Genomic DNA, 288,358 nt, shown 5'->3' with positions numbered 1-288,358 from the left:
GAAGGTACAAGCCAACTTAGACAAAATTTCCAGTTGGTGTGATGAATGGCAGCTAGCCCTAAATGTGAAAATGTAAGTTAATGCTGATGAGTAGGAAGAACAAACCTGTAACATTTGGATACAGTATTACTCATGTCCTGCTTGACACAGTCAAGTCGTTTAAATATCTGGGTGTAACATTGCAAAGCGATATGAGGTGGAATGAGCAAGTGAAAAGTGTGCTGGAAAGGCAAATGGTCAACTTCGGTTTATAGGGAAAACTTTAGGATAGAGTGGTTCACCTGTAAAGGAGACTGCATATAGGACACTGGGGACCTATTCTTGAATATTGCTCAAATGTTTGGGATCTGTACCAGGTTTCTTGAATATTGCTCAAGTGTTCGGGATCTGTACCAGTTCAGATGGAAGTAAGATAGAAAAACTAAACTTCTCCTGAATGTGCCATGAAGGCCCAATGGTAGTGACCGGCTGCCATGTCATCCTCAGCAGGAGGCATCACTGGATGCAGATATGGAGGGGCATGTGATCAGCACACCGCTCTCCTGGACGTGTATCAGTTTCCAAGACTGGAGCCACTACTTCTCAATCAAGTAGCTCCTCAGTTTGCCTCACAAGGGCTGAGTGCACCCTGCTTGCCAACAGCACTCGACAGACCAGATGGTCACCCATCCAAGTGCTAGCCCAGCCCGACAGCGCCTAACTTCGGTGATCTGAAGGGAACCGGTGTTACCACTGCAGCAAGTCCATTGGTACTGAAGGAAGGTATCAAAGCAATTTAGAGGTGGGCTACTGGATTTGTTACCGGTAGGTTTGAACAACACGTAAGTGATACGGAGATGCTTCGGGAACTCAGATGAGGGAAGATAATGTTCTTTTTGAGAAACACTCTTGAGAAAATTTAGACAACCGGCATTTGAAGCTGACTGCTGAACAATTCTACTGCCACCAACATACATTGGGCATAAGGACCATGAAGATAAGATACAAGAAATTAGGGCTCATATGGAGGTGTACAGACAGTCATTTCTCCCTTGCTGTACTTGCAAGTGGAACAGGAGGGGAGATGACTAGTAGTGGTACAGAGTAGCCGCTGCCAAGCACCGTATGGTGGCTTGCGGAGTATCTGGTTAGATGTAGATGTAGACATAGACAACACATGTTCATTACTTCATACAGATTTCATATTCATTTTTCTAGGTCACCTCTTTTAAGCATAATGCACTGAAATCATATTGCCAATGGGAGAGAGACAGTTGGGAGAGGTCTTCTGGCTGTAGGGTGCAGAAGGCCTTTTCAGTAATTTTTGCTTTGCTCCCTCTTCCTTTATTAGAGAGTTGTATGTTAGAGATGTCTCATTTAGGAAATTTAATGTACTTTGCCATGGTGTAGAAAGTTTGCTGATGACATGTATATTTTTCAAGTTGTAGAGTGTGGGAGTGGGCATTGTTGACATTTACACAGAAGGGTCACAAAATTTCATGTTTCTCAGTGTACTCTAACAACAATACCATTTGTCAGAAAATCAAACCTGAGTAGTGCATTTTCTAGCAAATTTTGTCTGCTTTAATTTTGTATGGAATTTTTTTAGATATAAACAAAAAACTGAAAAAGTGCAAAAATTTTGAGGTTTTTGCTTTTTCCTTGAGAAGCATGTAATCTACAAGGCAGCAGACATGAAATTCAGATTCAGCACTCCAAAAAACATATAGAACTGTAGAGAAAAAACTTCTGCAATTTTGTTACAAAAAGGACTATTTTGAACAACAGTTGACTGGAATAATGTCTGACAAAACAGACACCATTCAGATATATCTAAAAACAAAGATGATGTGACTTACCAAACGAAAGCGCTGGCACGTCGATAGACACAAAAACAAACACAAACATACACACAAAATTCTAGCTTTCACAACCAACGGTTGCTTCATCAGGAAAGAGGGAAGGAGAGGGAAAGATGAAAGGATGTGGGTTTTAAGGGAGAGGGTAAGGAGTCATTCCAATCCCGGGAGCGGAAAGACTTACCTTAGGGGGAACACACACACATATCCATCCACACATATACAGACACAAGCAGACATATTCAAAGGCAAAGAGTTTGGGCAGAGATGTCAGTCGAGGCGGAAGTGCAGAGGCAAAGATGTTGTTGAATGACAGGTGAGGTATGAGTGGTGGCAACTTGAAATTAGCGGAGATTGAGGCCTGGTGGATAACGGGAAGAGAGGATATATTGAAGAGCGAGTTCCCATCTCTGGAGTTCGGATAGGTTGGTGTTAGTGGGAAGTATCCAGATAACCCGGATGGTGTAACACTGTGCCAAGATGTGCTGGCCGTGCACCAAGGCATGTTTAGCCACAGGGTGATCCTCATTACCAACAAACACTGTCTGCCTGTGTCCATTCATGTGAATGGACAGTTTGTTGCTGGTCATTCCCACATAGAATGCGTCACAGTGTAGGCAGGTCAGTTGGTAAATCACGTGGGTGCTTTCACACGTGGCTCTGCCTTTGATCGTGTACACCTTCTGGGTTACAGGACTGGAGTAGGTGCTGGTGGGAGGGTGCATGGGACAAGTTTTACACCGGGGGCGGTTACAAGGGTAGGAACCAGAGGGTAGGGAAGGTGGTTTGGAGAGTTCATAGGGATGAACTAAGAGGTTACGAAGGTTAGGTGGACGGCGGAAAGACACTCTTGGTGGATTGGGGAGGATTTCATGAAGGATGGATCTCATTTCAGGGCAGGATTTGAGGAAGTTGTATCCCTGCTGGAGAGCCACATTCAGAGTCTGATCCAGTCCCGGAAAGTATCCTGTCACAAGTGGGGCACTTCTGTGGTTCTTCTGTGGGAGGTTCTGGGTTTGAGGGGATGAGGAAGTGGCTCTGGTTATTTGCATCTGTACCAGGTTGGGAGGGTAGTTGTGGGATGTGAAAGCTGTTGTCAGGTTGTAGGTGTAATGGGTCAGGGATTCTGGACTGGAGCAGATTCATTTGTCACGAAGACCTAGGCTGTAGGGAAGGGACCGTTTGATGTGGAATGGGTGGCAGATGTCATAATGGAGGTACTGTTGCTTGTTGGTGGGTTTGATGTGGATGGACGTGTGAAGCTGGCCATTGGACAGATGGAGGTCAACGTCAAGGAAAGTGGCATGGGATTTGGAGTAGGACCAGGTGAATCTGATGGAACCAAAGGAGTTGAGGTTGGAGAGGAAATTCTGGAGTTCTTCTTCACTGTGAGTCCAGATCATGAAGATGTCATCAATAAATCTGTACCAAACTTTGGGTTGGCAGGCCTGGGTAACCAAGGAGGCTTCCTCTAAGTGACCCATGAATAGGTTGGCGTACGAGGGGGCCATCCTGGTACCCTTTAATTGTTGGTATGTCTGGCCTTCAAAAGTGAAGAAGTTGTGGGTCAGGATGAAGCTGGCTAAGGTAATGAGGAAAGAGGTTTTAGGTAGGGTGGCAGGTGATCGGCGTGAAAGGAAGTGCTCCATTGCAGCGAGGCCCTGGACGTGCGTAATATTTGTGTAAGGAAGTGGCATCAATGGTTACAAGGATGGTTTCCGGGGGTAACAGATTGCGTAAGGATTCCAGGCGTTTGAGAAAGTGGTTGGTGTCTTTGATGAAGGATGGGAGACTGCATGTAATGGGTTGAAGGTGTTGATCTACGTAGGCAGAGATACGTTCTGTGGGGGCTTGGTAACCAGCTACAATGGGGCGGCCGGGATGATTGGGTTTGTGAATTTTAGGAAGAAGGTAGGGGTGCGGGGTGTCGGTGGGGGTCAGGAGGTTGATGGAGTCAGGTGAAAGGTTTTGTAGGGGCCTAAGGTTCTGAGGATTCCTTGAAGCTCCGCCTGGACATCAGGAATGGGATTACCTTGGCAAACTTTGTATGTGGAGTCTGAAAGCTGACGCAGTCCCTCAGCCACATACTCCCGACGATCAAGTACCACGGTCGTGGAACCCTTGTCCGCCGGAAGAATGATGATGGATCGGTCAGCCTTCAGATCACAGATAGCCTGGGCTTCAGAAGTGGTGATATTGGGAGTAGGATTAAGGTTTTTTAAGAAGGATTGAGAGGCAAGGCTGGAAGTTAGAAATTCCTGGAAAGTTTGGAGAGGGTGATTTTGAGGAAGAGGAGGTGGGTCCCGCTGTGACGGAGGACGGAACTGTTCCAGGCAGGGTTCAATTTGGATAGTGTCTTGGGGAGTTGGATCATTAGGAGTAGGATTAGGATCATTTTTCTTCGTGGCAAAGTGATATTTCCAGCAGAGAGTATGAGTGTAGGACAGTAAATCTTTGACGAGGGCTGTTTGGTTGAATCTGGGAGTGGGGCTGAAGGTGAGGCCTTTGGATAGGACAGAGGTTTCGGATTGGGAGAGAGGTTTGGAGGAAAGGTTAACTACTGAATTAGGGTGTTGTGGTTCCAGATTGTGTTGATTGGAATTTTGAGGTTTTGGAGGGAGTGGAGCTGGAAGTGGGAGATTGAGTAGATGGGAGAGACTGGGTTTGTGTGCAATGAGAGGAGGTTGAGATTTTCTGGAAAGGTTGTGAAGGGTGAGCGAGTTGCCTTTCCGGAGGTGGGAAACCAGGAAATTGGATAGTTTTTTGAGGTGGAGGGTGGCATGCTGTTCTAATTTGCAGTTGGCCTGTAGGAGGATGCTCTGAACAGCCGGTGTGGATGTGGGAGAGGAAAGATTGAGGACTTTGATTAAGGATAGGAGTTGATGGGTGTGTTCATTGGCTGAGTTGATGTGTAGGTGAAGGATTAGGTGGGTGAGGGCAATGGATTGTTCAGTTTGGAACTGGTATAGGGACTGATGGAAAGAAGGGTTGCACCCAGAGATGGGAACTTTATGTGTGAGGCCTTTGGGGGTAATGCCAAATGTCAGACAAGCCTGAGAAAATAAAATATGGGAGCGTAATCAGGCTAGGGCGAAGGCATGTTTGCGGAGGGAATGTAAATAAAACTTAATGGGGTCGTTGTGGGGATGTTGTGAGGGTGACATGGTATTAGAAGGTGGAAAGTGTAACATGAGGCTGAAATGAAAATGAAAATAAAAATATATGGGGAGAGATAAAGGTGAACTAAAAAGTAACTGGAGATCTGTTGTGAAAAAAGGCGAAAAACTGTTGGTTAAAGCTGGGCTATGTTGATCCTGTGGTGAACTTGGGTTGGTAGACAACGATGTGCACAAAGGTTAGGTGGTTGTGTTGCCGCCAAAACACGTTAAAGGGTGGAGAAATTCGGGAAAATTTCGAAAAAACTGCGTGTAAATGTATTAAAAGGAGTGGTTTTGTGGTGGCAGATTATGAAAATGAGACTAACAATTGTCTGACAAAGAAATAATGACGTTAAAACCTGTGGGAAGCGGCTAAAAATTATCAGTGATGTGGGAAAAACGGAAACGGAAATAAAGCGAAAGTTATTAGAAAAAGGCGAAATGGTTGTTTAATAGGTGAAAGGAACTGTTTGTGAACTAGAAACGGTGGATTATATATATATATATATATATATATATATATATATATATATATATATATATATATATATATAAAAAACAAAGATGATGTGACTTACCAAATGAGGGTAAGGAGTCATTCCAATCCCGGGAGCGGAAAGACTTACATTAGGGGGAAAAAAGGACGGGTATACTCCTTACCCTCTCCCTTAAAACCCACATCCTTTCGTCTTTCCCTCTCCTTCCCTCTTTCCTGATGAGGCAACAGTTTGTTACGAAAGCTTGAATTTTGTGTGTATGTTTGTGTTTGTTTGTGTTTCTGTCGACCTGCCAGCACTTTCATTTGGTAAGTCACATCATCTTTGTTTTTAGATATATTTTTCCTACGTGGAATGTTTCCCTCTATTGTAACTATATATATATATATATCAATATAATAGAAGGAAACATTCCACGTGGGAAAAATTATATATAAAAACAAAGATGAGGTGACTTACCGAACGAAAGCGCTGGCAGGTCGATAGACACACAAAGAAACACAAACATACACACAAAATTCAAGCTTTTGCAACAAACTGTTGCCTCATCAGGAAAGAGGGAAGGAGAGGGAAAGACGAAAGGATGTGGGTTTTAAGGGAGAGGGTAAGGAGTCATTCCAATCCCGGGAGCGGAAAGACTTACCTTTGGGGGAAAAAAGGACAGGTATACACTTGCACACACGCACATATCCATCCACACATACAGACACAAGCAGACATATTTAAAGACCAATATGTCTGCTGCTTGTGTCTGTATGTGTGGATGGATATGTGCGTGTGTGCGAGTGTATACCTGTCCTTTTTTCCCCCAAAGGTAAGTCTTTCCGCTCCCGGGATTGGAATGACTCCTTACCCTCTCCCTTAAAACCCACTTCCTTTCGTCTTCCCCTCTCCTTCCCTCTTTCCTGATGAGGCAACAGTTTGTTGCGAAAGCTTGAATTTTGTGTGTATCTTTGTGTTTGTTTGTGTGTCTATCGACCTGCCAGCACTTTCGTTCGGTAAGTCACCTCATCTTTGTTTTATATATATATATATATATATATATATATATATATATATATATATATATATATATATATATATATATATATATAGATAGGGTGGTCCATTGATCGTGACCAGGCCAAATATCTCACAAAATAAGCATTAATCGAAAAAACTACAAAGAACGAAACTTGTCTAGCTTGAAGGGGGAAACCAGATGGTGCTATGACTGGCCCACTAGAAGACACTGCCATAGGTCAAATGGATATCAACTGCATTTTTGAAGTAGGAACCCCCATTTTTTATTACATATTCGTGTAGTACGCAAAGAAATATGAATGTTTGTTGGAGCACTTTTTTCGCTTTGTGATAGATGGCACTATAATAGTCACAAACATATGGCTCACAATTTTAGACGAACAGTTGATAACAGGTGGGTTTTTTAAATTAAAATACAGAACATAGGTACGTTTGAACATTTTATTTCGGTTGTTCCAATGTGATAAATGTACCTTTGTGAACTTATCATTTCTGAGATGCATGCTGTTACAGTGTGATTACCTGTAAATACCACATTAATGCAATAAATGCTCAAAATTATGTCCGTCAACCTCAATGCATTTGGCAATATGTGTAACAACATTCCTCTCAACAGCAAGTAGCTCGCCTTCTGTAACGTACGCACATGCATTGACAATGCACTGACGCATTTTGTCAGGCATTGTCGGTGGATCACGATAGCAAATATCCTTCAATTTTCCCCACAGAAAGAAATCTGGGGACATCAGATCCAGTGAACGTGTTGGCCATAGTATGGTGCTTCGACGACCAATCCACCTGTCATGAAATATACTATTCAATACCGCTTCAACTGCACGCGAGCTATGTGCCAGACATCCATCATGTGGAAGTACATCGCAATTCTGTCAAGCAGTGAAACATCTTGTAGTAACATCGGTAGAACATTATGCAGGAAATCAGCATACATTGCACCATTTAGATTGCCATCGATAAAATGGGGGCCAATTATCCATCCTCCCATAATGCTCCACCATACATTAACCCACCAAGGTCACTGATGTTCCACTTGTCGCAGCCATCGTGGATTTTCTGTTGCCCAATAGTGCATATTATGCCAGTTTACGTTACCGCTGTTGGTGAATGATGCTTCGTCACTAAACAGAATGCGTGCAAAAAATCTGTCATTGTCCCATAATTTCTCTTGTGCCCAGTGACAGAACTGTACACGATGTTCAAAATCGTCGCCATGCAATTCCTGGTGCATAGAAATATGGTACAGGTGCAGTCAATGTTGATGTAACATTCTCAACACTGATGTTTTTGAGATTCCCGATTCTCGTGCAATTTGTCTGCTACTGATGTGTGGATTAGCCGTGACAGCAGCTAAAACACCTACTTGGGCATCATCATTTGTTGCAGGTTGTAGTTTACATTTCACATGTGGCGGAACACTTCCTGTTTCCTTAAATAATGTAACTATGCGGCAAACAGTCCGGACACTTGGATGATGTCGTCCAGGATACCGAGCAGCATACGTAGCAGATGCCCGTTGGGCATTTTGATCACAATAGCCATACCTCAACACAACATCGACCTTTACTGCAATTGGTAAAAGCTCCATTTTAACATGGGAAATGTATCACAAAGCAAATACCGTCCACACTGGGGAAATGTTACATGATACCATGTACTTATATGTTTGTGACTATTACAGGGCCATCAATCACTAAGCAAAAAAAAGTGGTCCAACTAAAACATTCATATTTCTTTAAGTACTACACGAATATGTAATAAAAAATGGGGGTTCCTATTTTTAAAAATGCAGTTGATATCCGTTTGACCTATGGCAGTGCCATCTAGTGGGCCAACCATAGCGCCATCTGGTTTCCCTCTCCAAGCTACACAAGTTTCGTTCTTTGTAGTTTTTTTGGTTTGAGACTTATTTCGTGAGATATTTGGCCCAGTCACTATCAATCAACCACCCTGTATATGTATATTATAGTGTGCTGCAATATTCTCAAGTAATTTCATCAAGAACTTTTTGAGATATTTGTAGTTTCTAGCTGCACAGAGCATTGTGCTAATGCAATGGCGAAAGCTGAAATATTTGCCTAACCAATCAAATCTAGATGCTCCACTTCTCTAGAACAGTTATCTTAACTGCCTTGGACATCTGAATATGCTTTTCATCTGACCCAAATGCTGAAGTTATGCTAAAATGCAATGTTCCTCTTCCATTAACACACTATTAACAAATTGCTGATTCCCATAGGAGTCCAGATGATATTGGTGCATCTGCACTGAAACAGATGTCAAGGAGGCATCACGCCTTACAGACTTGTATATATTTCAGTGGTGTCTGTTATTTCAGTCTTTATGTTGCCCCAAGCTATGCTCAAGTTACCTGCGGAAACCTCATGAAAATTCATGTAGTAGTTTTGGAGATTAGCATGTTCAAACACACAGACACAGTGGCTTTACCTGAAACTTTAAATCGTGATATCCCTTATTTCCAAGTCCAATTTTAATGAACTAATGTTGCTCCAAGCTACACTCAAGTTGTTTGTGAATACCCCATGAAAATTTGTCTAGTGGTTTTGGAGATTAGCATTTTCAAACAGACAGACATGACACTTTTACATTTTGTTGTTGGTATAGATATCTAGTACTGTTTTACTATGTAATCATTGAGCATCTTGTAAATCAATTACAACTATGAAATATATTTGAGTATTCATTTGTGGAGATTTAATGTAAACTTTCTAGTTTTTGGAAATGCAGAAGCTTGAATGAGTTTCATTTGTAATGTATTGGGGCAAAGTAATTGATCCATGAAAGAGGTTGTTTGCTCAGCTCTTGTCCAACTGACTGTGGAGTACTGTTATTCATCCTGGCCTGTCAACAAGACGAATTATTACTGCACGATTCATCATGAATTTGTTTTGCCAGAATAATTGTCACATATAAACCCAACAATGTCCAATGAGAGATGTTAGAAGGAACACATTTGCACCACACAGTGACTTACTCTTAAAATTCTGGAAATATATGTTATAAGATAAGTCAGAAAACATTGTTTCCTCCCATATATATATATTCTCTATTGATTTTATGTAATAGCACTGATGAACCTGCAGTTTAGTGCCCTTAAACCACAATAATCATCAGAAATGACTACCCGTTCACTGGTATCAGAGGGTACATGAGCTGTAAAGGCCTGTGCAGTCTTAGTTCCACATTAACTGACATGCATATGTGTGCCTCTTAATACAAATAAATCATTATATACTCAGAGATTTCCTGATTTGCCGGGAACAGTGTGTAGTTCAGATTCCATGCTAAACTGTATGTCCCCTTTCCCTGATAGTATTACTGGGGTGGGTAAAGAATATGCAACCTATGAGGTGGCATACAACTGAAAGACTTTCAACAGGCCATTGAGCTGCATGAAATTATTATCATCATCTCAAGGTAATTCGCAGGCAAGTGTGTGATGAATGAAAGTAAGTTTCCTATTTGATTGGCAGGTATATTGGTACCTCTGAGGAACTTCTACATCTGAATACCTCTAGGACGCAGAACCACTCTTCAGTTGCACTACTGTAAAATTAATATGCAGTGGAATTTAAACACAAATGAGAAGATATTTGGCACTGTGCTATTAAACTGAATGTGACATAGTGTATTTTATTTGAAGACTATTCCTATTACTTCCCACATACATGAATAAAATTAATAAAAGTGGACAAGGAATCTTGTCTACTTGAATAACAAATGGAATTCAATATCATGACAGATTTGTTTCTAAAAGACAGTGCAGTGAGTGAAACTCACTCTAAGGGTTACTGGTGTCAGTGTTGCAATACACTCACCATGCACATGTAGAAAACTCAAATGCAGTGGCTAGCACACCCCTGCATTGGGTTGAACAGTGCTCTCATTTGGATCCACTGTTGTGCCCAGACTCCAAATCCCAAGTTCGAATTGATTTTTCCTCCTCCACAGCACGAGACTGAATCGACTTACCTGCTCCACAGTATCCAACCAAATTGCTTGCTTCCTCACACTTTATGCAAGTCCACAAAAAACTCCATGTGGGGTACATTCCAAAAAGCCAAAAACCACCAATCAAAAGTGGTGGCACTCTCCTGTGCCTATTGCATATCACCCTGTGTACTGTACAGCTCCCCCCCCCTCCCCCCCCCCCCCACACACACACACAAAAGAAGTGCTCCTCCAATCCTAACACATCTTGAGGCATCAAACAGGCATACACTGTTATGTTTTCTGACACCATGTCAGGGTCCCAATCAACATACTGTTATTTTATGTGCGTGGGAAGCAGCAGGCTTGTGTGCCTACATTGCTTCAAAAAAATGCAACAACTCTCCCTGTGATACAGTGTTGGGCATCCTGCAGTGCCACCCAATTTCAGCCACTTCAGCAGAATGTTTTCACAGGTCTAACTATCTTACATGAAGGTTCCTAGGAAACAATGTGAGGATCCATGCTGAAATGCCCCTTGGTCCATTGCAACTTGGCAAAAGCTGTTGTAAGAAATTCTGCCTCCAGTCTCTGGAACAATACACTGTGGCCTCCTCTGTGCATACTGCTTTCCACAGGTAGTGGATCCCCTGTAGTTTAGGCTGTGCCCTCTGCCTCAGCTTCCACTGTGAAAAAGTGCCAGGTAAAGCCTCCGTTCAGTCTTTTGGCAATTGCTCTCATGTCTTGCAGTGTTCTCCAAACTGCTACCAATAAACCTCACCTGCCACAGATGTGGCTGTTCAACAAAACAAGCATTCAGGTCCACCACCTCTGAACTTCATGCACCTAGCTACCATTGAATACAGTATCATGACCCCTATCAACCCTCTTTAATATTCTCCTTGACCATAGAGCCTTTGTAACATAATAAAAGGACTAAACGTATATGTCTCCTCAACTGAAAAAATAAAGCAGAAGAAAGGCAGGCCCAAAGGACTTGCCACCTTTCCGGATTCTTACTTCTTCCCAAATAAAGAATTTTTGCTGTCACTTTGCAAGCTATGTTAATACCCATCTAAGAAATGAACAGTTCTTCAGTGATACACAGTTCTGAATACCTGCGGAAGCACACACTGCAAACGTTTCCTCTTATAATCACACATAGCTAATTTCTTCATGTGTGTACCATTTTCAGCAGTCTTTTGCACATATTTCGCAATATTACTGCAATTTCAGCGACTGCTTATGAGCGATGAGGTTGCATAATGGCAAGTGTTGGCCACTGATGTGTGTCATAGAATCAAATATCTTTGGCTTAATCTTTTGAATGTCAAATCTGTTAATAATTATTGCCACAGACTATGTATGAACAAACAAAGGATGAGTACTGGACCATCTTGCAACGTCCCTCTGACACTTTGGTCCTAATATGAGATGTGACTGGAAAGTAAGTACGGTTTTATTCTACTGTCACTGCAGTGCTAGTGTCACAATTCCTCACATTCACACTCATCTCGTTGGTTCATTGTCTTTCCACTGATGTCATTATAAGTGGATTGTGTTTTGTTGACATTTGTTTGATTGTTCAAAATGTTTAAGGTAATCTCTGAGACCCGTGACAATAAGGTGTGTTCTGTAATACAGTTTTTGGATGCAAAGAATATTAAGCCAGCTGAAATTTATCATCAGCTTGCAGAGATTTATGGTGAAAATGTAATGGCTGGTGGAATGGTGAGAAAGTGGGTGAGACAATTCAATGATGGACGAACAATGGAATGGATGGCCTTCTGTTGCAACTGATAGTTTGGTTGTGAAAGTAAATGAGACAATTTGTGTAAACAGACAGTTCACAGTAATAATGCTTTGTGATGAGTTTCCACAAATTTCAGAAACAGTTTTGCATGAGATCATCACAAATCACATAAATTTTTGCAAACTGTGTTCCCGTTGGGTTCCAAAAATGCTTACTCATGCTCACAAAATGAAGTGACTTGACACTGATTTGACGTTTATTATCTGATTCAGTGATGAGTGAGATAAATTCTTAAACAGAATTCTGACTGGTGATAAAATTTGGGTTTGTCATTTCACTCCATAATCGAAACAATAGTGGATGGAGTGGAGGCACCGACAACCCCCCCCTCCCCCCCCCCCCCCCCCCAAAAAAAAAAAAACAAAAATTCAAAACAACGTTGTCAGCACAAAAAATTATGTGTACTGTTTTCTGGGACAGACAGGGCAGTCTGCTTGTTGAATTCCTTTGCAGAGGTGAAACTGTCAGTGTGGTATAATACTGTGAAACACTGAGAAAACTTCGACACACAATTCAAAAGAGAAGGTGTGTATGTCTCAGTCAAGGCATTGTGTTGCTTCATGACAATGCAAGTCCCCATTCTGCTGGTGTCACTCAAAGCCTTATTCAAGAATTCAGTTTAGGACAGTTCGATCACCTGCCATACAGCCCTGATCTTGCACCTTCTAACTACCACTTGTTCTTGAATTTCAAACATGGTTTTGAAGGAAGGTGCTTTGACAGCAATGACAATACAAAAAATGTTCTGCAGTGGCTGTCTTCAATGGTGGCATCTTTATGTGAAGAGGGCTTAGAAAAGTTCACTTTGTGCTATGACAAATGTCTGAGCAATGATGGCAACTATGTAGAAAAGTAGTTTAAGAAATGCTCCTTCTTGTAAAAATAACTTTTGGTTTGAAAAAAAAATGTTTTTAATACTTTTTTCCCAAAATGGTTACCATTTCCTGGACAAGCCTCAATTTAATTAGATACTTTGCAAGTTGGTAGTGTCTTAGGTATGGATACACAGGTCAAACCAGTGTAACCAAGGGAGGTAAGGTGAGATTAGTCCATCCTTCAGTTAACCTCCTGAGTAAGCATTTAGACCTTCTTCTACCTGCTCTGTGTTGCAGTTCTCCTTATGATGTCTCACAGTTAGCAGCAAAATTGTGCTGGATTCTGTTAGGGTAGCTATCATTAATAAATGAAAAATAGGGATGGCATCACAATGACTTTATTGAAAATAGTCACTGTGAATTTTACAGAAATACACTTCTGATAATAACTAACATAATTCACTCAAAATGTAAAATATTAATATCATAGCCTACACAGAGATCTCAGATGGATAGCATCTAAGCCCTGATTAACTGACGTGTTGTGTTATGAAATCTACTATACAACATTATACTGCTTCATACTCTCAGGTGACTTTGTCCTCATCCTCTGGTCATCCTTGATCTATATGTCAGCATATAAAACACCTTCATACATAGTGAATGTGGGAAGGGTACTCCAAGTTCTCCTTTGCTACCATGAGGTGATATGCTAATGAACTATTAACTGAACTCAGAATTCTATTATAAATTCTGCCAATGCAATTGTTATGCACTTATGACATTTGACTATGTAATCCATGTCTTGCATGTAAATTATTATCATCAAGTTAATGCCACCAAAATTTTTTGACTTGGTTGCAGGATATGGTTGGCGTGTCAATGTATGTGGTCTGAAATATCAGGAAAGATACACTATGTGATCAAAAGTATCTGGACACCACCAAAAACATACGTTTCTCATATTAGGTACATTGTGCTGCCACCTACTGCAAGGTACTCCATATCAGCGACATAGTTAGAGGGCAGAATGGGGCACTCCGCACAACTCACGGATTTTGAATGTGGTCAAATGATTGCGTGTCACTTGTGTCATATGTCTGTACACGAGATTTCCACACTCCTGAACACTCCTAGGTCCACTGTTTCCATAAAGTTAGTGAACTGCTTATAGATGTTGACTCTGAAATTATTGGTATATCTGAACACTTCTTAAATAAGGAGATAATTCAGAGGCTTCCTTTACCAGGATACAAGTTGGCTGGCAGCTTTTCTAGGAGCTCTTTGGTGTGACGTCATAAGTGCGTGACTGCGTGTGAGATCGCTCTCTAAGTTTTCATCTATTTTTAGGTTTCAGATATATATTTTAACTGTTTTTGTGATAATATTTACTATATAAGTGACTTATTAGTGGTTTCTTCATTCACCTCTGCATTTCTTGTGTTGTGGCCTGATATTTGTGAGTGTTTCGTATCGAGCAACTTAACCTCTTACCCGTGTTTACATTCCGCGCTGACCAGTTGCAGCTGTAGCGGCGCATCGAAAGCTAAGTACTAATTAATTGTTTGTGTATAGTAGTTTATTTAGGAACTTTAGTAGTCTTCAACCGGTGTTCTTCGTGTTTTCCGGTGAAATAACTTCAGAAGAAATTTTTGCGAACTGCTTTCAGTTCGTTACTGTCATTAGACGTTTGATTTTCTTTCTGTGTTAGTATTTTGTTATATTCTCATTTGTTGTTGATTAATACTGCCAATAATAGTAGTTACTTCCCTTGTAGAGCAAGTTTGTGATAATTGTAGTCAGTTTTTAACATCTTCTTATTGTAGTAGCGGAACGTAGATAAAGTTGTTTTCTTGTTTCAATAATTGTAAAATTTTACCATGAGTGAGAAGTGTGGGCTTTGCCGTAGGTTCGTGAGTAGTGGATTGCGGTGTGAGACTTGTTCGAAGTATTTTCACTGGGGGGAATGCAGTGGGGAAGCCAGTGGGCATTCTGGTGAGATCCTCTCCTGGAACTGCAGGTTATGTAGCAAGAGTAAGTTGATAGAGGAGCAGGAGCGTAAGATCTGTGCCCTTCAGGTGCAGTTGAAAAACGCACAGGAGGAGCTAGATAGGATGAGGAGGGAGAAGGGGGTTGGGGAATGGGAGCTGGCTGTTGGCAAGAGATCTGCTAGGAGAAGGAGATTTTCAGATAGTTTTACTATTGGTGTTTGTAATAGATATGACCAACTGTCAGAGTCTAGTGGAGAGGAATCTCTAGTAGCTGTAGATGTAGGAAGTATGCAGCAGACCTCAGCAGTAACGGTGGCTAGGACAGTTGCAAAGTCTAAGAGAAAGAAGAAGGTTCTGCTGTTAGGTAGTTCTCATGGTAGAGGTGTAGGCCAGCAGTTGCAGGAAGTTTTGGGGAGTGAGTACCAGGTCACCAGCATTGTGAAGCCTAATGCAGGATTGGCTCAGGTGACTTTTAACATAGGGGGGTTATGTAGGGATTTTACTAAAGAGGATCAGGTAGTGATTGTGGGTGGGGCTGGTAATAGTATTGATAGGGATGGGGAGTATGACATAGATGGTGACCTGGAAAAGATAGCCACTCAGACTGGCAACACGAATGTGCATTTCGTGGAACTGTTTCAGCGTCACGATCGGCCTCATCTTAATACAGCCGTCAGGCGTAATAACATGAGACTTGGGGGTGCGCTGATGACAGAAGGCATGAGTCACATTTCAGTGGTGTCGGTGGAGTCTATCAGTAGGACGGGTTTCACTAGACATGGCCTGCACCTCAACAGGTATGGGAAGGGGAGGTTGGCAAAACTTATAGGTGACAGCATAGGTGGGGGTGGTGGGATCACTCATGGGAAAATTCCGGTAGTTGTGGGTGTTAGAGCTGTACCTTTTTTAGATTGAAGTCAGCTGATAGGTATTCCTGCTTAAGGGAAGTCTCTCTAACAAAGAAACCACTTTCTACAAAGCTTGGGTATCCGATTAATGAGGGAATTAGTATATTTCATCAAAATATACAAGGTATTAGAGATAAAGTTAGTGAACTGCTTATAGATGTTGACTCTGAAATTATTGGTATATCTGAACACTTCTTAAATAAGGAGATAATTCAGAGGCTTCCTTTACCAGGATACAAGTTGGCTGGCAGCTTTTCTAGGAGCTCTTTGCGGTGTGGGGGAGTAGCCATGTATGTGAAAAACGGTATCCCATTTGAGTCAATTGATGTTTCAAAGTACTGCACTGAAAAGGTGTTTGAATGTTGTGCAGGTGTGGTTGAATTTAGTGGAGCTAAACTTCTTACTGTTGTTATTTATAGATCCCCAGACTCCGATTTCACAACATTTTTGCTAAAGCTAGAGGAGGTTCTTGGTTCACTTTATAGGAAATACAAAAAGTTAGTGATATGTGGTGACTTCAATATTAATTGTATAAGTGATTGTGCAAGGAAAAGGATGCTGGTAGACCTCCTTAATTCATATAATCTTATGCAAACCGTATTCTTTCCAACGAGAGTGCAAGGGAACAGTAGAACAACCATAGACAATATTTTTGTCCATTCATCATTATTAGAAGGGCACTCTGTTAGCAAAAAGGTGAATGGCCTTTCAGATCATGATGCACAAATTTTAAGTCTAAAAGATTTTTGTGCTGCAACACATGTTAAATATAGTTACCAACTTTTTAGGAAAGCTGATCCAGTTGCTGTACAGACTTTTGTAAACCTTATCAAGGAACAAGAGTGGCAAGATGTTTATAGTGCTGATACAGTAGACGATAAATATAACGCTTTCCTCAAGACTTTTCTCGTGCTCTTTGAAAGTTGCTTTCCGTTAGAGCGTTCAAAACAGGGTACTAGCACAAACAGGCAGCCTGGGTGGCTGACTAAAGGGATAAGAATATCTTGTAGAACAAAGTGGCAATTATATAAAAACGTTAGAAACAGTCAAAATCTAAATGCAGCAGCCCATTACAAACAGTATTGTAAGGTGCTTAAAAAAGTTATTAGGAAGGCAAAAAGTATGTGGTATGCAGATAGAATAGCTAAGTCTCAGGATAAAATTAAAACCATATGGTCAGTCGTAAAGGAAGTGGCTGGTCTGCAGAGACAGGTCGAGAATGTAGAATCAGTGCGTATTGGGGATGTCCGTGTTACTGATAAGTCGCAAATATGTACAGTACTTAATAATCACTTCCTGAATATAGCAGGTGAACTAAATAGAAACCTAGTCCCAACAGGGAATCATATAGCGCTCTTAGAAAAAAGTGTTCCGAGACTGTTACCTGAAATGCTCCTCCATGATACTGACAAGAGGGAGATTGAGTTAATAATTAAATCACTAAAGACCAAGAACTCTCATGGATATGACGGGGTATCTAGCAGAATACTGAAGTATTGTTCCACGTTCCAGTACTTAGCCATATCTGTAACTTTTCCTTTAGGAGTGGTCGGTTTCCTGACCGATTAAAGTACTCGGTAGTGAAGCCACTTTATAAAAAGGGAGACAGGGATAATGTTGACAATTATAGACCTATTTCTATGCCATCGGTGTTTGCTAAAGTTATCGAGAGGGTTGTATATACAAGGTTACTGCAGCATTTAAATTCACATAATTTGCTGTCAAATGTACAGTTTGGTTTTAGAAATGGCTTAACAACTGAAAATGCTATAGTCTCTTTTCTCTGTGAGGTTTTGGACGGATTAAATAAAAGGTTGCGAACGTTAGGTGTTTTCTTTGATTTAACGAAGGCTTTTGACTGTGTTGACCACAAAATATTACTGCAGAAGTTGGAACATTATGGAGTAAGGGGAGTAGCTTACAATTGGTTCGCCTCCTACTTTAAGAACAGAAAGCAGAAGGTAATCCTCCGCAATATTGAGAGTAGTAATGATGTTCAGTCCCAATGGGGCACTGTTAAATGGGGCGTTCCCCAAGGGTCGGTGCTGGGGCCACTGCTGTTTCTTATTTATGTAAATGATATGCCTTCTAGTATTACAGGTGATTCAAAAATATTTCTGTTTGCTGATGACACCACCTTGGTAGTGAAGGATCTTGTGTGTAATATTGAAACATTATCAAATAATGTAGTTCATGATATAAGTTCGTGGCTTATGGAAAATAATTTGATGCTAAATCACAGTAAGACTCAGTTTTTACAGTTTCTAACCCACAATTCAACAAGAACTGACATTTTAATCAGACAGAATGGGCATGTTATAAGCGAGACGGAACAGTTCAAGTTCCTAGGCGTACGGATAGATAGTAAGCTGTTGTGGAAAGCCCATGTTCAGGATCTTGTTCAGAAACTAAATGCCGCTTTATTTACCATTAGAACAGTATCTGAAATAAGTGACATTTCAACACGAAAAGTAGTATACTTCGCATATTTTCATACGCTTATGTCATATGGTATTATTTTTTGGGGTAATTCTTCTGATTCAAAAAGGGTATTTTTGGCTCAAAAACGGGCTGTTCGAGCTATGTATGGTGTAAGTTCGAAAACCTCTTGTCGACCCCTATTCAATAGTCTGGGAATTTTGACATTGCCCTCACAGTATGTATTTTCTTTAATGTCGTTTGTTGTTAGCAATATTAGCTTATTCCCAAGAGTTAGCAGCTTTCACTCAGTTAATACTAGGCAGAAATCAAATCTGCATGTGGAATGCACTTCCTTGACTCTTGTGCAGAAAGGAGTGCAGTATTCTGCTGCATCCATTTTCAATAAGCTACCACAAGATCTCAAAAATCTTAGCAGTAGCCCAAACATTTTTAAGTCTAAACTGAAGAGTTTCCTCATGGCTCACTCCTTCTATTCTGTCGAGGAGCTCCTGGAAGAGCTAAAAAATTAAGCAAATTCCAGTGTTACATTCTTGATTTTCTTTATTTAAACTAACGACTTGTCGCCTGAATATATTTCTTATATTTCATTTTATCTGTTTTTACAATCGTGTTATAATTTCATGTATTGACTCGTTCCATGACCATGGAGACTTCTCCTAAATGTGGTCCCACGGAACAATAAATAAATAAAAAAAAAAAAAAAAAAAAAAAAGCATACAGGTTGACCTCGTCTGTTGACTGACAGAGACCGCCGACAGTTGAAGACGGTCATAATGTGTAATAGGCAGATATCTATCCAGACCATCACATAGGAATTCCATACTGCATCAGGATTCACTGCAAGTACTATGACAGTTAGGTGGGAGGTGAGAAAACTTAGATTTCATAGTCAAGTGGTTGCTTATAAGCCACACATCATGCCAGTAAATGCCAATGACGCCTTGCTTGGTGTACGGAATGTAAACGTTGGATGATTGAACAGTGGAAAAACACTGTGTGGAGTGATGAATCAGGGTACACAATGTGGCAATCTGATGGCAGGATGTGGGTATGGCAAATGCCTGGTGAACGTCATGTGCCAGCTTGTGTGGTGCCAACAGTAAAATTTGGAGGTGGTGGTGTTATGGTGTGGTCATGTATCCTTTCTTTCAGGAGTGCTAGTTCTGCAAGGTTCGCAGGGGAGCTTCTGTAAAGTTTGGGAGGTAGGAGACAAGATACTGGCAGAAGTAAAGCTGTGAGCACCGGCCGTGAGTCGTGCTTCGGTAGCTCAGATGGTAGCGCACTTGCCCGCAAAAGGCAAAGGTCCCGAGTTCGAGTCTCGGTCGGGCACACAGTTTTAATCTGCCAGGAAGTTTCATATCAGTGCACACTCCGCTGCAGAGTGAAAATCTCATTCTGGAAACATCCCCCAGGATGTGGCTAAGCCATGTCTCCGCTGTATCCTTTCTTTCAGGAGTGCTAGTTCTGCAAGGTTACAGGAGAGCTTCTGTAAAGTTTGGGAGGTAGGAGACGAGATACTGGCAGAAGTAAAGCTGCGAGTACCGGCCGTGAGTCATGCTTCGGTAGCTCAGATGGTAGAGCACTTGCCCGCGAAAGGCAAAGGTCCTGAGTTCGAGTCTCGGTCGGGCACACAGTTGTAATCTGCCAGGAAGTTTCATCTCTTCTGTTGCCTAAAAATCCACAAACAACTCCCTTGAAGGCTTCCCAAGCTTCCTTTTCTTTTCCGTCCAAAACTTCATCAAATGCAGGATCCTTTACCTCAAATTTGTGGCCAATAAAAATACCTTCCGCAACTTTTGTATCACTTAATTTCACAAATTTCTGTCTTACGTACTGAAAGACCCATCTTTCTTGATTCATACCTTTGACAAAATTTTTCATAAAACCAAGTTTGATATGCAGGGGTGGAAGAAGAACATCTTTTGGGTCCTCAAGAGGCTTGGCAATGACATTTTTCTCAGTAGGGTTACATCCATAAGAAGCAGCTATGTTTTGTGTACCCCAGTTGCATCCCTAAGAGTATGGCAATGACTTTTAGATCACCACAGATTTTCCACTTGTGTTCATGATATTTGATTGAGTCCAAGGATTGTCATATTTGCATATGTCTCCTTCATGTGAACTGCATGACCAACAGGAATAGAAGGAAGATTGTTGCCATTGGGAAGTAACTCAGCTTTCAGACTAAGCTTTGAGGAGTCTGTGAATAGTCTCCATTTAGTTAGATCATGGTTCATATTCAAAGATTTTATCAAGCCATTAATGTCGCAACAAACAACAAGTTTGTTTTCCTTCTCCAGAAAGGGAAGCATTTCGATGTGTTGTTTTCTGTACTGTGAGACTGTGACATCGCTTTCAAGAAGGTTCCATTGGTGTAGTCAAGACCCATGGATTTCTACCTTCTTTGATAGGTCAAGGTCTCTTATGAGATCACTCAATTCTGCTTGACTAGTCTGTGTGGTTTATCATATTTTCCCTCAAAATCAGGGTACAGGATGTGGAAGGCTTGTTTGGTTCTTCTTATTCTTCTTCTTGTTTCACACTGCCTTCATTTTCTACTTCAAAAACATAATTTTTGGGTAGAGTAGGAACTCGTGAATTATCTGAATGCAGAATGGGTTGCTCAGCAGATCAAAGATTAGGGTACTGAAATGTTCGTTTTTTCTTCATAGACAATCCTGCTTTTATAGGTGGAGTCACGAAGAAATAGTAATCATCGGTAAGGTTTGTAGCCTCCCACCAAACCGTACGCACAACAAAAGCCACAGATCATTTCTTACTTTTCAGCCATTCTTGCAGTGTAACTGAAAATGTATTTCAACATACATGTGGAGCCCAAGACTTATCCTGGTCCCCTACTTTCACACTGAAATAATACTGACAGGCAGTCTTCACAAGAGGTATCAGATTGCGTTTCTGTGAGAAAAATGTTATTTCATCACTAATGTAACAAAAATTATTCACCTTATTTACACATTTTTGCACCATTTTTATGAATGATACACCACAAAAGCACTCTCAAACCAGAAATTCTGTTTTAATTATAATGGAAACTATATGAAACCCACAGTCACGACAACAGTACCTGTGTTTATGACTCACAAACAGCTTGAAAGCATTTGTGTTTTGTTATTGGACAGGTGTGGCAACTCTGAAAACAAAATTTTCCCTAAACTGAAAATGTTGACTATAAAAATGAAGTGTCTCCAAAGCAAGAGCTAATCTGTCATTTTATGGTGATTTTTTAAATCAGCAGATGGAAATGCATAAGAATTAAGTATTTTTGAGCCAAAACATTTTCATTGTTGGCTAGTGTAATAAGATTTACTCTCTTTGGCAGTTTACATATACTCATAAATTACCTTAATGAGGTGATGGCTCTTGAGTGTGTGCAGATTAATATCTTAATACAGAAAAAGGAGTAAAACATGATCTTCATCTATAAAGCCTAGCAATATGGATTGGCACTTCCACATAACAAGATTTTAAGTCATGTTCCTTCCATCGTTATTTAACCACAAAAATAATGCGAGAATGTGCTGCGATGCTCAATAGGTCAATGGCCACCTGTTTAACTTCTATAAGCTGCAAGGCTGATTGTTCTACAGCCGGAGCCATGAATATTACCTACTCTGCTCCTCTGCTCAATGACAAGGTCCACAGCTAGCTGTTCTTGTTGTGCTGTTATGCCTATCAGGTGTGATGTTGCTGCAACTACCACAACATGCGTACATGACACAATTTCGCAATATTATCTAGAGTTCCGTACAATGTACACAACTACTCCACAATTACTCTGTTTTGCCCACTAGAGAGTACTGCACTCTTGTCAGACAGATGTTGAAACATGAGTGTCTGATTTCTACCAAAATCTAGAGTGGCTTACCGCTTCACTGCTGTGGCTGTCCATACGCAACCTTTCAACAAACTTTTAAACAATGAGCACTACTCCCACCTGACTGTGAGTGCGTGGGAAACACTGCTTATGTCACACTGATCTGGCCAATTGCAGTCACCTGTGGAAGCCACTGCTCGTCCAAAAAACTTTCCAGATGCTCACTTGGTGCCAGCGTATAAACAGACACATTCCGTTCCTCTGTCCCATGCTAAAAAAATGGAGTGGGGAGTTTGCAGAGGTACATTCCTTGCTGGCAATGTTGCCTGCGATGCTTTTGTGAGTCCAGGTCAACATGGCCATGGGGGAAACAGTGTCTCCCTGCATTATTCAGTTTGTGGAGATGTTCTGCTTGCCTTTCAGTGTTCTGCCGGAAATGCCACCTATCCATCAGGATGTATAAAAGCCCTGTGACTGGAGACCAGCCTGACGGTGCCAGCATCTTCAGGGGTGCTGCAGGTTGTAAAATTCAACCTCCAGGCTAATGTGCAGCTGGCTTCATGCCACCAGCTACCCAAGTAACATCTCACATGAAACTCTGCCTGCAAAAATTATTTGCACTTAACCCAATGCAGTACATCCTCATTGCCCAGCCCTTACCCACCTCTGTTAGCATAGTATGATGAACTGTCAATTTGTTCACACCAATGCTATTACTTGTCATTACAGCCATAATTAACTATTAAAAAATGCAAAGTGGTGATTGATGTGTGCCTTGCACTCTGAGAACACAGCCCATATAGGTTTCCACCTTGCAAACTTCTCCTCACAACACCAATATGCTATAAGTACCATATGTTGTGACACATGTGCTGCTCTAGCTCTCTCCAGCCATGGAAACAAACTTTTGCTTTGATTCTGTAGCTCTGTATAAGCTACTGCTTAAGACAATAAGGTAATGTGAGAGTCTTAATAAAAATTTAAAAAAAATCTAACTAAAGAAAAATATTAGGAGACACTTATGACAATGAATCACAACTCAACTGCCTCTGAGTTTTACATGTCTCCAATGTCATGGCCCTCTAGTCCAGTCAATCCATTAAAAGATATCTTGACACTACCCAACCAAACTGGCTAATCAAGCCTTGTTCTCCCACTCCTAGAAGTATCAACAATCATATTATATTCACTTTCAACATCAATAACAGTCAAAAAGAGTCAGCTGCCACCTATACACACAATGATCATGAGAGTGAGCTATCTTGGCAAAAGAGCAGTACGTCACAACACACTTACTTATATGGCACCAGGTGCTGTTTACTTCAAACTCTTTCTGAACCGGAGTTGCTGTCCTGGCAATGTGCATTATGAAGACTAGATGCACGTGCAGTCGGCTGATCAGCATTTTGCCACAGCTTACACAATTAAAACCAGTTGTTATGTACTCTATAGTCAATGGTCACTGGAACATACTGTCACTGTTCAGTAACTGGGATGGTCTGCTTTTCTATACTCATCTTTATTTATAACAATCATACATTATGTACTGACTTACCGAACGAAAGTGCTGGCAGGTCGATAGACACACAAACAAACACAAACATACACACGAAATTCACGCTTTCGCAACAAACTGTTGCCTCATCAGGAAAGAGGGAAGGAGAGGGAAAGACGAAAGGATGTGGGTTTTAAGGGAGAGGGTAAGGAGTCATTCCAATCCCGGGAGCGGAAAGACTTACCTTAGGGGGTAAAAAGGACAGGTGTACACTCGCACACACACACACACACACACACACACACATATCCATCCGCACATACACAGACACAAAAATGTCTGCTTGTGTCTGTGTATGTGCGGATGGATATGTGTGTGTGTGTGTGTGCGAGTGTATACCTGTCCTTTTTTCCCCCTAAGGTAAGTCTTTCCGCTCCCAGGACTGGAATGACTCCTTACCCTCTCCCTTAAAACCCACATCCTTTCGTCTTTCCCTCTCCTTCCCTCTTTCCTGATGAGGCAACAGTTTGTTGCGAAAGCTTGAATTTCATGTGTAAGTTTGTGTTTGTTTGTGTGTCTATCGACCTGCCAGCACTTTCGTTCGGTAAGTCACATCATCTGTGTTTTTAGATATATTTTTCCCACGTGGAATGTTTCCCTCTATTATATTCATACATTATGTACTATTATACAAAGCCATATTGCCAACTAAATGAAACATCATATTAATACCACAACCTCTTAGAAAGACAGAAGCAGTATCATGTTTTGACAGTTTACACATACCATGAATAAGCACACACATTGGTTTATTGATAAAAAATTTCCGGATATATGTCATGTTGATTACTTTCATGTAGGGTCATCTATATACAACTGAGTAAATCTAATTTTAACATGCCATAAATGTTTCACTTTTATATTTTGAAAGGCATCATCAGTGGCCTGAAATATATGCATATCTATTTGTATACATTCAAATGTGGATACATTACATGTTTGATACTGTACACTATTTTGGTAGACACTGCATATTGAGGTTATACAAAATTCTTGCACTTTTTGATTTTCTATATTGTAATAATAGTTCAAATTGCTACTTACAGGATTTAATGTAAATGGATAGATAAAAAATCTACTCACCATGCGATAACAGAGGAAGACACACACACTTACAAAAAAAGGTTTTACTTATGCAAGCAGTGGCTCCTTCTTCTGGCAGAAGGGATGAAGGGGAAAGAAAAGGGGGGAGGGGAGAAAGAAACTGGAAAGGTTTAGGAAAAGGGGTAGAGTTTGGAAAAGTCACCCAGAACCCTGAGACTGGGGAGAATTATTCACCTGGTTCAGGTTTATCGATGATACCTCGTTATCTGGACTCAGTGTCTGGTCACCCTATCCTCATTCCTCCACAGCCTCAACACCTTCTCTTCCAACCACTTCACCTGGTCCTCCTCAGCCCAACATGCCACCTTCCAGGCAATTGGCCTCCACCTTTCTAATGGCTCCATACACACCTCTGTCCATATTAAACCCACTAACCATAAACAATACCTGGATTTCGACGGCTACCATCCCTTCCACACTAAAAAAACCTCTTCCATGCAGTTTTACCACCTTTGGACAACATATATGCAGTGTTAAGAACTGCTGTGTCCAATATCCTGGAGGTCTCATGAAGGCCTTTACAGACAGGCACTGTGTCATATCATCACACACACCAAATCCTCTCACCACCCCGAGAATCAGCTACAAAGGAGTGCCTCCATCATCACCCTGGAGTGGAAAAACTGAACCACATCTTTCATCAGGGCTTTGGTTATCCATCATCATGCCTGAAATGAGGGCCATCTTACCCAAAATCCTTTCCACCACTCCTAAATTGGTGTTCCATCACCCACTCAACCTACCAAACACCCTATCCATTCCTATGCCACTCCCACAGCCAACCCTTTGACACAGGGATTATATCCTTGTGGAAAGACTCAGGTCCAAGAACTGCCCAGTCCACCCACCCAGAACATCCTACCCCAGTTCTGTCAAGGGCTTATCCTACCCCATCTGAGGCTGGGCCACCCGTGAAAGCAGCCTTTTCATATACTATGCTACAAACACTGTACAAGTTTTTATGTTGGTATAACTACCAACCAGCTGTCCACCAGGATGAATAGTCATTACCAAACAGTAACTAGGAACAAAGTTTAAAACACATTAACATAACATCCAAGTGAGGATAACATGCTCAGTTTCAATGGTCGCTTCACCACCCAGGTCATATGAATCCTTCCCTCCGTCAACAGCTTCTCTGAACAATGCAGATGGGAATTATGTTTGCAACACATCATTTGCTCCTGTACCTGTCCTGGCATCAATCTCTGGCAACCAACTGTTTTCACACCCTCCACCCAATAGTTTCCCCTTCCTCCATCATATCATCCCCTCCCAATTCAAGACACCTTCAAGGTGTGCCACTCCCCATCAGCTACAGTATCTTTGCATCACATGCCTAGCCTGTGCAACTGCTACCCCTCCCCGCTGCATTCCTAGCTGGCAAACTGGCTGCCTCCCTCTGAGCTGCTAGTCACCCACCCCCCAAACCCTCCACCTGTCTCCCAATTCTCTCTCCCTCTACTGACCCCACCCAACTCCACCACCACACCAACATAGTCCACTTGCCAATATGCCTTGGTGCCTGTCAATGACTCAATTCTTCTATTTTGAACGTAAGTGTGTGAGTGGGTGGCTAAAAATTATATAAGGAGAGCAAGACTTGAAAACAGGTAGTGGGTTCAGATATATGTAGGCTGCAGTAGTTATGCAGAGAAGAAGATACTAGCACAGGATAGACTAGTGTAGCTGCATCAGTCTTCAGACTGAAGATTTTAACAACATTGTGGGGATTCATTGTTTGTCTGGTAAGATGAATGGGACTAAGCTGGGATAGCTCATAAATCCTTACGGATAGTGTTGCGACAAAATAATATTCAGTTTATTGTTGGTAAATTTAGTGAGACTGGAGTGGAAAAACTGAACCACATCTTTCATAGAGATAACAGAAATTCAAACTAAATACTTTTAATAATTTGCTGTTGGATGTTCTGGGAAGTTTTTTTTCTATAAAGTGCATAAAATAGAAAACACCATGGTAGAACATCTGGAAGCACACTGTTAATATTCTGTACTGAGAAGAGAGATCATATCTGATCTTTGTTTTTCAGAAGTGAAATAATTGCTACCTAAAGAGAAGTAATTACAACTATTTACTAAAGAGCAGTAATTTATATTGATAATGAAATAACATGGGGTCATATTGACATTGGTGAGTGAAATGTCTGACAGCAGATAGGCCAAATGCTTGTCAGATATCTTGTGATAGTGGTGTGTAATCTATAGTGGTTAAGAATGTGTTTGGAGGAGTAGGACAGAGCCTGGTTTCTGGTTTGAGAGAATGTGTTAATGACAATATGGAAAGAATAGATTATTGCTCATCCTGTAGAGGAGGTGTTGAGAGGTTTCCTCTATATGGCGAAAATCAATCTGTTGTTATTCCATTCTGGACTTTCCATTGTTAGAATTTATTAATGTTCCGATAAAGTATTGGATATTATGAGTAGGTAGGTGTCACAGAATAAGGGTGGCATATTGTTTAATGGGCACTTAAAACTATATCAGAGGTGGCCATCAACTCTTTTGTTGCAGCAATGATCTAGCTCACTGTCAAAAATAAGAGAAGAGTGTCCTATTTTTTTTCTTTCTCTCACTCTTTTATTCCACCACCAGTTGAAATACGTACAAGAATTATTTATAACATATCTAGAGCTATACACAAATAAGGTATTTAAAAAAAGTGATTATCTGTTTTTATTTTCCAAATATACCATATTATAATATGATATTGTAAAATCATGTTTATTTATGGATTTGACATAAATATTTTTCTGAAAAAGCAACCTGTAAATTTCTTTTCTTATTGCTAAACAAGTCAATCATTTTGTGCTCAAAACTGAGGTTTTTTGCTCTTTTCCTATGGACACTATGAAGATACAAGCTTGATAGACAGTTCTTGGCAGTAGTGTTCCTTAGCCACATCTTCACTCAGTGCATGGTGCTGAAGGAATGCCTTATGGTACAAGTTGTTTGGTAGTATACAAACAGTCTCTTACTGCTGGGTAAAACATAGTTTCTGAAGTACAATGTATCATGGAGCTTTGGTTTCTCCAAACACTCCTTATTTGTCCAGCCATCATACCATAATCTGGCTTCTGCTTCCAAGTTGTCAATATGACAAAAATTTTGCAGGCTTTTTATGTCTCATATGAAATTTTCTTTCTTCTTCTTCTTTTTTATTAATGTGGCTGAAAGATTTCTCCTTTGAAAGATATGTCTTTATCTTTTTCAAATCTTTGACAAATGATGTGATTATAGAGTTCATGTATGGACTGAAAATTGCCACTTTGAAACAGTCTCAAGGCATTGAGCATTGTACATTCATATTTCATCTGTTGCTCTGCCTTCCAGACATGTCAAGTTCCTTACAACAAATGTTTATGAATACATCAATGCTTTCCTCCTGCTTTTGAAAATTGGCCTGCAGCTCACTGTTAATGAAACTGTAGATTGAGTCAAAATCCATATCAGTACACTGGAATTAGTTCACTGTTGGTTCTAGATATGAAAAATACCTTGATATAATGTGTAGACAAATAATAAATGTAGTTGATGGTGTTTCACTATCTAGTTGACTGGCAATTGATATAGTGTCTTGATTGTTTTCGCCGTTATTTCTAATATGATTGAGATTATCCTTTTTGACAAGGAGAATACTCTGACTGATGTGTACTTATGTGATCACCAAGTTTCACAGAACACTGGAATGTTAGCTATTGTTTTCCTACACAATACACTTCCTCTTGAGAACCTAATAACTTCTTTCATTGTTCTGACAGTTTTACGAATTTGCTGGACATTGTTAAGGGCATTGGCAACTAAGTTTAGTCTGTGAGATGCACAGTGGAAATAAACAGCGAAAGGATACTTTTCCCTAATCTTAGTCTGTGCTCCAGTTTCATGGGCTGCCACTGTAGAACAACCATCAAAGCCCAAACTGCTCAACTTATTCATGTCAAGGCCCAAGTTTTCAACAAATTTTAAAGTAGATGAAGAAATTCCCACAGCATTCATTGTAGTTAGCTCTGAAAACCCTAAACATTTTTCTTTTACTATTAAAGTTTGATTTCTAGTCTACAAATCATACCCCCACTGACAGCTGTTGTTTCCTTCTAATGTCAGCCATTTCATCAGCCAATAATGAAAATACTAGCAATCTGTTTACCTCATCAAAAATCTTGTGTTGTAACACACAACCACATGTTCTTACTAAATTTTTTGAACTCTCGCATACATATTGCTCTTCGTTGCTGGTTTACATAATCCTCCAACACTTTGCCACCTGCACTCATGCTAAACAAAAGTAAATCTTGAAAATTTCCGTCACTTGAATTCTTTCTTCTAATGCAGTGGTTCCCAGCCTGCTCTACCTGGTGCCCCCATTTGCAAACTCAAAACATCTCATGCCCCCCTCCCATTTTTATTTATTTTTTTGCTTCTTTCAAAAAACTTTGCCAATAAGCTGCAATCTGTACTTTAGCAAAAGGGCTTATCAAATATAGAATTATAGAGAACTGTAGTGTTTCAAAATACTTGGTAGTTGAAATAGAAATGTCTTTTGTCTTATTTAAATATTTATTGATATTGTTTTCACTTGAACAACACTTTCACACCAAACATTTTTTTGTGTGATGAAAGTAACAAGAAAAATTCAGAATATCAGTGAGATGGTTGAAATCGTTTTTCTTTAAAGAGCTCCTGAATATTTGGTTTCAGACTAGTTAATGCTCATCTAAGGTCACTATCAGTGTTCAGGCACTCTGAGCTGTCTGTGCCCCTCCCCCTATAAATCTGCCCCCCCCCCCACCCCCAATGGAGACACACAGTGCCAGGTTAGGAACCACTGCTCTGATTGATATGTCCTAAATGCCAGATAATATTGAAATAGCACAAATTTATTGCAGTCTTTTTTCCATTGGTACTAATAAACATCGTGATCCCATTGTAACTGTTTGATCACATTTTTCTTTCTCATTTCTAAGGACGCACAAAAACTTTTGGCCTGACGTGTAGATTCACGATGCCAGCTTCTTTTTTCATGGCCTTAAGCATCTTCATAAAAGTGTTAGTAATCTTGGTGAGCCTTTATCCCCAAAGCACCAAATATTCCTCTTTTTAAAACTGGTTTGAAAATAGTACAAATCTTACAAATCTATCCCTTTATCTTAGGTGAGTATACTCGTCATGATTACCTTTCCAGCCAAGTTTCTTGAAAAGGCTTTTTATATTTTTTTACTCATCAGTGTCCTTTTTGCAATCATAGATAAATTTAGAGCTTGCAGGTTTGTTAGCAACTGTTACTTGATCCTGTCTGACATTGAATGGTTAATTCATTCACCTAAATCAAAGCTGTGATTGACTGGTAATGAATGTATTTGCTCCAGCTAGTTGTGATAGTAGAAACTGAAGTTGATGAGTTGACATTATCTCACACAGTACCATCAGGAGTAGTGATATTAGAGGAATCAGTACTAATGGTAGAAGAACATTGTGACAATGACACTTCTGATAAATGGCAATGTTAAAGTTTCTGTTAGGCAGATAATGTGAAGTTAGAAGCTAGAAGTTATTGTGGAACCTACTCTCGAAGATACTATACCTGGAACTTTTAATAAGTCAAGAGGGTTCCTTTTCTGTGTACGTAGGGAAAAGCTTTTCGTCTGAAGAAATTCCTGATATCCATCTCTGAAATGGGTACCGGAAATTTAACTTCAGAATATTTAGCAGTAATCCTCTTAAGAGGATCTCTAACCTGACACTGTAAACCAGCTAAAGAATTTAGTATATTTTTTGTTAGAAACGATATTATACATTATTTATAAATGTGTATGCTTACTTGAAAAATTGTAAATAATTTGAGCCAATGTGACAAAAGAGGAAAAAAAAGATGTAGTGTCCTGCGGTCAGCAGGAAAGAATGAACGATCAAGTTTGAACACACTTTATCTAACTAAAACACCTTCTTGGCGTGCACTAATTTCCAAACTCAAGAACAACAAAGAACACAATAATTCTTGTGGTGGCGAAGCCAGATAAAGGCTCCAAGATAATCAAAAGAAATAATAACGCCCAAAATACTATGTTACACAATTTCAAAGTGGTGTGATGCCCAACACGATACAAATTTCTACAGAAGACTATGGCAAGCGTCTACTCGGTTTTGACGTGATAACAGTGAACGTACACATTGTTGTGTTGTGTTGTGTTGTCATGTAGGATTGGAGAGAGAGTGTGACTCATCAGGAACATTGTTCCTGAATGCTCTTTCTCTCTGTACACTGCATCTTGAGACTGTTTGAACTCACATAAAAATTAAGTATATATATAAAAAATGATACATTAAAAGTATTTTAGTGTTGAATCACTTCTGTGTAATACTGGCTTTTAAATCAGTTTCTTGAAAGAAAAGCGCCTGACTAAAGTACAGTTTTTCTTTCCCTGAGAATTAAAAGGCGGAGGGGGCAGCCCCTCTTTCCCCCAGGCATGGGCACTTTTTGGCACTATTCCCTTACAAATGTTTTTCCTCTTGGCCATGTGCACAACATTTGCAGAGTTGCATAGTTGTCATTATGTGGGTTAGGAGTGGAGAAATTCTAATTGCAAACATTTCTTGTCTGTATCTGCACATCACAATTTTTATTTTTATGGGGAGTTTATTGCAGCTCTAGCAGAGTAGGAAGTACCTTTGATGGTACCCTTTTGCTGAAATTCTTCTCAGTACCGGTGTAAATGTTGGGCATGTGTTCCATACCCATACAGTTGTTTTATGATGCAATCAACTGATTGTATGAGTTGAGCAGAGAAGTGTTGAGGGTAGCATTTAGGTACGAGAGATTCATATATTGATGGATTTAGAGAAGAAGTAAGGGTACAACAATCAGTGGTTTTGAATAGTTGTGCCAGTATAAGCAGCTAGTAGGTGGAGGTGACCAAAAACACACAGTTATGTACAAGACAAGCAGTAGTGGCAGAGTTAAGGACAGTTGATGATACTTGGCTGATAGCCTCGGTGTATCTCCCGTACTCCATGACCTCCATTCAACAATATACCAAATGGATTAAAACAATGGCTGCTTAAGCACAAGGTTCTTGTTCACAGCAGATTTAAATGTGTTATCAACACTTTGGCATGCAGATACTGCTAACATTAGAGTGATCATTATAAATGAAATTATTTGTGAATTCAATCTGTACATAATAAATAAAGAAGGACAACCACCAATATTTGACAACAGTAGATCAGAGATGAACATCGGCATTACCACAGCAAATGATACAGCACTACCATCTTGATATACATGGGAGGTATAACCAGTTTTGACACACACTGACCACAATGCCACCATAATACAACTGCTAGCATTTAAAGAAAGCAAGGAAAATAATGAAAAACTACTAAACCTACAGAAATCTGACTGGACAACGCTAAGACAAATAATGGAAATATTCAACTTAGAAGGAAACTGTCAAATATGGCATGTCGAAATGTGCCCTGAAATTATTATTATTATTATTATTATTATTATTATTATTATTATTATTTCTTTTTTTTTTTTTTTTTTTTTTTTTTTTTTTTTTTTTTTTTTTTTTTTTTTTTTTGCAGTAAGAAAACACTGAAAGATTGCAAATATTTTTAAAAAATGTAGAATTCTTAACTTGGCTGGAAAAATGTGAACCCCTTCTGTAGCTGTAGGTCAACACAGTGGGCACATATCCTTGGTTGATAGTACATCTACATCTATACTCTGCAAACCACTGTGAGGTGCATGGCAGAGGGTACATCCCATTGTATCATTATTAGGGTTTCTTCCTGTTCCATTCACGTAGGGAATGTGGGAAGAATGATTGTGTGAAGTCCTCTGTGAATGCAGTAATTATTCTAATCTTATCCTCACGATCCCTTTGTGAGAGATACATAGTGGGTTGTAGCTTATTCCTAGAGTAATTATTTAAATCTGGTACTTGAAACATTGTTAATAGGCTTTCTTGGGATAGTTTACAGCTATCTCCAAGTCTTCCAATTCAGTTCCTTCAGTATCTCTGTGACTCTCTCCCACAGATTAAACTAACCTGTGACCATTCGTGCTGCCTTTCTCTGTATATGTTCAATATCCCCTATCAGTCCTATCTGGTATGGATCCCACTCACTTGAGCAATATTCTAGAACCAGTCACACAAGTGATTTGTAAGAAATCTCCTTTGTAAACTGATTGCACTTCCCGAGTACTCTACCAAGAAACTGAAGTCTACCACTTGCTTTACCCATGACTGAACCTATGTGATCACCTCATTTCATATCCCTACAAAGTGTTATATCCAGGTATCTGTACGAGTTGGCTGATTCCAACAGTGAGTCATTGATATTATTATCATAAGGTGCTATGTTTTTTTTTCCATTTTGTGAAGTGCAAAATTTTACATTTCTGAACATTCAGAGCAAGTTGTCAATCTCTACACCACATTGAAATCTTATCAAAATCTGACTGAATATTTTTGAAGCTTATAGATAACTGCATAATCTGCAAAAAGCCTGATTTTACTATTAATATCGCCTGTGAAGTCATTAATATACAACATGAACAGCAAGGGTCCCAACACACTTCACTGGGGCACTCAAAGGTTACTTTTACATTTGACAATTACTCTTCGTCCTCAATCAAGTCATAAATTTCACTTGATATTCCACATGATCATACTTTTAAAAATAAGCGTAGGTGCAGTACTGATTTGAATGGTTTTCAGAAATCAAGAAATACTACGTCCACCTGGTTGCCTTGATTAAAGCTTTCAGTATGTCATGATTGAAATCCATGCTGGTTGGCACTGAGGAGGTCCTTCTGTTTAAGATACCTTGTTATGTTTGAGCTCAGAATATTCTATAGCAAATTAGTGACAAGGATATTGGATGGTAGTTTTGTGAATCACTTCTATTACCCTTCTCATAGACAGGTGTGATCTAAGCTTTTTCCCAAGAACTGGGTACAGTTTTTTGCTCGAGGCATCTACAATAGATTATAGTTTGAAGAGGGGCTAACTCAGTCACAAATTCAATATAGAATCTGACAGGGATTCCATTGGGGCCTAGAGCTTTGTTCAGTTTTAACAATTTCAGCTTTTTCTCAATACCATTGACACTAATACTTTGCAATTCTCCTGTGTTTGCCTTTGTAAAGGAACATTTGAAAATGGAATTAACCATTTCATCTTTTACTTTGCTACCCTCAATTGCAGTTCCTGTCTCATTCACAACATTGATGCCACTAACAGTCTTTACGTACAACCAGAATTTCTTTGGGCTCTGTGAAAGATCACTTGACAATATTCTGCTATGGTAGTCATTGAAGGCATCATGCATTGCTCTCTTGACAGCCAAATGCATTTTATTTAGCATCTCTATCTATAGCCCTACACATTGTTTTACACCTGTTTTGCAGTAATTTCTGTTTCTTCAGGAGTTTCTCTACAGTGACTGTATACCATGGAGGTTCCATACCATTACGAACTGTTCTAGTGCATACATATCTATCTGGTGCATGGTCAACTATTCTTCTACACTTGAGCCATAGTTCCTCTACTTGCCCCTGCCCTGTGCTGAAAGTTTCAAGTTCCACACTGAGACATGAAACTACTGATTTTTTTACCTAGATTACTGAATATATATATCCTCCTGCTTGTTTTAGTTACCTTCAGTGTTTTGGCAATCATTGTTGCCACAACTGATTCATGGTCACTGATACCAATTTTGATGTGGACATCCTCAAAGAGGTCAGGTCCATTTGTTGCCATTAGATCCAATATATTTCCATAATGAGTGGGGTTCCGAACTATCTGTTCTAAGTAGTTTTCTGAGAAGGCATTTCATAAAGCTTCACAGGATTTGTTATCACACACACCGCTAACAAGCAGATAACAGATAATAGTAAACAGATAATACAGCAAATGTGTTCATAATTTAAAATGCAAATTTCAGTTTCCATCGACAGAGTATCTGAAAATTGTTCACAATTTCTGTCCACTTGACTTTGCTACTAATTTAATATCTATAATAATTAGAAGTTGCCTTTTTGGTATCATTAAGTTTTAATCATGGAGAAAAAAATGAATTAATTTTCTTTGTGATTTCTTCATACATTCTTGCTAATAGCATCTACCTCCGAACAGGTTCCAGAAATTCACAGAAATATGGTATCCAGTTAATGCTTTCATTTTTCATCCTCCCAAAGACAGAATAAGGAGAACATGGTATGTAACAGGATATCACCTACTTCTCCTGAAGATCCACATATGTGTTATTTACAGATTAATTTCTGGGACATTCATTCAAATGATGTCAACAATTTTTTGGGATATTGTGGAAACATTAGAGGAAACAGGAAATAACACTGATGATTCTGTTAACTGTGGCTCAAACAATAATTTTTGTACTAATTAAAGACCAGAGCAAAAATAAAATATCTTCTAAGCCCAAAGAAAACATGAGCAGTAACAGCTTTCAGTGAGAAGGAAAAAGCTATAAATTTTTTGGTTAAACAGAGGAGGGAGGAAATATTTATAGATAAGCAGTGTGGAAAGTCAGTTTCATTTCATAAAATCTGAAGATGAATTTTATAAATGGAAGAAAGGTTTAAACAAAGTATGAAATACGCGCTGAAATGAAAGTCAAAAAAGTGTGAGAATCATTGCACCATTATTGAGGGAGATCTACGAGAGTGGGCACTCTGAATTACAAGTGAGTTGAAATTAATCGTTTCCAGCCTTCTTTGACCTGGTTAAACAGATTCAGGAAATTATATGGAACGGGAAGTCACAGTTTACCTGAAGTAAACATCTAAAGGAGGTATCATTAACACTTGATACTATTAAGAAATTTGTAGCTAAAGTGAAGATGAAGCTTCTTGTTATCCACAAAGTGCTGCAGATAAAGCCAGTCAGTCAGGTTTCAGGCAAGAACTGTGTGCAAAGCACACTTTATCATTTCATGTGAAAAAAAGACAAAGTAACTTGTGCAGTCGATGAATGCAATGACACACTCGCATACAACAGTGCCAGTGCAACCATCAGTGGATTACTGTTTCTGCAGCGTTACATCTGTCTTCAGAAATATCAAGGAAAATGCAGACCAAAAATTAAAAAAAAAATCTGTTCTCTGCAAAAATCCTGTAATCAATGTAGCAAAATGCGGAAAAATGGGAGAGAATAATTTTCAGTGTTACATCCAAAATATCTTCTTACCATGTACAGAAAAAAATCATTGCTGTTGTTTGATTCATGGCCTGGGCATAATGACATCTCTGTCTTTAGGAGGACAATGAAAAGATTGTTAATAGAAGTCTGTTTCCACCTGGAACTACTAGTTTCATTCAGCCTCTCGATTAAAACAAAAGGCAGTCTAAAGCATTTTTTTAGAAAATTGCTGGGAAATTTAATTTCTGTTAGCTCTTTGTCATTTCAGGTTCATCAGTGGACCACTAGTGTTAAACTTCAGTCATCTCTGCATTATCAGTTTTCACCATCACATTTTACGAATTTGTTCAAGTATGCTTGGAACGCAGCACAATACGCAGAACAGAGCTCATGACCATTTGTTATTCCATTCTGATTCTCTAAATAAAACTAGTAATTACTCTGAAGTGCCCGAATGCATTAATTTTTCGTTTGTCATGTGTATCTGGTGTAAGAAAATGTTTATTTTCATCATCCAATAGACACTTTTCGGTGACTACTGGTGCATTTTTGTGGAGACTGCTGGAAATAAAAAATGAACTGTTTCATTGTTAGCAAAAGCCAGCTGGGGTGGCCAAGCGGTTCTAGGCACTACAGTCTGGTACGGCGCAACTGCTACGATCGCATGTTCGAATCCTGCCTCGGGCATGGATGTGTGTGATGTCCTTAGGTTAGTTAGGTTTAAGTAGTCCTAAGTTCTAGGAGACTGATGACCTTAGAAGTTAAGTCCCATAGTACTCAGAGCCGTTTGAACCATTTTGTTAGCAAAATATACATTATTCAAAAATTAACATAAGAACTATGCTACAGGAATTGTTATAAAATATTTAATGTCAACAAATTAAAGCCCTGGCTGACAGAAGTCATCTGCAATGTAACATCACACACTGCCTTGATTTTCTTTCATCAGCTAGTCACTTGTGTAACAACTACATCTCCACAACAATTTAGCTGTCGATATGAACTGTGGGTTGTTCAAAAAATTAATGATTTTAGACGTTTTTGGTATGGATTCAATGTTTGAAATTTGTGTATATGCACTTTAGATTTTGTGATAGCCGGCACTAGGTCCTCCTGTCACAGATGCTCTCCTAATCACAAATTCATGCTATAGGCAGGAAGGGCTGTAGAAACCTTTGTTTTAATCTGTTCTTGGTGTGGAAAAAATGAGTAACTTTAACATTTTTTTAAATACTTGCAGTGCATCTTAGCAACTTAAAATTCTGATAGTGCAGTTCTTTCTGCGTGAAAAATTTCAGTGTAGCCTTCAACGTGTCGACTGGGCCATTCCTTTAAATTTGGAATGATATGACACAGGCTACAAAATACATGCCCTCATAGAATCATTAGTCAAAGCACAAGAGGAAGTAATCTACAAATCCAAAAATCAATCCAGGACAAGAACACTCATGACATATGAGGAGGATGATGGTTCAAATCCGCGTCTGTTCATCTCAATTTAGATTTTCTGTGATTCCCCTAAATAACTCCAGGAAAATGTTGGGATGGTTCCTTTGAAATGGCTTGGCCGATTTCAGTCCCCATCCTTGAAATACTAATGACCTCAATGTCAACAGGACGTTAAACCTTTTTCACGTGAACTAACAATACTACAACGAGGATTGAGGAAGAAATGAAGATTTTACCAAAGGACAGTATCTGCACAGGAAAGAGGATGTCCTATTGCACGATTATCGAAAAGCAAGAAATAACCATAGAGAACAACTACTATTGGCAAGGAAGCAGCACTGGTGCATCTTTGTTAGGAAGTTATTAACTGATAGTGTATGGGGAAAGCCATACATACTCCTGACTGAGAAAGCAAAATCTTCTATGATAATTTCCACACTAAAGCAAGAGAATGGTATCATGACACAAGGGTGGAGGAGCACATCAGAACATTCTCTACACAAACTTCTTCCACATGACGACTGGATATCAGATCAACCAGTGCACGCAGAACTTTGAAGAGAACTTAACGCCCAGTACATTACTGCCACAGTAACTTATATTGCGTACGAACAAGTATCAGTGCAATTACAAAAGTGAAAGTCCTTTTACATGTGAGGAGGTATCAATCCAATTACAAATGTGAAAATTGAAAACAGCACCAGGTTCTGACAGGATTCACTTTGAGACACCACAGAATTTGCTCTACAGGTCACCACTTTTAAGAGAAGTGTTGCTGACACCATAATTATAAAGAAATCCACAGACATAGGCCCTTTGGATCCCAGGTCCATGAGGCTGATATGCATTTTAAACTCATCGGCCAAATGCAGGAACGTCTAATGTGTGAGTGCACAGTTTCACAGGGGACTCTATGGTCTCAGCCAACACCAGTTTGGCTTCCAATAAAACAAGTGTATAGACTATGCTATCAGTCAGGTCCCTTACACAGTTCAGTTACAGCCTTAACAGGAAATATGCTATTGTAATAATAACAGCCACTGAAGGCTGTTTATGGGCAAAGTACAATGAGATGACAAAAGTTATTGAATCGTGGTAGGCATATACATAGATGGTGATAGCATTGCGTACACGAGGTATAAAAGGGCAGTGCCCTTGGTGGAGCTGTCATGTGTATTTAGGTGATACATGAGAAAAGGCTTCTGACAGTACTGAGCCAAGGGGGCTATCAGCACACATTGCAGGTTGCCTACGTTAGGGGCAAGAGTACATTCAGGGGAAAACCTATTGATCTCTTCTGATTGACAGGTGCTTCACCTAATGTTTTGCTAAGAGGATATTGACCCTCTGGAAATAATCCGTCCTTTTGCTTGTCAGGTCCTTAACCCATGATTCGGCTAACCTACTCCCCCTCCTCCCACCCGCCACTCAGCGAACTACTCCCTCTAATATAAACACACTTTTGATATCAATTTGATTGACTAATTAATTAAATCGATCAACTGATTATTCCCTCCCCCACTGGGAAAACCTCAAGCCATCCCCCTCAACCCCTCACTTGGAAATCGGCGGGAAAACGACTCAGTTGATTGGCTAGTTAGCGGGAAATCGATTGCAGTGTATGGAATATTTAGACAATTTGTGGAATATTGTTTATTTAAACAATTTAGGGGATACAAGACGGTGCATGGAATATAGATTATGTAAAGAACTTGTCAGGAAATCTATTGCAGTATGGAATATTTAAACAATCGCGGCACTTTTTTATTCTGACTGCGCATGAAAACTTTGAGTAGGCTTAGTTTATATTTGCTGCCGCAGTCAGGGATGTTAAGGCTATTATTTTTTATTTTCCTCACTTCTCAAAGCACACTGGTGTCTAAACACAGATGGGAAATTGGAACAATTACATATCTAAAGTTTCATGACATATTTCGAAACCCACTGCCACTCTGCAGACGGACAAATTACTAGAATCTCAATAGCAAATTATTTTGTGCAGATCGAGAAACATACAGCAGTCATATTGCACTAACAGTAAAACCCTGTAAAAGTGGTCTACATGTCGTGAATGGAATGAAGTGCGGTATAGTAGCCACTGCTTGGGGTCTCCCGTGCGTGCGTCTATTGTCATGGCATCACCACGAAGGTCAAAAACACCCAATATCCTAACTACAGATCATGTTACTAATTACCACCAACCATGGATCATATATCAGCCTCCTTTGGTCTCGCAGCCCCCAAACAAACATCAAGTGGCAGCATTCTGTTGATCCAGACTCGCTTCCTGTCTCTATCTCTCTCAAGAGGCCACTCCCTGTTTGCCTGTGTAACCCAACGTCCCGAAACACGCAGACGAAGGTTTTCATCTCTCCTCACAATACAGTGTTGCTATTGGCTAATGCTGGAGACAAAGGGAGAGCTGACACAATTTCAGTATCAAAACTCGAGTGAAATAAGCTATTTGCACTATCCTACCAAATTGTTCCAAAATTTACAGGAGTCAAATGTATTGCTTAAAACACTCACCTCCAACTCGCTTCATTTGTTCATGAGACCCAGAAAATATTAGATACAGGCTCCCAGATAGTTGCCATTTTCCTTGACTTCCTGAAGGCGTTCAATACAGTTCCGCACTGTCGCCTGATAAACAAAGTAAGAGCCTATGGGATATCAGACCAGCTGTGTGGCTGGATTGAAGAGTTTTAGCAAACAGAACACAGCATGTTGTTCTCAATGGAGAGACGTCTACAGACATTAAAGTAACCTCTGGCGTACCACAGGGGAGTGTTATGGGACCATTGCTTTTCACAATATATATAAATGATCTAGTAGATAGTTTCAGAAGTTCCATGCGGCTTTTCGCGGATGACGCTGTAGTATACAGAGAAGTTGCAGCATTAGAAAACTGTAGTGAAATGCAGGAAGATCTGCAGCGGATAGGCACTTGGTGCAGGGAGTGGCAACTGACCCTTAACATAGACAAATGTAATTTATTGCGAATACATAGAAAGAAGGATCCTTTATTGTATGATAGCGGAACAAACACTGGTAGCAGTTACTTCTGTAAAATATCTGGGAGTATGCGTACGGAACGATTTGAAGTGGAATGATCATATAAAATTAATTGTTGGTAAGGAGGGTGCCCGGTTGAGATTCGTTGGGAGAGTCCTTAGAAAATGTAGTCCATCAACAAAGGAGGTGGCTTACAAAACACTCGTTCGACCTATACTTGAGTATTGCTCATCAGTGTGGGATCCGTACCAGCTCGGTTTGACAGAGGAGATAGAGAAGATCCAAAGAAGAGCGGCGTGTTTCGTCACAGGGTTATTTGGTACGCGTGATAACGTTATGGAGATGTTTAGCAAACTCAAGTGCCAGACTGTGCAAGAGAGGCGCTCTGCATTGCGGTATAGCTTGCTGTCCAGGTTTCGAGAGGGTGTGTTTCTGGGTGAGGTATCGAATATATTGCTTCCGCCTACTTATACCTCCCGAGGAGATCACGAGTGTAAAATTAGAGGTTCAAGCGCGCACGGAGGCTTTCCGGCAGTCGTTCTTCCCGCGAACCATACGCGACTGGAACAGGAAAGGGAGGTAATGGCAGTGGCATGTAAAGTGCCCTCCGGCACACGCCGTTGGGTGGCTTGCGGAGTATAAATGTAGATGTATATGTAGATGTAGATGATGATCCTTCTTCATAATGAAACATATTTTCAACATTTGAGTGTCACATACAAACATTACGCAAATCAATTTATGAAATTTCCACCACTAGCAAATCTTAGCACTAAATGTATCCGAGGTCTTGTACGCATCAGTGTCTAAGAGCGCAAACACCCTCCTCCACCACAACGTTGCACTAAACATATCTTGTGAGAAAAAATACTACCAATTACATACACTTGCGATCATGTTTCATGCACCATTTGCCTTCTACAGGGTAGCCCATGTCCACACAGGCTGGAGAGAGACCCACACCCATGCAGGCCATGCTTGCCTCCACCGAATGCATGCATGTACACAACATAACTATCGAAAACAATAAATTGATCATTTGGGAATTTGGCTTTGCAGTTGGGTTTTTAAAAGTACTATAGAACTCCTAAATTGGCTCTCTAGGCTACATTCGGATGAAGGAGGAGGAGGAGGAAGGTTCTGCTGTGTGGTAGAATAGAGACAACAGCAAATACCAATGCAAGACAGAGTCCACTGCAATGTATAGAGAAGCACTAAACACTACATGCTTAAGCCATGAGCTAGTCCATAGCAGTAATAGCCACAGGTAGATGTTGGAGATCGCCGAAACACTCACACATCCCATGTGCTTATCTCCCGAGGTCCACAGGCAGCATGCCAAACCCTTCATGTTGCACCACCACCAACATTCAGAGGTCGATGAAAACTACTGCTACAATTGCAGCCGCAATCGTGGACCCACGTGAGTGCCAGAGTGCACCACCCCTGGCCACAGAGGGCATTTGGGGATGATTGGAGTGGTAGGAATTCGGGTGTTATCAACACGTCCAGTGCAAACACCCATAATTTTGAATCTTCTCTCACGCAACACACACACGTGCACTTCTGCAGTGCTCAGCCATCACACTGATCACTTTGCAAACTCTGACTGACATGAGCAAGATCAGACAGGTCGGCACATTCTGTGTGCATGTCACAGACTGAGCTAGTCCGTTACTTCTCTCTTACCAATAACTTCTATGTACTATAAATCTTATATTTACAACTTCTCTATGTTGTTACCTTAAGAGACTTTATTAGTTGGTTGGTTGATCTGGAGGGAGGGGAGCAAACAGCGACGTCATTGGTCTCATCGGATTAGGTAAGGATGGAGAAGGAAGTCGGTTGTGCCCTTTCAAAGGAACCATCCCAGTATTTGCCTGGAATGATTTAGAGAAATCATGGAAAACGTAAATCAGGATGGCCGGACACGGGTTTGAACTGTCATCCTCCAGAATGCCCAAATGCAAGTCCAGTGTACTTACCACTGTGCCACCTCGCTCGGTAAGAGACTTTGTATGTGGCGAGACATTTAGTTATCTTATGAGAGAGTTCGAAAGTGAGGAGGCGTCCTTAACATTCCGTCATGAGCCAAAAGTGAGTTTAATATTCTAGACCTGTGATGCATGATGTAACAGGTAACAATCTGCGCTTAGACACCACTGTACTTCGAAAAGTGAAGAAAATAAAAAATAAGAGCCTTGACATCATTGACTGTGGCAGCAAATACAAACAGCCTACTCAGCATTTCCACGTGTGAACAGAATAAAAAAGCGCCACAGTTGTTTAAATATTCCATACTACAACCGATTTCCCGACAAATTCTTTAAATAAACTATATTCCATACACCGCCTCATATTCCCTAAATTGTTTAAAAAACAATATTCCACACACTGTCAAAATTGTTTAAACAGTATTCCATACACTGCAATCGATTTCCCACCAAATCCTTTAAATAAATAAATAAACTATATTCCACACACGGTCTTGTATCCCATAAATTGTTTAAATAAACAATATTCCACACATTCTCTAAATTGTTTAAACAATATTCAATACACGGCAATCGATTTCCCGGCAAATGGCCGATCAACTGGGTCTTTTTACCGCCAATTTCCATGTAGGGGTGGGGAGGGGGCAGGCTGGGGGTTTCCCAGAGGGGGGTTAATTAATTGATTTATTTAATTAATTAGTCAATTAAATTGATATCAAAAGTGTGCTTATATCGGCGAAGCCCCCATGAGTTCATCTAGATTTCTAAACTGAAGGAAACAATTCACAGCATTCGCTTCAGAACTGCTACAAATTCGTTTGTCAATAGACCACGCTGCAAAAACTGTCAACACAATTGGCACTACTAAGAGTATCCTACGACTTCCACATCGCTAGCAGCAGGTTATACACAATGCTTGTGACTACTTGGAAGATCAGTAAAACTTTGAAACACGTATTTATTTTGTACGAGCTGTAAATATATAGTTGCCACTATTAAAGTACCAACCCTCGTACCTGCGACCTCCGTCACATTCCCACCGCTTTCACTGACGGTGACAGTAATAACATTGAGTATCGTTTGGCAAGGAGAAAAACTATTAAGGGAGATATCTTAAAACCAAACGGCCAAAAAATTACCACCACAATCGTCACAACCGTGGATCCCAACTAAGTTAAAAGATGGTTCAAATGGCTCTGAGTACTATGGGACTTAACTTCTAAGGTCATCAGTCTCCTAGAACTTAGAACTACTTAAACCTAACTAACCTAAGGACATCACACACATCCATGCCCGAGGCAGGATTCGAACATGCGATCGTAGCGGTCGCGCGGTTCCAGACTGCAGCGGCCACCCCGGCCGGTCCCAACTAAGTTACTTCTCAGAAAAGCAACACGAGGCTCTTAGCGATCATTGAGGTGGGCAGGCTCAAACAGCTTCTATAAGCGATACAGACTGCACTAACGGCGGATCCAAACTTCCTGGAAAGCACAAATTCACAACTCTGGGAAGAACCATATAGGGCAGGGCAGAAACAACAACCCTCAGAGCGAATCGGTCAAGACGCCGACCACCAGCGCGTGACAACACGTTTCCTCCAACCGACTTCTTTCCTTTTCGTCCCTTGTGACTATCCGTCTCGCATTCATCCGCCTCACGAACATTTAAGACCGAAAGATGTGGCGCAAGAGCGCCGCCCGGCGACCAGAGAGGAAACGAACTGGAGATTCAATCTACAGACCGCAGTCGATACGAACCGTCACGGCTCAAACTGGAAACCGTGGCCTGGTCGGATGAGTCCCAATTTCAGTTGGTAAGAGCTGATGGAAGGGTTCGAGTGCGGCCCCACGAAGTCATGGACCCAAGTTGTCAACAAGGCACTGTACAAGCTGATGGTAGCTCCATAATGGTGTGAGTTGCTTTTACATGGAACTGACTAGGTCATTGACTGGAAATGGTTATATTCGGCTACTTGGAGATCATTTGCAGCAATCAATGGGCTTCATGTTCCCAAATAAAGATGGAATTTTTATGGGTGACAATGCGCTGAGCCACTGGGCCACAATTGTTCACGATTGGTTTGATGACCATTCCGGACAGTTCGAGCAAATGATCTGGCCACTCAGATCGTCCGACATGAATCCCATCGAACATTTATGGGAAATAATCGAGAGGTCACTTCGTGCACAAAAACCTGCACTGGCAACACTTTCGCAATTATGGGCGGCTATAGGGGCGGCACAGCTCACTTTTCTGCTGGGGACTTCCAACGACTTGTTGAGTCCATGCCACGTCGAGTTGCTGCACTGTACCGGGCAAAAGGAGGTCCGACTCGATATTAGGAGATATACCATAACTTCTGTCACATAAGTGTATGTCGACGACCTGTTAATGGTGGTGTCAGCCAACTCCAGAGCAGAATTAGAACACAGTGCTAGTAGCACCTTGTCTGAAATGGCCCAGTGGTGCCAAAACAACAAGCTCACCCCAGCTGCAAGTAAAACATTATAGGGGAGAGGGCTGTACCTAGAGGATGGTGTTCCTAGGAGTATGTGATGTTTTTTGGTCGGTAGTACAGTCTAGTAATTTATTATGGAGCCACTTGAAGGAATGGGCACTAAAGATCACCATAAACACTTTCCTACAGTTGTTGTTATTGTTAGATACGAGGCTACGTATTGTGCAGCGTTTGTAAATATTTTGAGTTCTGCACATATAAAGACTGTATGATTAATTAAGGCTATTAGGAATACATTGTTCATTCTCCAGTTAGATATTTTTATGACACGTAAAATTCTATATATTTTTAAAACTAGTTATATAACGTGTGGACCGTTAATAGTCATACTTCGTCGGTCATGCACCATCTTGTGCATTGAAACAGAAGATTCCTTTTTTACCATGGAACGTGTTATATTTGCAAATTAACTGTGTTTAGTTCATTTGTTAACAATTTCAGGTGTCTTGAAAATGGGAATTAGTGTTTTTCCCAATAGCTTGAGGTTCAAAATCTAGTTCGCTTGTGAAAGGTTTTTGATAACTCTTCTGATTTCACTTATTACTGGTGACAAGTAGAGTAATAGTCCAACAGACAGATGACTGAATTCAGTACTGACAAGATTTCTTCGCTTGCAACGCTTTTAAACTTCAATAGAATATTTGTACCTAGGTACATGACCTTATTGTACCTTGGAACATATTTTTACATTTGGAGAACCTTATTTTTTCAGAATAATTTTTCTAATTTTAGGGAAAGACTATTGCACATAACAAGTGAATGTCACAGTCTAAAAACAGAATAAGAGAATAAAGTAAACTTCTATTACATGGCTGGCTCTAGGCGGAAGAATGAGAAGTATTCCAAGGTACTACCCTCTTCCCTACGCGGTTGTAGAAGGACGCTTACAAAGAGATCGAACGATACGCCTTGGAAATGATATAGCCAGGGAAAACATAACTAGGTGCCTTGGAGTAAATTTAGACTCTCGACTACCCTTTCACCACCATTATATGATTAACAACTGAGTGAGCGGCCAAACTACGTCACAAATGGCGAGAAACAACACCGTCCAATACAGAATGCGACAAAAAATGATAAAAACGCAATCTATGAGTCAGTTGTATGATTTGTTGTTAGTACATGGGCGCACGGGCTTAATCTTGGAATGAACTTCACAGCCACTCGCTGTGGACAGGAAAACGTGTTCCTGCGACAATGGGGCTTTTGGCACCACGTCGGTACAAGCTCTACGCATGCTACTTGTTACCTACCTCACTGACCTAAAAATTCGGTACAAAGCATATTGGCTGAGATTACGTAGACACGATAAGTGGTGGAAATTACAGATGAGAATATTTCTACTAAGAAGAATTTGAAACGTTGGTGGTTAAGCGCGTGGAACCAACAGTGGAACACCAGTGATAAAACTTAATTTAACCTTCGAAAATACACAAAAAACGTGTAAAAAGCAAAATTAAGAAAATAATATCTATTGCTCCTTTAAACTTAATGTAAGTAGTAATATTCTGATTCAAGCGTTGTCGCATCGGACGCCGCTAAGTAGATAGAAAAAAAAGAGGTTAACAGCAGCTACCCTTTCTAGAACAGCACACTTTCATTATTGCTCTTCTCCAGTCCTACGCATCTCGCATCCACACATCATAATAGCTAATGAAGTTATAGTAACTTAATATAAAAAATATGAAAATCAATTCCACTTTAATTAGTCTAACATTGTTAAAGGCTAGAGTTACCTATTTATTTTATATTTTTACGTAATTATGTACGAACTTACACTACTAGCCATTAAAATTGCTACACCAAGAAGAAATGCAGATGATAAACGGTTATTCATTGGACAAATATATTATACTAGAACCGACATGTCATTACATTTTCACGCAATTTGGGTGCATGAGAAATCAGTACCCAGAACAACCACCTCTGGCTGTAATGACGGCCTTGATACGCCTGGGCATTGAGTCAGACAGAGCTTGGATGGCGTGTACAGGTACAGCTGCCCATGCAGCTTCAACACGATACCAGTTCATCAAGAGTAGTGACTGGCGTATTGTGACGAGCCAGTTGCTCGGCCACCATTGACTACACGTTTTCAATTGGTGAGAGATCTGGAGAATGCGCTGGCCAGGGCAGCAGTCGAATATTTTCTGTATCCAGAAAGGCCCGACAGGACCTCCAACATGCAGTCGTGCATTATCCTGCTGAAATATAGGGTTTTGCAGAGATCGAATGAAGGGTAGAGCCACGGGTCATAACACATCTGAAATGTAACGTCCACTGTTCAAAGTGCCGTCAATGCGAACAAGAGCTGACCGAGACGTGTAACCAATGGCACCCCATACCATTACGCCGGTTGATACGCCAGTATGGCGATGACGAATACAAGCTTCCAATGTGCGTTCACCGCGATGTCGCCAAACACGGATGTGACCATCATGATGTTGTGAACAGAACCTGACGTTTTGCCCTTCGTGCACCCAGGTTCGTCGTTGAGTACACCATCGCAGGCGCTCCTGTCTGTGATGCAGCGCCAAGGGTAAACGCAGCCATGGTCTCCGAGCTGATAGTCCCTGCTGCTGCAAACGTCGTCGAAATGTTCATGCAGATGGTTGTTGTCTTGCAAACATCCCCATCTATTGACTCAGGGATCGAGACGTGGCTGTACGATCCGTTACAGCCATGCGGATAAGATGCCTGTCATCTCGACTGCTAGTGATACGAGGCCGTTGGAATCCTGCACGGTGTTCCGTATTACCCTCTTGAACCCACCGATACCATATTCTGCTAACAGTCATTGGATCTCGACCAACGCGAGCAGCAATGTCGCGATACCAAAAACCGCAATCGCGATAGGCTACAATCTGACCTTTATCAAAGTCAGAAACGTGATGGTATGCATTTCTCCTCCTTACACGAGGCATCACAACAACGTTTCACCAGGTAACGCAGGTCAACTGATGTTTGTGTATGAAAAATCTGTTGGAAACTTTCCTCATGTCAGCACGTTGTAGGTGTCGCCACCAGCGCCAACCTTGTGTGAATGCTCTGAAAAGCTGATCATTTGCATATCACAGCATCTTCTTCCTGTCGGTTAAATTTCGCGTCTGTAGAACGTCATCTTCGTGGTGTAGCAATTTTAATGGCCAGTAGTGTAGTTTCTGACATCAATCTGTCTTGCGAGGCCTGTGTCCTGCAGTGTTTTGATGATAACGTACCAACTCATGCTTCATTAAACCTCGAGCGAGAGTCGTGAGGTGGGTGGTATGCGACGTGCCGGGCGTGACCATGCGCGGTGACACCAACGGGCTGCCAGGTCACAAACTTTTTCAAACCAAACGCAAGTCTTAGTCACGTGGTAGAGGATATAGGTTCCTAGTGCAAGGATTTCACAAAGCAGGATCATGTGATGATAGTGGGTGGAGTGGGATTGATAGGGATCAGGGCTACAGTATTAAATGTGACCTGGTGAAAATAGCCTCAGCAACGACCCATACCAATACTGGGCAGGTGCCTGCTTTCGTGCGGCATGATCAGCCCCAGTTGAACCGCTCTGTCAGGAGGGTAAATATGGAGTTGGATCAGTTGCGTAGGGCGGCCACTCTGTCAGACATTGGATTGGTTCCTGTCGAGGCTATTGATAGGGGGGATTTCATAAGGCATGGCCTACATCTCAATAGGAAAGGGTAAACTGGCAGGGTTGTTAGTGAAATCCATAAGGGGGGACACTAGTACTCGTGGATGTACCTCTTTTTAGACTAATATCAGTGTCCAATGAGAAGTTCAGGCAGGCAGGAGCTAAAGAGGTCCAAAACTCACAAAATTCTCACAACAGGAAAGTAAATAATGACGTTACCATATCTAACCAAAATATTGGTGGGTTAAAGAAAAAAGTAGATCCTCACAATAGTAAAGTAAAAAATAATGTTACCATTTTTCACCAAAATATTCTGGGATTGAAGAATAAAGTAGATGAGCTCCTGGTTTGTTTTGATGACATTGAATCTGATAATGTAACAGATATACTATGCCTGTCTGAGCATCACATTGTGTCTGATATGGAAAAGGTAAATATCAGTGGTTTTAAACTAGCTGCACATATGAGTAGAGAGAATAAAGTGACAGGAGGAGTTGCCATATACGTCAAAAGTTATCACTGTGCAGAAAGCTTAGATACAAAAAAGTTTTGTCTAGAGCAACATATAGAAGCATGTGCCTGTCAACTTAAACTGAAGGAGGGCTCCTTTATAATTGTAACAGTATATAGGTCCCCTTCAGGGAACTTCCATTTATTCCTGGAAAACTTGGATGCCTTGTTGTGCTATCTGTCAGATAGGGGAAAGCAAATTATTATTTGTGGGGACTTCAATGTTGATTCACTGAAAGAGTGTAATAGGAAGAATGACCTGGAAGTTTTGCTCGGTTCTTTCAGTTTGACATCTGTCATTAATTTTCCTACTCGGGTAGTAAAGGACAGCAGCACATTGATAGATAACACTTTTATAGACCAAGACAGGTTTAAAAACATAAATTCTTGTCCTGTTGAAAATGGGCTTTCTGATCATGATGCTAAGCTAGTTACAGTACATGACATAGCTCCATTCAGTAATTCCAAACTACCCTCCAAAGTTGTGCGTTCAATTAATGACTGAACAATTAGAAATTTCAGAGAAAATCTTCAGCAGTTAGACTGGGATGAGGTGTACAAGGAACCTGATGCTAATTTAAAATATAACTTATTTCATGATACACTTGTAAAAGAATTTGAAAACTGTTTCCCCAAGAAAGTAGTTAAATCAAATTATAAGAAACCATGAAAAAAACCTTGGCATAGTAAAGGAATAAAAATATCTTGTAACCAAAAAAGGGAACTCTATCTAACAACAAGAAAGAGTAATGGCCCAGAAACAGCCAAATATTATAAAAACTACTGTGCTACATTAAGAAAGGTTATTAAAAAGTCCAGAAGCATGTGCATCATGTCTGAGATTAATACCTCTGATAACAAAATCAAAACAATTTGGAATATTATTACAAGGGAGACAGGGTAACCAAGAGTACAGGATGAAGGAATCACCATCAGAGCGAATGGAAACTTGATAATCAACAAGCCGGAAGTCAAAATATTTTGAATAATCATTTTTTAAATGTTGTAGAGAAAATAGGATCTAAATGTTCATTAGAAGAAGCAAGGCAGTTAATGGAAGATTCCTTCCCCACACCATTTGATACAACTGAAATTCCACCCACCTCTCCTGCTGAAATTAGGAAGATAACATACTCTCTCAAGAATAAAAGCTCTCATTGAATTGATGGCATTTCCAGCAGGATAATAAAACCTTGTTCCCAAGAAATAGACGGGATTCTTAGCCACATATGTAATAGCTCTCTGAAGCAGGGTATGTTCCCAGATAGACTGAAGTATGCCATTGTTAAACCACTGCATAAAAAAGGGGATACGTCTGATGTCACCAACTACTGTCCAATCTCTCTTCTGACTGCCTTATCGAAAATTTTTGAAAAAGTAATGTATTGTAGAGTAGCTTCACACCTTTGTCAAAATACAGTTTTAACAAAATGTCACTTTGGTTCCCAAAAGGGTTTTTCAACGGAAAATGCTATATAAACTTTCACTAATGAAATATTAAATGCTCTGAGCAACTGGAAGTCACCCGTTGGGATTTTTTGTGATCTATCAAAGGTTTTCGATTGTGTAAATCATGGAATACTTCTAGATAAGTTCAAGTACTGTGGTATGAATGGGACAGTGCTCCAATGGTTTACATCATACCTAACTGGAAGAGTGCAGAAAGTTGAAATAAGCAGTTCACATAATATGCAAAAAACTGGTGATTTCTCAAACTGGGGAACAATCAAGAATGGGGTGCCACAAGGTTTGGTCTTGGGTCCTCTGCTATTCTTAATATATATTAATGACTTGCCATTCTACACTCCTGGAAATGGAAAAAAGAACACATTGACACCGGTGTGTCAGACCCACCATACTTGCTCCGGACACTGCGAGAGGGCTGTACAAGCAATGATCACACGCACGGCACAGTGGACACACCAGGAACCGCGGTGTTGGCCGTCGAATGGCGCTAGCTGCGCAGCATTTGTGCACCGCCGCCGTCAGTGTCAGCCAGTTTGCCGTGGCATACGGAGCTCCATCACAGTCTTTAACACTGGTAGCATGCCGCGACAGCGTGGACGTGAACCGTATGTGCAGTTGACGGAGTTTGAGCGAGGGCGTATAGTGGGCATGCGGGAGGCCGGGTGGATGTACCGCCGAATTGCTCAACACGTGGGGCGTGAGGTCTCCACAGTACATCGATGTTGTCGCCAGTGGTCGGCGGAAGGTGCACGTGCCCGTCGACCTGTGACCGGACCGCAGCGACGCACGGACGCACGCCAAGACCGTAGGATCCTACGCAGTGCCGTAGGGGACCGCACCGCCATTTCCCAGCAAATTAGGGACACTGTTGTTCCTGGCGTATCGGCGAGGACCATTCGCAACCGTCTCCATCAAGCTGGGCTACTGTCCCGCACACCATTACGCCGTCTTCCGCTCACGCCCCAACATCGTGCAGCCCGCCTCCAGTGGTGTCGCGGCAGGCATGAATGGAGGGACGAATGGAGACGTGTCGTCTTCAGCGATGAGAGTCGCTTCTGCCTTGGTGCCAATGATGGTCGTATGCGTGTTTGGCACCGTGCAGGTGAGCGCCACAATCAGGACTGCCTACGACCGAGGCACACAGGGCCAACACCCGGCATCATGGTGTGGGGAGCGATCTCCTACACTGGCCGTACACCACTGGTGATCGTCGAGGGGACACTGAATAGTGCACGGTACATCCAAACCGTCATCGAACCCATCGTTCTACCATTCCTAGACCGGCAAGGGAACTTGCTGTTCCAACAGGACAATGCACGTCCGCATGTATCCCGTGCCACCCAACGTGCTCTAGAAGGTGTAAGTCAACTACCCTGGCCAGCAAGATCTCCGGATCTGTCCCCCATTGAGCATGTTTGGGACTGGATGAAGCGTCGTCTCACGCGGTCTGCACGTCCAGCACGAACGCTGGTCCAACTGAGGCGCCAGGTGGAAATGGCATGGCAAGCCGTTCCACAGGACTACATCCAGCATCTCTACGATCGTCTCCATGGGAGAATAGCAGTCTGCATTGCTGCGAAAGGTGGATATACACTGTACTAGTGCCAACATTGTGCATGCTCTGTTGCCTGTGTCTATGTGCCTGTGGTTCTGTCAGTGTGATCATGTGATGTATCTGACCCCAGGAATGTGTCAATAAAGTTTCCCCTTCCTGGGACAATGAATTCACGGTGTTCTTATTTCAATTTCCAGGAGTGTATATTAACGAAGATGCAAAGCTGGTACTTTTTGCCGATGATACAAGTATAGTTATCACACCCAATAGACAAGAATTAACTGGTGAAATTGTGAATGATGTTTTTTAGAAAATCATTAAGTGGTTCTCTACTAATGGGCTCTCATTAAACTTTGACAAAACACAGCATATACAGTTCCACACAGTAAATGAAATGACACCATTGATAAATATAGACTTCGATCAGAAATCGGTAGCTAAGGTAGAATATTCAAAATTTCTAGGTGTATGCATTGATGAGGGGTTGAACTAGAAAAAACACACTGAGGATCTGCTGAAACGTTCGAGTTCAGCTACTTATGCTATTAGGGTCATTGCAAATTTTGGCGATATACATCTGAGTAAATTAGCTTACCATGCCTATTTTCATTCTCTGCTTTCCTATGGCATTACATTCTGGGGTAACTCATCATCATTGAGTAAAAGAATGTTCATGGCACAAAAGCGTGTAATCAGAATAATTGCTGGAGGTCATCCAAGATCGTCCTGCAGACACTTATTTAAAGAGCTAGAGATCTTCACTGTAGCCTCACAATGCATATTTTCACTTATGAAATTTGTTATTAACAATCCGAACGAATTCAAAAGTAATAGCAGTGTACATGGCTACAACACTAGGAGAAAGGATGATCTTCACTACTCAAGGTTAAATCTAACTTTGGCTCAGAAGGGAGTAAATTATGCTGCCACAAAAGTCTTTGCTCACTTACCTAATAGCATCAAAAGTCTGACAGATAGCCATATAGCATTTAAAAGGAAATTAAAAGAATTTCTTAATGGCAACTACTTCTACTCATTAGATGAATTTTAGGATATAATAAGTGGGTAACTTCCCCAACCCCACCCCCCCCCCCCCTCCCCAAAAAAAAAATATTAAGTGTCATGTAATATTTTGTGTAATGTAATATCTTGTATAGACACCTTTTATTAACCTGACACGTTCCACATCATTACGAAGTGTCGTATTCGTGATCTATGGAAAAAGTACTAATCTAATCTAATCTGAGGGCAGAAGTTGTTGGCGGTTGTGACTATACTGCGAATTTTTTGGAGTAAATTAATTAAGACTTAGACTCAATGATTAGATATTGTTGTTTTGATATTTACTTACGTTGCCTAGGTAGCTCACCTGTATTTAAATGTCATACTTCCCGTTTTCAGATGAACTCCGTTTTTACGAGGGTTGTCCAGAAAGTACCACAGTGAAAACCTGATGAGGTGATGAGGCTTTGCACAGATGCGTTGGATAGTGTGTCTAGTATGGCCGTCGATCGTATCAAGATGCTCTTTTCAGTTGTGAGCGCACTGTGAGCGAGTAAAGGTGCCTAGAACAACGATGTCTCCCGCCAAGTAGGAGGGCCCGCTGAGAGGCTTCGCCTTAATTAATGCAGCCCACCTAACACAGCTGCCACGCACTTCCTTCTTCATGGCAATTCTCAGCCGCACTCTGCAGGGGCAGTAAAGACGCTCCTGCAGCCTTTCGATCACCCACAACACACCCCTAATTTGCTCGTTCTGAATATCATCTCTGTTCACATGAAACACTGGATACGGAGACAAAACTTGGGCGGAGGCTACGTGCTGTAGACCAGCGTAGAGAATTATCGGAAAGCACAGGCGGCTGTCTTTTATGACGATGGTGTTGGAAATTTGGTATAACGCACCAGCAAATGTCTAAGTCGGAGTGGCGACTTTGTAGAGAAGTACAGTATCTTGAAAGTGTAGCTAAATCTTGCAAATAAATGTTTCTGATTTTCACTGTGGTTTCCATTTAGCGACTGATCGGAGCTTACTTTCTGGACAACCCTCGTATTTTATTTACTAGAGGCTCCTCGACGCAACGATGCTTGGATCAAAATATTACTTGTTAAATGAAACTTAAAAAGGCAACAGATTTTTTTTTGCTTTTTAGAGTTTTTGTGCTATTTTTTTAAATTTTAATTTAAGTTTAATTTCATGCTTTTTAAACTTTTGTTTTACTAGTAGACCCGGTACTGTCGACACTGTGACCCGGGATTCATACAAATACTTTCCGGGACGAAACATGAATTTGCGACGCGTGAGCTCTTTAACTTTTCGATTTAAGTGTTTCTTTTTAAATTTTTTTTAAATTCACAGATGTATTAATTGACTATGTTTTAGTATATATTTAACTAATTTAGGTAACATAACCCCCCCACATGAACCATGGACCTTGCCGCTGGTGGGGAGGCTTGCGTGCCTCAGCGATACAGATGGCCGTACCGTAGGTGCAACCACAACGGAGGGGTATCTGTTGAGAGGCCAGACAAACATGTGGTTCCTGAAGAGGGGCAGCAGCCTTTTCAGTAGTTGCAGGGGCAACAGTCTGGATGATTGACTGATCTGGCCTTGTAACATTAACCAAAACGGCCCTGCTGTGCTGGTACTGCGAACGGCTGAAAGCAAGGGGAAACTACAGCCGTAATTTTTCCCGAGGACATGCAGCTTTACTGTATGATTAAATGATGATGGCGTCCTCTTGGGTAAAATATTCTGGAGGTAAAATAGTCCCCCATTCGGATCTCCGGGAGGGGACTACTCAAGAGGACGTCGTTATCAGGAGAAAGAAAACTGGCATTCTACGGATCGGAGCGTGGAATGTCAGATCCCTTAATCGGGCACGTAGGTTAGAAAATTTAAAAAGGGAAATGGATAGGATAAAGTTAGATATAGTGGGAATTAGTGAAGTTCGGTGGCAGGAGGAACAAGACTTTTGGTCAGGTGATTACAGGGTTATAAATACAAAATCAAACAGGGGTAATGCAGGAGTAGGTTTAATAATGAATAAAAAAATAGGAGTGCGGGTTAGCTACTACAAACAGTATAGTGAACGCATTATTGTGGCCAAGATAGACACAAAGCCCATGCCTACTACAGTAGTACAAGTTTATATGCCAACTAGCTCTGCAGATGATGAAGAAATTGATGAAATGTATGACGAGATAAAAGAAATTATTCAGATAGTGAAGGGAGACGAAAATTTAATAGTCATGGGTGACTGGAATTCGTCAGTAGGAAAAGGGAGAGAAGGAAACATAATAGGTGAATATGGATTGGGGGGAAGAAATGAAAGAGGAAGCCGCCTTGTAGAATTTTGCACAGAGCATAACTTAATCATAGCTAACACTTGGTTCAAGAATCATGAAAGAAGGTTGTATACCTGGAAGAATCCTGGAGATACTAAAAGGTATCAGATAGATTACATAATGGTAAGACAGAGATTTAGGAACCAGGTTTTAAATTGTAAGACATTTCCTGGGGCAGATGTGGATTCTGACCACAATCTATTGGTTATGAACTGCAGATTGAAACTGAAGAAACTGCAAAAAGGCGGGAATTTAAGGAGATGGGACCTGGATAAACTGAAAGAACCAGAGGTTGTACAGAGTTTCAGGGAGAGCATAAGGGAACAATTGAGAGGAATGGGGGAAAGAAATACAGTAGAAGAAGAATGGGTAGCTCTGAGGGATGAAGTAGTGAAGGCAGCAGAGGATCAAGTAGGTAAAAAGACGAGGGCTAATAGAAATCCTTGGGTAACAGAAGAAATATTGAATTTAATTGATGAAAGGAGAAAATATAAAAATGCAGTAAATGAAGCAGGCAAAAAGGAATACAAACGTCTCAAAAATGAGATCGACAGGAAGTGCAAAATGGCTAAGCAGGGATGGCTAGGGGACAAAAGTAAGGATGTAGAGGCTTGTCTCACTAGGGGTAAGATAGATACTGCCTACAGGAAAATTAAAGAGACCTTTGGAGAGAAGAGAACCACTTGTATGAATATCAAGAGCTCAGATGGCAACCCAGTTCTAAGCAAAGAAGGGAAGGCAGAAAGGTGGAAGGAGTATATAGAGGGTTTATACAAGGGCGATGTCCTTGAGGACAATATTATGGAAATGGAAGAGGATGTAGATGAAGATGAAATGGGAGATAAGATACTGCGTGAAGAGTTTGACAGAGCACTGAAAGACCTGAGTCGAAACAAGGCCCCGGGAGTAGACAACATTCCATCAGAACTACTGATGGCCTTGGGAGAGCCAGTCATGACAAAACTCTACCATCTGGTGAGCAAGATGTATGAGACAGGCGAAATACCCACAGACTTCAAGAAGAATATAATAATTCCAATCCCAAATAAAGCAGGTGTTGACAGATGTGAAAATTACCGAACTATCAGTTTAATAAGTCACAGCTGCAAAATACTAACGCGAATTCTTTACAGACGAATGGAAAAACTGGTAGAAGCGGACCTTGAGGAAGATCAGTTTGGATTCCGTAGAAATGTTGGAACACGTGAGGCAATACTAACCTTACGACTTATCTTAGAAGAAAGATTAAGAAAAGGCAAACCTACGTTTCTAGCATTTGTAGACTTAGAGAAAGCTTTTGACAATGTTAACTGGAATACTCTCTTTCAAACTCTGAAGGTGGCAGGGGTAAAATACAGCGAGCGAAAGGCTATTTACAATTTGTACAGAAACCAGATGGCAGTTATAAGAGTCGAGGGGCATGAAAGGGAAGTAGTGGTTGGGAAAGGAGTGAGACAGGGTTGTAGCCTCTCCCCGATGTTATTCAATCTGTATATTGAGCAAGCAGTAAAGGAAACAAAGGAAAAATTCGGAGTAGGTATTAAAATTCATGGAGAAGAAGTAAAAACTTTGAGGTTCGCCGATGACATTGTAATTCTGTCAGAGACAGCAAAGGACTTGGAAGAGCAGTTGAACGGAATGGACAGTGTCTTGAAAGGAGGATATAAGATGAACATCAACAAAAGCAAAACGAGGATAATGGAATGTAGTCAAATTAAATCGGGTGATGCTAAGGGGATTAGATTAGGAAATGAGACACTTAAAGTAGTAAAGGAGTTTTGCTATTTAGGGAGTAAAATAACTGATGATGGTCGAAGTAGAGAGGATATAAAATGTAGACTGGCAATGGCAAGGAAATCGTTTCTGAAGAAGAGAAATTTGTTAACATCGAGTATAGATTTAAGTGTCAGGAAGTCATTTCTGAAAGTATTTGTATGGAGTGTAGCCATGTATGGAAGTGAAACATGGACGATAACCAGTTTGGACAAGAAGAGAATAGAAGCTTTCGAAATGTGGTGCTACAGAAGAATGCTGAAGATAAGGTGGGTAGATCATGTAACTAATGAGGAGGTATTGAATAGGATTAGGGAGAAGAGAAGTTTGTGGCACAACTTGACTAGAAGAAGGGATCGGTTGGTAGGACATGTTTTGAGGCATCAAGGGATCACAAATTTAGCATTGGAGGGCAGCGTGGAGGGTAAAAATCGTAGAGGGAGACCAAGAGATCAATACACTAAGCAGATTCAGAAGGATGTAGGTTGCAGTAGGTACTGGGAGATGAAGAAGCTTGCACAGGATAGAGTAGCATGGAGAGCTGCATCAAACCAGTCTCAGGACTGAAGACCACAACAACAACAACAACAACAATGTGTTTCAACAAAAGAAGCAGAATTTAACATGGCAACAATAGAAGCTACATATTCTTCAAAACTCGTTACAGTCCTTCATGAATCGGTCCCTCCTCAACTATCATTTTGGTATGGCTGACAACTCAAAACCAGTCCTGTCGTGTAAAATTTTCAATGGCTTCTTTTGTCAGCATTCCAGCCTCAGTGAGCGTAAACTTTTTGCTGTTTTCTTGTCACATTACTTTTCACCTAGGCCCATATACTTTCAGTCAGATTTAAAGGAGGAAGCCTGGTTCAACTATGCCCTTAGTCGTTAGCCTATTCGTCGACCTGGTAGCGTAAAATCTTTCCTTTGACAGTAGTACAAGTTCCAATAACTTCAGCTTATACATGCTAGGTCCAACTTTATCTTGTGGAACATTTCTTTGCAAAATATCCGCATTCCTCCACCACATTGTTGGAGCTTTATGCCTCACAACAAAGTGGTACAGTGTTTCGTCCATTCCTATTGTCGAATTCTGAGGGATGTTTTGCAGCAAAATGTTATCTTACCAGTCGGTGAATGTGTTCTTGGACGACACACTTATTGCAAATCATGTATTCAGATGTACTGCACTGTTGTTGTTAATGCAATGCCAACACAAAACACTTGTTCACAATACCTGACAACTACAGAACACTTTAATGCCATAGTATACGACTTTACAATGAGAGCTGATGAACAATGATGCATAACACCATGTCGTACTGTTTACTCAAGATGTGGAAACTGGGGCTCTTTACCAACAGAACCACAGGCAGTGTGGTAGGTAAAGTCAGCTCGCCATTGGTGTTACCTGGGCAATGGCGTCACGTCACCCTCCAGTCAGCCAAATGTCAAAAGTCCCAACTAATTTTAAATGCACTATAGTTCATCCTGTAACTGGTGCTCAGATGGCACTTTTTGTTGGTGCTAGCCAGTCTACTGTAGGTGCAGTACTTCAGCAGTGGGCATCAGGAGCTTGGCAGCCACTAGCCATTCTTTTTGAAAGATCTGTCTCCACAGCAAAAGAACTGGGAATACATTTGACAGAGCCCCCCTTGCTATATGCTTGCCCCACATGCTATTCAAAATCTACACTGACCACAAACTCTTAATTTCACTTTTTCAATGGGTTTCTGAATTAAATTCCCAATATCACTGCAGATGTCAGTGTTTCACAGCAGCAAAAATGAACAGGTGCTCAAAGCTTTTCAGGTATGTATTTTAGAACACGTTTCTTAGACTGCTTTGCTTCAAATGATCATTCAGTTTACATTCCTGAGTACTGACCATTCCTCCTGGGGCACCCTGTACACTTGAATGATTTTGTAGCGGTTGCCCTAGTGGCTAAACAGCACCTAACAATGTAGTAGTTTATTGAATAAAATATGTTCAAAAATCTACAAGAGTAACTGAGTACAATTCTAGAGAGACAAAAAAACAACTCATAATAATTGACAGATGACACAGCACGTGAAAAGTTTGTGACAATGGTTTGTGTTCAGTTGTTATTGCACCATTCCTGAAGGTGATTTTTTTCTGTTGATTACAAGACATTTATAAATGGGCCTCTTTTTCAGTATGCTCAGATTTTCTGGTGTTTTTGAATCTTAGCATTCAGCAAGTAAAATGATTATTCAAGACTGCACTCCAGATGCTGCACCAAAAGCTACATTTTGTAGTAGGTGGATATGCTTACAAGCAACTCAAAATCTGTCTCATGTCTTTGGATTCCTCCTCTCAGAAGGTCTTTGAAAAAACATGAGACATACTTGGAAATGAGAAAAAACAAGCAAGAGTACTACATGTATATTCTAATGTTGAAGGCCAACAAGATACAGAGGACGAGAGGTAATTTAGATCACTTCGCCAACCTGTTATTTAGTGCAATGTCTTGTTACTTATTCCAATTCTACTGATGCAGGAACCTCTTACTTGCAAATTCTTTACCATTTACCCATATCTCCATCAGTTGACTATCCAATATTTTGAGATACTGACACTGTATGTATTACTGAAAACAAAATTAGTTTTTCCCTCTGCAGTACACTCACATTTACAAAATATGCATTGTCTATCATTCTATCAAATCTTGAGTGACATCCACAAATTCAAATTTTTAAAATTTCAAAATATTTCAAGCATTCACTCAATTGTTTTTCAGGTCTAATGTCTTTCTTTTAATTTTTTTGGCAGTTTTCAGAAGGGTGAAATGAGATTTCTGCAAGGTTTGGGCAACAGAGAGTTGCCTCTTTTTAAAGGAGGTGAAAATAGTAATCGTTCCAGGGAAAGCGTGCATTGTGAGCAGAACTTCCAGTTACATACGGGTCACTCTTTTTAAATGCCAGTAGGTGAAGGGATTGTTTGTAGTAACTTGTAGTCACTTTCTGAACTCTGCAATGTTAATATGAATACAACACAACTAAATAATAAAGAGGTCATCACTAAAACTTATTTTGTTGGCTTCTGAACATGAGATTCTTCTTTCCAAGGAACTTCTCTCAATACTCTGTGTTTTTAGTTCAGGACTGTGACATTAAATGTGGATTTTCAGCAGTGGTAATGGTTTCTTACTCAATCATCCTGGGCACACTGTTCCCAAAAACTGCATGCGTTAATTTGATCTTTTTCTTTGAAACACAGCAGTCTTGAATCCAGCAAGTACAAATCAGTGACATGTTTAGTTGGATCTTAATACACCAGTGAGTAATTATCACTGTTGTAACAGGCTTTTATGTGGGATTCTTGATGGTCACAAGCCTTCAACATGACTGGACTATGGTGTGGACTCCCTCCTACCACTGTAGCTCTATCTCCGATCTATAAAGACGATATATCAATGCAAAGTGGCTGCATTAGCCTATTCATGTGTTCCTTACCCAGTTTTCTTTATTAGAATGGAAAAATGTCTTGCATATCACAGCTCTCAATTTTCTACCATAAAAAAACTTTACAACATTTCAAGCTTTTAGCATGTCTATAGTACGTTCATCAAAATGAATGTGATCATAAAAATGTAGTGCCAAGTTGCAGTTCAGTACTGGAACTTTTGATAAAAAAGTGGCAGCCTTTAATGAGCAACTCTTGTATGAAGTATTTAATTGCAGCATGGTTTTCACCAGCTTTCAAATCATGGTCTTGACTGCTTTTCCTTTCGTCTGAGAGTAGATTGCTGGTATCTTACTATTTTATAGTGTCCCACCTTTTAATCTGAGGTTCCCTGATGTTACTTGTACCCTCCCAAGATAAGAATCTGTAGAATCTAAACAATCCTCATTCACACACATGTGTATATGAATATATTTCACACTTAATGTGGTACCAAACATTATGTGGCAAACCACACACCACCTGTTGTAGGGTAGGGTACAAGCAATACTTAGAAATGTATGAAAAACAACAATTGACATTTCACAACATGACTACAAATATCTTCACGGTTTCTGTGTACTGCAACAAATTTTTGATTGATTTATAGAACAAGAGCAATAACAAAAAATGGAAAATCACCAATGGAGGAGAAAACTAGGGATTTTCCCCTTTTCATTATTTCTTCATGCATTATCTCTGTAATTACAATTCCCTTGTCTTGTAGTTGTCATGTTCTGCAGCTTGCAAATACTGTAAATGTCATTTTTATATGTACATACATTGAAATGAGCTGCCTAATAATGAATATTTTTATTTATTTCTCGCCAGATTGGCATAGTTGGCATGTGCTAAGAAAACAGTATGTATAAGATGCTGATGGACATGTACTCTTGATTCTAGCTTGACAATAAATATTCACTATTAGGCATCCTGTGTCAATATACATGTAAAGACTGGCATATTTTCAGTAAGACTGCTTATCTGACAGCTAATATATTATTTGAGAACTAACATTTGTTCAACAGATGCAGCGTCAAATGACACAAAAGGAGAAGAGAAAACAATATTAACTTTAGAATGGTGTCTTTTATTCAATGTTATACACGAATTTTTTTGTGTGCTCAAACAGGCACAACTCAATCTGTGCTTAAAACAATGCATTTTGAATACAGTGAAAGTCAATAAATTAATTAGCACCTTACAAGGTCAATATTAAAAGCAAATAGCTAAATTTTTATAACAGTACAAGGTATCTCCATATAAAAAATATTCAGATTACACTCTGATGCACAAATCAGTGCCATGCTCAATGCAATTTTTAAAATCATGATGCAAAATATGCAAATTCACTGCATATATATGGTACCAACATCATCTCTCCATGGAAGTGTATCAATAAAAAAATAGTGCATTTTTCAATTGTAATTAAATTACATAAACTATCAATAAATGCAGTTCATAACTGAAAAGTATATACATCGGTTACAACATTATCCAACATTTTTGCATATTTTCAAACAGGAATTTTACTTTTATCACAGTTCATACTGCTGAACTAGTCCTCAAGCTACAGACAATCTTTAATGATTCAATATATGTAAATTTTTCCAAAACTTGTAATAATAGAATATGAGAGAATAAGGAGAAAATGTGTGTCAGGCAGTCTCTGTTGGGTCAACATTTAAAATGACAGTCAACAGGAATTGGCTGAGTTATCTACTGATAAGATAACAGCAAATTTGGTTTTGGAAAAAGTAATTATTCAAGTAACACAAAATGCTAGCAATGCACAAATTTCACCAAGGATATTTGATTCATCGACTTTTCCACTGCTTGCTACAGTATTTTCTGTGATATGACCCGAATATATCACAGGTTGTTTCATAAGACACCAGAAAACAGTTTCTGGTGTCACATTTTATGAATGTGATTTTCCAAAACATACTGTTCTAGTAGCTTGCAGATAAGCAAAAGTCAACAGTTTGCTCAACGATACAACTTTATTATTTAAAGTAAAACATCTTCTTGATATCGCACAGTATAAGAATTAAAGGCATTTGATTATTACCTTATGAAAGTTACCCTGGAGAATAATGGTCTGCTAACACTTAAAGCCAATGAAAATGTTGATCTACAAAATAAACACATTTGCAGATATTATCAGATAAAACAAAGTTACCATGTGACATAAATAGGGGGGGAAACTATGGCACAGTGATCACAGTTGCTAAATAGGATGAGAGAGCAAGGGTTCCAGCAAATTCACTTAAATGATTATATGTATATAAAAGAGTTTAAAAAAGATAAGGGAATGTACCAACATTTACTTATTTGCATTTTTTTCTGATGCAATAAATATTGATGAGGCTCTCGAGCACCATACCAGATCACATCAACATGATTTCTTAAAATTCCAGCAAGTCATTCTTTTGTTCTCTATTACTGAAACCTACAGCAGTTTTAAATATCGAGTATTTCAGCTCTAATGTAATACTCCTATTTTACGTAACATAAAATATACACAATGTGTACCCAGGCCTCACTATTTCTCTGCTTTTCACACTTTATTGATGTATGTTTTACACACACATAAAATAAAATAGCAATACATTAATGTGGCAGTATTTCTGAATAATAGGGAGGAATGAGGCAAATTGTGATCATGAGAATAGTTTTGTCTTACTGTAATAGTAATGATTAAATACGCAAGCCATTACAAATGACAAGCAACCTCACTATTTGATAGTAATGCAAAATACTGACAGCATCTGGACAGGAAATTGGAAACAGAGATTTCAGGTTTTTGCAATGATAACAATAGCACATCACAGAAAACCTGACAGGTTGTCCTTTTGATGACATATTACAATTTTGTATATTCTCAATGTTCATAATTCACATAACCAAAAGCATCAAGGTGCCAGATATGGCTATAGACATTTAATCCAAGAGGAACAACCCTACAATTTGCTAGCTAACCCGATTTTAATAGCAAAGCATAAGTGCATTGCTAATGCAAATAAAATGAGTGTAGGGTGGGCTAATCTACAGTTAAATGTTTTTGGAAATATATTGTTGGGACTTTTTGTTGAACACCTAGAAAACACCAATTTGTACATTAACAAAAGAAATACAAATCAAACTGCAAGTGCACTGTGAAAGCTATTCTAACAAAATAATAAATTGAAATATGAATTCCGGCACACTTGAACATGACAGTGAATTAGAATCTCAAATTAAAAGAGAGCTCGAACCAGTTTGAGTATTATTTTCTAATTTTTAAGTAATGATGTTGTCAGTGACTGCACAGGGAAAATTCTGCACATTAGGCAACAAGCTTATTTCTTACTGAGATCCAGACTCCTCAACTTCACCAACAGCTCCCAGCTGTGCATATAGTTTAATGGCGGGTATGGCACGTTTAGATATAGTAATGACTCACTCCACTGTGCATGTGCATGTGTGTCCATGTACACATTCTGGGAAATGTGAATAGCCAGGATATTCCAGGATGCTTAATTTTACAAACAGAAGACACTTTTCCTTAGCAAGTGTCCTTCATTTGCAAAGAGATAGGAAAGGATTGGGAAAAAAAAGAGACACCTTTTGAATTAAACAGCAAAGCTGCATGAAATGAAAGAGGAAAACAGTGATGAAATAAAAGCAACTTAAAAGTTGTGAAAACAAAAATTTAGACACGACGTAGTGTGCAATCAACAACTAAAAAATGATAATTGTGCACACACTACAAGTGTAAAGCACCTATTCCACAGTAAAAGAACTCTGCCAATTAACTTTTACAAAAGATATTTCACAAAATACTTTACAATACATTGGGGTACTTTCATCATATCTTTTATAAAGTCAGGGAGAGGCCCTAGCTTTTATACATGGTTTGTCAAAGAATTCTGACACTGTAATGTGAGCCTAAGAAAGGAGAAGTTAAATTGATAAATAAATGTGGAAGAGTGACAATAACAAGAACATGGAAGATGGAGAAGTGAGAAAACAAAAAAAGATAGAATGAGGAGTAGTTTAAACTCAAAGTAGGTGGGTACCACATCAGATGCAGTAGATCTAATGAATAAGATGGAAATAACGTTTTAAACACTTTCTAATTCAACACTGACACGGACTAAACAGTCTTTAATACACAAATGCCACAGTGAAAAGAAAAAACGAACCACACACAATATTTACCAAACAGAGGGATAAAAAAGGCTGAACTGCAGTTTTGAGTCTCAATTGTTCCACATTTTTGCCAGGTACAGAAGAAAAATAATGAAGAGTAAAGTGACAAAAATGAAGAACTATAGGATAAAAAGAAACCAGACAATCCTATTTACAATATCTTGTCAATATGTGGAGTACAGGAATTAAACTGAAGACAGTTTAAAATCGGAGTGGTGAAAAGTGTGATGCAGGGGAGATGAAGATAAGAGGTAAAGAAGGATAACACATGAACATACTAGGAGTAACTACGTAGGACACACAAATATGAAGTCAGAGAAAATCAACAAAAGATACGGCAGTAAGAAAAAGAAGAAAGCTAGAAAATAAGGAGGGGGTGGGAGAGACAGAAACCAAATGTGCTGTGCATTATTATATCCCACTAGTGTTTATGGAGGGTTACTCTTTTTCTTGCCACACCAGATAGTGGCACGCACGCTTTTGTTTTCGATGTTATATATTTTGGCTCATGATAAGGGGTGTTATTGTCAGTTCAAAGTATTAAATGAAAGATCTGTCCAAGGGGGGTGGGGGGGGGGGGGGTGTTTACATTCCAGTATTATTTAGACTTACAGCTGACTGAAAGAGTACATTTTCAAGAATCAGGCTGACATTTGTGACCACCACTTTCATGTCATGAACTACAAACTCACCGGTCAAGAGGCAAGAGTTATGGAGTAAAGACTTATTTATAATGCATGCACTGGTAAATCCAAATATTTCTGTAGCATTATTTGATGGAGTATCCAACATCAAGCACATGCTGAAATACTGATTGTGATGATGATTGGTTTGTGAGGTGCTCAATTGCGCGGTCATCAGCGCCCATACAAAGACCCAATTTTCACACAGTCCCAGTCCAGCCACTGTGAAAGATGATGATGATGATGATGATGATGATGATGATGATGATGAGGACAACACAAACATCCAGTCCTCGGGCAGAGAAAATCCCCAACCTGGCCAGGAATCAAACCCGGGACCCCGTGATCCAAAGGCAGTAATGCTAGCATACTGAAATATTATACCATACTATATCTACAACTCATCTTAAGGAATATGATACACCTCTGAAGGGCTGGTGATGAAGGGAATGCCAGTGAATAAGAACATGGAGGGCCAATGAACAGAGATTGAATGGCATATACAAAAATACAGACAATGTTACAGTTAAGAACATGAAAAGTAGTTATTACAAATTAATTTAATATGCAGAGACAAAGAATTGTTGGAAATTTGAGGTCATGCGCTCATAGCTTGAGAGCAACACTTGCTTGTACCTTTTAATGTTTTATGACACAGGTTTTATAACTAGCCAATACAGCGTAAGAAGTTCACATAATGTGGAAAAAAGGGAAACAAAAAAAAATGAGTGATACACCTATCAAGAGTGTTATTGTAATAGTAATTAAAGTAGATTCAGTCTTTGATGATATTCTGTACGGAGATCACAAAGTGTTACAGTTAGCCCAGATCAACAAAGAGGAGAGATCAAACTACCTTGTTGGGAAGGATATAATTTACAGATGGAGTGTGGAATTTAGCCTGAAGCCAACAAAAATAGCAACATTGATGATTTCCATGGCAGTTTTGACAATGATGGTGACACCAATTACAATTATAAAGTCAGCAGTACATAAAAATAAAGGTATATAAAAAAGGTATTAACCCTGTCATAATTTTGTAGCTACCTAAAAACGTAGGTATCTGGACGAATCATTTGCATGTTTCTCATCACTAAAATACAAGTGTTTTCTTTATCTAGTTGTGTTTCTCACTGTAACAAGTTGATGGTCATATAAGTATTTATAAGTGCAAAACAAATGGGGACTACTATGAGTATCAAGTGTAAATTTTTCCAACGCCCATTCCCACACCTTGAAAGGATATTTCTCAGAATCTATCAGAGAAAGAAACAATCATGAAGACATACAGCCTTTGTGGTACCAAGCACTTTTTCACAAAGTCAATGTTTCATATTTTATCACCAAATGCACAAATTTTCTGTACTGTACAAATAATAAAACTTTAGAAGCATTAATTGTATTAAATGGCAGCAAACTATGGCAATATGGAAATGATGTACAGCCTTAAAGAAACTAATCAAATAACAGGAATTCACTTATCCATGCCAGTATCTCAGCAAACTTCACACACACTGGCTTTACAGACATTTTTTTACAAATGAAGTAAATTACAGTTCTTTTTTCACAATTACGTATGGTGAGCCATGGATAAATTACTGATCCTTACAAGTTATTACATTTAAGAACAATTCCCCATGCCTGTAAATAAAATTTAACACAACAACTAGAATGGTTATGGTTTATGAATTATTACAACAAAGATAGGCATCCTGCATAAAATTCTATTATGAGGACAGTATTATCAGAGGTTTCACCTGTCAGGGAAAAGAATAGACAAATGAGTGCTTGCTTAATACGTGTAGATATATGTTTGACAATAAAGTTAATTTACAGCTAAAGACACAGCATACATTACATCTTCTGACCAGAATAATAGAAAAATAAACAGAATAAGTCGTATCTCACTTATGGGCATAAACTCCCAAGTGCCAAATGCAGAAAAATAATAAAAAAGGTGGTACTGTAAATAAATGCAAGAGTGATGTATAAATGTTGTAACAGAGAGATTACACCACTTGAAATGTAAAAAAATAACAACAATGAACAATTGTGTCATATATACACTGATAGATCACTAAAAACCTACTTATGAAAGTACGCATGAAATATGACAATATGTACAGTGAGCAATATAAGTGCATATTATAAACAACAAGATTTGAATTCTTTAAAACACAGATGCTTAAGACAGAATCATATATCATGGGGGCCATTTAAATTCCATTAGTTATGAAATATAGTGCTTCAGCACATTATTAAATCAATAGGCCTATGTCTAACACACACACAACAGACAATCACATAGCAACAAGTATACTCTCGAGAGATTCACAAGGTGACAACATGACAAAAGTGTCATTAAAATAGTGCGTATTGCTTTGAGAAAATATTAACAATGCAATTTAAAATTAAAATCAGATGTGACAAAGATTCGTTATATTTAGGCCTGTCATGCAATGGCATTATTTTCTTATGAGAGGTAAAATATTGAAAGACTTTTCTGACATGTGCAACTTTATACTTAACTTTGCTGCAGACTGACAAGCAACTGCATGCCAAATTATACACAAATATTATGAACTGTGACATAAATCAAGTCTTCATATGTCATTAAAATACCATTAAAAAAATATAAATTGTATCATGTTTTGCTTAGGACTAGAAACCGTCATCTTAAAGGTCACATACGTATGAAATATAAATACTGTTATCTCCACACAGCACACATACATTAAAAAAGACAAACTAGCAGTTCTACTCAAAGTGTACAATGATTGTGCGTGCTCCAGCCACACACGTGGCACATACAACAGTGTCTATCTTGTGATGACTGGTACTGCAAATTGTAAAAATGCAATCACGTGGATTTAAGAAGTAACATTCTTTCCTGCATACTGCTACAGCATATTCATCTTCATATCTTCGGGTTCCATTGTTTGATAATGTACGATTATCATAAAACTTTGCATGCTTCTAAACTGTCACTCACACGCTAACTTGCTATCAAAACTGCTTAAAGCAATAGCAAACGCTTGTAGTGCACACATAGGATATCGGTAATCCATCGTGAAGACATCTTCGGAAATACGACCAAACTGCATTACTATGTAATCAACTGAAAATATAAATGAAACATTACTGGCAATGGGAGCAGTAATAATGTATACATTTGGCGAGAAGGCTAATAAAGAATAAAATTTAAATTATTCTAACATATCAGGTTTGCCACAATGAAAATAAAGGGCTTTTTCTTAAATTTAATTATATTTTGTGCCTCAGCTTGTAATGGGACACCCTCCTCTAACATTACTTTTTTATTTTTTTATAGAAATAGCTGATACCAGGAATATTTTTGTATCTTGTATTGGTTAAAATTATCTCAGCTGTTTCACTATTAGAATTTCATATAATTTTGTATATGATGTATTATATTTCAGACTAAGATGTATAAAACGCAATTAATTTGTTTCAATCGATGTTCTAGCTCTATTATTACAGTTAAAATTACTTTTCTTTTAGAAATATTTGAAATTACGAAATATCTGGCCTACGTAAAATTCCTATTATTAATTGCACAATCTGACGATATTTATCAAATTTATTTCTGGACTCATTTATAAAATTGTGATATAATTTAGTGAAAATTCTTCTTTTGTCAAGAAAGTTTGTAAACTCTTTTGATCTGTAAACTCTTTGGAATCTTGTGAGTACCGCAGAATGTTGGGAGTAGTGGGCATGCCTCTGATGGAAACGGATGTGTCTTTAATTTTGACAATAATAATATAATTTTTGGTTTTATGAAAATGGAGATTGTCAAGTCAGTGTGATATAGAAGAATGGGATAAAATAAGAAAGTCACGGAAACAGAAAGTACTTCATCAATTATTATGTCAACTGGAACCCACAAAGTCATAATTGCAGCCTCAAGAATCTACTCCTATATGTACTGCAGCCAACAACAAGAAAATGAAGATAACTAAAATTTTTTTTTTGTGTATCTTACATCTCTCGAAGCTTTTGAAACCAACAAAGAGACTGAAAATTTACTAGTGATGTCTGGGAGGGTAAAATTACAAGCTGAAAAGCCAAATACTTACTTCTATACAGAAAAATATATTTCAAAATCTGAAACTATATGTAAAAAGAAAATTGTATTTCAAATCAACTTAAAACATTTCTTTAAAAAATATGAACAAGACAAGCAGGAAAAATGTATTGTTATATAATATACATACCATCACTGTCATGAACAATCTGGAAATTTTTTACTGATGCCTGAGTGACTCTCCCATGGAAGTTCAGCACATATGACTGTGTGTCATCATTCCATACTGGTGTTTTATTATGAAGCTCTATGAGATTATCCATATTTTTATTTCGCCAGCACTCTAAATTCACAGACCAGTATTGAGTTATGAGTTAGTTTGATCTTTCCTGAGATTCAAGCTGTACAAGAACGCATAAAAATTATCTTACCCAGCAAACCTTCATGTTCATCTTGAGGGCAGATTTGTACCCTCTTGTGCTCTTGAGTCATCCCCGGCAATATAACTGTCATTTTCCTTGGACCTTTGAAGCCAAGAACATTTGTATCCTAATAAAGAGTAAAAAGAAATGAATGCAATTCAGAAAACATGTAAATTATCTAAAATTAGAAAGGAGGAGTAATATACAAGTGGTATTCACACAGTTAATAAATTGCTGATTTGAATAAGGCAGAAAGAGCTCTTATGGGCTGATTTTATCCCACAACCAATTTTTCTGATGTACTGTAGTACGGACTAGTAATAATGATTTTAAATGATGGAAGTTGCTGGTTGCTAGGTCAGACTTGAAGGGAGGATGGTTCTGTTTTGGGTGTACTGAGGAAGCACATTACTGCCCAGACCACCCAGTGATTTTCAAGTACATCTCCACAGATAATTGAACAAGCATTTAGCTGGACACTTTCGCTGAATATGGACATTCAGAATGTAGACAGTGTATGGATAATGAGACAGAATTTCCTTATGCAAAATGTGATGCCGGTGCAACAAATGTGTCATACCAGTATCAAACTACATTGAAAAGCAATGAACACCATTACTGGCATAACTGTCTGTGGAAAATAAACTGTTCATAAGAACACCTGTGGCCTTACTTTCTTTATAGTTCTTACACACTTGATAACACATATTCACACAGTCAAACTGTCAAAAAAGCATAACAAAAACCTATATTGCTTGTGTAACAAAAACCATTTTTTCAGTGGCCTGGAAATACATTGGGGATTTAACCATAATAATAATAATAATAAAACAAAATGTAAAATTTCAATCTCCTTGCTATCAAAGGGAATGATATACTCGTCAATGAGAAATATAGCTGTTCCATTGTTTCTGTACCCAGACTATGAAAAATATGTACCTACTACTGCAGTACAGAATTACCTTGATCAGATGACAAATCTAAAAATGATACTGCTGAAGTACAAAATGTTGAGAATAATCACAAAAAGTGTTTGAGTTATCCTTTTGATTGCACTTCCCTCTTGCTTCAACAAATTATTTTTCAACCCTGTAAGAAATTTAACACCACCTGCTCTAACACTCCGACACAGTGATCAATGACTTCTTTTTCTTTAACAACAATATAAAGCAGAATGGATTGCACAAAATAGGAAAGGTTTAAGCTATTAGACTTTGACATTAACACCACAAATACGAATATTATGAGTACCGTTATATAAAAACAAAATGGCCATTTGAAAATGGATTTATGAACAGGACAAGATTAGTATACATATGAAGTAACATCAGTAAATGGTGAAACTGCTGTGAATCAGAAACACACAGTATCAGATTATTGCAATGACAATATAGTTTCCTCTTCACTGTCTCATTTACTGGCCAGTAGTACAAGCACCCAAAGCGTAATAATATTGGTTCTAGAAGTGTCAGGGTATGATGCCCCCTCCTACAAATGATCGCTCACTAAAATACAGCAATACAGAAATCTATGGAGTTATATGAGGAAAAAGATTTTGCTGAACAATTGCAGCAAAGATACCGTAGAGGACACTGTAACATATTGATGAAGGTGGACTACCATACTATATCTGTGCCAATACAAGAACATGAAAATGTGTAGCTGCAATAGCTTCAGTTATCTATAACGTTTACATATTACTACTACTGCTACCACCACCACCACCACCACCACCATTTCTTCCTAACCTTTATCCTGCACCTTGTTTGTGAATCATGTAACTGTGGTATTCACCTAGCCAAATATGACAAACTGCCTAAAAAAACCGATCCAGGCTGTCTGGCACCACAAGGTGGATTTGAATTACGAAAGCAATGTGCTAATCTCTGGGCAGGTAATGTTTGACATACATATCAATGTTAATCTAAAAAATGAAATGTAAGTTGGAGTGGAACATAAAATTTATTAACGGCACATTTAGCAAAATTCACTTTCTTCCAAACAACAGTAACTTTCTTAATATAAGGGGGCCTCAAATGAAGATAAGACAGATGGAAAAAAGTAAATAAACTGTTTATTATTCCAACAATAAATGCTGTGACTGTTAATACGAGGTGGTTGTAATTAAAGTTCAGCTACTCACAGGAATCCAGTGTGGGCTGTAATTATCATAGGGCAGCGAAACTTGGTAGATGATATAATGTATTCATGTGGAACCCATTTACACTGGAAAACAAATCAATTCCAATTTTAGCCACCAGGTGCAAATCTAGTGCTGTGAATGTAAGGAAGAAGTATACAAATGCTTCCATACATCACGGAACAGTAAGAGGCTGTGGACAGACAAGGTCAATCAACTGAGAAAGCTGTAAGTTGATTTTATTGTTAACTGCCACCTACACAATTTGTTCAATATGAGCACTGGAGATGTCGACCAGATGCTGTATCCCATAAGACAATGTGATCAGTAGTTGCTCATAGCAGTTACAGGGGAATCTGAGTAACATGTTCACATGTACTGGGATTCAGTTCAGGTAGAGACTGAACGTGTCCACAGTAAACATGTTCTATTAGATATACCCACAACTAAAAGTCACGTGGATTCAGATCAGGTGATCTTGCAGGCCATGATCTGGAAAACCTCTAGAAATAACACTTTTGTGGAAGATTGCATTAAGCAAATCTTTCACAGGATGTTGCCCCATCATGCAAGAAAACAGTGGTTTCCACAGAGCTGCACTCTTCCAAAGCAGGAATCACATGCTGAACACAAATGTTTCAATAACGTGCAAACATCATGGTACACCTGACAGCCCCCTGGGTGTGTTCTCTTCAAAGAAGTGAACTATAATAAAGGTGCTTGTGAACCCAATATACACAGTCACATAAAGTGAGTGCAATGGCTCTTCATGCACAGTGCATGGTTTACAGTATCCTAAATTCAGTAATTCTGTGTATTCACTGCACTCTGTAGACAGGGTCTATACATGGACAAGGGAAAAAAATTCCCGGGTTTTTCCTGGATTTCCCGGTTAAAAATACATTTTCTCCCGTGTGAAAATACAGTTGTTCCATGTTAAGGGACAGTATACTTTCCCTTGGAACTGTAAAAGTTATAAATCCTTTGAATGGCTCTGGTTTTATACACCGGCGTAGAATTACTCGTCACTTTAGAAAACGAAACTGAGGGGGAAAGAAACATGTTCTGGAAAGATCTTTGATGTGCACCAACATGTACACTACATATTTTCGTATTACGAAAGTATAAATGCGAATTCCACCAAACACCGCATGTTACTTTCCAAAGCATAGAAGTCAAGATTGTGATGCGCTTTTGTAAACCAGGCACAGCTCATGTCATGTTAGCTCGGCAGCCAATGACAGCGGAAATTCACAGTATAGGACACGTGATGTAGTCAGCCAATAACAACATCACTGTTAAGTAGCGCGAACATACAAATAGGAAAAGTTAATGGTTTAAATGAATATACATAGTGTTGTTACAAGAAGAAGCAAAGCTTTTACATATAATATTGATCTCGAAGATTTGTGGGGATGTAGAACCACTGGCTCACCCCGCAATAATACCACTACCCTACTGCAGCGAGAACTGTACCTTTGCCAGATAAGTTCTCTGTAGTACACACCCTACGCTACATGTATTGTGTATACGCTGCAAGAATAATAGTATTCATAATAAGTGACAGGAGTGCGAGCTATTATTTATTACCACGACCGCTCTCCACTACCTATAGATTAATAAGCTGCAAGAGAAGCTACACTTTCACATATATTGTTGATCTTTTTTGCGCGCGTTACACTTCAAGATACATCACACAAATGTGCCTGTAAAATGTTTAATAATGACATTAATGTCTGATCTGGGCTTGAAATTCTTCTAAATGGCTCGTCTTCAAAGGGTTGATTTTTAAATGAGAGTCAACGCTCTGTGATTTACGAAAATCATCGTACATACTCACACACAGTTCATCTTGGATAAAAGGAAATTTGCTTGGAAAGTAAAGCCTAGTTTACATGGCGACATGAGGTTGCAGGCAACTGCGCTACCGGCGACTGTAAATGCGTGTCGCAAATTTGCCCAACTCGTTGGTGAAACTAAAAGCTTTCAGTGTGTTCCAACTTTAGCAACACTAGTTGTAAGAGTTTTGAGGTTATGTGTGTTCATAGTGTGTGGACAAACTTCTAAATATGAAGTGGGGAACAGAGAATACTGTTCGCTTTTTGGATATCCATGCATTGCTTAGGTGTTTGTGGAAATTGGAAATTTGTAGGAAGGTTCTATGGGACCAAACTGCTGAGGTCATTGGTCCCTAGGCTTACACACTAATTTAATCTAACTTAAACTAACTTACACTAAGGACAACACCCACACTCCCATGTCTGAGGGAGGACTCGAACCTGGGGTGAGCCGCGCGAACCGTGGCAAGGTGCCATAGACCGCGCAGCAGTGTTTGTGGGATCTCAGTGATGCTTATTACAAAAATAAGCAACATATTGCTGCTCCTCAGAGCATCATTGCCAATCAGAAGATAGATGGTTTGACAATATCAGAGCTGCAGGGCAAAATTTATTGTATTAGGAAAACATATACAACATAATTACGAAAAATACAAGCAAGTACAATTCTAGCTGTGGAAATACTCTCGTCTAATAAGACTAAAATCCCATTTCGAGTTGGTGAACTCTTTTTTAAGGAATATTGTTGACAGGAGGAAAGGGTACACAAATCAAGAAGCTGCATTCTTTATCCAGTATTCATCTATTTTAAACGCCACAGCAGTGCTCCCCATTCACATACGTTTCAATTTTGCAATATTGCCACTCTACAGATCTGTCTTCAAAATGGTTGTTTGCAAACCATTCTCTTCTTAATGCGGCCTGCTTTGAATAATTATTGCTGTTAATATTAATAATCATTACTGTTAATGTTAATAATTATTGATGTTAATGAAAAACTGTCATCACCAATTAAAACTGCATCTTCTAGCATGCATAGTAAAATGCATAATTCAGCTTAATGTGCACATTCGTATGTTCAGATTCCCAATGAAGTAAGCCTCGACTTGATGTTAAGCTTTTCAGTGTGGTTTTCGGGATGTAAATTTTCTTAGAACACCAGTACTGTATTATATAAAATTTAGTTCTTTATTATGGCATACTGCCATTCATGCTATAAGATGAAAACATGCATTTGAAATGCAACGAGCAGTTGAAACTAGCCAACAGTGTGGAATAAAACATTTTATTTCAAATAAATTGACTGCCTCGGTGGAAAAATAAAAAAAGCCAAATTTCTTTAGCAAACCGAGAAAAATAACTTCATTGTCCTGCAAGGAGATTAATGCTTGTCTGTCAGAAAGGTAGAAATAAAATAAGATCTGAAACGAATAACATTTTAGCCCTCCGTAATTATATGAATGTATTTTAATTCACTTGATAGCTCCCAGCCACAGAAATCCATTTTGTTTTTATTTCACGTGAGAGCAGTAAACAAAGAGGAAACAGCAAAATTACTAAACGTAAACACGGGTCACGTGGACACTACCCACTACAACTCAGACTGCTCTGCACATCTGCCCCAGATCTACAATATTTCCGAACCCCCCCCCCCCCCCCACCCTTCCCCTCTCACCCAAGCGTTGGAGGTAGGATGCCAAAAATTTAAAAAATTAACTTTATAAAAAAAGTTCATTTTGTAGCGCACATCTTTCTGAACAGTCTGATACATAAAACATATACGTCTGAGGAAATGAAAAACATGTTATTCAGTCTTAAGTGTGCCAAAGTGCAGTGCCACGCCTCTTCACACAACATTTTTGTATTGCATGTCACTGTATTTCGCTCTGTGGAGTTCAAACATGTATATTTTGTAATGGGTGCCATCAAACTATATTCACGACAGTGGAAATTAAAATGTCCTGTGGTGCCTCTCCTGCTCCCAGTCAGCCGATTTTACATCACGCCTCTCTTACAAAACTCGCAATTAATACTGGATGGGATTATTTGTAACCGGGAGAACTGGAACTCTTCAGAAAATCTGCTCTCTTTATTGCCTATTAGCTAATAACTTGCTGTTTTGTGTGACAAAATTAAGTATAAGATACAAGCATTTTTTTTCTCTCTAATATTGCTACAGCTTTACATGGCGTGCTTTCTTTTCTGTGAAATGATCTATTACCTCACCAAAGTTCATCAAACTTTTTGCTATATGAAAAATCGAAATGTCTTTGTCTAATACTGAGAAAGCTGTTAATACAAATAGTATCCAATACTGGAGTGATTTCTCGATCTGATTATGTATATTTTGTCACTGTCTGCTAGATGAAATGAAATAGGCCTGTCTAATATTGCAGCGATTGTAACACAAACCAAATAAATGAGACTGTTTTGGCAAAAAATGGTCATTTTTATAGCACGACAGAATATAATTCACAAAATGCCAATATCAAATGCCTATTAGGCCTAATAAAACCAAAAAGCTTTATGTTAGGAAATAGTTTCACATTTCATTCATACGCTCCAGCTTCTCAAGCATGAGAGCAAAAAGTAGTAGTACGAAATTTTTGTATAAATTTGGAATCATCACATTCTTCCATAATTTGTGTGATGTCCCCGTTTTTTCTCCTTCCTTGTTCTAACAAACAATCTTGTCATGACTAATTCTGAACCGAGCGAGGTGGTGCAGTGGTTAGCACACTGGACTTGCATGTGGGAGGATGACAGTTCAATCCAGCATCCGGCCATCCTGATTTAGGTTTTCTGTGATTTCCCTAAATCGTTCCAGGCTAATACTGGGATGGTTCCTTTGAAAGGGCATGGCCAACTTTCTTCCCCATCCTTCCCTAATCCGATAAGACCGATGACCTCGCTGTTTGGACTCCTTCCCCAAAAACAACCCAACACTAATTATGAAAATATTCCTGCCAGTGTCAAGACTCATTCTCTGCAACAATCAGCAGTTTAGTTATCCTGCATTTATTCTCTGGTTAGGCGTTATTACATGTTCATATAACGCATTTTCCGTGCTACTCCCAGTATTGAACTTACGCGGCAACTAGCTGGGGACTGTACAACTGGCCCTTACTAGTGTGGCGATCTGGCCAAAACTTTTCTGTCAAAATTTCATTTTCTTGGATACACCGAGAAGATAATATGTAATCTTTCTTATCAGTTATTCCCGTTTCTCGTTTGTTGCTACTCTGGTAGTCTGAGTCTATGGATTTTACTAGTAATTATAAAAAAGCTGATCATTTGCAAACCCAAACAACCACATAACATACAGTGATTGGTATTCACCCATTAGGCTTTCTTCCGCTCATCTCGTATACTCCATCCCCTTTTGACTGCAGGAAAGTTTATTTGTAGATGCGACCGGGATTCCTCTGAGAGACATTACGTATACTATATAAGCATTCAAAAATATTTAAAAAATCAACAGGGATGCGTTTCAGAATCACATGAATAATCGACGGACCAATGTGCGTTGGATGCTAGGCGCTTTGTGAAACCAGGTTCCAGGTTTTTCCCTCAAGAATATGAATTCCCCCCCCCCCCTCCCCACGAAATTGCCCCCCGAGGCGGACACCCCATCTTGGATGTCATATAAACAGTGGACAGCACTATATTTCCACTTGTTGGCCAAAACTGGAACTAATTTTCTTTTCCAGCTTAAATCGGTTCCACATTAACACACAAGCATATCTACCAAGTTTCACTGCTATACAATCACCACAGCCGACACTGAACTTCTGTGCGTAGCTGCACTTTAATTATAATTGCCTGGTACATTAATCCCACTGTGAGACAGGACAGTCGATGCTTTCAAGGAAAGATGTTTGTGGTTGCCTGTAGAATCTTGATTGTACTCAGGCATCCACCTCTCTGTCTGAAGCAAATCAATGGCTACAAATGTCTTTCTTCAGGGCACCAAATACAGGGTGTTTGAACAACTCCAACACTTTTACCAAGAACCTTATAAATGTTCAATGCGAGTACCAATTGTCACACGGCACACATCAAGTCTATAGCCGGGTTCTTCCCAAACGTTGATAAGTGTGACTTCAGTGATTGTAGCAACAGCTGCTTATCTGGTTTCTTAATTCATGGAGGTCTGCTGGTAGCAGAGGCCCATACATACGATCCTTGATGAAGCTCCAATGGAAAAAATCGCATGGCGTTAGGTCGGGTGAACATGGGAGACCACGCAAAGCAAGCCCTGTCATTGGGCCCCTTGCGGCCTATCAAGCGTTTGGGTACAGTGAACGTGTGGCGTGCGACAAATGGTGCTCACATTGAACATTTATAAGGTTCTTGGTAAAACTGTCTGAGTTTTTCTTTCATTTGACATATCATTTATAACTGTAAGTTTAATGAAATAAATATTATAAAGCACTAAAACCCCATATTCATTTATAAACACCCTGCATTTGGAAATGGCATGAGGAGAGGTTGGGACCAAATGGATGACATGTAAGAGTTTTCCAGTGAAGCTTCTGCCGTGTGGTTGAAACAACTTTAGCAACAATCTGTTGCAGGATAATGCATGCCCACTCACATGTTAGGAAGGTTGTTTTGATTACATTGCAGAAGCTTTGCTGCAAGCCCTTACACATCTTCCATAGAGTCCTGATCTCTCCCCATGTGAGTTTCATAATTCTGGATCCCCAAGGAAAGGTGTTCATGACTGTCAATTTGCTTTGGACAAAGCAGCACACCCCTGGAAACAATCGTAGTTTCATAAGGAACCACAAACACTTTTCCATGAAGGCACTGCCCATCTTGTCTGCTAGGGGTAAATGAATTAATAGTTATGGTGATTACTTTTGAAATAATAAACAGCTTACTTGTTTTCATTTGACTGCCCCTAATATAACAATTGTTGATCCAAGATTTCCTATGGAAGCTGAAGCCATCAACTGTAGCCATATTAAGGAACCTTCATGGCACTAGCTGGCCACAGACAAGCATATTTTAGTTAGTTTAGCTATTAATTCTGACAGGCTCCTTCTGTGCATTTGTGGACACACAACCTTTGCATTATCAGCTACAGTTCTCAGAACCAATGATCCCACCTCATCTGTTGGGTGTACACCAACACATTTCTGATGCAGGTCAGATTCAGAAATTCCATACAATTTTGATGTGTATTTCATGTGACAGCAAGTTTTAAACTTGTCAGACAGTACCACAACAGAAATATGTTTGTGCTGCAATCTTTTTCGTTAGTTTTAAATCCTTGTAACCCCAACTGGCAGTTAAATAACTAAGTGTGGTGGCCTCTCTTTGTTCTGGTGAAATGTTTTCATGAATTACTGTTGTTTCTGTGGCATTTTTAAAATTAAAAACATAACAAAATAAAATTTCCAGGGCCAGTTTCTCTACATCAACTATCGAGTGCTAACAAAAATGAAATGCACACACTTCAAAGTGCTCCAAATAATACTGATTCATTCTTAAGTAGTTATGCAGTTGTCATGTTCAGTAGTTCTGACAAGGGAATAGTCTAATCTGACATGTCGAAACCTGCCCTGAATTTTTTTTATACAGGAAGAATACACTGAAAGAAATTTAATGTCAAAATTATAGCTGCTAAAACACACTGGAAGTATTTTTTTAAAACATGTGGAACTTTGCGAAATTCCTAGCTCACCAGGTGGCTGGAGAATGTACTCCCCTGCAATAGCTGTAACAGATGGAGCATGTGTGGCACGGTGGGCACCATATCCTTGATTGATGACACATCTCTAAACAGATAATACAGCACAACACAATCATAACTTGTACATCAAATTTCAGTTTCCACTCATAGTTTTTCTGACACAACTGTTCACAATCACCGTTCACTCGAATTTGTAGCTCATTTAATATTCATAATAATTAGCAGTTGCCTTTGCAGTATCACCAAGTGTTAACAATGGAGATAAAACTGAATCAACTTCCTTTGTGATTTCTTGGCATATGCTTGCTAATAGCATCTGTCTTTGTGCAGGTCCCAGAGTTTCACAGTAATGTGGAGTCCAAGTTTTCAACTTTCCAAAAATAAAATATAGAAAACAAAGTACGCAATAAAAAATTACCTATTTCTCCTGAAGACCTACATATATGTTATTTATTCTTTAAATTCTTGGGCGTTCATGTGAATGGCATCAACATTTTGTTAAAAATTGTGGTAAAATTAAAAGAAACAAGAAATAACTGTGACGATTTGATGAACTGTGGTTCAAACGATGCCTGTTGTAACTTAAGTCCAGAACAAAAACAAGAGCACCTCCTAAGCTGAAAGAAAATATGTGCAGCAATATCTTTCAGTGACAAAGGAAAGGTATTTTTTTTTTCCTAGAAGGAGAAAACACCCAAACTTAAGCAGCGAGCAAAACCAGTTTCACTTAGAAAAATTGGGGCACGAATTGAATAAATGGAAGAAAGATTTACATGAAGTACGAAATATGCATCAAAATGAAACCGCAAAAATCTGAATCGAGGCTTCTTCGACCTGGTTAAATGGATTCAGGAAATTATACGGAGGAGGAGGTCACAACACACTGCTGCTACTCATTAAAACCAAACTGTGATTAACATCTTACGCACCTCTGGTTCAACAGTAATTGTCCCTGTCAAGCAATACAGAGGAGTGTTACACATAATAATTTCTTCTTTTACTTAAGACTTACACACAGTAATGGACAGTCATGGTGGATTGTAAATAATTTATGGAGTAAAGGTAACAAACTTGCTGAATAGTAAAGATGCTAAGTTGTTGAAAGGCACTTTGCTAGCTTTTGGATGAATTCATTTTCAGAATTACAGAGCCCCCCCCCCCCCCCCCCCCCCCACACACACACACAGTGTTGAAAGGGATCCCCTCCCAAAGTGATATTCTGGCACAAACCCCATCTACGCAATGCCTTAGTCCAAACTTATGCCACAGCCACTCTGAACCCCCTGCCATGTAGGTCATACCCCTGTGGAAGACTCCTCTTTCCCTCTGATCTGTTTTCTCCTCCCAATGTACTGTATTGTGTCTTCACGCATTGTACACAACTCCCCTTCTTGTGGCCAGGATGAGCTTATGGTGCCACACACTGTTGTCACATACATCTGCTGCTCTCATTCCCACCCATTAGCCACTCTCCCTCCCACTTTCAGGCTCCTTTACGTCTAATTTCATTACTTATAATTATTACTGTAAATTCAAAATAAAATAGTACTGTAATTAAATATGCACAGAGACAGGAGGGAGGGGGGGGGGGGGGGGGGAAAAAAAAAAAAAAAAAAAAAAAAAAAAAAAAAGCAGTTGAATAACCAGGTATAATACAATTATAAATATATACTTAGTTTTAACTTTTTGTTAATCTTTAATATTGTCATAAATATGTTCCTTTGAAATGTCTAGATGAGGAAACTAAGTACACAACTTAAACAAGGAGTTGTCAGCAAGCTAGTAACGTTCTCACTCTCGTTCATGTTTATTTGCTTATAAATGACCGACTGCATCTTCTACTTATGGGTAATTACTCACTACATAATTTATTTTCAAAGCTAGATTTTCCATTAGCATATGAAACTAAAAATGGAAATACAGAGAGACTGAGAAAGTCCCTATAACTATCTAATTTGTACAACTGGGGAATTTAAAATTTGTTTTATCAGTACTCCAAATTTGCATTTGAAGAAAAGCATTGTTGTGAAAAATGTATTATTTTGTTTCAGTACTGCATCATTTTAGTTGTGACACCACAACTTTTGTTTCAGTACTGCATCATTTTAGTTGTGACACCACAACTGATGTGAGTGGACACAGTTACACTGTTTACAGACAGGACACACAAATGTTCACAAACATGGCAAAAACGAGAGAGATAAAGTGTGCATTCAGAGAGCACTTTGGCAAGGGCCCCCTTGTGAAGCAACCTTGATTGATTAAGTTTTAGGCAGTCCAATTAGCACACACAAGAAAAAGAGAGAGGAAACCTGTGCCGCCATCACTCATTCAACTGAGCAGACTCCAATGAAATCCACTCACAAAAAAGCACAGCTGAACTTAAAAGTGCTGTGATCAAAAGTGCATGACCTCATTAAAAAAAGATTTGAAAATGAAAGGATTTACATTGTCATTTGTGACATGGAGCAGTGAGCTGCAACCTGCTATGCTTTGTTGGCAAAATTTCGAAATGCCAAGTTTGGCTGGAGAGTGTCATTTTTTGATGAATGTGTGATATACTATAGTTCACACATGAGCAATATGCTTTTATGGCCTTTGGAAAATTTTCATTAAATGCAAAAGGTGGATAAGAATCCACCTCATGTTAGCATATGGGGAGAGATGTCATCATGGTACCTGTTCAGACAATATTTTTTTGAGTGGATTGTGAATTATGTGGACATGTTCCAGACATGGTTGACTCTCAAGCAGGTGTGCCTATGTGTAAAGTGTGCCAGCCACAAATAAAATTGTTTTGCCCTGTTCCATTGTTGTTTCACAGTTAAGACACCATATGTATTCCTTCCTTGTTGCTTCAGCTAACACAGTAATACATTGTCTTGTCATACGTCCAAGTGAGCACCAGCAGTATAAAATAAAAAGTGAGCTGGGTGAGAAAAAATTTATGTTGCATTCAAGAAAATGATCCAGATTATGGTTCAAATGGCTCTGAGCACTATGGGACTTAACAGCTATGGTCATCAGTCCCCTAGAACTTAGAACTACTTAAACCTAACTAACCTAAGGACACCACAGAACACCCAGTCATCACGAGGCAGAGAAAATCCCTGACCCCGCCAGGAATCGAACCCGGGAACCCGGGCGTGGGAAGCGCGAACGCTACCGCATGACCACGGGCTGCGGACAATCCAGATTATGGGCTAGCAGCACATTCCCACTAATTATCTATGAGATAATTAACAGCTGAATAAGTGGATGGCTAGGATCTGATGCAACTGCACTATTTAATGCATTGTGTGGGTCATTACAGTGGAGTATCAAATGTCTGTGGCAACAGAGTGATGTTATGAAAGTTTATTTCATTATTGTTAAATTAAACAGTGTTTTCCTCGTATTATGTAAGTGTATTTTATCGTAGTTTAGTTATATAAGATTAAACAGTGATTTTACTCATACATGTTTATCTTGGTGACATAAAGACAGCTATTATTTACATGCATACAAAGTATGTCACATATCCATTCGTGTTACAGAAAATGGTGCGCTTGCTCAAGGTTTAATACCTACACTCGAAGACAAGAAAGCAGGATGAAGCTTTAGCACACTTTTTTATTCAGCTGCAAGAGTTCCTTGATGAAGAATTTCAAAGTCGCTGGGTTGGGTGTGGTTTAGCACATATAGACCCACTGAAATGGCCATCATGTAACATGGACCTTACCAAGCCTGACAACTCATTATGGGAAATAGCCAAACCGCATGCATTTCAATACTGATGTAAAACTAATGACAGACTACACAAAAGAGGAAGGCTTTCGAAGCATAACTCCCAAGATGTTCTGTAAGTTTTCTAGGAGGACATAAAGAAACAAAGATCTCTTTGTTAATGCGTGATGGTGCACACAGTCCACTAGATACATATTTTTTATATGTGAGTACAATAATATAAAACATACTGTTTCACCTAGAGGTACAAGGACTTCTGCAAAACACTGTAGATGTACAAAAACAGACTTCATAAATAATTAACTTACTGACACTTTTTTTTCCACGCTGGATACATTGATGAGCTGTATTATTGTGACTACTTGCTTCATGGCAAGTTGTACACCACTGGGGTGCAATACAGCAGTGACTCTATACGGCATGTATTCGACAATCTTTGGCAGGCTTCTGGAAGTACATGGCAGTTGATGTCTATGCACAGGTCATGCAATTCCCGTAAATTAAAGACATGGTGTTGGCACTCGTTAACATATCAGATGAGTTCCATTAAGTTCATATCAAGCAAATTTGGTGGGCAAAACATCAACGTGAGCTCACTATCATGCTCCTCACTTTAACATGATTCTGGCTTGTTACATGGACATGGGAAGATGCCATCACTGTTGGAGAAGACATCAAGCATGAAGGGATGCAAGTGGTCCTCAAGAATGTTCACATAGAATACAGCTATCCTTAAACCTTCAATTCCTACCACAGGTCCCTTGAAAACCCAGATGAATGTCTCCTACAGCAAAATACTTTCCCCACCAGTTTGCATCTGTGGTGTAGTGCATGTTTCAATCAGCAGTTTGTCTGGATGACAGCATATCCTGACATCACCACCAAGCTGGTGTAGCAAGAAATGTGATTCACTCTACTAGGTGACTTGTTTCCACTGATGTACAGCCTAATCCCAATGATCCTGTGGTCAATGTAGCCGTACTTGACAGTGTCACTGGGCTAACGTGTGAACACACAGTGGTCATATTCTGTGGAGACTAATGATAAACAATAAGCCCCAAATGGTGTGCTCAAAACATGCTTGTGACTGCACCAGCCACGTACTCTATAGATCTGCCACAGATTGCTGCCTACCCCGCTTCACAGATATGGCAAGCCTTCGACCTCCACATCCTGTGATGAGGTGTGGACATCCAGCACCTCATCATCTATCCAAGTTTCCACCATCCTTCAAGCACTTTCCAAAGCTGACCACAACAGCAGCAATGAACAGCTAACCAACTGCACCTTTTCCGTGATGCTCATTTCTAGGCACCACGTCATAGTGATTTGCCCCTATTCATTTCTACTCCATTTATGTACACTGGTGTCCAAAATTAAAGCAACAAACTGTTGTTTACCCACCCTGCGTCTAATTCATGATACAATCATACAAACTGTCATCAGATGTTTGTAACAAACTGTCAACAGATGTTCGTACAATCATGTTCCGCATGGAGGATGGCATTTCAGTCCACAGACAACCACACCAACAATGATGTCAGAGCACCTATCAAACAGGGTAGCGTTTGCTGGGTAGTCTCACATCCACAATTGCTGTGTACACAGCCACAGATGGTGCAGTATGGCACAGAGAAGACATCTATCAGACTCTGCAGTGGAGAGCCATAGGAAGAATGGAAGCAGGACAGTTGCAACTGATGTGACCCAATGGCTTAATGTGAATCATGCTGTTCTGTCTCAGATGTTGCGACAGTTTAGAGAGATTAAAACTGTGTCCTGAAGGCCAGGACAGATCCGACCACATGTGACATCAGAAAGAGAGGACAATTATTTGGCTGTAAGGGCACAAAGGTACCCCCTCAGTACTGCACAAAACTGGCCTCTGACCTTGCAGCATCCACTGCACATGTTGTGATGAGGCAAACGCCATACGGAAGGCTTTAGAAGAGTGGCCTTTATTGTCAGAGACCTGCTATATGTGTATCTCTGACACATCTTCACATAAGGGAACATCTTGAGTGGAGTCATCCACATGCCATTAGGACGGTCTAACAGTGAACCAATGCCCTTTTCACAGCTGAGTCCTGGTTAGTTCTGGGGAGTGATTCTCGATGGATTCGCATCTGGAGGGAATGTGGAACATGATTCTGGGACTCGAGGAGGATCTCTAATAGTGTGGCCAGGGATTATATTGATCACTCGAACATATTTTCATGAAACTGTTTACAAGAATTGGCAAGGTTTAACTGCTGTCAGGTATAGCAACGAGATCTTGGTATCTCATGTGCGATTGTTGTGAGGTGCTGTGGAGCCAGACTTCATACTGTTGATCGATAATGCTCTATCCAATACAGCATGATGTTTTCTTGGAAACAGAAGATATTGCACGCATGGAGTGGCCTGCTTGTACTCCCGCTTTCAATACCATAGAGGATCTCTGGGATGCACTAGGGAGACGGGTTGCATTATGTCAGCATACAACAACCATTCTCCAAGACTTGTGAGCAGCTTTGCAGGAAGAATGGATGTTATTGCTTCAACATGAGATTGATGATATCATTCACAGCATGTCCTGTACTGGTGCCAGAGGTGGTCACACCTCATACTGAGCACATTAATCAGCTGTCGGAATGTGTGTGCAAATCCATTAAGTAGGAAAAAGTGAAGAGTATTTTTGTCTACTGTTATGCATGTTGTAGTTGTTTATGTTCTGTACACTCTACATTGTTTCTACTTAACTGCCATCCATTTATGATGTTTTGTGGAAAAATAAACCCAATCTTGCAAAATTGCTGTGTGTTGCTTTAATTTTGGACACTGGTGTACTTTCCATAGTGTCATATGCCTGCAATGCCATCAAGTGGAATTCAGTATCCCGATGTACTGCGATGAATTTTTGGCTCATCAGTGTAAAATTCATGGTAAAGTTGGAGAAAGGGAGCGTAAGGATAAATGGGAAGAAAGTAGTAAGAAAACAACATTCAAAGATAGGAAGGAAGGAAGGAAGAAAGACAGAGATTTAACACCATATTGGTGACAAGGTCATTACAGATGGAACTCAAGCTCAGATTGGAGGAAGAATGAAGAACGAAATCTACATGTTTTTTTTTTTCTAAGGAACCATCCAGGCATTTGCCTTAAGTGATTTATGGATATCATGAAAACCTAAATCTGGATGGTGTGATGGGGTGCCTTTCTCCCAAATGCAAAAAGACTATAGGGCACTCTACGCACTCATCAGCGACTCGAAATAAGCAGGAGAGAAGTAGATACATAATTAAGGCCTTCCTTTCTTCTTCTAAAGCAATGCAAACTGATAACCCAAGTACAAAAATGAATTCAGTTAAGATTTTTAAATTAAACTCACATAGACTACAGCAGCCAATTCCTGTCGAGGTGAACGTTTCCAATCTTCTTTTGACTCAGCTTTTTTGGGAGAATAGCCATTGTCGTAAACTGTGAAATGAGTTCCTAGCAGGTTGGATCTTAACTTCCCAACATAGGACTCTCCAGTTCTTGATAAATCAGTTGGATCTGTAGATATGAGGTAGTTACTTGTTGTGCTCTTCTTACGTTTTCTGCCAGCTAGCAAAAACACCTGTAATATTTGGCAGTAGATAAAAAATATAATGGCTCCATACATTCAAATCTTTGCATTTCAAGTATTTCTGCAATATCATTTGTCTCACAATACTAAAGATAAAAGTATATGTTACATTCAAATTTACATGAGATAAGTAAAACAAAGATTATAATAGCAATTACAATAAGTAAGCTGTGAAACACTAGGAGCAATGAAATTAAAATAACAACAAATAATAATAATAATAATAATAATAATGTGTGTGTGTGTGTGTCGGCTATTTTTGATGAAGGCCTTACTGGCCAAAAGCTTTACTTGTGACAGTCTTTTTGTTGTGTCTATCTGCGACTCAGCATCTCCACTACGTGGTGAGTAGCAACTTTCCTTCTCATAATATCAGAATAATAATAATAAAAAAGATAAAGCTGAAAATGAAATTTGCCCTAACTGTCTCTCAAAAGCCCAATGTGTCGTCCACATCATGGGAGATGGCATGAGTAGTGGAGAAGTACACTCGGGACTACGTGCCCCCTGCGTGCTTAGATGTGAAAATCCTACAGGAACCCCAAAAAGTGATGGCTACCGAGACTCTCATGAAGCTACAATACAACCAACAAGCCACTAGTGGATAACCCTCTGCTTTCTGCATTGGAATAAGTCTCAGAAAAGACAGTTACAACAAATGACGACCTGGCAGAAATATGAATTATGATAGGGAATTTTCAATATTCGGACACTGACTAGGGAGGTGAAGTAAATGGTGGATACCATGGAAAGACGGAAATTCTATTTGTTGGGTTGGCAGAAACAAGGTACAAAGGAGAGAAGTGAGAAAAGAAAAAGACTGTTGATTGCACTGGAGTGGGAGTGACGATGCAGTGGAAAATGGGGTGAGAGTAGTAGTGAGTGATGGGTTAAAAGAATCAGTGGAGAGAAAAAGTGATAGGATGCTGAAGATAAAAATATCAGAGAAGAGGAAGACTGTGGAGACATTACAAGCATACGCCCCACAGCTTGGCTGCACTTCTGCAGAATAACAGGAATTTGAAGGGGGAGTGCAGAAACAGATGGGAGGAAAGTGTGATAGTAATGAGATATTTAAACACAGATGTTGGAAGAGAAAGACAAGGGTATGAAAGTGTGCTATGACCACAGGATTGGGGCAGTCAAAATGAGAAAGATGAAAGAGAATGGTTTGTTGGTCGGGAACTCCTGGTTCAAGGACAAGGAAATCCACAGGTTTGCCTGACACAGTAATGACTTGAGCTGAAAGTCAGTAGTTTACTATATCCTCCATGACAGAAGAATAAATAGGAACATCATAAATATCAAGGTAATACCATCAGAGGCCTCAGATAGTGACCACCAATTGCTAATAATGAACCTGAAAGGGGCTAAAGATAAGAGAGGGACAACACAGGCATATAAGGGTATGGAAGCTGGAAGAAGAAGAAGAAGAAGAAGAAGAAGAAGAAGAAGAAGAGCACGAAACTCTCCCAATGGATGCACCACAAATAGTGCAAGAGACATAGGGGAAGATTTAAGAGGACATTTGTGGATATGGCAAAAGTAGTATGTAGGAGGACTTAAGCAACAAAAAGAGAGGGGAGAAACCACCACAGTGGAATGAAGAAAGAAATATACAGTGCAGAAGAAGAACACAGCCTTTAGGATATGGTTCCAGAACAGAATATGAAAGACAAGAGAAGAGTACTAGACAAGAAAGAAAGAGGTAGAAAGAATCATGGTACAAGAGGAGGAGGTGGATGGAACAGTACGCTAGAATGAGGGAGGATAGTGAAGGTTTAAAAAAGATCCTATATGGGATGGTTAAAATTAGAGATGGAATATATGGTTGAATATGACTGGAAATCTTGAACCCAAATGAAGACCTAGGAAAGAGGGAGAAACTGTGGAGATGAAGAGAAACTGCAAAACAGAAAAGGTGTTAACATGGAGAGAAGTGCAATATCCGTGGAAAAGATGCCAGGGGGAAGACACCAGGTTTGGACGAACTGAATGTAAAGATGGTGACAGCAGCAGGAGACTTTTTCTTTTTTTTTTTTTTTTTTTTGGGGGGGGGGGGGAGGGGGGGGCGTTACAATGGCTCTATTAAGTTATGAAAACTGCGTGAAAAGAGAAGAGGACCCCAGGGAATAACAGTCCTGATCTTCAAAAAATGTAATAGAAAAGAGGGCAAAAACTATTGGGGAATCACACTAATGAGACATTGTGCAAAGATCTTTGAGAAAGTCTGGGAAATACAAATTCAGATAAAAATTGAAGGAATGGTGAGAGAAGGGCAACATGGGTTCAAAGTAGGAAGGTCCACAGCAGATCTAATTTTCCACTGTAAGACAGCTACAGGAACACACTGTAAGTAGGACAGACCTACTGATGGCTTCCTGGGCACTGGAAAAGTATGCATTAACAGGGTGTATACGTGGACAAGGAAAAAAAAAAATCCCGGATTTTTCCTGGCTTTCCCGGTTAAAAATACACTTTCTCCCGGGTGACAGTATATTTTCTCTTATCGATCCTTTGAATGGTTATGGTTTTATATACGGGCGTACAATTTCCCGGCACTTTAGAAAACGAAACTCAGAGAAAAAGACATGTTTAAGAAATATCTTTGATCTGCAGCAACATGTACGCTGCATATTTTCGTATTACGAAAGCATCCATTGGAATTCCACTAAACAGCACATGTTACTTTCCGAATCATTGAAATTGAGATTTCGATGTGCTTTTGTAAGCCGTTCGTAGCTCATGTCACGTGATCTCGCCAACCGATGACACCGGATATTCAGAGCATAGGACACGTGACATAGTCAGCCAACAGCAACATCACTGTTAAGTACCACAAACACACAAACAGGGAAAGTTAATAGTTTGAACTAATATACAATGTGTTGCTACAAGAAAAGAAAAGCTTTCACATGTAGTACTGGTCTCAAGCTGCAAGAGAAGCTAAGCTTTCACATATACTGTTGATCTTTTTTGCGCATGTTATACTTTAAGATATCTCACGCAAATGTGCCAGTACAATTTTTAATAATGACATAAATGTCTGATCTTCAGGGTTTGAAATTCTTCTAAATGGCTTGTCATCAAAGAGTTGATTTTTAAATGAGAGTCAAACACTCTGTGATTTAAGAAATTCATGGTACATTCTCGCACATAGTTAAACTTACGTAAAAGGATATTTACTTTGAAAGTAATGCTTTTCAAACCACCATTTGCAATATTTTCCAGCGACCTGTTAGAAATAGGTTTGTTTCAGCAGTTGCCAGAAAGCGCCAGATAACAGGCGACATTGCGCTTGTGCAGCTACCATGACGTAGGAAGCCCATATATACGTACATGTAAAACATTGAAAGATCAAACATCAGAGGATACTCCCAACAGCATCGAAATTTCATGAACTACACTAAAATATGCACATTTAAAGTGCACATTCGTATGTCCAGATTCCCAATGAAGTAGACCTCGGCCTGATATTAAGCTTTTTAGTGTGGTTTTCGGGATATAAATTTTCTTGGAGCACCAGTACTGTATTATATCATGTTTGGTTCTTTATTATGGCATAATGCCATACGTCCTAGAAGATGAAAATGTGCACTTGAAATGCAGCAAACAGTTGAAACTAGCCAGTATTGTGGAATTAAACATTTCATTTCAAATACATTGACTGCCTCTGCAGAAAAGGTTAATAAAAGTCAAATTTCTTTAGTAAACAGACAACAATAACTTCATTGTTCTGCAAGGCGATTACTGCTTGACTGTCAGAAAGGTGGAAATAAAATCTGAAACTAATGACGTATTTTAGCCTTCCGTAATAACATGCATGTATTTTAATTCATTTGATAGCTCCTGGCCACAGATATTCGTTTTGTTTTCATTTGACGTGAGAGTAAACGAAGGGGAAACAGCAAAATCATTAAATGTAAACATGGATCATGTGGAGAAAACCCACTATAGCTCAGACTGCTCTGCGCATAAGCCCCGGATCTACGACACTTGCAAACAGGGTCAATACTAAAAAAAATCGAATTTTCAAAATATGTTCATCTTGTAGCGCACATCTTTCTGAAAAGTCTGAAACATAAAACATATGTATTTGAGGAAATGTAAGACATATTATTTGCTCTTAAGTATGCCAAAGTGCAGTGCCATGCCTCTTCATAAAGCATTTTCTACCGTATCTCCAAACTGTATTCAGGAGAGCGGAAATTGAAATGTCCTGTGGTGTCTCTTCTGCTCCCAGTCAGTCGATTTGACAGCCTACCCCGCTTTAAAAAAAAAAATCTCGAAATTAATAGCGGATGAGATTATTTGTAATTGAGAGAACAAGAACTCTTCAGAAAATCTGAACTCTTTATTGCCTATTAGTTAATAACTTGCTGTTTTGTGTGACATAAAATTAAATATAGGATATATAAAACCAATACCGACAAGTGATAAGCAAGAAATTACGCATTTCTTCAAACCTTAGCTCCTAGCATTTTTTCTCTCTAATCTTGCTACAGTTTTACATGGCGTGCTTTCCTTTCTGCGAAAGAATCTATTAACTCATCAAAGTTCGTCAAACATTTTGCTACATGCAAAATCGAAATGTCGCTATCTAATACTGAAAAAGCTGTTAACACAAATAATACCCAAGACTGCTGTGGTTTCTCGATCTGATTACGTCTATTTTGTCACTGTCTGCTACATAAAATGAAATAGGGCTTTCTAATATGGCAGCAATTTTATAACACACCAAATAAACGAGACTGTTTTGGCGCAAATGGCCATTTTTATAACATGACAGAATATAATCCAATAAGTACCAATATCAAATGCCTATTAGGCCTACTACAAGCAAAAAGCTTTATGTTAGGAAATAGTTTCACATTTCATTCATACGCACCAGCTTCTCAAGCACGATATCGAAAAGTAGTATTACGAAATCGTAACACAGTCCCTGACTTCAGCCGTCGCACGGACGCCAAAATGGAAAATATTGAAATAAACGATATCGGAATTGAAAACAACTGCTATCACTTAGTAGCGGAAAAGCATCCGGACCAGACGAGATACCCTTAAGATTCTACAGTGATTATGCTAAAGAACTTGCCCCCTTTCTATCAGCAATTTATCGTAGATCGCTGGAAGAACGTAAAGTACCTAGCGACTGGAAGAAAGCGCAGGTCGTTCCCATTTTCAAGAAGGGTCATAAATCGGATGCGAATAATTATAGGCCTATTTCGCTTACGTCAATCTGTTGTAGAATAATGGAACATGTTTTGTGTTCTCGTATTATGACGTTCTTAGATAATACAAATCTCCTTCATCATAACCAACATGGATTCCGCAAACAGAGATCATGTGAAACTCAGCTCGCCCTATTTGCCCAAGAAATTCACAGTGCCGTAGACACTGGCGAGCAGATTGATGCCGTATTCCTGGACTTCAGGAAGGCATTTGATACGGTTCCGCACTTACGTTTAGTGAAAAAAATACGAGCTTACGGAATATCGGACCAGGTTTGTGATTGGATTCAGGATTTCCTAGAAAAAAGAACACAACATGTCATTCTTAACGGTTCAAAATCTGCAGATGTAGAGGTAATTTCGGGAGTACCGCAGGGAAGCGTGATAGGACCTTTATTGTTTACAATATACATAAATGACTTAGTTGACAACATCGGTAGCTCCGTGAGGCTATTTGCAGATGACACGGTTGTCTACAAGAAAGTAGCAACATCAGAAGACTCGTACGTACTCCAGGAGGACCTGCAGAGGATTAATGCATGGTGCGACAGCTGGCAGCTTTCCCTAAACGTAGATAAATGTAATATAATGCGCATACATAGGGGCAGAAATCCATTCCAGTACGATTATGCCATAGGTGGTAAATCATTGGAAGCGGTAACGACCGTAAAATACTTAGGAGTTACTATCCGGAGCGATCTGAAGTGGAATGATCACATAAAACAAATAGTGGGAAAAGCAGGCGCCAGGTTGAGATTCATAGGAAGAATTCTAAGAAAATGTGACTCATCGACGAAAGAAGTAGCTTACAAAACGCTTGTTCGTCCGATTCTTGAGTATTGCTCATCAGTATGGGACCCTTACCAGGTTGGATTAATAGAAGAGATAGACATGATCCAGCGAAAAGCAGCGCGATTCGTCATGGGGACATTTAGTCAGCGCAAGAGCGTTACGGAGATGCTGAACAAGCTCCAGTGGCGGACACTTCAAGAAAGGCGTTACGCAATACGGAGAGGTTTATTATCGAAATTACGAGAGAGCACATTCCGGGAAGAGATGGGCAACATATTACTACCGCCCACATATATCTCGCGTAATGATCACAACGAAAAGATCCGAGAAATTAGAGCAAATACGGAGACTTACAAGCAGTCGTTCTTCCCACGCACAATTCGTGAATGGAACAGGGAAGGGGGGATCAGATAGTGGTACAATAAGTACCCTCCGCTACACACCGTAAGGTGGCTCGCGGAGTATAGATGTAGATGTAGATGTATAAATTTGGAATCGTCTTATTCTTCCATAATTTGTGTGATGTCCCTGTTTCTTCTCCTTCCTCGTTCTAACAAACAATCTTGTCATCATCAAGGCTGGCCGGTGTGGCCGAGCGGTTCTAGGCGCTTCAGTCTGGAACCGTGCAACCACTGCGGTTGCAGGTTCGAATCCTGCCTTGGGCATGGATGTGTGTGACGTCCTTAGGTCAGTTATGTTTAAGTAGTTCTAAGTTCTAGGGGACTGATGACCTCAGATGTTAAATCCCATAGTGCTCAGAGGCATTTGAACCATTTTTTGTCATCATCAAATTCTGTAGCTATTGTTGCCAATGTCAAAATTTGTTCGCCGATTAACTTCACTACCCCTGCCAGAATCACAGGTTTAGTTATCCCGTGATTATTTTCCGGTTGGCGTTATTACGTGTTCGAACAACATGTTTTCCGTGTTACTTCCAGAATAGAACTTAGGCGGCTGCTAGCTGGGGACTGTACTAATGGTCCTTACTAGTGTAGCGATCTGGCCAAAAATTTTCTGTCAAAACTTCGTTTTCTTGGATACACCGAGAAGGTAATTCGTAATCTTTCTCACTTGTTATTCCTTTCAGTTGTTTATTTCCACTCTGGTAGTCTGAATCTATGGATTTTGCTAGTAATTATAACAATGCTGATCATTCGCAAATCCAATCAACCACATAATCAGACAGCGATTGGCATTCATCCGTTCTGCTTTACTCCCTCAGCTTGTATAGCCCAGCCCCCCCCGCCCCTTTGCCCGCGGAAAGTTTATTTCTAGATGCGACGAGGATTATCTTGACAGAGACATCACGTACACTATGCACGCATTCAAAAATCAACTTAAAATGTGTTCAAAAATGTTCAAAAACCAACAGGAATGCTTCTCAAAATCATATGAATAATCGATAGACCAACGTGAGCTGGATGCTAGGCACTTTGTGAAACAAGTTTTTTCCCCCATGAGAATATGAATTTGGCGTTCCCTTTTCCCGGTAGCATCTAGCTGCTGGCTGCGACTGCTTGCACAGCCAACAGCCACATTCCTCTTGCCAGAAGTGGGAGAATCTACTACTCAAACGTGACTTAACTGCGCATATGCATTAGTCCGCATGTAACTGCTAAAACAAATTGAATGTAAACAGTTGTGACTTCACGCTCATTGGAAGCAATTTGTTGTTATGAAACATTGCATAGTCTTCCTAAAGCCTTTGACACATTTTAAACAGGCAGACGCTTGCATGAACACTGTGTGTCGTCGTTGTTGTATATGGCGCATTTCCTTTGCAATTTAAGTTATTTTCCTTTTTTTTCTCTTGTTTATGTTTTATTGTTGAAGTATTATTCTGCAGTAGTGGGATACAGTAATATCCTTTGTTAGAGTATCGGTTCTTACCAGTCAAAATTATAAAAATTTAACTGAAAACTACAACAATGAAAAATTCCCAGAATTCTAAAAATATCTCGGGTTTATCTCGGGTTTATCCCGGTTTTCTCCCGGATGAAATAATTCCCGGGTTTTTCCTGGATCTCCCGGGTCATTTTTACACCCTGATTAATGGATTTCGAAACAAGGTGTGGAAGTCTTTGGAGAATAGAGGTATAATGAGCTGGGGTACAAAGACTGCTATGAAGATGTGTAGGAGCCTGTCAGATGCTGATGTGGCTGACAGGTATTTTCGCACTGCTGGAAGGGTAGCTGAGTATGTGACAAGCTGGTTGGCAGCTGATGCAGACAGAGCCAGTGGCACGAAGGCCAGGTTCGGCCGCAGGTGAGATTTTCTGGTGGACAGTCTGGTGCAAGGCAATAGAGGCTCCTGGGTACAAACACCGGATGTGCATGTAGCTGGTGGCAGTTTGATCAGAGGCAGTGGAATGATCTAATGGCAGAAGCCGATACAACAATGGTAGAGGTCTTGATGTTTCACTGATGCTTAAATGACCTGCCTGACTGTACGGCCTGTGCTTATACTCACAAAGTGGGTATGCTGTGGTGTTGTGGCTGCCAAAACCACATATGGCTGTCTATCAATGGGTCCCTGGTTACAGTGCAAGCTGGGACTATAACTGGCAGATGGGCATGGATGCTGTGACATATTGCTGTGTTGGTGAACTGCCACAAGTAGCCTACTTATGACACCAAGCCCATGTAACTAGACCTGTGAAATTTCAGAGGAATGCAAAAGCAGATTACATGCAGTATAAGAGAAGTAAACCAGAAGCGTGAGTGTGTGAAAATGGGAAGAGGGGGGAATCAAATTGGCTGGAAAAGAAGAATGGCTTGAGGCAGGGAAGTACACTTTACCACTGCTTTTCACTGTGGTGGTGGATGAGGTGATGACCAGAGTGGCCAAGTAACTGGTGAAGAAAAGATGAAAGCAATGATATCTGCAGACAATTTGATGATCTGTGGAAACAAGGACAAAGAAGTATAGAAACAGTTGCATGTAGGACACTGAATAGTACAAGGTTATGGGATGAAATTTAGCATGGGTAAATGTGAAACTATGATCACAACTATGAAGGAGGAGAGTCAGAACTGGAATAACATTGGTGGGGATCAACAGAGGGAGGTGGAGAATTTCAAGTATCTGAGAAACTTAATACAGGAGAATAAAAGAAATGAGCAGGACCGACAGCAGGAACATACTGGAAGGGCATTAGAAGCCTGATATTGAGCAAGGATGTCCCTCAAAAAAGTGAAAGGGTTAAATATCAGGTATAGTATGCTCCAATGCTGATGAATGCCTTAAAGATCTGGGCAATGAAGAGAGAGAGAGAGAGAGAGAGAGAGAGAGAGAGAGAGAGAGAGAGAACCAAATACAAGTTAGTGAGAGGAAATTCTTGAGACATAATATTGGAGTGAGAAAGATGGACAGGTTATAAGGAATGAGAGGACCAGGGAATTAACGAAGGAGGAACCATTAGAGGATAGAATGTAGGAATCTAGGCTTAAATGGTAGGGACATGTTAAGCAAATGGAGGAGAAAAGGATACCCAGAAAGATATACAAGATAAAAGGGAAGGGAAAAATACTAACAGACAGGTGGATGGAAGGAGTGAAGGACTGGGTGCAAAACAAAGGGGAACACTGGAGAGGTAGTGGAAAGACAGAAAATGATGATGAAGCCTGTGTTCTAAGGAGACCTGTCCAGCGGCTGGAAACTGTACAAGATGAAGATGAAGTTGAGGAAGAAGAAGAAGATTATTATTATTATTCTGGATAAAATGGACATTACTAGGTGGTTGAGTGGCTTAGTGTCAGATTACAAATTCGAAGGTCAGCATTTCAATCCTCAGAACATTCTAAGATTTTTACTATCACTTATAACCTCTTTAATTTCTAAAATTGACATGTTAATGAGAAAAACAGCAAATGGTAAAGTGATTGGAGTCCATTCCAAACTGTAGGCTCTTGATAAGTGGTTGGGTAAGTGAGTTCAAAAACTGGAAGGATAGGGTGGGCATACCGTCTCCTCTAGAACCATGTTAAGTACTTTGTAAAGTACTGTCAACTCTTTCTTTGTTTTGTAAATAAAAGCTGCCTTTTCTTGCTGCACTGTAATTTATTTCCCCTAGATGTGTTTTGCCCTTTTTTACTCTAAGGATCTTCAGTGGGATAGTTTGTTGAGATCTGCATTTCCTCTCATCTGGTCTGGAGGTCACACTACCAGTCCATTTCCGAAAAATATGCACTTTTTCATATTCCAAACTTTTTCCTTCAAACTGTTCCCCATATTAACCCCTATTTTTGTGGTTCACCACTACTCTTTTGCCACTAGTTACAGATATTTGTTCAAAAACTGTGCTTTTAAAGACAAACAGCAATCACTTTATTAATTACTATTCATATTGCATGTGCAAATAATTTATCCTATATTAATCTCCTGTACAGAATTTTAATAATAATCATAAAACTCAAATTCTATGTTCCCCATATCCAAGAATTCTCTTTAATCGTAGACTGGATTGTTAATTAACCATTCACACAACTTTTTTTCAAAATTAGTGAGAGCTGTACTGATTGCAGAATGTGGCAATTTATTAAAATATTTTAATCAGTTCACTTTGTGAGAGTTCCCAGTTTTTGTCAGCCTATGCTTCTTGTTTCTGATGTAACAACATTTTATGTTCTCTCTGATGCCAAACTCTGCTAGGCTGTTTTTCACATATATCAATGATACATGGATATAAAGACTTATCATTGTCATTATTTTGGTCTTAATGAGTAAAGGGTGAGAGTGTACCCTTTGAGCAAACTTACACATTATTCATAGCACCCTTTCCTGAATCAGTAATGCATCACTGACCTGACTTGACTGATCCCGTAACAACAGCCCCTAAGGTATGTGAGGCTGGAAAAGTCCAAAGTAAGCTATTCTAAGATGTTCACTTCTCAACAGATCAGGTAATTTCCATATGAGATAGGACACCCTTGACAATTTTCCGTAGACATGATTAACATATCTTGAGAAAGTTGTGTTGCCTGCATAGCAGATAACTGGCTGAAGCCCAATATAATATAGCAAATTGTTAATTACAACAATGAACAAGAATGATCCAAGGACTGAGCCCTGGGGCACACCAGATGTGACTTTCTTCAGAGAAGAATTCCTGTTCTGAATTGACACAAACTGCGTCCTGTTCTTTAGATAAGAATTAATTGTTTCTAGTGCTATGTTATTTTTCCATAATACTGTAGTTTGGCTAATAAGATGTCAGAGGGGTACAGCCAAAATCCTTACTCAAATCGCATAGCTCAAGTGAGACCGTATTCTTATTTTTAAATGCAGTTAACGGCTGTTTAATAATTTCAATGACTGCAGAAGAAGTACTTTTTTCTTCTCGAAAACCATGCTGTCTACTACAAAGAATGTTATAACAATATTACAAAAAGGACAGCTGCTACTCACCATGTAGCAGAGATGCTGAGTCACAGATAAAGGCTGTCAAAAGTGAGATTTTGGCCAACAAGGTCTCCATTGGAAATAGACAACATACAAACACGCACTCCCGCAAACACAACTCACACACAAATGACCACAGTCTCTGGCTGCTGAGGTCTGACCCAAAGTAGTTTACGTTTTTCAAAGTAGTTACTAAGTTGTATGTGAAAAACAGCTTCAAATACTTTGAGAAAGATTATAACAATAAACTCTGGCCTGTAGTTCTTAGGGAGATGCTTTTTCCCTTTTTGTATATAGGTATAACTTCTGAAATTTTGAGCTGGTCAGGGAAAACTCCCATCTCTAGGTATTTATTCATAATAAAAGCAAGTGGTTTGCTAATAAAGTGTATTATCCTTTTTATTCTGTAGTTAGTTAGTCAGCAGCAGTCCTTGCTTTTCGATTCAGAAAATTTTGGAACAGCATTTATTGTATCTGTGGGTGTGACAAGATTCCAATGAAATTCACATTGTATAGGATGCTGATCAGATAGTGTATCAGTTGCTAATATGTTTGAATGATTAATTTTAGATCTTAATTCATTTACTATAGTAGTAAAGTATTTACTGAACTTTCCTGGCTTAAGCAGAATGTCTTTAGTTAGGTAGAAGTGGGTTCTTGTGTTATAATAGCTTAGTAAGCCTTACATTGTTCGGGGCTCCTTCCACATAGTTTTCATATGCAACTTGTTTGGAAAGTTTAAATCCAGCTTTATAATGTTTTTTACAATTCAGGTGGGATCTATAAGAAATGTCATACTGCTCTGTGCCTTGTTTGCGATTAATTTTATAAATCTTGTGCAGTGACAGCATCTTGTCCCTGATACCAGAAAGGAACTATTTCTTTTCAAAGAATGAACAAGAGTGCCATAAATCAATATATATCTTAAAGAAATTATTAATGAAAGTTTCAACAGTTGATTTATCTACATCATAATCATGAACAATAACTTATATATTCCTCTTTCTGACCTCTAACCCATGTCATGCTTGGCTTCTTATTTGCAGTCACATAATCATTATCTGACTGTTGATAGTGGCATTGTGGGGAGTAGTGGATCATGATCTGCAAAACATTCATCTGCTAGGATAACAGTGCATAGGTCTCTTGAGAAATTAACTATAATACTGTCCAAACTGGCATTCCCAAGTGTTGGGCTATTGTTCGTACAGGGTGCAGCACATAAAACAGGCCCATAAAGTCTACATAACATAACTAATACTCCTCTTCTGTCAAGTTAGAATAAACTCCTCCAGGATTCCCAAATACACATCACTGTTCATTGTTGTCTCAAAGAACATGGGCCCCAAAAACGCATGTGGCGGAAATGGCACACCAAACATTAATCTTCTCATCACGCGAGGGCACCTGGTGGATTGTGTGTGGATTTTCTGTCGACCAGTACTGGTTGTTTTGGGAATTTATGTACCCAGGCAGGTGGAACCACACCTTGTCATGTTGAACCTTCGTGCATCCAAGCCACTGGCAACATTTTTCAACAGCTGTGAACAGAAATGCACTCTCTTCTGCAGGTGAGGCTCTTCCAGTTCTTGCACAACGCTTATCTGAAATGGTTTTAACATCAGTTCCCTTAAAACAAATCTGCAACTTCTCTCATTTGCACGAACCTATTGACTCAATCTCATTGTTGACTTATGAGGGCTTCTTGTCATTACCTTCTGCATCTGGCTTTTTAACTTAGGTGTGTAGACATGTGGTCATCTGTTCCTGGGAGCATTTCAAACCGATACTGTACACCAGCATTTTTCAATCAATTTCTGTATAGTGCTTTTTGCTGGCACAGAACACCCTGGAAATTTCGGCTGAAACTAATGCTTTGTTTCCGTAAAAGACCCAGTGTGAATGAATGCTTCAACAACGGCAAATCACACACACACACACACACACACACACACACACACAGAGAGAGAGAGAGAGAGAGAGAGAGAGAGAGAGAGAGAGAGAGAGAGAGAGAGGGAGAGAGACTCACACTAATCAAGCATCACACCTTTTTCTCAACTTGTTTCAACAACTTCCACTTGCTGCGGTTGCAGCTGTCTTACAACAACAAAGTTACGCACAGTGTCAGTATATCAGAGGAAATGATTAGTTCGTACGTGATTGTTTGGGTGGTGTTTCTCATTTTCCATTATTACTGAAGCACTGGAACATTATTGTTGCGTATGACGGCTGGTTCACACGCTACACCCTGTACAATGTAACTTTAATGATCTGAGTAGGTTTAAAAATGTTTTTGAGTTTGGGTCATCTGAGCTGGACAATTCTACATTGAATCGCCACATACTGTAACATTTGTTTCAAGTTTTAAAATTTTTCTTAACGTTTGTTCAAATTTCTCAAAAAATAAATTAACGTCACCATTTGGAGAGCCATACAACTGATAATAATGATATCTGCTCGACGAATCTTTTACAACAAACTTTTGTACTTTTTTTTTTTTTTTTAATAATGTATTGTCTGATAAATATTGCATCCCCCCATTTTTTCTCCCATAGATGCCAGAATGTACTCATTCGGTACGAAAAAATGTAGTATCTTTTAAAAAAAAAAGCATTCCAACTCTAGTAATTTATTCCCAATACTGTGCATGTTGACAAATGTTGACTTCTGCCGAGAGTAAGTAATTGGCATTTGTTTTGCTTTCTAGGAGCCTGTTTTTATATGAAGTCTTTGTACTCTGTGATGACTCTGGAACTAAACTTTTACAGTTTTCTCTAAAAAAGAGACTGGATCCTCCTCGACTGTACAATTTGTTGAATACATTCTTTTATTTTTTTCAGGTCTTTTTTCAATTATTCTGTTAACCTATTCACACAGAAAAAGTTTCCCTTTAGAACTTAAATGTATCCCATGTTGGGTACGCAACGATCAATCAATATTGCCCACATCTATAATATCACGGCAAGGGAGAGACAGAGAGAGAGAGAGAGTAGCAAGAAGTCTTCTCATTCACCCGAATTTAAAATACCCCTGTGTTATGCTTTCATGTTTGTGGAGTAGTTGTACTATCTTTTCAGAGAAGAACAATGTATCTGTGTTTGAGAAACATTTCTCTGTAATTACTGAATTGGGGGGGGGGGGGGGGGGGGGCACCACAACTACTTCCAATGAAACTTTATACAGAAAAGCAGATAAACAACATTTAAAACTAAACTGGAAATCTCAAATTAAGCAGCTGATTTCGTCACTCAACATTTCTCTAAAGATCATAGCAATGTCAATAAGCTGAAAACTAAAACCAATCGGTATTTTCTAAATTTTACTGGCTTACCTTTTTACCATAATCACGCTCAAGATGTAAAAAGTATGTTGGATATAAGCCACGATCCATTCCCTTTCTGTCCCTTGTTATTCTACACTTATAGTGAACACCTTGAGTTCCTGGTTCCAAAACAAAAGTCTCCAGGCTTCCTTCAACATCACCTTCTATTTCCCGCTCCTGCATATAAGAATTATTAAGTGTGATTTAGTTACACTCAATGATTAAGCTTTAAAACTAGTGTTCTAGAAAAATAAAATTCATTATTAGAAGGAGATATTCATAAATTTTACAGAAAATAGGCAATATTAAATGAGAAATTGTGTGTCATATTAGCAAAGTCATTCTTAGTCTAGCATTGTTTTTCATTGCTAACTGAGGTACACAATTACAATTTTACAACAATTGTGAATCAAGAAGAAAAGTAGTTGATACAAATTAGTTTTGTTTCAGTGAGAGATTAGTGAGGGAGGAGAGACTGAGAAACTTTAGATGAGTACCAAAACTAATATTAGTGTACATAAATATAAAAGCACAAGTGATAAACTCATAATACTATTAGCCTAGGATAGGGAGTGTTGAAGAGCAGTAGACACATGTAAAAGACAGAATTGCTGAGCTATTTATCTTCCATGCCTCAGAAAACAATAGATAGTGATCTACTTGTGAAAGTGCGGAAGGGAAAGAAATATCATTCAATACCTCAGCTGATTAAGCAGGCAAAAGCTGCTGTAAATAATCTGGAAGTAGAAATGGATATACGAACCTGGCTTGAAACCCCACATCTGTCCAAAGTCAAATTTTGCCGTCTCTCTTTCCTCACCTACATATTAAGTTTTCATTTTCTTATTGGATGCTTCCTAGTTTCTCGATGAATAATTTCTTTGAAACTTCCTGGAGGACTTAAACTATGTGCTGGACTGCAACTCAATCACTGCTTTCATGGGCAAATGCTTTACCAACTGAGCTATCCAGGTACAACAAGATCCTTCCTCACAGCTTCACTTTCACCAGTACTTCTCTTCTACCTTTCAAATTTTACAGATGTTCTCCCACATAAATAATAAGTGTGTAACGCCTGGAAGACTACTGCAGAGAAATGGCTGTTTGTGCCCATCACTGACACTGAGTCTTGTCCAAACAATCTCACAAGCAGCTTCAATTACTGTCTTGGGGGAACTTACTAAGTCTCTGGTTCACACCTTCCGCTTGACTTACAAGCAGGGGCTACGATCAGTTCTACAGACAACACTGCAAGTTTTGAGCTTTGTTGAAACACTGTGGGGAGGCTGGTCTTCTCAACCTCCTCTGTCAGCTGCTGTCACATTGTTTGTGCCAACAAGTTCCAAAATCTGTAACTGGTCACACCCTGTTTACTGAATGACTGCCTGAACAGCCTCTTCAAAAAGCTGAATGAAGATCCTGGCATAAACACAGATATAATTCTTTCTGTCCCTTGTCACTATTTCTCTCACGCAAACCAATATGCACTGTACATGTGAACAGCTGAGAATTAAGAGCCCCAATTCTTTTTTATTTGCTTCCCCTTTAACACGGGACACAGCAGGTTTACCCACAGGTGAAGTGAATCTCACTGGCAGAGATTCAGTTTCAGCGCAAGCCAACAGCTCAGACATTTTTTTTTTTTAAGCCATATATTTTCAAATTGTTTGCAAAACTAACTTATCCTCTTCAAAGTACTCTCCATTACAACTAATACATTTGTCCCACTGGTGGTTCCACTTTTCAAAACATTTTTTGCAGTCATCTTTAGAAATGACTGACAGATCCTCCCTCATTTTTTTCTTGACAATCAGTGTCCTTTAATGCCCTTTTTCATGTGTGGAAATAAGAAAAAGTCACACAGATCCAGATAAGGTGAGTAAGGTGCATGGGGGCAGTGTCTAAGAAATGGCTGTGTGTGCAGGTGTACTGTCGTGGTGGAAGTCTCCTGTCTGCTGCAAATCAGGTCTTTCCTGATGAACACTGTTGCTCTATCTTCTCAAAACTTCCAAATAAAACATTTGATTGATGGTCTGATCTGGGGGAGCCAATGTTGAATAAACTTTCCAATATTTTCGTCGATTTGGGCAGTTGATGGATGTCCAGAATGAGGTTTGTCATCAGTCGACATGTCGCCATTTTTAAAATTGAGTGAACCACTTGTACACTTGAGTTTTTCACATAGCCTCATCTTGGTACACTGTTTTCAACATTACAACAGTTCCAGCAGCATTTTTACCAAGTAGAAAACAAAATTTCACAACTGCACTTGTTCACTTAAACTTGCCATAACAAAAAATGAACCAAGAACAAAACAGCAATAGCAAAAACAATCACTGCAGATGAACAGAACAAGCCAGGTCAACAACGCATGCTGCACTATACTGGCAATGAGTTGCGCTATACATGCACAGCGTTGGTAATACATACTACACACGCTCCGTCCACAGCAATGTAATTCTTTTTTTTTTTTTTTTTGCTACAACTTCATGTAAGGGGAGTGGTGTAATACCCTAAGTTCCTGAACCCTGCCTTCTCTGTACAGGGGCCCTGAACCTACCATTGATAAGCCACTCACAGTCAAGTGAAATACTGGTGATAGATCCTACACTTGCTGTGGAGGAAACAGCATCTGTAGGAGCACAGTACGTGAAATACCTTTGATATCCTTGGTGCGCGTCTCTCAGTAGCCCTCCCTATGTACTTGTACACAGCAGCTTCCAATCACTTGACAGTAGTCAGGGCGATTTACAGCTGCTCATGAACAAGAATGAACTCATTCCCTTTCCCAGAACCACATTGAAATTCGGGCTAGTGCAATGTTTTGGAGAACAGTACACAAATAATATTGAACGAAGCTTGCTGAGTCTTTTTTAATTTCCTGGAATGTTATGCAACAAGTATTACCAGTTCCATTTAATAACTGAAGTGATAAAAACCAAACAAAAAGATTTCTACCATGACAACACAAAACCCTAGCACACAAGTTAATGGTTGGCCAAAACTAATTGGAACCTTTCTGGAAGTTACTGGCATTAACAAGTACTCTCAAGTAACAAACTAAAAAATAGTGACAATGTCCAATAAATGCATACAATATACTGTCTTCTGACTGGTTTGATGCTGTCTGCCTCGAATTCCTTTCTTGTGCCAGCCATTTCATATAAACAAAGCCTTTGCACTCTATGTCCTCAATAATTTGCTTGACATATTGCAATCTATGTATTCTGCAACAGTTTTTACCTTCTATAACTCCATCCAGTACCATGGATGTTATTTCCTGATGTCTTAACACATGTTCCATAATCCTGTCCCTTATTCTCACCAGTAATTTCCAAATGTTCCTTTCTTTGTCGCATCTACACCTCCTAATTCCTTATCCTATGAGTCTGCCTAATTTTCAATATTCTTCCATAGCACTAACACTCAAACACTATGATTCTCTTCGTTTCTGGATATCCCACAGGCCATGGTTCACTGCCATACAATCCCCTGCTCAAACGTACCTTCCCTGAAATTCGTTCGTCAAATTAAGGCTGACATTTGATACTACGAGGAACATGATGGTATAGTTATAATATGCTCTACATTAACTCACAATTGCTGATTTACTACAAAATATGTTATGCACAACACTCACTATACTCTAATCGAGTCCCAACTCTGTTGGCCCAGCTACATCACAACAAGCACTGACAAGCTGTTTCACAAGGTTATCCTGCCTTTCCTGTAGTGCATGTTTTGAATTACTGGTGACACAATGTTTTGTCATGCAAGGAGAGTGTTTAATTACCACTAAATGTGCTAACGCATCATGGAATACAGAATTAGTAATTAATATAACAAATGGTAGAAAAAACACAAAAACAGAATCTACATAAATCACCGTACACTATGTCCGCAACACCTGGCCAACTGCCTAGCGTTGCTGCCTCTGGATCATGTTGTCCCGGGTTCGATTCCCAGCCGGGTTGGGAATTTCCTCCACTCCGGGACCGGGTGTTTGTGTTGTCCTCATCATTTTATCATCATTCATGAAAGTGGTGAGATTGGAGTGAGTAAAAACTGGGAATTTGTACGGGTGCTGATAACCGCACAGTTGAGTGCCTCACAAACCAATCATCATCATCATCATCATCACTTTATGCTGTATGCACTGCTAGTTGGGAAACTGATTCTTAGTCATTCTGTGCAGCAGTTGTAGCATTCTTCTGGGAAAGACCAGTTCCCCACCACAATGGCTGCTTGTTCTTTAGTTTATATAAATATTATACTTACATAATTTGTAACTTCCAAAAATTTTCAAAAATATGTGGTTATTAATGTAGCAATACAGCAAAATTTGGGTTGAGCATATTTTTTTTTTTTTTTTTTTTTTTTTTTTTTTTTTTTTACACTGCCCCCTATCACCTTTGAAATGAAGATGGCAAAGTGATTACCAAAGTATTATCTTTGACTTCTTACAGCTCTTCCTTTAATTTTGTGTCAGGTCTTCCTCCAGAAGGTTGGCTCCTGCCCATATAAGGTCCAAGTGACCTGCCACAGCCCATTCCTCCCATTCTTCCCAAACAATCCCCCTCTTCTCACTGAAGTAAGATCATGCAAGATGCAAAACATAGGATTATTGTTTTCTGTTTTACATATTTTTTATTTGCTATACTGGGAATTACACCTGCTGAACTCAAGAACCGGTCCCTCATTCCATCCTGTTATAATTTTCTCAGTATCATTTTATACTGTATCACCCTTTACATTTACATCTACATCTACATCTATACTCTGCAAAACACTGTGAAAAGCATGGCAGAGGGGACATCCACTGTACTAAAGAGGGTATGTCCTATTGACCAGTTATTGGGTTTCTTCCTGTTCCATTCGTGTATGGAGCATGAGAAGAATGATTGTTTAAATGCCTCTGTGTATACAGTAATTATTCTAATCTTATCCTCGTGATCCCTATGTGAGTGATATGTAGAGGGTTGCAGGATATTCCTAGATTCACCACTTAAAGCCAGTTCTTGAAATTTGGTTAACAGACTTTACGTCTATCTTCAAAGTCTTCCAGTTCAGTTTCTTCAGGATCTCTGTGACACACTCTCATGGATCATACAAACCTGTGTCCATTCATACTGCCCTTCTCTGTAAACATTCAGTATCCTCTGTTAGTCTGATTTGATATGGGTCCAACGCACTTGAGCAATATTCTACAGCCAGTTGCATGAATGATTTGTTGGTTGGTTGATTCGGGGGAGGGGACCAAACAGCGAGGTCAAAGGTCCCATTGGATTAGGAAAGGATGGGGAAGGAAGTCGGCCACGTCATTTCACAGGAACCATCCAGGCATTTACCTAGAGTGATTTAGGGAAAAATCATGGAAAACCTAAATCAGGACGGCTGGGTGTGGGTTTGAGCTGTTGTCCTCCTGAATGCAAGTACAATGTGCTTACCACTGCACCACCTCACTCGGTGAGCAACTTGTAAACAATCTCCCTTGTCTGACTGCACTTACCCAGTATTCTACCAATAAACCAAAGTCTTCCACCTGCTTTACCCACAACTGAGCCTATGTGATCATTCCATTTCATATCCCTACAAAGTGTTGCACCAAGATATATGTATGAGTTGGCTGGTTCCAACAGTTACTCATTGATTTTATAGGCATAGTATACTACATTTTTCCATTTTGTGAAGTACACAATCTTACAGTTTTGAACACTTAAAGCATGTTGCCGATCTTTGCAACACTTGAAATCTTAATCAAGCTCTGACTGAATATTTATGCAGCCTCTTTCAAACAGTACTTCCTCATAGATAACGGTTTCATCTGCAAAAACTCTGAGGTTACTTTTAATATTGGCTGCGGGAACATTGACGTACAACATGAGCAGCAAGGGTCCCAACACACTTCCCTGGGGCACACCTGAAGTTAGTTCTACATCTGATGACGACTCTCCATTCAAGATAACACACTGTGTCCTCCTAACCAAAAGGTCCTCAATCCAGTCAAAAATTTTACTTAATACCCCATATGATTGTATTTCTGAAAATACGTGTAGGTGCAGTATTGAGTCAAATACTTTTCAGGAATCAAGAACTATCTCCTGCTTTGATCCAAAGCTTTCAGTATGTCACGTGGAAAAAGTGCGAGATGGGTTTCACATGATCAATGTTTTCGGAATCCATGCTGGTTGGTATTGAGAAGGTCATTCTGTTCAAGATCCCTCATTATGGTTGAGCTCAGAATATGTTCTAAGATTCTACAATAGACAGTGAAAACTTCTGAGCAAAGCAAGATTTTATAAAGTAATTGCAGCATATTTCATGTATTCAATTACATTGCACATTCCAAAAAAGACACTGGAGTCCAAGAAGTACATATATTCAAAGAGATTTCGAGATTGCAGCTGGTCATCGTAAACTTAATTCCATGATATTTTGGCTGAAGAACTGCCAGCTGAAATATCATGGAATGAAGTTTACGACAACCAGCTGTAATACCAAAATCTCCTTGAACAGTTGATTTGCAGTGAAAATTTTAAATTTTACAAGTACATATATCTGATCAGTTTAAATTAGGTGTAAAGCTTGTCTTTGTGTTATCCATATGTCTGGCAACACATGCAAAAAATAATAACTATTTACAATGATTATCTGTTTGTGTAACTACGGTTACTGAGTCAAAAACTGTGCACTTGAGTATTGACTCAGCTGCAAGTAATCTTTTTTTCACAGTGGTTACTGAAATACGATGCAATCAAAATGGCGTTTTAGCTTTTTTTTTTAGGCTGTAAGAATACAAAGATTCTGAATAATCTTACAATGCAACTTATACTGTTGGGTTTACAACTGTTAGAAATAAAGACCCTCAAACAGTCAAGTATATCTTTAAAATAGTGGGGTTTTTGCTCCTTTCTGTCATTTGTCCTATGACACTGGAAACTTTAGGTAAGATTTTTACTTGGCCATCTCACAAATCTGTTATTCACGGTGTATATGTGGACAAAAAAAAAAAAAAAAAAAAAAAAAAAAAATCAAGCCCAGATTTTTCCTGGATTTCCCGGTTAAAAATACACTTCTTCTGGGTGAAAATTCACTTTTCTCCAGGTGAAAATACGCTATACCCTGGGTGAAAGTACATTTTTTTTTCTCATTAAGTGACAATATACTTTTCCTTGGAGCCATAAAATGTATAAATCTTTTGGACAATAAAGGTTTTATACACCAACACAGAAATTCCCGGCACTCCCAGCAAAGAGCAACACATTTTGGTAAGATGTTTAATGTGCGCCAACATGTACAGCGCTTATTTCGGTATTATGAAAGTATAAATATGAACTCACCAAATACAGCACGGTAGTTTCTGAACACAGAACATCAAAATATAAGAAATGTGATGCCCATGTTACGATAGGGGAAACAGAAACCGTAGTAGTGCTTTGAGTGGCCCGGCAGCATATTTCGAATTATGGAAAATATTGCTCAATAATAAGTATCCTTCCTTTGCGAACATGACTACTAGATGATATTTTTCATCAAGAAAAGCTAAGCTTTCAATGGTCGGAAATTTTTTTTTGCTGTTTTTTCCAGGCATGTGGTTAGGCGGTATCCTGAGACCACAGCTTAAATTGCAGCAGCTGAATATTTCTGACAAGCATGATTGTAAATTTCACTGCAGTGCACCAAACATTTCATGAGTTACTTTGCTGAATACATATTCCGTTGAGCACTTCAACCTTTCCATAGAAAAGCCGATTACATGGCTGTCAGTGAATTTCATTGATAATTATACTTTATGCCATCAGTATTGCATAATTTGAAATCTGTGAAAGAACTAAAACAAATATGAAAAACTAATCTTGAAGCTTGGTCTTTTTAGCGTATGTTCCCCATTAAGATATATCAAACACAAATGTGCCATTAAAATTTTAAAACATGGCATCAATGGTTGGTCTGAGTGGCTGATCCTCAAAGCGTTAGATTTTGAGAGAGTCAAACGCTCCATGATTTAAGAAATTCATCGCACATTCTCACACATAACATAATTTGTCTTGGGTGAAAAGGGATTTACTTTGAGAATAATACTTCTCAAACCACCATTAACAATATTTTCCCACAGCCTGTTCAAATCTGAAAGCAGTTTGTTGTTACGAAGTATGACATAGTCTTTATCCTAAAGCCTTTGCACTATGTTTTGTTGTTGTGAATAGCACATTTTCTTTGCAACTTAACTTTTATTTTGGTGTTATTCTCTCATTTTTATGTTTTATTGCTACAATATTATTTGGCAGTAACAGGCTAAAGTCAATTCTTTGTTACAGTATCCGTTCTTACCAGTCAAAACTTACAGAAATGTAAAACAATGAAAAAGTCCTGGAATCCTAAAAAATTCCCAGGTATTTCCCAGATGAAAGAATTCCCAGGTTTCCAGGTTTTACACAGATTTCCCAGTGTGTATACACCATTTTATTGTTCAGATAAAATGGTGTATACACAATTTTATTGTTCAGACAAACATCTCAAAAATGAGATCGACAGGAAGTGCAAAATGGCTAAGCAAGGACGGCTAGAGGACAAATGTAAAGATGTAGAGACTTATCTCACTAGGGGTAAGATAGATACTGCCTACAGGAAAATTAAAGAGACCTTTGGAGATAAGAGAACCACTTGTATGAACTTCAAGAGCTCAGATGGAAACCCAGCTCTAAGCAAAGAAGGGAAAGCAGAAAGGTGGAAGGAGTATATAGAGGGTCTATACAATGGCGATGTACTTGAGGACAATACTATGGAAATGGAAGAGGATGTAGATGAAAATGAAATGGGAGATACGATACTGCTTGAAGAGTTTGACAAAGCACTGAAAGACCTGAGTCGAAACAAGGCCCCCGGAGTAGACAACATTCCATTGGAACTACTGACGGCCTTGGGAGAGCCAGTCCTGACAAAACTCTACCATCTGGTGAGCAAATGTATGAAACAGGCGAAATACCCTCAAACTTCAAGAAGAATATAATAATTCCAATCCCAAATAAAGCAGTTGTTGACAGATGTGAAAATTACCGAACAATCAGTTTAATAAGCCACAGCTGCAAAATACTAACACGAATTCTTGACAGACGAATGGAAAAATTGGTAGAAGCTGACCTCGGAGAAGATCAGTTTGGATTCCGTAGAAATACTGGAACACGTAAGGCAATACTGACCTTACGACTTATCTTAGAAGAAAGATTAAGGAAAGGCAAACCTACGTTTCTAGCATTTGTAGACTTAGAGAAAGCTTTTGACAATGTTGACTGGAATACTCCCTTTCAAATTCTAAAGGTGGCAGGGGTAAAATACAGGGAGCGAAAGGCTATTTACAATTTGTACAGAAACCAGATGGCAGATATAAGAGTCGAAGGACATGAAAGGGAAGCAGTGGTTGGGAAGGGAGTGAGACAGGGTTGTAGCCTCTCCCCAATGTTATTCAATCTGTATATTGAGCAAGCTGTAAAGGAAACAAAAGAAAAATTCGGAGTAGGTATTAAAATCCATGGAGAAGAAATAAAAACTTTGAGGTTCGCCGATGACATTGTAATGCTGTCAGAGACAGCAAAGGACTTGGAAGAGCAGTTGAATGGAATGGATAGCGTCTTGAAAGGAGGATATAAGATGAACATCAACAAAAGCAAAACGAGGATAATGGAATGTAGTCGAATTAAGTCGGGTGATGCTGAGGGAATTAGATTAGGAAATGAGACACTTAAAGTAGTAAAGGAGTTTTGCTATTTAGGGAGTAAAATAACTGATGATGGTCGAAGTAGAGAGGATATAAAATGTAGACTGGCAATGGCAAGGAAATCGTTTCTGAAGAAGAGGAATTTGTTAACATCCAGTATAGATTTAAGTGGCAGGAAGTCATTTCTGAAAGTATTTGTATGGAGTGTAGCCATGTATGGAAGTGAAACATGGACGATAACTAGTTTGTACAAGAAAAGAATAGAAGCTTTCGAAATGTGGTGCTACAGAAGAATACTGAAGATTAGATGGGTAGATCACGTAACTAATGAGGAAGTATTGAATAGGATTGGGGAGAAGAGAAGTTTGTGGCACAGCTTGACCAGAAGAAGGGATCGGTTGGTAGGACATGTTCTGAGGCATCAAGGGATCACCAATTTAGTATTGGAGGGCAGCGTGGAGGGTAAAAATCGTAGAGGGAGACCAAGAGATGAATACACTAAGCAGATTCAGAAGGATGCAGGTTGTAGTAGGTACTGGGAGATGAAGAAGCTTGCACAGGATAGAGTAGCATGGAGGGCTGCATCAAACCAGTCTCAGGACTGAAGACCACAACAACAACAACATTGTTCAGATACTTTCAGAACCATTACTTTAAAGTTTTTAGCGTTATTATCAATTTTAATAAATAATACTTGGTTAAAAACACAGGAACAAGTGATAACAGCGTAGTTCACGCCTGAGCAAGTGATAACGGGCAATCTGTAATAAGTACTTATATTATAAAAAGGAAAGTTGCTACTCACCATATAGCGGAGATGCTGAGTCGTGAAAGTTGTGAACAGTCTTTTTGTTGTGCCTATCTGCGACTCAGCATCTCTGCTATATGGTGAGTAGCAACTTTCCTTTCATAATACTGTTACAGTCCACCCTGGATTTTCCATTGTTTGATTTTAAGTAATTAAACCTATAAAAATAACTTGCTCAAAGAACAGCAATTTAAAAAATCAAACTGAGACTACATTTAAAGCACCCTGTGCAAAGTTAAATTAATTTAAAATGGCAATTGTTTTTTTGAAGGGAGTACATACACTCTTCTGAAAGTTAATAGGTTTTCCCTGCGGAAATTTCTGGAGATTCAACAATAATTGGCACCTTGCAAATATCCTCTCTCTCTCTCTCTCCTTTTTTTTTTTTTTTTTGCCAATAGATTGATGGCAAAGTTTCTGTAGGATACATAAACTGAATAGGAACATCATCAATGAATGAAACTATATGGTTCCAGTGACCTTTTCATGTCTCAAACTTCTATGATGTTTGTATGCAGAATGAAGTGAGAAACAAAAATTTGTGCCAAGACCAGGATTTGAGCGCCCGTGTCTCTTGCTCACTTGGCAGATGCGCTAACCACTAAACCACCATGGCACACCAGCTTTGCACAACTGCACGGACTACATTAGCAGGCCTCCCTCCTCAATCCAAATTTCCATTCATGGTTTGGCATAGTGGTTAGCGCATCTGCCTAGTGAGCAGGAGATCCAGGACTGAATTCCAGCCTTGGTACAAACTTCCATTCATCTACACAGTAACATAATGTTCTGTTGCATTTATTTCATTGATGACCGCTAAGCATGACAAATTGTAATATTTACAAGTTTACCTATCTATATGGGACCAAATTTTCTTCTCTCACAACAAATGTCAATTTATTCCTTAAATTTTATTTCCACTTAGATCCACATCTCCATTGATCCACCTTGCTTCAGACTTTCCAAATCGAAAGTTCTGGAAACTTCTGGGTCCTTGAAGTGTTTAAAGTTTGGCAAAATATTACACAAGATTTGAACATATCTGATTAAAAGGCTCTTCCGAAATAAACTACAATAAAAATTAGAATTGGCCATGTTAACTCTACAGAACTGAAACAAAACTGGTACAGATAATATTTGATTTTGTAGATTATATCAAAACTATTCAATTGCCCTGACCGAGATGAGATGTTACTTGTAGACACTATGGAGAAAAGGAAAGATGAAGAAGAATGTGAAGTTAATGCAGAAGCCGTTGGTGAAGTATCAGTGCAGTAGCGAGCCGCATATTTAGCTTTCATATTTGTTTTGTAGTTCGATTCTTAATTTCTTTCCGAGTGTTTGTGCACTTGCATATTTCATTACATAAAATCCTTGCGTATACTCCTATTTGAGAGGAGTTGTTGTTGTTGTTGTTGTTGTTGTTGTTGTGGTCTTCAGTCCTGAGACTGGTTTGATGCAGCTCTTCACGCTACTCTATCCTGTGCAAGCTTCTTCATCTCCCAGTACGTACTGCAGCCTACATCCCTCTGAATCTGTTTAGTGTATTCATCTCTTGGTCTCCCTCTATGATTTTTACCCTCCACGCTGCCCTCCAATACTAAATTGGTGGTCCCTTGATGCCTCAGAACATGTCCTACCAACCGATCCCTTCTTCTAGTCAAGTTGTGCCACAAACTCCTCTTCTCCCCAATCCTATTCAGTACCTCCTCATTAGTTATGTGATCTACCCATCTAATCTTCAGCATTCTTCTGTAGCAACACATTTCGAAAGCTTCTATTCTCTTCTTGTTCAAACTAGTTATCGTCCATGTTTCACTTCCAAACATGGCTACACTCCACACAAATACTTTCAGAAACGACTTCCTGACACTTAAATCTATATTGATGTTAACAAATTTCTCTTCATCAGAAACGCTTTCCTTGCCATTGCCAGTCTACATTTTATATCCTCTCTACTTCGACCATCATCAGTTATTTTGCTCCCCTAATAGCAAAACTCCTTTACTACTTTAAGTGTCTCATTTTCTAATCTAATTCCCTCAGCATCACCAGACTTAATTCGACTACATTCCATTATCCTCGTTTTGCTTTTGTTGATGTTCATCTTATATCCTCGTTTCAAGACACTGTCCATTCCGTTCAACTGCTCTTCCAAGTCCTTTGCTGTCTCTGACAGAATTACAATGTCATCGGCGAACCTCAAAGTTTTTATTTCTTCACCATGGATTTTAATACCCACTCCGAATTTTTCTTTTGTTTCCTTTACTGTTTGCTCAATATACAGATTGAATAACATCGGAGAGAGGCTACAAGCCTGTCTCACTCCCTCCCCAACTGCTGCTTCCCTTTCATGCCCCTCGACTCTTATAACTGCCATCTGGTTTCTCCACAAATTGTAAATAGCCTTTCGCTCCCTGTGTTTTACCCCTGCCACCTTCCGAATTTGAAAGAGAGTATTCCAGTCAACATTGTCAAAAGCTTTCTCTAAGTCTACAAATGCTAGAATCGTAGGTTTGCCTTTTCTTAATCTTTCTTCTAAAATAAGTCGTAGGGTCAGTATTGCCTCACGTGTTCCAATATTTCTACGGAATCCAAACTGATCCTCCCCAAGGTCGGCCTCTACCAGTTTTTCCATTCTTCTGTAAAGAATTTGCGTTAGTATTTTGCAGCTGTGACTTATTAAACTAATAGTTAGATAATTTTTCACATCTGTCAACACCTGCTTTCTTTGGGATTGGAATTATTATATTCTTCTTGAAGTCTGAGGGCATTTCGCCTGTCTCATACATTTTGCTCTCCAGATGGTAGAGTTTTGTCAGGACTGGCTCTCCTGAGGCTGTCAGTAGTTCTGATGGAATGTTGTCTACTTCCGGGGCCTTGTTTCGACTTAGGTCTTTCAGCGCTCTGTCAAACTCTTCACGCAGTATCATATCTCCCATTTCATCTTCATCTACATCCTCTTCCATTTCTATAACATCGCCCTCAAGTACATCACCCTCGTATAGACCCTCTATATACTCCTTCCACCTTTCTGCTTTCCCTTCTTTGCTTAGAAGTGGGTTCCCATCTGAGCTCTTGATATTCATACAAGTTGTTCTCTTTTCTCCAAAGGTTTCTTTAATTGTCCTGTAGGCAGTATCTATCTTACCCCTAGTGAGATAAGCCTCTACATCCTTACATTTGTCCTCTACCCATGCCTGCTTAGCCATTTTGCACTTCCTGTTGATCTCATTTTTGAGACGTTTGTATTCCTTTTTCCCTGCTTCATTTACTGCATTTTTATATTTTCTCCTTTTGTCAATTAAATTCAATATTTTTTCTGTCACCCAAGGATTTCTACTAGTCCTCGTCTTTTTACCTACTTCATCCTCTGCTGCCATCACTACTTCATCCCTCAAAGCTACCCATTCTTCTTCTACTGTATTTCTTTCCCCCATTCTTGTCAATTGTTCCCTTCTGCTCTCCCTGAAACTCTGTACAACCTCTGGTTTAGTCAGCTTATCCAGGTCCCACCTCCTTAAATTCCCACCTTTTTGCAGTTTCTTCAGTTTTAATCTACAGTTCATAACCAATAGATTGTGGTCAGAGTCCACATCTGCCCCTGGAAATGTCTTACAATTTAAAACCTGGTTCCTAAATCTCTGTCTTACCATTATATAATCTATCTGATACCTTTTAGTATCTCCAGGCTTCTTCCATGTGCACAACCTTCTTTTATGATTCTTGAACCAAGTGATAGCTATGATTAAGTTTTGCTCCGTGCAAAATTCCACCAGGCGGCTTCCTCTTTCATTTCTTAGCCCCAATCCATATTCACCTACTACGTTTCCTTCTCTCCCTTTTCCTTCTAGCGAATTCCAGTCACCCATGACTATTAAATTTTCGTCTCCCTTCACTATCTGAATAATTTCTTTTATTTCATCATACATTTCTTCAATTTCTTCATCATCTGCAGAGCTAGTTGGCATATAAACTTGTACTACTGTCGTAGGTGTGGGCTTCGTGTCTATCTTGGCCACAACAATGTGTTCGCTGTGCTGTTTGTAGTAGCTTACCTGCATTCCTATTGTTTTATTCATTATTAAACCTACTCCTGCATTACCCCTATTTGATTTTGTATTTATAACCCTGTATTCACCTGACCACAAGTCTTGTTCCTCCTGCCACCGAACTTCACTAATTCCTACTATATCCAACTTTAACCTATCCATTTCCCTTTTTAAATTTTCTAACCTACCTGCCCGATTAAGTGATCTGACATTCCACGCTCCGATCCGTAGAACGCCAGTTTTCTTTCTCCTGATAACGGCGTCCTCCTGAGTAGTCCCCGCCCGGAGATCCGAATGGGGGACTATTTTACCTCCGGAATATTTTACCCAAGAGGATGCTATCATCATTTATCCATACAGTAAAGCTGCATGCCCTCAGGAAAAATTATGGCCGTAGTTTCCCCTTGCCTTCAGCCGTTCGCAGTACCAGCACAGCTAGATGTGGAGGCAGCCTTGCCTGCGGCTATCGAGCATATGGGGTCAGTCGTCTGTAAGCAGTTGCTCACGTCGGCACCAATGATGCCTGTCGCTTGGGTTCTGAGGCGATCCTCAGTTTGTACGGGTGGCTGGCGGATTTGGTGAAGACCGCTGGCCTCGCACGTGGGATGCAAGCAGAGCTCTCTATTTGCAGCATCGTTCCCAGAGTGGATCGGGGTCCTTTGGTTTGGAGCCGAGTGGAGGGTCTCAACCAGAGGCTTCGTCGACTCTGTGACGGTCTTGGCTGCAGATTTCTAGACTTGCACTATTGGGTGGGGAATTGCAGGATGCCCCTAGACAGGTCAAGGGTGCACTACACAAAGGAAGCGGCTAATCGGGCAGCATAGTACTTGTGGCGTGCACATGGGGTTTATTTAGGCTAGGCAGTAGTGCGAGGTGTCCTGATGAACACTCACCAGTCGACGTGCAGGCAGGGAAATCAGGATGCGCTCAGTGTAAAGACACTTCAGCTATCACGATATTAGCAATAAATTTTCAGAGTGTTCGGAATAAAGTTCCTGAATTTACTGCCCTCCAGGAAGCGTGTGGCGCGCAAATTATTCTCAGGACTGAGACTTGGCTGAACCCTGAGATAGGAAGTTCTGAAATATTTAGTGAGGGTTGAAACGTGTATTGGAAAGACAGATTGGACACCGTAGGAGGTGGTGCCTTCATTGCAGTTAGCAAAAATATTCTGTCAACTGAGGTCGAAGTAGAATGTGATTGTGAAGTTATCTGGACATGTTTAACAGGGCTAGGGGAAATAAAGTTAATTGTTGGGTGTTATTACCGGCCACCAGGTTCCACCATGACAGTTCTAGAATGATTCAAAGGGAGTCTACATTCTGTATCGCAGAAGTACCCGGATCACGCTATATTAGTCAGAGGCGACTTCAACCTACCTAGTATAGACTGGGATGTCTATTGATTCATTACAGTTGGTACAGACAAGCTGTCGTGTGAATTACTTTTGAACACATTATCCGAAAACTGTCTTGAGCAGCTGAATCGACAGCCAGGACAGAATAACACCAGAATTAAGCAAGGAGAGAGGTGAGAGCTTACACTTAGAGATATATAAATTGATCCAGTTGATATGGGAGAAGGAGACACTGCTAGAAGAATGGAAATTGGCTATAATACCTCCAATATAAAAGTAGGGAAGCAAAATGGAATGTGGTAACTACAGAGGAATCAGCTTGTTGAAAGTAACACGTAAGGTACTGTCCATCATTATCCTCAGAAAATTTCAATCATTCATAGAGAACAACATACAGGAGTACCAAGTTGGCTTTCGACCAAACTGATCGACAATAGATCACATTTTCACACTAAGACAATTGTTTGAAAAGCACTGGGAATATGATAAAGATATCTGCAGCCTGTTCGTCGATTTTCAATGTGCATATGACAGCATCCACAGGAATAGCCTATACAATGCAATGTGTGACTTCAGAATCTCTGAGAAGCTAGTGAGAATGATGCAAGCTTGTATGAAAGGGTCAAAGGCAGCGTTATGTTTCCGAGGAGCCACATCAGAAACATTCGTGGTTGAGACAGGCCTCAGACAAGGGCATGCTCTCTCATGTGTTCTGTTCAATGTCATCTTAGAGAAAGTAATAAGAGAGTGTAGGCAACAGTAGTGGACTGGAGTACAGGTGGGTGAATTTTTCTAGTTATAACCATGTAGTTAAATCACTTAACAATTTCATCTAAGAAATAATTTCTATTTAGTTGTGGGGAGGAGTTATTCACAGCACTTCAGAAAGTCATTCACATTATGATATCTCTCAGTCTTGGGAGTGAATCTTCATGGTGACGAACTTATAATAAAATTCTGTGGAATTAACTTACATTTGAGCTGAGTGTGATGAAGTTTGAATCAGCCGACGGTGCCACAGCAAGGGCCAAGGTGTTGACTGGGGTTGGTGGAGATACTGGTGTAGATTCTTCATCCTCAACATCTTGGTCTTGATCCCCTAGTTGCAAAGTCTCTACTTGACAAACATCTGTAAATATAAAACACATGATACTTTCAAAACATTATTTGTATTCAAAATTTAAAAAAAAAACAAGGCAGACAATATTTGTGGTGGCTAGTAGCATTCATTAAAACTATGACTAGTACCGACACATAAGCGAAGTTAAAAACAGTAATCAACATCAAGCTTTCAGAAGTTACAAAAATTCTTTCATTGGCAGACAGGGGAAAGAATCTGGGTGGCTAATCAAACTCGGAAAAAAGAGTTCTCTGAGAATTCCAGGTCTGAGTAGGAAGATGGTGTCAAGAGGCTCCTGACAAATTAACGGTGAATGGGGTGCAGCATACCACAACACAATAAAGACTCTTTCCTCTTAGTCCAACTACGTATCAGCAATAAGCAGTAATTTAACCAGTTTTTAAATAGTGATAGTTTACAGGGAATAATAATCATATAATTAACGTACTTAAAGATAGTAAGCATTTTAAAACTTGTAATTTATGAAACTTAATAAAATTCCATTTCAACGCTAGGTTAAAAACACAGAATTCCCTGAGATTTTTTGAAATTCCTGAAATTCCCTAAGATTCCCAATTTTTCAATTCTCTAAGATTCCCCTGATTTTTACAGATAAAATTAATTCCCTAAGAATTCCAGGTTTCTCAGAAGAATTGCCACCCTGAAAATGTATAATCAAAAGGTAAGATGCAGGTATCTTGAATGCTAAGAAACACAACTTCAAAACTTGAATGAAAAGCAATGAGCAAGAAGTGATTGAAAGAAACAGTGGAATAACGGTCATGACACAAATACCATTGTGTGTAATAATGTTCTGTTACAAATAGGATAGCAGCAGAGCTGAACAAACGAAGGGACACAGTGCAAATGGAAACAAAAGAAATAAAGGACAAAAAAAGCATGAGTCTCCTAATGAAGACAATTATTATTACACAGAAAAAGCCTGTGGAAGGGAAAGTAGAAACTAAGTGTGATTAAATTATTGTAAATTAAGATCAGATTGCTAATGAGACAAAAATCAAGATGCAGACACTGCTTCTGGAGCACTACACATCCCCTGTTCTGAAGACGACAAAGAAATGTGTTATGGAGGTGAAGTGCCCCGGCCAGCAAAAAAATTCATCAGAATGGCTTCAAATGCAAAAATACTTCCAATATAGAAAGAACTGAATTTAATGCCTCATCAGTATGCGTAATTCAGAGAAAGTGGCAATAGGAACTAATTAGGAAAGTGATTTCATAAAATTAAAAACAGGATGGTCACGTAAGTATTCAAACCCCGACTACTTTGCTGGGTAGCATTCATAAGTGAGTTTTTAATTTTTTATCCATTCCCATTTTTTTGGTGGAGGGGGTGGAGGTTATTAAGATCTTATTTCAAAACATTTTCCATCATGGGTGTAAGCAGGTGTCTATCTAATCAAACCACTTGGTGATGACTCAATGATATTCCTCCATGTGAATACTGTTCACAAATATGTAAAAATTAAACACAGCTTCTGTCAGGCATTCAAATCAATTGAGTTGAAAAGAGAGTTACACATTTAGATTTTGACCAAAGCCTTCTTCAGCAAAGGAAACACACACATTCATTCACACAAGGAAGCGCACCCCACGAACACATAACCGCCGTCTCCTGCATCTTGAACTGGAATGCCTGTTGCAGCACTGCAAGGCCCTCTTTTTCATTTGTAGAGTAGCTCCTCTCAGGCTTGAGAGTAGTCTGGAAGTGTAAGCTACCATCTATTCAGCACCTTCCTGAATTTGTATTAGAAATGTAACTATGATAAAATGGCTAGCATTAGTGTGGATTTTTGGGATTCTCATTATACAATGGTAGGACTGGAGCAGATGATGGCACATCCTTAAAGATGCATCTCATTCATGAAAAATTTGGTGTCACTCAGCAGTAGTTCTTGCTAGGGATGTGCTTTGGTGCAGACGTCTTATAAGCTGCCAGCAATACAAGCACATTCTGAGAAAACTTCTTGCATCATGTTGTTGTTGTGGTCTTCAGTCCTGAGACTGGTTTGATACAGCCCTCCATGCTACTCTATCCTGTGCAAGCTTCTTCATCTCCCAGTACCTACTGCAACCTACATCCTTCTGAATCTGCTTAGTGTATTCATCTTTTGGTCTCGCTCTACGATTTTTACCCTCCATGCTGCCCTCCAATACTAAATTGGTGTTCCATGATGCCTCAGAACATGTCCTACCAACCGATCCCTTCTTCTAGTCAAGTTGTGCCACAAACTTCTCTTCTCCCCAATCCTATTCAGTACTTCCTCATTAGGTATGTGATCTACCCATCTAATCTTCAGCATTCTTCTGTAACACCATATTTCGAAAGCTTCTATTGTCTTCTTGTCCAAACTATTTATCGTCCATGTTTCACTTCCATACACAGCTACACTCCATACAAATACTTTCACATATGACTTCCTGACATTTAAATCTATACTCGATGTTAACAAATTTCTCTTCTTCAGAAATGCTTTCCTTGCCATTGCCAGTCTACATTTTATATCCTCTCTACTTCGACCATCATCAGTTATTTTGCTCCCCAAGTAGCAAAACTCCTTTACTACTTTAAGTGTCTCATTTCCTAATCTAATTCCTTCAGCATCACCTGACTCAATCCGACTACATTCCATTATCCTCATTTTGCTATTGTTGATGTTCATCTTATACCCTCCTTTCAAGACACTGTCCATTCTGTTCAACTGCTCTTCCAAGTCCTTTGCTGTCTCTGACAGAATTACAATGTCATCGGCGAACCTCAAAGTTTTTATTTCTTCTCCATGGATTTTAATGCCTACTCCGAATTTTTCTTTTGATTTTAATGCCCACTCCGAATTTTTCTTTTGTTTCCTTCACTGCTTGCTCAATATACAGATTGAATAACATCAGGGAGAGGCTACAACCCTGTCTCACTCCCTTCCCAACCACTGCTTCCCTTTGATGTCCCTCGACTCTTATATCTACCATCTGGTTTCTCCACAAATTGTAAATAGCTTTTCGCTCCCTGTATTTTACCCCTGCCACCTTCAGTATTTGAAAGAGAGTATTCCAGTCAACATTGTCAAAAGCTTTCTCTAAGTCTACAAATGCTAGAAACGTAGGTTTGCCTTTTCTTAATCTAGCTTCTAAGATAAGTCGTAGGGTCAGTATTGTCTCACGTGTTCCAACATTTCTATGGAATCCAAACTGATCTTCCCCAAGGTCGGCTTCTACTAGTTTTTCCATTCGTCTGTAAAGAATTCGCGTTAGTATTTTGCAACCGTGACTTATTAAACTGAATGTTCGGTAATTTTCACATCTGTCAACACCTGCTTTCTTTGGGATTGGAATTATTATATTCTTCTTGAAGTCTGAGGGTGTTTCGCCTGTCTCATACATCTTGCTCACCAGATGGTAGAGAGTTGTCAGGATTGGCTCTCCCAAAGCTGTCAGTAGTTCTGATGGAATGTTGTCTACTTCCGGGGCCTTTCAGTGCTCTATCGAACTCTTCACGCAGTGTCATATCTCCCATTTCATCTTCATCTACATCCTCTTCCATTTCTATAACATCGCCCTCAAGTACATCACCCTCGTATAGACCCTCTATATACTCCTTCCACCTTTCTGCTTTCCCTTCTTTGCTTAGAAGTGGGTTCCCATCTGAGCTCTTGATATTCATACAAGTTGTTCTCTTTTCTCCAAAGGTCTCTTTAATTGTCCTGTAGGCAGTATCTATCTTACTCCTAGTGAGATAAGCCTCTACATCCTTACATTTGTCCTCTACCCATGCCTGCTTAGCCATTTTGCATTTCCTGTTGATCTCATTTTTGAGACGTTTGTATTCCTTTTTCCCTGCTTCATTTACTGAATTTTTATATTTTCTCCTTTTGTCAATTAAATTCAATATTTCTTCTGTTACCCACGGATTTCTACTAGCCCTCGTCTTTTTACCTACTTCATCCTCTGCTGCCATCACTACTTCATCCCTCAAAGCTACCCATTCTTTTTCTACTGTATTTCTTTCCCTCCTCCTTGTCAATTGTTCCCTTATGCTCTCCCTGAAACACTGTACAACCTCTGGTTTAGTCAGTTTATCCAGGTCCCGTCTCCTTAAATTACCGCCTTTTGTAGTTTCTTCAGTTTTAATCTACAGTTCATAACCAATAGATTGTGGGCAGAGTGCACATCTGCATCAAGGAACTGGAAAATCTTTGATTGCCCTCCTTTTCAATTCGCTGGGTGCTCCTAGATTTTGATTTCTTTGGCAAGAGAGAGGCACTTTAATGGATTTAGGTGGAGGCAAAAAAAAAAAAAAGGATTTTTAACTCTTACGGGCCAACATATGTTATGAAGGCAGTCTTTTTCCCAGTTAGCTTTTTCAACCTGAATTTGACAGCAGCTTGTCTGCATGTCCAAAGTTTAGAAATACTTCCCTCCTTTCAAGCAGTCTAGGGTGTCATCAATGCACAGCAAAGGGTAGACATCTTTACTTGTGATTGTTCTTAGTAGTTGGTGATCAACGCAGGAACTCCATGTGCCATTTTACTCCTTCACAAGAAGGTTCAATGCCATCTTGCAGCATCATCTCCACTTTCTCCTGGATCATCACAGGCGACACCCTACAAGAGTAATAGGTACTTGGTGGATGATCCCCAGTTTTGATAAGGTGTTTCACCAATAGCTGCTTGGACTGTCTTTTCTCCACTCTGGATTTCAAAGCAACCAAAAACTGGCACAAAATGGCTAAAAATGACCAACACTGCTCCATGGTCAGGCCAGATCCCACTGGCAGTTCAATAGCAGCTTCCTTCCTCTGAACTGTCTGTCATGGTAGTGGAGCATTATCATCAATGGCATTACACTGCCTTTCCTCAACTGGATTGGCTGTCCCTACAAACATACCTTTAGGGATGAACTGTGCCCACTTGTGGTAGCGATCCAAAATTCTCCATTCTCCTTGACTATGCTTATGATCACCCCTGGCTTGTTAATTTCTTTTGAGAGTCTAAGTGGTTTTCTTGCATGTCTGGAACTCTTCTCGATGATGGCGGAATAACTCAGTCTTCAGCTGCAATCTTTGTTTTATGTGCTTGCTGAAATAGCTTTGTCAATCTGGAGCTCTAATCTTCCACAGCCTACGACTGCTCGCTGCTCGTGATGTCTGCAACTCGTTTCATCCAAGAATATCATTATGACTATATTCTGGTACACAAATTTAAAGGGCTGTATTCCATCACTGATAGCTATTCTTGTAATACATGTTCCTGTCACTGGACATACTTTCAGTTTGCGACTTTCAGCCCATTTGCATTATATCATGGAACACAGTCTTTTTTTATCTGGTGATAAGCATTTGAAATTACAGAAACAGAAGCCTCCTGAGCCAGAGCGGTAATCCATTACTAATGGCAACAATGAGATTTCCTAACATCTTTGTGATTTGTTCGTGGAAGATTTTCATCTGTGGTGGCTTTCCTTCCTTAGATGGTTGTTTCAATTAGTTTTCCTGAATTTGGCAACTAAGCAAGCAGTAGTACCTCTGTAGTGAAGGTAAATGGCTACAGTGTGTTGGGGAGTGACCACGTGCAGGGTACAGCAACAAGATTCATACCATAGGTTGATTATAATTGCCTGTGGTTGATTGACATGAATAGAACTATTTTGATGGTAGATGCCTAGTACCACAGAAGTCAAAACTAGTCATCTTTCTCTCCAGTAGCATACAACATACCCAGGATGCACGAAGTATAAACATAGTTGTCTTCTAAGCTACCTGAATGAGAAACAACTCCCCAACTTTAATCCTTCTGTATCACCATTCTCTCTTGTACAATGTGGGCTGATATAGCCTGGATAAAATCAAGACAGAAAATATTCTCTACAAAAGCCAGTTTCAGAGTCATTAACTGTAGGTATGGTTATAATTTCTTCCATACTAGGTTGGAGAGTTATGGCTCCCATAAAATGTTGTATCTCATCTCTTACAGCCTAGCATATGACTTGCTAATCGTCCCCAACTGTCATACTATATTTTGTTGCATTTCCTCAGTGTGCTGACACCACTTGTATTCTTTGGTTGCTATGACATCTGTTACCAGAATAGCTTCTGTAACAACTTTCATCAAGTCTGATATTTTGTCAACTTGTGTAGTATTAAGATTAAAAATGTGGCACAGGGCCAAAACACACTGTATGTAGGGCTGTTGTTTCTTCATGATGTTGCACTTCTCTCTTCAATTATTTTTCTGCTAAATAGATTTTGTGCCGATTGTCACCAAATAATAATAATAATTATAATAATAATAATTATTATTATTATTTTCAGTTTGGCCCAGAAATTATCCCAGCTACTGAGCTTCTCTTTGTTGTTCTCAAACCACTGTTGAGCTGTGCTGTACATGAAAAAGTATACTTTTGTCAAACGCATGTCATTCCACCTGTGTAAATGGGGACTTCATCGATGTCTTTTTGTTAGGTCCTGACCAGTATTTCCAGAAAACCTGAAGCATGCCTAGCATGCAGCTGAGTTTGTGCTGTTTTAGATACATTTTCCTGAATATATGGACTTGGGCATGATCTCCTGCTAGAATCCTGGTTCCTGTCCCTTTACTTGACAGCTTTTGTTGCCTAATTGGAGCCATGTCACTGTAGATGTTTTGAAGTACCCAGAGACTCCACTAAATAATGTCATGCATAACCAGAATTAAGTTCATATCCAAAAGCAGGATCATCAATGAAATACAACACTAAATGCATATTTATTATGGAGGCCAATGTACAGCCAGAACTGAACCATTGGACAGACAGTATTGCTATTAATACACAAACTGAACATTCCAGAATACACGAACATAAGAAATTTTGAACGGGTAAAGTTTAACTGGTGACCTGCAGCTTCCGGCCAGCGGCACTAACTGCTGTGCGACACCATCTGCTGCGTTGTTTGAAGCAATATTAATCATTACTTGTTTTTCCATCTTAGTCATAACACACTTTTAAGTGTGTTTTACACCAGACATGTTTTGCTTTTATTTACAAAGAATCTTTAGTCACCATTTTGTAAATATAGTAATCATGTTTTTCTACATTTTATTACTTATACATTAAAAACAGTATTCTTCGTGAATTTTGCATACAATTTACTTACAGTGTTTATCAATGGGCTTTTCCCTTGTTAACAGAAGTTGAAGTCAAAACTTGGTTACACTGGGCAACTTTCTGACTTTTATTAAAACACTTCTTTAGCGAAGTGCGAAAAATGTGAGGACAAGCTTACTATGTACATCAGACTTTTTCTTGAAGCCAAATGCATCAATATATTTTGATAACAGTGACAGTGAATTATATTGGTTACAGCCGTGCATATATTTACCTCTTGACTGTTATCCATGGACAAATCAAAGCCAACTGACCATGGATATGGAAAGAAGCCGTATCGAGGATATAGTTGCAGAATTTTTAAGGTACAACATAAATAGCTATAAAAACATACATTATTCTTTTGACAATAACATACTGAGTGAAATTGTGTAGTGTTAAGGCAATGGACCCATATTTGCAAGGGGTGGGGTTCAAACTCCCATGGGGCCAATATGAAGTTGTAGTCTTCAGTCTGTGAACTGGTTTGATGCAATTCTCCATATCATAAAGTGGCATGTCCTTTGAAAATATATTGGCTGTTATTTTCCACATGTTTCAGCAATGTTGTAATATCAACATATCAGGGCCATAATGGGTATGTTAAAAGGTAAAATCCTTCGATCAGCCAGACTGTAGTTGCTGCAAATGCTGAAAAAGTTGCCATCCATCTTGAGGACCAGACATACAGAAACACAAAAACACTATCTGTGTGATGATGTAACCACAATAGGGCTCTATGCATTGTTGAGACATCCATACTACCTCACTATGCTAAGATTGAAGTTTTGTATGGGACGAATATGAATCAATGTCTAATTTATTTCAGAAGTCCAATAAGATACATCAAATGCTCAAAAAATGGTTCAAATGGCTCTAAGCACTATGGGACTTAACATCTGAGGTTATCAGTCCCCTAGACTTAGAACTACTTAAACCTAACTAACCTAAGGACATCACACACATCCATACCTGAGGCAGGATTCGAACCTGCGACCATAGCAGCAGCACGGTTCCGGACTCAGCCACAGTGGCCAGCTTATATGCTCAAAGGACAAAAAAGAATCTACATAACTTGTCACTCAAACAGGATAATTGCTCATATTCTATAGATTCTAATGAACTGAGTGTGGTGGTGAAGTGGTAAAACAATGAAGGCATTTCAAAGAAAATCCCATCTGGCCATCCACATTCAGGTTTCCCGATTTCTCTAAATGGTTCAATGCAAATGCCAGGATGCTTATATTGCATGAGTGTAGCCAACTTCCTTCCACATCCCTCCCTAAACTGAGGAGGTGATCCATCAATGACAACCTCACTGTCAATGGGATGAGAAACCCTAATCTTTTTTCTGTCCTTTTTGATCTGTGAAATATAAGATTCTTCAGGTGTGTAAAACAAGTCAAAACACACATTAACAAAAGAAGAAACAAAAAGGAAGATAATAAGGACAAGGTATTAACAATATGGCTATATTGCTTAGTGCTATTTGTGTTTATGCTAGTTGTTTTTAATGCAACAAATCAAAAGACATGTCAATCACACAGATGGCTGCTGTTTGTTTTCTGCAGATACCTGAATATTTACATAGTTACATTAGTGCTTTTCAAAGGAAATGGCTACCAACATATTACGAGACTGCTCTGTCAATAATTTGCTGCTATTTGACATACTTACAGTAGAGCCTGATATGTGCCACTACCAAAGCAAAAATATTCAGTCATTGAATCTAGATCAGATAATTTGTACACAGAGTGGCTCTTAAGGAAATTTTTTAATTTTCTTTCCGATTCGTAGAGATCCAAATTTCTTTCCCTGTGTTAGCTGGAAGTTTGTTAAATACCTTTGCACTAGAGTACAAAACTTCTACATTGACGTACATACTTCACAAGCCATTGTATGGTGCATGGCTGAGAGTATCTTGCACCACTACTTCAGTCCTAACCATAGACACTCCGACCTCCTTAAAAAGACATTCACAAGACGTGTAGTTATATAAAACAATTGGGTAAATGCTTGCAGAAAATGGGGAACTGGACAGGATTTCAAACAATAATTTGTGCACTAATCAGTGGAGTAGGACAATACACTGCTAGATGATGTCTCATGGACAACTTGTATTTAGCAAGATCATTCCCAAGAGTTACATTACATATTAGTATTTCACCATAACTAAGATTTCGTATTCACTTTCCTTGGCTTTGCTGACTCAGCCAAATTGTCACTATCAATAACCTACACGTAAACCTACTCTACAGATTAGTGACATCATAAACTACATTAATAAAAACACAGATTTTTTTTTACAAAAAGCAGTTTGTTCGCTTCTTGTATCTGGCTGCATATCTTTGTATCATGGAGCACGTGACATTTACCATCTGTAAATGAACACCATCAGACATAATTTACTTTTAGCAAGATTTCTCTCCAGTAAGAAGTTTATCTTAGGTTTCCTCTTTCTTTTACAAGGCTTAAAATACCTTTCTGACTGACGGCAAGGATTCTACAGAGTGTTCATGGCGGGAGAGGCCAAGAGCAGGAGACGGATACATGGCTATCAAAAATTAAATCGACTGGTAGTATGATCTTTTTGTTATAATGCCATTAAGAGCTGCGAAGTCTAACAGTTCATACAAGAATGTATCAGTGAGTTTGGTCTTTTTTTCCCTCTGACTTTTCTTTCGGTTTTAGTTGTGTGTGGTGCCATTGCCCCAGTAAGAGCTTTAACAACAAATTAGTGTCAACATGTGTTTAAACGTTTTGAAGTAAACTATTGTTCTTGCAATGAATTAAATGTTGCAACACAAGTCTATGCTACTCTGAACGATAAAGGTGTTGCCAATATATGGCATATTTGATATTTAAAAACAACAGTGTTATTACAACGGCCCAGTTTAATGACTCATATTTATTTCACTTCGTTGAGAAATATTTATTGGGCAGTTAGGGAGTATAATGCTATCATCAGTATCGACGCACTGACAGTTATGGCTACGTGTGTCGTATCGTCTGAATGATAAATAGGAATTAGACAATACGATTTTTACCGTTTTCCTCGCGGTGTGAAGCTTCTGAACCATTCGCCGGTAATGATATCACCAGATCTGGATTCCCTGGCTCCATTGTGAACTGCAGGGGCCCGTCATATCCTTTACGAAAAGAGGAACAAACATATGATAATTATTCAATATTACACAGTAATAAAAATTACAATTATAAGTACAAACCATGCAGTTCTCTTCCTCGTGACGGGAGCGAAAGCCTCGGCTGAAACCCATTTGGGCCTTTAGCTGAAGAAGCACGGGCGTCTGAGGCTTGAACCATACCAAGTGTTTGCCTTTTCTGGCGCATCTTCTGTTCCATCAATTGACGCTGAATAACAAGAATTATTAGTACTTGACACAGTAATTACGTAGAACAATTTCGCCGATAAGAAACAACGCATTACCTGTTGCTCCAATTTCTGTTGGCGCAGATTAACGGCGCTCATCCTGGTTTATTTTGCTGAAACCATTCGCAACGAGAAACGTTAACTACCTGTCAACAAATTGTTAGTACTACCAATGACAAGAAACGTGAAGACAAAAATCAACATTGCACGCGCCAAAGATATAATACATTATACACAATAAGCAACATACCGAAAAAAAAGTTTCTAAGGTATTATTCTAGAAATAATACGTAAGGACTGCATGACTGAACTAGTATGTAAAAGATGACAGAAAAACGTATAATTACATACAGTATAGAAGGATCAGCTAGTACACGTACATGTTACTTTTCTAGTGATGTCTGCGGATCAATGTATCTTAATATAAAATCAGAGATGTTTATGAACATGGGCCATGTGGTCATTTGATTTGCCGTAAACACTAGTGCTGTTGTTGTTATGTTTTTGTAATACAAAGTGTTTTTTAAACAAATATCTTGTTGACAGCACCATTCTTCCAGTAACATAGACGTAGAATGGCGAAAAGTAAGCATTTTATGTACTAAGAAAATGCAGATCTGATTTAAATCACCAGTCTAAGATAATCGATAAAATATAGCATTTTACGTCTAATTTAACTTTATTGCTGAATTTATTAGTTTGATGATATTAGTATTACATCTCTATGTTAGTTACTTCATCAAGTTACAGGTACGATGTATAACAAAAAATCGTTTTTGTTGACAGCTTTATGTATTCGATAGACGATTTTGTTGCTTACTTGTAATACAGGTTATCTGAATGAGTTATGTAGTGACTGATGTAACTAAACGAAAAATAGGTTTTTAACTCTAATAATTCCAGTCTGTATCAACAAAACTTTTATGTCCCCTTAAAATAGTGTTTTGTGCAATAGAAAGTCCTGCAGACGAACTTCGTTACATATTCTAATGCACATTGTGTATGGGCCTAACACTTAATGTGTCGTAGTTACAAAAGGCATTTCTTGCATGAAAATGCAAACATTCTTTATACTCTGAGCTTTTTTTTCGTAATTACGGGAATATAAAACTTGCAATGAGTCTGTAAAGGAAACCATAAAGTCAATGTAGGAAAGACAGAAAAACAAACATGCAGCATACCAAAGTAGAAGATGTAATTATGACTGTAATGAAAAAGATATGGTTGTAGACAAGACATTCAGGTATGTGAATGTCTGGTAGATGGCGCAAGGATGTTGTTTGCTGCAATGCAAGAAATATCAAAAGATTGAAACAAAAGTCTGATGTAAAATGGTAGACAATATTAGAGAACAGCCATGAGCTACAAGTCGATCACTGTATTGTTTGACAAAGTTTGAAAGGTAGCTTTATTCAGCTGTGAAATTCAAGTCCCTATTGAAGATGGTGTTGATGGTAATATGTGAATTGAACAAAAACTTACTGTGTTAAGTTCTGTATACTGTGGAAGTTTATTTAGACTACAATACTTTGTCATCAGCAAAATGAATGTAGTTCATATATATTCTTTAATACATATTCTTTCTTTGTTTCAGCAGTTGAAGTACTGGTATGTGAACTCTTAAGATATGCAGAGAATAGTGATGGTCATATGGATTTCATTGCCTGATACTCTTTGTAATTCAAGGTTTCCCATTATCTTGATGAAGTTTATTGAAGTAATGATAATTAAATCGAAACCCTTAGCTGCTGACAGGTGTTGTTGATATACATCAATGGGGACAGCTCAAAAATGTGTGCCCCAACCAGGACTCGAACCCGGGATCTCTTTCTTACATGGCAGACGCTCTATCCATCTGAGCCACTGAGGGCGCAGAGGATGGTGCTATTGCAGTTGGGAATGTGGGTCTCGCGGGAGGTGTGCAAGGGGTAAGTCCCTGCAGTCACACTATCCTCTGTGCCCTCGGTGTCTCAGATGAATAGAGCGTCTGCCATTTAAGTAGGAGACCCTGTTTTCGAGTCCCAATCAGGGCACACATTTTCAGCTGTCCCCATTGATGTATATCAACACCTGTCGGCAGCTAAGGGTTTCGATTTAATTATCATTTCATTCTAGAGAAGGTACATGGTCGTCAATGGTATCTGTTCTTTTGGGAACAGATACCATCTTCATATATTTATTGAAGTATGTAAAACTGACATTTATATTCTTCAGTAGCCTACACCAACTTAGGTTGAACCTGTGATTCGGTTCTCAAGCAACCTCAGAGAAAATTTTGTTGAAACAGAAGAATCCTCTTCTAACACCAACTTATTCCTATGCCTTCAGAATCTAAAGTTCTTTTTTTCATAAATTTATAGTTTAATTTTTATTTTTTGCCCGTCTCCTGTTTTGTGAAGTAGACTGATTACAGTTCTGCTCCAGGCTTTGGGGATTGTCCTCCGTGTCGGACACTCGGTTAACAATTTTGCAAGTTCTTATTGAAGGCACTTTTACTCCAGCTTCACCTGTTTGGAAAACACCATAAGGCGCCATTCCCTTCATAGCTGAAATTGCTTTACACATATCACATAGCGTTTCTTCACGAATTCATTTATTTTCCTGGTTAAACAGATTGATTTCTTGTGTTTAGCACACTTTAAAAGAAATTTTAAAATGATAGAAGAAGATGAAATAGTTGCCAGTATCAGCAACAGTCATTTACTGACAGTAGCTGATCGAATTGGTTGTAAAGGGTCTATAGGGACTATTGTTGAGGCAATAAGTGTATAAAAACCAGTGCAGAATAAAATTAACCTGATGCTTGTAGACCTGCTCTATCACAGCTGATGAGATTGGGAAAGTGATTAGATAAATTAAAAGCATGAATGCCACTGATGTAGTCAACATAGCAGTCAAAGCACCATAATACTGCTTTAAATTTATGTTTAGTTCTCTGCCGCGTATTTAATGAGTCTTTAATCAATGTACTGCTGTTAATGGACTTAAAATATGCAATTGTCAAATCATTCTTAAATAAATGTGATAAAGCTAATGTTTCTAACAATCTTGAACATTCTTGCAGAAATTTATTCAAGCAGCTGATGAGTCTCACCATGCCATGCCAGAACATTTTCATACCTACATGCTCTGTCAACAAAAGTTGTACAGTTTACGAAGTAAACAGTGTATATCATGTTAATGTTGCAAGAATTGAACTTCGTCTTCACAAAAATATAACATCATCTCAGCGTGGTACAGAAGCGAGTCCATTATTCAAACATAAACATTTGAAATCGATCATTAGAGATCTGACTAAATTCAGAAAATAGCTGAAAGTTTATCTTCTAGTTAATCTTTCTAGTCTGTACAGGAATTTTGACAGAGTGTGATTTTCAGCATTAATTACTATATGATTTTATGTCACTTATAGACATTACTTTATGTATATATTTATTTTATATTTATATATTGAAAGATTACTGCACAAACTTAATATGTTGACTGGTATCTCACTTTTTAACAGAATACTTCTTTTATGCATAAGCCTGTAAGCTGTAAATTTGGATGTGTGAGAATTATTACTACAGTTGTCTCAGTTACTGTTTGAGGGCTTGGACGTCACTTTTCAGGTATCTGTTTGCATATGACTTGGATTTTAAGCCTTACGACTACTTAAATAATGCATTAGTGTAATTAACTGACACATTCTATGTTCTAGCAATACATTCATGTCAAGGATTCACGGAACTCAAAAGTATAAAACAAATATTTCTAAAATTTTGTCCCCACTGTTAGTTACAGTGCATGAGCCATCTTGTTGTTGTCGTTGTGGTGGTGGTCTTCAGTCCAAAAACTGGTTTTATGCAGCTCTCCACACTACTTTATCCTATGCAAGCCTCTACATTTCTGAATAACCACTGCAACCTACACCCTTTTGATTCTGCTTAGTGTAGCTATTTCTTGGACTCCCTCTACAATTTTTACCCCCCACACTTCCCTTCACTACTAAATTGGTGATCCCTTGGTGTCTCAGATTGTGTCCTATCAACCAATCCCTTCCCCTAGTCAGGGTCTACCACAATTTTTTTTCCCTTCTCAATTCTGTTCAGTATCTCCTCAGTAGTTACAGTATCTACCCAACTAATCTTCAGCATTCTTCTGTGGCACCACACTTTAAAAGCTTGCATTCTCTTTTTGTCTAAACTGTTTATTGTCCAAGTTTCACTTTTGTAAATGGCTACAGTGCATATGAATACTTTCAGGAAAGACTCACTGTCATTCAAGTCTGTATTTGTTGTTAACAAATTTCTCTTCTTCAAAAATGCTTTTTGTGCCATTGTCAGTGTACTTTTTATGACCTGTCTACTTTGACGATCACCAGTTACTTTGCTGCCCAAATAGCAAAACTCATCTACTACCTGAAGTGTTTTGTGTTGTAACCTAATTCACTCAGCATCACCAGATGTAATTCGACTACATTCCATTATCCTCGTTTTGCTTTTGTTGATGTTCATCTTATATCCTGCTTTCAAGACTGTCCATTCCATTCACCTGCTCTTCCAGGTCATTTACTGTCTCCAACAGTAATACAATGTCATCAGCAAACTTCGAAATCTTTATTTCTTCTTCATGGAATATAATTCCTACTTCAAATTTTTCTTTTGTTTCCTTTACTGCTTGCTCAATATACAGAGGCTTTCATGCCTCTCGACTCTTATAACTGTCATCTGTACAAATTGTAAATAGCCCTTCGTTCCCTGTATTTTACCCTGCTACCTTCAGAATTTCAAAGAGAGTATTCCAATCAACAAAGCTTTCTCTAGGTCTACTAATGCTGTAAATGTAGGTTTACTTTTCCTTACGCTGTCTTCTAAGATAATTCGTAGAGTCAGTAGTGTCTCGCATGTTCCTACATTTCTCCTGAATCCAAACTGATCTTCCCCAAGGTCGACTTCTACCAGCATTTCCATTCTTCTCTAAAGAATTTGTGTTGGTATTTTCCAACGATGACTTTTTAAGCTGATAGCTGAGTAATGTCCATACCTGTCAGCATCTTCTTTCTTTGGAATTGAAATTATTATATTCTTCTTGAAGTCTGAGGGTATTTCGGCTGTCTCGTACACCTTGCAAACCAGATGGAATAGTTTGTCATGGCCCCAGGGCCTTGTTTTGACTTAGGTCTGTCAGTGTTCTGTCAGATTTTTCTTGCAGTATCATGTCTCCCATCTCATCTTCATCCGTGCCCTCTTCCTTTCTATAATATTGCTCTCAAGTACATCTCCCATGTATAAACCCTTTGTATATTCCTCCTACTTTACAGCTTTCCCTTCTGGTCTTAGGACTGGTTTTCCACCAGAGCTCTTAATATTCATACAGCTGCTTCACTTTTCTCCTAAGATCTCCCTAATTTTCTTGTAGAAGCATGTATCATTTCCTTGCTTCTAAACCCTTACACGTGTCCTCTAGCCATTCCTGCTTAGCTATTTTGTGCCTCCTGTCAATCTCCTTTTTTTTTTTTTAGATATTTGTATTCCTTTCCATCTGCTTGATTTACTGCATTTTTATATTTTCTCCTTTCACCAATCAAATTAAGTTTGTTCTGAACAATAGTGCTGCTGACAAGATGACTCTTGCGTATGCTGTTATTTATATATATTTGATGCTGTTGGTGCTGATTTTGCTTTTAACATTTGACATTGCCACTATGGCTGCAGTACAGTAGGACATTGTTTTTGTAAAACAGATCTGAAGATGGTCATTATAGTCCAAAACTGGTAATCTGTTGACAGAAAGTTTGTGACCATAGATGTAAAGTAAAGGAAATTTATTCTGTATTCAGGTCTGTTTTATTCACGGCAGTGTCGCAGTTTGTGAAAATTCGATATCTCCTGTCTTATCCGATGATGTCGACTAGACCTTGTCTTTGATCCTCTGTTGCCTTCACTATTCCATCTCTCAAAGCTACTTTCTCATCTTTTATTCTATTCCTTTCCCCTGTTCTTGTCAACTGTTGTGTAACGTTCCCTCTGAAATGCACGACAACCTCTGGTTCTTTCAACTTATCTGTCGCATCAGCTTAATTTCTATCTTTCTTTTGCAATTTTTTCTGTTGTAATCTACAGTTGATAACCAGTGAATTGTGGTCAGAGTCCACATTTACCTCTGGAAATGTCTTACCATTATATAATTGATCTGAAACCTTCCATGGTCTCCAAGTGTCCTCCATGTGTACAGCTTTCTTTCATGATTCTCAAACTAAATGTTAGTGATAATTAAATTATGCTCTTTGCAGAATCTTTCTCAAGTGATCTTCCACGGAACCCAAAGAAATCCTGGTCATATGTAAAGGCTGTTAGTGGCATCATTGTAGGTGTCCGGTCTTAGCGAATGAGACAAGAACTGAAACTGAGGGTAGCAAAACAGAAGCTGAAATGCTTAACTAAATTTTCAAATGTTCCTTTACAAAGGCAAACCCCTGTTTAGTCCTCGTACCACTGAAAAGATGAACGAAATAAGTATTAGCGTCAGTGGCGTTGAGAAACAGCTGAAAATCGTTAAAATAGAAGAAAGGTCCAGGGCTTGATGGAATCCCTGTCATATTCTATACTGAATTTATGGCTGAGTCAGCCCTGCATCTAACTATGCACAGGTTGCATCCGTCTATAAGAAGAGTAGTGGAAGTGATCCACAAAACTACCGTCCAGTATCCTTGACATCGATTTGTTCTGGAATCTTGGGACATATTTTGATCTCAGACATGCATTTTGAACAGAATGACCTTCTCAATGCCAACCAGCATCAATTTCAAAAACATTGATTATGTGAAACCAAACTCACACTTTTCTCACATAGCATACCGAAAGCTTTGGATCAAGGCAATCTGGTAGATACCGTATTTCTTGATTTCCAAAAAGCATTAGACTCAGTACCACATGTATGCTTATTATCAAAAGTACGATCATATGGGATATCAAGTGAAACTTGTGACCGAATTGATGACTTTTTGGTAGGGAGGACGCAGCATGTTATCTTGGATGGAGAGTCATTGTCAGATGTAGAAGTAACTTCAGGTGTGCCCCAGGGAATTGTGTTGAAACCTTTGCTGTTCATGTTGTATATTAATGACCTTGCAGACGATACAGTTATATATAATGAATTACTATATAAAAGAAGCTGCATAAATAGTCAGATTGTGATAAGATTTCAAAGTGGTGCAGAGATTGGCAACTCGCTTTAAATGTTCATACGTTTAAAATTTTGCACTCCAGAAAACGGAAAAACATGATATCCTAGACTATAATACCAATGAGTCTCTGTTGGAATCAGCCAACTTCTACAAATACCAGGGTGTAGCACTTTGTGGGGATATGAAATGGAATGATTACATAGGTTTAGTCATGGGTAAAACAGATCGTAGTCTTCAGTTTATTGATAGAATGCTGTGGAAGTGCAGTCAATCTACAAGGAGATTTCGTACAAATCACTTGTGCAGCCAGTTCTAGAAAATTTCTCAAGTGTGTGGGATCCATACTGGTTAGGACTAACAGGTGCAATGTGAATGGTCACAGAGATACTGAAGGAACTGAACTGGAAGACTCTTCAAAATAGACGTAAACTATCCCGAGAAAGCCTATTAACAAAGTTTCAAGAACCAACTTTAAATAATTACTCTAGGAATATGCTACAATCCCTTATATATGGTCACATAGGGATTGTGAGGATAAGATTAGAATAATTACTGCAAGCACAATGGCATTCAGACAGTAATTCTTCCCGCACGCCATATGTGAATGGAACAGGAAGAAACCCAATAACTCTTACAATAGGACATACCCTCTGCTGTGCACCTCACAGTGCTTTGCAGAATATAGATGGAGATGCAGAATTGTACCAGGCTGCTTCCTCTTCACCTCTGAATAACTACTGCAGTCTACATCCATACTGACAATTCCTTAATGTTACAGGATTTATCCTGCTGCCCACATGTCAGTCTTGTACAAGACTACATTCCAGACAGATGCCTTCAGAAAAGGCTTCATAACACTTAAATTTATGTTAGATGGCAACAAATTCCTCTTTTTCAGAAATGCTTTCCTTGCAATGGCCAGTTTTCATTTTATATCCTCCCTACTTTGGCTACCATTAGTTGTTTTGCTGCCCAAATTGCAAAATTCTTCTTCTACTTTTAGTGTCTCTTTTCTTAATGTAATTTCCCTCAGATTATTTTATGTAATTCGACTACATTCCATTAGCCTTGTTTTACTTTTGGTCATCTTATAACCTCTTTTCAAGACTGTATCCAATGTGTTATATGCTCTTCCAAGTTTTTGTTTCTTCTCCCTGAACTTTGATTCCTTCTCCAATTTTTTTTAGATTTCCTTTGTTGCTTATGCAAAGTAGAGATTGAATGATTTTGGTGATACACTACAGCCCTTTTTCACTCCAACTTGTTTTCAAGTTCTTTGACTCTTTGTAACTGCAGTCTGGTTTCTCGGCAAGTTGCAAATAACCATTAGTTCCCTTTATTTAATCCCTGCTGCCTCATAATCATCATCAGCCGGGTCTGTATAGAACATAGGCTTCTCCATCATCTTCCGCCTTGTCACCATCTCTCTGTCTTCACCTTGGTCCAGTCTTCTCCTTTCTTCTGGATGCATTCCTCTACTCCTTTCAGTCTTCCTCTTGGTCTCTTTCCTTCCAGTTTCATCTCGTGTATCCTCCTGGGTATCCTCTTCTCCTCCATTCTCTTAAAGTGTCCATATCATCTCAGCCTTGTTTTCTCTATCTCCTCCTGTAATGGTTTCACCTTCATTAACTCTCTGATCCTCTCATTCCTTAACCTGTCTAAGTTTGTCACTTCAATACTATTTCTCAAGAATTTCATCTCACTAGCTTGAATATTGCTTTTCTCTCTTCCTTTCATAACCCAGGTTTCTGATGCATATGTCAGGATCAGGACATAGTATGACTGGTATATAACCTTTTTACTGATTTGGGGTACATCCTTGCTCCATATCAGTCTTCTGACACGCTTCCAAATGCTTCTGCTTTTCTCCCCCACTCGTTTATTTCTCTGTCATTTTTTCCATCTTCCTATATCAGGGTTCCTAGGTACTTGAAACTCTCCACTCTCCTAAATTGTTCCCCACCAATTGTTATTCCAGTTGTTCCTCTCTCCTTCTTTCTTGTTGTGATAATCATCTCACTCTTACTTATACTAAATTTCATCCCATGTTCTTGTACTTTTCGTTCTCAAACATCCAACTGCTCTTGTACTTCCTCCTCCTTATTTCCCCAAATCATCAGATCATCTGCAAACACCATGGCTTTCCGCTTCCTTTCACCAATTACCTGTGCTCCTGTACTCATTATATCATCCATCACTACAATGAAGAGTAGTGGTGAAAGTGCACTTCCCTGCCTCAAGCCATTCTTCTGTTCAATCCAAGCTGATCTCTCTCCTCCCGCTTTCACACAGCTCACACTTCCATGGTACATTTGCCTAATCCTCTAAATAATCTGTTTTGCTACTCCTCTGTTCTCCAGGGCTTTCCACACTTTGCTTCTATGTACATTATATCATATGCTTTTTCAATGTCCAGGAAGGTCATTAGTGATCTGTTCCATATTCATAGTGCTGTTCTTGCGGTTGTCTTACAGCAAAAATTAGATACACTGTGGACCTTCCTGTTCTGAAGCCATGTTGCTCTTCTCTTATTCTTCTTTCTAATCTTGCCCGAATTCATGATTCCAAAATTTTCTCAAAAATCTTTATACAATAACTCATTAACATTATCCCCTGATAGTTCTTGCACTCTTTCCTATTTCCCTTCTTAAAGATTGGGACAATTATTCCCTTTTTCCAGTCTTCTGGGATCATCTTCTGTCTCCACACAATTTTCATTACTCGATATAGCCATTGTGTCCCCACCTCTCCTGCTGCTCTCGCCTTCTCTACACTTAGCTCATCCAGACCTGGTGACTTCCCTCCCTTCATCTTTCCCAATGCCTCTTCCACTTCTCTCCATGTAAGGTCTTTTTCTATTTGCTGCTCCTCCTCTTTTTTCTCCTCGTCTTGTTCCTCCTCATCCAGGTCTCCATTCGGGTTCAGGAGTTCTTCAAAATACATCTTGAGTTCCTCCATATTCTCCACATCTTGTCCACATTTGTTCACCATTTGAGCATAATCTGTCATACCGTTCTTCCCCTTACTTTTAATCATCCCACATTATACCTTTTTCTGAACCTTCACTATCCTCCGTCATTCTGGTCCACTGTTCCATCCACTTTATTCTTTCCTCTGCCACCTCTCTTTTTGCGTATTTCTTTCTTGCCTGACATTCTTCTCTTGTCTCTACTGTTCTCTTCTGGAACCAAACCATAAAGGCTCTATTCTTCTTCTGTACTATATCCTTTGTTTTATCATTCCACCAGGGTGTATCTTTCCATCTCCTTTTGTTGCTTGTCCTCCCACGTATTGCTTCTGCTGCACTTATTAATGTTCGCTTGAATCTACCCCATTCCCCTTCTACCATTTTTGGTTCATCCTTTGCAATGCTTTCCTTTACTACTAGTAGGTACTGTAGCCTGCTTTCTTCCTCCTTCAACTTCCATACCTTCATACGTCTTTCCTAGTTTTCTGTCCCTTTAATATCCTTAGTCCCTCTCAGGTTCATTACTAGCAAACGGTTGTTGCTATCCAAGGCCTCTGATGGTATTACCTTCATGTCAATGATGATCCTATTCATCTCACTATCGTACATGAAGTAATAAACTATCAACTTTCTCTTTAAGACTTGACTGTACTCTCTTCCTGAACCAAGAGTTCCCAACCAGCAAGCCATTCCTTTGACAGAACTCCAATAGTCTTTCACCTTCCTCATTTCGACAGCCCCAACCCTCTGGTCCAAGCACATTTTCACAGCCTCGTCTTTCTCTTCCAACGTGTTCGTTTAAATTCCGCATTACTACCATATTCTTTGTTCCCATCTGCTTCTGCATTTCCCTTTCAAACTCTTGCTTCCCCTCAGAAGTGCAACCCACCTGCTGCGCATACACTTGTATTACCTCTATGGTTCTGCCCTTGAGTGATATTTTGGTCTTCATCATCCTATCACTTATTCTCTTCACTTCCACTTTTAATCCATCTCTTACTACTATTCCAACTCCATTTCTCCTTCCCTCCCCATTTCCACTCCAGTACAATCGGTAGCCTTTCCTCAGTTCTTTCCTTCCTTCTCCTTTCCATCTCATTTCAGCTAACACCAATAGGTCTAACTTCTTTATTTCCATCATGTCTACCATCTCTTCCGCCTTTCCAGTCAATGTTTGTATATTTAATGTTCCAAATCTTAGTCCTTGTTTGTAGCCAGTTCATCGTTGATTAAATCCATCCTTTCCAAGGCCCGTCTTATTTTTGAAAGCAGAAATCATAATCCACTACTGGCTTGCTGGACCTATCATAGCTTCACCAGAGCCCCGATATCTGTCACTTTTGAGGGTTCCTGTAGGACCTTCACTGCTACCATAGCAGTCCCGGGGCACACACTGTACCTCGCTTCTACAGGCAATCTCCTACTTCACGCCATTGCCCATCTCCCACGACTAGGATGAGGGGTTGGACCTACATAATTAAAAAAGTGCATCCCTGTCAACACTGTAAAAAAAAACTTTCTATATGTCTACAAATATTATAAATTATATAGTTTTGCCTCTCTTTAACCTAACCTATCTTCTGAGATAAGTTGAAAAGTCTTCCTCTTAAGCAGCTTCTACAAGTATTTTTTCCCATTCTACTGTGAATAATTTGTTTCAAATATTTTACTAACATGAGTTATTTAACTGATAGTTCAGTAAAAGTCATTCCTGTTGACACTTGCTTTCTTTGGAACTGGAACTATTACATTCTTCTTGTAATCTGAGGGTATTTTGCCCGTCGTGTATAGCTTGGTCATTAGATGGAATAGTTTTGTCATGGCTGGCTCTCCCAAGGATTTTTTCAAGTCTTATTTGTGTGAATATCTTAAGTTGGGCCCCACACAAGCAGTTTTTCCAGAATCCATGCTGATTCTTTTTCAGTCTTGTGATTTGTGACTCCATGCCTGATTGGTGTGTTTCTTTTTAGATCTGTATCTTTTTTTACTTTGCATCTTATGGGTTACGATCTACTTAGAATTCAAAAGTGTTTTAGTACTGTTACCTTTTCTAGAGTTTCTTTATTGTTTGGTAAAACATACCCAGTTTCATTGTGAGCCCTATTTGCTCCTCACCAAATTATTGTTGTATTAGATTAAAGCTAAAAGGAGGACAAACATGCTTCTCTTTTCTGCAGGTAGTACTAACAGGTGACCACTTCAATTTCTGGACCATGTCAAAAGTTTTCCATTGAAGAAATTTCTTTATTTTTTGTAATTCTTTTGAATTAAAATCCCCTGTTATCATAGTAAGAATTTCTTACTGTCCCGGTACTGATGATATCACGAATAATATACCTTTGCTTTGTGAAAGATATACCATGAGAGTAACTTCTTTTTGTTTCTAATGTGTAGATTGCAATTTTCATTTTCATGTTTTGAATAAAGATAGTATGAGTTTGAAAATTTGCATTTGCGTTTATATGTATGTGAATGTTTTCAGAAGGGAAGATCAGATCGAAGAATGCAACATTTAAGCCGAAGAAAAAGTCAACCAACCTCATTAACAAAGATTTGAAGAAATGGAAACCAAAGAGTAAAGTTGGAAGGATTGTTTTAAAAAACTTGCCATTTAAGGTATTTCATAACAGTATTATAGCTTTTGTGACAAGTCATGTAAACTATTTTGTTGCTGCCTGTAACAAGCAGTCAGTTTCTGTTTCTTTTTCAATGAGCAGACTATTAACTATAGTAGAGTATTAATTATTGTAGAGTGTGATTGTGCTATTGTGTTGATTTATACACTATTGAATTTATAACCGGGATACAATCTGTCACATTAATTGTAACAAAATGAAACTTGTGGTTTCATAGCAGTGAGTTGAAGTAGTTGCTTAAATCCACACTGTAGCGGCACCACCATTTAGGATACGGAAAGTTATTAAATGAAACAACAATTTCACTATTACCAGTCACCGTTTTATTTATTTCCACGACGCGTTTCGAAGGTTTAAACCTCCATCATCGGGTGGGTTTACATTAGTAAGTATTACATTTGTGTGTGTGTTGTGTTACGATTTTTGGAGGAACTTGTGGCACTGCCTAGTGGAGAAACGAGACACTATTTCAGAATATGGTTTAGGATAACGTTTATGAAAAATTAAACTGATATCTAATGGTAAACATTAAATAAGTAAACTACAGTACCTTCAGTGATCACAGGTTCCTTTTGCTGTCGTAACACATCACATGTATACTGCCACATTTGTAAACAAATATGGCGTCTGGAATCAGCTGGGTGCAAAGTTCGTATAGCAGAAGTGAAGACATAATCGCAAAGTGCAAAGAATATACATCATAACAATATTATTACAGAATAATTGCTTTAAGCATTTGGCGGTGTTTGTTTTCAGGTGTCAAATATATGTGTGTGTACTTCAGGTGGTATATAAATCCAATTCTGACAAGTTAAAACAGCAAACATTCGTACTTATTTATACAAACAGGTGAAATGATAAAATGGCTTAAACATCTTACTTATTGATAACAATTAGGTGAAATGTTACAGACTATAATTTCAATGATCATATTGGCTACAACAGTAAAATCATACATACATTACACTCTTTGATTGGGGTTAATAAACAGATGTGAAGTGAGGGGCTGGAGGCAGAAGGAGAGGTAGAGAGAGAGAGAAAAAGTGTGTGTGTGTGTGTGTGTGTGTGTGTGTGTGTGTGTGTGTGTGTGTGAGTGAAAGGGAGAGGGAGAGGGGGGGGGGGGAGAGAGAGGGAGGGAGAGAGAGAGAGAGAGAGAGAGAGAGAGAGAGAGAGAGAGAGAGAGGGAGGGAGAGAGGAAAGAGTGATTATTGAGAGGAAACATTTACATGGCAAGGAGTCTTAAGATTGCATGTTGCATATAGTAGCTGCCTAAAGGTTGGGGAATACATTGGTTAATGCTATAAAATATGCAGATAGATATACATTTGTGCCAGTAGTTGATGTACATACAGTTTTAAGCTGACAAGGGGTACAAGCTGTTGGTGTGATGAATTATCTTTGAATGAGGTCAATCTCTTGTACTCTTGGCAGCTGTCAATATTTATGGTAAATATTAGGTGTGTGTGTGTATGTGTGTGTAAGTGTGTGTGTGTGTGCATTTTTATGAGTGTAGGCAGTTGCTGAAAACGGAGATGATACTATTGTAAATATTGTCATTTTTGTCATTTAAGATAGATTCTGGTTGTTTCATTTGATGTTTGTATATCTGGTTGTTTCATTTGATGTTTGTATATTTGGAGTGTTTCAAGGATGTCTAGTTTTCTGCCTTTTGGTTGGGTGTGTAGGATGCTAATACTTGTGTTGTTAACATGGTGTTTTGTTTCATGCAAGTGTGTAGCTATTGCTGATGTGTGATATTTTTTGTTTTTTAGTGCTGCCATGTGTTCCTTGAACCTAATCTCAAATGATCTGCCTGTCTGGCCTATGTAGAAGCAGTCAATTTTGTACACACCTGTGTGATGAAGTGGGTTTCGTGTGCCGATGTTGTGGGGTAACTTCTGTCCAATCTTGTTGTCTGTTGTAAAGGATATGCTTATGCCTTTCCGTTTGAAGACATTGGTAATCTGGTATGAAATGTTACCCAGAAAGGGGATTGTATGGAAGATGTTATTTTCTTTTTGTTTTTTGTGTTGTGATTCCTTTGCCATTATTGAGTGTTTTAGGGTGTCTACTATGGAGCTGTTATAACCATTTTCAATAGCTGTTTGTTTTATTATTTCAATTTCTTGATCACATTTATCTTCTGAGAGTGGTAGTTGGATAGCTCTATTAATCATGTACCGGAATGCTGCCATTTTGTGTGCTGCGGGGGTGGCAAGAGGAGTTGTGGATTGTGGTATGTGTTGTGGTAGGCTTCCGATAAATTTCAAATTGATGTCTGTTATTCTTTATTCTAATGGTAAGGTCTAGGAAATTTATACTGTCGTCTTTTTGGTGTTCAACTGTGAATTTTATGTTTTCATGGGAGTTGTTGAAAAACTGATTCAACTCACTGATGTCATCTTTAGTGCCTTTGATTAAAATGATGGTATCATCTACATATCTGTAGTAGTAGATGATATTTTTGAGGAGATGGTGATTGGAATTCAGGATTTTGTCTTCTAGGTTACTTATAAATATTTCTGCTAGCAACCCGGAAAGATTTGAGCCCATTGCCAGACCATCTGTTTGTTGGTAGATTTTATTCTTAAATTTAAAATAGTTGTGTGAAAGTGTGAATTCAAGCAGGTCCATTAGTTCATTAATGTGAGTTGAAGGGATATTTTTGTGTTTATGTAGGTTGGCATTAATTATCTGTAGTGTGGGATCTATTGGCACAGAGGAATATAGGTTTTGTATGTCAAATGAGGCAAGTGTGGCTCCCTAAAAATGTTCGCATTTAAAGTTAATCTGCCCAGTCAGGCAATCAAGGCTATTTTCGAGTACAAAAACAGTGCAGAAAAGGTCGCAATGACGACACAACACATACACTTCAATAGGAATTGTCTCAAGAATAACGTCATCCCAAATTATGTCAAAATTGACATCAAAACAAACACAACAACTGCGAAGAAAACACTGGAAATCGCACGAAAACTCTGGGTGAAAAATGAACTGAAAGAGCTTTATATTAAAAAACAAATGTTCAATACACAGCTTTATAATGCAGAATTACAGTTGGGAAAGTTGCTTCATAGATTAGAATATGATTCCATAACCAAAAAAGTCAAAGAGTACACCGAGTTCATCGTACAGAAAACGAAAACTACACAGAAGAAAAAACTAGCCAATCTTATAAAGCAACAACTACCTCCCAAACCGAACCAAAACAGCCAAAAGAAACACACATTCTACACACCCTTCCTCAACAACACGAACATAACATTCACTGCAGAAGAAGAGGCACTACTCTGCAAAGGCTTAAAGCACAATCTTCAAGCTCCGCTGGATCAAAAGAACCAAGAAAAGCTCATCACTTGTGCAACACAGATCTCGACCATCGCCTTTAAGAAGGAAACTGACAGAATATCAGCCTGCCACAAAATTAACGAAATCATTGAAAAGGAGATTGCAAAACCTTTCCCAGCATACAAGAAAAGAGAAGAAGCCCTTACACGTACCATTAAGACTAAATTAAATGTGAATAATGCTATAATTGTAAAAGCTGACAAGAGCAACACAACTGTCGTAGTGGACAGAACAACATACATAGAAAAAACTTTAGACTTCTTCCAAACCAGCAACATAACTGAAATACATAAAGATCCAACAGCCAGAATACAAAAGGAGATTAAACACATTTCAAACAACATTAACTTTCTACTCACCATCCAAGAAGCAAGAAACATTGTAACAATGAGCCCACAACCACCTTGCCTTAGATCACAACCAAAGATCCACAAAAACGGGACCCCCATCAAGCCCATAGTGAACTGTAGGAACAGCCCAACATTCAAGCTCAATAAAATACTCTTCAGAATTCTCAAACAAGCATACACATTCAATAATGAGAGAACACTTAGAAACACAACAGAATTTACACAATATGTCAAAAACATACAAGTACCTGAGGGAGCCACACTTGCCTCATTTGACATACAAAACCTATATTCCTCTGTGCCAATAGATCCCACACTACAGATAATTAATGCCAACCTACATAAACACAAAAATATCCCTTCAACTCACATTAATGAACTAATGGACCTGCTTGAATTCACACTTTCACACAACTATTTTAAATTTAAGAATAAAATCTACCAACAAACAGATGGTCTGGCAATGGGCTCAGATCTTTCCGGGTTGCTAGCAGAAATATTTATAAGTAACCTAGAAGACAAAATCCTGAATTCCAATCACCATCTCCTCAAAAATATCATCTACTACTACAGATATGTAGATGATACCATCATTTTAATCAAAGGCACTAAAGATGACATCAGTGAGTTGAATCAGTTTTTCAACAACTCCCATGAAAACATAAAATTCACAGTTGAACACCAAAAAGACGACAGTATAAATTTCCTGTACCTTACCATTAGAATAAAGAATAACAGACATCAATTTGAAATTTATCGGAAGCCTACCACAACACATACCACAATCCACAACTCCTCTTGCCACCCTGCAGCACACAAAATGGCAGCATTCCGGTACATGATTAATAGAGCTATCCAACTACCACTCTCAGAAGATAAATGTGATCAAGAAATTGAAATAATAAAACAAACAGCTATTGAAAATGGTTATAACAGCTCCATAGTAGACACCCTAAAACACTCAATAATGGCAAAGGAATCACAACACAAAAAACAAAAAGAAAATAACATCTTCCACACAATCCCCTTTCTGGGTAACATTTCATACCAGATTGCCAATGTCTTCAAACGGAAAGGCATAAGCATATCCTTTACAACAGACAACAAGATTGGACAGAAGTTACCCCACAACATCGGCACACGAAACCCACTTCATCACACAGGTGTGTACAAAATTGAATGTTTGGACTGCGACTGCTTCTACATAGGCCAGACAGGCAGATCATTTGAGATTAGGCTCAAGGAACACATGGCAGCACTAAAAAACAAAAAATATCACACATCAGCAATAGCTACACACTTGCATGAAACAAAACACCATGTTAACAACACAAGTATTAGCATCCTACACACCCAACAAAAAGGCAGAAAACTAGACATCCTTGAAACACTCCAAATATACAAACATCAAATGAAACAACCAGAATCTATCTTAAATGACAAAAATGACAATATTTACAATAGTATCATCTCCGTTTTCAGCAACTGCCTACACTCATAAAAATGCACACACACACACTTACACACACACACACACCTAATATTTACCATAAATATTGACAGCTGCCAAGAGTACAAGAGATTGACCTCATTCAAAGATAATTCATCACACCAACAGCTTGTACCCCTTGTCAGCTTAAAACTGTATGTACATCAACTACAGGCACAAATGTATATCTATCTGCATATTTCATAGCATTAACCAATGTATTCCCCAACCTTTAGGCAGCTACTATATGCAACATGCAATCTTAAGACTCCTTGCCATGTAAATGTTTCCTCTCAATAATCACTCTTTCCTCTCTCCCTCCCTCTCTCTCTCTCTCTCTCTCTCCCTCCCTCTCCCCCCCCCCCCTCTCCCTCTCCCTTTCACTCACACACACACACACACACACACACACACACACACACACACACACACACACTTTTTCTCTCTCTCTACCTCTCCTTCTGCCTCCAGCCCCTCACTTCACATCTGTTTATTAACCCCAATCAAAGAGTGTAATGTATGTATGATTTTACTGTTGTAGCCAATATGATCATTGAAATTATAGTCTCTAACATTTCACCTAATTGTTATCAATAAGTAAGATGTTTAAGCCATTTTATCATTTCACCTGTTTGCATAAACAAGTACGAATGTTTGCTGTTTTAACTTGTCAGAATTGGATTTATATACCACCTGAAGTACACACACATATATTTGACACCTGAAAACAAACACCGCCAAATGCTTAAAGCAATTATTCTGTAATAAGATTGTTATGGTGTATATTCTTTGCACTTTGCGATTATGTCTTCACTTCTGCTATACGAACTTTGCACCCAGCTGATTCCAGACGCCATATTTGTTTACAAATGTGGCAGTATACATGTGATGTGTTACGACAGCAAAAGGAACCTGTGATCACTGAAGGTACTGTAGTTTACTTATTTAATGTTTACCATTAGATATCAGTTTAATTTTTCATAAACGTTATCCTAAACCATATTCTGAAATAGTGTCTCGTTTCTCCACTAGGCAGTGCCACAAGTTCCTCCAAAAATCGTAACACAACACACACACAAATGTAATACTTACTAATGTAAACCCACCCGATGATGGAGGTTTAAACCTTCGAAACGCGTCGTGGAAATAAATAAAACGGTGACTGGTAAACAGTGAAATTGTTGTTTCATTTAATGTCAGTAACAGTCACGGTAAAGCCTAACCTAAAAATGTACGGAAAGTTAGTTTTGTGCAATATTCAGAGCACGAGTTACAGCCAGGTGTGGCCGGATTGCAGTAAGTTATGCATACCAGCAGTTGCGAAGGCAAATAGATTCCACAGGGGTGTAGAACTTCCGGAGAGGGCACACACAGCAGTTTCCATGGTGCAAGTCACAGGCAGAAGAGGGCCACTGGCCAACCTAAGTGTTATGCGTACATGACGCGAACTGTGTGCTTGGCTAAACAGAGGCGCACAGCCAAGTATAAATAGGTGTCATTTTCTAAAGAGATTCATTCAAGTGTGGCAGCTCTCCTGGACGGTGAGGTGTGTCACACCGCCGGGCTACACACAGCAACAGATGGGGCAACATTGTCTCAGTCCACGGCAGGTCATTAGTTCAACCCTCTGAGGCCGATGCAGAGTCTGCTTCGAATATCACACAAAACTAGCTTCTCCTATCTTAAAACGGTGGTGCCGCTACAATCCTTTTTCTTGCACAATCACATACAAAAGCAATACTGAAGTCACTGCATATAACTAATTTATGCTGCTTCCTATAAAGTGAACAAAAACCCTCTCTAGCTTGAGCAGAAATGCTCTGAAGTCAGAGTTGAGGACCTATAAACAACAACAATTAGAAGTTTAGTTTCACTAAATTCAACTGCCCTTGCACAACATTCAGTACCTGTTCAGTGAGGCCATGATACACCTAGGGACTCAAATGGAATACTGTTTTTTATGCACATGACCACTCCCCCCATTCTGCTAAGAACTCCTTGAAAAACAGCCAGCTAATCTGTATCCTGGTAAAGGAAGCCTCTGAATTGTCAAATTATTTAAGTGGTTATCTGATAAACCAATAACGTCAGAGTCAATATCTATAAGCATTTATCCCTAATACCTCTTATGTTTTGATGAAATATGCTAATTCCTTCTCTATTTGGATACCTGCCCTCCTCTGAAGGTGATCCCTTTGTTACAGCAATTTCCTTTAAGCAAGAATACCTATCAGCTGTCTGGACCACTTCAGCAAAGAATCCCTTCTCTGGCTAATACCCAGTCACTCATCTTATTTCTTAAATGCTACCTGAACCATGGAATCAACCCCATTGGCCTAACTATAAAATTTTTTTTCTATGGATCCCACCACTCTTATCACAATGACCTTCACCTTTTCAGATTCTGCCAGACCATGTCCCTCACAAACCTGGTGCTGCAAAAACACATTTCCATGGCATAGGGTTCCCAGAACCACCTCTGCTCCCTCAGCAAGATACTTCTTCCGTGCAATATCTAGTTCATATATCACAGCTCTGAAACTGAATCCCTTGCTCTCCAGCACCAGCATTCCTGATACCACCTCCGTAGTAAGTTATCCAACCTGATGATACCCTGCTGTTGCCACTATCCAACCCCTGTACTTCCCACAGGGTATCTCCTCGTCAACCCTTCCTAATGCCCAGACCCTGCCTAGCTGACCTTTACAACTTTCCGCACACATCCCCCAAAACTCCCTACAACACTACACCAAATCTAGAGCCAAAATGATCTGGGAACACCATTGTTAATCTTTCCACCAAAAACCGCAGCCTGGCAGGAGTCTCAGTCCTATCTAAAGGTCTCAGCTTCAGTCCTACACCCAAATTGACCTACTCTCCCTCTTCCAATTCCAGCAATGAAAACACTTGTCCCAAGCCAACTTGATCTCAGCATGTTATAGTCTTAGGTGGAGATTTCAGTTTACGAGATATAGACTGGGACACTCAGATGTTTAGAATGGGTGCTAGGGACAGAGCATCGAGTGACATTATACTGAGTGCACTGTCCGAAAATTACCTCGAGCAATTAAACAGAGAACCGACTCGTGGAGATAACATCTTGGACCTACTGATAACAAACAGACCCGAACTTTTCGACTCTGTAAGTGCAGAACAAGGAATCGGTGATCATAAGGCCGTTGCAGCATCCCTGAATATGGAAGTAAATAAGAATATAAAAAAAGGGAGGAAGGTTTATCTGTTTAGCGAGAGTAATAGGAGGCAGATTTCAGACTACCTAACAGATCAAAACGAAAATTTCTGTTTCGACACTGACAATGTTGAGTGTTTATGGAAAAAGTTCAAGGCAATTGTAAAATGCATTTTAGACAGATACGTGCTGAGTAAAACTGTGAGGGATGGGAAAAACCCACCGTGGTTCAACAACAAAGTTAGGAAACTACTGCGAAAGCAAAGAGAGCTTCACTGCAAGTTTAAATGCAGCCAAAACCTCTCAGACAAACAGAAGCTAAACAATGTCAAAGTTAGCGTAAGGAGGGCTATGCGTGAAGCGTTCAGTGAATTCTATGTACCGACTTGACAGAAAATCCTAGGAAGTTCTGGTCTTATGTTAAATCAGTAAGTGGCTCGAAACAGCATATCCAGACACTCTGGGATGATGATGGCATTGAAACAGAGGATGACACACGTAAAGTTGAAATACTAAACACCTTTTTCCAAAGCTGTTTCACAGAGGAAGACCGCACTGCAGTTCCTTCTCTATATCCTCACACAAACAAAAAAATGGCTGACATTGAAATGAGTGTCCAAGGAATAGAAAAGCAACTGGAATCACTCAACAGAGGAAAGTCCACTGGACCTGACGGGATACCAATTCGATTCTACACAGAGTACGCGAAAGAACTTGCCCCCCCTTCTAACAGCCGTGTACCACAAGTCTCTAGAGGAACGGAAGGTTCCAAATGATTGGAAAAGAGCACGGGTAGTCCCAGTCTTCAAGAAGGGTCATCGAGCAGATGCGCAAAACTATAGACCTATATCTCTGACATTGGTCTGTTGTAGAATTTTAGAACATGTTTTTTGCTCTCCTATCATGTCATTTCTGGAAACCCAGAATCTACTTTGTAGAAATCAACATGGATTCCGGAAACAGCGATCGTGTGAGACCCAACTCGCTTTATTTGTTCATGAGACCCAGAAAACATTAGATACAGGCTCCCAGGTAGATGCCATTGTTCTTGACTTCCAGAAGGCATTCGATACAGTTCCGCACTGTCGCCTGATAAACAAAGTAAGAGCCTACGGAATATCAGACCAGCTGTGTGGCTGGATTGAAGAGTTTGTAGCAAACAGAACACAGCATGTTGTTCTCAATGGAGAGATGTCTACAGACGTTAAAGTAACCTCTGGCGTGCCACAGGGGAGTGTTATGGGACCATTGCTTTTCACAATATATATAAATGACCTAGTAGATAGTGTCGGAAGTTCCATGCGGCTTTTCGCTGATGACGCTGCAGTATACAGAGAAGTTGCAGCATTAGAAAATTGCAGCGAAATGCAGGAAGATCTGCAGTGGAAGGGCACTTGGTGCAGGGAGTGGCAAATGACCCTTAACGTAGACAAAGGTGAAGTATTGCGAATACATAGAAAGAAGGATCCTTTATTGTATGATTATATGATAGCAGAACAAACACTGGTAGCAGTTACGTCTGTAAAATATCTGGGAGTATGCGTGCGGAATGATTTGAAGTGGAATGACCATATAAAATTAATTGTTGGTAAGGAGGGTGCCAGGTTTCGATTCATTGGGAGAGTCCTTAGAAAATGTAGTCCATCAACAAAGGAGGTGGCTTACAAAACACTCGTTCGACCTACACTTGAGTATTGCTCATCAGTGTGAGATCCGTACCAAGTCGGGTTGACAGAGGAGATAGAGAAGATCCAAAGAAGAGCAGCGTGCTTCGTCACAGGGTTATTTGGTAAGCGTGATAGCGTTATGGAGATGTTTAGCAAACTCAAGTGGCAGACTCTGCAAGAGAGCCACTCTGCATTGCAGTGTAGCTTGCTGTCCAGGTTTTGAGAGGGTGCGTTTCTGGATGAGGTATCAAATATATTGCTTCTCCCTACTTATCCCTCCCGAGGAGATCACGAATGTAAAATTGGAGAGATTCAAGCGCGCACAGGGGCTTTCCAGCAGTCGATCTTCCCGCGAACCATACGCGACTGGAACAGGAAAGGGAGGTAATGACAGTGGCACGTAAAGTGCCCTCTGCCACACACTGTTGGGTGGCTTGCGGAGTATAGATGTAGATGTAGATGTAGATGTAGAATCCCAACACTGAACCCTGGCTCTCCCAGTTTGTTCCACCATCCAACCGTGATCCTCCCACCTAACCATCCCCTGTTGCCTTCCAGGGATTTATTACCTTCTCAACATCTTTCCCAAAGTCCCTTCCTAAGAACACTAAACCTTCAGCAGAAGAAAAGACAGCCATACACAACCTCAGAACAGATCCTCAGCTAAAGACAAAGGTTCCATTGCTGTATTTATGAACTACAGTGACTATCTGGGGGATATCTTTCCTAGGTGTCTGACTCCTCCAACTATAAATTCAGCAAGAGTGATCCCATCCCAAAAGTCCACCCTAACTTCCAGTCCCAGCTTAAAATGCTAGGCCTTTCCAGAACCTCTCCCCTGAAGCTATTTCCTTCCTCTTCCCGATGACACCGCACACATGCACATTCTAGATCCCCCCCCCCCCCCCCAAAAAAAAAAAAAAAAAAAAAAAAAAAAAAAAAAAAAAAAAAAAAAAAAAAAACTGCTAACCCAACAATCCTGGACACCCTATTGTCGTTAGGTATTGTGCTTCCTCTGACAGAAATTTGGCCGTCAGTGACAAAACCTACAATCAGTTGCCCAGGATCTAGCGTTGTACATTAATCATACAATGTAAGCTTTCACGGCCGGTATTGTCTTCATTTAAAACTTCCGGGCTGATAGGCCGTGGTCGAAGTATAAAACTCTCTCCTGACGTTTCGTCTCCGACTGCGGGAGACACCCTCGGAGGTAAAGCGGCGAACTGCAGTTCGCCGCTTTACCTCCGAGGATGTCTCCCGCAGTCGGAGACGAAACGTCAGGAGAGAGTTTTATACTTCGGCCACGGCCTATCAGCCCGGAAGTTTTAAGTGAAGTTGTACATTAATGATACCAACCACTTCCTCTACTGACTCTCCACCATCCCTGCCTGTTTACCTCCTAGATCCCTACTTATCACTGTTGATGCCATTTTCTTATACTACGTCACCACTCATCCCAGTGAGCTTATGATATTCAACACTACTGCTCCTAATATACTTCAGACTTTAAGCCCACTACCTCATTTTTCATATTCCTTACCAACTTTATCCAAACACACAAATCCCTTTTCTTTGAAGGGAAGGTGTACAGACAAATCTGTGACATAGCCATGGCCATCTGCATGGCACCTTCCTATGCTGACCTGTTTATGGGCCATCCCGTAAGAAACCCTCCTAATCTCCCAAAATCCTAAACTCCCGGTCTACTTCAAATTCATTGTTGATATATTCATGACCTGGAACCAGGACCAAGACATCCTTTTCTCATTTCTTCACAACCTCAACACCTTCTCTCAAGTCTGATTCACCTAGTCCTCCTTAATCGAGTGTGCCAACTAAGTAGATGTTGACCTCCTCCTCTCTGATGGCTCTGTCCACACCTCTGTCACCATTAAACCCACCAACCGCCAAAAGTACACGTATTTCGACTGCTGCCATACCGAACTCCCTTGCCAACCATGCTGAAGATCTCACAAAGGTCTTCACAGACAGGCACTGCCCCCCACCCCCCCCTCCTCATCGCCCCTCCCCCCAGGCCTAGTCTGCAAACAGATTTCCTGTGCCATATCCCACACACACCCAAGCATCCCACCACCCCCGAGAACTTGCTACAAAGAAGTGTCCCCTTTGCCACCAATTGCCACCTTAGACTGGAACAAATTCTTCATAAAGCACTGATTACCTATCATCATGCCCTGAAATGAGGAACATCCTACTAGGATGCTTCTCTAACTGCCTAAAGTGGTTTCCCATCACCCACCCAACCTCCATAATGTCCTAGTCCATTCCTATGCTACTTCCAATCCCAGCCCCTTGGCACAGGGATCATATCCCCGTGGAAGACCCAGGTGCAAGATCTGCCCAATTGACCCACCCAGCATTTCCTATTCCAGTTATTTCACATGCTTGCCGAACCCCATGAGAGGCTGAGCCAGCTGTGAAAGCAGCTATGTTATATACCAGCTGTGATGCAGTTTTCTATATGGGTGTGACTACCAACTAGCTGTTCACCAAGATGAATAACCATTGCCAAACTGTGGCCAAGAGCAAAGTGGACCATCCTGTTGCACAACATGCAGCCGAACATAACATACTTGATTTTAATGTCAGCTTCACAACCTGGGCATCTGGATCCTCCACTTTGCCACCAACTTTTCTGAGCTACACAGGTGGGAGTTATCCTTACAACACCGTTTCTGCTCCCAAAATTATCCTGCCCTTAGCCTACGATAACCTACTGCCACTACAGGCTCCACCCAGCAGTTTCCAACCCCTCTGTCCTATTATCTCCTCCCAGTTCATGTCCTCTCATCCTCAGTGTGCTCTTTTTGTGCGAAAGCACCCCCCAGTCTTTTCCTCATTTGCTCCTCTCCTTCTCCGCTACACATTTGCCCCCCCCCCCCCACCCCACCCTTCCCCACAATCTCATAATGCTGTCTTTTAGTCTCTCCATGCTCCACCAGACAGCTATCTTCCCTCTCCCCACCTGTACTGTGCTATCCCTCCTCCTTCCCTGCCCCATTCCTGATTGCTGCTTTTGCTCAACCTAGCTGTTGCAGTCTGGCTAGAGCAGCTGGAGATAGTGGACATGCGTGCAGGTGGTGTGCCTGCTTGTGTGAATGTGTGTGTATGTGTGTGTGTGTTTTCCTTTCTTTTCTGAAAAGGGCTTTGACGGAAAGTGTAGTGTGTAACAGTTTTCTGATCATGCCAGTCTGCAGTTCATCCAGAATGCCAGTGCCCCTGTTGTAAATTTTATTCGGTGGAATGAGCATACTTTACAGAATACCTCCGTCAAAAGATGTAGTGTCACAACAGAAAAACTTCATCAGTTTATGAGAATCAAGGGAATTTCAGTTTAACGACATACCTGTGAGCCTCACATACCGTATTTACTCGAATCTAAGCCGCACCTGAAAAATGAGACTCGAAATGAAGGAAAAAAATTTTTCCCGAATCTAAGCCGCACCTCTGGAATTTGAGACTCGAAATTCAAATTGAAACAAAGTTGGTCCATTGTAATATGAGACACAATTTAGGTTGAATGAATGATGATACAGCTACAGTAGTTTGGTTCGAGTCGTAAGCTTAGCAGTTAAGCTTTACCAGGTAGCCATTGCTATGCGTCAGGTGCTCCGTCCGTATTTATACGGGTACTCATCCTTTTTCGCGAACTTCGTCTGGTTTGAATTGATTACTTATTTTTCTTTGATCTGATAAGTGCCATTCTCTTTGTTATAAGTGTTTACGTCACTTTAAGCTGAAAATGCATTACTGTACTGTGTCATGCATTGTTTGTCGCATTCTGATAATGAGTGTTTATGACCTGTTGCCGCTCGCGGCATGGCTTGCTTTTGTGCATGCTACCACCGCTTACAATTTAAAAAAAAGAAAAAAAGAGAGGAATCGTCTCATTAGTGAAACAATGGCAAGAGACTGCTGTGTTATTACTTACACTGCTGCTTTCTTTGATAATGATCAACAAGAACCAAATAATAGACAGCGTATGATAGAAGATGTTCTGAATGAGAGTTTAGCGAAAATTTTTCTCCGTTTGAAAATCTTTGCAGACGTCTCTTTAGTACATTATATTCTGCACTGAAATTAGAGTCATCTTAGATTTAAAAATCTAGTCAATTGCCGTGCTTCATTTTTGACTGTATCACTATTTGGCATAAGAATAATACGAATATAAACATGACATGATATGTATATTCTTCTGCGTTTGCTGTTGTCTCACTCAAGTTTCGTAGTTTATTAGGCAGACAGGATTTAAATGAGTTAGCAGCAAACACGAAAGAATACATGGCAAAATGTTTATACTGGTATTATTCTTATGGTGAAGGGAATACTGCATGCGATTCACAATTCATAAAAGTTCCTATAAGGAACCATCTCTTCTCACAGGTAGGAAAAAATTCAGAACGTAGAGTTGGCCATATTGACAAACATCCCAAACAGTCTTGCCAGTCGGATTTTCGTAGTACATTGAAATGCTGCTACATTCGAAGATGGACAATACGGAATTTGTATTTATTTCGTTGGATAATGTATGAAAATGCATTGGTCAAAACTCGAGGCGGAGAAAAAAGCTGGTCTGCCACCTTTTTTTTTTTAATATGTTTACTGACGGAGAGGGCTTGGCGCCAGTATTTATCTTTGTGCCTGCAAAGCATGCCTGTGTAGCACTACATATATTCGATTGCAGAAGTTTGTTGTGGCGGCACCTACCAACATTTTTCAGAACTTCCGCTTAGTTTGCACTCGATTCTAAGCCGCAGGCGGTTTTTTGTATTACAAAAACTGGAAAAAAAGTGCGGCTTAGATTCGAGTAAATACGGTAGTTAGGACAAGTGCCGGTGACAGGATTTCTTGTGAAATTTTTCTGGAACCCTTATCCAAAAATTTACCTTGAGCAATTGAAGAATCATCTTGTGATGTTAACCTTTTACATCTTAACTTTTCGTGTGTGTGTGTGTGTGTGTGTGTGTGTGTGTGTGTGTGTCTGTCTGTTTTTTTTTTTTACTCTAGCTCGAAAAAGGATTACTCCAAAAGGTAGGAAGCTCTCTCTCTTCTTATGTGTGCCTATCGATGACTAAGTGCTTCTGCTTTTTTGTGAGTGGTCACCTATAATCCAAAAGTATTTTTATATAGTGCTGGCTTTCACGGCCAGTACTTGCATCCTTGGTGAATTTTGTTAAATGGGCATTAGGCCTTGTCTAAGGCATGTTTCTGTGTCTAAAGTTCCAAAGTTCCACCTTGTAAAACTGATGATGTCTACCGCATTAGGAAACAATGCGTTAGGCATAGAAACATGCCTTAGACCAAGATCTGCTGCTCATAAGAAATGAGCATCCGAACATGTGAGGATTGTGATAGAGAAGGCGAATGATCGTCTTATTGGGAGAATTTTGGGAAAGTGTGGTTCATCTATAGTGGCAAACATGAATGATTGGCTTCAGTTTATTGTGAGAATTTTAGGAAAATGTGGTTCATCTGTAAAGGAGATTGCATATAGGATGCTAGTGCGACCTATTCTTGAGTACTGCTCGAGTATTTGGGATTCGGACCAGGTTGGATTAAAGAAAGACATTGAAGTAATTCAGAGATGATCTGCTAGATTTGTTACTGTTAGGTTTGAACAAAGCTCAAGTATTATGGAGATGCTTCTGGAAATCAAATGGGAGTCCCTGGAGGGATGGAAACATTCTTTTCAAGGAACACTATTGAGAAAATTTAGAGAACCTGCTTTTGGAGCTGACTGCAGAATGATTCTACTGCCACCAACATATATTTTGTGTAATGATCTCGAATATAAGATATGAGAAATTAGGGCTGATACAGAGGCATATGGACAGCTGTTTGTCGCTCGTTCTATTTGTGAGTGGAACAGGAAAGGAAATGACTAGCAGTGGTACAGTGTACCCTCCATCACACCTGTATGGTGGCTAGCAGAGTATGTATGTAGAGCAGATATAACAAAGATCGCAGAAGATACTAGCTACAGTTTTGAACTGTCTGGTAGTGATGGGTATTAAAGAACTCACAGTAGATAGAACTAAGCATGTTGCTCTCAGTGTGTATAAAGTCATGATGTATGAAAGTAGATCTAATAGCTTTGTGCTTATGCTGAGAGAGCATTATAGAACTGTTGCTGTTCATGATGCTTGTAAATGATCTTGTGAATAAGACTGAAATTTCCATATCATTTTTTGCAGGTGATAACACTGTATACAGGGAAGTCACAATGCCAGGAAATTGTAGTTGTGTTGAATGATTACATGAAACTAGTTGTATGAAAGTCACAGTCAAAGCAAGATTGGCCCATCTTCCTGGAAGATAGGGACGAGCACGGGGGATGTGTTAGCTGGTCATTGCATTGGGAGCTCCAGTGTTAAGCGGGTGCTGGAGCCTTAGAGGAATAACAGTCATGTTGGGAAGCAAGGCCAGTGTCCACCCTTTTCATTTTTGCTTGTCTGGAGGAGGGCGGGCAGCTTGTCCTCGTCTGAGATGTGGAGGAGGCTGTCCCAGCAGCAGTTGAGTGCACTGAGTGCACCAGACTGCAAATCAAGCCTCATTGTGGGCACAGTGCCTGCTGATTGGGTTCACAGGCTGTCCTTTGTTCCCACAGGTGGCTGGCTACTTTGATGAAGACAGATAACCTCGCTTGTGGGAAGCAGAACTAGCATTTTGCAGCACTGGTTTGGGGATAACACCCAAATCTCCATATGTCAGACTCAGAATGGCACCAAACATTATTTGTCAATAGAGACTCAACCAAAACTCCAATTTAGTGTGTATTGTGTGCTGTTGTCTGGCAGAAAGGGGAATAAACATTAATCAAAAGTGACACCAGAACTTTGGAGCACAGGAAAAGCATAACTGTGAACAACTAATATGTATAGCTTATGTGGGGAAGTTAGTAGAGTGTTAGATCATCGTAACCAAGGATCCTGGGTTCAAATCCCATTGATGACCTTTCTTTTTTTCCCAGTATTATCGTGAAAGTGTTATATGAGACTACTAATACTCACTATGTGCTTCATCTCAAGAGTGTGTCTGTTCTGTTGTACATGTCTGACAGAACACCACACCTATCTTTAAACATAAACTCTACAGGTTTGCTACTTTCAACTAACAAAGCAAAAGCAGATTCCCAAAAGAACATTGCTACAAACTCTGAAAAGTTGTTTTACATGTCAGGAAAATGTTTTCCCATGTAATGCTTTCACACGTAAACAGCAAGGGAAAAAACTGTCATCAGTGGGGTTTGAACGCAGGACCTTAGGTATGACGACTACACACTCTGTCATCTCACTCATGAGAGATCAGGAAGGCAATTATTCACAGATATGCTTTTTCTGTGCTCCGTAGCTCTGGTGTTACTTTTAATTACTGTTTACGCATGTTCTACTGGACAACAGGACATAGCACGAACTAAATCGGTGTTTTGGTTGATACTCTATCAACATACAACTCTTGGTACCAATCTGAGTGTCTGACATCTGGGGTTTGTGTGTAAGTGGAATGCTTAAACCTGCATCGTGGGTGCAGATTCATCGACCTCTGGTATCAGATGAAGATTTTTAGGACCTCTCCGAATAGGTCAGGCATGCAGTGTGCACAGGAAGTGGCTATGAGGGTGTTAGTATTATGTCGTATGCATATGTTTATTTTTTAGGATGCGGAAATCCCTCCATAGGCTGGAAAGGATACATTTCTGTTTCAGACAGAGATGAATGTCAAACTCATTAATTAAAGAGAGAAGCGTTCATCTTGGCAGAGTGGAGAAAGAAAATATGTTAATGTAGTATTAAATAACTGCAGGAGTATCCATGGGAAGTCTCCAGAACTAGACACATAGCACTAGCTGTCTGAACCCAGATGTTAAAGCAGTGAACTTTTAAATTCCAGTTGGAATGTACATCGCAGAAATAGGCTGAACACTGGTGGTGGAGGGGTGTTTGTATCCACAAATAATAAATTAAATGTTGTGAGTTTATCGCATATCGCGGATGTGAACTAATTTGGATGAAGATAAATGTTAAAGGTGGATCAAACGTGGTAATTGGATGCTTTTATATGTACCACAATCCCAGGAGCAGCAGTGGTGGAACATTTTAAGGAAAACGTAGAGGAGGTTGTGCATAAATTTCCTGGTCTGGTTACAGTATTTGAGAAACGTTTCAGCTTACCAGCTATATACTGGGAGACTCAAGTGATTAGAATGGGTAGTAGGGATAGGGAATAATGTAAAGTTGTTCTCAGTGCCTTATCCAAAAATTATTTGAGCAGTTGATCAGAGAACCAACTGTTAGAGCGAAAATCTTAGATCTCCCAGTTGCAAACAAGCCTGAACTTTTTTATTCAGTTAACGTAGAACAGGAAATCAGTTATCATAAGGCCACAAGTATGGAATATGGCTGTAAATAGGAATGTAAAGATAGGTAGAAAGATATTTTTGCTTAGCAAGTGCAATAAAAAAAGAGACTTAAAATTACCTGACCAGTCAACATGAAACATTTATTTTTGAGACAGGAAATGTGGAATATAACTAAACAGAAAGCAAAGGGAGCTTTGCTGCAGATTTAAACATAACCAAAGGATGACAAGACAAGCAAAAACTTGAATGAAGCAAAAATTAGCATAAGGTGAGCCATGCTTGAAGTGTTCAATTTTATTTATTGATCCAACAAAACATCCTAAGAACTTTAGATGAAGGGCAACAGGCAGATTCCGTATTGCAGAATTTCTGAAAGGCAGTGCCCCACTGCAGACTGTTAGTGAAGGTAATATGCAATACATCCTCAGGTATGTTAGTGGCTCATAGACTTCCTATTGAACCCAGTATTTTGTCCTCAACGGCAAGTGTTCAACAGAGACTGCGGTATCATCAGGAGTGCCCGAGGGAACTGTGATATGATGCTATTCTCTTTATCCATAATTTGACGGACAGAGTGAACAGCAATCTCGGCAGTTTGCTGTGGATGCTGTAGCGTGTCAGAAGGTGACATCATAGAGTGACTGTAGGAGGATACAAATGACATAGATACAATTTTTAGTTGGTGTGATGAACGTCATCTACCTCTAAACATAGAAAAATGCAAGTTAATGCAGATGAGTAGGAAAAACAGTCCTGTAGTGCTCGAATGCAGCATTAGTAGTGTGATGCCTGACACAGTCACATCATTGCAAAGTGATATGAAATAGAATGAGCTTGTAAGGATTGTAATAGGGAACTTGAGGTTATTGGGAGAATTTTAGGAAAATGTGGTTCATGTTTAGAGGAGACTGCGTGTAGGACACTAGTGTAACCCATTCTTGAGTGTTTGGCATCACCACGTAGTCAGATGGAAGGAAGACATCAAAGCAACTCAGAGGCAGGTTGCTAGATTTGTACCGGTAGGTTCAGAAAGCATGCAAAAATTGTGAAGATGCTTCAGGAACTCAGATGGGAATCACTGGAGGAACACTATTGGGAAAATTTAGAGAATCAGCATTTCAGGCAGACTGCAGAACAATTCTACTGCTACCAATGTACATATCATGTAAGGACCACAAAGATAAGATAAGAGAAATTAGGGCTTGTACAGGGGCATATAGATAGTAATTTTTTCCCTTGCTCAATTTGCATGTGGTCATCCACCATACGGTGACTTTCTTAGTAAGTGTGCAGATGTAAATTAGAAGTTTTGGTCTTACATTAAATCAGCAAATGGATCAAAACCATTTGTCTGGTGTTACAGCCTGCCTTCAGTTAAATAAAAGTGCATTTGAATTGCATGTGCTTACACAATTACAAGATGTGGCAGGTATATTGTGGCAGAGAAATATCACAATTGTGTTAGTGATACTTAACTGGAATCTTTAGGTAGTCATCGATTATATCTGCTTGCTGCAATAATGTAGTCTTGCGCTGCATTATTTGGTATAGTTTGTGCACTATGAATGCATCAAATATGTACACACACTTCATTTGATGGCTTTAAACCTTTTTTGCCTGAATATTCACAAAACAAAATCATCTTTGACACCACATGTGCATGCTGTCATGATCTTGTGCCATCATATTAATTAAACTTGCACTGCGTAGGTGGGTGTTGAAACCTTAAATAGGGGTCAACCATACCAAGTGGTCCAAGAAAAAAATAATTGGTTGCTTGACCATCTCAGAAAAATTTTATATTTGCTCGGTGAATTCCCCAAAGTTTAGTAGTCACAAAAATATTTTTTTATAAAAAATTGTTGTTTACTATTTTGAAATGGTGGCCATATTTGTTCCAGGCCGCATGCGTTCTTTCGTATTTGCAAGCATCTACATTTTTTACAATTATTCAGTAGTGGAGTGCCCTAAGCCTTTCAGATAAAATGCATTTAGTTTAGCACACTCTGGGCTACAAATTAACATCATCATCACTAAGCTGAATGTATTCTTCAATGTATTTTTAATAGTCCAAAGTTATCAGCCACAAATTAAAAAACTCCATTTTTAACAGTAGTTTTCCAAAGAAAGATTAATTTCTCAGCTTTAATATTTTTTTCTGCTATTACACTGTTAGTATAGTTACTTTTTATAGAGTATTGATGGTGAGCAGCTTACACCTAAAAAAATACACTATTTTAAAAAAAATTGATTTTTAAAATTTTTCCATTTTGCGGCCTGCAATATCTTTGTTGAGAGACCAGATAAAAATCTGAAAATTTCGCAGTTAATAGACCTGTATGATGTCAAACTACAGTATAAATTTCAACTTTGAGATTCAATTGGAAGTTATGGAAAAAAGATTACAAACACAAGTCAAAAATACGTTTTTTAACATCTGCGATATCTGGTAGGCTAATCAAATAAAGTATACCAATTGCATAATGTAACACACCACACACAACTATTAAAAATATATTTTCAGCTAAATGATAATGATGTTAATTTGTAGTGCAGAGTGTGTTGAACTAAATGCATTTTATCTGGAAGGTTAGGACTATCTACTACTGAATAATTGTAAAAAAATGTAGATGCTTGCAAATACGAAAAAACACATGTGGCCTGGAACAAATATAGCCACCATTTCAAAATAATAAACAATAATTTTTTTTGTAAAATCTTTTTGTGACTACTAAACATTGGGGTATTCACCCAGAAAATATAAAATTTTTCTGAGATGGTCAAGCAACCAGTGCTGGACCACTTGGTATGGATTGACCCATAGGTGTACTCTTTAACACTTAAGACCAGTGCGAGTATAATGACAGTAATGTTTTAGCTTATTTATAATTACAAAAATTGGTTACAGAGTTATTGAAACACACCATGGCGTGCTTAACAAATTGCAAACATAAATTGTATAGTCAGAATTAAGTAATATACATTATTTCAGCTTCAATTTCATAATGTATGTGTTTGTAACAACCAAAATTGTCTTATATTAACAAAACATAAAAGTACTTTACCAAACATGTTACTAATATTTGTGCCAGGACTTTACAGTGTATTGAGTCATATTTTTACTTATGTTTGAAATTATATATATATATATATATATATATATCTAAAAACAAAGATGATGTGACTTACCAAATGAAAGTGCTGGCAGGTCGACAGACACACAAACAAACACAAACATACACACAAAATTCAAGCTTTCGCAACAAACTGTTGCCTCATCAGGAAAGAGGGAAGGAGAGGGAAAGACGAAAGGATGTGGGTTTTAAGGGAGAGGGTAAGGAGTCATTCCAATCCCGGGAGCGGAAAGACTTACCTTAGGGGGAAGAAAGGACGGGTATACACTCGCACACACACACACATATCCATCCACACATATACAGACACAAGCACTGTATATGTGTGGATGGATATGTGTGTGTGTGCGAGTGTATACCCGTCCTTTTTTCCCCCTAAGGTAAGTCTTTCCGCTCCCGGGATTGGAATGACTCCTTACCCTCTCCCTTAAAACCCACATCCTTTCGTCTTTCCCTCTCCTTCCCTCTTTCCTGATGAGGCAACAGTTTGTTGCGAAAGCTTGAATTTTGTGTGTATGTTTGTGTTTGTTTGTGTGTCTGTCGACCTGCCAGCACTTTCATTTGGTAAGTCACATCATCTTTGTTTTTAGATATATATTTCCTACGTGGAATGTTTCCCTCTATTATAACCATATATATATTAGAAACATAATAGTGTTTGTGTGGCGAACATCTGTATCTTTCACATATTTCAGTAACAGTGATGTTGATTATGCTTACAAATAAGCTAAAGAATAGTAGTCAGCATTAGTGAAAAATAAAAGTTGTATTATTCAGCTTTTGCATTTGTGTGAGTAGATGTATCAGCGTGATTGCTAAAGATGTGTATCACATTCTTCAATTATTTGTATCGATCTGTTACGTTACATAGATGGTCTGTGAGCATAATAGTGGGGAATGACATCAAAAAGGAGGATGACAGAGAGAGACAGAAATACTAAATTCCTTGTTCCAAAATTTTTTCATTGAGTAAGATCATTCTCCAGTTCCTCCTCTAAACTGCCTTGTGACCAGCAGAATGACAGATGTTGAAATAAATGATCAAGGAACAGAAAACAAACTAAAATTGCTCAAGGAAATGCGATTGAAGCTGAAAGGATACCTAAATGTTTCAAAGTAGAGTATGTGATGGAACTTGCTCTTTGACTAACAGCAGTGCACTGTAGGTTGCTATAAGAGCAAGCCATTCCCAGTGAATGGAAAAACATGTGTAAGCCACTCCCGTTTTCAAGGAGGGTTGTTGAACAGGCGACAAAACTATAGGCCTATATTGCTGATGTTGCTATGTCACACAGTTTTGGAACATGTTTTATCCTCTCTTAGTATGACATTTCTTGAGACTGAAAATCTCCTCTGTAGGAATCAACATGGATTCTGCAAACAATTCTGTGTAACTCCCCCCCCCCTCCCCCCCTCCCTCACCCTACCCACCATATTATGTGATTATAAGATTGTAGACAGTCACTGAAAGTATCTGCATCCATAAATTATCCGATAGTATGCATAGAGGGCAATTTAAAGTGAAACAACATAAAACTAGTTGAGACTGAGCTTCATTGGAAGAATTCTCAGGAAGTGTACTCAATCCATGAAGAAGGCAGCTTACAAACCCTCATTTGATCAATAATTGAGCATTGCTCGTCAGTCTGGGATTTCTACCATATTCATTTGATAGAGGAAACAGGGAAGACTTGATGAAAAGCAGCATGGTCTGTCACATGTTCAGTTAATAAATGCAAAAGCATCATGGAGGTGCTAAACGAACACCAGCGGTAGATATTACAATATAGGTGTTGTGCATCACACTGTGGTTTGCTGTTAAAATTCTGAGAGCATACATTTGTAGAAGAGTCAAGCAATGTATTGCTTCCTTCTATGTATATCACATTAAAGACCATGGTGATCTAATCGGAGAAATTTGAGCTCACATGGAGACTTCCAACAATTGCTCTTACTCTTGAGCCGTTCTGACCAGTTCCAGTGGAAGATTATAAAATAGTCATTTTTCACAAGGAAGGTTATTGATGTTGATTTTCTTAGATGCATTTTACAAGAAGAGTCTAGCAGCTTATTACTGCTTCACACGTTCTTCTCATGATGTTACTGTGACGAAAATTGTGTAGAGGTTTACTGGCAGTTTCTTCCTGGTAACGGTTTGTCAGCGTGATCACGTGACATTTGCCAGTGGCGCAGGAAAGAGGAAAATAATAGTGGACCGTAAAGTAGCCTTTGCCGTATGTTGTAATGTGGCTTTCAGAGTATTTATGTAGATCTAGACATTTATTACAAATGTTTGTTACACTCAGAAAATCCAGCAGTAACAGTATATATTTCATTGCTTTCCAGGCATCCAGAGAAGATATACAGAAACTTCTACTTGCATATGGTGACCTTAGAGAAGTGAAACTACTTGAGAGACCAGATGGTTCTCCAGTAGGGTGTGGATTTGTACAGTTCACAAGGAAAGAAAGTGCAGAAAAAGCAATTAAAATGTGTAATAACTTAGAGTTTATGGGTGAGTGTGTAAGAGACTTCTCATATTTACAATTTTTTTGATTTTTTTGTGTTTGAGCTCCAGGATATTTTGAAAAAAAAAGATTGGTTTATCTTACTTGTGTCACATACAATGTGTGTTTATTTTACAGGTATTTTGTAACCAACAAATTATAATCCTACTCGACTTCTAAAATATTTTAAAATTTATGTCTGATTAGCCCTTAATGGCTACAAACTCGCCTAATTGCAGTAGCAAAAACATGTTGTGTTTGTGTTTTGGAAGAGCAGTATGTGAATTCTGGTTTATCAACTTTATCTGGATACTGACATGTACAGAAAAAGAATCAACTGAAGTCATAATTAAAAGAGGAATGTGACAGTGATTTGTTGCAATCAAGGTAGATAACACACCTTGACTGCAAAAAATCAGTGCCATATTTCTCTTTTAATTCTCTGGCCATTGGCACAAGGAATATTGTTATGGAAAGATGTGCTGTCTATAATCATTGGAGAGAAAGGTGATGGTGCTTAGAATCGCTGAAGTTGGAACAAATATTCAGTTTAGGTATGGAGGGATGGAAGTTGCCAATCATTGGCCTGCAGAAATGAATGGAAAGACAAGGCACCTCACCTTTAGCCCTACACCCAAATTTAACCATGCTGGACTTGTCAAAGATATAGTCTCCTTCTCCTAATCCCTGCAGTGGAAGCACTTCTTTGCCACCAATCCCTCCAACTGTAACTACCCTAATTCCAACATTGAACCCTGCCTCTTCCAGTTAATACCAGCATCCAACTGTGATCCACCGCCCCATGTAACTGCCCACTGGAATTCCTTACCTCCAACTTCGCCTCACCATCCTTCCCCGGGTCCCTTCCTCAGGACACCAACTTTTCAGTAGAAGAAAGAACTGCCATGCACGACCTCAAAATGAATCCATAGCTAACTATCCTACCTGCAGACAAAGGTTCCACCACTGTTATGAATCGCAGTGACTACCTGGCAGCAGGCCTCCGCCAATTATCTGGCTCCTCTACCTATAAACTCTGCCTGAGTGAGCCCATCCTAGAAGGCCAACACAACCTCGAGTCCCCGCTTAAAGCCATAGGTCCTTCCCAGAGCCTCTCCCATGAATCTTGTTTCCCTCCTCACCACTGTGACATCCTGCACACCCATCTTCTACATGCTCCCCTAAATCCACAAACCCGACAATTGTGGACACCCACTGTGCTGGTTGTTGTGTCCCCACTGAAAGAATTGAGCCCTCATTTGCCAACACTTCCAACCACTTGCCTGCAATGTAGCCTCCCACATCACAACAACAAGTTCCTTCACCAACTCTCCACCATCCCCACCCCTTTACCTGCTGGATCTCTACTCGTCACTGTTGATGCCCCTCCCTATACACCAACATCCCTCATGCCCATGGTCTTACTGCTATTAAACACTACCTTTCCCAACGTCTTTCAGACTCCAAACCAACTACCTCATTCCTCATACACCTTACTAACTTTATCCTAACCCACAGCTACTTCTCCTTTAAAGGGAATGTGTTCAAACAAATCCACAGCACAGCCATGGGCACATTCATGGCACCCTCCTATGACAACCTTTTTATGGGCCTTTTAGAGCAGACCTTCCTACCCTCCAAAAACACCAAACTCCTTGTCTGATTCAGGTTAATTGATGAGATCTTCATGATCTGGACTAAGAGCCAAGACAACCTTTCTTCATTCCTTCACAACCTCAACACCTTTTCTCTTCACATGGTCCTTCTCAACATTCCTAGATGTTGAACACCTCCTCTCTGATGGCTCCAACCACACCTCTGTCCACATTAAACCCACCAACCACCAATAGTACTTGCATTTTGGCAGCTGTCACCTCTTTCACACCAAAAAAATCTCTCCTATACAGCTTGGCCAGCTGGGGATGGCGAATCTGCAGTGACAAAAACTCCCTTGCTCAGTACGTTGAGGATCTCACCAAGGCCTTCACAGACAGGCACTATCCCCCTGGCCTAGTCCACAAACAGATCTCTCACACCATTTCCCCTCATAACCCCAATCCTCCCACCACCGCCAGGAACCAGCCACAAAGGGGTGTCCCCATCATCACCCAGTACCACCCTAGATTGGAACAAATGAACCACATCCTTTGCCAGGGCTTTGATTACTTATCATCATACCCTGAAATGAGGGACATTCTACCCAAGATAGTTCCCACCCCTCCTAATGTGGTGTTCCGTCACCCACCCAACCTCCACAACATCCTAGTCCATCCCTATGCCATTCCGAATCCCAACCCCTTGCCACAAGGGTCATACCCTTGGGAAGACCCAGATGTAAAACCTGCCCAATCCACCCACCCAGCACTTCCTATTCCAATCCTTTCACAGGCTTACCTAACCCATCAGAGGCTGAGCCACCTGTGAAAGCAGTTGTGATGCAATTATTGCACAGCTTACTATATTGGTATGACTACCAACCAGCTGTCCACCAGGATGAACGGCCACCACCAACCTGTGGCCAAGAGCAAAGTAGACCAACATGTTGCACAACATGCAGCTGAACATAACACACTTGATTTTAATGGCTGATTCACTACCTGAGCTGTCTGGATCCTTCCTTCTACCACCAGCTTTTCCAAACTGCACAGATGGGAGTTATCCTTACAATGCATTCTCTGCTCCTATAATTATTCTGGTCTCAACCTACAGTAACATGCTGTCCCCACACTCTCTACCCAACAGTTTCCACTGCCTCTGCCCTATCATTCCTCCCCATTCTCATTTCCCACCCTGTTTATTTGCCACCCTCTGCCAACACATCCGTCTTGTCTTTCACCACTCCTCTCATTTTTTACTCCTTTTTTCCCCGCCTCCCTGCCTTACAACCTCCTGATGCTGCGCCTTTTGGTATTCTAATGCCTGCACAGTCCACTAGACAGCACTCATGTTTCTCCCCACCCATACACTACTATGCCTTCTCCTTCCCTGCCCTCTCCAGACTGCTGCTTGCATCCCACATGATGGTTGCATTCTGGCCCAAAATGCTGGAGTTGGCAGTGATATGTGAGGTGTGCTTGCTTGTGTGTGTGAATGCTGTGTGTGTGCTTTTGCTGATGAAGGCTGTGGCGAAAAGCTTTATGTAAGAGTCTTTTAATTGTGCCTGTCTGCAACTTAACATGTCTTCTTTACAGTAAGTAGCAATCTGTCTTTTTCTGCAGTGTTAGTACAATTACTGCTGCAGACATTCATATTACTTGTCTTCACACTGCATATACAGCATAATTGCTCGTATCTGGTCAAGTACTACTGAGCATTGAATTTCTTTACCTTGAATTTCTTTTTCCTGCACACACCTTGTTTTTGGGGAGGTGAGTCTGGCTGATAGAAGTCTTTGCCCTGATGCTCACCCTGGTACCTACAAGTAAATGGCAGGAAAAGCAAGGGACTGATGACCATGACATAGCAGTTTGGTGCCTTCCCCCTCTTTAAACCAATCAGGAAAAGCAATGATGGGGCAAAATCATCTTTGTCACCAATATCAAATAGTAGCTTTTTACAGCTATTATTTGCAGGCTTCTCTCCTATAATTTTATTAATTCAATAGCATTAATATTTAGATGTGATTAATTTATACTTCTCACTGTTTGGTGAATGACAGTGCCCGTAACATCCTATTAAACTATATACTGGCATTGGTTGTTCACAAGCTTGACAAATGTGTTCATTTTCTATTATGTCAAGCATTTGAATCAACAGTCCATCAGTTTACCAGTTGAAATGCCCCCTCTGTTGCCAGCATAACGTGTGTTCCATAAGTTCACGTGCATGTTGCATCACCCAGATTTCTTCTCCCATCATGAGCTGCAACTCACGGCCTGGCACAGGCAGCCAGAGTCAGTGTGTTTGTGTGTGTGTGTGTGTGTGTGTGTGTGTGTGTGTGTGGTGTGTGTGTGTGTGTATGGTTCTTGTTAGGTAAGTAGGCATGGGGAAGATTTTTATTACTCTATTCTTGCCATGGTTCAGAGTCCTTATTCGTCTGTAGGTTTCCTATAACTTGCTGGATAAGTCAGTTCAAAGGCCAGAGGAAGACAAAGGCATCCCACTCCCTATAATATCATGTGAGGTATTCATATCAGCCTGTGGGGTGTTTACATCTCTATCTTCACTGTCAAGAAGTGACAAGGTGATTGATATATCACCCTTTCACGACCTCACAGTAAAGTATCAAGCACAAGCTGCAGGAATGTTTCAGTCCATTTTCTTGTTCCTTATTCTCTAAATAATATTTGTCATGGTGAGAAAAATGTTTATGAATATGGCAAATCGTTTATTATCTCTTTGAATCGATGCAAATAATCAAACATTGTGCCTTGTTTTTTTGGAACAGTATAAGCATTTAAAACAGTTCAAACTCCCTTAACACTCACTCATATGGATTTGCTTTTGTGTAGAATTTGGGAATGAGAATCTGTGTACTGATTGTTTCATTGAGAAATCTTTTCCATTTGTCGCCTCTGAACTGATGTGTATTGTGTGACAGTAGGTTTCCAGGCTTGTCAATCTTCATCAGATAATCTTTATGAATATGCTCGATAATAGACATCTCACTTTACCTATTAAGGAATTTGCTTTGAGTACTTTGAAGTGACAATGTACAGCAATAACATATAATTTATGCCTCCCTGATCTGTTGGTAGGCATCCATGAATACTGACTGCTACAGTTGTTCGTGGAATAAGACGTCATGCAGTGACTTAGTAGGATTGTTTCTTCACATATAACGAATGTTTTTATCACATTCTATAACATGTGTCTTATTCCAGGAAAATATCAATATCCATTCAATTTGTTTCCACACTTCATCACACCAGATTGTCCCCATTGTCTTCAAGATTAATTTTTGAAAAGGGTAGTTTGCTACTCATGATATAGTGAAGATGCTGAGTTGCAGACAGGCACAACAAAAAGACTGCTAAACAACTAAGCTTTTGGCTTTGGTCCTCACGGTGTGTTGTAATCCTCTTGTGCCTGGTTCTAGGCCTGTTAACATGCAGACGGTGAATCTCTCAGTAGCATATTGTATAGATCAGTGTGAAAATTTCACAGTTTTTGAAATCTCCACCTGTGATTTCCCTTGCTCATGCAAAAGCTTTATCTGTGGTCGCTTTTCTAAATTAAGTTCGTTTCTTGTAGGCACAGTGCCGCAGTATCACCAATGTTACAGTTTTAAACAGGAAAAGAGCACTAGATTAGTGATATGTGTCCGCAACAAGTGGATGTAACGAACTGATTAGTACACACAAAAACTTTCAAATGATGAATTATGTGACACAAGATATTTTATTGGCGGCTTAGAGGTGGATCATTGTTTCTGCTGACAAACTACTTTTTAAACGTAAGGGTTTATTTTTTACTGTTACAGATAATGCACAATTGCAAAATTTGTAGGATGCGCAATACTTTGGTCAAGGGTGTATTACACTTAAGCCAGTGACTGTATCCATTGTCACAAAAAGTGTGGCACCTCCATTTGCAATTGGGACAGCTTACTGCCTTATACCTATGGTTTCTGACTTAGAGCTTCTTTTAGATTCTTTAGTGGACAACTTCCGAAGTTTATGTTTCACTCAACAGCCTTAGTGACTGTGCTCACCAGATGCATGGGCCTCTTCTTGGGTGTGACTGGTTTTTTTTTTATCATTCATACAACTTGCTGTCTGGCATCTCCTGCTCTTATTGTTTTGTCACTAGGAACATTATGACATCTGCATTCCATTTGGTAGCTATCTCTCTCCACCAGTCAAAATATATCGTATTCTCCTGTTTGGCAGTCACAAGCTTCAATTCTCACCTCTGTCTGCAATAGAGATCTCATGAACGAACACATAAGGACAGTAGTGGGAAAGTTGAATGGTCGACTTCGGTTTATTGGGACAAGTTTAGGAAAGTGTAGCTCACCTACAAAAGAGACTTCTTGTAGAACACTAATGCAACCAATTCTTGACTACTGCTGGAGAGTTTGGAATACTTACCAGCTCGAAGAAAGACCTCGAAACAGTTCAGACGTGTGCTGCTAGATGTGTTACCAGTGGGTTTGACCAACATCTGAGTGCGGTAATTTAAATGGGAATCTGTGGAGGGAAGCCGATGTTCTTTTCGTGAAACAGTATTGAGAAAGATTACAGAAGGGACACTTGCAACAGAATACAGAAAAGTCCTAATGCCACCAACATACATCTAGCATAAGGACCTTGAAGACAAGGTAAGAGAAATAAGAGCTCATAGAGAAGCACGTAAACAGACATTTTTCTGCCTCTGCATTTGTAGGTGCCATATGATGGCTTGTGGAGTATCTATGCAGATGTAGATGGCACGTAACTTCTTTGTTTGTATCCAGTTTTGTGAGCTAACATACGTGATTTATGTCCAGTATGTATGCTTTTATCTTTTTTTCACCAAATCTGTTGGTTACTGCCAGAAATATCATCTGAATTTCTGTCTGAATGGTAATCGAATTCTCTTTGATTTTTTAGGTATTACATGTTTTTTAAAATTTGCATTATACTGCTGTAATAAATCATGGTTCTGGTGCTTTACTCTATTTAAGTATTTTTCAATGTAAAGTGCCTCATATGCATTTATAAGCTTCCAGATTTAAAACTACTTTCCATACCTTTTCCTATATCTTTCTGACCAATATTTTACCAAGAAGATGTGCAAGAAATCCTCATAGGTTTCAAATCGGTCAGTTACTTCCGTGGCCAATAAGGTGCAATCACCCTGTGTGTATTTTCTGTCCATTGCTCCAAATTCATGGTAGCAGTGATAAAAACCGCTGGGTGCAGCTCTCGTATGATAGTAAATGATCTAAAATGATTTTTTTGAATTGTGATGTCTTTGGCTCAAAGCCATTCCCTGTGTTAGTGGTTCAATTCAGATAATTTTATGAAGACAGAAACTACTACTGCACTCTTGCCACAAAAGAGACTGCAAGGAAACTGGCAGAGTAAAGTCAATGAAAACATATGCATTTGTAATAAGGGCTATGTGTGAAGTCTACAGTAATTTTCACAGTCATATGTTGGTGAAAGATCTGTCAGAAAATCTTTGGAAATTGTGGTTATACGTAAAGTCAGTGATGAGATGCAAACCTGCCATTCTATCTTTTATGGATCCATCTGGTTTTGAAACTGAAGACAGTAGAAAGTAGAAATTTTAAATTACACATTTAAAAAGGTATTCAAGCATGAATATACTGCTGCACCGGTGTATTACAACATCACATATGAGTCAGTGATATCGATATAAAAACTATCAGTATTGCAAAACAGTTAACTGCTTAAATCGAATGAGGCACCAAGCTCCATAGAATTCCAGTTACATTTTACATTGAATACACAGACTTAACTCCTTTTGTATCTATCTTTATCCAGAATTTGCAGAGCAAATAGTCCCGCATGACTGAAAAAAGTGCATGCCACTCCTGGTTGCAAAAAGGGTGAAATATCGGATGCATAGTATTTCAAACCTGTATCACTAAACCCATCTGTTGCAGGGGCCTAGAGCGTATTTTAATCTCAAATGGTATGTTGTTCATGGAGTAAAATGAGTTTCTTTCAAAGGATCAATACGATTCAGGAAAATACACAGCTTGCTTTATTCATACACAACATCCTGCAAACAATAGATGGAGATGAACAGGTAGATTGTGTCTTCCTAGATTTCTAAAAGGCATTTAACGCTGTCTAACATTGTCTACTACTAATCAAGGTATGAGAATATGAAGTATCTTTGCAAATATGGATTGGCTCAATGAAAATTAGTTAATAGAACCCATCTTGCTTTATTGGATGGCAAATGTCCCACAGAAACAAACATAATGTTGGGTCTGCCCCAATGAAGTGCAATAATACTGCTAAATGTTCTCAGTATGCATAAGTATTTCATCAGGTAGGATCAGCAGCACAATAAGGTTGTTTGTGTAACATGTTGTTGTCAATAGGAAGTTTTTGATGTTGGACAGTAGTAAGGAAGTGCTGAAAGTCTTGGACAAAATTTCAGGATGAATTTGGGTTTTCTGTGATTGTCCTGGTTCATTAAGGCAAAGCCAAGGATGGCTTCTAAATCAAGGCCACAGCTGGCCACCTGTCCTATCCTCATAAACTACAGTACCTGTTGTATCCTCATAAAACTTGTTATGTGTATGGGGGGCTTATGTTTTGCCTTATCAATATGCATTTTATAAATTTTACAAATCCTATATCATTGTGAGATGATCCTTGGATGAATAAAGATTAATAAACAAGTAATATAAAAATTCGAATCTGTCAATTTCAGATGGACACTTGCAAAAGGACACACACATTTGGACCCCACAGCCATTATGAATCAAGACACAAAGAAATGACTGACATTAGCTGTCAATAGGCATTGATTAAATCACTGGGGAAAGTTGAAAATTTATGCTGGACTGGGAGTCGAAGCTGACTCTCCTGCTTACTAGGCAGATGCACTAACCATGGCACCATCTGGACACAGTGGTCATTGCAGCTACTTGGACTACCCTAATGTGCCTTCTGTCAGGTCCAAATTCTCAACTGATCCAAACACTACTGATGTAATGCCCCTTGCCCATTATCCTCATTAATCATGCCATTTCCCATAAGAGTTCAAGTGTGGTGTGCATCTGCACTGAAGTGATCTATTGGTCATCCTCACCTTAATTATGTATGTGTTCTTTGTTCTTTTGGGCATGCCTGAAAGAACAGACACATTTTGATACTGTAGTCACTATGAATCAATACACAAAGAAATGACTGACATTAGTTGCTTGTTGGAATTGATTAAATCAATAGGGAAAGTTGAAAATTTATGCTGGACAGGGATTCGAACCCGGGTCTCTGGCTTACTAGCGAGATACATGTCGAACACTGCACCACCTGGACACAGTGATCTTTACAACTACATGGACTACACTAGTACGCCTTGCGTCAGGCCCGAATCCTCAACTTATCCACACCTATACTTTCTTTGTGTCTTGACACATTCGTAGTGGCTGTGGGATCAAAGAGTGTCTGTTCTTTCGGTCGTGTCTGAAAGAACATATATAATTAAGGTTAGGATGACCAATTGATCACTTCAGTGCAGATGTGCACCATGCTCGAACTCTTATGGAAATCAGTGAAATGCTGCGAGTAATGAGGACAGTGGGCAAAGGGTGCTACGTTAGTAGTGTATGGATAAGTTGAAAACCTGGGTCTGACGGGAGGCGTGCAAGGGTAGTCCGCGCAGCAGCGGTGACCACTGTGTCTAGATGGCACTGTGGTCAGCACAACTGCCTTGTAAACAGCAGACCCAGATTCAAATCCTGGCCTAGCAAAAATTTTCAACGTTCTCCATTTATTTAAAGAGTGCCCACTAACAACTGATGTCAGTCCTTTGTGACTTGATCAGTACAGTAAACAACCTGTATCTTTTGATGGTCAGAGAACTACTGACACTTCCTTTGATTCATATTACAGAGTTGGTTTATAATGAATAATTATTTATTATCATTTTTACAGTAAGGGCCATGCACAATCATGATGAAGTGGTTGTTAAAGCACTGCAAAGGCCTTCCTCAAATGAAAAAGATGATACTACATTGTCTTGTTTTTATCAACTCAAAATAAAACAAAGAAAACCACATTTGCACAAATACAGGATGAGTTAAAAAGGACTTTACAACTTTGGACTGATATAAAAATTTATTGAGATAACTTACAGAATCAGTAGATGCGCTGTTTTTTAGCGAACAACCTCAAGTTTGATTCATGTAGTACATGAGTACCCCATTTTGCCACTAAGAGTGCCAGTGTAATGCACTGTTAAAAATGGCTACTTTCACTGGTGTGGAGTGTGCTCGCTGTGTGTTTTGGTTTCATGAAACAAACTCTGCAACAACTGTTTGGTGCCAATTTTGCACCGAATATGCTAAATAACCTCCAAATTGAAAGTGTATTGCTCTTTCTTCTTCATGGAGAAAACTGTCACTGGTAGTGTTTATCTGGATATGCTTGAGAACTTTTTAATTCCCCAGGTTGATGAAAATGACTGAGACAGGATTGTTTACTACCAGCTAGATTCCTCATGGAAGTTTTAGGTCACATGGTCACATCGCTGCCCAAACTGGACACCACTAGATTTGTTTCTTTGGGGTTTCATTAAAGACCATGTGTATGTTGCTCCCCTACCAAACAATTTAACCAACCTGAAAAAGGCCATCCCAATCGTCGCCTGCTTTTCCCTGCCATGGTCCTCCATCTGCCCGAACGGCGACCTAGGTCTGGGCTTTCCGTCGCTGTCCGCGTCCAGTCTCTGCTGTCGGAACTGGGGTCATTCCCTCTTCTGCCTCCCTTCCGGGTCCGTGCACCTACGCCTCCGTGGTGTTTGTCCCGGCCGTCCGTCCGTCTGGACTTGGCACAGGGACCCAAGGACTCGGTTCCGCCTGTGGCCCTCCGTCGCCGTTTTCTTGCGCTCCTCGCCTCATTCTCGGACTGTGAGACTGTCTACACTGATGGTTCCCTGGTTGATGGTCGCACTGCCTACACTTTTGCTCACGCTGCCCATGTTGAGCAGCGCTCCTTGCCGGCTGGCTGCAGTATTTTTACTGCAGAGCTGGTGGCCATATTGCGCGCTCTTGAGCATATGCGTTTCTGCTCAGGTAGGTCCATCGTCATCTGCAGTGACTCCCTGAGCAGCCTTCAGGCCATCGACCGCTGCTATCCCTCTTCTCCTCTGGTGTCCTCTATTCAGGAGTCTGTTTCCGCCATTGCCCGTTCTGCTCGTTCGGTGGTCTTGGTTTGGACGCCAGGTCATGTTGGCATCCCGTGGAACGAACGTGTTGACAGGCTGGCCAAAGGGGCGATCGACGCCCCAGCTTTGGAGATCGGCCTCACGGCTCGCGATCAGCAGCTGGTGTTGCGCCGTAAGGTGCTTGGGATGTGGTCTGCTGAGTGGCGAGGCATGACAGCGCCTAATAAACTGCGGGCTTTCAAGGAGACGACCGATGTGTGGCGCTCCTCCCTGCGGTCTTCTCGCAGGGACTCTGTCATCCTGTGTTGGCTCCGCATCGGCCATACATACCTGACGCACGGCCATCTTCTGCGTCAGGAGGATCCCCCCGTGTCGGTGTGGGTCCCGGCTGACAGTCGCCCACATTTTCTTGGAGTGTCCCCGACTGCGCACCCTCCGGCAGACTTTTACTCTCCTGGGCGCCTTGCCTTTGATTTTATGCGACGATGCCTCCATGGCTGACGATGTTTTACATTTTATCCGTGCTAGTCCTTTTTATGGATCCATTTAGGGGGGTCCTGCACCTTTCCCTTTCTGTGTCTTTTGTCCTCTCGTCTCTCCATATTTGTTGCTGTTTTGGTGTGTCGTCAGATGGTTGACTCTTTCCGTTTTTTTGTTCTTGTGGTCAGTCAACCAGTCTCCAGCCATCTTCTTTTCTTCTGTTTCTTTCTGTCTGGTGTTTGTCTGTACTCTTCTTTTCTGTAGTGTTCGTTGCCTAATTTGTGTTCTTTAGTGCCTGGGGGGGGGGGAGTCTCCTTCCCCTTGGGGTTTTATCTGCTCTGCGACTTTGTCTCGACTGTTTTTGGAATGCGGGACTGATGACCTTCGCTGTTTAGTCCCCCTTCAACATCCCAACAACCACCACCAACCTGAAAAATCGCGTCTATACTACCTTTCCAGAAAATCGGGTGTAACTTGTGCAATGAATGTGGGAAGAAATTAATTACTATTGGGGTGTTTGCCGCATCACAAATGGTAGTCATATCAAATCAAAATGACACTTCACACTTATTTGTGAAACCTGAGGTTGTTTGGTACAAAGTGACACATCTACTGTTGGTGTAAGTTATCTGAATAAATTTCTATTTAATTCCAAAGTTGTAAAGCCCTTTTTGACTCAATTTGTATATCAAAACATAATTATTGTAAACATGTCTTCTTGCAAGTGGGAAAACAGTTATCTCACTAGCACTTATTTTGTAACCATGCAACATTTGATAGCAAACTCGCAGCTGTTACATTGTCATTATACGTGCCCTCATATTTAATCTCCTTCACTTTAAGTTTGATTGTGCAGATCCTGTTTTGTACAGCTTTGAGATCAAGATCAACTTCATCATGTACCATTTTTAAATTCGATGCTGCTGATTCTTGCACTCTGTGTTTTCTATCACATTACCATGCTTAACTTTGAGTTCAGCCATTCTTTTCATCAGTTCTTATATTTCACAGACAGTGCCCTCCTTTCAGTTGGCAAATATCATTTTGAAACTATTTTGCAGGTGTGTATCATGTTCTTCATGCCATTCGTCTAACTTCTTACTCTGGGTTTCTTCTCCAGTAACTTTTTTTGCCCCCTCCTAGACGTATGCTGATAGCCCATTTTTCCAGTTAGCCAATTTTCTTTGTACTGCCTCACACTGTTTTTAATTTTTTTGCTAAGAACCATCTCATGTTGTGCTGTCATTCAGTTATTTTTTTTCTTTTGTTTTTGGAAATTGGTTTATTTTCTGCAGTCATAAAACACTGTTTCACTCAACACATTTCACTGTGACACTGATAGTATCTGTTAGCATTTTTAATTAATTTATTGGCAGTGGTGAATATTTCAGATTAGGCATGGTTAAAAATTGTAGATTAAATTTTGGGTACAGAATGCCCACCTCTAATTCGAATTGTAATATCTAATCACTATTGAATTACAGTGAGAACAAAAAAATTGCTTGCTAAATGGCTTGTACACTGCTGTTTCTGATGTTTGTGAATGGTGCTATCACTGTTGCAGGAACATTTATCTTAAAGTTAACCGTTTATTATTTAATACAGTTCCAAGTAGTTGTAATTACATAGGTGGCTTTTCTTTTCTTTTTATTTTAGGTAGGAAAATAACTGTAGACTGGGCTGTACCAAAAGCTGAATATATTTTGAAAAGAGCACCTAATGATTTTGCAACCACAGAAATTCATAAGCAAAGCCCTGACAATGCACTTGACATAAGTGAAGCTAGTGAGTCCGATGTTCCACCTGAAGCAGACCTTGCTGAGGCACAGAATCACCAACTCAAGAAAAAAATAAAGGTTTGTTGGATTTGAAATTAATCAGCTTTTTGAATCGTGATACCTTCTAGATATTTATGATTTAATTGGGAAGAACACTGCCCAAGTGTTTGAATTCTGGTCTGCTACACAGTGTAGTATTTCTGTGTTCACAAAGTAAGGGGTCAGAGGAACAGTCCAAATCAGATATGAGTGGGAGTAAGGATTTCATTCAATTTGTGTCTGACTTGATGGTCTGCTGCACTATAGGAATGTCCTTTTGGCTGTTAGCAACCCAAGACCCAGTATCCGACACCAGGTGGCAGTTGGCTTTGTCTGTCAGTCTAGAGTTGAAAGGTTGGTTTTTCCCTTATGAAGTATGCAGTAGGTGAGATACACAATACATGCTGGGCATTGTGGTCACATCTTCTAGGTTCACTTGAGGATTACAGACTTTCTAATGACATTGAGTATTTTCTAACATCATTTACCACAGTTGGGAATGTGAGAAGTCATGGCAGGAGGCAGCACTTTTCAGAGGAATGCTGTTGATAGGAAATGGGGATAGATTCGGTGAAAGCCTTGAATGTTTAAACAATTTGGGTGTGGCTTGAAGTTTACAAAATCTGGGAGCTTGTCAGAAACTCTTGCTGGGTGTGGGAGGCAAGAGTAGCCCCTGTAGGGCAGAGTTCATGCAGGTGTAAAAGTGTTGCTTATTTCTTATTGGCAGTGGCTGATAAAGCTATTATTGCAATGTGGAAATGTTACGAAAATTTGCAATTTCATTCCTGTGAGCAGACATGGAATTCTGATTAGGCATTTCCAATTTTACAGGTGAGTGTTGCGATCTAGTGTGTGAGCTTTTGATTGGATGTGTTGTGCTGTGCATTCATACTGCGTGGTTGCCACACATAAGACATGGCACCCTCTTCTCGAACACCATGTGCCAATGTTCCAGTGGCGACATACTTCAAAGTGCTCACAGTGGGGGTGCCACAAGAGATGCGATCTAGTGTGTGAGCTTTTGATTGGACGTATTGTGCTGTGCATTCGTACTGCGTGGTCGCTGCACAAGAGACGTGGCCACTGCCTTCTCGAGCACCATGTGCCAATGTTCCAGTGGTGGCATACTTCAAACTGCTCACAGTGGGGGTGCCACAAGAGATGCAGCAGTCATACTGCTGGAGTCAACGGAGCCAATCAGGATGCATTTCCACATGATTAAGTCGTGTCGTCGTGGCCCAGAAGGGGAGTCATCTAGTTGGCCTCCTGGGATATGGAGTAGGTTTCCTCTCTGTCACAACGCTGTTACTGTGATAGTGCTTATGGGAGATGAACTTTGGCTATGGACCTGGACATTAATGATTATGCCAAGTTATGTTTCACCTTGTTTTCGTAATAAATCTTCTAAGTTGTAATTTATTCCGACTTTTCCATTTGGTAGTTTGTATCAAATAGTGCGATCATTAGCTAGCTGGAGGTGATATTTGATAATCAATGGTAATTAATGACATTTGTTCCCATCCCAATTTGAAATGCTTCATTTTTGGTGTGACTGTGACTTACATAGCAGTGAGCTGCTACTTTATTTTTGCCTTTGTGGATTTGTGCAGAAATTACAATATGCAGGTTCGAGGCAGTGTATTGACTGTTATTGGTGCATGTCTAACAGTCCAGTGGTCTAATCTCAGAATCCTCCTGAATGCAGTTAGATTGCCACATGGTAATTATCATTGCTATTAGAGTAGTGCCAATTGTAACAGTTTTCCAGGTCAAAACTGGGCTGAACCTAATTCTGATTGTTTTTGCTGTGTTGCAGTGCATAGAATTAATCTGGATGTGCTGGTCAACATTTTGCTATGTTTCAGCATTGTAGTGCACTGCGTAATTTATCTGGTGGACTACTCACATCTAGGAGGCTGTGGATCCTGGTTGCAAACGTGTGAGACTTTGGACAACACATTATCTTTGAGGGCAAATTGCAGAAATTTTTTCAACTGTTTTAATTTAGTACAATAATGGAATTTTATGAAATAAGCTTGTATATTCTTTAAGTGCACAAAAAAGAGGATATGTGCAAATGATGAAAAGTAAATGTTGAGACCTGGCAAGCATTTGATGGCTAATTTTTTTCTGATATTTTGCAGTAGTAGTAGGTTTGAACAAAACTATTAGAAAATTCCAGTGATACGGTATTTGGTTACTGTTTGCAGTTTTACCATGCGCAGAAGTTTTACATACATGTAGTAATGAATGAATATGTTATGACAGTTGAAAACTTGTGCCAGATCGAGGCTGGACCCCATCTTAACCATTAGGCTATATGAGCATGCCTATAGGCCTTATTCAATCTCCTGTAGTCACTGATGATTCAGCCTGTGATTTCTGAACACTACATCCGGAGATGATTCTCTCAAATGCATCTGGAAATACCATCACTGGGGAACAGATTTTAGTGATTTGAATTTTTGTGGTGTTTCAATTTCCTACTTGATGTTTATTGATAACCTGTTGAAGAGATTTGAACCAGTGTATAAAACTCTATTCTTAATCGTAGATTGGAATGCATCATCTGTATGGAAATTATTTTCAAGTCTATTGTTATAGTTGTGCATTTTGCAGCACATCCTAATTTCACTCTTACTACACACGTAAAAAAAACTGTTGGCACCTGACATGATATTTACTTTTTATTGTACAGTTTTCCTAGCTGATTTCAAACCTGTAATACCATTTCGCTTTAATGTGTCAGGTTTTGAAAATATTTTATTTCTCATTGGATGCAGTTTGTAGGAAATTTTTCAGTTTCTGATTATTTTTTGTACAAGGCTGTAAATTCCCTTGGCACCATATCCAATGAAACCATTCTTTGCGTGCAGTTTATACATACATCTACACACTTTCATGTTCAGTTACTGTCATGTGGGCTCACATTGCGTGCTGGGGTAACTGTGTCCACTTGTTACACGGTTGGATAAAGATGGCAAACCGTAGCTATGCAGCATTTGGAATTCCTATGCCACTATGTGAGTTATGAAACTAAAGTTTTGAATTTAATTGTCTTTGCCAAACATCACTGGATTCTCCTGCAAAAGTTGTTGATTTGTAAATTATACAGGCCTTCCCTAAGTTTTTACCCAATTCCAAATGATCTCATTACTTTTCGATTACATACTGCAACTGCAGATGACATAGGTGATGAAGTAGTGCAAAAAGACATTTCTCTTTCATCACTTTCCAAGGACTCAAACTCTGACTACCAATCTGTTGAACTTACTTATCTGATAAATGATGTTGAACTTGCTTGTGTCAAGTACAGTTTCTCACTTTCAGTATGAACACAAAGTACGTATGCAGCCTCAGTGTGCTACGCAGCACTGAAGAGTGGTGACGCTTCATCAGTTCATATAAGATAGGTTTGAAGGCAGTATTATTACACAATGAAAAAAGATATGCATCAGTACCAGTTGTAAATTCTGTCCACATGTGAGAGACATATTATAACCTGTTACTCATGAAAATATATCCTGCAGCAAGCACAAATGGTATATCTGCAGTGATAGATATTCTCATGGGAATGAAGGCAGGTTACATGTCTTAGAGGGACAGCAGAGGTAGAGAAACACCACTGCATCAATAAGAATTGGCCAGTCAGAGGTAAAATGCAGCCAGGATGTAAAACCATATTTCATGCCACCACTTCTATAAGGTGGACATTATGAAGTTCATAGAGATAAAATACATGTCAGAATGTAAAACTGTATTGCATGACCTACCATTGGTTGAGCATGACAATGATTTCATGCCACCAATTATATAAACTGGGGTTCAAGAAGAATTTCGTAAGTGTGATGGAAAAACACTTGCATGCATTTCAGAACCAGTGTAACAAGTTTCTCAAGTTGAGTTATGCAAAAGTAAAAGAAGGTGTGTACATGGGTCCACAGATATGGAACATCATTGCTGTCAGCCACTTCCAAGACTTACTGAGTGGTTTGAAAGACATGCATGAGTGGTATTTAGGTCAGCCAAACCAAGCCCCTCGGAAATTATAAGTCTATTAAGATGTTGTGCAAAAGAAGTTTAGTATGTATAGACACTTTTATTGCATTCATCTCCTTGCCTCATGTTTTGACTTCTTCCCCATGAACCCCTCCCCCCCCCATGAACCATGGACCTTGCCGTTGGTGGAGAGGCTTGCGTGCCTCAGCGATACAGATGGCCGTACCGTAGGTGCAACCACAACGGAGGGGTATCTGTTGAGAGGCCAGACAAACGTATGGTTCCTGAAGAGAGGCAGCAGCCTTTTCAGTAGTTGCAGGGGCAATAGTCTGGATGATTGACTGATCTGGCCTTGTAACACTAACTAAAATGGCCTTCCTGTGCTGGTACTGCGAACGGCTGAAAGCAAGGGGAAACTACAGCCGTAATTTTTTCCGAGGGCATGCAGCTTTACTGTATGGTTAAATGATGATGGCGTCCTCTTGGGTAAAATATTCCGGAGGTAAAATAGTCCCCCATTCGGAACTCCGGGCAGGGACTACTCAAGAGGACGTTGTTATCAGGAGAAAGAAAACTGGCGTTCTACGGATCGGACGTGGAATGTCAGATCCCTTAAACGAGCAGGTAGGTTAGAAAATTTAAAAAGGGAAATGGATAGGTTAAAGTTAGATACAGTGGGAATTAGTGAAGTTGAGTGGCAGGAGGAACAAGACTTGTGGTCAGGTGAATACAGGGTTATAAATACAAAATCAAATAGAGGTAATGCAGGAGTAGGTTTAATAATGAATAAAAAAATAGGCGTGCGGGTAAGCTACTACAAACAGCATAGTGAACGCATTATTGTGGCCAAGATAGACACGAAGCCCACGCCTACTACAGTAGTACAAGTTTATATGCCAACTAGCTGTGCAGATGATGAAGAAATTGAAGAAATGTATGATGAGATAAAAGAAATTATTCAGATAGTGAAGGGAGACGAAAATTTAATAGTCATGGGTGACTGGAATTTGTCAGTAGGAAAAGGGAGAGAAGGAAACATAGTAGGTGAATATGGATTGGGGGGAAGAAATGAAAGAGGAAGCCGCCTTGTAGAATTTTGCACAGAGCATAACTTAATCATAGCTAACACTTGGTTCAAGAATCATGAAAGAAGGTTGTATACCTGGAAGAATCCTGGAGATACTAAAAGGTATCAGATAGATTATATAATGGTAAGACAGAGATTTAGGAATCTATTGGTTATGAACTGCAGACTGAAACTGAAGAAACTGCAAAAAGGTGGGAATTTAAGGAGATGGGACCTGGATAAACTGAAAGAACCAGAGGTTGTACAGAGTTTCAGGGAGAGCATAAGGGAGCAATTGACAGGAATGGGGGAAAGGAATACAGTAGAAGAAGAATGGGTAGCTCTGAGGGATGAAGTAGTGAAGGCAGCAGAGGATCAAGTAGGTAAAAAGACGAGGGCTAGTAGAAATCCTTGGGTAACAGAAGAAATATTGAATTTAATTGATGAAAGGAGAAAATATAAAAATGCAGTAAATGAAGCAGGGAAAAAGGAATACAAACGTCTCAAAAATGAGATCGACAGGAAGTGCAAAATGGCTAAGCAGGGATGGCTAGAGGACAAATGTAAGGATGTGGAGGCTTATCTCACTAGGGGTAAGATAGATACTGCCTACAGGAAAATTAAAGAGACCTTTGGAGAAAAGAGAACCACTTGTATGAATATCAAGAGCTCAGATGGAAACACAGTTCTAAGCAAAGAAGGGAAAGCAGAAAGGTGGAAGGAGTATATAGAGGGTTTATATAGGGGCGATATACTTGAGGACAATATTATAGAAATGGAAGAGAATGTAGATGAAGATGAAATGGGAGATGCGATACTGCGTGAAGAGTTTGACAGAGCACTGAAAGACCTGAGCCGAAACAAGGCCCGGGAGTAGACAACATTCCATTAGAACTACTGACGGCCTTGGGAGAGCCAGTCCTGACAAAACTCTACCATCTGGTGAGGAAGATGTATGAGACAGGCGAAGTACCGTCAGACTTCAAGAAGAACACAATAATTCCAATACCAAAGAAAGCAGGTGTTGACAGATGTGAAAATTACCGAACTGTCAGTTTAATAAGTCACAGCTGCAAAATACTAACACGAATTCTGTACAGACAAATGGAAAAACTGGTAGAAGCGAACCTCGGGGAAGATCAGTTTGGATTCAATAGAAATATTGGAACACGTAAGGCAATACTGACCTTACAACTTATCTTAGAAGAAAGATTAAGGAAAGGCAAACCTACGTTTCTAGCATTTGTAGACTTAGAGAAAGCTTTTGACAATGTTGACTGGAATACTCTCTTCCAAATTCTAAAGGTGGCAGGGGTAAAATACAGGGAGCGAAAGGCTATTTACAATTTGTACAGAAACCAGATGGCAGATATAAGAGTCGAGGGACATGAAAGGGAAGCAGTGGTTGGGAAGGGAGTGAGACAGGGTTGTAGCCTCTCCCCGATGTTATTCAATCTGTATATTGAGCAAGCAGTAAATGAAACAAAAGAAAAATTTGGAGTAGGTATTAAAATCCATGGAGAAGAAATAAAAACTTTGAGGTTCGCTGATGACATTGTAATTCTGTCAGTGACAGCAAAGGACTTAGAAGCGCAGTTGAACGGAATGGACATTGTCTTGAAAGGAGGATATAAGATGAACATCAACAAAAGCAAAACGAGGATAATGGAATGTAGTCAAATTAAGTCGGGTGATGCTGAGGGAATTAGATTAGGAAATGAGACACTTAAAGTAGTAAAGGAGTTTTGCAATTTGGGGAGCAAAATAACTGATGATGGTCGAAGTAGAGAAGATATAAAATGTAGACTGGCAATGGCAAGGGAAACGTTTCTGAAGAAGAGAAATTTGTTAACATCGAGTATAGATTTAAGTGTCAGGAAGTCATTTCTGAAAGTATTTGTATGGAGTGTAGCCATGTATGGAAGTGAAACATGGACGATAAATAGTTTGGACAGGAAGAGAATAGAAGCTTTCGAAATGTGGTGCTACAGAAGAATGCTGAAGATTAGATGAGTAGATCACGTAACTAATGAGGAGGTATTGAATAGAATTGGGGAGAAGAGGAGTTTGTGCCACAACTTGACAAGAAGAAGGGACCGGTTGGTAGGACATGTTCTGAGGCATCAAGGGATCACAAATTTAGCATTGGAGGGCAGCGTGGAGGGTAAAAGTCGTAGAGGGAGACCAAGAGATGAATACACTAAGCAGATTCAGAAGGATGTAGGTTGCAGTAGGTACTGGGAGATGAAGAAACTTGCACAGGATAGGGTAGCATGGAGAGCTGCATCAAACCAGTCTCAGGACTGAAGACCACAACAACAACAACAACAACCCCATGAACCTAAGTTCAGTCAGTGACAGTAATAGTCACACTTTTGGAGCTATTGGTGAGCAACGGAGTTGGCTGAGTACTGCTACAAAATTTAGTGTGACACACCACATGTTCATCACAAATGCTAGTCTACAGGTAAGAAATTGAAACCAAAAACACCTTAATATTCACACTCAGTCTTTCTTGTATTGTGTGCCCATTGATCTCTACTTTTGGTACTTATAAAATCATTTTTATTTGTTCAGAATTCCATAATATGACTTTTTGTAAGATTAAAAAGTTATATTAATTACTGCGAATGAGTTGTAAACCTATTCAGTATTCTCTTGATTGTGTTTGGCATGTGCTCTATAACAGTGTAATTGTATCAACAAATGTCACAGTTTTTTAAGAGTTCTTATGTATTTTTTTGTAAATCATTTATTTAGGTCAAGATTAGGAGAGGGTCAAGTACTGAACCTTGCATAACACCATATTTAATGTTTCCCACTCTTAATTTAGTTTTATTACTGTGGTAATATGTGTTAAGTGACCTTCTTATTTTCTGATGTTGTGATATGACTCCATCTATGTAAGGGATACATTTAATGACATAATGTTTTAATTTCGCTTCTAGAATATGATCTGACAATTGAAGGCATGCAAGTTTACAGAAAAAGCCACCAGGGTAATTTTTCTTATTTAGTGCTGTCAAAACTTAGTTTGTGAGGTCACATATTACTTTCTTTGTAGATATCTTTTACAGTAACCAGACTGAGCTGTTGTTAAAAGGTGAGTGTCAGGAAAATGGTTCATTATTCTGTTGAAAGCTGTATTCTTTTTTTTTTTTTTTGTTTTTTAAAAAAAAAAGAAAGAAAAGAAAAAAGAGAGGAGATAGGGAGAGAGACAGGTCACTAACTTATCTCCACTTCGTAAGTTGATATCATTGTTGCGTATTTTAGTAAAGATACCCTGACTGATTAACTGGTTACAAAAGTAAGCCAATAGTAGCACAAGATTTCAGTACTTTGGTTGAAATACCACAATAGCCACAAGAATTAATGTTTTTCGGTTACCTAATGATTTTTATGATCTCTCTAACTGTTAAATTTGCAAAACTGAAGCCTGTTGCTATCTATATTAATGTAATGGACCTGCTTTCACTGCTCCGTTTTTTGGCCCTGTGTCTTCAACTGTGATGTTAGGAAGTATTATTGAATTTGGTGGTCAGTGATTTGAATATAACCTCACTTGTCACAGTTAGTATTATCTAGAAATTGAGTGTTACTGTTTCTTACCAAAGCCATTGCTACTATGACCCAGGGTCTGACCAGTACATTTCTCATCATCCAGTGCCACCCAGGTCGTGAATTGTTGAATTGTATACCTTGCCAGGTCTACAGATACTCTGGTTATACCCTGAAATGAATGGTATCCTACCTCTACCTGTATCCCCTAAAGTAAAATTTCATACTACATCCACCCCACACAATGTCCACCCTTATGACACACCTGTTTCCAAACTTGCACTCCAAGAATCATTCCCCTGTAGATGAGACAGGTGTAAGATTTAGCCCAATGACTCATCCAGCAATTCCTATTATAGTTTTGTAATAGGCAGTTCGTATCTGATGATGCGTACGCTGTAAGTGAAAGTGCCCTGGTAAGTGTAAGTATTGTATAACATTATATATGAGCATGCCTGGCTATTGCCAAACAGACTAACTGCAAGTTTTACTACTTTGTTTCTGTATGTGTGACACAGACTTGATTTCCCATCTGTTCTCAAACCAGCTCCATCTGCTGCTTCCCCTTCCCATTTCGTGGAGTTTGTGATTATTGCTTCTCCTGACCAACCCTTTCCTCGCCTCATATATAGGGCTGCAACGCCGGCCGCGGTGGTCTCGCGGTTAAGGTGCTCAGTCCGGAACCGCGCGACTGCTACGGTCGCAGGTTCTAATCCTGCCTCGGGCATGGATGTGTGTGATGTCCTTAGGTTAGTTAGGTTTAAGTAGTTCTAAGTTCTAGGGGACTAATGACCACAGAAGTTAAGTCCCATAGTGCTCAGAGCCATTTTTTAGGGCTCCAACACACAGATATATGTGCATTGTGGAGGTGGGGGTACAGATGGATGTTACTCATATACATAACTGCAACACACAGAGAGCTGTGTGTGTGTGTGTGTGTGTGTGTGTGTGTGTGTGTTTCCTAATTTGAAGTACAATTTAAATACATATGTATGTGTCAGTGTCAGTGTATTTAAAATATTTTGATCATCTTAATGTGTTACTAATTCAAAGTTATTTTGTGGGATAATATGTAAAAATAAAGGAAAGGCAACCTCTCAACTGTAGCTGACTGACATGTGGTGCATAGAAAAATACAATAAAAAACAGTATTTACACCAGCTTTCAAGCTCAAGCTCCAGCTGTTTTTCTAGTAAAAATACACACACACGCACACACACACACACACACACACACACACACACACACACACACAAGGCTGACCGTTGATTATACCTTGTACAGCCTTCCGCCACCCCATCTGGGCATTCTCCCTCCCTCTCTCTCCCCTCCTCCTTCCCTCTCTTTCTTCTTTTCTCCCCCACTCCCCCCTCTCCCTTTTTCTACCTCTTAAATGCTCTGCCTCTGAACTCCTCTCATCTTGTTGTGTAGCTCCTGAGTCATCTGTTGGGGTACCTGCCTCACACTGTCCAGCTACCAACTCCTTGCCTCATGCGTTCTTCCCTACTCCCGCCCTACCTCCATCTGTCCAGGCAGTGGCTATCAATAATCAACAGTTAAGTGTTGCAGTTGCGTTTGGGGATCTGTGTGGTTGTGTGTGTGTGAATGTGCTAGAGAAAGAGCAAGAACTTGAAAGCTAATGCAAATACTATATTTTATTACTTGTTACTATGTGCCACATATCAGTCAGCTGTAGGTGAGTGATTGCCTTTCCTTTTTTATGTGTTATTCCATTCTTGAGTTTCTGTTATTGTTATAAAGTTATTTGATGCTTATTCTCATTGTATATGTAATTGGTAATTGATGAAATAAAGCTATAAAGTCTGTTGCACTTGGCCAGCAGTTTGACTCTCTACAATATTATGAAAACTGCTTGTGTGGTCTCCTGATTGTCATAATGGTATTGTGCATATAACACACTCTTATGCAAGATGATTTCTTTTCACAGAAGAAAAATAAGAGTTACGATCTCCATACCAAAAATATGTCAAATTCAACAGTGAAAAGTCAGCAATATTCTCCTAAAATTGAACAGGATGAAGCAGGTTGGTTCCAGCATTATTTTTATCTCATCCAGTAAATATACAGATTAATTAAAATATGTACCTATTTCTATGTTTTTGTTTCCCCAAAACAGGAAATTTCATAACCAATACAGAAGGCTTCAAGCAGGAGCATGAATCATTAGATACTAAAAAGGATGTCAGCAACACTACAGATGAAATAAAAAATGAAAATAGTGAATCATTTAAAAAAGAGAAGAAAGAAAGGAAGATGGAAAAACGTCCAAAGAAAAAGGGAAGATTGATAGTTAGGAATCTCTCATTTAAGGTGAGTGTGAAATGTAGTTTATTAACCTGTTAATGTTTTTTGCCTCCTGTATTTAATTAGCAGGCTACATCTAAAAGAGGGAAAAGTTCATTGTCCCTAGATATTCCTCACTTTTCAAACTGTACATTGTTATGGAGTATTGGCCAGGTATTTCACTTAGCTTTTAAAAAGTAATACCTTGTTTGAATTGGGAAAAGCAAATCGACACATGGCTAACAATAGGTGTATCTCAAAAATTGTGACAGGGCTTCATTACAAAACATCACTGTTGTCAGATTTACCCAGATGGCTTGTGAGATGAATAACATCCTACGAGTGTTCAGTTCATTGACATTTCTGTTAATGTACTGAAAGACGCAATCCAGAAAAGGGTCTTGTGTGATCTCTTAATGATAAACAAGAAATATGAAATTCAAAGGCTGACAGCTAATCCAAAATATACAGCTGCTGTACCTATAGCAAAAACAGTAATGAATGAAACTGGCACTATATAACATTATATCAGTGAAAATACTCAGTATTTTAAAATATGATATAATATGGATAGATAAAAAGAAATATGTTCACCAGGTGACAGTAGAAGAAAACTGTATAATAGATATACTAATGTGCAAACTTTCAGAGCTAGTGGCTCCTTCTTCTGGCATCAGGGTTGAAGGGAAAGGAAGATACACTCCTGGAAATTGAAATAAGAACACCGTGAATTCATTGTCCCAGGAAGGGGAAACTTTATTGACACATTCCTGGGGTCAGATACATCACATGATCACACTGACAGAACCACAGGCACATAGACACAGGCAACAGAGCATGCACAATGTCGGCACTAGTACAGTGTATATCCACCTTTCGCAGCAATGCAGGGTGCTATTCTCCCATGGAGACGATTGTAGAGATGCTGGATGTAGTCCTGTGGAACGGCTTGCCATGCCATTTCCACCTGGCGCCTCAGTTGGACCAGCGTTCGTGCTGGACGTGCAGACCGCGTGAGACGACGCTTCATCCAGTCCCAAACATGCTCAATGGGGGACAGATCCGGAGATCTTGCTGGCCAGGGTAGTTGACTTACACCTTCTAGAGCACGTTGGGTGGCACGGGATACATGCGGACGTGCATTGTCCTGTTGGAACAGCAAGTTCCGTTGCCAGTCTAGGAATGGTAGAACGATGGGTTTGATGACGGTTTGGATGTACCGTGCACTATTCAGTGTCCCCTCGACGATCACCAGTGCTGTACGGCCACTGTAGGAGATCGCTCCCCACATCATGATGCCGGGTGTTGGCCCTGTGTGCCTCGGTCGTATGCAGTCCTGATTGTGGCGCTCACCTGCACGGCGCCAAACTCGCATACGACCATCATCGGCACCAAGGCAGAAGCGACTCTCATCGCTGAAGACGACACGTCTCCATTCGTCCCTCCATTCACGCCTGTCGCGACACCACTGGAGGCGGGCTGCACGATGTTGGGGCGTGAGCGGAAGACGGCCTAACGGTGTGCGGGACCGTAGCCCAGCTTCATGGAGACGGTTGCGAATGGTCCTCGCCGATACCCCAGGAGCAACAGTGTCCCTAATTTGCTGGGAAGTGGCGGTGCGGTCCCCTACGGCACTGCGTAGGATCCTACGGTCTTGGCGTGCATCCGTGCGTCGCTGCAGTCCGGTCCCAGGTCGACGGGCACGTGCACCTTCTGCCGACCACTGGTGACAACATCGATGTACTGTGGACACCTCACGCCCCACGTGTTGAGCAATTCGGCGGTACGTCCACCCGGCCTCCCGCATGCCCACTATACGCCCTCGCTCAAAGTCCGTCAACTGCACATACGGTTCACGTCCACGCTGTCGCGGCATGCTACCAGTGTTAAAGACTGCGATGGAGCTCCGAATGCCACGGCAAAATGGCTGACACTGATGGCGGCGGTGCACAAATGCTGCGCAGCTAGCGCCATTCGACGGCCAACACCGCGGTTCCTGGTGTGTCCGCTGTGCCGTGCGTGTGATCATTGCTTGTACAGCCCTCTCGCAGTGTCCGGAGCAAGTATGGTGGGTCTGACACACCGGTGTCAATGTGTTCTTTTTTCCATTTCCAGGAGTGTAGATAAAGGAAAAGGAGTGATGACATTTGGGAAATGAGAAGTGTTACAAAAAAGTTGCCCAGAACCGTGGATCAGAGAAACTTACTAGCTGGGTTCAGTCCAGTAAGTCTCTCCTGACCAAGGGTTCTGGGAATTTGTCGTAACTCTCCTGTTTTCTAAACTTAGCTCGTCCTTTACCTTCTCCCCTATTCATTTCCCTTCAACCCTTCTGCCAGAAGGAGGAGGCACTGGCTCTGAGTACTTTTCTCCTGGCACTGCTCGGTGACTCTATGAGATTAGACATTCTACAATCATCTGTCATGTGGCAGACATATACAGTGCCCTCTACAGAAGCTGAAATATTTGCTAGCATTCAAGTAAGTCAGTTGGTTAGCTAGTTAGTTTGTTAGTTATTTGCATATTCTATGCATCAAAATTGCAAACTCTCGCATTGATATGGAACAAGGCAATTTTACAATTATGAATCACTTTCTCAGTGCAAAATATAGCAACATGCTGCCCATTTAAATGATTTATTAAGATTTTCTTTCTTCTTCTTCCTCCTCTCCTCCTCTTTCTCCTCCTCCTCCTCATTTTTCTCCCCCCCCCCCCCGCCCCCCCCTCTCTCTCTCTCTCTCTCTCTCTCTCTCTCTCTCTCTCTCTCTCTCTCTCTCTTTTGGGTTCCGTATGTCAATCAATAAAATCGGAACCATTCTAGGGTCACTTTGTTGTATTTCTGTCTGTCTGTCTGTTCAACTGTTCAAAACCCCGTTTCTCAGGAACGGATAGACATATCAAGTTGAAATTTATGTCACATATGAAGGGCTTGGGTTCCTTAGCAGTGAAAATATGTGAAGCTTCTAAATTCATGCAGTCAAAAGCTATGGCCATTTACGTCACATACTTTGATACCCACAAACTTACTCATTAAAACCTAGAGGGTTCTCCCCTGATGTAGACTCAAGAAATTTCACAAGAAGAAAGGTTTCACAGCACAAGTAAAGGAAAAAATCAGAAAATTGTTAATTTGTAATTATTTCTTGTGAAAAGAATATTTCTTTTGTTATTTGTTATCTTACTTAAAACTTGAAATTAAAATATTCTTGAAAGTCTTGGAATCCCTGTCACTGATATCTTGCCAGTATCAGATGTCAATAATAGACTAAAATAGTTGTTATCTTACTTCAAACTTGAAATTAAAATATTCTTGAAAGTCTTGGAATCGCTGTCACTGATATCTTGCCAGTATCAGATGTCAATAACAGACTAAAATAGTTAGGATCCTCTATTCCTGAAATGGATAAACTGTCTACATGCAAAACTGAGTTTGTATGGAACCCACAGTGCACGAGTCCTACTCACACTTGTCCCATTTTTTCGATGTATCTTATCTGTGATCATTCTCTCTCTCTCTCTCTCTCTCTCTCTCCCCCTCCCTCTCTCTCCCTCTCTCCCTCCCTCCCCCCCCTCCCCCCCTCTCTCCCTCTCCCTCCCCCTTTCCCTTTTACACACACACACACACACACACAAACATCATATTACTACACATTCATAAATTCTTGTATGGAGTAGGAGGAGGTGTGAAGCAGATATGATTTCAGTTTGTGTTTGAAATGAATTTTATAACCAATTAAATTCTTTGCATCCAGGGTACGTGGTCAAAGATTTTTTTTGGCTGAATATCTCATGTCTACATCTACTTTATTAGCCTCCAAATTACAGTTAAGTTCCTCAAACCTCCTTCAAGCTGTTTCTCTACTGTTCTGCTTGTGAAGAATGAATGGGAAAAATGAGCACTTAAATCTTTCTGTGCAACCTCTGATTTCTCTTATATTATTGTGATTATCATGTCTCTCTATGTAGGTAGGTGCCAACAGAATACTTTATCAGTCAGAGGAGAAAGTTGGTGATTGAAATTTCATGAGGAGATCTAGTAGTAATGAAAAACACCTTTGTTTTAATGATTGCGACCCCAATTCATGCATTATGTCCTTGCCACTCTCTCCCCAATTCGCAATAATATGAAATAAGCTGCCCTTCTTTGAACTTTTTTGATGTCCTCTGTCAGTCCTATATGAAGCGGGTCCCACAGTGCACGGCAGTACTCCAGAAGAGGGTGGACAAGTGTAGTCTAAGCAGTCTCTTTAGTTGACCTGCTGCACTTTCTAAGTGTTCTGCCAATAAATCACAGTCTTTGGTTCGCTTTACTCACAACATCATGTATGAGATCATTGCAATTTAAGTTAATCATAATTATAACCCCTAAGTATTCAAATAAAAGCACCACTAATTGTAACCCCCAAGTATTTAGTTGAATTTTACAGCCTTTAGACTTGTGTGAATTATTGTGTGACCAAAATTTAGTGGATTGCTTCTAGCACTTTTTTTTTTTTTTTTTTTTAAGTATACGCTTTTCAGTTATACAGTCAATTGCCACTTTTTGCACCATACAGATATCTTGTCTAAATCATCTTGCAATTGGTTTTGATCATTTGATTACTTTACATCATCTGCAAACAATCTAAGAAGGCAGCTCAGATAATCTTCTATGTCATTTATGTAGATGAGGAACAGCATAGGGCCCATAACACTTTCTTGGGGAATGCCAGATATTACTTCTGTTTTACTTGATGATTTTCCATCAGTTACTCTGAACTGTGATTTTTCTGGCAGAAAATCACAAACCCAGTCACACATTTAGGGCGGTACTCCATAGGCTTGCAATTTGATGAGAAGATGCTTGTGAGGAACTATGTCGAAAGCATTATGCAAATCTAAAAATATGGAACCTTTTTGACAAACCCTCTTAATAGCACTCATTACTTCATGTGAATGAAGAGCTGGTTGTGTTTCACAAGAATGATATTTTTTGAATTCATACTGATTTTGTGTCAACAGACCAATTCCTTTGAAACAATTCATAATGTTCGAACACAGTACATGTTCCCAAAAGCTGCTGCAAATTTATGTCAGTGGTATGGGTATGTAACTCATCAGGTTACTCCAATTCCCTTTCTTGATTATTGGTGTGACCTGTGCAGCTTTCCAGTCTTTTGGTATGGATAATTCGTCAGGCGAGCTGTTATATATGTTTGCTGAGTATAGGACTATTGTATCAGCATCTTTGGAAAGAAACCTAATTGGTATACTATCTGGATGAGAAAACTTGACTTCATTAAGTAATGTAAGCTGCTCCCTACACCGAGGATATGTACTTCTGAGTTACTCGTGCTGCTGGTTGTTCTTGATTCGATTTCTGTAATATCTACTTTGTCTTCTTTTGTAAGTTTTGGAAAACTGTTTTAGTAGCTCTATTTCAGTTGCTCTGTCATCAGTGACATCACCATTGTTATCTTGCAGTGAAGGTATTGATTACGTCTTGTCGCTGGTGTACTTTACGTATGACCAGAACTTCTTTGGGTTTAGCGCCTGTAGAACTTTGCCCATCATGGAATTTTGCGTTCTTTTAAATTCAGCATGCTTTTTTTGTTGCTTCTGTAACAGTGTTCTGACTTCTTTCAGTGCCACACTAAATCTGAGTGATGGATAGTGTGAGTCATTCCTCCATACCTTAGACATACTTGATAAATGGGACCAAGCAATAACTGTGTAAGTTGAATTTGTATGTTGAAGTCCAATTTTGCATATAAATACATACAAATTGTGTTCAGTTGAGACTAGGGACTAAAGAAGACAGTGTATATTTGGAGATAAATGTTTAATATAATGTTCAACAATATAAAAAATTACATTACATTACAGTATTATGCATTGCAGCAATGTAAACAGAAGTCGTTGTGCTCTAGAAGGTTTCATAAAATCTAAAGTGTCGTCCTTCTCATGCAACATTTCCTTGTAGCCTGCTACTAAATTATTTATTCCCCATTTTGTAGCAGAAATTCACGTTTTGTTGGAGTCTGTTTTTTCTGAAATTTGTAACCTTTTTCAATTGAACTGAGGTCTTTTGACAAGTTTGCAGCCGTCATTTGATCTTCTGATTGAAATGGGCCTAAAGAACAAGGTTGTTCAATGTTGTGCACTTTCTCACACGTTTCTATAAGCTCATCAATTGTCAGCACCTGATTGTGTGAATCCAACACTTCTTGAATGTCATCACCATCCACCTCTAAATTTAATTGTGTGGCAAGATCGACCATTTCTTCAATCACATTATCAAACTGATCAGCATCTAGTATTGATTCCCCTGTGTTTCAGTGTAGAAGGGAGGCTGAGGAAGACATTGTCTCTTCCAGAAGCCATTTAAAGTTTTTTGTGACATTTAATTCCATGATTGTCCTACAATTCCCATGGCATTTAATGCGTAGAATCGCTTCCAAAAGTCTTTAACAGAGAGCTCATTGTTCTGTCTCATAGCTTCATGTAGATGCACATATGATCATCTCACTTTCGTAAGCTTTAAATAGTGTATGGTCCATCAGTTTGTAGGAAGCTTATTGTATTTGGTGGTAAAAATACGGCTTTCACATCTGGGTTGAAATTAATTAGAGTTACAGGAGAAAGACCTGGTGTGTTGTCCATTAATAGCATCACTTTAAATGGGATTCATTTTAATTGGCAATAATGTTCAACTTTAGCTATGAAGTGAAGACCAAACTAATCCTCCGACAGGGGAGCTGTCACCCAAGCTTTAGCATTTGACTTACAAATCATGGGCAACCCATCTTCAGCTCTTGGGTTTTCGAGTGATACCCTAAGAGAAGTTTCAATTTACAATCACCAGCTGCATTTGCATCAGCTATAACCGTCAGTTGATTTGTGGTTGTCTTAAAACCCTGGAAAGCTTTTCTTTTCAAATGCAATAAAAGTTATTTTATGCGTCTTCTTCCAGAACAGTCGAGTTTCATCTACTTTGAATATGTTGGCTGGTGTAGCCAGTTTCTTCTGTCATTGCCTTGAGTTTCTCTGAATAGAGTGACACATTCTCTTCATCAGCACTTGCCGTCTCTGCAGTGCCACCCTAATTATGATGGCTTCAGAATGGCCAAACCCAATCATTACTAGCTTTTAACATTTCATCTTTGGCTGCCTCCCCAGCTTCTTTTTTCAGTCTCTAAAAAAAAAAGCTTGTTTTGAGAGAATGCGCTCTTATGGTCAGCAGGACAGTTTTTCACCCTTGCTTGATTACCACACTTTAATTTTAACATTGTTTCCATCTGAACCATAACATTTAGGAATAATACTTGAATTCAAAGACTGAGTATTTTTCACAGTGTTGAGATTTTTTTCTCTACCTTTTACAATTTTTCTGACTGTTGGTTCCAGTAGATCAAACTTCTTTGCCAGTTCAACAATTTTAATTTCTGAATCAAAGTCTTTGATAGTATTGAGTTTACCCTCCAGATATAATAATTTTCTTTTCATATTTGCTGCAAATGACTCAGGCCTGCTTTGTGTGGATAACATATTTAGAATATTTAGAATATGGATAAAATGATTCATCACAAAATACATCTGAACCTGTTGTAAGCTGAATACTGTGTGGGCAGTGCGGGAGGATGGATGTGTGCAGCACTCAGCAGACAAATTGTGTAGCTTTGGCGTTGTGTAAAATGTGGGGTAACATTAGTCAGGGTGTTACTGTACTTATTAATGTTGTTATTGCTTTCAAACTGTGATTGATTGTTGACAAAAAAAATGTAAGGGAGAAAATGTACTGCGAGGCTGTTGACGTTATGACCAAGGTGCCCCATTATCTTGACCACACTAAATAAATGTTTCTCCAGATGCAAATTACAAAATGTTTCAAGCAAATGTTCTTTAGCCGTCAGTGGGACATCAATCAGCATGATTGTCTTCGTTGTAACTTTATTTTTTACAAGGATATGAATAGCGATATGATTTTTTTAAATGGCACCCTGTATTTTTTATTCGGTAATTCATTTCCTATCCTAAAGACATACTCAAAAATTTATCACAGTGTACCATTCACTGAAACACAATGTTATTGATTATATAACACAACATTGGCATTGACACTCCCAGCACTTAGTGCAGGTACTGTGGCAATCGCTGTGTTACTCAGTGGTTTGGTATTTAACTAATTTGTAAATGGAAATGATAATCTTATTGTATTACATTGAGTAATTACTAAATAATTTTCTCCCGGCTAAAGATTTGATCAAGTTGCTAAAGATCTCCAAGTTAACATCGTGTTAAAGTGTTGTCTGTAAGTTGCGTAAGTGTCACTAAATCACAGTTCATACAACAGATTCTATACAACTATGGATTATGATGGAAACAGTTATCTTCAGGAAAATGATCATTGAAACCACAACACTGACGTATGTTGCCTGAAACAATATTCTTCGCAACTCGTGCGTAATTAATTTCGGCTCCATACATCAGCTAGAAAAGTTTGTTATAACGATCGTGCTATGAGCACTGTTTTTAAAGAACCAATCTGATTCGAATTATTTTCATTAAAATGAGTTCGGGACCACCGGTGCACATTTTATTTTTACACATTTGTATTACGTTCAGCATTTATGTCTGCAGAGTTGCGTAATTTGAATTTGCCACTGTGATAATTGTTAAGATGGCGGCAGACAATTGATAGAGACTTTCTATTGTTAGGGCAAATAAGTAAATATTTAAAATGTTTATTAAATGCTATAAACTATACTTTCATATTGTGCAGTATTTAGACCTCATCAAGGAAACATTTGATTTGTTTCTAAGAAAACACAGACAAAAAGGCGATACAAATCGCTATCATTAATGGCTGCGCTCCTTGCAGTGGAAAGAAATAATTAACACAGATAATGCTTACTGAGAGAGGAATTAAAGTTACAAATAATTATTCACTCATATTTACAATAATAATTTTTGTGGCGTCGTTCGTAGCGACAAACAATTCGCTGTAGAAACGGCTTACGAAGTCACCGCCACACTTTTAATAGCGGGCCGACCGGTCCGCTGGAACAGTGAACAGAAAGATGAAAACCCAAACACTCTGATTAAATAAAAGTAGGTACTTATCTTTATTAACGAAGATACAGAAACGCAGTAGTGAACTCCGTGTCTACAGAGATCTGTCTAGTTCGAATCGGAGCGGCTAGGTCAGCGTCGGCTGACGACAAACAACAACTCTGCGGCGATGAACACACAACTGACTAGCAAGTACACAATTCGGTGGCGAGTATACAACCGAGCGGCGAATACAGAACTGTCCTAGCGCTCGCGACTCCAGCGCTTAAGAAACCAGAAGCCAGCGGTGGCGCGCGCAGACTTGCGACAATTTCCTGTCTCGCTGGCGCTGCTTATGCGGACGGCGTCCGGACTTTGATGCTGCCAACCTTTTGGCAGCGGGCTCGGGTGGCATTACTGGCTAGGATATAACAATAATGAACTCTATTTTCAAGTAATAATTTACAAATAATTACAATTTCTTAACAGACCTCAGTTTGACATGCATCCACAACTTACAAAAGCCAACCAACAAAAGGTAAAAACAAAGGAAGATAAACGCAGACCATAAAAGCAATTTACAATTATCATTGTCTTTGTATGATACACATCGATATGTCCAATTATATCATAGAATATTATATAAATAATTAATATTTATAAGTTTTCACTGTTTTTTCATACGTCGAATAGATAATGTTTATAACTGTTAGAGGCATAATTTCCTCTCGTTGCACTGTAGCCAAAAATTTATCACGTGGATGTTATAATGCCCCTTGGGCTGAGAAAAAAATTAGTTTATCTATTGTATATTTTTTTATCAGTCCATGTCATCCACGTAGATTTGCTACTCTCAAGATGCAAATGTTTAGTTTCAATGTTATTTTAGACATGATAAAATTATAGTTGAATCGAGTACTTTAAATGACTTCAGTGACTGTATTATCTCGGAAATTGCTGCGGATACCTCCTGGATTAACTTATCCCCCCCCCCCCCATTGGGTTCACTGGACTCGGAAAACCAGGAATAAAACCGTCCAAGGGGCTTCAAGAAAATACAGACACCTACTTTTAACAGTCGGGCTTGACGTGATTGTAATAGAATATGCTGGAAAATGCAAATTTATGACTCTGTTGTAAGCATCTGAGATAATGAATGTTTTTTCATGGTGGTATATCATAATTTCCAAAGTCACTCATTTATCGAATGTCATAATAACTTTCTGCTGACGTCGTAAGACCGCCCTTGTGTCGAGCCGTTGGACCGCTGACAGGTAGTGGCTGCTGCTGGACTGCCCCCGGCCGAGTGGGAGGGGCGTCGGCTGCCGTCAGCTGCATCGTGGTTTGGATCTGCTGCTGGCTAGAAGTCGCGCTGCAGCAGGTCTTGTTTCTCCTTTCCCACGACCCTCAGTTTAAGACGAGTACATGAAATGTCAAAATATAAGCATCAGTGACAAGATAATTACTATTCTCATCCTGTGGAAAAGTTTATTAGTGTCCATTTCACTTGCATTCACACGGATGGAATTAGACTGTTTTTGGAGTATGTTCTGTATTTTGACACTGTTCAACACAATGTAGTGATTCACATGTAAGTTTATTACAATATGCACATTTTGAACACTGCACCGTTAATCGTACAAGTGTCCGTAGTGTGCTTTGTATACTTAAGCGGAATGTAAATATTTTCGCGACGCGCTGCGTAGCCAACTTTGCATTATTGTTTTGCCGCGCGGCTAGCTGTATAGTCTGTCACATTAAATTTGGCATGCGGAGACGCTTCATATCAAACTACTAAAGGTCATCAGCTCAAATTAATTATTAATAGAGTCAACAGTACTCAACGTTCATAGCGTTGCTGCTAACTTTGACACTCCAAGAGCATTCATAAGGTTACATGATCACAGTTTTTATCACTGTTCATCATTATTCACAATGTAAATCACAGTTCTTCACGCGTCCACTAGTTCCTGCGAAACACGTTTCACTGTTCTGACTGCTGTCAGTAGTTTTCCACAGTACTTAACAGACAATCTATATGCAATTGACACTTTTCAAGTAATGAGGTCTGGTACACTTGCACATAAGTTCATATTACCATGACTGAATAACAAAATTTAAAATTTTACACTGTCACATGAACATGAGACAATATAAAACTTTCAGAATCTGCTACATTATCTTGACCATGAGATCATTACTGAACTGTCCAGATAACAGTACATTTCCAATTTTATTACAGATATATATATATATTTATATTTTTTTATTTTTTTATTGGGATTGTTATTTACCACGTTTTTGGGACAGATGTCCATGTTCAGTTTATCTAACAGGAATGTTGCTCATTAGAGCATTTTAAATGACTTCGTAATGAAACTGTGTACGTAAATCAGTACACATTCAGATTTCGCTTCACTAGTGGTGAAAGCAATTTATTTTATTTTTTATTTATTTATTTATTTATTTTTTTATTTTCAGTCACACAGCTCACACACCACCAACACTTGCTATGTGTGTGGGACTACATGACTCAATCTTATGAAAATATTTTTGTTATATCCATTCTTAGACACGAACAAATATATTATTTAAGCATTTTAATCATTTTTATCCCACGTATAGGAAGGTAAAATTCCTCACATTTAATGCAGCAACACTCAAGTGTTTATCAAGTTATTTATCCCTTTTAGAGTAAAAATACATTTATTATGGGGATTCTCTATTCCTTGTTCAAATAATTCAAGAACATTACAGTGTAATACTTGACATAAAAGCTTATAAACTAATACATACATAATATTATCACCTTATTACTGCTAATTATTTTACCATAAACATTATATTTACAGTTATGGGATAGTGCACTTGCACTTCTGATTGGTATAGGTATAGCCTGTACATAATTTATTGGCTGCCCTGAATTGATAGAATTTTGCTGCGGCTGCCAATGACTTGGGCCTTGCTGTCGCCAATATTCACTGTTACCCCGCATATTTTTAGGCTTGTCTTTATATGGACTGTCTGACCTGTTGTCATTTCGTCTCTTTCGGTTGCTATTGTTATTGTTTGGGTTTTCGTTGTGGTATGGCCTCTGATTACCATTCGGTTGTTGGTGTTCTTCGGCCTTTTGATAATTACTGTTATTATTATTAGGATAACCAAAATTTTGGTTGTAGGGATTCCTACTACTATTATTATTATTATTATTATTGTATTTTCCGTTGCTATAAGCTTTATTTTTATTTTTCTTTGGACTACCTTTGCCCCTATTTCCATTATTTCCATTTCATGAATTTCTTCTATTAGGACTATTATTATTGCTGATCACGTCAGAATTTTTTCTGGCTTCTTCTTGCACTAGATCCAGAGAATCAATTACAGACAGAAATTCTTTCAGATCGGTGTATGTAACATTAAATAATTTTTCTCTAATATGTATGGGTAATCTAGCTTTTAACACTCGCAATAAGTCTCTGGTGGTTACTGGCTCATCCCAGTACCGGGTCATGTTAATATATTTTTCAAAGTACTTTCTTAAGGAACCTGACTTCGGATTGTACATTTCTGCATTGTAAACAATTTTACGGAGTCGCTCTTGAGTAGACGCTGACCAGAACTGATCAAGGAACGCCTTCTCAAAGTCGTGGAAAGTCTTGCAAGTTTCTGCTGCGTTTAATGCCCAGAGCGACGCATCACCAGAAATATGTGAAACCACAAACTGTATTTTCTGTTCTTCCGACCATGACTTTGGAAGAACACTTTTGAAGTTTCGAATGAAAACTACTGGATGTATGTTTTTCTTGCTTTCTTCGTTAAATATTTGAAACTGTCTATGCTTAATTAGGCTTTCCTCATGCATCAAAGTAGTTAATTGCATGGAATTGCTATCATTCACAGGTGGTGTGGTTACTTTATTACAAGTACATTCTATTCCACTATTATTGTTCCTTGGTGTCACATATTGCTCTGATAATATCGGTTGATTACCAAAATTTGGTCTTCCTTATGGTGCATTAAAATTCGCCGTTAGATTATCTGCGATCTTTTCCCTGTCTGTACCAGTGTTGTCATTACTGCATACTGTCAGATTTTCAAAGTTTTGATTTTCAGAGCTCAGCACTACTTCTGTTTGGACTTGCTTTCGGATTTCTGAGGGAATGTCCTCCTGCATTGTTTCCACAGCGGTAGCCAAAGCTTTGAATTGGTTCTCTAGTCTATCTGCTTCAGTTTGAAGACTATTGACCTGAACTGGAATGTTTGTTAACGGTTCAATAGTGGTTTTTACTGCATCGATCTCCTGCTTAAAATGGGTAGTAATAGCATTATCATGATTGACCAACACTTGATTTATCCTACGGACAATTTCTTTATCTCTTTCCAGAAAAATATTGTTTATATTTTCCATAAATTTCTTTTCCTTTTCTTGGTCCCTGAGCTCCTGTTGCTGTTTTTATAGAAAGCTTTTCCTGTCTAAGTTTTTCCTTTTCCTGCTGACGTCTTTCACGCTCCTGCTCTTTAATAGTAAACTTTTCAAAAAATGCTGTTAGCATATCCTTTATCGACATAGCTTGAGCATTGCTAACTTCTGCCCCTTGCTCAGAACAAATATTGTCATTAATTCCAAACTGGTTGAATGCAGGAGTGTCAGTTTGTTTTGGCAGCTCCTCAGTTTTACTATCACACGGGACATCAGTTACTAAATTATCATTCATAGTTAAATTTTCTAATAATTCGACAGAAATATGGGTAGATTGTTCTACCTGAGACTCTGATGTCATTTCTGCATCAGTATGCTCATTCGGTTTATTTTTCTTTTGTTTAACCATTCTATCACCAATATAGCACAACAAATATATAAATCACTGACAAGCACCAATTGACACAAATAATCTTATAACTAACACATATACACAAATAACACTTAAAAATATTATTCTCGCAGCCAGAATATTCAATTATTACTACTTATCGCTGGAGGTACTGATTTTAATTTAAAATTGCACACGCAGTGAACGTTGATTGTGTGCTGCTATGCAACTACTGAACATGCACATCTGCCCCTACCTGAGTTAATCGAGAGCTGCGGACTGCACTGCTTATATGAAGTTACTGTCGCACCGGCGCAGACACAGATTCGTACAGCAGTTCGGTAGGAAGATGTCAGTGCTAATGAAACAAGTAAATAAACAATGATTAATAGTTTGTTTTGGTACTCCGTACCCGTAATAGATCACAATTTCAATTATTAAAATGAATAAATGTGCATTGGTGGCCCCACGTTGGGCACCAGTGTGGCGTTCGCTGCGTTATTTAGTGGTTTGGTATTTAACTAATTTGTAAATGGAAATGATAATCTTATTTTATTACATTGAGTAATTACTAAATAATTTTCTCCCGGCTAAAGATTTGATCAAGTTGCTAAAGAACTCCAAGTTAACGTCGTGTTAAAGTGTTGTCTGTAAGTTGTGTAAGTGTCACTAAATCACAGTTCATACAACAGATTCTATACAACTATGGATTATGATGGAAACAGTTATCTTCAGCAAAATGATCACTGAAACCACCGAATATCAGCCGCGCACAACACTGACATATGTTGCTTGAAACAATATTCTTCGCAACTCGTGCGTAATTAATTTCGGCTCCATACATCAGCTAGAAAAGTTTGTTATAACAATCGTGCTATGAGCACTGTTTTTAAAGAACCAATCTGATTCGAATTATTTTCATTAAAATGAGTTCGGGTCCACCGGTGCACATTTTATTTTTACACATTTGTATTACGTTCAGCATTTATGTCTGCAGAGTTGCGTAATTTGAATTTGCCGCTGTGATAATTGTTAAGATGGCGGCAGACAATTGATAGAGACTTTCTGTTGTTAGGGCAAATAAGTAAATATTTAAAATGTTTATTAAATGCTATAATCTATACTTTCATATTGTGCAGTATTTAGACCTCATCAAGCAAACATTTGATTTGTTTCTAAGGAAAACACAGACAAAAACGCGATACAAATCGCTATCATCAATGGCTGCGCTCCTTGCAGTGGAAAGGAATAATTAACACAGATAATGCTTACTGAGAGAGGAATTAAAGTTACAAATAATTATTCACTCATATTTATAATAATAATGAACTCTATTTTCAAGTAATAATTAACAAATAATTACAATTTCTTAACAGACCTCAGTTTGACATGCGTCCGCAACTTACTAAAGCCAACCAACAAAAGGTAAAAACAAAGGAAGACAAACACAGACCATAAAAGCAATTTACAATTATCATTGTCTTTGTATGATACACATCGATATGTCCAATCATATCATAGAATATTATATAAATGATTAATATTTATAAGTTTTCACTGTTTTTTCATACGTCGAATAGATAATGTTTATAACTGTTAGAGGCATAATTTCCTCTCGTTGCACTGTAGCCAAAAATTTATCACGTGGATGTTACGGTACTCAGGGTAATGGAACACATCCACAGGCTGACGTTGACAGAGGACAAATGTAAACATAAGTAGAATGCACACTTGTCATTTTGTCAATCATCGTCAGTTGAAGAGTTGTGTGAGTAGAATGTACACCAGTGAAGAGAAGGTAGAAATGCTACTCATCTATGGGGAATGTAAGTTAACAGAACAGTAATTGCAATACTGTTTTCTTATGTACGGGTAAATATAGTACAGTAGTTTAGTCTTTTTAAATACTGTTGTGTAGAGTAGGCATACAGTAAAGGCTTTCCTTCGCACAAACTGCATTGACATAACGTTTCTTTTATTGGTGTTGTTGAAGGTAGGTGAAATGCTACGCAGGCAGTGGAACTGTACAGAGAGCGATATGCTGACAAGAACCCACCTTCCCAATGGATGTTTTCTCGTCTTGTTGCAATGCTTAAGGAAACAGAAGTTTCATTCCATGACAATGCAATTGTCATAGCACTCACACAGACACAGTTGCCAAAGTTATTGTTCTCGCTTCTGTTGCTATGAATCCACATGTGAGCAGACGACATCTTGAACATGAGATTGGCATTCCTAAAACCAGTGTACATTTGTTCTTACACGTCACTGGTTCCATCCTTACCATGTACACCTACACCAAGAATGGCGTAGGAATGATTCCCAGAATCATGTACAGTTCTGTCAGTGGGCACAGCAGCAAATCCTCGCTAACCCGAACTACTTCTCCAATATTCTATTTACTTGTTGAGTGTTCCTTCTCAAACAAAGGACAGGTAAAGAAAAGGAGCTTGCATTATCAGTCCAGCGACAAACCACGATGGCTTAGACAGGTGGAACATCAGCTTCAATGGAGAGTTAACACGTCTGGTGTGGGATGCTTGGTACTACAATTATTGTCCCTTATTTCATTAAAAGGGTAGTCTCATGCTGATTTCCTCAGACAAATTCTTCCTCCTCTTCTGGATGAAGTGCCGCTAAGAACCAGAATGCTTATGTGGTATCAACATGATGGATGTCCAGCACATGCCTTGCATGCAAGTTGTGTTCTGAACCGAAGATATCCTGCCAGATGGAGTGGTCGAGCAGGAACAGATACTTGGCGTGCTAGGTCTCCTGATTTAAATCCTCAGGACTTTTTTTTCTTTGGGTATGCATTAAAGACGACGTCTATCACGATATTCCAACAACCAACCTCGTCTCCTACCTTCCAGACTTCACAGAAGCTTCTGTGAAGTTTGGAAGGTACTAGATGAGGTATTGGCAGAATTGAAGCTGTGAGGACGGGTCGCGACTCATGCTTGGGTGGCTCAGATGGTAGAGCACTTGCCTGCGAAAGGCAAAGGTCCCAAATTCGAGTCTCGGTCCGGCACACAGTTTTAATGTGCCAGGAAGTTTCAAATCAGTGCACACTCTGCTGCAGAGTGAAAATCTCATTCTGGATTAATCAGCATGACTGCCATTCTTGTAACTTGTTTTGAAATTTGAAATGCCATCCTATATTTTTTTTTATTCAGTAATCCACTTTCTCTCCACAAGATGTTATCAAAAAGTATCACATTGTAACATTCACATAGGCATGACATAATTAAACCCGCAACATAGAATTGACTTTGACTCTACTAGCACACATTAGACCTACAAGTACCTGTCATAATTTAACTCTTTCACTTTCTATAGTTGACACTAAAGATATGGAAACTTAAGGAAAATGCACACTAGTCATTCACTCAATCTCCTTCACATGAAGGTTTGTGTAAATATGATTAAGGTCTGTCTTTACTATACACAACATGTTTAAAAGAGCTACAGTACTACAACAGCGGAAATTCCTGTATGGAATAATATGTAATATATAGAGGAAAGGCAACCAGTCACCTTCAGCTGAATGCTGTTCGGTGCATAGAAACACACAACAGAGAATACTATAAAGACTGTTTTCTGGTGCATGTTTCTATGCGCCACACATCAGTTAGCTATAGGTGAGTAGTTGCCTTTCCTCTATTTTACATATAGTTCTACAGTACTGCATAGTGTACTTGTGTTGTATATAAGAAAATGTTATTGCAGTTGCTGTTCTGCTAATTTTCATTCTACCTTCTCTTCTTTTGTGTACATTGTACAAGTAAAGTGTAGTAGTTATTGCAAATGGTCAGCAGTTCAAATCAGATATTCATGAATTAACATTTTTCTGTGCAGAGTTTCTGTAGATAAGTTAAAAGTTCAAAAAAGAGTCAAAATTATATTTTCAGAACTGTAGAATGTAATAGTAAGAAGTAACAAATTCCAGCTATCCAGAAATACAGGGTGTATCAAAAAGAATAATCCAATTTGGCATGTCTGTATTTCTGAAACTAATAAACATATACAATGAATTTTGTTTTTTGATGAATGGGAAACTCAAAAAGTTTTTTTTTTTTTCTTTTTTTTTCATACCTTTTCATAGGCGTCCAGTATGCCCCCCTTGAGTTGCGTGGCGTATGTCATTGCGGTATTCAAATTGTTCCCACACTTAAGTTACAGCTTCCACAGCTGCTGTTATGTGATGTCTCAGTTCATTCATTGTTGTTGGCAATGGAGGCACATAAACAGTCTTTTACAATCCCCCATAAGAAAAAATCACATATAGTCATGTCCAGTGAGCTTGGAGACCAGTAATATACGGCTGGATCATATGGTCCAGTGCGACCGATCCATCGTTCATTAATCTTCTGATTTAAAAACTCCCGCACTTCCATGTGTAAATGTCGACACACCACACCCTAGGCAGACATCGGGGGCATGTTGAACTGTCAAGCTGCATGGCAAATGGATTTCTGTGGACTCCTTGTGAAACTATGACAGATGCGTTTGATGGCTGTGTCAGACATTTGGGGATGGCCCGGCAATTTGCCTTTACACAAGCAACCTGTTTCTAAGAATTGTTCATGCCATCATCTAATTCTCTGTGCTGTAGGAGGATCCACACCATACCTAACACTCCTGCTACTCTTGAGTTTTACACTAACTCAAGAGCTTGCTCTTTCCAACAGTACATTGTTCATGCACGCATCTCAAATAACATAATAGTTATGATTTTTTTCTTTCTAAATCGGATGATTCTTTTTGATTCACCCCGCACTTTCACCAACTAATCCGAAGAAGATATAGAAACCACGAACAACACCATGTTCTCACTGTGACATGTACTTTTTGAACATGTTAATTTTCAGATAAAACTTTTCTTTACATTAAACAGTGGAAAATCCAGAATGGAATAATGATAGTATTAGGAAAAGGATAGATTGATACTCACCATATAGAGGAGATGTTGAGTCGCAGGCAGGTACAACAGAAAGACTGTTAAACATATGAGCTTTTAGCCAAAAGGCCGTCTTCTAAAGTAGACAACACACACACACACACACACACACACACACACACACACACACACACACACACAGGCAAGTACAACTAACACACACATGACCACTGTCTCTGGCCACCGAGGCCAGATTCAGTGACCAGAGACAGTGTTCATGTGGGTGTAAGTTGTGCTTGCTAGAATGTGTGTGAGTTGTCTTCTTTTCTTCATGAGAAGGCCTTCTGGCCAAAAGCTCACATGTGTAGCAGTCTTTTTATTATGTCTGTCTGTGACTCAACATCTCCTCTATATGGTGGGTAGCAACCTGTCCTTTTCCTAATACTGTCATTTTTTCTGACATTAATCTGTCCATCAAATTGCAACACAGTAACAACAACAAAGATAGTATGTAGGTGCAATTACACATAAGCAGTAACACCAAATACAAACCACATACATAAATGGTTCAACTGAGAATCAGTTTTGACATCTGCTTCAGAATAGTGCATGAAATTTAGAGAAATTTCAAAATTTTCCTTGTGGATGAAATTATTTTTCAAGATAAATTATTGATATGTAACTATAATGCTGCTCAGCTTTACTTTAAACCAAATCATCTCATGATTGCTGGATAAACTTAACTACTGAACTCTGGGTTTACATTTTACTGCAGTCTTTTACAACTTCATTTATAGCACAATACTAAGATACTAACTCAGAATGTGAAGAAGAAACCTGTCCTAGTTTGCCTGTGCCTTTAACAGAGAAATCAGTCTTCACTCAGTGTGAGAATTCACATAAAACATAGTCAGTCTGACTGATTGATGCATTTACTCAGTCAGGATGTACTACATGTGAAGGCACCAAGAAGCTATGACATTTGTTCGGTCCATGTGGTCTCTCTTCCACAACGGCACTGTCGTGGCTCATTAGATCATTATATGGCTCTTCTTCTTGCCATTACAGGCCCTATGATTGAGCTGTGGAGCTAGACATGCCAGTCCTCTTACTTTGGCTTGCAATATCTTGTGGGGCTATTTCATCCAAACACTTTTCAACTGGCTAAGTAGTTCATCTGTGCACACTTGCCTCTGCGAATGTGATCACTCCATGTAGGTTTCTGTTCATCAGTGTCATGAGTTGGCACACACATGCTCCCACCTTTTCCTTTGGTGCCTTCACGTTTTCCAACCATCAAGGTACTTCCTCCACCCCACTTTTTTCCTACTGACATTACAAGAACTTTCTAATAGATAGCTCCTATGCATGCACATATCAGTCATCTGATTTTTCTTAATACAAAAATTAGCTATAATATATCCATGTGACACTTTGCATTAATTAATAAATTTCCCTATAAATATCCTTTTACAAAATTTAATAGCAAAACATTTGGAAAAAAAGATATTCTACTTATGATGTGGAGTGTATGCGTGACAAGAAGCTGTTGTGTTACAATCTGTGTAATGATGGTAAAAGTAAACCTACAATCTCAGTGCAGTTCAGTAGAGTGCACTGCATCTTTAACCAAGAAAAGCATCATTTGCCTTTTTAATGATATTACACATAGCAGTGATATTTTGTTACAACAGATAATTTGATGGACTTTTATTTAGACCCTGTACTGCTACATGTATATCACGACTTCTTTACATTTGTTAGTTTACATGTTCGTCTTTCTTCAGATAGAAGAGCAATGCGAAAAATGATGACTTTGTATGAAAAATGTGAGATAGTCATCATAGTATAGTTGTTGATTGCTGTGGTGCTAGGCCATCAGCAATTGTGTGTAATTTACTGCCCACCTAAATACATGGAACTCAGGACTTTGTGGTGTCATTCCAAGATCAACTTAAATTCTTTCCGCTTTAATATACTTCACAGTTTTTTTCTTTTTTTTCATTCACTTACCTAGAGTATGTTACTCAAATCTTTATAACAACTATTACTCAGTTTAATTATATTTCATCAGTGTGTTTTGGGTTATTGCTGTTAATTTTCAAAATCGTGTCTGCTTGGTTTATTAACATGACATTGCCATGTAATCAAAAACATTAAGTAAAACAGTAACATATATGTTGACTTCAGCGTGGCCCAAATATAAACTGATTACAACATTGATATATTCAGTAATTCATACATTGTTCATTTTGCTTCAGTAAATAGTAATAACTGCCACAGGAGACTTGACATGGCATTGGGGTTTGTCTTGTGGTAGATGGCTGTTGACATGATGAAAATTTAATCTGATGACATGAAATGCCCGTGCTGTGCAAAGAACAGCCAGTCTTTGTGTCGCTCATGCAACAAAGAAAACACAAAACAAACACTGTGTATATTTTCAACTTTTCACAGCATAATGAATAGTTCATTAAATTTTGGGCATGCAGCCACGCAAATAAAATTTCTTCCACTTATATTTTGGCTACGTATCATCTGGCAATCCTCAGAGTAAGTCGCAAGACTGACGACAAGGTGCCAAGTGTGGCCTTAGATGCTCCACCACGGCGGTATGTACCTGCGAGTTGCAGGCGCTGGTTGATAGCGAAGAGTAGTTATACATAGGTCAAACAGCATTCTCCGTTCATGAGAGAAGTGTGGAACATTGAAGATACACATGCTTATCACAGCCAGACAAGTCAGTTGTGGCTGAACATTGTACTGATACAGGGCATTCTATGAACTACAATGGCGTGAAGATTCTAACATCCATCTCTTCCTTTTGTCATTCTTTCTTCAAGGAAACCATAGATATTAGATTAGCTAGTAATTTAATAAATAACATGGAATCCAGCTCTTGGGATAATTAAACTGCAGAGATGTCTTCATGGTGTCATCGCTGCTGAACATACATCGGTAAGTGAATCGAATGTCTATGCCTTCGCCACAGGTGGCGCATATGGAAGTACATCTCTTTGCTGCTAACCAGCTTCTGTAACTCGCAGGTGCATACCGCCATGGTGGAGCATACAAGGCCACGCTTGGCACCTTGTCATCAGTCTTGTGACTTACTCTGAGGATGGCCGGATGATACACAGCCGAAATATCAGTGGAAGACATTTAATTTGTGCGGCTGCATGCCCAACATTTAATGAACTAAACACTGTGTAGTTCTATATTAAACAATTACTACTATAAAATGATTAATGTTCACATATAACATATTGTGTTGCATACTTTACCATGTACCGTGGAGGTGGAAAAATCTTCAGTAGTACAGCCCAACTTCAGCATCACTACAGTTTGCATACAGTGTTCAGTGTGTCAACATGCCTCAAGTAGTCATTTCAAGGTTTTGTTACGCAAGCATTGTGTCACTGTACAGCAAGAAGGGTTGTTGTCTGCGTGGGAAGTTGCTTGGTAAATTTATGTACACCACAGTGATGGCCCAGCTGTATGCAACCATCTTGGCATGATCAGTTTGATGTCTATGTGTCTATGCATTATGTGGTTTTAGAAGAAGGTGGGTAAGGGACATCTTTGACTGGAACTTGTGTCAGTGCTATCTCTTCACTAACGAGTGCAGGGTTCGTCATGACACATGAAGGACTGTCTTAGAAGAGTGTGGAGGTGGCCAGGTACCAATGCACATCTCAGGCATGCACTCCCACGGATCCAGCAGTGAGACAGTTCTCTGTGTACAAATGTTAGATGCCTCTGATCACTATTGAGATTAACTTGAGAGCTGTGCAGTGTCAGGACTAAATCCTCCTACCTATTGTCGAGTCCTATAATCAACATCAGTAATGTATGAACACACCATACCCATCTGGTGAGCACTGTCAAGGAGACAGAAATCAACCAAATAGAGTGGCCTATGGTATCCACTGACATGAATTTGATTCACCTTGTTTGGGACCAGTTGAAACTTGCAGTGTGTCATTACTGGAACCCTCCTAGCTGTGAATAACCTCAAGAGAGCCATCTTCGAAGAGCTGGAGTGACCACATGGACAGCATGCTGAGGCAGGTCCAAGCATGTTAAAATGCATGAGTTGGAACACCATCATATTGAATGTTAATCAACAGCAGATCTTGATTTCAAAAATGTTCATTTTTGAACAGATTTCATATATTTTTGTTGTTGATTTGTTATTTCACAATAAAGTTATGTTTTTCAGGTTCTTAAGTCTTATTTTTTCATTCTCTTTTCCCATTGATTATAAGCCCACACATGTTCACAGATATGCATATTATGTGTGTGTTTTTTAGGTTTGGAAAAGGTCATTGGATGAAAGCTAAGCTATAAGCTTGACATCAGTTTTATATGCCTGTCTGCTACTAGATATCCCAGCTACACATTGACTTTTTATCCATACTTTTTCTATTTTTTGTATTAAAAGTACTTCATTTTTTGAATATTGACATTATATTTGAGTTTGTTTAAAATAAATTGCTTTAAAACATTTCAGATAACTGAAGATATCCTTCGAGAACATTTTAGCAAATATGGAGATATCACAGAAATTAATTTACTGAAAAGACCAGACGGAAAACTTGTTGGTTGTGCCTTTATTCAGTTTGAAAGGGTGCAGAGTGCAGCAAAGGCAATATTGGGTTCCAGTGGGAAACCATTAATAGGTATCTGTTTAATTCTTAATGAACACTTTGCTATGAATTTCTTTTTGTGTGTTTTTTTATATTGCAAATATTTTTACAGTCTCTTGTTTCAGTAGTTTAACACTGCTTAATTTCATGTCTTGTAAGTATCATATTTGTTGTCTTCTGATTTGCTTCATCTTTCTTATATAAAAACTGAAAATTTATGGTTTTTTTATAAAGTACTTTATTTGTATCAAATTTTGAAAAATGTAGTTGTAATTGGAAAACGTAAAAGAGTATGACAAAATCCCTCCCTCTGTACAAAGCATCATTAGGACTTTTGGACACATTTCATCTTTTCAGTATATACCCTGTTCGGAAGATACAGTGTTTATTTCTTTCAATCAAAGAAGCTGGCTGTGTTCTGTTAAAACTATTGTATGCAATGCAAGGAATTTTAACCTCATGGAGTGTGTGCGTTGACTTGTGCTGAGCAGACACCAGAAACCACTGCAGAATAACATGGAGTGTTTGGGACAAGTATGTCTGACTAACTTTGTGTGTGAGGACAGTTCATTCAATGGAAGACACCTTGTGACCACATACATGGTGGCAAGGTTGACTTAATATATTTATTGGAAGTGTCTTCCTGATTAATATACTTCTAACACTGGCTTTCCCAGTAAATCTTATTTGTGTACACTTTTTGAATTGTTCACTGGACTCCACAACTGATTCATTTGGAAAGTCACATGGATGAATGAAGATGGAGTTACACGACTCTGAAATCAGTGAAGTATTTTACATATTAACATCATAGATAAAGACAGTTGATTGGAACATTTTGAATATACTGCCAAGTGCTCACGAAGTCCATTTGAGAAAAAAACTGATCACACAAAAATGCTTTAGTAATTCTCTGCCTAGAAATGAATAAATATTTGATTTTTGTAAACGAGAACACTAATGAGTTGATTATGGCAGCAAGACTCCATTTTACACCAAGGCACAAATACTTGTTACTTGTGGCCTCGCCCTTTGTTTCAGGCAGAGCTGGGTAGTGCATTGGTTAAGACTGGATTTGTCTTTGAAAGGACTAGGCTAGAAATCCCTGTCTGTGAACCCGGACTTAGGTGTTGTGTGACTTCTTTGCGTCTGCTTAAGATAAACATAGGGATGATTCCTTTGCAAAGGACACTGCTGAATGACTTCCCTATCTTTTTTCCCGATCTGAGCCTGTAATCTGCCTCTAATGTTGTTAATGTGATGTTAAACTTAAATCTTCCTTCATTCATTCCAAGTCTAATGAGTTTCTTTTAATTTTCTTGTAGTAAATATTCACCACATGAAAAATTTTACACATGTCCAGGCAACTTATACACAACTCTGATGATGAAGTTATCTGTGCTGTTGGACAGTGACAGCATCATCCAGAAACTTCCATACAGTGAAGTAGATTTATGCAGTATAACTTGGTGCTTAGCTAGTCAGAGGAGAGGAGTGTAGGTGATAATCTAGGTGTGGGAGTTCTTGAAAGAAGCCATACACTGCGTGGGAAGCCTTGATCTCTTTCACTTCTGTCTTCTGACGTTGCACATAATCTTATGTATCTAACCACAAAGTACTATATCTGCACCAAAAATGTTTTTCAAGTGTAATGCTATGCTGTTTATCATTCAGGGTAGCAAATAATGGTCAGCAGTTGACTGGTAACTGAGCTTGCAGCTGCTTTGTCTCAAAGAGATGGACTCACTCAGTGTCTTCCTGTGTGCCCTTTAATTACAACTGAGCAAGGTGCCATCACAGTATAATGATAGATTTGTGTCTGAGAGAATCTGGATACAAATACAGATCCAAATGTGGAAATATGCCTCACAAATTGCATCGCCATACTCAGATTTAATCAGTCCTTTGATACTGAGCTGAGTGAAACATTTTAACCAGTGGCCCGGATGATGCACTGACAGTTTTAATGCAGATTTCTTGGTCTCTGCAATTTGTGGAGAATGAAATGGCCCCCTCCAATTGGATCTTCAATGTATCCTCCTGTTGTACACTTTTTCCCCATGCTGACCCCCTTCCACCCACTGCCGTGCCCAATTTCATCCTTGTCTCCTCTAATGACTGTTACACAACAGTGAAGCATGTCTTAAATTTTTTTCTGCCAGGGGATGAAAATTTGATGAGTCAGCAGCTATCTAAACTTTGTGCTTACTCAACACTTGGAATTTTCATCTTTAGAACAATTGTTTGTTTCTTCATGTACTCATTTTATGTTGTTTTTCAGACTGTATTCAGCTGCTGTGATCTCCTTTCAGGTAGAACTGTTGTTATTGATTGGGCTGTTCCTCATACAAAGTATGTTGAGGCTACAAAAAATGAGAAAGACATGACAATTAAAGAAGAAGATGAATCCAAAGCAGATATCAAATCTGAAATATCTTCACAAGCATCTATAAAAGATGAAAGTGATTCTGAATCAGGCTTTGAATCTGATAAGGTTGTCAAAGAAGAAAGCACATCAAATGACTCTTCTAAGGTTATCAAAGCAGAGAACAGCTCAGATGAGTCTGAAGATGATGAACTTATCACAGAGGATGAGTGAGATAATTTATGATTTTTTTTATTTATTTGTTTATTTTTGCCTTCTATTGTGTGTTTGTTGATAAATTTCTTATCAATGGTGCTGACACATTAAGTGTTCTGTGAATGTTATGGTAAATTAAGAGTTCCCTTCTGCACTTTACATAAATTTTGAAATGAATTTTAGAGTCATAATATTGTAATTTTATCTTTCTTGAGCAATATGTGATGGTTATTTATTCTGATCGGTTTGAGAAAAATGCTTGTACAGCATACAGTGGTATGTTGCATGGTTTGCATTTATACCTGGTTTCTTGGCACACTTTCAGTTTCAAGCAAACTGCACTTCTAAACATCAGTATACCATCTCGTGGGTGATCACTTTGAGTGAAATTTGGGAAATACCTCCCTTTGAATAATAGAGAATTATCATGAGAGTGCCTTCATTTACATTTATCTGTAGTGTTGGAAAATGTTTTACAAGTTCAGACAAAACCTTGTTATGAATATTTTTTCCAATTTTATGTCTCTGTGGAGAGCTTGAGCATTTATGTTAGGACAGGGCAGATCATGGAAAAGAATTGTGTATTCCATTTCATAGTCTTATGCAGTAATGCAGTTTATCCATAGCATACCAGAGAGATCAAATGCCACAAAATGTAAGTTGTAAACAACACATTGTGGCATCTTAATTTTTACAGAAGTTGTCCAATTAGTCTTTTTGATCTGGAGTTTTTCTTTAGTATTGCAGGTAATTTGATCCACGTTTTCTGACATTGCAACACTTAATGGAAAACATTGTTTCAAATGTCATAAACTGTATTTTCTTTGGTGTTCGGAATTGACCTACATGCAGTGCTTCTACGCTTCCCTGCCATAATTGATTGATGGTACATGTATTGAGACAGTTAGGACAGGTCAGAAGATGTTCTATATCCAAATATTCACCACAATGACATCTGTAATCATATTCATCCCTAATCCTACATTATAAGGGTTGCCTTCGCTGGTGACATGTCTCTTCTGAAGCAGTTCAGGCTCCTCCAAATCTTCCATCTCAGGCTCTTGCCACTTGGCATCCCCCGTAGTTGAGGGTAATCATTTGCACGCTTGTAAGTTCTTTGCTCAAGAATCTCTCTTGGGATTTGAGATTTCCTAGTCCATAGGTAGCTCCAAATAAGATGTGGCATTCATTGAAGTAATGTATAAGCTTTTCAGTGTGTTCATGGTTGGACCTTCAAGATTTGGTGTCCGTGAATCTGGCCCCTTTGTATAGTTTATTGAGGGGCATGCATCTCATGCAAACAGTTATTGAACAGCATATTTTATTTAAGCTTAAATTGACCTTTTTGACATGAATAGATCTGGACCATTCTGAGCAATCATGTTCTGTTGTGGAGAAACACATTGCCTGGGCTGTAGTTTTCAGCTCGATTGGTTTGCCTCCCCATTGGTTGTTAACTAATTTTGTCAGTGCGTTATTTGTTGCTGTGACTTCATAATGGGTCTTCTTGCAGTTGAATATCGATGCCTGGTCATGTACTACACCCAAGTATGTCAGTTTATCAATGTGTTCTTGGCTGATGCTGTTCTAGGTTTTTTTGGGTGATGATGGAAGCTGCTGACTTGTATCTTTGAGGGATTAATTTAAAGGAATTTTCCTGGTATAGTTCTGACATGGTGCTTACAGCATGTTCTATGTTTTGTTCTACCTCATCAAAACTCTTTCCTTGAGCTATTATGGCCAGATCATTGGCATATGGGAAGTGGGTCCTGTAATTTGGTGTTGATTGGTCATTGTTATACAGATCGATTAAAGGGGAGGGGGGCAGGCCACTGCCCTGGACAAGACTATTTTTCTGCTCTCTCCATTGTTGGGGAGGCTTGCATGCCTCAGCGATACAGATAGCCGTACCGTAGGTGCAACCTCAAAGAAGGAGTATCTCAGCCTTTTCAGTAGTTGCAAGGGCAACAGTCAGGATGATTGACTGATCTGGCCTTGTAACACTAACCAAAATGGCGTTGCTGTGCTGGTACTGCGAACAGCTGAAAGCAAGGAGAAACTCCAGCCGTAATTTTTCCCGAGGCCATGCAGCTTTACTGTATGGTTAAATGATAATGGCATCCTCTTGGGTAAAATATTCCGGAGGTAAAATAGTCCCCCATTCGGATCTCCGGGCGGGGACTACTCAAGAGGACGTCGTTATCAGGAGAAAGAAAACGCGTTCTACGGATCGGAGCGTGGAATGTCAGATCCCTTATTCGGGCAGGTAGGTTAGAAAATTTAAAAAGGGAAATGGATAGGTTAAAGTTAGATATAGTTGGAATTAGTGAAGTCCGGTGGCAGGAGGAACAAGACTTTTGGTCAGGTGATTACAGGTAATAAATACAAATAGGGGTAATGCAGGAGTAGGTTTAATAATGAATAAAAAATAGGAATGCAGGTAAGCTACTACAAACAGCATAGTGAACGCATTGTTGTGGCCAAGATAGACACGAAGCCCACGCCTACTACAGTAGTACAAGTTTGTATGCCAACTAGCTCTGCATATGACGAAGAAATTGAAGAAATGTATGTTGAAATAAAAGAAATTATTCAGATAGTGAAGGGAGACGAAAATTGAATAGTCATGGGTGACTGGAATTCGAGAGTAGGAAAAGGGAGAGAAGGAAACGTAGTAGGTGAATATGGATTGGGGGGTAAGAAATGAAAGAGGAAGCCGCCTGGTAGAATTTTGCACAGAGCACAACTTAATCATAGCTAACACTTGGTTCAAGAATCATAAAAGAAGGTTGTATGCATGGAAGAAGCCTGGAGATACTGACAGATTTCAGATAGATTACATAATGATAAGACAGAGATTCAGGAACCAGGTTTTAAATTGTAAGACATTTCCAGGGGCAGATGCAGACTCTGACCACAATCTATTGGTTATGAACTGTAGATTAAAACTGAAGAAACTGCAAAAAGGTGGGAATTTAAGGAGATGGGATCTGGATAAACTGACTAAACCAGAGGTTGTACAGAGTTTCAGGGAGAGCGTAAGGGAACAAATGGCAGGAATGGGGGAAAGAAATACAGTAGAAGAAGAATGGGTAGCTTTAAGGGATGAAGTAGTGAAGGCAGCAGAGGATCAAGTAGGTAAAAGGATGAGGGCTAGTAGAAATCCTTGGGTAACAGAAGAAATATTGAATTTAATTGATGAAAGGAGAAAATATAAAAATGCAATAAATGAAGCAGGCAAAAGGAATACATACGTCTCAAAAATGAGATCGACAGGAAGTGCAAAATGACAAAGCAGGGATGGCTAGAGGATAAATGTAAGGAAGTAGAGGCTTATCTCACTAGGGGTAAGATAGATACTGTCTACAGGAAAATTAAAGAGACCTTTGGAGAAAAGAGAACCACTTGGATGAATATCAAGAGCTCAGATGGAAACCCAGTCCTAAGCAAAGAAGGGAAAGCGGAAAGGTGGAAGGAGTATATAAAGGGTCTATGTACTTGAGGACAGTATTATGGAAATGGAAGAGGATGTAAATGAAGATGAAATGGGAGATACGATGATGCGTGAAGAGTTTGACAGAGCACTGAAAGGCCCCGGGAGTTGACAACATTCCATTGGAACTACTGACAGGCTTGGGAGAGCCAGTCCTGACAAAGCTCTATCATCTGGTGAGCAAGATGTATGAGACAGGCGAAATACGCTCATACTTCAAGAAGAATATAATAATTCCAATCCCAAAGAAAGCAGGTGTTGACAGATGTGAAAATTACCGAACTATCAGTTTAATAAGTCACAGCTGCAAAATACTAACGCGAATTCTTTACAGACGAATGAAAAAACTAGTAGAAGCCGACCTCGTGGGAGATCAGTTTGGATTCCGTAGAAATATTGGAACACGTGAGGCAATACTGACCCTACGACTTATCTTAGAAGCTAGATTAAGGAAAGGCAAACCTACGTTTCTAGCATTTGTAGACTTAGAGAAAGCTTTTGACAATGTTGACTGGAATACTCTCTTTCAAATTCTGAAGGTGGCAGGAGTAAAATACAGGGAGCGAAAGGCTATTTACAATTTGTACAGAAACCAGATGGCAATTATAAGAGTCGAGGGACATGAAAGGGAAGCAGTGGTTGGGAAGGGAGTGAGACAGGGTTGTAGCCTCTCGCTGATGTTGTTCAATCTGTATATTGAGTAAGCAGTAAAGGAAACAAAAGGAAAATTCGGAGTAGGTATTAAAATCCATGGAGAAGAAACAAAAACTTTGAGGTTCACCAATGACATTACAATTCTGTCAGAGACACCAAGGGACTTGGCAGAGCAGTTGAACGGAATGGACAGTGTCTTGAAAGGAGGATATAAGATGAACATCAACAAAAGCAAAACGAGGACAATGGAATGTAGTGTCGAGTTAACTCGGGTGATGCTGAGGGAATTAGATTAGGAAATGAGACACTTAAAGTAGTAAGTGAGTTTTGCTAATTGGGGAGCAAAATAACTGATGATGGTCAAAGTAGAGAAGATATAAAATGTAGACTGGCAATGGCAAGGAAAGCGTTTCTGAAGAGGAGAAATTTGTTAACTTCGAGTATAGATTTAATTGTCAGGAAGTCGTTTCTGAAAGTATTTGTATGGAGTGTAGCCGTGTATGGAAGTGAAACATGGACGATAGTTTGGACAGTAAGAGAATAGAAGCTTTTGAAATGCGGTGCTACAGAAGAATGCTGAAGATTAGATGGGTGGATCACATAGCTAATGAGGAGGTATTGAATAGAATTGGGGAGAAAAGGAGTTTGTGGCACAACTTGACTAGAAGAAGGGATCAGTTGGTAGGACATGTTCAGAGACATCAAGCGATCACCAATTTAGTATTGGAGGGCAGCGTGGAGGGTAAAAACCGTAGAGGGAGACCAAGAGATGAATACACTAAGCAGATTCAGAAGGATGTAGGCTGCAGTAAGTACTGGGAGATGAAGCAGCTTGCACAGGATAAAGTAGCATGGAGAGCTGCATCAAGCCAGCCTCAGGACTGAAGACCACAACAACAACAACAACAAAAACAACAACATTGCAGCCATTGTTTGGCTCCAGGGCATAGCGTTTAATTCCACCAGAGAAACAAGTGTGTGGGCACAATACCAGTTGTAATAGTGTATGTATCTATTTCAAATTCTGGTAGGTCTTCATAAATCTTGCCGCTATGTCACCAAGATACCCAATTTCTGTTATTCTGTTTCTGCCTCTTGTCTTCTTCTTCTTCATCTTCCAAAAACATTTCTGCTTTTGCAGGTCATTCACAGAGTGTCTTTGAATCTTTTTTTTTTTTTTTTTTTTTTGGCCCACAGTCGAGTATTCCCTCTCCCATTGTTGTCATCTTAGGTTCACTTCATCCTTCAGCTGGTTGCTCCATCTTGTTCATGATTTTCCAGATTCTCTTCTTCCGTATACTGTCCATTTGAGAGCCCTTCTTTGAAGTCTTTCTTATTCCATTCTTTTGTTGTGGCCAAACTATTTTAGCCTATTTCTTCCCATAGTTTCTTTTAGGGAATTTATTTGATGAGTGTTTCATGTTGTTTCATTCCTCATCCTGTCTCTTCTCGACTTAACTCTGGATCTCTCATAGAAAGTGCATCTCTGTACTTGTTTTCTCCTCACATCTTTCTTTATCCAAGCCCCAACATACTGATTGATTGATCCAAATTGGTAAGCAACATGACTTGTACGTCGTGATATTGTTTTTGGCAGATATTTTCCAATTCCTAAATTATGTTGGACACTCAATAACAAAATTTCAAGCAGTTTTCTGTCCTCTCCAAATATTCATTATTGATGTTTCCTTTCTTGGTTAGCTTACTTTCTAGACATTTGATGAAAGTATTTACTACTTCAATAACTTTTACATTACAATTTACATCCCTCATTCTTTCATTTTTACTGCTGATTTTCATTACCTTGCCTTCCATTTATACTCCTGGAAATTGAAATAAGAACACCGTGAATTCATTGTCCCAGGAAGGGGAAACTTTATTGACACATTCCTGGGGTCAGATACATCACATGATCACACTAACAGAACCACAGGCACATAGACACAGGCAACAGAGCATGCACAATGTCGGCACTAGTACAGTGTATATCCACCTTTCGCAGCAATGCAGGCTGCTATTCTCCCATGGAGACGATCGTAGAGATGCTGGATGTAGTCCTGTGGAACGGCTTGCCATGCCATTTCCACCTGGCGCCTCAGTTGGACCAGCGTTCGTGCTGGACGTGCAGACCGCGTGAGACGACGCTTCATCCAGTCCCAAACATGCTCAATGGGGGACAGATCCGGAGATCTTGCTGGCCAGGGTAGTTGACTTACACCTTCTAGAGCACGTTGGGTGGCACGGGATACACGCGGACGTGCATTGTCCTGTTGGAACAGCAAGTTCCCTTGCCGGTCTAGGAATGGTAGAACGATGGGTTCGATGACGGTTTGGATGTACCGTGCACTATTCAGTGTCCCCTCGACGATCACCAGTGCTGTACGGCCAGTGTAGGAGATCGCTCCCCACACCATGATGCCGGGTGTTGGCCCTGTGTGCCTCGGTCGTATGCAGTCCTGATTGTGGCGCTCACCTGCACGCCGCCAAACACGCATACGACCATCATTGGCACCAAGGCAGAAGCGACTCTCATCGCTGAAGACGACACGTCTCCATTCGTCCCTCCATTCATGCCTGTCGAGACACCACTGGAGGCGGGCTGCACGATGTTGGGGCGTGAGCGGATGACGGCCTAACGGTGTGCGGGGCCGTAGCCCAGCTTCATGGAGACGGTTGCGAATGGTCCTCGCCGATACCACAGGAGCAACAGTGTCCCTAATTTGCTGGGAAGTGGCGGTGCGGTCCCCTACGGCACTGCGTAGGATCCTACGGTCTTGGTGTGCATCCGTGCGTCGCTGCGGTCCGGTCCCAGGTCGACGGGCACGTGCACCTTCCGCCGACCACTGGTGACAACATCGATGTACTGTGGAGACCTCACGCCCCACGTGTTGAGCAATTCGGCGGTACGTCCACCCGGCCTCCCACATGCCCACTATAAGCCCTCGCTCAAAGTCCGTCAACTGCACATACGGTTCACGTCCACGCTGTCGTGGCATGCTACCAGTGTTAAAGACTGCGATGGAGCTCCGTATGCCACGGCAAACTGGCTGACACTGACGGCGGCGGTGCACAAATGCTGCGCAGCTAGCGCCATTCGACGGCCAACACCGCGGTTCCTGGTGTGTCCGCTGTGCCGTGCGTGTGATCATTGCTTGTACAGCCCTCTCGCAGTGTCCGGAGCAAGTATGGTGGGTCTGACACACCGGTGTCAATGTGTTCTTTTTTCCATTTCCAGGAGTGTATTTCCGAGCCATATGTGCTTCTTCAGCTACCCTCTATCAGGTATTTAGTTGTTCCTTCAATTTCTGCTCATTAATTTCACAAATCATAAAACTGTCGGAATGTGGTATGACTTTAATATCATTTGTTGTTGACCCTGAGAACTTTACTTACAATGTTGTCCATGGCTGTATTGAAGAACAGTGGAGAGCGTACTTCATTGTCGAACCCCTCTATCTGTTCAATACCTTTCTGATTTTTTGCCATCTATTATGACGCAATTAAGTGTTCCTGATTCTGAGTTCCACTCCTTTTGAAAGTTCCAGTCTATTCAAACCTTGCCATGTCTCTTCCATTATAACAGTTTATGAAATAAAAAAAAATTTAAAAGTAAAAACTTTTAATGCCTAATCCACAATTTTCCTATCACAATTAAAGTTCAGTTACTAGTTTCAGTTACTATCTGCTTCCATCTTCAGATCATTCAAAATATTAAAAGACCGTTAATAAACATTGGAGATCATCATTTGCTGTAGTCATGCATTTGTAAGTACCAAAACAATAACAATACATAGTTGAAAACGTCACTGTGAGCAAGCCAGGTTGTAGATATATGGTAATTTTGCAGGTTGCAGGAAGTTGGGTCAAAGGCTCATTACTTTCAACAGTATAACAGGTATTATTGTGAGAGCATTATATGCAATGGCTCCAAAAACTGTCAGCTGTTCTGTAGCCTGGCTTTCACAAGAATGATCCTGCGTAGCTCCCCCTGTGGGTTCAGGGGTAAGAATAGGCCCGCGGTATTCCTGCCTCTCGTAAGAGGCGACTAAAAGGAGTCTCAAACGTTTCGACCTTCTGTGATGGTCCCCTCTTGGGTTTGACCTCCTTTTTTTCCAAATTTCCGTTGTTAGTGCGTGCCATTTGGGGAAGGACACCTTACATGGTGTTTTTCTATTGGTCCATCATGCACCTCCACCTTGCGTGTTACCTATTGTCGTGGGGGGGGGGGGGGGGGGGGACTACACCCAACATCTTCTGGGTTGTCTCCTTCTTGTCTTGTGCGCAATCTTCTTCTTAGCGCCCACGACAACTGTGGACCCTTTCAACACCTAAAATCCAGCACGGTAGCCAGTCTGTTGTGGTGGGGTCGTCATGTACCCTCTTGGTGGTAGCCCCCTGACCACGCAGGGATCGCACTACAGATGCCAGAGCTGTTTCCTCCCCATGCATGCCAAGGAATATGTGCCCATCTTGTCTGGGGCACGGGGACTCCGGGCAATGGGATATCGGCCAGGTACCTGTTGCTTTGGCTGGGTGGCGCCCTTGGGGAGAGCCCTCGTTCGGAGTAGGTGGCATCTGGGCAGATGTGGCGCAATGAAGCGCAATAAATCACACCAAGCTGGTGGTCGCACGGCCACCGGCGTCTCTAAGCGAGGTAGAGTAGACTTTGATGCTGCGCAATATGACCCTCAGTCGTTCCCCTCGTTGGCTACGCCATGGGAGGGACGCCGATCTAGTGCCAAGCGGGAGCCTTACGTACCGCAATACCTTGTCTGCCGCAGGACTGATGCTGACTCCTTTCTTATGACGAAGCCTCTGTTTTTTGTGGAACACGTGGAGGATAAGTTGGGGAAGTGGCGGGGTTGTCTAAAATGAGGAATGGGTCCATCCTCCTCAAGACGTCCTCCCCAGCCCAGTCACGAGCGTTGCTCTTGTGTGATAAGCTGGGTGACGTCCCTGTTACCGTCACTCCCCACAGTAGCTTAAATATGGTCCAGGGGATTATTTACCATCGTGACCTCTTGTTACAATCCGATGACGAGCTGAGAGCCGACTTGGAACGACGTGGTGTACGTTTTGTCCGTCGTGTACATAGAGGCCCCAAGACTAACAGGGTGGCCACCGGTGCCTTTATCTTGGACTCCGAGGGTGATGTCTTGCCCGAGAAGGTCAAGGTGATGGTTTACCGTTGCGACGTCAAGCCCTACATCCCTCCCCTGGTGCGGTGCTTCCAGTGCTGGAAGTTTGGGCATATGTCCTCCCGTTGCCCATCCAGCGCTACATCTCGAGATTGCGGACGCCCCTCTCATCCCGATTCTCCATGTGCGCCTCCGCCTGTATGTGTCAACTGTGGGGAGCACCACTCTCCATGCTCGCCGGAATTCCCCATTCTTCATAAGGAGCGGAAGATCATGGAATTTAAGACTCTGGACCGGCTTACCTATCTAGAGGCAAAACTGAAATTTGAAAGGTTGTATCCTGCTTCCATTCGAACATCTTATGCTGCAGCCACGTTATCGTCGCCCACGCGACCGACGGTTGTCGCCTCATCTGTGCCGCCTTCAGTGGGCCCTCAGGGCCGTGTATCTCTGTCTGCCCCCCTCGTGCCTGGGGGCAAGCCTTCCTCTGTTGCCCCCTTAGCAGTTGGGGGCAAACCCTCTTCTGTCGCTCCCCCCACGCTTACTTCGGGAGTGACATCTCCTCCAAAACCTGGGGGCTCGATCCCTCCCCCTCCTTCTCCGCCGGCGTTGCCTCTGCCGGTTCCTCTCTCGCGGAAGGGGTCCCTCGGGGCTCTCCCTTCCTCTGTTTCTTCTCCTACCCAGCCGGATGTCAGCCAGTGGCTGAAGGTTCCGCCACCTGCTGGTCGTAGGGCTTCTGCGTCGTCGTCAGCCTCCGATGCTCCTTCAGAGAAGCTCTCCCAGCCCTCTCACCCTAAGGGCCGACGTGAGAAGAAGGAACGGAATGTGTCCAAGAAGAAGGACGTTCCGGCGGTTTCAGTACCGCCTGCTGTACATAGTCCTGGCTCCGAGGATGAGGTGGAGATCCTCGCCTCTGCCGCGGATCTCGCCCGCACGGAACCCTTGGGGGCCTCTCCTATGGACTCAGCTGACTCTCCCCCAGTGGCGACAGTTGGCTCTGAGGCGCTGTCTGCCTCCCAGTCGCATTCACGCCCTCCCAGTCCCTTCCCTCTTCCATTCTCCAGTGGAACTGCGGCGGTTATTTCCGCCACCTGCCTGAGCTCCGGATGCTTCTGAGTGTTTCCCCTGTTCTCTGCATTGCTCTGCAGGAAACTTGGTTTCCGGCAATGCGGACCCCCGCCCTTCGCGGTTATCGGGGATACTATAAGAACCGCGCTGCCTGTCAACGAGCATCAGGTGGGGTTTGCCTCTTTGTTCACCACTCTGTCTGTAGCTCGCCATTACCCCTTCTGACGCCTTTAGAGGCAGTCGCTGCCAGGGTTGAGCTCTCGCCGGCTATTACTGTTTGCTCTGCTTACATTCCTCCGGATGGGGAGCTCCCCCGACATGTCTTGGCTGCGCTGCTGGCTCAACTCCCGCCACCTTTGCTGCTTCTGGGCGATTTCAATGCCCACAACCCTCTCTGGGGTGGGACTGTCTCCGATGACCGCAGTCGGGTCGTGGAGCATGTGTTGGCTCAGCTCGACCTTAGCCTCTTGAACACCGGTGCTCCCACGCATTTCAGTGTGGCCCATGGCTCGTTCTCGGCCATCGATCTCTCTATTTGCAGCCCTGGACTTGTCCCATCCCTCCACTGGAGCGTGTATCCTGACCTGTGTGGTAGTGACCATTTTCCCATCTCTTTGTCACTGCTCCAGTGTCATTCTTCTGGGCGCCTGCCCCGCTGGGCTCTCCACAGGGCTGACTGGCTGGCTTTTACTTCCGCTGCAACCATTGAGTCTCCCCCACAGGGTGACATTGACGAGGTGGTCCGTGTTTTAACCACGTCCATCATTTCAGCGGCCGTGGCTGCCATCCCCCGTTCTTCTGGCCTCCCTCGGAGGAAGGCTGTACCCTGGTGGTCGCCGGAGATTGCTGAGGCTATTCGCGACCGTCGGCGGGCTCTCCAGCGTCATAGGCGGCACCCGTCTCTCGAGACCCTCATCGCCTTTAAGAGGCTCCGTGCCTTGGCCCGTCGTCTTATTGCACGGCGTAAGCAGGAGTGCTGGGAGAGGGATGTCTCATCCTTGGGCTCCTATGCCTCCTCCTCGCTCGTGTGGTCCCAGATCTGGCGGATTTATGGATACCAGACCCCTATGGGTGTCCCTGGGCTCTCCTTGGACGGTGCTGTCTGCACGGACGCTGCCGCCATTGCTGAACGGCTTGCCGCGCACTTTGCTGAGAGCTCTGCGACTGCATCTTATCCCCCCGCCTTTCGCTCTCTAAAGGAGCGAGCCGAGCGGACGCCGTTCTCATTCCACACGCGTCGTTCTGAAAAATACAATGCTCCTTTCAGCAAGAGGGAATTCCTCGCTGCCCTCGCCAATTGCCCTGATACAGCACCAGGACCAGACTGCATCCACGCGCAGATGCTGAAGCATCTCTCCAGGGACTGCCAGAGACACATTCTCGCGATATTTAATCGCATTTGGAACGAAGGCGTGTTCCCGTCGCAATGGCGAGAGGGTGTTATTGTCCCCATCTTGAAGCCCGGTGCGGACCCACTGGCGGTGGACAGCTATCGTCCCATTACCCTCACCAACGTTTTGTGCAAATTGCTCGAACGTATGGTGGGGCGGCGTTTGTGTTGGGTCCTTGAGTCACGCGGTCTCCTCGCTCCATCCCAGGGTGGCTTCCGTCGGGGCCGGTCTGCCACGGACAATTTGGTGCGGCTGGAATCTGCTATTCGTACGGCCTTTGCCCGACGTCAGCATCTCGTTGCTGTATTTTTCGATCTGCGGAAGGCGTATGACACCACATGGCGGCATCACATCCTCGCCACGTTGCATGAGTGGGGTCTTCGTGGTCGGCTCCCGGCTTTTCTTCAAACCTTTTTATTGCGCCGTTCTTTCCGGGTGCAAGTCGGTGCCGCCTCTAGTTCATCTTATATACAGGAATATGGGGTCCTGCAGGGCTCGGTGTTGAGTGTCTCCTTATTTCTAGTGGCCATTAATGGTCTGGCTGCAGCCGTGGGGTCGTCGGTGTCTCCTTCTTTGTATGCCGACGACTTCTGCATCTCATTTAGCTCCACGACTATGGGGCTCGCCGAACACAGGCTGCAAGTAGCCGTTCGCAAGGCAGCATCATGGGCTCTGACTCATGGTTTTCAGTTCTCTGCAGCCAAGACTCGAGTTATGCACTTCTGCAGGCGTCGGACGGTCCACCCTCATCCTGAACTTTACCTCGACGGCCACCTGCTTGGAGTGGTGGACACTTGCCGCTTCTTGGGACTCGTGTTTGATGCCCGGATCACATGGGTTCCTCATCTTACTCAGCTGAAGCAAAAATGCTGGCGGCACCTCAACGCCCTCCGCTGCTTTAGCCACACGTCTTGGGGTGCAGATCGCTGCACGCTGCTGCGATTGTACAGAGCCCTTGTGCAGTCCCGGCTTGTTTATGTGAGCCTGGCCTATGGGTCTGCATCACCCTCAGTGTTGGAAGTTGTTAGACCCCATACACCACTGTGGGGTTCGGCTTGCAACTGGCGCTTTCCGCACGAGCCCCGTGGATACTCTACTGGTGGAGGCCGGGGTTCCCCCACTGCGGATTCGCCGCCATCGACTGCTCGCCAACTATGCTGTCCACGTGCATTGCTCGCCTGGCCATCCCAATCATCGCCTGCTTTTCCCTGCCGTGGTCCTCCATCTGCCCGAACGGCGACCTAGGTCTGGGCTTTCCATAGCTGTCCGCGTCCACTCCCTGCTGTCGGAACTGGGCTCATTCCCTCTTCTGCCTCCTTTCCGGGTCCGTGCACCTATGCCTCCCTGGTGTTTGCCCCGGCCGTCCGTCCGTCTGGACTTGGCACAGGGACCCACGGACTCGGTTCCGCCTGTGGCCCTCCGTCGCCGTTTTCTTGCGCTCCCTGCCTCATTTCCGGGCAGTGAGCCTGTCTACACTGATGGTTCCCTGGTTGATGGTCGCACTGCCTACGCTTTTGCTCACGCTGCCCATGTTGAACAGCGCTCCTTGCCGGCTGGCTGCAGTATTTTTACTGCAGAGCTGGTGGCCATATTGCGCGCTCTTGAGCATATGCGTTCCTGCTCAGGTACGTCCATCGTCATCTGCAGTGACTCCCTGAGCAGCCTCCAGGCCATCGACCGCTGCTATCCCTCTTCTCCTCTGGTGTCCTCTATTCGGGAGTCTGTTTCCACCATTACCCGCTCTGGTCGTTCAGTGGTCTTTGTTTGGATGCCAGGTCACGTTGGCATCCCGGGGAACGAACGTGTTGACAGGCTGGCCAAAGGGGCGATCGACGCCCCAGCTTTGGAGATCGGCCTTACGGCTCGCGATCAGCAGCTGGTGTTGCGCCGTAAGGTGCTTGGGATGTGGTCTGTTGAGTGGCATGGCATGACAGCCCCGAATAAACTGCGGGCTGTCAAGGAGACGACCGATGTATGGCGCTCCTCCCTGCGGGCTTCTCGCAGGGACTCTGTAATCCTGTGTCGGCTGCGCATCGGCCATACCTACCTGACGCACGGCCATCTTTTGCGTCAGGAGGATCCCCCCCTGTGTCGATGTGGGTCCCGGCTGACGGTCGCCCACATTTTATTGGAGTGTCCCCGACTGCGCACCCTCCGGCAGTCTTTTAATCTCCTGGGCACTTTGCCTTTGATTTTATGCGACGATGCCTCCATGGCTGACAATGTTTTACATTTTATCCATGGTAGTCCTTTTTATGGTTCGATTTAGGGGGGTCCTGCACCTTTCCCTTTCTGTGTCTTTTGTCCTCGCGTCTCTCAATATTTGTTGCTGTTTTGGCGTGTCGTCAGATGGTTGACTCTTTCCCTTTTTTGTTGTCGTGGTCAGTCAACCAGTCTCCGGCCATCTTCTTTTCTTCTGTATCTTTTTGTCTGGTGTTCATCTGTACTCTTTGTGTTTGTAGTGTTCGTTACCGCATTTGTGTTCTTTTAGGGCCTGGGGGGAGTCTCCTCCCCCTTGGGGTTTTACCTGCTTTGTGCATTTATGTCTCGCCTGTTTTTGGAATGGGCTACTGATGACCTCAGCTGTTTAGTCCCCCTTAAACATCCCAACAACCACCACCTCCTGCGTAGCATATAGCTTAGTCATCTTTATAAAATATGCAAAAATTAAGGGTAATATAAGAACACTACACACCACCAGTCTGACAAGATACGTCAAAACATTTGTTGTTGAATGACTATAGCTAACAATGCCTTCCATTGCTTGTTCACCACCTTTGCATATTTTGAATGATCTCAAGGTGGTTGCAGGTAGCAACTGAAACTAGTTATCAAATGTTAATTGTAATAGGAAAATTGTGGTCTAGGCATTAAAAATTTTTCATTTAAAAACTTTTTATTTAATAAACCACATTGAGACCACCGTCTGTCCCCCTGACCATGTCAGGCTTCACTAACTTTCTAACAGTGTCGTAAGCCTTTTTTATATGTATGAATGCAACTACAGTGTTTCTTAAATTCCCATTTCTGTTCTACTACTTATCTAGCTTTAAATGTGGCACCTGTAGTTGATCTTATAGGGCAAAATCCGCCTAGTTCTGTTTTTAAGTTTAGTTTTATCTTGTTCCTGATTTTCTGAAAAATTTTCTTTTCATAAATCTTCATGCAGTGGCACAGTGATGCTATTCCACTGTAGTTCTCGCTGAAAGCCTTCTTACCTATCTTAAATACAATAATTTTCTTTGTCAAGTCATCAGGAATCCTTCAATATTATCATACTGCCCTCATTATTCTATACAGACACTGAATTCCTATAGTAATACAATCCATGACATAACTAGGACAGTTGCAAAGTGCAAAAGGTTTTGGAACCTTCATGATGATGCAGGAAAGTGGGCCAGCATCTTATTTTTATTAAACCTGTTTTTGTAATTCTGTTGGTAGTATTTTTAGTGTACAGTTTTGTACATGATGTCCATTTTCAAACCATCGCCCACATCATAAGTATTGAAACACAACACAACCAATACATTTGCAAACAGCCACAATGGGCAATCATGAGTAACTTGTACAAAGTTGTGTACAGCATATTATCAGGGCTTCTTTCCAAACAGCACTAGATTGTTAAAATCTTTTGATAAAATTTCTGTCAGTTCTTTTGCACTTCCCTGTTTATGTTTTTTTCTTGTACAATGTTGGGCACTGGCGTAGCTGTTTTTTGCTACTGGATGAAGAGTTTGTGGTAAACTTTTCTGGCTCATATATCCTTGCAATAGCTATCGATTACTGAACACTTCAAGTAAGTGTTTTCTATTTTCTTCCTTGTTAGCTTCCTATAGGTGTGGGTGTGTTCAACACAAAAATGTTCAAAAAATATTTAAAGCTATTTTACGGTACAGTTGTGTTGTTATTCACAAAAGTGAAGAGTAAGTAGTCATTTGTTCTGAAATATCTTCGCCATTCTTCCATAATGCCTGCTGGGTGTCTATTATTTCCAAACTGGTCCTTCTTACCTGATTGCAGTATACAGCATCTGCCTTGTTCTGTGGACTCTTTACATACAATTTCCCCTTTTTTCCAAGGAGTTGTTTTGTGAGAGGAACTGATTTGTAGTAATTACCAATAGTAGCTGTTTGGCTGCATCGGCACAGTTATTAATAAGATATAGCTTGTATTTATCTGTCAAATTTTTGGGTGCAACAGTTATGTGACCTATACAAGTCACCCTCTGTAGGGTATATGGAATATCATTGCATGTTTTGAAATTTATTTTTGTGGCTTTTTACTTGTGCTGCGAACTACAGAATTTCATTTCATTACTTTAAATGGTGCTATTGTTCCATTTGTGGCTACAGTTTCACATGATGCGTACTCTGGACAATGACTCCTCTGCAACATGTCTGATATTTTCCGACGTAAGTTTCATCAACCTACATAGCTGGCTTATTGTCTTCAAAATAAGTGCAATGCAGGAATAATTGAAAACAGTTTCTGCTTTTTAGTGTTAACAGTGCCAAGAACCCTAGAGTTCTTCAGGATAAATAGCATTTCAACACTTTATTCACACACTGGGATTTGTAATGTTGTCATCTCAAAACTGTCCACCATTTCTCTTCATATCAACCACTATCAAATTAACTATTTCCTCATCAAACATATGTTAAAAACATGGTGTCATTTCAAAGGATTCTTATCTATAGGACAAGATGATTTAAAACTTCATTGTTCGTGATTAGTATGTTACAATCCCTTTCACACAACTACCATTGGTATAGTTGCTGCAGATTGATTTTCTTCTGCACAAGAATGCTAACATTCTTACTCAGTCATCTCCATCACCATAAGCTTTGTCAGCAACTACATCTCCTTTGTAAGGACACTCCAATAGTTACAAATAATCAGATTAAAAATGTGAGTTTTGCAATAGCCCTAGAGTATCCTTTTGTTAATGTATATGCCTCTACTCTGGTATGTGATCCATTTGAACTGAAACTATTCATAGTATTTGTTCATGCAGTATTCACCTATTAATTAAGTTCAGAAATATGCAGTCAACTTCATGTTGGATAGAAATTGTGTGATAATTAGTAATACATAACTTAATTCAGTGTAAATTTTCCAAAGAATAAATCTAAAAAACAAAACCAAGCTATACCTGATTTCTTGCAAAAACCACTATCAACACAATCAAAGAATACAGACTAATACACAGAACTGCAAGAAACTAACATCAAACAGAACGATCAGATTCTTCAACTGTGATCAAAGTTTGTTTTCTGTATCAAACCATTGAATTTATACCTACAGGCCGTGTGACATCTCAGTTATAAGTTTTATCAATAAGCCATAGGCATCAGTGTAGACATGCTTACCTCCAGATGTAAACTAGCTGAAGAACGTGAGCATTTGGTCCCTGAAATTCACCCAGCATCCTGCATGGGGCTTTGCTGTGACTACCAGCAGCCTTGTAGCAGCCAATATGTTAAACAAGTTTGCGATCAGTTTCCTCTTCCACTGTTTTCCATTGATTCTCTCTCTCTCTCTCTCTCTCTCTCTCTCTCTCTCTCCCTCCCTCCCTCCCCCTCTCCCTCCCTCTGTGTGTGTGTGTGTGTGTGTGTGTGTGTGTGTGTGTGTTCTCTGAATCACCTAAAGCAAATGTTAAGATGGTTCTTGTACTTCCCAGGAGAGTTTATCATTGATGTCTTCTTCAACTAAAGTGTACTTCTATGACTTATGTAAACATGTGCTTAGTCTTCTTCTTACTGTAAGCACCCATCTTATTTACATTTCCTGTCCTTGTCTCTCAGTAAATTGCCTGTTTATATTAATCTATTTGTTTTTCATTCTGCCACCGTAAGAAGCTTCCAATTTTCCCCCTTTCTTCTTCTTCTTCTTCTTCTTCTTCTTACAATTTTCCTTTTGACGATGTTATTTTGGTCAAGCAATGTTATTGATGCTGGAATTTTATTTCACTGGTTTTTGTGATACATTCAGCAGTAGAACATATTGTTTGCTGTGGTTTTTTCCACCCTTAAAGTTTTTACTACTGGTCTTCCAGCAAGCATTCAGTCAAACATCTAATCTGATACTGTTTTCAATATGATATTCTTCTGTTTGTCCTGATTTTATGAGCTTGTCTTCTTCATATAGTTTTAAAGGCAGTAAGCCTCTTCTTTTCCAGGAATTGTGTTCCTTCACCTCAACAGATACTGAAGAAGATATAAAATATGTATCTCTTGGTGATTTGGTGCCCTGTGGCATTTCATTCTGTGCTCATTAAATATATCTCTCTGTAACTGCTGTTTTCCACATGTTTCATATGTATCAGAACTTTGTTAAGGCTGCTGCATATATTTTTCTTTGTCCATATTTTAGTTTCTATTTCACAGCACATCCCCCCCCCCCCCCTTCCCCCTTTTCTTTCTCTCATTTTTCAAATAAGAGCATCTTCTCTTCCTGTAAGCAAGCATTTCATTGTTCTTTTTAAACTAGTTCAAGTTATACTGGACACCTCTAAAATGTGGATTAATTGTTTTGTCTTTTACATGTGACTTTATAAAACCATCCCTCTTTTATCTTGTGTACTAGGAAAACAAAGTTTAAATCGATCAATTATTTTACCCACTGTTGACTGGTTTTATTTTATTCCAGGCAGATGGAACCTACAAAAGAAAAACTTAAAAAGCCAAGAATTGTTTCCAGTGATGTAACAGAAGGCTGTACAGTATTTGTGAAAAATGTTCCATTTTCTGCAACTAATGAAGAATTGAAATCCTGCATGGAACAGTTTGGTCCTGTGGTTTATGCACTGATATGTATTGATCCTTTGACAGAACATTCTAAAGGAACAGCGTTTGTAAAATTTAAGGTATAAATATTTCAACCGTCAACAAGCTAATGTTGGTTTTCACCTGTTTGCATCGTTTCAGTGTCATATTTTTTTTTCAGTCGTACCCAAGCTTATCAGCAATTCTCTTGTAAGCTTGAATAGTTCAGTACAAGATAAGAGTGATAACCAATTCTGCTTAGTTTCTCACTGCAATTTGTGAGGGTGATAATTCTTTAATTTTGCTACTGTCAAACACATTGTCTTTCAGATGTTAGATATACACCACTATTGTACCATCTCATTTAAAACTGGTTGTATACACCTTACTGTTCTACAAGTAAAACAAGGGTAATGGAAGGTAGTTGAATCAGATCAGACGATACCAAGGGGTTTAGATTATGAAACGAGATATGGAATGTAATAATGAGTTTTGCTATTTGGGCAGGGGGGACTGATAATGGGAGAGAGAGAGAGAGAGAGAGAGAGAGAGAGAGAGAGAAGTTAGAAGTTAGAAACTGCAGACTGCCTGTTGCAAGAAAAGCTTTTCTGACGAAGAGTAATTTATTAACATCCACTACAAATTTAAATGAGAGGAAGTTTTTTTTAATAGTACATGTGTGGAGTGTAACCTTTTATGGGAGTGAAACGTGGACAGTAAGCAGTTCAGATGGTAAGAGAATAGAAGCTTTTGAAATGTCGTGCTAATGAAGAAAGCTGAAGATTAGATGGGTAGAATGAGTTACTAATGAGGAGGTACCGTGTCAGATTGGGGAGAAGCTTATGACACACCTTGACAAAAAGAAGGGATCAGTTGGTAGGACATATCCTGAAGTATCAAAGAATTGTCGGTTTGGTAATGGAGGGAAGTGTCTGGGGTAATTGCAGAGGGAGACCCAGGTATGAATACAGTAAACAGGTACGAAGGTATGTAGGTTGCAGTAGTTATTTTGGGAGGAAGAGGCTTGCACTAGATAGACTGATATGAAGAACTACATCGTACAAGTTTTTGGACTGAAGACCATGACGACAACAGCAGCATGTCCAGATATTGAACTGTCTTCTGTAATTCTATGTTCAGAAAATAATTAAGTAGTTTTTTTAGGATGCTGTTTCTCCTGTTTCATAGTACAGTCCTTAAGATTATTTGAGATAATTATTTCATACTATTTGCCTACATAACTTGAATAAAATAACTTTGTGATTGACAGATTGCAGTGTGGGAGCCATATTGTTGGCAGATTAAAACTGTGTGCCCCGACCGAGACTTGAACTCGGGACCTTTGCCTTTCGCGGGCAAGTGCTCTACCAAGGTTCGCAGGAGAGCTTCTGTAAAGTTTGGAAGGTAGGAGACGAGGTACTGGCAGAAGTAAAGCTGTGAGTACCGGGCGTGAGTCGTGCTTCGGTAGCTCAGTTGGTAGAGCACTTGCCCGCGAAAGGCAAAGGTCCCGAGTTCGAGTCTCGGTCGGGGCACACAGTTTTAATCTGCCAGGAAGTTTCATATCAGCGCACACTCCGCTGCAGAGTGAAAATCTCATTCTGGGCATATTGTTGGCTTTCAATAGGCCACATCTGACAAGGCTCTGCACCTATCTACAAACCAGATAATTCATGAGAACATGACACTTGAGAAAGAACTATTAATTAGTTGATGGCTTGTCGCCTTCTGTTTAACTTGTTGAAATACCAATCACAAATTATTCGGTCAGCATATTGTTAGAAATGTCACAGAAACTACTACTGCACAATTAATTAATAACTTACATTTTCGGGATTTCCGGAGTTTAGACAGCTAGCATAAGAGCTCATTGTGTATACTGAATTTTTGAAACAAATTCACTGTTTCTGTGAATATTGTGACCCCTGCCCCAAGATAACAACCGAGATTATTGTAATTCTGTTTATTGTTGACTATATCCATAGATTTTTCTTTCTTTCTTTTTTTTCTGTTGTAAAAATAATGTGGGACAGGGATTAACGTAGTGATAATGAAACCCATCCATTATTACGTTCCTTAAGACTTTATGATGGATTAGCTGTAGAAATGGTTCTTGCATGAAACGTCACCCAAGAACAATTCCTGCGGATTTATTGTTATTCACCTGACTTCCAGAAGGTCATTGTTACAGATTTTGATAAATTTACTGTAAAAGTCAATTTATTTCTTTGATTATTTCATAGTTCTATGCATTATCACAGTGAATTGTTAGTGTTATTTTGTGTTTCAGGAAAAGGAAAATGCAGAAGAATGTTTAAAAGCTGGTACAGAACTCACATTAAATAATCAAACATTGGATGTGTTTAGAGCTTTAAGTAGGGATGAGATTGGTCAAAAGATGAACAGAAACAAAGATTCTGATAAGAAGAAAGATAGTAGAAACTTGTATCTGGTGAAAGAAGGAGGTAATTAATATGTTTGTCAATGTCTGTGAGCATGTTGCAAAGTCACAGTTGCATTCACAAGAAGCGATACCAGTAAAATATGTTTCAGCCATCTCTCCCAAATTCCTCCATATGTAGCCACCTCCTTGGCTTCATATTAAGTTTCTCTGTTGCTGGCACATTTCTTCATTATATCTTTGATCTTGCCTTCAACTTTAATATTCAAGAAGACTACCTGAAATTCCAGTCTCCAGTTGTGTTAGGGTTTTACAGTGTCTTTGAACTTCACATAAAAATCCAGTGCTGAATTATCTAATGAAGCATCAACCAAAAGTATTTTGATTGGTATAGGTCTCCTAGATTACAAGGGTAGTTTGAAAAGTTTGCCGTATCACCACCAGATGTCAGCACTATTGCAATGAGTTTCTCTTGTAATAGTATGCTGTACATTATGAGTAAACAAGCAACATGTCAGTGATTTGGACAGAGATCTGTGGTGCAGACATCTCTGTGTCATTGTTCCTGTGTAATGATTTGTGAAAATGGAAGAAAAATCGAGATTCAAGCAGTGATAGGTGCTTCATAAAGAAAAGTATGAAAGCAAAGGAAATTCATACCAGTTTTCAGAAAACACTGGCAGACTGTGCTCTTTCATATTCACTTGTTGCCAAGCGGACAAACAAGTTTAAATTTGGTCGGGACAGCTTGGATGGTGATCCATATAGTGGTCGGCCGAGATGATGCTGCTACCTAGAAATTATTGAAAAAGTGCATAGAATGGTCATGGAGGATTGCCAACTGGAAGTGCGAGAAATTGCTGAAGCTACAGGGATGTCATCTGTGCATATCACATTTTAACAATGCAACTGGATATGAGAAAATTATCTGCTAGATGGGTGACATGAGTCTTTTAACGCAGGATCAGAAATGCTTCAGAATGGAAATGTTCGTACAATGTTTGACACGTGATTTTAAGTTTCCCTGGTGAAGGAAATCTTGAATAGTTCTCGGGTACTCAGGCAGGTGGCGTCATCTAAAAGGCGTGATATTTTCTGGCAAACTTCTTGCTATCTTCAGATATTCATGATGACTGGATGATATCTGCTGGATGCTGCCTTAATATTCTCCGCCCCCTGCTCCCGGTGTCTCTGGGAGCATTGATGGGGGAAATACAATGCCACTTTTCAAGCCAGAGCCTTCAGTAGTGCCACAGCCGGCACCAAATGTGAATCTCTGTGGGCGTAGCGACAACACTTCTTCGTTCTCTTCAATTGCCATGACGGGAGCAGACCTTCATGTAGACTGCCATTGCTCTCTGGTCAGGCTCAAGGCTGGGTCCCAGGCTTTGCTTAATTGTTAATTAATAGCCTGTCATGAAGTCGTATCTCTACAGCTTCTTTGAGAATACAGTTCCAGAAAGATTTTGATTGTTGCAACGACTTGGTTTCATCATAATTCGTGGTATATCCATGGGAGATGCACTGCTCTGCCACAGCACTGTGCAGCAGGTTACTCTTGCACTTCCACAGCTCGCTGCAGAGAAAATACGATGTGAAGATGATTTGCAGCACTGTTCCATAAGAATGGTTGTAGCAACTGCCAGATACAATGTGCCTTAAAACCAAAGAAGCTAAGACCACAGCCTTCCGAAAACAAAGATAAAGCAGTTGTGACAACAATTATTCCATATGTCAAGAAACATCAGCAAAATTCGGAAGAATACCCAGGAAACACAATGTCAAGTGTGTGTTCAGACCACCAGTCAAGATGAAAACCTTATGGGAACCAGTCGAGGATGATCTAGGACGCCAGAAACCAAGGGTCTACCTTATCCCTTGCCAATGTGGAAAAATGTGTATAAGCCAGACTATCCGGACAGTACATGATAAATACACTGAGCATAAACGCCACATGCACAGTGTTTTGCCAACAAAGTCCGTGTAGCAGAGTGCTGCGTCTCCCACAGACATATGATGAATTATGATGACACCAAGTTGCTGCAACAATCCAACACCCTCTGGGATGGTATTCTCAAAGAAACTGTAGAGACCTGGGTGCATGGGGGACTAATAAATAAGGACTGCAGTTTTCAATGAAGCAAGGCCTGGACCAGCTCTGATAATGAGCAGAGCGCAGCGGCAGTGTATGTGAAGGTGCACTCCTACCATGACAACTGAACCCAGTATGTTGTCCTCGATGGTGAGTATTCATCGGAGGTGAGGGTATTATCTGGAGTGCCCCAGGGAAGTATGGTAGGTCTGCTGTTGTTTTCTATCTACATAAATGATCTTTTGGATAGGGTGGATAGCAATGTGCGGCTGTTTGCTGATTATGCTGTGGTGTATGGGAAGGTGTCGTCGTTGAGTGACTGTAGGAGGATACAAGATGACTTGGACAGGATTTGTGATTGGTGTAAAGAATGGCAGCTAACTCTAAATATAGATAAATGTAAATTAATGCAGATGAATAGGAAAAAGAATACTGTAATGTCTGAATACTCCTTTAGTAGTTTAGCGCTTGACACAGTCATGTCGATTAAATATTTGGGCGTAACATTGCAGAGCGATATGAAGTGGGACAAGCATATAATGGCAGTTGTGGGGAAGGCGGATAGTCATCTTCGGTTCATTGGTAGAATTTTGGGAAGATGTGGTTCATCTGTAAAGGAGACTGCTTATAAAACACTAATATGACCTATTCTTGAGTACTGCTCGAGCGTTTGGGATCCCTGTCAGGTTGGATTGAGGGAGGACATAGAAGCAATTCAGAGGCAGGCTGCTAGGTTTGTTACTGGTAGGTTTGATCATCACGCGAGTGTTACGGAAATGCTTCAGGAACTCGGGTGGGAGTCTCTGGAGGATAAGAGGCGTTCTTTTCGTGAATCGCTACTGAGGAAATTTAGAGAACTAGCATTTGAGGCTGACTGCAGTACAATTTTACTGCCGCCAACTTACATTTCGCGGAAAGACCACAAAGATAAGATAAGAGAGATTATGGCTCGTACAGAGGCATATAGGCAGTCATTTTTCCCTCATTCTGTTTGGGAGTGGAACAGGGAGAGAAGATGCTAGTTGTGGTACGAGGTACCCTCTGCCACGCACCATATGGTGGATTGCGGAGTATGTATGTAGATGTAGAAGAGGATGAAGAAGCATTGTCACCATGCCAGCAGAGATCCACGTCCGGTGTTGGCTGCACCACTACTGAAGACCTTGGATCGATGCCCGATGCAGTGCTCCCACCACTAATGTACCAGGTCTATGACAAGCTGCATGTGGTGGGAGGAGGAGAAGGGCTGGGGGGGGGGGGGGGCAGAAGATATAATGTTAGCACCCAGCAGATATCAGACAGTCATCAGGAATGCCTGAAGATGGCAAGAAGTTGGCTCACCAAAATATCGTGCTTTTTAGAAACGTGTGGTTGAATACCTGAGAACTATTCCAAACGTTTGACCCATTAACGGAGCAACCAACAAGATTTTTTTTTGCCGGTTTGTGATTACACATGAAACTTGGTTCCTGTACTATACCTCAACAACAGTCAAAGCAGGGGAAACATGTTGGTTCACCACCACCAAAGAAAGCAGAGGCAACGCAGTTGCCGGAAAGGTCATGGCATCAGTTTTCCGGGATGCAAAATGGATTCTTGTGATAGATTTTCTCCCCACTGATCAAGCAATTATGGGACACAGCAAAAGATATCTGAAAAAGTCAAGGTTCGGCAAGGAAGAACGTCATCTTCCATCAATACAATGTGCACCTACACACAAGTGTCATTGCCATGGCAGAAATACACGAGCTAAAGCACAAATTGTTGCCACACCTGCCTTCTTTGCATAATTTGATTCTTTATCAGACGTCCATCTCTTTCCCAAGCTTTTCAGATTACCCTCATACCTCTGCTGGTGCTCTTTTTGTCTTCACTCTTATTGTGTTATGTCACCATCAGTTTCTCTCATTTCACAACTATCTTCATCTCCCTGTCATGGCACCAACAACATCTCCCCATCATGGCACCTACAACAGATTATTTCAGTCACATGTACTCTTGCTGCATATTTATTTATTTATTTATTTATTTTTTTCTCTCTGAAGCCAAATTGCAGTTCTTACCCAACCAACCACTTTTATTATTATTAAATATAAACAATTTTCCATTCTTCTGTGATGTTAAACATTCTCGGGAGAAGTACCAGGTTTCTAATTATGGCTTTATTGCAGTTGTGATGGCTGGAACTCCTGCAGCAGATGGTGTATCAGTTGCAGACATGTCTCGTCGGTTGCAATTAGAAAAATGGAAGAGTCAGATACTGCGCAATCTCAACATGTTTGTCTCGCCAACACGACTTATTGTACACAACGTACCACCATCTTGGACTGACAGTCAGTTAAGGAAACTCTTTCAGGACTATAGTGGTCAAGGAGCAATCATAACAGAAGTAAGTTCTTTGTTTCTACAACTTCCTTCATATTTGAAGTTAACAGATATTGAATATTGCAATAACTGTAATTTGCATGTCTGTCATTAAATTGTGCTGTATTGCTCCATATCTGTCATGCAACCAGGAAAACCACAACTCTAGAGGTTCTACAGGATCAGGACCCTTTCATCCTTCATGAAATGCTTTCCATTTTTCTTTCTAACTTTCTTTCATTTTTTTAGTTAACACTTCATCTGGCTTGTTATCAGATACTGTGTTGGTGCTAACTGTATTGTTTCCTACATCTGTTAGATGTCTGCTGATAATGCTTAAGAATAGGACATTTCCTGTCATGTATACAGGAAATTTCTGTAACCAAATTCAAAGCAACTGTGTAGGAAAAATTAAACTACTGAAATTTTGATAGATATTATCTTTCTATTAAAAAAGGTAAAGGTGTCATCAACACATTATACTTCCCATATTGTACAAAACAAAATTATATTTTAAGAAAATATGTGAATTGCAGGTTATAATTTGGCAGTGGATGATGTTGATTGTTCATGTGATATGGCAGACCCTGTGACAGAATTTCTTTCTATAAACATCATCATGAAGTTGAATGTATGTGGTGGCGTAATACAATATGATTCTGTAGGTCAAGATACAGAATTGAATGTACTATTAAATTTTAGCTGTGGTGTCACAGATCCCGTCCTAACCAGCACTCTGTAAATTGGGATGTATTCTAAAAGAAGCACCAAAAGTTTATGGTATTTATAATAATATTTAAATTGTTTGGGTGCTGCTACAAGTAATTGATCTAACTACCACTTCAGAAATTGCTACATATACCCGGTGGGGGGGGGGGGGGGGATGTATGTCATACACCACTTGATAATGTCACCCTGCAATTCAAAGTTAATGCATTTTTTAATGACATGCCAGCAGTTTTATGTAGTTCACATTTTTTTCCTCAAGAGGCGTCACATCTGCAACAGTACATTGTGCTGAAAAGGCACTACCATAGCTCTTGTTTATCGTTGCCAACTTTTCTTCTATTTCAAATCCATTCTGAAAACTTAGTCCAGCCCAATACTTTGTTCAATAATACAAATATGAACTACAGTGCATAATTATTGTTAGGTTGACAGTGTTATGAGACAAAGCAGTAGCAGCATGAATTGTTCCACCTGTTAATAACTTCTGTAGATTCAGAAGTAGGGAGACCGGAGCTCAAGAAAGTTTATTGTGGAATGTTTGTAGACACTATGTGAAAGCCAGTGCCTTGCCAAGATCATTATATCCTGATTAAGCTCATTTTACACTGTAAAAGATCTTTGTTAAATATCTTTATAAAATATGTTTTGTAAAATCTTTGATGGTGTACTGGGGTTCTGTTACCATATCTTTTCTAAAATTTAGAATGTGGTCCTAGCTTTTATAAAGGATTTCTCAGTGCACTTAGAGAGTGTCATACAGACCTTAAAGTGCAGGCACTATAACATGGCAATAAACTACAAGCAAAAACAAATAAGAATTTAGACCTCCCCAGGGGAGAAGAGTGAAGAATGGGAACAAGCCCCATCTCTTTCTCACAGGACTGGTAGGCTACATCCATGTTCTGTGCACCTGCAAAAGCAGAACTGACCTAATGCATAATGGTCACAGGCATAGCTGATCCCTTGTGGTGTTGTTATGGTTTTATTCGAATCCTGTCATTGGCCAAGATTAATCTCTTCACTCATTTACAGTAAGACAAGAACACAACTAGCAATTCATAATGCAAAGCAAAGTGTCGCACACAAATCATTAGGTAATGGCTACAGCGTAATGTTTTGAGGAGGTTGGCAGAGTCATAAATGTGTTAGTTCAGGCCCAAAATTTACTGGTAATATATGCAATCGTAGTTCGAAACATACAGCACCTAAAACTGCCGCATTAAAAGTGTCAGTATGATGTGTGTTTATGTTTTGTTTTCAGTTCATTACCATTGCTTCATTGAGTTTAAATGGAGGGAAACTTATAATTATGATAGCACACAAGTAACTGGGAACAGAGAGAATTTGAATGCACCAATAAAACAATGTTGTAAACAGTGGGAAAACGTTATTTCAGGAATGTACGTGGGTTGGGTAAAAAGTAGTGCCAACACTGTTATAATTCATTCCAGACTTAAGTGACAGATGGTTGTCATATTACGAACAGTCAATATAATTGTCCTGCATCTTGATCAACTTTCCTCACACAAATGGTGTGTGTCGTACACTGCTAGCAGGACCACCGTGTGGCACAGATGATGTCTTCTTTTGTGTTGTAGTGCTTGCCACAAAGAGCTTCCTTCATTTCGATGAACAGGTCGCAATTGCACAGTCTCGTTTTGGGTGAATATGCAAGATGTTCCAGTATCGCACAACCTCATGTACACAATCTGCACAGGGTTCACCATGTGGCATCATGCATTGTCATGAAGGATGATGGGATTCAGTGCCAGAAAGGCAAAGGTCATACCTCTAGAAATTGCTGTAGTTGCTGCTTTTATTGCCTGTTAGGGAACGTAAACTGGCCTCCTACCCTTTCAGAACGTACACACAGCAACTGACACAAACACAGCCATCACTGCTCTCTGCACTATGTCATCTGGTCTTCTGCAATCAGCTGCATTTTACAGCAGTGTTGCCACTACTTTTTATCTAAACCTATTGAATGTGGTGTTATACTCTGTATGCGTGTGTGTGTGGGGGGGGGGGGGGGGCGTACCTCGCTGTGTCCTGTCTCCAAACCCACCATATCATTCCTTAAACATCCCGCCAATTGCGTCCTCACATGTAACTATGTCTTCTTTGAGGGAACGGTATATTAACAAATCCCTGGCAAGGCCATAAGTATGTGCATAACACCATCTGATACCAATGTATTTGATAGTCCATTTGGAAGAAACATTCCTAGCCTCCCAAAACCCCAAATCTCTTGCTGGTTCATGTTCACTGATGATAGTTTCATGATCTGGACACAGGGCCAAGACACCCTATCCTCAATCCTCCACAGCCTTTCCCATTTGTCTCACCTGGTCCTCCTCAGCCCAAGACACCACTTTCCTGGACATTGACCTCTACCTCTCTAATGGATCCATCCATATTTCTGTCCATATGAAGCCCACTTACCATCATCAGCATCTGCATACTGACAGTGGTTACTCCTTCCATCCGAAAAACATTTCTCCCATAAAGCCTGGCACCCGTGGGCAGTGTATCTATAGTGATGAGAATTCCCTTGTCCAGTTTACTGAACGCCTCACAGACAGGCACTACCCCCTAAATCTACTCAGCAAATAGATTTCCCATGGCATATCCTGACACAAGCATCCCCAGTCCTCCCATCACCCTCAAGAATCAGCTACAAAGGAGCACTCCCATCATCACTCAGTATCACCATGGACTGGAACAATTGAACCATATCCTTTGCCAGGTGTTTGATCATAACCTGAAGTGAGGGATATCCTACCTTAGACACTCCTCACACCATCCATTGTCCATTAAGCCTCCTCAACATCCAAGTACATCTCTCTGCCACTTCCAATCCCGATTCCTTGCCTTAGGGGTCATATCCCCGTGGGAGACTCAGGCGCAAGATGTGCCCGATTCTCCCACCCAGCATATCCTACTCCAGTGCTTCACAGGCTTATCATTTTCCGTCAGAGGCCAGGCTACCTGTGAAAGCAGCCATGTCATACACCAGCTCTTCTGCAGCTTGTGCACACTACATGGGCTTGACCACAAACCAACTGTCCACTTGAATGAATGGCCACTGTCAAACTGTGGCCAAGAGCTGAGTTGACCACCCAGTGGTGGAAAATTCTGCTGAGCACAGCATGCTCGATTTCAGTGGCTGCTTCACAGCCCATGTTATCTGGATCCTTTCCTTCAGCTTCAGCTTTTCTGAGGTACATAGATGAAAGTTATCCTGGCAATGCATCTATTGTTCCCATAACCTTTCTGGCATCATTGTCCACTAAACCCTTACATCCATACCCTCTTCGCAGTAGCCTCTCCTTCCTCTGTTCGTAATCCCCTCCCTATCCTGTCCCCCATGTCATAGTCATCGTACACTGCACGAACTCACTGGCTCCAGTGTTTGCCCCGTGTGTCACATTCTTATTTGTGCATCTCCCTCCATTTCTAATCTCGCACACCTACTACCTCCCTCCAAATCATCAGCCACCCTTCCCCAGCCATTCCTACTTCCTGCTCCCTGCCTCTTTTCTCTCCTCACTCTCTCCACCCAGGAGCCCCTCACTGCAGTCTATATGCAAACTGCAGTCTTGGTATTGAGTATTCCATTAGCACAGTGTGTGTGTGTGTGTGTGTGTGTGTGTGTGTGTGTTTATTTTTATTTTTTATTTTGTTTGTCTGTTGAAATGTCAACACTCCCACCTTTCAGTGAGTTGTTACCTTCACTCCTAAGTTATTTATATTTGCCACATATTTAAAATTTTAAATACTTATTCATACTCCTCTGTAATGTTACAGGCTCGTATCATGAGAAACATGAAAGATATTAATGCTGATGGCACTGGAAAGTCGAAGGAGTATGGATTTGTGAGCTTCTCTACTCATGAAGCTGCTCTTCAAGCTTTGCGTAATATTAACAATAATCCAAAAATATTCACACCATCAAAGGTAAGCATTTCAATGAAAAAATTCAAATGTGTTTTACAAAACTTCTCTGGAAACTTTAATTCTTGTCTTTAGCAACAATGGCCCAAGCATACAAATGGAAAAAAAATCATTGTAATTACTAGAGCCATAAAGGTGCATTTCTTAGTTTAGAATCAGGTTACAGGCAATATGTATAACAATTTCCGCAAAAGTGTAATTAATATGTCTCATCAAAATTTTACTGTATTAACAAACGAACAGATGAGCTTACCGTGTAATTAGGTGATTTGCAGAATGCTGCAGAGAGAGTTGTTTTGTACCTGTCTGAACACCATATAAGTACAGGGAAATAGAGGTAAATGCTTATATGCTGGCATCATTTTTATATAGAATCAATATGATGAAAAGAGGAGTTCCCACACATCTAAAACTTGAACATAAAGTCAATAATATTGAAACAAAGAGTTGTTGTATTGAACAGAACCTAATCTACAGATCTACATTGTAAAAATTTCAACTATTTGTGAGAAATCTGGATTTACTGCTTTTTATCATACAAGAGTCCGCAGCTCGTGGTCTCGCGGTAGCATTCTCGCTTCCCGAGCACGGGGTCCAGGGTTTGATTCCTGGCAGGGTCAGGGATTTTTCCTGACTCGAGATGACTGGGTGTTGTTGTGTCGTCTTCATCACATCATTCATCCCCATTACGGTCGGAGAAAAGCAATGGCAAACCACCTCCACTAGGACCTTGCCTAGTAAGGCGGCGCGAGTCTCCCGCGTCGCTCCCCTACGCCCTGTAAAGGAGTATGGGACTCACCATCATCATCATCATCATCATCATCAAACAAGAAGAGAGGCTTCATATAGATAACTTAAAAGATTCTGACAGAAAAATATGGGCGGGAAACATTTGGCTGTACAATCTGGTTTCAGCAGTGAATTTTAAAGATAGCAGTTTCCTGAGTCATAAAATTTTCATGGACAGTGTGTAAGCTCTTCATTGTTCTTTTGAGTAAAGCATCATTAGCTCAGGGAATTTTTCACTCAAAGTAGAATACACCAGTCACCAGTGTTAAAGTTCTTCCTGTGAAAGTTGACTGGGAAAATGTACAGTATTTACCCAGGTATAAGGCAACTCTGATTATAAGACGACCTCCCCTCCCTTTTTTTCCCCAAAAAAGCTACTTGTGAAATTTTTTAACATTTTCTGACTAAAAATTATCTGCCTGGAAGGTTAACATTATACCTATTCTAAATTTATGGCATTTATTGATTTTCTGCATTTTGATAATATGAGGAGAAATAAAATAAACAAAAATAAATAGTTTACATTAATTTGCAGACTATTTTCCACACTTTTTGCTTAGTAACCCTGTCATCTGTTGTATCATTATTTTTAATCATCATTCTAATAACACAGCTGTGAAATTTATGAAGTATTTCTTCCGAATACTTTGCGATTTCTGAGATTGTGGTTACCGTGGGACGTGAGAACACAGCTGTTTTTATCTGAATACATATCAGATTTCACTTGTTTACTGATGTGAGAATGTTACAATGTCTCTTCCAATAGTATTGTCTGCCTGCCACTCTTTCATTGAATGCATAGACACAGCTGCTGACTCACCCCCTTTCATTCCCATGATACGTCATGGTGAGCGTCAAAAACATTACAGCACGAAACACCTAAGTACGCCACTGGTCACTATCTAGACTTTTGTCATCTCTTGCAGAAATTAATACTATTGTTGACTAATTGTCCAATTTTAAACTAAATTCAACTGCGACAGAATGTGGTAGATGTTCCCAAAAACCAAAGTATGCATTGAGTCCCATTTTTGGCAACATGACACAATTGCTACCCACTCACAACTTCCCTTCCCACATTCATCTAGCTCTTGTCCAAGCCAATACCACTGTTCCCTCTCCTGCTCTTCCGTAGTCGTGTGCTCGAGCAACTGTGAAACAGGGTCTTCAATATCTTTTCCAGTGGAAATCGTATGTAACAAAAGCAACTAATCCATAAATAAAAGATTGCAATCATGGTTCAATCCAGTCCTCAAACTCACCCCCCCGCCCCGTGATCTGCTGACGTCTGTTGCTACTATCTCCGCATTGGGTTGGGTTTTGCCATTGTAATTTATTCTTATCAAAACAGTTAGTGAACTTAATATGATTTATTTCATTTTTTAGACATTTCACTGTGGATTAATTTTCCTGCTTGTTACATTTGAATGTCATCATCGTGTTCTAAAACTGATCAACAGCTGGCAATGTTTTTACCTGGTGGTCTAATACGTGAACAGCAACCGAATTATTCATTTGAAACGCACTTAGTCAATCATCACAATCTCTCATAATCAAATAAAATATTGATCTTGGGTACGAATCAAGTAATGTTTTTTGAAGGCCAATATTTCCAATTTTGAATGTTATGTATTCTTAAAAAGCAGCATCAGCAGTATTATTTTGTAGAAAGTAGCCATACATGTATGAGAACTTATATTGCAAACCTGTCCAAATACAACAAGAGTTTGTAAGGTGTTAGAATTTAGGGCTGTTTCCTCTTGTGTTTCACAAAATTGTCAAATCTTAAGCAGAGCAATAGGTTGTTTGGCCAATTAATATTTTAATTTGTATCCCATGCACTAGCACCAAGCGAGTCATATGTCGTGCATATTCAAGCAAAGTTGATACTGTATCGAGCACTTCGGCATATCAGGAAATCTTGAGAGTTTTCAAACGCAAGTATCGTTTGCTCATCCCTGCCTTTCTGAATTCTTCAAAATAAAACTGCATGTGACCTCAATAGCCAAAGTTTCATCTGTAAGTGTAAGACAACCCGTATATACTCTCTCTCTCTCTCTCTCTCTCTCTCTCTCTCTCTCTTTCTCTCTCCCTCTCTCCCTCTCTCTTTGTGAGTCATCAGTCTTCTGACTAGCTTCATACAGCCTGCCATGAATTCCCCTCGTGGGCCTTCATCATAGAGTAGCACTTGCAAATTACGTCATCAATTATTTGTTGGATGTTTTGTAGTCATGGAGTTAGGCATTCTAACTGCACCTTCAACTTTTTCTCCTCAAATAAATTCTGACTCTTGCAAGAATTCTCTCTCTCTCTCTCTCTCTCTCTCTCTCTCTCTCTCTCCCTCTCCCTCTCCCTCTCCCTCTCCCTCTCTCTCTTTGTGAGTCATCAGTCTTCTGACTAGCTTCATGCAGCCTGCCATGAATTCCCCTCGTGGGCCTCTTCATCACAGAGTAGCACTTGCAAATTACGTCGTCAATTATTTGTCAGATGTTTTGTAGTCTCTGTCTTCCTCTACAGGTTTTACACTCCAAGCCTCCCTCTAGTTCAATGGAAGCTTGTCCCTGAAGTCTTAACAGATATCCAATCATCCTGTCCCTTCTCCATATCAATTTTTCCATATATTCCTTTCCTCTCTGATTGGGCTCAGAACCTCTTCATTTCTTACCTTATCAGTACATCTAATTTTCAACATTTGTCTGTAGCACCAGGTCTCAGATACTTCAATTTTCTTTTGTTCTAATTTTCCTACAGTCCATGTTTCACTACCATACAATGCTGTGCTCCAAACATACATTCTCAGAAATTTCTTCCTCAAACTAAGGCCTATGTTTGATACTAGTAGACTTCTTTTAGCCAGGAATGCCCTTTTTGCCAGTGCAGTCTGCTTTTTATGTCCTACTTGCCCCATTCATCTTTGTTTATTTTGCTGCATAGGTAGTAGAATTCCGTAACTTCATCTACTTCACAGTCATCAATCATGATGTTAAGTTTGTAACTCTTCTCATTTCTGCTACTTCTAATTACTTTCATCTTTCTTTGATTTACTCTCACTCCATGTTCTGTACTCATTAGATTGTTCATTCCATTCAGCAGATCCCATAATTCTTCTTCACTTTCATTGAAGATAGCGATGTCCTAATTGATATCATGTCACTGTATATTTTAAATCCACTCTTGAACCTCTCTTTTATTTCCATCACTCCTTATTCAATGTGTAGACTGAATGGTTGGGACAAAAGATTACGTGCCTGTTGTACACCCTTTTTAATCCAAACATTTTGTAATTGTACTTGTACTCTTATTATTCCCTCTAGATTCTTGTGCATGTTGTATATTATCCATCTCTCCCCATATTTTACCCTTTTTCTCACCAGAATTTCGAACATCTTTTGCCATTTGACATTGTTGAATGCTTTTTCCAGGTCAACAAATTTTATGAAAGTGCCTTAATCTTGCTTCCATTATCAACCTCAACATCAGAACTGCCTCCCCAATGCCTTTACCTTTCCTAAAGCCAAAATGATCGTCATCTAACACACCCTCAGTTTTCTTTTCCATTTTTCTGTACATTATTCTTGTCAGCAACTTTAATGCATGAGCTTTTAAGCTGATTGTGCTATAATTTTTGCACTTGTCAGCACTTGAAGTCTTCGGAATTGTTTGGTTGCTATTTTTTTCAAAAGTGTGGTGCTATATCACCAGGCACATACATTCTACACACCAGCGTGATTAGTTTTTTTGTTGCAATTGATTTGAGAAATTCTGGTGAATGTTACCTATCCTTTCTGCCTTATTTGATCTTAAATCTACCAAGCTCTTTTAAATTATCATTCTAATAGTGGATCCCCTATATCCCTTCAATATTGACTCATTTTTCTTCTTCTATCACATCAGGAAAATCTTCCTCTTCATAGAGGCCTTTAGTGTACTCTTTCCACCTAGCCGCTCTGTCGTCTACAGTTAATAGTGGAATACCCATTGCACTCTTGATGTTATCATCCTTGCTTTTAATTTCACTGAAGGTTGTTTAGACTTTTCTATACACTGAGTCAGTCCGTTTGACAATCATTTCATTTCAATTTCTTCACAGGTTTCATATACCCATTCCATCTTAGCTTCCATGCACTTCCTGTTTATTTCATTCCTCAGCGACTTCTACTTCTGTATTCCTGATTTTCCCGGACATTTTTGTACTTCGTTCTTTCATCAGTCGACTGAAGTATTTCTTCTGTTACCCACAATGTCTTCGCAGTTACCCTCTTTGTATCTATGGTTTTCTTCCCAACTTCTGTGATTACTCTTCTTAGTCTCCATAGCCTTAGAGAACTAAAAAAGTGTATGTCTTAATTCCTTTGTTCTTCCGTATCCCACTTCTTTGCATATTGATTTTCCTTGACTAATTTCTTAAACTTCAGCCTACCCTTCGTCACTACTGGATTGTGATCTGAATCTATATCTACTCCTGGGTATGTCTTACAATCCAGTATCTGATTTCAGAATCTCTGTCGGACCATGATGTAATCTAACTGAAATCTTCCGATATCTCCTGGTCTTTTCCAAGTACACCTCTGCCTCTTGTGATTCTTGAATGAAGTATTCGCTATTTCTAGCTGAAATTTATTGCAGAACTCAATTACTCTTTCTCCTTTCTCATTCCTAGTATGAAGTCCCTATTCTCTTGCAATAGTTTCTTTTATTCCTTCCCCTACAACCACATTCCAATCCCTCACGACTATTAGATTTTCATCTCCCTTTACATACTGACTTATCTGTTTAATACCCTCATATACCTCCTCTATCTCTTCATCTTCAGCTTGCAACATTGGCATGTGTACCTCGGCAATCATTATTGGTGTTGGTTTGTTGTCGATTCTGTTGAGAACAACAATATCTCTGAACTGTTCACAAAAAACATACTCTCTGCCCTACCTTCCTATTCATAATGAACCCTACTCCCATTATACCATTTTCTGCTGCTGTTGATATTACCCGTAACTCATTTGACCAGGAATCATTGTCTTCTTTCCATTTCACTTCACTGACACCACAATATACCTAGATTGAGGTATTGCACCCATGGTCTAAGGGTAGCATCTTTGATAAGTAATCAAAACATCCTTGGTCTTGGGTTCAAACCCTTCACTTGTTAAGTATTGAATAAAAATCTTCAGCATTGGTGGCAGAAGACTTCTGGCATTAGTCACCCTCATTATGCCAATGGCCTTGCCAAAGAGAATGGGGAAGCAGTAAGAGGTTCAGGGCACTGTCTTTACTTCGGGGTGGGAAACTGCCTGTAAAGGTGGTGGGAAACTACCCCTAAAGGTGGAAGAATCAACACTGAGCAACGGCATGAGAATGCAGAAGGCAGTGAAAACCACTGCATTAAAGGCACATGATGTGTATCCACAGAACATATGGCCTTTAATTGAAAAAGGGTCTTGATGATTTCTCCATTGGCAAAAGATTCCGTGAGGGGACTGTCAAGGGGGAAATGACCATGAGAAAAAGACTCAATAACCAATAAAATGATAACATTCTACAAGTCGGGTGTGGAATGTCTGAAGTTTGAACGTGGTAGGGAAGCTAGAAAACCTGGCAAGGGAACTCCAAAGACTCAGTCTCGATATAGTGATTTCTTTACACCTAGAAAAATAGCAAATAATGGAACTATGGTGTTTTGCACCAGAATAGAAGGTGAATATGAGAGAAGTTTGGTAGGCTAACCTTTCATAGGTCTGAAAAAAATGTGTAGTAAAAATTCGTTGAATATGGTTTTTTTGTATTATTGTGGTCATTTGAAGTTTTTTATGGATTGAGGCACTGTGTCATGTATATGAGGAGTAGACTTTACAAAGGTTTATACATTGTTTTTGTGCCAATGAGAATGTTAAATTGCTGAAAGTCATTCAGCCTGATTTATAGTCTGAAGAAGTCTCTCTTGTTTCATTGACATAGGTTTCTGTTGAGAATGGTGTAGACATCAAATAACCCTTGCCTCAGTGTCACTAGTTTCTGTGAAGAGTGGAATAAACTCCCCGACACTATGCCAGTCAAAATAGTCACAAGACTACAGAAGCCCCTTATTCAATGGTTTTTTGGTGCATAATTTGTTTTCCAACTTACAAAACAGTTCTATCAATGAATTTGTCTCATAAGATCTGCTATTGTAGCACCAGCTCTTAGACACTACTCTCTACAGAAAAATATATTGCAAAAATCTTTTGAGTTCATCATAAATGATCCATAGCAGTTTGAAAAAAATAATAATGTCCATAGCTACAACACTAGAAAGAAAAAAAAAAACATATATTATTCCTTACTAAAGCTGTCGGTGGCTCATTAGGGGAGCTAAACATGAAGCCATGAGAATATTTGATCATTTACGTACTAACATAAAATATCTGACAGGTAGCAAAACAAAGTTAAAACTAATGTAAAATCATTCGTCCCTGAAATAATTTTTTCCTGGACAGCTCCTTCTAGTCTCTAGATTACGTGTTGTGTAGTAGACATATTTACTTTGCTGTTAAATATATGTTTCGCTTGTAATATGAGTAGTTTGTTAAATTTAATCCACCGTGCTATTTCATAATCTGTAAATGACCAGCAGGGAACCATACATCAAACAAATCATGTGGAACTGAACTATTCCACACCTAGCCAATAGATATTGTTAAAATGAAAAATGGAATGCAATTAAATGTACAGCTGAATAGTGCACATTCTTTGTTGCCATTTCATAACGTTTACCTTACTTCACCAAGAAAATCTCCAGATAAACAAATTTAGCTAATTTTCTGTGTAATTATTGTTGTAGATTGGGAACAAAATTAGATCACCATTGTAACGACAATTGCAGAAATAGCCCTCTTTCATATTTTTTTCCAAAATTTTACTGTATTGGCAACACAGGGCAGCTGTGAGCACATTGAGCTTGCTTTGATGACTATGTGGATGTAAAATATATTGGAGAAATTGCTTGTGATCCAGACTCATTTTACTGTATTGGCAACACAGGGCAGCTGTGAGCACACTTGGCTTGCTTTGATGACTATATGGATGTAAAATATATTGGAGAAATTGCTTGTGATCCAGACTCATTAGAAACAAATGAACATTTCCTTTGGGGAGATTAGGTTGGTTGGTTGGTTTGGGGAAGGAGACCAGACAGCGAGGTCATCGGTCTCACCGGATTAGGGAAGGACGGGGAAGGAAGTCGGCCGTGCCCTTTGAAAGGAACCATCCCGGCATTTGTCTGGAGCAATTTAGGGAAATCACAGAAAACCTAAATCAGGATGGCCGGACGCGGGATTGAACCGTCGTCCTCCCGAATGCGAGTCCAGTGTCTAACTGGGGAGATTAGGAATACTGCCTAAGGGAACATATTGATTGTTTTACAAACAGAATTCTTTTGTGGCCTCTTGCAGCCTGGAGTCACACAAATGGTATCGTTACCAGCTTTGACTTCACAGAAAGTCATCATAAGATGATTTGAATGCATTACATAACAATTTATCAAAAATTATGTGACTAAAACTTTGGTTCTAACTTTTGCAGAAGTACGGTACACATCCTTTGTGATGAGATACTGTGTAACCTATTCATATGATCTGATGATCACTTTCTAAGTTGAAACCAGTAATGATACCATTTCTAATGAGAGGTTATTTTCATTGGAGTTGCCCAAGTAGGAACAATTGTGAAGGGTTGATGAACACAGAATGGGAAAATATAGAAATGTATGCAAAGGTAATACCCCATTTTTAAGCACATCTTTTATGAAAACTGAAAGGCAAATAGGAAAAAGTTATGGGAAGATGTACAGATGTGGGAAGGAAACATCACTGAAAGTCAGGAAAATATGCAACAAAAACTGATATGTAACAAGTGATGTCTCTGTCTCATTGCACAAGTCAATTTTATTCACACAACTTCTGAAAAATTGACAACTTTTACAGTGATGGAAATTCTGACATGTAAAAAACAGAGGAGAAGTGGCAGATACTCACCTAAAAATGAGTGGTAATATGTCCTCCCACACCTCTCTCTCTCTCTCTCTCTCTCTCTCTCTCTCTCTCTCTCACTCACTCTCACTCTCACTTGATCCCTTCATTTTTAACTGGTATGTTCTATCTTCACTTCTGTAAACCAGATTATGTCCCCTATAAAAAATTTGGCAGGATCATTATAGGTAGCAGTACAAAAGTTAACCTTACTCTCTGTATGTCTCCCATTAAGCTGTCACCGTCAGCTGTTGGGCTGTTAGTTGAAAGAAGAGGGTGAGGATTTGAAAATATCGAGTAAACGATCCTTCAAACTACAGTTACTTGTTAATTTGAGCTCTCACAAATGTGGTGCCATAAGTGATAGTAAAGTTTAATTATAGTTTTCTAATTGTATCAGAAAGTTGCATATATTCACTGTGTTAGTAATTTTATTTTTCAGAGACCTATTGTTTCATTTTCAATTGAAAATAAAGCCATACTGAAGGCAAAACAGCAGCGGCTAGAAAGAAGTCGCACAAACAACCATCCAGGCAGAAATCCTCCAAAGACTGACTGGAAGTCTAACCATGTAAATATGGAGGCAGTTCAGCAACATGAATCAAAAAAGCAGAAGAGGAAGCGAAAAAATGTGGAAATGAGAGCTAAAAAGAAGTTGAAGAAAGAAAGTAATGCGGCTCATAATAATGAAACAGAGACTAATGAGTATGTTGGTATTATTTCAAAACCAGGGAATGTGAAACTTCCTACAAAATTTGCTCTTAAAAAGCAAGCAACTCTTCATGTGAAGCATGTGAAACAAAGTAAAAAGAAAGAAAAACTGAAACAAAGAAGATTAAAGCAGCATATTTCTCAAGAACCAATAAAACAGCCAAAGGTATGTACATAATGCAGTCTTAGAAATATTGTTTAAAAGAAAACATGCAATTTGAGAATATGAACAAGGATAGCTAGAGCTCTTTTCCAAAGTTTCAGCAAAAACTGAAATAATGGCCACATGACCTAGAATAAATTTAATCATCTTTTATTCTGAGTTCTTACAAAGGGACAATGTATAGGAAATTATTGAAAAAGTTGTTTTTGTAGGCATTCAAAACAGAAAACATAAAATCTTTTACTTTCAACCTATTGTTGCCCTTTTTTGTCACATTGGTTACCTTACAGTTTGTTATTTATGATAATCCTTCTCACAACAGTCACATTTATCTGAGTTTTATTTCCTTAAGTTACTGAGAAAATCTAAGAAATTGCAATACTTTAATTATTTACATGTAGAAGGCAAATTTAAATGTAACAGCACTTCAGTCTCGATGTTCATAATATTTTACGATTTGGTAAATAATGTAATTTATTTATCCACAGACATTTTGTTTTGAGAAACAATGTAATTGTTCAGGCTTTTGTACAAAACCTCCATTTCTTTATGCTGATTTTCTTGAAAGATACAACAGAGTTATTACAAAATTTGTAACAATCCTCCTCCGTGTGTCACCATTCTGAATTATCTTCTGTATATTTATTTCATTGTTCTGTTTCAGCAAAAACAGAACAGCCGAAGAAAACATAAGGAAGAAGACAAAACATTAAATAAATTAATAAATGCGTACAAGTCTAAACTGAATTCAGCTTCCGACTTCAAGAAGTGGTATGAATGAAATGTAAAGATGTGTTTTGTATTTATTTATGTTTATGTAGATATCATATGAAACTTTAATTTTGTACAGTATTTTGTATTTTAATGCAGTTTCTGCATTATTTGTAAATAAATGTTTCAGTTTTTTATAACTTTTTATTATCAGAATATCCAACAAAAAATATACATATCTTTAATACTGCCTTCAAAAGTTTAATATGCAAGACAAAAAAACTTTCACAAAAGTGACAACACTTGATAATGCCATGAGCTTTGATGCTAAAGGCTTTGATACTAAAAATGATGATATGCCATATTTTCCAAGCAAGCAAGAAAGAAAATGAAGAAGACATAATAATATATTGACACGTGATACAGTAAAGGATAAGGTATTCAGAGTTCATTTTCAAAAGAAGTATAGGAGGACCTTAATGTAGGTTAATTCTTACAGAGAAGAAAACAGCAACCAGCCACTGTTAATACTGCTATTTATTTTGGTAAATAGCGCCGTTACCGGTTTCGAACTGGCAAGTTCATCATCAGACAGCTGTTCACATGATTTTCAAGATACACTTTACATTATCGTCTGTTTTTGATTTTTATTATTCCACTGTGGCGAAGTATTTTTGGTGTGTTGTTGCCGTCGAAAATTCCGCACGATTTTGTTGCGAAGTTGCAGGATTGTATTTTTCACATATTCCTAAATATATCCAGCACTTATGTAACTTGTACAGCACCATATTGTGCAAAGCACCACACAATAGGAGGACCTGTTGGAGAAACAATTTAAACAGTGATTTTCAAGCTTCCATGTGTGGAGGCAAGTTAATATTGTAGTATTTCATGTACAATATTTTGACAACTTCTCTAGTTGGCTGTGTATTATTTCACAACAGAGAGAAAGTAAATTGACAGGATGACACATCAGAACGATTCTATAAAGTCTCTGTCAAACTTCTTGTCAGTTAACTGCAAGAGACTTTTAAATAGATGTGCTGTATTTGTCTGAGTGTAAGATGACTCTGAATATAAGACAATTGCTTTTATTTAAGAGAATCCTTGGGAAACGTTTATTTCTTAACATGTTCTGACTAATCGAAATCACAAACTTTTATTGATGCAAGGTATTTGCCTAAACAATTAACATTACACCTATTCTACACTCATACCATTTATTGATTGTGTACATTTTGATAATATAATAAGGAATAAAATAAATAGAAACTGTTTACATTTTTATCTTCAATGCCTTTTTTGTTTAATTAGCCTGCACTGTTTTTAAACATCATCATTTTCTTTAAAGGATGGCTGTGAAACTTATAACTCCATTGTCACAAATATTTGGCTGTTTCTTTCGAGTATGTTGCTGTGTCTGAGGTTTTGGTTCCGATAGCACCAGAGAACACAGCTCTTTCTTTTGTTTGTTTGTTTGTTTTTAAACATAGTGGATTTCACTTCTATACTGACATGAGACTCAGTGTCTCTTTCTCCCAGATAAATATGCCCTCTGCCTGCTCCTCTCTCATTGCCTGTGTAGAGCCAGTAGCTGTCACACCCCCTATTGTTCCCAACATTCCTCATGGTGAGACTTGATTATGTTTCTATACAAAACATGGAAGTATCTCACTGGTCCAATCTAGACTTTTAGCATATTCTGCAAAATGTGTGCTATTGTTGGATATTTGTACAATTTTAAAGTAATTTCAATTTAAGTGCAGATTGATTCAGGCAGACTGCAGTTTAAATGTGGTAGATGTTCATAAAAAGTCAAAGTACCCAGTACACATTCACATGGTTAGCAACATGACATAATGTCTGCCCACTCACTACACCCCTCCACGCACACAACGTAATTCACAACCAAGCTAGTGTCACTGTGCATAATGTTGTGCTTGAGCAACACTGAAACGTGGATGGCAATATCTTCCAGGGTTCAGGTCATATGTAACAACAGCAACTAATACCTACATAAAAAGATCACAATCATGGTTGAGTCCAGTTGTCGAACTTTCACCCATCCCGTGACATATATGCTACTATCACAATGGGTCTTTTTGCTGTAATTTTTTTATTGCGATAACAGTTGCTGCCAGTTTAATGCAGCTTATTTCATTTTTTGAGTATTTAATTCTGGATTAGTTTTCTTTCTCATTTCATCTGAAAGGCATCATCTTGTTCTAAAGTTGATTAGAAGATGGTAACGTTGCATGAACAGCAACCAACTTCCTCATTCGCAATCCTTATGGCAAAACATTGTGGTTTCTCATAAACAAATAAAATGTTGACTTGGGTTCAGAATCAAGCAACAGTTTATGAAGGAGAAGATTTTTGCCTTTGAATGTTTCCTTTACCTAAAGCAGCACTAATCTATGTATACGGTATCCAAATCTGGATGAGAAGTTTTATTGCAAACCTGTGAGGATACAACAAAAGTTTGTAAGTTGATGGAATTTAATGTATTTCCTCCAGTCTTGGAGTTTTCAAGCAGAGATTTAGATTATTTGTAATCCTTAGTTCATAGTTTCTCTCAAATCCCATGCACTAGCACCGCAAGTTAAATGCCCTGTGGTTGTTCGAGCAAGGTCATTACTGTATCGAGTACTTCAGCTGATCAGGTATTATATTGTGGTTGCTTATTTACAGCACTTCATCAAAAACTGTAAGAACCCATGTAAATTAAATTTGTTTTGTTCCTTTAATAAATATATAATAATAAACAAAAACACACAGGCACACACATTTTTATATCTGTACTCACACACACTGATTCCATTTGTCATTTCACGATGGTGGTGAGATATGGTTATTTCTGTTGGACAACTCATTAAAACAGTGTTACTTTATTCCAAAGCATTTGTTACAGTGATACAAAGGAAATCTCCAGCCTTCTTTTCAGGGTCAGGATGCTCCACTATAGAAAATCATTCTTTGCCTGTACCAAATATTTGAGAGAGCACACTTAAACCTCTGGAGTTCCATTGGTTACAGTGCTACAAAGAGAAGGTAAATTTATTCTACAGCTTTGACAGAAATATCTTCTAAGAGGAATACTGTATAATAATTGTTTCTTGTAATAGGGGTAATGCAGGAGTAGGTTTAATAATGAATAAAAAAATAGGAGTGCGGGTTAGCTACTACAAACAGCATAGTGAACGCATTATTGTGGCCAAGATAGACACAAAGCCCATGCCTACTACAGTAGTACAAGTTTATATGCCAACTAGCTCTGCAGATGATGAAGAAATTGATGAAATGTATGACGAGATAAAAGAAATTATTCAGGTAGTGAAGGGAGATGAAAATTACGTCATGGGTGACTGGAATTCGTCAGTAGGAAAAGGGAGAGAAGGAAACATAGTAGGTGAATATGGATTGGGGGGAAGAAATGAAAGAGCAAGCCGCCTTGTAGAATTCTGCACAGAGCATAACTTAATCATAGCTAACACTTGGTTCAAGAATCATGAAAGAAGGTTGTATACCTTGAAGAATCCTGGAGATACTAAAAGGTATCAGATAGATTACATAATGGTAAGACAGAGATTTAGGAACCAGGTTTTAAATTGTAAGACATTTCCAGGGGCAGATGTGGATTCTGACCACAATCTATTGGTTATGATCTGCAGATTGAAACTGAAGAAACTGCAAAAAGGCGGGAATTTAAGGAGATGGGACCTGGATAAATTGAAAGAACCAGAGGTTGTAGAGAGTTTCAGGGAGAGCATAAGGGAACAATTGACAGGGATGGGGGAAAGAAATACAGTAGAAGAAGAATGGGTAGCTCTGAGGGATGAAGTAGTGAAGGCAGCAGAGGATCAAGTAGGTAAAAAAACGAGGGCTAATAGAAATCCTTGGGTAACAGAAGAAATATTGAATTTAATTGATGAAAGGAGAAAATATAAAAATGCAGTAAATGAAGCAGGCAAAAAGGAATACAAACGTCTCAAAAATGAGATCGACAGGAAGTGCAAAATGCTAAGCAGGGATGGCTAGAGGACAAATGTAAGGATATAGAGGCTTGTCTCACTAGGGGTAAGATAGATACTGCCTACAGGAAAATTAAAGAGACCTTTGGAGAAAAGGGAACCACTTGTATGAATATCAAGAGCTTTGATGGCAACCCAGTTCTAAGCAAAGAAGGGAAGGCAGAAAGGTGGAAGGAGTATATAGAGGGTCTATACAAGGGCGATGTACTTGAGGACAATATTATGGAAATGGAAGAGGATGTAGATGAAGATGAAATGGGAGATATGATACTGCGTGAAGAGTTTGACAGAGCACTGAAAGACCTGAGTCGAAACAAGGCCCCGGGAGTAGACAACATTCCATTAGAACTACTGATGGCCTTGGGAGAGCCAGTCATGACAAAACTCTACCATCTGGTGAGCAAGATGTATGAGACAGGCGAAATACCCACAGACTTCAAGAAGAATATAATAATTCCAATCCCAAAGAAAGCAGGTGTTGACAGATGTGAAAATTACCGAACTATCAGTTTAATAAGTCGCAGCTGCAAAATACTAACGCGAATTCTTTACAGACGAATGGAAAAACTGGTAGAAGCGGACCTCGGGGAAGATCAGTTTGGATTCCGTAGAAATGTTGGAACACGTGAGGCAGTACTAACCTTACGACTTATCTTAGAAGAAAGATTAAGAAAAGGCAAACCTACATTTCTAGAATTTGTAGACTTAGAGAAAGCTTTTGACAACGTTAACTGGAATACTCTCTTTCAAATTCTGAAGGTGGCAGGGGTAAAATACAGGGAGCGAAAGGCTATTTACAATTTGTACAGAAACCAGATGGCAGATATAAGAGTCGAGGGGCATGAAAGGGAAGCAGTGGTTGGGAAAGGAGTGAGGCAGGGTTGTAGCCTCTCCCCGATGTTATTCAATCTGTATATTGAGCAAGCAGTAAAGGAAACAAAAGAAAAATTCGGAGTAGGTATTAAAATTCATGGAGAAGTAGTAGAAACTTTGAGGTTCGCCGATGACATTGTAATTCTGTCAGAGACAGCAAAGGACTTGGAAGAGCAGTTGAACGGAATGGACAGTGTCTTGAAAGGAGGATATAAGATGAACATCAACAAAAGCAAAACGAGGATAATGGAATGTAGTCAAATTAAATCGGGTGATGCTGAGGGGATTAGATTAGGAAATGAGACACTTAAAGTAGTAAAGGAGTTTTGCTATTTAGGGAGTAAAATAACTGATGATGGTCGAAGTAGAGAGGATATAAAATGTAGACTGGCAATGGCAAGGAAATTGTTTCTGAAGAAGAGAAATTTGTTAACATCGAGTATAGATTTAAGTGTCAGGAAGTCGTTTCTGAAAGTATTTGTATGGAGTGTAGCCATGTATGGAAGTGAAACATGGACGATAATCAGTTTGGACAAGAAGAGAATAGAAGCTTTCGAAATGTGGTGCTACGGAAGAATGCTGAAGATAAGGTGGGTAGATCACGTAACTAATGAAGAGGTATTGAATAGGATTGGGGAGAAGAGAAGTTTGTGGCACAACTTAACTAGAAGAAGGGATCGGTTGGTAGGACATGTTTTGAGGCATCAAGGGATCACAAATTTAGCATTGGAGGGCAGCGTGGAGGGTAAAAATCGTAGAGGAAGACCAAGAGATCAGTACACTAAGCAGATTCAGAAGGATGTATGTTGCAGCAGGTACTGGGAGATGAAGAAGCTTGCACGGGATAGAGTAGCATGGAGAGCTGCATCAAACCAGTCTCAGGACTGAAGACCACAACAACAACAACAACAACATCTTTTGAATAGAATAAATGAGATTAACTTAAAAGAGAAGAAGATGTGTTTCAAGGCTTAAGATAACCATCTGTGTCATAATTCATACATGAATGGGATAGTACAGAAATTCATCAATATTGGTGTGAAATGTTACACAGTATTTACTCTACCGTGGTTTGTGGAGTATGTATATATATGTAAAAAGGCCAGAGAATATAAGGCAGTTTTTTTAATCTTTTCTTTTGTAAAAATGCTTGAAAGATGCACAGACATGCAATATTTCACTGAAACTACATGTCGCATGCCTAACATAATGGACATTGCATCTCAGGTGGTGCATAGGTATTGTAAACAGCTCAGTTTGGGGAAAAATGACACTTCCAAAGTCATCTACTGTAGGCAAGTAAAGTCGACTATCTTGGATTGTAACAGTGAAAAGACACGCCACTGTGCAGCAAACTGGTCAGCAATTCAGTGGTGGTCAGTGGTGGCCATAACAACCATTGAGTGGCCATACCAGTCAGACCCATGAGTTTCTATAGAATACATGAACTTTCAGTTTCATCCTACACTTACACCTCCGATCACAGCATGCCACAGAGCAAGGAGATTTGGACAGTTACAAGAGCAACATCATTTGATTGGTAGCTTGTGAAAAAACTATGTGGACTGAAATATCCCATCACATTATGGTATAAGCTAATAGCAGGGATTGATATCACGTAGATATTCTGTTATGCCTGCCATAGTCTTTCACCAAAACAATTTAAAGGAACTCACTGTCGAATCATGTGCACCCACTTAGTAATTTATTCGCCCAAGGGCCATTTTACAATGTTATAGGGGTCTGTCAGCTTCACCCAAGGAAAAATATACCGGGTAATCTAAAAGTCTGTATAAATTTGAAAACTGAATGAATCACGGAATAATGTAGATGATGTTGTTGTGGTCTTCAGTCCTGAGACTGGTTTGATTCTGCTCTCCATGCTACTCTATCCTGTGCATGCTTCTTCATCTCCCAGTACTTACTGCAACCTACATCCTTCTGAATCTGCTTTGTGTATTCATCTCTTGGTCTCCCTCTACGATTTATACCCTCCACGCTGCCCTCCAATGCTAAATTTGTGATCCCTTGATGCCTCAGAACATGTCCTACCAACTGGTCCCTTCTTCTTGTCAAGTTGTCCCACAAACTTCTATTCAACACCTCCTCATTAGTTATGTTATCATAATGTAGATAGAGAGGTACAAATTGACACACACGCTTGGAATGACATGGGGTTTTATTAGAACAAAAAAAATACAAAAGTTCAAAAAATGTCCGACAGATGGCACTTCATATGATCAGAATAGCAATAATTAGCAAACAAAGTAAGACAAAGCAAAGATGATGTTATTTACAGGAAATATTCAATATGCCCACCATCATTCCTCAACAATAGCTGTAGTCAAGGAATAATGTTGTGAACAGCACTGTAAAGCATGTACAGAGTTATGGTGAGGCATTGGCGTTGGATGTCGTCTTTCAGCATCCCTAGAGATGTCAGTCGATCACGATACACTTGCGACTTCAGGTAACCACAAAGCCAATAACCGCATGGACTGAGGTCTGGGGACCTGGGAGGCCAAGCATGACGAAAGTGGTGGCTGAGCACATGATCATCATCAAACGACACACGCAAGAGATCTTTCACGCATCTAGCAATATGGGGTGGAGCACCATCCTGCATAAACAGCATACGTTCCAGCAGGTGTTTATCAGCCAGGCTGGGGATGATGCGATTCTGTAACATATCGGCGTACCTCTCACCCGTCACGGTAGCAGTTACAAAACCAGAATCACACATTTCCTCGAAGAAAAAAAGGCCCGATAATGGTAGATGTGGTAAATCCAACCCATACCGTGACTTTCTCGTTGTGCAATGGAGTTTCCAAGACAGTTCTAGGATTTTCGGTAGCCCAAATTCTGCAGTTGTGGGCATTGACAGACCCTCGGAGTGTGAAATGAGCTTCGTCGGTCCACAACACGTTACTCAACCAATCGTCATCTTCCGCCATCTTTTGAAACGCCCACACCGCAAATGCCCTCCGCTTCACTAAATCCCCAGGTAACAGTTCATGATGCCGATGGATTTTGTATGGATAGCATCGGAGAGTATGCCTCAGTGCCAACCAAACAGTAGTGTATGGAATGCTGGTGCGACTGCACAAGTGCTGACTTCCCCGTGCATAGACGAACCCGCTACAGTGTCCATTTCTTCCTGAACTGTCTCAGCAGCATAACGCCTTGTGCTCGGTCGGCCACAACGGGGTATATCGTCTAAAGAACCCGTGGCTTCGAACTTTGAAATCATTCTCACCACAGCTGCATTTTTCGACAGCCCTTTAGCTGTTTGAATCCCCTTCCTCTGGCGATAGGATCGTAATGCTGAACTAGCACATTTCCCATTTTTATGATACAGCTTCACTAAAAGCGCCTTTTCAAGTAACGTCAACATGCTGTGCGACTGCTGGTACATCTGATTCTCTCTCTCATTACAGCTCCTTTTTGTACACGATTGTCATGTGCAGTCATTGACGTTTTGCTGTCCAGTGCCATCTGTCAGACATTTTGTGAACTTTTTTTTTCTTTTTTTTTCTTCTTCTTTTTTTTTTTACCTCTCTATCTACATTATTCCATGGTTTATTAAGTTTTCAAATTTATACTGACTTTTTGATCACCCGGTATATGAACAGGAGTATACACATTTAAATGAAGATAGCACAGAACAAGTATTTTGTTGAAGGAACCATTTAAACATCCACCCTTAAGTGAATTTGGAAAACCTAAATCAGGATGGCCCCATTGGCTTGAGCTTCCATCTTCTCAAACCTGAGGCCAGTGTCTTAACAAATCACTTCCTCATTTTGCGATACAGTTTTCTTATTTTTGTACAAACATGGGACAAGGTAATTTAGTAACGTAAGAAATAATTATACACTGTTCATTGAGTCTAGTCACACTTTGGACTGCAATCAACCACAGCATTATCTCTAACGACTCCTTGAGCAAATTACTATGGAATTTTAATTCCTGACATAAAATACTACTTAGAGTTTTTTATTTGTTTTTCCTTTAAAACTTAAGCTAAAACTGGCTCTTGTTCCATGACTGTATGTAGGACTATGGGTGAAAAACTTTATAATCTTTTTTCCTGATGTGTGTAACAGCCTGGTAGATGTATTCACTTGGGACATGAAGGGAACACAATGTTTTAACACATTTCTTTACAATGAACACAACTACTACTTTTAGTCATTATCCTTATGCCCATTTCTGCAGTTTGAAAACTGAGTTCCTGTTGTGTGCATTTTATCTCCAGAAAAGAATCAATAACCAAGAACTGAGTGTACATAGTAGCAAACTATCTGATCAAAAATCTCCAGACACCGCTATGTAATGCAGAATTGAGTACTAGATATCATGAGAGGTAGACCCACAAGTATAAAAGGAAATGAGGAGTGCTGTTTTGTCAGAAGAGACACAATGACAGGAGACTGGGTCTATCAGGAGAGCTCCCTGGCTTTAGACCTGGACTGGTCACTGGACGTCACCTGAATAACAAATCCATCAAGAACATTTCAACCCTTATGAAGTTGCCCAAGATGACTGTTGGTGATGTGTTGTTGTTGTCTTCAGTCCTGAGACTGGTTTGATGCAGCTCTCCATGCTACTCTATCCTGTGCAAGCTTCTTCATCTCCCAGTACTTACTGCAACCTACATCCTTCTGAATCTGTTTAGTGTATTCATCTCTTGGTCTCCCTCTACGATTATTACCCTCCACACTGCCCTCCAATGCTAAATTTGTGATCCCTTGGTGCCTCAGAACATGTCCTACCAACCGGTTCCTTCTTCTTGTCAAGTTGTGCCACAAACTCCTCTTCTCCCCAATTCTATTCAATACCTCCTCATTGGTTATGTGATCTACCCATCTAATCTTCAGCATTCTTCCATAGCACCACATTTTGAAAGCTTCTATTCTCTTCTTGTCCAAACTGTTTATCGTCCATGTTTCACTTCCATACATGGCTACACTCCATACAAATACTTTCAGAAACGACTTTCCGACACTTAAATCTATACTCGATGTTAACAAATTCCACTTCTTCAGAAATGCTTTCCTTGCCATTGCCAGTCTACATTTTATATCTTCTCTACTTCGACCATCATCAGTTATTTTGCTCCCCAAATAGCAAAGCTCCTTTACTACTTTAAGTGTCTCATTTCCTAATCTAATTCCCTCAGCATCACCCGGCTTAATTCGACTACATTCCATTATCCTCGTTTTGCTTTTGTTGATGTTCATCTTATATCCTCCTTTCAAGACACTGTCCATTCCGTTCAATTGCGCTTCCAAGTCCTTTGCTGTCTCTGACAGAATTACAATGTCATCGGCAAACCTCAAAGTTTTTATTTCTTCTCCATGGATTTTAATACCTACACCGAATTTTTCTTTTGTTTCCTTTACTGCTTGCTCAATATACAGATTGAATAACATCGGGGAGAGCCTACAACCCTGTCTTACTCCCTTCCCAACAACTGCTTCCCTTTCATGCCCCTCGACTCTTATAACTGCCATCTGGTTTCCGTATAAATTGTAAATAGCCTTTCGCTCCCTGTATTTTACTCCTGCCACCTTCAGAATTTGAAAGAGAGTATTCCAGTCAACATTGTCAAAAGCTTTCTCTAAGTCTACAAATGCTAGAAATGTAGGTTTGCCTTTCCTTAATCTTTCTTCTAAGGTAAGTTGTAATGTCAGTATTGCCTCATGTGTTCCAACATTTCTACGGAATCCAGACTGATCTTCCCCGAGGTCGGCTTCTACCAGTTTTTCCATTCGTTTGTAAAGAATTCGCATTAGTATTTTGCAGCTGTGACTTATTAAACTGATAGTTCGGTAATTTTCACATCTGTCAACACCTACTTTCTGTGGGATTGGAATTATTATATTCTTCTTGAAGTCTGAGGTTATTTCGCCTGTCTCATACATCTTGCTCACCAGATGGTAGAGTTTTGTCAGGACTGGCTCTCCCAAGGCTGTCAGTAGTTCTAATGGAATGTTGTCTACTCCCGGGGCCTTGTTTCGACTTAGGTCTTTCAGTGCTCTGTCAAACTCTTCACGTGTATCATATCTCCCACTTCATCTTCATCTACATCCTCTTCCATTTCCGTAATATTGTCCTCAAGTACATCGCTGTTGTATAGACCCTCTATATACTCCTTCAACCTTTCCGCTTTCCCTTCTTTGCTTAGAACTGGGTTTTCATCTGACCTCTTGATATTCCTACAAGTGGTGTGACTGAAGTGGAAATGTGAAAGAACCACAACTAAACCTAGACTAGGCAGACTTCATGTACTAAAAGACAAGCACCATAGAGCATTGAGGAAAGTGTAAAAGAATCACATGAAATCAGTGGAAGGAATGACTCAGGAGTTCCAAAGTGTTACGAGCAGTCCAGCTAGCACAACGTGTGTAGGGAGTTAAAGAGAATGGATTACAGTGGTCATGCAGCCGTTCATAAGCCATACATTTGCATAGTGAAAGCAAAGTGTTGATCAAGTAATGCCACTGGTCAGTGGATGACAGCAAACTAGTGATGAGATGACTGGAAACCAATGATGAATTACACTGTACCCTGTGGCATTGTGGCAATGCGATGGAAGTTTTTTTCCATCATCATCTGTGAGGCAGTGCCTAGTGGACTGTTTTGTTTCAGATAATTCACTCAGCATGGCTGATGGAAACTGAGACACCTTCCTTGGCTACTGCAAGAGCAAGACAAACCTGATGCAGCAGGTACTACAACCATGACACCAAAATAGTTTGTTCATGCTGTTGCCAAGTAGGGTGACCAGAGTCACAAAAACATTGGCACAGAAAAAAGGCAGAGCCACTGTTGTTATGTATGGCCTGATGGCTTCCTGGTTTGGCCATGGGTCTGTTGTGGCTTGTGTGGAAGAAACTAGTACTGTAGCAAAACAGGTACAGATCAAGCCCTTGTAAATATTCCTTGTTTTCAGATAGAGGTATTGCGGTCTACCAGCAACTAACTATGAGGAGGGGCCTATGACTGTCCGTAGTCTTCATATCTACCAATCTGTGAGTCTTCACGGTTTTACAAGTCTTCTAGGATTTAGTTACTGCTAACTGCAGTACTGCTAGTCTGCTGTCATTTGTGCGGACTATTGAGAGCTGCATTTTCTGTGCGGGCTCTCCAACGTGGTCACACGTGCCTTGGTGATCGTCACTCAGGGCTGTTTGTGGCCTCTAGTTGATGCAGTATTCCTGTAGTGTTGGGTCAGTGGTCTGCGGCGTTTCTGGTGCTGACAACACCACATCCTCATCCAGTGCCTGCCTGTGTCCATGCTGTTATAGTATCTTCCTTGCCTGTCAGGCACTGGCACTCTGGGGCAACAACCCAACTACTGATGCCCCAGACTAATAAATGAATGGTTGTCCAATGCTGTTTTTCTGATGTCTCATTGGGTGTCTAGTAGAACACCCCACTCATCACACAACTGTTACCCCCATTTTTGGTGGTGGATTACTGGCATCCTGACTCTGTCTCCCCAGTTCCACCATCCACCACAGTGGCCGACCATCCCAGTCACTATAGGACAATTACGTTCCAATAGAGGACTGTTGTGCCCAAACTACTGACCTGAAGCCTTTGGAGCACTTTCAGGTGAGTTATACCGTCAACTTTGCTCCAGATCCCAGTGTCTGACCTCACCATCTTCTCTGGTTTTAACTTTTGAGGAAGAATGGGCTGCAATTCTTCCACGGACATTCAGACATCTCATTGAAAGTGTCCTCAGCAGAATTCAGGTTGTCATAAAGGCAAAGGGTGGAGATACTGCATATTAATGTTCACCAGTAGGTGTCCAGACATTTTTAATCAGTGTAGCATTTTACCACAAGGCACTGACTATTACATACTGATGACCAGGCTCTAAAGACATAACATGTTACATTCTCTTTGCCAGTATATTTGCATGTTCATTCCATTTGAATTGAGGATCAATACTTGTTCCTATATATGTTGTTTGCTACACAGTCTACAGATATATCATTAATTTGTTAACTGACAGAACTGATTTCCCTCTTTAAGCTGAAACCATTCTATTTGGTTTCTTTATGTGCAGCTTTAATTTACTACTTACTGCCCAGTTGTTTACACCCTTGAGGGTTTCATTTTCCTTCTCAAGCAGAAGTCCTGGCATTTTATCAGTGAGTATAATTTTGCTGTCATCAACAAAGACAGTTATTTTGCTACATGTTGAGTTTTGTCGAGAACAGAATTGGTTCCAATGCAATCCATTTAGGAACATAAATGTTAATATATATGGGTTCTGGCAATATAATAAATACTACAAATACTGTATATACTATATACAATATACTAAAACTTTGGCATCATTTCAAGTGTGGGCTTTATCTAGGTTCCACATCCTGTTCCCAAAGTGTGGCTGGAACTGTTCATTGGCTGCTCCTCTCATGCGTAGTGTTCCTATTTTTCTTAGCAGTATTTCATGGTATTTACAACTTGTACAGAAACGAGATGGCAGCTATAAGAATCGAGGGAAGTATTGGTTGGGAAGGGAGTGAGACAGGGTTGCAGCCTATCCCCAAAGTTATTCATTCCCTACATTGAGCAAACTGTGAAGGTAACCAAAGAAAAATTTGGAGTATGAATTAAACTTCAGGGAGAAGAAATAAAAGCTGTACAGTTTGCCAATGACATTGTAATTCTGCCAGAGACAACAAAGGACTTGGAAGAGTAGCTGAACAGAGTGGGCAGTGTCTTGAAAGGATGATATTAAACGGACATCTAAAAAAGCAAGAAAAGGATAATGGAAAGTATTTGAAGTAAATCAGGCGGTGCTGAGTGAATTAGATTAGGATATGAGAGTAGTAGACGAGTTTTGCATTTTGCTATTTCGGCAGGAAAATAACTGATGATAGCTGAAGTAGAGAGGATATATCATGTAAATTGACAGTGGCAATAAAAGTATTTCTGGAAAAGAGGAATTTGTTGACATCAGATATAAAGTTAAGTGTTATGACGTCTTTTCTGGAGGTATTTGCCTGGAGTGTAGCAATGTCAGGAAGAGAAATATGGATAATAAACAGTTTAGACGAGAAGAGAATAGAAGCTTTTGAAATGTGGTGTTACAGAAGAATGATTAAGATTAGATGGATGGATCACGTAATTAAGGAGGAGGTACTGAGTGGAATTTGGGAGAAGAGGAATTTGTGGAACATTGGTTTTTACTGCAACTGGTGTGCTATTTCTTCACATCAGAAATCTTGTTATTCCATTCACAACGTCCCCCCCCCCCCCCCCCCCCGGTCACAGTGCAATCGGACTTCTTTTGTGCCACATATACCTGCTTCACACAGTCATAGAAGAAAGACTGGACATCAAAAAGTAGTAAGACTCCTTCACACTGCGAAGGTAAAATTATGTTCTACTACAGTTTCAAACGAACAATTTCAAATATTTACCGAAAATTGCGAAAAAATATAATACGAAAGGAAAATATCGGCACCTGAAAATGCCATTTCGATATCGATACATCGGTTATAGAAATATCACCGGTATATATCGATATTTTTTTAAAAGTGTCGACATGTATATTTTATCAACAGCCCTATCTGCAAGCAATGGAAGTACGAATATTGTATCATCTGGGCACTCAACTGGTTGATTGATTCATTGATTGATTGATTGATTTTTATTGTTGTAGAGACCTCAGAGATCATCTGAGGCATTACAAAAGTCAATATTACATAGTATAAATGTTACACAAATAATTACAAAAACAAGAAAAATATTACACAATATAAATATTACACAAATAATTATGATACCTTCACACAAAAACAAAACAGAGAAATTTCTGGTACAAATTGATATTGCATAGTAAATTTAGCCAATTACAGACTTACTCATATATAGAAGCATATAGTTTCCAACTATATAACTTTGTTTTACCAAGTGGTACAGTATAATCGACAACAGTAGCGCAATTTGGCGACTCTACAGTAAATAAGAAACTGGTACACAGGATCGTCGCCACGTACCCGACAAAGGCAACTGGAAACCTAAAATTATTCTCCAACTAAATATATCAAATTCAAAAGGAGATAACCATATACAGACAAATCGATTAATAGATTCCACATTAAGTTTGGACGGTCAAATTAAATAAATATTACCCGTTGCCATGTATCACTTGCACCGTCACATCAATGGGTTTCAACAACTACGGTATGTGAGTGAAAAAGAGCCCCAATTAAAGACTAAATTAGTAGGTACAAGTAATCGAAAATGCGCAAGTCTAAACTCCGGAGTGTTCATTTTTTCTCACGCAGGTTGCTGTCACAATGGCACCTACATCGGTGCATTCCGCCTACGACCGACATCGATGGAAGACAGTAGATGTTTTCAAATCAGTGCGCCAATACGTGCAAGGTCTCAACGCCACCGATCTCTAGACCTGAACGTAAATTAAGATCAATCCGTTTTCTTCGGTCGAATCAGGTGACATTGCCCACAAAAAAAGAAGGATTGTGAGAAAATCTTAAGTTTAGTACAAGAAAGGAGGAGTTTGTGGCATTCTGAGGATGGAAATATACACTCCTGGAAATTGAAATAAGAACACCGTGAATTCATTGTCCCAGGAAGGGGAAACTTTATTGACACATTCCTGGGGTCAGATACATCACATAATCACACTGACGGAACCACAGGCACATAGACACAGGCAACAGAGCATGCACAATGTCGGCACTAGTACAGTGTATATCCACCTTTCGCAGCAATGCAGGCTGCTATTCTCCCATGGAGACGATCGTAGAGATGCTGGATGTAGTCCTGTGGAACGGCTTGCCATGCCATTTCCACCTGGCGCCTCAGTTGGACCAGCGTTCGTGCTGGACGTGCAGACCGCGTGAGACGACGCTTCATCCAGTCCCAAACATGCTCAATGGGGGACAGATCCGGAGATCTTGCTGGCCAGGGTAGTTGACTTACACCTTCTAGAGCACGTTGGGTGGCACGGGATACATGCGGACGTGCATTGTCGTGTTGGAACAGCAAGTTCCCTTGCCGGTCTAGGAATGGTAGAACGATGGGTTCGATGACGGTTTGGATGTACCGTGCACTATTCAGTGTCCCCTCGACGATCACCAGTGGTGTACGGCCGGTGTAGGAGATCGCTCCCCACACCATGATGCCGGGTGTTGGCCCTGTGTGCCTCGGTCGTATGCAGTCCTGATTGTGTCGCTCACCTGCACGGCGCCAAACACTCATACGACCATCATTGGCACCAAGGCAGAAGCGACTCTCATCGCTGAAGACGACACGTCTCCATTCGTCCCTCCATTCACGCCTGTCGCGACACCACTGGAGGCGGGCTGCACGATGTTGGGGCGTGAGCGGAAGACGGCCTAACGGTGTGCGGGACCGTAGCCCAGCTTCATGGAGACGGTTGCGAATGGTCCTCGCCGATACCCCAGGAGCAACAGTGTCCCTAATTTGCTGGGAAGTGGCGGTGCGGTCCCCTACGGCACTGCGTAGGATCCTACGGTCTTGGCGTGCATCCGTGCGTCGCTGCGGTCCGGTCCCAGGTCGACGGGCACGTGCACCTTCCGCCGACCACTGGCGACAACATCGATGTACTGTGGAGACCTCACGCCCCACGTGTTGAGCAATTCGGCGGTACGTCCACCCGGCCTCCCGCATGCCCACGATACGCCCTCGCTCAAAGTCCGTCAACTGCACATACGGTTCACGTCCACGCTGTCGCGGCATGCTACCAGTGTTAAAGACTGCGATGGAGCTCCGCATGCCACGGCAAACTGGCTGACACTGACGGCGGCGGTGCACAAATGCTGCGCAGCTAGCGCCATTCGACGGCCAACACCGCGGTTCCTGGTGTGTCCGCTGTGCCGTGCGTGTGATCATTGCTTGTACAGCCCTCTCGCAGTGTCCGGAGCAAGTATGGTGGGTCTGACACACCGGTGTCAATGTGTTCTTTTTTCCATTTCCAGGAGTGTAATTAACAGCGGCGTGTCTCTGACTTTATGATCTGAAATCGCTACTTTATTGGAAACCACAAGTTTCTCGGAAGTTAAAAATTTAATAATAATTAATTGAAACTTGCCTCTTGGCTATACATATAATTCAGCGTCTCATGCAGGCAAAATCTACGTCAGTACTCTTTAAGTCTAGACTATAACCCGAAAAAGGTATGTGTTCAAGTGGGAAAGGTGACGTATGACGCTTTTGATACTTAAAGTTACTGTAGTTGATCTTTTTCGCGTTGTGGGACGTGGACGTTAGATGTCTACGAGTTATTATTACTGCTTCTGGTGTGAAGATGACGTCCTGCATTAAGTATAGACATGAGACAGCCATAGAACATGCATAATGTAGTATAAAGTAACGTTCAAGTAATTATTATTAAATTTTTAAAGTGTTCGAAACTTGCGATTTCAGACCATTGATTCCGAGACAAAATACCTGTTATAATATTTTTCATTCTCAGAATGCAACGATCTCCCCCTTTTTGTACTAAACTTAAATGTTCTCACAGTCCACATTTTGCGTGTGGGAGAGTCGGCCGAGTCGACCAAAGAGTACAAACTGATTTGAATTGGACTCTTCGCGAGATATACGTAGGAGGGAGCGATATACAACTTGACTCCTCGGTGAAGGTATATTCTCGAAACTTCAACAAAAGCCCGTACCGAGCTACTGAGCGTCTCTCTTGCAGAGTCTTCCACTGGAGTTTATCTATCATCTCCATAACGCTTTCGCGATTACTAAATGATCCTGTAATGAAGCGCGCTGCTCTGCGTTGGACCTTCTCTATCTCTTGTATCAACCCTATCTGGTACGGATCCCACACCGGTGAGCAGTATTCAAGCAGTGGGCAAACAAGTGTACTGTAACCTACTTCCTTTGTTTTCGGACTGCCGGCCGGAGTGCCCGTGCGGTTCTAGGCGTTACAGTCTGGAGCCGAGCGACCGCTACGGTCGCAGGTTCGAATCCTGCCTCGGGCATGGATGTGTGTGATGTCCTTAGATTAGTTAGGTTTAATTAGTTGTAAGTTCTAGGCGACTGATGAGCTCAGATGTTAAGTCCCATAGCGCTCGGAGCCATTTGAACCATTTATCATTTGTCTTATTTTAGCCGTTATCACTTCTTCTCTTGTCTTCGTTGCGAGTAGACGGGCATCTTGGCGAGTGCTGTTGAATGTAAGCAATACTGTATCCTTCATCAAATAATATATTAGTTTCATGTTATTATTCGCTTTTAATTTGTAAGAGGTGAGCCCTATCTCATGTCCGCTTCCTTGAAATAACCTGCATTTTAAGTAAATTGCAGCGCAACAATTGCGGCGGCCGTTGCAGCCAACGACGCCATTACTTGGCAAACTTAACTCATAAAATTAGCGGAAGCGAAAAACTCGCTCGCTACAATTATAATAACATTTTTTTTCACAGCCGCCAGAAGTTGCAGCAAAGCACGTAGTTTTAAGATTTCTATTTTCAGTTCAATAGCCGAGATCCAGAGTCACGACCCAGACTACAATACAAACTCTAAAAGTGATAAGAAATAATTCTCTCGCGCGTGTGTGAGGAAAATGCAAATAATAATTAAAGATCTCATGCTTGATTAAATTACCTAATGAGCCGAGGCAATAATCTGTAAAAGTTTATTTCATTTTTCGACATATATGTCCATGTTCTAAGATCAGTGTGTCTTATAGTAAGTAAAGTGACAAATAATTTTGCCAAAGATTAACTTTGATTAAACGGACAATTTCCACAAAAGTAATTTCATGTAACTCAAAATCAAAACCAAATTATCAATTATTTTGAGCAAAGCCCACCACCTTATGACAACAATACTCCATCATTATCAATGCGTAATTTGATGTAAAAAATAATAAATCACGTTGTCACGCGAGAAACCCTATTTTTCAACATAATCTCCGTTGAATGCGAAAGCCTTACGCCACCTTACAGGGAGGGCCTGTATACTCACATCGTATCACTGTACTGGTCGACATTGTAGCCAATGTCTTGCTGCATCAATAAATAAACTCCTCCATCATCCACGTACTGCTTCCCGTGGCGTGCACCAAACACTTAGCCAAACAGATGGAAGTAGGAAGGTCTGAGATCTTGGCTGTATGGTATATGAGGAACAACAGTCCAATGAAGTTTTGTGAGCTACTACCGGAAATGTAAATTTGCGTGACGCCTTGCGTTGTCCTAGAGAAGGGGAAGTTTGTTTCAGTTTTATAGCGACGAACACGCTGAAGTCGTTTCTTCAGTTTCCCGAGGGTAGCACAATACACTCCTGAGTTTATCATTGCACCAAGATAGAGGACATAAAACAGAATAACCGCTTCAGAGTCCCAGAATTTTTTCGCCAGAGAAGAGATAGTGTGACGACACTTCATGGACTGCCGTTTTATTTCCAGTTCGAAGTGATGAACCTATGTTTCATCGCTTGTGACGATATTCAATAGAAAATGTTCACGATCAGCCTCGTAACAACCAAGCGATTCCACACAAGTGGTCCTACATTGCTCTTTAGGGTTTCCTGTTAGGTGGCGAGAAATCCAGCGGGTGCATACCTTTGAGTATCCCAAATGGTGGATGAGTTTGTCATCATCACCAACAGAGACGTCCAGTTGAGCAGCATGATGTTTGATTATGATTCGTTCATCACCTCGAACGAGAGTGTCCGCACGTTCCAACATTGCACGAGTCACAGCTGCATGTGGCCGGCCGGCACGCGAGAGATCAGACAGGTTTGCGCGACCTTGTTGCGATGATGAGAGATGCGTCGCCCAACGACTCACAGTGCGTTTTTCACTGTCAGGTCTCCGTAAATATTCCTCAAGCGCCTACTAAGCTCTGGTTTTCCAAAACAAGAAACTCTATGATAGCTCACTGCTTTGAACGCACTTCCGTTACAGACGCCATTTTGAAGGATACGTATAGCGCCGCCACCTATCTGAACTTCCCGAGAGCGGGAATATCCCACGATGACCCACAGGAGATTCCGCATTTTTGCAACCGAAATTGGCCCTGAAATAAATATATGTTGCATTACTGAACGCGTCTCGTATTTTGTTCTTGTGATTCTTGACTAATTCACGGAAACCGGTATACGACGGTTTTACGCCGGAGACTTGAAATACGTATTGCGCACTTCGCGCTATGGTCTTTCAACACAGTTGCCGCGCATTATTTCCGCCAGGTGGCCCAGCATTGTCGCTCCCGCAGTGGGGCAATAAAGATGCGGTCTCATACCCAAGTCGTCAGACTAATTATGGCGCTGTTAGACGTAGGAGGGCCTAGATAGAGGTTGGAAGCTGCCGAGGCGAGACGGAGCTAAAGCGAAAGCAGCCGACGGCGCGTCGCTGGCCTATACGACTACACCGCAGCAGCGTAGCGCATTGTAGCACCCCGAAGAGGAGACGGATGGACGAAAACGTCAGCAGCAACATCGCCAACAGTCGGCTGCTCGCTTTGACCCCACCACATACGAGCGACTTTACCAAGCAATTTTAAACAATATTTCGGATACCACTGAACTACGAGGTTCTGCTATGGAAAATGAAGTGCTACATTTAGCGGCAGAGGGAGCTGATCTCCTTCTGCCGACTAATACTAGAGAACTTGTATTGGGACGCATTTCTTGGGAACTATAGGCTACCTATTGAATACATTACGTTTTTCATTGACGCCAAATGCCTTGCTTACATGTTTCCAGCGCGTATTTTACAAAAAGATTTTAAAGTTCTCAGTCCCCTCTTCATTTATTACTCATGTAGTTTAACTACAGGTATTTACTCTACTGGCCATTAAAATTGCAACACCAAGAAGCAATGCAGATGATAAACGGGTATTCATTGGACAAATATATTACACTAAAACTGACATGTGATTACATTCTCACGCAATTTGAGTGCCTAGATCCTGAGAAATCAGTACCCAGAACAACCACCTCTGAGCGTAATAACGGCCTTGATACGCCTGGGCATTGAGTCAAACAGAGCTTGGGTGGCGTGTACAGGTACAACTGCCCATGCAGCTTCAACACGATACCACAGCTCATCAAGAGTAGTGACTGGCGTATTGTGACGAGCCAGTTGCTCGGCCACCATTGTCCAGACGTTTTCAATTAGTGAGAGATCTGGAGAATGTGCTGGCCAGGGCAGCAGTCGAACATTTTCTGTATCCAGAAAGGCCCGTACAGGACCTGCAACATGCGGTCATGCATTATCCTGCTCAAATGTAGGGTTTCGCAGGAATCGAATGAAGGGTAGAGCCACGGGTCGTAAGACATCTGAAATGTAACGTCCACTGTTCAAAGTGCCGTCAATGCGAATAAGAGGTGACCGAGACGTGTAACCAGTGGCACCCCATACCATCACGCCGGGTGATACGCCAGTATGGCGATGACGAATACACGCTTCCAATGTGCATTCACCGCGATGTCGCCAAACATGGATCCGACCATCATGATGTTGTAAACAGAACCTGGATTCATCCGAAAAAATGACGTTTTGCCATTCCTGCATCCAGGTTCGTCGTTGAGTACACCATCGCAGGCACTCCTGTCTGTGATGCAGCGTCAAGGGTAACCACAGCCATAGTCTCCGAGCTGATAGTCCATGCTGCTGCAAACGTCGTCGAACTGTTAGTGCAGATGGTTGTTGTCTTGCAAACGTCCCCATCTGTCGACTAAGGGATCGAGACGTGGCTGCACGATCCGTTACAGCCATACGGATAAGATGCCTGTCATCTCGACTGCTAGTGATACGAGGCCGCTGGGATCCAGCACGGCGTTCCGTATTACCCTCCTGAACCCACCGATTCCATATTCTGCTAACAGTCATTGGATCTCGACCAACGCTAGCAGCAATGTCGCGATACGATAAACCGCAATCGCGATACGTTACAGTCCGACCTTTATCAAAGTCGGAAACGTGATGGTATGCATTTCTCCTCCTTATACGAGGCATCACAACAACGTTTCACCAGACAACGCCGGTCAACTGCTGTCTGTGTATGAGAAATCGGTTGGAAACTTTCCTCATGTCAGCACGTTGTAGGTGTCACCACCGGCGCCAACCTTTTGTGAATGCCCTGATAAGCTAATCAGTTGCGTATCACAGCATCTTCTTCCTGTCGGTTAAATTTCGCGTCTGTAGCACGTCATGTTCGTGGTGTAGCAATTTTAATGGCCACTAGTGTACAATGTGGCTTCGCAGCCTCGATGTGTCTGTAGACATATTATCAGTTCAAAAATGGTTCAAATGGCTCTGAGCACTCTGGGACTTAACATCTCAGGTCATCAGTCCCCTAGAACTTAGAACTACTTAAACCTAACCTAACCTAAGGACATCACACACATCCATGCCCGAGGCGGGATTCGAACCTGCGACCGTAGCAGTCCCGGGGCTCCGGACTGCAGCGCCTAGAACCGCACGGCCACCACGGCCGGCTAATATTATCAGTACCAGCACTGGTTTCAATAACTCTTGTTGTAAATCGTGTGAAGGGTAGTTAGTTTATGTGAGACGATAGCCGTCAGCATGAGATCGTCGTCTGAGAAGTATGGCTGTAGAATAGGCGCATTGTAAACATCTAAATTAAAATGTCTGCTTAGTACTACTACTTCATTCAGTTTAGAAATAGAAAACTTTAATAATGCGCCTGGTTGTTTCACAAACAATTTAAGATCACCAGTTGGAGTTCAGTGTACTGTGAGCCCCCATGAATTTCCACGTCTACAGCACAAGCATTTAAATGTTTTATGAATATTTCAGAATACCAGAAAATTCATTCAGCTTACAAACGAACAAGTTGGAGGTCCATCCAAAATAGCGAAACACACTCTGGTGAAAAGCCAGCACACCAAGAGAGCGGCTCGCCGTTTGCTTGAGGTTAGTTAGTACATAATATAATTAACACACACTGTGGTGTATCCAAGGTTCTCGGGTGTCCAGCCGGATCCGATCGTCGAAGTTCCACGATATTCCGGCGAATAACCGTTCCGCCATCACCAGGTGGTGCTGATGGAATGATCTGTGTGCACTGTGCCCGTGGTATTTATGTCCGCGGGGTCTCGAGTCGTACCCCGGCGCGGACGGCCGGCTGGGCGCCACGTGGTGGGAAGGGTGGGGGTAGCTGCAGCTACGCCCGGTCGTAGGCGCAGTTCATCTCCGCCCGCCGTGGCGGAAGGATCTCGCGTCCGCTCGCGCCGTAGCTCCTTGATGGTGTTTAATAATGGTTTCCAGGCCTTGCTAAGTTGAAACCCAGTGTCCCTGTTACTCTAATTTCTATGGCCTCCTTGTAGATACTGTCCCAATAGGCACTTGTGGCCGTCGGGATTTTTGTCTTTTCGAAATTCGCTGTGTGTCCGGTTTCAATGCAGTGTTCTGCTAGGGCCGAATGGCTGGGTTGGCGTAAGCAGGTGTGACGTTCGTGTTCCTTGCATCGGTCCTCGACCGTGCGAACTGTTTGGCCGATGTAGGATTTGCCACAGCAGCACGGGATTTTGTATACGCCCGCTTTCTTAAGCCCTACGTCATGTTTTGCCGTTCCTAGTAGGCCACGAATCTTTGCTGGTGGTCGGAAGACCGTGTCAATCTTGTGTCGCCTTAACAGTCTCCCTATTTTTGACGACACGTTGCCAGCAAACGGCAGAAAGGCCAAAGCCTGCTTCTCTTCTTCGGGTTGTTCTTCATCTCGGTTCTCGCTGCACTTCTGTCGTCGGAAGGCGCTTTGGACGAGACTTCGACGATCGGATCCGGCTGGAGACCCGAGAACCTTGGATACAGCACATTCGCCGGGAAAGCCTCAGATAACACACACTGTGTTTATTGGTAATTAAACATATGATATCAACGTTCATCATTATTGGTTTCTGTTTATAGTCTTCAGTGTTTTCTTCAGTTTCGCGCAATAATGATTCATACCGCTAAGATCACCTATGAAATCTTCGTTTGTTATTATATCTACTGTCCATCTTTTTCAGGTATTTCGCCACTGGAGATGCGCTAAACACGATTTAATTTAGCTATCGCATGGGCCACAGTGTGGTTCACAGGATCGTACGAGAAACCCAGACAATATGAAGGACGAATTGATGCCTACTCTGACAGAAGAAATGTGGAAGAACATCGCTAAGAGTTTTTATGAAATTTGGCATTTTTTCGAGCTTCATAGGAGCTTTTGATGAGATACGCATTTCTATCCAGGCTCCTTGGATCACCGGACCACTACTCTTTAATAATGCGAAGATATTCTCCATAACTTTGTTGTCTCTTGTAGATGCTCACTACGTGTATTGCTATTGATATCTGCGCAAAGAAAATGTTACAGCTATAGCCAACACACTCAAGCAGCAATCTTTTACCTAGCTGGTTGTATTCATTGATGTAAAATCGGAAATATACGCCCATTTACTTACCACTTACTTTTGTTTCTGCTCCTATTTTATTCTAGAGTGTATTATTCAGCTCTGTGTCCATATATTTGTGATAGGAGAGATCATTCAACGCAGTATAGTTGCCTGCTAATTCATTAAGTTTCTCGTCATTCATGTTTGTATTATACAGGGTGAGTCACTTAACATTACCGCTGGATATATTTCGTAAATCACATCAAATACTGACGAATAGATTCCACAGACCGAACGTGAGGAGAGGGGCTAGTGTAATTGGTTAATACAAACCATGAAAAAATGCACTGAAGTATGTTTTTTAACACAAACCTACGTTTTTTAAATGGAACCCGGTTAGTTTTGTTAACACATCTGAACATATAAACAAATACGTAATCAGCGCCGTTTGTTGCATTGTAAAATGTTAATTACATCCGGAGATATTGTAACCTAAAGTTGACGCTTGAGTACCACTCCTCCGCTGTTCGATCGTGTGTATCGGAGAGCACCGAATTACGTAGGGATCCAAAGGGAACGGTGATGGACCTTAGGTACAGAAGAGACTGGAACAGCACATTACGTCCACATGCTAACACCTTTTTATTGGTCTTTTTCACTGACGTACATGTACATTACCATGAGGGGTGAGGTAAACGTACACACGTGGTTTCCGTTTTCAATTACGGAGTGGAATAGAGTGTGTCCCGACATGTCAGGCCAATAGATGTTCAATGTGGTGGCCATCATTTGCTGCACATAACTGCAATCTCTGGCGTAATGAATGTCGTACACGCCGCAGTACATCTGGTGTAATGTCGCCGCAGGCTGCCACAATACGTTGTTTCATATCCTCTGGTGTTGTAGGCACATCACGGTACACATTCTCCTTTAACGTACCCCACAGAAAGAAGTCCAAAGGTGTAAGATCAGGAGAACGGGCTGGCCAATTTATGCGTCCTCCACGTCCTATGAAACGCCTGTCGAACATCCTGTCAAGGGTCAGCCTAGTGTTAATTGCGGAATGTGCAGGTGCACCATCATGCTGATACCACATACGTCGACGCGTTTCCGGTGGGACACACTCTATTCCACTTCGTAATTGAAAACGGAAACCACGTGTGTACGTTTACCTCACCCCTCATGGTAATGTACATGTACGTCAGTGAAAAAGACCAATAAAAAGGTGTTAGCATGTGGACGTAATGTGCTGTTCCAGTCTCTTCTGTACCTAAGGTCCATCACCGTTCCCTTTGGATCCCTACGTAATTCGGTGCTCTCCGATACACACGATCGAACAGCGGAGGAGTGGTACTCAAGCGTCAACTTTAGGTTACAATATCTCCGGATGTAATTAACATTTTACAATGCAACAAACGGCACTGATTACATATTTGTTTATATGTTCAGATGTGCTAACAAAACTAACGGGGTTCCATTTAAAAAAACGTAGGTTTGTGTTAAAAAACATACTTCCGTGCACTTTTTTGTGGTTTGTATTAACCAATTACACTAGCCCCTCTCCTCACGTTCGGTCTGTGGAATCGATTCGTCAGTATTTGATGTGGTTTACGAAATATATCCAGCGGTAACGTTAGGTGACTCACCCTGTATAATCATAAGACAGAGATTTCGGAATAGATTTTAAATTTTAAGCCATTTCCAGGGGCACATGTGGACTCTGACCACAATGCATTAGTTATCAACTGTATATTAAAATTGAAGAATCTGTAAAAAAAGTAGGAATTTATGAAGACAGGACCTGGGTAAACCAAAAGAACTAAAGGTTGCAGAGAGTTTCAGAGGGAACCCAAGGGAAAGATTGACAAGTGCAGGGGAAAAGGAATACAGTAGATGAAGAATGCGTAGCTTTGAGAGATGAAATAGTGAAGGCAGCAGAGGATCAGGTAGCTAAAACAACGAGGACTAGTAGAAATCCTTGGGTAACACAAGAGATACTGGATTTAGCGGATGACAGGATAAAATTTAAAAATGCAGTAAATGAAGCAGGTGAAAGGGGGTACAAACGCCTAAAAAATGAGATCGACAGGAAGTAAAAAAGGCTAAGAAGGAATGTATAGAGGACAAACGTAAGGATTTAGAAGCATATATCACTAGGGGAAAGAGAGATGCTGCCTACAGGAAAATTAAAGAGACCTTTGGAGAAAAGAGAACCACCTATATGAACATCGAGAGCTCAGCTGGGAAACCACTGCTAAGCACAGAAGGGAAAGCAGAGAGGTGGAAGGAGTATATAGAGGGTCTATACAAGGGAAATGTTCTTGAGGGCACTATTATGGAAATGGAAGAGGACACAGATGAAGATGAGATGGTACATGTGATCCTGAGTGAAGAATTTGACAGAGCACTGAAAGATCTAAGTCAAAACAAGGCTCCAGAAGTAGACAACATTGGAAGAGCCAGCCATGACAAAACTCTTCCATCTGGTGAGCAATATATGTGAGACAGGCGAAATACCCTCAGACTTCAAGAATAACGTAACAATTCCAATTCTAAAGAAAGCAGGTGCTGACAGGTGTGAAAATTACCGAACTCTGAGTTTAATAAGTCATGGCTGCAAAACACAAACACGAATTCTTTAGAGAAGAATGGAAAAACACGTAGTAGCCGACCTCGGGGAATATCAGTTTGGATCCCGGAAAAATGTAGGAACACCTGGGGCAATACTGACCCTACGATTTCTGAGAGAAGACAAGTTAAGAAAAGGCAAACGTGCGTTTATAGCATTTGTAGGCTTAGAGAAAGCTTTTGACGATGTTCACTGGGATACTCTCCAGGGGCAAATGCAGGGAGTGAAAGGCTATTTACAATTTGTACAGAAAGCAGAAGGGAGTTATAAAGAGTCGAGTGGCACGAGAAGGAAACATTGGTTAAGAAGGGAGTGAGACAGGGTTGTAGCCTACCCTGATGTTATTCAATCTGTATACTGAGCAAGCATTATAGGGAACAAAAGAAAAATTTGGAGTAGGAATTAAAGTCCAGGGAGAAGAAATAAAAACTTTGAGGTTTACCGATGATATTGTAATTCCGTCAGAGGTAGCAAAAGTCTTAGAAGAGGATCTGAACGGAATGGACAGTGTCGTGAAAGGAGGATGTAAGATGAACATCAACAAAAGCAAAACAAGGATAATGGAATGTAGTCGAATTAAATCATGTATTCTGATGGGGTTAGATTAGGAAATGAGACACTTAAAGTAGTAAATGAGTTTTTCTATTTGAGCAGCAAAATAACTGATGATGTTTGAAGTAGGGAGGACATAAAATGTAGACACAATGGCAAGAAAAGCATTTCGGAAGAAGAGAAATTTGTTAATATCGAGTATAGATTTAAGTGTCATTAAGTCTTCTCCCAAAGTATTTGTATGGTATGAAGCCATGTACGGAAGCGGAACATGGACGGTAAACAGTTTAGACAAGAAGAGAATTGAAGCTTTTGAAATGTGGCGCTACAGAAGAATGCTGAAGATTATATGGCTAGTTCACGTAACTAGTGACAAGATACTGAATAGAATTTGGGAGAAGAGAAATTTGTGGCATAACCTGACTTTAAGAAGGGATCAGATGGTAGGATATATTCTGACGCATCAAGGGATCACCAATTTAGTACTGGAGGGAAGCGCGTGGGGTAAAAGTCGAAGAGGGATATTAAGAGGTGAATTCAGTAAGCAGATTCAGAAGGATGTAGGCTGCAGTTGTATCTCGAAGATGAAGAGGCTTGCACAGTATAGAATGGCATGGAGAGCTGAGTCAAACCAGTCTTTGGACTGAAGATCACAACATTTATTATGATAAACTACTGCACAACACAACAAACTGACAGTGCTGCGGTCTTGAATTGAGAAAATACCGGCCGCAGGAAATACGGCAGTCACGGTATGGCATCGGTAGGACGACCTTTTGCACTGTCATGATCACGGCACTGGCGGGCGTGAACACTGCCCTTTAAATTGTAGGTCAATGCCTTCAAACATATCGGCGGTAGAACTGTAAGTGGGCTGCTTCTGTGTTGGGAGCGCTGTGTAGCGCTTTAAATTGAATCTCTGACTGCGCTTTCTTTGTAAGAGACTCTGTGGCTGGTCGGACTCGTTGTTGGAAGTTAATCGCCAGTACTGTTGGGCGGTTGGAAGTGGACAGCCAGCAGTGATGGATGTTAGATGTGAGAAGTTAACATTGATGGAGGGTATAGGTCTGAAGTGTTAGCGTATGCTAAAGATCTGTACATGTTCGACTTGGAAATTGAATATTATTCATGATTATATACCTTTGTACTAGATGTCAATGACGATTTATATTCATGTCTGAACTAGATGTCACAATATTAAGGTAAAAAAATACATTATTTGGTTGTCAAAAAAATCTTTCCTTTGCTAACCACATGCCTATTAGTAGTTAGTGGCTTTAGTAGTTAGAATCTTTTATTTAGCTGGCAGTATTGACGCTCGCTGTATTGCAGTAGTTCGCGAATGGAGATTTTTGTGAGGCAAGTGCTTAATGAAATGTATAGGTTATTGTTAGGATTTCTTTTTAATCAGGGCCATTCTTTTGAATTAATTATTTGATGTCAGGATATCTTTTTTTTGTGCAGTCAGATTGCGTGGCGCTAGGATATTGTGGGTCTCAGTCATTCAGCAATTTAAGCACAGCCACACTCATTTAAATAAAGAAGTTTCAGAACGTGCCAGTCACGGCTCTGTCGCGTCACTGATATGTGTGATTCGGCCTTTAAACTTCACTTTTCAGCGTGGTTGGGATTCCTTGAATAACTACAAATTCTAATGACATCTTCTTACTCGCTGTGGGCACAGCGAAGCGAACAAAAACAACGCAACCACTCTGAAAACTCGATAGAGTCGCAGTCAGACAGCCATATTGACATCACATATGGAACATTCATCGCATGCAGTTCATCAGATTAATTGGAAATTCTGAGCGATCAGCGATCGATCGCTGCGCTCTGCAATTTGTCCATACACGTGCATCTACGGACAGACGCGGCGACGGATTGCTGCGACATATCACCCGTGTGTCGGGCCAAGGGACCTGCATACTCACCAATTTATCAGCGGACCGACTGACAAATCTTAAGTGTGTAGGCTTGTTGGCCGACCGAACATGGCGGACTACTACTGATAACACAGTGGATCAAATGGCTCTGAGCACTATGGGACTTAACAGCCGTGGTCATCAGTCCCCTAGAACTTAGAACTACTTAAACCTAACTAACCTAAGGACATCACACACATCCATGCCCGAGGCAGGATTCGAACCCGCGACCGTAGCAGTCGCACGGTTCCGGACTGCGCGCCTAGAACCGCGAGACCACCGCGGCCAGCTGATAACACAGTGTCTGGAGAAGTTTAAAGAGTGCAGATGTTTGTGGGACACTTCGTGAAACAGGTATAACAATAGAGATGCATGAAATGAAACACTAGTTTCATTTTAAAGGAATCCATAATGGTTTCATGTGTCGTAACACATCTAGTGTTACGAATAGAAGTCCATCGACGGTCTGTAATTCGGTTTTTAGGTTTTATTTCCTACACTTACTGCAAATGAAATCTAAAAACCGAAAGACAGGCAGATTAGATTTTAGATTTCATTTCAGATACCGTAAAACGGGGCCGGCCGCGGTGGTCTCGCGGTTCTAGGTGCGCAGTCCGGAACCGTGCGACTGCTACGGTCGCAGGTTCGAATCCTGCCTTGGGCATGGATGTGTGTGATGTCCTTAGGTTAGTTAGGTTTAAGTAGTTCTAAGTTCTAGGGGACTGATGACCACAGCAGTTGAGTCCCATAGTGCTCAGAGCCATTTGAACCATTTTTGAACCGTAAAACGGGGTTACTTTTTTCTGTGAAAGCATCAATCCTCCTGACCAAATTCAGCTTCTGTTCAGGGTATAATGTGTAGCACAATGGTTACAAAAAATTTTAAAAAGTACTTATGTTATCTCATTAAGCGCCCTCAATTTAGTACAAACGTATATCCCACTGAGATAACGTAGCAGAGACTTTTGTACTACACCCAACATAAACATTTTCTCTGATCTTCAAGAAGTAGCAAGATCAATTTCTGATAAATAAATACTTTCAACGTGTTTTAAGATTTTAAATGATTTTTGTCACTTTACAACATGTATGAAAGTTCACCGAAAAAAATCGTAGAAGCAACACAAAATACACTGAAGCACCAAAGAAACTGGTATAGGCTTGCGTATTCAAATACGGAGATATGTAAACAGGCAGAATACGGCGCTGCGGTCGGCAACGCCTATGTTAAGACAAGTGCCTGGCGCAGTTCTTAGATCGGTTACTGCTGCTACAATGGCAGGTACTCAAGGTTTAAGTAAGCTTGAATGTGGTAAGTGGTACAATCGGCGTACGAGCGATAGGACACAGCATCTCTGAGGTAGCGATGAAGTGGGGATTTTCCCGTACGCCCATTTCACGAGAGCATCGTGAATTTCAGGAATCCGGTAAAACTTCAAATCTGCGACATAGCTGCGGCTTGGAAAAGATCCTGCAAGAACGGGACCAGCGACCACTGAAAAGAATTTCCAACGTTACAGAAGTGCAACCCTTCCGCAAATTGGTGCAGATTTCAATGCTGGGCCATCAACAAGTGTCAGTGTGCGAACCATTCCACGAAATATCGTCGATATGAGCTTTCGGAGCCGAGGGTCCACTCGTGTAACCTTGATGACTGCTCGATAGAAAGCTTTACGCCTCGTCTCGGTCCGTCAACACCGACGTTGGACTGTTGATGACTGGAAACATGCTGCCTGGTAGGACGAGTAGCGTTTCAAATTGTATCGAGCGGATGGACGGGTACGAGGAGACAACCTCATGAATCCATGGACCCTGCTTGTCAGCTGGTGACTGTTCAAGTTGATAGAGACTCTGCAGTGGTGTAGGACGTTTGCAGTTGGAGTGAGATGGGAACCATGATACGTCTAGATTCGACTCTGACAGCTGACACGTATGTGAGCATCCTGTCTGATCACCTGTAGCCATTCGCGTCCATCCACTGCGCATTCCGACGAACTTGGGCAATTCCAGCAGGATAATGCGACGTCCCACACATCCAGAATTGCTGCAGACTGACTCCAGGAACACATTTCTGAGTTTAAACACTTCCTCTGGCCACCAAACTCCCTAGATATGAACGTTATTGGGCACATCTGTGATTCCTTGCAACGTGCTGTTCAGAAGAGATCCCCCCCCCC

The 288,358-nt window shown here is 40.1% G+C and overlaps 2 protein-coding genes and 1 non-coding gene across 3 annotated transcripts; 2 read left to right on the top strand and 1 right to left on the bottom strand.

Annotated features, from left to right (window-relative positions):
* Positions 1-68,305: 68,305 nt before the first annotated feature.
* On the bottom strand, positions 68,306-129,744 carry LOC124805089 (protein king tubby). The gene is made up of 9 exons (XM_047265527.1): positions 129,604-129,744; positions 129,383-129,527; positions 129,203-129,304; positions 118,873-119,027; positions 101,976-102,143; positions 86,981-87,211; positions 70,215-70,332; positions 69,974-70,126; positions 68,306-68,853 (listed from the first exon to the last, which is right to left on the bottom strand). Exons 1-9 carry the CDS (start codon positions 129,643-129,645, stop codon positions 68,720-68,722), a joined length of 1,248 nt encoding a protein of 415 aa, XP_047121483.1. The 5' UTR covers positions 129,646-129,744; the 3' UTR covers positions 68,306-68,719.
* Positions 129,745-129,974: 230 nt separating this feature from the next.
* On the top strand, positions 129,975-256,994 carry LOC124805130 (RNA-binding protein 28). Its single transcript, XM_047265587.1, has 14 exons — positions 129,975-130,131; positions 142,165-142,298; positions 166,223-166,391; positions 179,314-179,513; positions 190,046-190,142; positions 190,235-190,428; positions 213,653-213,821; positions 216,101-216,383; positions 234,765-234,981; positions 237,168-237,342; positions 241,542-241,759; positions 246,271-246,420; positions 255,652-256,086; positions 256,748-256,994. Exons 1-14 carry the CDS (start codon positions 130,122-130,124, stop codon positions 256,862-256,864), a joined length of 2,568 nt encoding a protein of 855 aa, XP_047121543.1. The 5' UTR covers positions 129,975-130,121; the 3' UTR covers positions 256,865-256,994.
* On the top strand, positions 236,339-236,412 carry Trnas-cga. Its single transcript has one exon. It is a non-coding gene; the product is annotated as a tRNA-Ser (tRNA).
* Positions 256,995-288,358: the final 31,364 nt, after the last annotated feature.

This window comes from Schistocerca piceifrons, chromosome 7 (genome assembly GCF_021461385.2).
Source record: "Schistocerca piceifrons isolate TAMUIC-IGC-003096 chromosome 7, iqSchPice1.1, whole genome shotgun sequence".
In the NCBI taxonomy this organism is placed as follows: Eukaryota; Metazoa; Arthropoda; class Insecta; order Orthoptera; family Acrididae; genus Schistocerca; species Schistocerca piceifrons.
This window is presented reverse-complemented; position numbering and strand designations above follow the sequence as displayed.

Excerpts from the sequence above, each read along its gene's own strand:
- LOC124805089 (XM_047265527.1), bottom strand. The coding sequence starts at position 129,645 with ATGAGCGCCGTTAATCTGCGCCAACAGAAATTGGAGCAACAG. Across the intron at positions 87,212-101,975 it reads AGCGTGATTATGGTAAAAAG|GTGTTTTTGCTAGCTGGCAG; the intron begins GTAAGCCAGTAA and ends CAAATATTACAG. Across the intron at positions 70,333-86,980 it reads AATTGGCTGCTGTAGTCTAT|GATACAAATGTTCTTGGCTT; the intron begins GTGAGTTTAATT and ends ACTCTTTATTAG.
- LOC124805130 (XM_047265587.1), top strand. Across the intron at positions 190,429-213,652 it reads TTAGGAATCTCTCATTTAAG|ATAACTGAAGATATCCTTCG; the intron begins GTGAGTGTGAAA and ends AAAACATTTCAG. Across the intron at positions 213,822-216,100 it reads CAGTGGGAAACCATTAATAG|GTAGAACTGTTGTTATTGAT; the intron begins GTATCTGTTTAA and ends ATCTCCTTTCAG.